This window comes from Eutrigla gurnardus (genome assembly GCF_963514095.1).
Source record: "Eutrigla gurnardus genome assembly, chromosome: 9".
NCBI classification, from domain to species: Eukaryota; Metazoa; Chordata; class Actinopteri; order Perciformes; family Triglidae; genus Eutrigla; species Eutrigla gurnardus.
In genome coordinates this window covers 10,371,053-10,623,385 of record NC_139923.1, presented here as the reverse complement: position 1 = coordinate 10,623,385, position 252,333 = coordinate 10,371,053, and the positions used below count along the sequence as shown (strand labels likewise).

Genomic DNA, 252,333 nt, shown 5'->3' with positions numbered 1-252,333 from the left:
AAATGGTTCAAATTCAACAATTAGAATTTATTATTATTCCCAATAGCAAAAAGTAAATCAATCAAAATAGGGGTATGGAAATGTAATGTTCAATGTTGTGCATGAATGGAAGAATGAATGTATCGGTATGTTAGGTAAATAAATGCTAAAGAAATAGAAAGGGGGACAGATTGAGAGAGTAGTCAAAGTGCCCGTGTGAGAGAGAATATCATAAATAGTGCCTACAAGAACTGAAAAGAAGTGCCTAATGAGAGATGGACAGAAACCCTTTTATAGCCCCTCCCTAAATACAGGTGCAAACAATAAAGCACTCAGGCTCAGGTTCAGCCCCTGCCCGTGCACTGACAAGGTCAAGCCTGAAGGGGCGCAAGTGGGCGTCACAAGGGTTAAATGAGGGCAATGACTGAAGGTGTCTAATTAAAGCAACACATCTGCAGCATCTGCTGGTGGAGGAGGGAAATGCAACACACCTATTTTTTTTATATATCATTACAGTAATATCCTGTATGTTGTGTTGTTAACAATAACATAATAACACATCGCACAAAACTTACCAGTGTCCTTATTTTCAGTAAAAACGTGTATGAGTTCAAGAGTTGCTAGCAGCCATGTGCTTCAGTTATGTGACTGCTGACCTTGCTGGCTCTGTGATAACTGGTCACTCGTCCTGTTGGAGTCAAACAACATTTTAAGAAGATGGTGATTCCTTTCACACAAAATGCATTTGAGATTATTATAAATATCCTTGACGTTATAGTTGTCCAAAGCAGCCCGTGCTAGAAATTACCAAGATGAGCCCTTTAATTGCATGGTTTATACAAATATTTAGATACAACAAAATACATTTTGTGTACTAACACTCATTTCGCATATTAAGCAACAACGCCTAATCCTTCATCATGCTTTATTGTCTTGATAGATGACTTCACGTACTTTGGTAGAGATCTGTCTTTAGTTTGACAAAGGATCTTTTCATGTTGGTTGTCACGGTATGTTAGGGAAAAGGGGAAAAGAGGGTTAGACCCAAATGCAAGCAAACAGGACAAAAAGTAAAGGCAAAAATGTTTATTTAACTAATAAAACAAATTATTAACTTAGGGAGGCCATGAGGGTAAAAACAACATTCAAAAACACTCACGACAAGGACAGGGAACACACAGACTATACACACAGGGAGACAGGGAGCTGACGAGGGACAGGTGAAACACATCAGGGCAGGTTATCAACAGAAACAACAAGGACCAGGAAGTACAGGAAACCACACAGGGGACAAAACTACAAAATAAAACAGGAAATCAATCATTAAACAACACAGATCATGACATTGGTCGGTGTAAAATATTAATAGATTATTAGACTTCCACCTCAGATAATAGATAGACAATCTGTCTAAAGATAGGCAGGCAGGCAAGCAGACACATTATAGATAAAAATATAGATGACAGACAGATATACACATAACTAGACAGACAGACAGACAGACAGACAGATATACACATAACTAGACAGACAGACCGACAGACAGATAACTAGAAAGACAGACGGACAGACAGACAGACAGACGCGTTGATAGATAAAAATATAGATGACAGACAGATGGACAGACAGATATACACATAACAGACAGACAGACAGACGCATTGATAGACAGACAGATGGACAGACAGATATACACATAACTAGACAGACAGACAGACAGACAGATATACACATAACTAGACAGACAGACAGGGCAGACAGACAGATGGACAGACAGATATACACATAACTAGACAGACAGACAGACAGACAGACAGATATCAAATAACTAGACAGACAGACAGACGCATTGATAGACAGACTGATGGACAGACAGATATACACATAACTAGACAGACAGACAGACAGACAGACAGGGCTGACAGACAGACAGACAGACAGACAGACAGACAGACAGACAGACAGACACATTGATAGATAACAATATAGATGACAGACAGATGGACAGACAGATATACACATAACTAGACAGACAGACAGACAGACAGACGCATTGATAGACAGACAGATGGACAGACAGACAGATATACACATAACTAGACAGACAGACAGACGCGTTGATAGATAAAAATATAGATGAAAGACAGATGGACAGACAGATATACAAATAACTAATCAGACAGACAGACAGACAGACAGACAGATGCATTGATAGACAGACAGATGGACAGACAGATATACACTAGACAGACAGACAGACAGACGCATTGATAGATAACAATATAGATGACAGACAGATGGACAGACAGATATACACATAACTAGACAGACAGACAGGGCAGGCAGACAGACAGACAGACAGACAGACAGACAGACGCATTGATAGATAAAAATATAGCTGACAGACAGATGGACAGACAGATCTACACATAACTAGACGGACAGACAGACGCATTGATAGACAGACAGATGGACAGACAGATATACACATAACTAGACAGACAGACAGACAGACAGACAGACAGACAGACAGATATACACATAACTAGACAGACAGACAGACAGACAGACAGATATACACATAACTAGACAGACAGACAGACAGACAGACAGACAGACAGACAGGGCTGACAGACAGACAGACAGACAGACAGACAGACAGACACATTGATAGATAACAATATAGATGACAGACAGATGGACAGACAGATATACACATAAATAGACAGACAGACAGACAGACAGACAGACAGACAGACAGACAGACAGACAGACAGACGCATTGATAGACAGACAGATGGACAGACAGACAGATATACACATAACTAGACAGACAGACAGACGCGTTGATAGATAAAAATATAGATGAAAGACAGATGGACAGACAGATATACAAATAACTAATCAGACAGACAGACAGACAGACAGACAGACAGATGCATTGATAGACAGACAGATGGACAGACAGATATACACTAGACAGACAGACAGACGCATTGATAGATAACAATATAGATGACAGACAGATGGACAGACAGATATACACATAACTAGACAGACAGACAGGGCAGGCAGACAGACAGACAGACAGACAGACAGACGCATTGATAGATAAAAATATAGCTGACAGACAGATGGACAGAGAGATATACACATAACTAGACAGACAGACAGACAGACAGACGCATTGATAGATAAAAATATAGATGACAGACAGACAGACAGACAGATATACACATAACTAGACGGACAGACAGACAGACAGACAGACAGACAGACAGATATACACATAACTAGACAGACAGACAGACAGACAGACAGACAGACAGATGCATTGATAGATAAAAATATAGATGACAGACAGACAGACAGACAGATATACACATAACTAGACGGACAGACAGACAGACAGACAGACAGACAGATAGATATACACATAACTAGACAGACAGACAGACAGACAGATGCATTGATAGATAAAAATATAGATGACAGACAGATGGACAGACAGATATACACATAACTAGACAGACAGGCAGACAGACAGACGCATTGATAGACAGACAGATGGACAGACAGATATACACATAACTAGACAGACAGACAGACAGACAGACAGACAGACGCATTGATAGATAAAAATATAGATGACAGACAGATGGACGGACAGATATACACATAACTAGACGGACAGACAGACGCATTGATAGACAGACAGATGGACAGACAGATATACACATAACTAGACAGACAGACAGACAGACAGACAGACAGATATACACATAACTAGACAGACAGACAGACAGACAGACATATATACACATAACTAGACAGACAGACAGACAGACAGACAGACAGACAGACAGACAGACAGACAGACAGGGCTGACAGACAGACAGACAGACAGACAGACAGACGCATTGATAGACAGACAGATGGACAGACAGACAGATATACACATAACTAGACAGACAGACAGACGCGTTGATAGATAAAAATATAGATGAAAGACAGATGGACAGACAGATATACAAATAACTAATCAGACAGACAGACAGACAGACAGACAGATGCATTGATAGACAGACAGATGGACAGACAGATATACACTAGACAGACAGACAGACGCATTGATAGATAACAATATAGATGACAGACAGATGGACAGACAGATATACACATAACTAGACAGACAGACAGGGCAGGCAGACAGACAGACAGACAGACAGACAGACAGACGCATTGATAGATAAAAATATAGCTGACAGACAGATGGACAGACAGATATACACATAACTAGACGGACAGACAGACGCATTGATAGACAGACAGATGGACAGACAGATATACACATAACTAGACAGACAGACAGACAGACAGACAGACAGACAGATATACACATAACTAGACAGACAGACAGACAGACAGACAGACAGATATACACATAACTAGACAGACAGACAGACAGACAGACAGACAGACAGGGCTGACAGACAGACAGACAGACAGACACATTGATAGATAACAATATAGATGACAGACAGATGGACAGACAGATATACACATAACTAGACAGACAGACAGACAGACAGACAGACAGACGCATTGATAGACAGACAGATGGACAGACAGACAGATATACACATAACTAGACAGACAGACAGACGCGTTGATAGATAAAAATATAGATGAAAGACAGATGGACAGACAGATATACAAATAACTAATCAGACAGACAGACAGACAGACAGATGCATTGATAGACAGACAGATGGACAGACAGATATACACTAGACAGACAGACAGACGCATTGATAGATAACAATATAGATGACAGACAGATGGACAGACAGATATACACATAACTAGACAGACAGACAGGGCAGGCAGACACACAGACAGACAGACAGACAGACGCATTGATAGATAAAAATATAGCTGACAGACAGATGGACAGAGAGATATACACATAACTAGACAGACAGACAGACAGACAGACGCATTGATAGACAGACAGATATACACATAACTAGACAGACAGACAGACGCATTGATAGATAAAAATATAGATGACAGAGAGATAGACAGACAGATATACACATAACTAGACAGACAGACAGACAGACAGACAGACAGACAGACGCAGTGATAGACAGACAGACAGACAGACAGACAGACAGATATACACATAACTAGACAGACAGACAGACGCATTGATAGATAAAAATATAGATGACAGACAGATGGACAGAAAGATATACACATAACTAGACAGACAGACAGACAGACAGACAGATATACACATAACTAGACAGACAGACAGACAGACAGATATACACATAACTAGACAGACAGACAGACAGACAGACAGACAGACAGACAGACAGACAGACAGACAGACGCGTTGATTGATAAAAATATAGATGAAAGACAGATGGACAGACAGATATACACATAACTAGACAGACAGACAGACAGACAGACAGACAGACAGACAGATATACACATAACTAGACAGACAGACAGACAGACAGACTGACAGATATACACATAACTAGACAGACAGACAGACGCATTGATAGACAGACAGATGGACAGACAGATATACACATAACTAGACAGACAGACAGACGCATTGATAGACAGACAGATGGACAGACAGATATAAACATAACTAGACAGACAGACAGACAGACAGACAGACAGACAGACAGACAGACAGACAGACGCATTGATAGATAAAAATATAGATAACAGACAGATGGACAGACAGATATACACATAACTAGACAGACAGACAGACAGACAGACAGACAGACAGACAGACTTATTGATAGACAGACAGATGGACACACAGATATACACATAACTAGACAGACAGACAGACAGACAGACAGACAGACAGACAGACAGACAGACAGACAGACAGACAGATAGATATACACATAACTAGACAGGCAGACAGACAGACAGACAGGCAGACAGACAGGGCTGACAGACAGACATACAGACAGACAGACGCATTGATAGATAAAAATATAGATGACAGACAGATGGACAGACAGATATACACATAACTAGACAGACAGACAGACAGACAGACGCATTGATAGACAGACAGATGGACAGACAGATATACACATAACTAGACAGACAGACAGACGCATTGATAGATAAAAATATAGATGACAGACAGATGGACAGAGAGATATACACAGAACTAGACAGACAGACAGACAGACAGACAGACAGACGCATTGATAGACAGACAGATATACACATAACTAGACAGACAGACAGACGCATTGATAGATAAAAATATAGATGACAGACAGATAGACAGACAGATATACACATAACTAGACAGACAGACAGACAGACAGACAGACGCATTGATAGACAGACAGATATACACATAACTAGTCAGACAGACAGACAGACAGACAGACAGACAGACAGACAGGGCAGACGCATTGATAGACAGACAGATGGACAGACCGACAGATATACACATAACTAGACAGACAGACAGACGCGTTGATAGACAGACAGATGGACAGACAGACAGATATACACATAACTAGACAGACAGACAGACGCGTTGATAGATAAAAATATAGATGAAAGACAGATGGACAGACAGATATACAAATAACGAATCAGACAGACAGACAGACAGACAGACAGATGCATTGATAGACAGACAGATGGACAGACAGATATACACATAACTAGACAGACAGACAGACGCATTGATAGATAACAATATAGATGACAGACAGATGGACAGACAGATATACACATAACTAGACAGACAGACAGGACAGGCAGACAGACAGACAGACAGACAGACAGACGCATTGATAGATAAAAATATAGATGACAGACAGATGGACAGAGAGATATACACATAACTAGACAGACAGACGCATTGATAGACAGACATATATACACATAACTAGACAGACAGATAGACGCATTGATAGATAAAAATATAGATGACAGACAGATAGACAGACAGATATACACATAACTAGAAAGACAGACAGACAGACAGACAGACAGACGCATTGATAGATAATAATATAGATGACAGACAGATGGACAGACTGATAAACACATAACTAGACAGACAGACAGACAGACAGACAGACAGACAGACGCAGTGATAGACAGACAGACAGACAGACAGACAGATATACACATAACTAGACAGACAGACAGACGCATTGATATATAAAAATATAGATGACAGACAGATGGACAGAAAGATATACACATAACTAGACAGACAGACAGACAGACAGATATACACATAACTAGACAGACAGACAGACAGACAGATATACACATAACTAGACAGACAGACAGACAGACAGACAGACAGACGCGTTGATAGATAAAAATATAGATGAAAGACAGATGGACAGACAGATATACACATAACTAGACAGACAGACAGACAGACAGACAGATATACACATAACTAGACAGACAGACAGACACACAGACAGACAGACTGACAGATATACACATAACTAGACAGACAGACAGACGCATTGATAGACAGACAGATGGACAGACAGATATACACATAACTAGACAGACAGACAGACGCATTGATAGACAGACAGATGGACAGACAGATATACACATAACTAGACAGACAGACAGACAGACAGACAGACAGACAGACAGACAGACAGACAGACGCATTGATAGATAAAAATATAGATAACAGACAGATGGACAGACAGATATACACATAACTAGACAGACAGACAGACAGACAGACAGACAGACAGACAGACAGACAGATATACACATAAGTAGACAGACAGACAGACAGACAGACAGACAGACAGGCAGACAGACAGGGCTGACAGACAGACATACAGACAGACAGACGCATTGATAGATAAAAATATAGATGACAGACAGATGGACAGACAGATATACACATAACTAGACAGACAGACAGACGCATTGATAGACAGACAGATGGACAGACAGATATACACATAACTAGACAGACAGACAGACGCATTGATAGATAAAAATATAGATGACAGACAGATGGACAGAGAGATATACACATAACTAGACAGACAGACAGACAGACAGACAGACAGACGCATTGATAGACAGACAGATATACACATAACTAGACAGACAGACAGACAGACAGACACATTGATAGACAGACAAATATACACATAACTAGTCAGACAGACAGACAGACAGACAGACAGACAGGGCAGACAGACAGACGCATTGATAGATAAAAATATAGATGACAGACAGATGGACAGACAGATATACACATAACTAGACAGATAGACAGACAGACAGACAGACAGACAGACGCATTGATAGACTGACAGGTCGACAGACAGATATACACATAACTAGACAGACAGACAGACAGACAGACAGACAGACAGATATACACATAACTAGACGGACAGACAGACAGACAGACAGATATACACATAACTAGACAGACAGACAGACAGACAGACAGGGCTGACAGACAGACATACAGACAGACAGACACATTGATAGATAAAAATATAGATGACAGACAGACAGACAGACAGACAGACAGACAGACAGACAGACAGACGCATTGATAGATAAAAATATAGATAACAGACAGATGGACAGACAGATATACACATAACTAGACAGACAGACAGACAGACAGACAGACAGACAGACTTATTGATAGACAGACAGATGGACAGACAGATATACACATAACTAGACAGACAGACAGACAGACAGACAGACAGATATACACATAACTAGACGGACAGACAGACAGACAGACAGACAGACAGATAGATATACACATAACTAGACAGACAGACAGACAGACAGATGCATTGATAGATAAAAATATAGATGACAGACAGATGGACAGACAGATATACACATAACTAGACAGACAGGCAGACAGACAGACGCATTGATAGACAGACAGATGGACAGACAGATATACACATAACTAGACAGACAGACAGACAGACAGACAGACAGACGCATTGATAGATAAAAATATAGATGACAGACAGATGGACGGACAGATATACACATAACTAGACGGACAGACAGACGCATTGATAGACAGACAGATGGACAGACAGATATACACATAACTAGACAGACAGACAGACAGACAGACAGACAGATATACACATAACTAGACAGACAGACAGACAGACAGACATATATACACATAACTAGACAGACAGACAGACAGACAGACAGACAGACAGACAGACAGACAGACAGACAGGGCTGACAGACAGACAGACAGACAGACAGACGCATTGATAGACAGACAGATGGACAGACAGACAGATATACACATAACTAGACAGACAGACAGACGCGTTGATAGATAAAAATATAGATGAAAGACAGATGGACAGACAGATATACAAATAACTAATCAGACAGACAGACAGACAGACAGACAGATGCATTGATAGACAGACAGATGGACAGACAGATATACACTAGACAGACAGACAGACGCATTGATAGATAACAATATAGATGACAGACAGATGGACAGACAGATATACACATAACTAGACAGACAGACAGGGCAGGCAGACAGACAGACAGACAGACAGACAGACAGACAGACGCATTGATAGATAAAAATATAGCTGACAGACAGATGGACAGACAGATATACACATAACTAGACGGACAGACAGACGCATTGATAGACAGACAGATGGACAGACAGATATACACATAACTAGACAGACAGACAGACAGACAGACAGACAGACAGATATACACATAACTAGACAGACAGACAGACAGACAGACAGACAGATATACACATAACTAGACAGACAGACAGACAGACAGACAGACAGACAGGGCTGACAGACAGACAGACAGACAGACACATTGATAGATAACAATATAGATGACAGACAGATGGACAGACAGATATACACATAACTAGACAGACAGACAGACAGACAGACAGACAGACGCATTGATAGACAGACAGATGGACAGACAGACAGATATACACATAACTAGACAGACAGACAGACGCGTTGATAGATAAAAATATAGATGAAAGACAGATGGACAGACAGATATACAAATAACTAATCAGACAGACAGACAGACAGACAGATGCATTGATAGACAGACAGATGGACAGACAGATATACACTAGACAGACAGACAGACGCATTGATAGATAACAATATAGATGACAGACAGATGGACAGACAGATATACACATAACTAGACAGACAGACAGGGCAGGCAGACACACAGACAGACAGACAGACAGACGCATTGATAGATAAAAATATAGCTGACAGACAGATGGACAGAGAGATATACACATAACTAGACAGACAGACAGACAGACAGACGCATTGATAGACAGACAGATATACACATAACTAGACAGACAGACAGACGCATTGATAGATAAAAATATAGATGACAGAGAGATAGACAGACAGATATACACATAACTAGACAGACAGACAGACAGACAGACAGACAGACAGACGCAGTGATAGACAGACAGACAGACAGACAGACAGACAGATATACACATAACTAGACAGACAGACAGACGCATTGATAGATAAAAATATAGATGACAGACAGATGGACAGAAAGATATACACATAACTAGACAGACAGACAGACAGACAGACAGATATACACATAACTAGACAGACAGACAGACAGACAGATATACACATAACTAGACAGACAGACAGACAGACAGACAGACAGACAGACAGACAGACAGACAGACAGACAGACGCGTTGATTGATAAAAATATAGATGAAAGACAGATGGACAGACAGATATACACATAACTAGACAGACAGACAGACAGACAGACAGACAGACAGACAGATATACACATAACTAGACAGACAGACAGACAGACAGACTGACAGATATACACATAACTAGACAGACAGACAGACGCATTGATAGACAGACAGATGGACAGACAGATATACACATAACTAGACAGACAGACAGACGCATTGATAGACAGACAGATGGACAGACAGATATAAACATAACTAGACAGACAGACAGACAGACAGACAGACAGACAGACAGACAGACAGACAGACGCATTGATAGATAAAAATATAGATAACAGACAGATGGACAGACAGATATACACATAACTAGACAGACAGACAGACAGACAGACAGACAGACAGACAGACTTATTGATAGACAGACAGATGGACACACAGATATACACATAACTAGACAGACAGACAGACAGACAGACAGACAGACAGACAGACAGACAGACAGACAGACAGATAGATATACACATAACTAGACAGGCAGACAGACAGACAGACAGGCAGACAGACAGGGCTGACAGACAGACATACAGACAGACAGACGCATTGATAGATAAAAATATAGATGACAGACAGATGGACAGACAGATATACACATAACTAGACAGACAGACAGACAGACAGACGCATTGATAGACAGACAGATGGACAGACAGATATACACATAACTAGACAGACAGACAGACGCATTGATAGATAAAAATATAGATGACAGACAGATGGACAGAGAGATATACACAGAACTAGACAGACAGACAGACAGACAGACAGACAGACGCATTGATAGACAGACAGATATACACATAACTAGACAGACAGACAGACGCATTGATAGATAAAAATATAGATGACAGACAGATAGACAGACAGATATACACATAACTAGACAGACAGACAGACAGACAGACAGACGCATTGATAGACAGACAGATATACACATAACTAGTCAGACAGACAGACAGACAGACAGACAGACAGACAGACAGGGCAGACGCATTGATAGACAGACAGATGGACAGACCGACAGATATACACATAACTAGACAGACAGACAGACGCGTTGATAGACAGACAGATGGACAGACAGACAGATATACACATAACTAGACAGACAGACAGACGCGTTGATAGATAAAAATATAGATGAAAGACAGATGGACAGACAGATATACAAATAACGAATCAGACAGACAGACAGACAGACAGACAGATGCATTGATAGACAGACAGATGGACAGACAGATATACACATAACTAGACAGACAGACAGACGCATTGATAGATAACAATATAGATGACAGACAGATGGACAGACAGATATACACATAACTAGACAGACAGACAGGACAGGCAGACAGACAGACAGACAGACAGACAGACGCATTGATAGATAAAAATATAGATGACAGACAGATGGACAGAGAGATATACACATAACTAGACAGACAGACGCATTGATAGACAGACATATATACACATAACTAGACAGACAGATAGACGCATTGATAGATAAAAATATAGATGACAGACAGATAGACAGACAGATATACACATAACTAGAAAGACAGACAGACAGACAGACAGACAGACGCATTGATAGATAATAATATAGATGACAGACAGATGGACAGACTGATAAACACATAACTAGACAGACAGACAGACAGACAGACAGACAGACAGACGCAGTGATAGACAGACAGACAGACAGACAGACAGATATACACATAACTAGACAGACAGACAGACGCATTGATATATAAAAATATAGATGACAGACAGATGGACAGAAAGATATACACATAACTAGACAGACAGACAGACAGACAGATATACACATAACTAGACAGACAGACAGACAGACAGATATACACATAACTAGACAGACAGACAGACAGACAGACAGACAGACGCGTTGATAGATAAAAATATAGATGAAAGACAGATGGACAGACAGATATACACATAACTAGACAGACAGACAGACAGACAGACAGATATACACATAACTAGACAGACAGACAGACACACAGACAGACAGACTGACAGATATACACATAACTAGACAGACAGACAGACGCATTGATAGACAGACAGATGGACAGACAGATATACACATAACTAGACAGACAGACAGACGCATTGATAGACAGACAGATGGACAGACAGATATACACATAACTAGACAGACAGACAGACAGACAGACAGACAGACAGACAGACAGACAGACAGACGCATTGATAGATAAAAATATAGATAACAGACAGATGGACAGACAGATATACACATAACTAGACAGACAGACAGACAGACAGACAGACAGACAGACAGACAGACAGACAGATATACACATAAGTAGACAGACAGACAGACAGACAGACAGACAGACAGGCAGACAGACAGGGCTGACAGACAGACATACAGACAGACAGACGCATTGATAGATAAAAATATAGATGACAGACAGATGGACAGACAGATATACACATAACTAGACAGACAGACAGACGCATTGATAGACAGACAGATGGACAGACAGATATACACATAACTAGACAGACAGACAGACGCATTGATAGATAAAAATATAGATGACAGACAGATGGACAGAGAGATATACACATAACTAGACAGACAGACAGACAGACAGACAGACAGACAGACAGACAGACGCATTGATAGACAGACAGATATACACATAACTAGACAGACAGACAGACAGACAGACACATTGATAGACAGACAAATATACACATAACTAGTCAGACAGACAGACAGACAGACAGACAGACAGGGCAGACAGACAGACGCATTGATAGATAAAAATATAGATGACAGACAGATGGACAGACAGATATACACATAACTAGACAGATAGACAGACAGACAGACAGACAGACAGACGCATTGATAGACTGACAGGTGGACAGACAGATATACACATAACTAGACAGACAGACAGACAGACAGACAGACAGACAGATATACACATAACTAGACGGACAGACAGACAGACAGACAGATATACACATAACTAGACAGACAGACAGACAGACAGACAGGGCTGACAGACAGACATACAGACAGACAGACACATTGATAGATAAAAATATAGATGACAGACAGACAGACAGACAGACAGACAGACAGACAGACAGACAGACAGACGCATTGATAGATAAAAATATAGATAACAGACAGATGGACAGACAGATATACACATAACTAGACAGACAGACAGACAGACAGACAGACAGACAGACTTATTGATAGACAGACAGATGGACAGACAGATATACACATAACTAGACAGACAGACAGACAGACAGACAGACAGATATACACATAACTAGACAGACAGACAGACAGACAGACAGACAGACAGACAGACAGACAGACAGATATACACATAACTAGACAGACAGACAGACAGACAGACAGACAGACAGACAGGCAGACAGACAGGGCTGACAGACAGACATACAGACAGACAGACGCATTGATAGATAAAAATATAGATGACAGACAGATGGACAGACAGATATACACATAACTAGACAGACAGACAGACAGACAGACGCATTGATAGACAGACAGATGGACAGACAGATATACACATAACTAGACAGACAGACAGACGCATTGATAGATAAAAATATAGATGACAGACAGATGGACAGAGAGATATACACAGAACTAGACAGACAGACAGACAGACAGACAGACAGACAGACGCATTGATAGACAGACAGATATACACATAACTAGACAGACAGACAGACGCATTGATAGATAAAAATATAGATGACAGACAGATAGACAGACAGATATACACATAACTAGACAGACAGACAGACAGACAGACAGACAGACGCATTGATAGACAGACAGATATACACATAACTAGTCAGACAGACATACAGACAGACAGACAGGGCAGACGCATTGATAGACAGACAGATGGACAGACAGACAGATATACACATAACTAGACAGACAGACAGACAGACAGATATACACATAACTAGACAGACAGACAGACAGACAGACAGACAGACAGACAGACGCGTTGATAGATAAAAATATAGATGAAAGACAGATGGACAGACAGATATACACATAACTAGACAGACAGACAGACAGACAGACAGACAGATATACACATAACTAGACAGACAGACAGACACACAGACAGACAGACTGACAGATATACACATAACTAGACAGACAGACAGACGCATTGATAGACAGACAGATGGACAGACAGATATACACATAACTAGACAGACAGACAGACAGACGCATTGATAGACAGACAGATGGACAGACAGATATACACATAACTAGACAGACAGACAGACAGACAGACAGACAGACAGACAGACAGACAGACAGACGCATTGATAGATAAAAATATAGATAACAGACAGATGGACAGACAGATATACACATAACTAGACAGACAGACAGACAGACAGACAGACAGACAGACAGACAGACAGACAGACAGATATACACATAAGTAGACAGACAGACAGACAGACAGACAGACAGACAGACAGACAGACAGACAGACAGACAGACAGGCAGACAGACAGGGCTGACAGACAGACATACAGACAGACAGACGCATTGATAGATAAAAATATAGATGACAGACAGATGGACAGACAGATATACACATAACTAGACAGACAGACAGACAGACAGACGCATTGATAGACAGACAGATGGACAGACAGATATACACATAACTAGACAGACAGACAGACGCATTGATAGATAAAAATATAGATGACAGACAGATGGACAGAGAGATATACACATAACTAGACAGACAGACAGACAGACAGACAGACAGACAGACAGACAGACGCATTGATAGACAGACAGATATACACATAACTAGACAGACAGACAGACAGACAGACACATTGATAGACAGACAGATATACACATAACTAGTCAGACAGACAGACAGACAGACAGACAGGGCAGACAGACAGACGCATTGATAGATAAAAATATAGATGACAGACAGATGGACGGACAGATATACACATAACTAGACAGACAGACAGACAGACAGACAGACAGACAGACAGACAGACGCATTGATAGACAGACAGATGGACAGACAGATATACACATAACTAGACAGACAGACAGACAGACAGACAGACAGACAGACAGATATACACATAACTAGACAGACAGACAGACAGACAGACAGACAGACAGATATACACATAACTAGACAGACAGACAGACAGACAGGGCTGACAGACAGACATACAGACAGACAGACACATTGATAGATAAAAATATAGATGACAGACAGACAGACAGACAGATATACACATAACTAGACGGACAGACAGACAGACAGACAGACAGACAGACAGACAGACAGACAGATATACACATAACTAGACAGACAGACAGACAGACAGACAGACAGACAGACAGATGCATTGATAGATAAAAATATAGATGACAGACAGATGGACAGACAGATATACACATAACTAGACAGACAGGCAGACAGACAGACGCATTGATAGACAGACAGACAGATGGACAGACAGATATACACATAACTAGACAGACAGACAGACAGACAGACAGACAGACAGACAGACAGACAGACGCATTGATAGATAAAAATATAGATGACAGACAGATGGACAGACAGATATACACATAACTAGACGGACAGACAGACGCATTGATAGACAGACAGATGGACAGACAGATATACACATAACTAGACAGACAGACAGACAGACAGACAGATATACACATAACTAGACAGACAGACAGACAGACAGACAGACAGACAGACAGACAGATATACACATAACTAGACAGACAGACAGACAGACAGACAGACAGACAGACACATTGATAGATAACAATATAGATGACAGACAGATGGACAGACAGATATACACATAACTAGACAGACAGACAGACAGACAGACAGACAGACAGATGCATTGATAGACAGACAGATGGACAGACAGACAGATATACACATAACTAGACAGACAGACAGACGCGTTGATAGATAAAAATATAGATGAAAGACAGATGGACAGACAGATATACAAATAACTAATCAGACAGACAGACAGACAGACAGATGCATTGATAGACAGACAGATGGACAGACAGATATACACTAGACAGACAGACAGACGCATTGATAGATAACAATATAGATGACAGACAGATGGACAGACAGATATACACATAACTAGACAGACAGACAGGGCAGGCAGACAGACAGACAGACAGACAGACGCATTGATAGATAAAAATATAGCTGACAGACAGATGGACAGAGAGATATACACATAACTAGACAGACGGACAGACAGACAGACAGACAGACGCATTGATAGACAGACAGATATACACATAACTAGACAGACAGACAGACGCATTGATAGATAAAAATATAGATGACAGACAGATAGACAGACAGATATACACATAACTAGACAGACAGACAGACAGACAGACGCATTGATAGACAGACAGATATACACATAACTAGTCAGACAGACAGACAGACAGACAGGGCAGACAGACAGACAGACGCATTGATAGATAAAAATATAGATGACAGACAGAAGAACAGACAGATATACACATAACTAGACAGACAGACAGACAGACAGACAGACAGACAGACAGACAGACAGACAGACAGACAGACGCATTGATAGACAGACAGATGGACAGACAGATATACACATAACTAGACAGACAGACAGACAGACAGACAGACAGATATACACATAACTAGACGGACAGACAGACAGACAGATATACACATAACTAGACAGACAGACAGACAGACAGACAGGGCTGACAGACAGACATACAGACACATTGATAGATAAAAATATAGATGACAGACAGACAGACAGACAGACAGACAGATATACACATAACTAGACGGACAGACAGACAGACAGACAGACAGACAGACAGACAGACAGACAGACAGACAGACAGATATACACATAACTAGACAGACAGACAGACAGACAGACAGACAGACAGACAGACAGATGCATTGATAGATAAAAATATAGATGACAGACAGATGGACAGACAGATATACAAATAACTAGACAGACAGGCAGACAGACAGACGCATTGATAGACAAACAGACAAGTAGATAGACAGACAGGTAGATAGAGACATTGATACATAGATGACAGAAAGACATATAGACAGAGAGAAAGACAGACAGTCGAACAGACAGAGACAGACACAGACAGACTGACTGACAGACGCATAGATAGACAGACAGACAGATAGACCACAGTGCAATAGATACATATATTGTTGATAAATAAGCAACAATAAACTTGAATATAACGGAATACAAATCAAATACACAACAGAACTACGGCCATTTTGTTTATTCTTATATTGTACAGTGATAACGCACAGTAACACATCACCGTGTGGATGTGATACATGTATTTATAAAGGAGGGTGTTGTAATGGGCGAATCTTTCCGTGTGAGCGCGCGGACGAGACCGTGTGACATTCGCGCGAGCTGCTTGTTGAGCCTATTGCACATCAGCCAGTGGTCCAGGATATACTGTACGCCGATTGGCCCAGAAACCCTCGAATGATCGGCTCGGAATTTGTACTGAATGAGTGGGTGAATGAGTCCGTGAACATATTAGGGAAGACAAGAGGATGAATTTTGGGATGTTTACTATTTGAAATGGGTCTAAACGGAGCGGGAGCCTCAAAGTGAGCCGGCGTGTTCGTGGGACCGAAACCCGGGGAGAGTAGCCAAAAATCTGGATACTGTAAGTGTGAAATATTTCTCATCTTCATGCAGCGGGCCTGCACAGCCTGCCGCCCGCTATCTGCGACTATCGCTCAACTCATCAATGCACGGGCGATACACGTTAATCGAAATACTTTGGGTGGTCTGATTGCGTGTTTAGTGTCCCGTGTTTACGCGTCGCCCGCAAATTATTAAGAGCGTCGACTTACACGCGCTCCTGCAAAAAAAGGAAGAAACCGCACACAAACGCGCCTGCAGGCTAAATATAGATGCTTCCCAGTGTTTTAAGTGTGTGAGGATGTGCACGTGTAGCTACTGCAGGTTAATGTCGGCACGGCCAATGATGCTCATGTGAAAAACCCGCCCTGCTTCATCAGAAAGCCTCCTGGTTGTCGGATTTCATCATCAATTATTAGTGGAGATGTTGCTCTGCTCTTTGTCCGACTTCACTTGTGTTACAATCAGCTGGGCGGTTCAACTAACGCGCAACAGGTTAAAAACCTTCACCCTCTCAACACCTCTTCTTCTTCTTCTTCTTCTTCTTCTTCTTCTTCTTCTTCTTCTTCTTCTTCTCTTTTTTTTTACACCCAGGTGGCAAAGTTTGCGGGTGACTGTCCCTTTAGTTCGCAGGTGGAGGCAGGCCAGAGACCGCAGCGAGGATGGGAGGTGGAGGTCAGCTGACGGAGTCAGGAGAGCCGGTCAGCGGGCGAGCTGGTGGCGTGTACACCTGGGAGGAGGTGCAGAGCCACTGCAACAGGAACGACCAGTGGCTGGTGATCGATCGAAAGGTTTACAACATCACCCAGTGGGCCAAAAGGCACCCGGGGGGCATCCGGGTCATCAGCCACTATGCTGGAGAGGATGCTACCGTAAGATGGGGTTTTAAAACACTTCCTGAGAATACAAGTGTCTTTTTTTATGTCAGTGGTGGAATGTAACTACATCACTGTGATATTGAACCTGCCTGCTTTTGAGTTTTTGGCTTGTGACTCTGTTAAAAAACAGTATTTAGTTTGGGCTGCTCCCAAAAATAAAGTGCGAACCAGAGGTGAGTTGCAGTGACTTTTCACTTTTAATTTACAGGTTTCTTATTATTTACCAAGATTAAAAAACTGGAAGTTGTCAGCTCAGTTATTGAAACCACTAACCCATGTAATCTATTCAGCAGGCATGTTAAACCATACGCATATACTGCCATCCACTATACAATATAACAAAGCTTTATATGTTTTGTGATGCCAAAATACATTCTGTAATGTTTTGTGTGTACAGTTTCAAGAAAGAGTGCATAGTTTCAGAAATTGTGTGTTTTGGCAATTGAAAAAAAAAAACTGTAAATAACTCAAGCTGAAACAGCATTTCAAAAGTATTTAACTTCCTCACTACGAAACATATCTGAGCGAAACAGGATAGGCAAACGTGACATAACATTTGGAGCAATTTGATTTGATATTTAAAAAAAAAATAGAACACAACCTTCTGGATGGATGGATGGATGGATGGTTGAAACTGGTTGGTACTGGTTGGTACTGGCTGATGTAAGCATCATATTTTGTTTTAGTTTTGGTTAAAAAGGCATTTTTCATATCAGCTCAACTTTTAACTGTGTAGCAGAACTTTCTTCTTCAAAAATGTCATAATTCACAGGGGCCATATTTCTGCAGAACCTGTTCATTTAGTTTGATACTTACATATAATACTACCACCACTGCTAAGTGTACATAACTTGTTTTGTTTACTGTGTCTCTGACAAGATTCCTCATTTTTGTTTTCTAGGAGGCATTCACTGCTTTTCACCCCGATATAAAGGTTGTGAAAAAGTTTCTCAAACCCCTGCTGATCGGAGAGCTGGCAGCGACGGAGCCCAGCCAGGACCGAAACAAAAACGTGAGATCAGTCTCAGATTCTTCCAAATACATTTATATTTAAAAGCATTTCATTATTCATGTAAGTCTGGGACAACTGGATGGATAAACAGCTGAGATTCTGGACACTCAAATAACTCAAAGTGCCTTAATGCCTTTGTGTTCCTGTTTTTTTTTTTAATCTCTCTGCTGCACATCCTCAAATGTTATGAGGATATTGATTTTATTGAATCCCCCAAAACTGTTATTTCTTCTTCTCTCTTTAGGCGACAATCATACAGGATTTCCACACTTTACGCGCCAAAGCGGAGAGAGAGGGTCTGTTTCAAGCTCGATCGTTGTTCTTCTGCCTCCACCTGGGCCACATCCTGCTGCTGGAGGCCCTCGCCTGGCTGATCGTCTGGGTCTGGGGGACGAGCTGGACACTGACGTTTCTGAGCTCCGTCATGCTGGCAACCGCTCAGGTGACCAGAACGTCATCTCTTACCTCAGATGGTTGTAAATGAGCTATAAGTCAGCGCTTGTTCCTCTTCTTCGGGTGTAGTTACAGGCTGGATGGCTGCAGCACGACTTTGGCCACCTGTCTGTCTTCAAGAAGTCCAGCTGGAATCACGTGTTACACAAGTTTACCGTCGGACATTTGAAGGTAATTCATATTCTCAATCGTATATGTATTTATTACCTGAGTATTTGAAACCGATACTAAAACACTGTTTTCTCAGGGAGCGTCTGCCAACTGGTGGAATCACCGACATTTCCAGCATCACGCTAAACCCAACATCTTCAGTAAGGACCCCGATGTCAACATGTTGCACATCTTCGTGGTTGGAGCCACTCAACCAGTGGAGGCAAGTCACTGATATGTCTGGTTTCTTAAACATCGAGCCAGCTGCTCATTCTGATTCTGGATTCCTCTCTGTTACAGTACGGCATAAAGAAGATCAAATATATGCCCTATCACCACCAACACCAGTACTTCTTTCTGGGTATGTTCCTTGGAGTCATTTAAAAGGAGTGAAACTATGAAAAACATCACAGGAATAATCGTTGTCTCTTTCCCTTTTAGTTGGGCCGCCGCTTCTCATTCCAGTTTACTTCCACGTTCAGATTATACGCACCATGATTTCCCGCCACGACTGGGTGGTAAGATGCGGTCCTCTGTGTGCTACTGTGCAGATTGTATGAAGGTTTTCTATGTCCAGGATGAGTCGGGACACGTGTGAACTAAGTGAGGATACGAGATGAGTGATTCATATTGACCTTCCTCTCTTGTGAAGGATCTGGCGTGGTCTCTGTCTTACTACCTGCGCTACCTGTGCTGTTCTATACCCATGTATGGCCTGTTTGGTTCAGTGGTGCTCATCAGCTTCGTCAGGTAACCACCATAGCCCTAATACACACCTACTGTAGCATAATCATCACCATCACACACACACACACACACCTGCTGTGTCCTGCAATGAACCATTTAAAACACAAAGACACTTCATCACGTCACCCGTGTCGGGTCATTATGAATGGCAGGTTTTTGGAGAGTCACTGGTTTGTGTGGGTGACTCAGATGAATCATCTGCCGATGGACATCGACCATGAGAAGCACCAGGACTGGCTGTCAATGCAGGTGACTGTTTGTGTTTGTTTGTTCATCAAACAGTCCACAGTCAGCTGTAGGTGTTGCTGATGTCTTAACTTTCTTTTTGTCTCCTCGTCTACTTTAGTTGCAAGCCACCTGTAATATCAAGCAGTCCCCATTCAACGACTGGTTCAGTGGACACCTCAACTTTCAGATCGAACACCAGTAAGTCAGTGAGATCACATGTGTTCACCAGTTCAGAGACTGTTGAGAAAAACAGACAAAATTAAATGAGAAACAATAATGCTATGGATACAAACAGCATTAAAGGTCCATCAAATATCTCTGAAAGCTCCTGCAGCCAAAGCAATCATTATCAGGTGTTATGTATTTAAGTATTTTGAACTCCAGTAGTGATCACAAAGATTTGCTGTCTAAATTTTGGAGAAATTGTGTATAAAATGAGTATTTTACTGGATACAGTATAAAAGTTGGATCAGGCTGAATGAGTGAAAAAAATATCCAATAAATCTTACCGTAGTGCTCTTTATCAATATAGATTGGTTTGGTTTGCACTTGTATGACGTCTCTTGAAGTTTAGATTTGCTGTATTTTTATTTCTTTTTAATATAGAAGCACACGTTTATACATGCACACAAAATGCTAAACTGACAGCCAACGAGAACTCCAACAACGATTACTTTTTACTGAGTGTGAACTGGTTTGCTTCTTGTGAAACAAGGGCGTGTGGAGCCATCCTCCTTTATACTGAGCAGCTCATTTCAAACATGATTGTTGAGACATGTTTGATGCTGATGGCTGCCTCCTCTGTCTCTGAAGTCTGTTTCCCACGATGCCGCGCCACAACTACCACCTGGTGGCCCCGCTGGTCCGCGCACTGTGTGAGAAACACGGCATTCCCTACCAGGTGAAGACAATGTGGCAAGGCCTTGCTGACGTTTTCAGGTACGTCCAATAATAATGGACAGGATGAGACACCTTGAACACACAGACACAGTTTTAGTGCCAACAGAATAATGTAGGTGACTATTGTATCGACCAAAATACAAATCCTCCTTTTTCTTTTTCAGGTCACTGAAAAACTCAGGAGACCTCTGGCTTGACGCATATCTCCATAAATGACAACTTTTCATCCCTACAGTGGTGTTTTTCTCCTCTTCTGCATCATACATTGATTGTATCCGTTTGGTTTTTATAATCCATTTGATAGTGTGGGAATGACCTTTTCTTAGTGTTAGTGTTATAGTTCAGCTTTTTTCACTTTCTCTGCCAGATTTTTAGTGCTCACAAGGTTTCTGAATTGCCTTACGGTTTCTTGCACAACAGTAGTATGGTGTTATAGATTGTGAAAACTGATCGTGAGGTATTTATAGTGATGTTTTTTTCATTATCTATCATGTGATACAGTTTGAACAATAAAATATGACAATTACATGAAGAGAAATCCTTTGCAATTGAGGATTATAAAGGTTTCTGTATTTAAGTTCTTCTTTACTTGCAACTCTTGTTCTGACCTTACAGTATAAAATAAAATAATTGTATTGACTGTTTCTCCACCGCTTCTATCATTAATCCGTTGATAAATACGAGAATTATGGACAAACAAAGATGGGATATCAAATATTTACCAAGTTTATTTTTTAATAGTGTGTCCCATGAAATTTACAATTGCCTTGAATGTTTTGCCCAAATCTTTATTTAATTATTCATATCAGAATGACAAACTCTCATATCGTCTTCATTATTCCTGTGTCTGTGGAGTTTTCACACTGCATCATATCATGCTGCCTGAAAACACATTAAAGACAGCATCTCACTGTTATTGACAATAACTTCATGCAGGATTATCAACGGTTTATTTCCGTCTCAATTGAGAATCTACAACATTTATATTAATACCTACTGCTGATCTGCAGGATGAGACTACTTCTGACATACATAGTGTTTTTAAGTTTTATTTTATTATGTGTTGTACCTGTAAACAGTAATATGAAAATAATTGGCTATATATCAGAAAATGTGTCAACTTCCTGGCACAGATTTAGATATGAGATGAGCTAAAATCTACTTATTTAAGTCATTCAGTAAACAGCCGCAACATCGACGATGAGCACAAACATTGACCACAGTGCTCGTACAAGTATGTACGTTACATGCACGTTGTGCTGTCTCATGCTCCCACAGACACACACACACACGCACACACACACACACACACACACACACATACACACAATCAAAACTGTACATCAATGCATAGGTTCCTCTTTTCATACACAATTTAAAGACCATGAAAACCAAAGCAAAAAAAAATTAGATAAGAAAACACTGGAATACATACACATTTGGTGATACAAAATAAATATACAATTAAAAATGTACGCAACATTTCCGAATGCTCTACTGTAGGCCACAATTAGCAGTACATTGATTGAAGAAGCTGCTGCAGTTAGAGTGAAAGCGACTGGATGGGTCAGTCTTTGTTGCCAGAGCCGATCTTCTCCTGCTGCCGCTTCATGACCTCCTGCAGTTCTGAGTCTCCTCTGGTCTTCTGGAAAGGAAACATACTTCATTTTTAAAAATGTTTATTTTCTTAAATTTATGTTAAATTAATTATTGTAAGTCCTTTCAATAAATAGACGACGTTTGGACATAAAAGTACAAAAGCAATGGCAACAGACTTTTCTCATCAGAGCATGTTAAAACACGGGAATACACGCAGGAAATGATCCTGCAATGCTGTCATGGAAACATCACGCTGCATGAGTGTACAAAGTGTTGTGTGTTAATACTATAATCAACCTATAAATAAATAGGTTGACAAGTCTATGGATGGACATAAAAATAAGGACTAAAAATAAACAAAAGTAAAATTTCACTATAACGCCAGCTTTAAAGGTGAGGAGAAAAGGTTGAGAGGGAGTGAGGAGTGGCCATGGAGAAAAGAAAATATATATTGAGGCAATGATTCATATTTCTCTAAACCACTCTGCTTTGACTGAGTCAGGACCCTGGTTTACTCTTCCCCCACTGTGAATACTGTATTCATGCTGCTTGTGTTTGCATTAGACCTGAGCGAGCAGTTAAAGTGTGTGACAGACCTCCAGCTGTTCCTTCTGCACGGTGATGTTATAATAGACACGACCGCCTTCTTCCCCGCACACCGCCTTCAGCTCTTCTTTGTTGAGGGAAAACAGTTGGGCTCCAGTCAGGATCCCCAAACATTCAACAGTCCTGCAGACAGTCAGTTTATTGTTATTTATACATTTACTCTATTTCTTCACTTGTACATAGTTCCCAATAGTGAATACACTGATGTTACTAAAACACTGTAGATCCAAAAAGACATTCTTTGTGACATCTCAACATGCAATAGCAGGATAAGCACCAATGTAATCAATAACATGAATAATCTTCCCAATCCGTCCTTGGGCATGAATGTAAAAATGTCATGGCAAACAATCCAGTAACCATGAATGTCATGAAGTAAAACATGCTAAAGTACTCAAAATCTATTCCTGACAGCATGTTAATGGCAGGGGTGTACATTAAAAAGTACAGCTGTGTTATACTGGGACAGAGAGGCCTAGTGGACTGGTTATACTGGGACAGAGAGGCCTAGTGGACTGGTTATACTGGGACAGAGAGGCCGAGTGGACTGGTTATACAGGGACAGAGAGGCAGAGTGGACTAGTTATACTGGGACAGAAAGGCAGAGTGGACTGGTTATACTGGGACAGAGAGGCAGAGTGGACTGGTTTTACAGGGACAGAAAGGCAGAGTGGACTGGTTATACTGGGACAGAGAGGCCGAGTGGACTGGTTATACTGGGACAGAGAGGCAGAGTGGACTGGTTTTACAGGGACAGAGAGGCAGAGTGGACTAGTTATACTGGGACAGAAAGGCAGAGTGGACTGTTTATACAGGGACAGAGAGGACGAGTGGACTGGTTATACTGGGACAGAGAGGCCGAGTGGACTGGTTTTACAGGGACAGAGAGGCAGAGTGGACTAGTTATACTGGGACAGAGAGGCAGAGTGGACTGGTTTTACAGGGACAGAAAGGCAGAGTGGACTGGTTATACTGGGACAGAGAGGCAGAGTGGACTGGTTTTACAGGGACAGAAAGGCAGAGTGGACTGGTTATACTGGGACAGAGAGGCCGAGTGGACTGGTTATACTGGGACAGAGAGGCAGAGTGGACTGGTTTTACAGGGACAGAGAGGCAGAGTGGACTAGTTATACTGGGACAGAAAGGCAGAGTGGACTGGTTATACTGGGACAGAGAGGACGAGTGGACTGGTTATACTGGGACAGAGAGGCCTAGTGGACTGGTTATACAGGGACAGAGAGGCCGAGTGGACTGGTTATACTGGGACAGAGAGGCAGAGTGGACTAGTTATACTGGGACAGAAAGGCAGAGTGGACTGGTTATACTGGGACAGAGAGGACGAGTGGACTGGTTATACTGGGACAGAGAGGCAGAGTGGACTGTTTATACAGGGACAGAGAGGACGAGTGGACTGGTTGTACTGGGACATGTAATGCAATCTGTTTTGAAGCCTAAAGATATTTTTTAATTTAACAGTAGTATCATATATCATACCCCCCCCCCCCCCCCCCCCCCGCCCCACACACACACATTTTTTTTAAATGTAACACACCTACTTTTTACTTGTATTTAAGTATGCTAAGATACTTTTACTTAATGTGAGCACAGAGCACAGTATTCTGGTGCTCTTTCCACCTCTGGCTATTGATGAAGAAATACAATGCAGCTTTTAAATACTTCCTGTCATTTCAAACAGAGCTTGAAGGTGTGGGCAGGTGATGAGCAAGGTGACTTACGGTTTCGATAAACCTTTTGCGCTGAGCCAGGCGGTCACCTGCTCTGGACTTGAGTCAAAGTCGAGCGGTACATGGTTGACGGACGGTCGCTCCACGCGAAAGTTCCTGGTGGGCGGCTGGCTTTTTTTAGCGGTGATCCTTGTCAATAACTCAATGTTGACCTTATCCATCACTACAGCACAGAAACAGGACGACAGCAGGTGTCAGAATTGAGCGACTATGACATGTCTTTGACCTGACTCTGTTTATTTTTGTTGCATTCACTCACTTTTGTCTTTGGGTCTACCCTTGTTGAAGCTGTCTCCATGGCTCAGAGAACCAGGAGGGGACGTCCTGTAGCCCTGCTGCACACAGACACAAACACCTTCCATGAGAAAGCAGCTCTTATTGCAAAAACAGGTTTGTCTTTCATCTCACTGGTGGTTGATACGTTTTGCCCAGGTGCCAAAGAGTGTGTGAAAGTATTTGACACCAGGAAGAATGGCTGCATGCAGTATCTGCTGCAGGGCGTTGGTCAACGTGCATGCAGCATGAATGCCTGCAGGAATGTAGGCTTTTGGCGAGGGTGGGAACAACAAATTCAGGGAGTTCGTTCACACGCGTACGCTGATAGGAGCAGTGAGCAACTGCTGCTCAATGAATTATCCTGTGATAAACTGTGTTACTATGTTTGTTATATATCTTTGACCCTCTATTCATCCGATTGCTTATTTATCTCTGTAAAGGCTCTTTATCATGACGCCCTAATCATCTTTTGTACTTTCAACCCGGATGCAATAATTCCTTGATGCACAACAAATGGATCCACCAGCAGTGATGAGGAAACCTTGACCTATCTCATTACATCATACTTAGTTACACATTTAATGATTTCTCTTGACAACACTCCTGAAACTGTAGGCAAAATAAGTGAGAGTGATACAGATAAAGCTGCTAAAATTCTACTCAAACCACAACATGGCCTGTAGCTGCAATGCATTCTGGTCTACTGAGTCCAATAAAGCAGATCAATTCTAAAATGTTTGTGTAGATTCTGGAAACTTTGCCTGTGGGAACATTATAAATACAACTTACAAATACGCTTCCGTGACAACGCCGTGGGTCAGGACGGCGTTATCAGCTGTGACCGCTGTATATACCCAGTACAGAATAGCGGCTGTTAGCTGACCAGTGGGGCACACTTAGCCTACATGCACTTAAAGTCGGGCGCAGCAGGGCCAACTATGTAAACAAAGATTACAACACACAGAGAGGGAGGGCCACTTCATTTTCCAGTCAGGTTGGCATAACTACACTTCATCTTTACATTGCAAATTGTTGTTTGCTGCAATGTTAATGCTCTGAATCCTTAATATAGAACCTTCATGTGAATGATTTCCTTTAAGAGCTCACACATAGACTGCCAAAGGTTTACTGGTATTCATCAGAGTGTAATTGTAGTGCAGCATGTCACCTGGCTGAAGACGGCGTCTGGATCCTCCATATTCACCACGTCCAGGATGTTAAATGGGACGTATCCGGCCTGACCACTGCGATTCCGTAGTTTCCACCACTGTTTGTTATCCTCTATCACCTGCGAGACACATTCCGCGTCAACACTCAAACAGCTTTTCAAAATTAAACTCAACACAGCCATACACACTGTATACCTGAATGCAGCTGAAATTGCTTCAGTGCCAGAAGTGACCTTTAACGATTTAGCATTGGTTCTTTTTTTCTATTTGTTTACAGCAGACACACACAAAAAAAGTTTAAATGAACCTTTACAGAACATGAATCTATGTTTCTACCCTACAAGGCTAGAGAGAGGGTTGCATCATCCCTGCCAGAAACTATGGCGTTCATCTGCACTGTTTGAACTCAAAATGATGTGTCAAACCTCACATGAACAACAAGATCAGATGACATTGTTTTCACCTCGAGGATTTCGTCCTGAAGCACCGACAGCTCGTTGGCATTCCGTGCTACAAAGGGGTAGTGGATTTTGGCATATTTGCGGGTGGGGGGCATCCCATTGTAAGACCTGTTAAGACACATGGTGTATTCTCATTAGTTTGACATGTTTTCTTACATGTGTGAAAGAGACAGCAGAGTATGTGAAGGGCTTTATTACTTACCCATTTGACGAGCTTGAGGAATGAGTTCCGTAATACTGAAAAGGCAAACAGATGTTGCATGTTCAAGTGTCCTGTAATGGTCGGTACTTTCACAGTGGCTAACAAACAAAGCCCTTACGTCCTCAGATGCGTGTCTTCTGTAATCGTGGCTGGTGGGAGAAGCCAGTGGCCCCGTGGCTCCTTCTGTTTCCCATGGGGCCGTCCTGAAGTGCTCCACCGGCGGCTCCCAGCCATTACGAAACTTTGGGTAATAAGGAGGTGCACACTGATCCCTGGGCCACTCTGCTCTGCAGGAGGAGGGCCAGGATGATCAAAAGGAGACCTTTAAGCTACACAGCTTTAATGCACCCATCTCCACGTGTCCCTGGACAAGTTACCGAACCCCCGATCGCTCTTGATGCTCCGGCCAACATTTTGCATCAGAGCTCACAGCCATCAGGGTGGGACCGGGTGTGTGAATGCAAATTGTAAAAGCACTTTGGATAAAGGTGCTGCCAAATGCAGCCGTTTATGTACCTGGGTTTGGTCCATCCATCGCCCAGCAGCTCAAAGATGGTCGTCTCTTTGGGGCTGAGGTGTCCCCGCAGGAAGTCCACAGTGTCTTTGGAAAGGTGGGGAGAGATCACTGAACGCACCAGATCAGGACTCCCACAGCTCTGCAGCACCTGTGGACACATTCAGAAGTTTCTGTGTGTGTGTATTTACACATTATATATTAAACAAGTATAAAATACACATTATATAACCGTTTTAAACAGCCTTGGTTTAATGAATATATAAATGATTTTGCACAAATCCCCATTCATGAATATAGGCCATAAGTCTCAATGCTTCATTGTTTAAGGGCATAATATGCAACAATTTCCTAAAAAAAAGTATGGAAGAATCCATCTCAATCATCACTTATGACCCACTAGACATGTGTGGCAGTGTATGGATCTAAAGTGACCCTGACCTCTGCCAGTATTTTCTTTTTCTTATTATTTTAGTGTGCTTGGGACTCTTCTGGTCGTCAGCTAAAGCATTTGGAACCCCATCAGAAAATACCGGTTCCTCTCTTCTTTCACTCTCTAGCTTGCTTGACCACCAATGTGCTCTCCTTCTCTCTCTGTCTCACTCTCATTCTTGAGCCGAAGAGGAAAAGGGTGAATTTCGAAAACAGCAACGGATATTGACTGTTGAGATCAGCTGAGTGTGATTGTTGAGGACAGCTAGAGACTGTGGGGCCACACTTTGAATATTACTGGTCCGGCTTTATCTTGACCTTATCAAGCAAATCCAATGTGTCCAGAGGTTACAGCACCGTATCAACTGGCAGAGCCTAATCGCAGCCCTGCGTTCCCATCCAGCAGTATCGAAGGTGCGGCTGAATGCCGCGGTTAGGAAAACCAACATTGTGTAAGCGTGGCTGAACCTGAGTCAGAGCTGAAAGCTGCACGTCTCTCCAGTCTGGTGAGACTTCAGCAGAGAGGCCATAGGTGTGGTGCCAGAAAAATAAAAACAATGAGAGGAATATCTGATAGCAACAATGCAATCACTAAATTGCTTTGATTCTGTGCATTTAAAAAATGCAGCTCTGCAAGCCAGATATGCCTGTGTGCTCAGTCAACATTGACATGGAGAAATGGATTTATATAATTCACAACATCACCATGTGTTGAAGATGATGGCATGAGACTTCATGTAGATCACCTGTATCAGACCCACTGTGAACATGTTTGTACTTCTTACCAGCTCCAGAGGACCGAAGAGGAAGTGAACCAGCTCAGACGCACTTGGATTCTGAATGTGTTTCTTCAGTTTGGCCTGCAGGGGGTGCAATGACAGACACGCAATGAGAAGGTGATGAAGAGATGACAAGTGATGAGAGGAAAGGTTAGGAGCTGTGATATCTCACCAAGAGGTTGAGGGCCAGCTTCAGTTTCTGCAGGCTATCGATGACCTCCGCTTCAGTGGGGGGTTTGGCTCGCAGGGTCAGCATGCCCTCTGTAAACAACCAGAGCAACAGTGACCACACACAGACTCCAGTGTTACCGCTCCTTCATGCTGACGTGTTAAAGACAGCACAAGGCTTCACTTTCTGGCCACAGTTCAAAGACATTCTTTTTTCAGTACAGTAAACAGTACAAGACTCTTTAGTTAATAAACAGCTCTGCAGACAAAAACACCTTGACGAGAGTAAAGAAAGGGTTATAATAGATCAGACCTCTTGATTTATATAGAAATGTTGCTATATATATATATATATATATATATATATATATATATATATACCGGTATATATATATATATTTTCAGGGTCGCCCATAAAGTTGGGATATTTTGTTTTCAGATACAATCCTCTGTTTATTCCTATTTAAATGCATCAGTAGTCACTTTTGACCAAGTGCAATGATTACATTATGTGTCACAATTAACCCAGGTGAAATGCCTTCATGTATAACATTGTTTGGTGCTATAAAAGACAAGACATGTGCAAATTATTCCAACTTTATAGGCGACCCTGTATATTGCAGCATAGCAATCCCTACATGAGCCTTTTGATCAACACGTGACCCAACATGATATTCTTCTGACTCTAAAGTTTAGAAAGTGATTCTCTAGAAAGAGAATACATTGTGTTCGGCAGTCATGTAGTCAGAGACATCACACATTTCTGTTACTAATTACCGAATGTTGTGTGTGAAATCAAAATGAATGTGTGTTTGCACATGACCAGGCACAGGACACAACACGTGTAAGTGTGTTAAGTTTGTCCCACTACAGGGAATGAGGTGAGGTGAAATAAAAAACACAGCATCACACCACTGCCAGCGTCGGGTGGTAAAACATAACAGTCATATTATTACTTTACACAGTCATGATTGGGTGAACCAGCTGGTATTACAATTTTTGTCCATAAATGAACACTTTTGGTTTCAGTCTTGACTCATCTAGCATCTCACGCCATGTTATTCCATGGAAAACTTTAACAGAAGTTTTCTTCCTTTTAGTATCGCCAATGTTTTTTACTTCGTCAGGCAGAAACACCACAAAAACTCTGTCATTCAGACAGAAGACACTGATGATAAATTAAATCACCAACATGACATACGTCCACCAGATCAGCACTGAGCATGAGTAATAATATGACCTCAGTTATGACAAGTAATTAGCATGTATTACTTCATAGAACTGCTACATACACACATGCATCACTGGATGACACTCCAGCGCCACAGGGCGCAGAAATGAAAACATGGCGACGTGAGCAATATGAGCATATTGTCACTGCATTGGTGCCACCGCATCAGAAGAAAGGGAGACAGACCTGCTGGTCCTTTCTTCTTATTCTTCTTACTCTTGTTGCGCTGGTTGAGCTGAGAAAAGGCCTCTGCTGCCTTCTGCAGCCGCGCCACAAAGATCTCTATGTCATCCAGGGAACAGTTGAGGATTTGCTGAGGAAGACAAATCCTGGGGTTTAGCGTGAAGGATAAAGCATTATAAGACAGCGAAAGAAGCCGTCTAATGTAATGACAAAAGACACTCACCACGTCCTTCTCAATGCGCTGGGCCAGCTTTTCATGTGACTCTGTGTCATTTTGTGCAGAGGCTCGTCGATCTACAATACAAAGACAGAATAAAGCTCATGTGAATGCAACTGTTGAGTTAAAACGTGATCTGTTCCTGTGAGCGCGTGTGCAGTATGTGTAGACGCACCCTGTGTGTTCATGGCCGCCACGCGTCCCTTTGCAGCAGGTAAGGGGCCCTTCGGGGCAGAGGGGGGCAGGATGGTTTCTCTGTGACGCTTCATTTTCTCCTGGTTCACCCTGGATGAAGAGGAGGAGGCATCAAGTCCAAGTCAGCCAACTACTTATTAGAGTCTGTCCTGTGTGTGTGCGTGTGTGTCTGTTCTCACTTCAGAGTCTGAAGCCTCATTTTCTTCCCGTACTTGTTGTCTCCAATGGCACTGTCTATATCTTCATGAACCATATCAGCCTGACGAAAGTGGACACAACATACTGTGTGTTAGTTTACGGCTGATAGCAGTTTCACTGGCAACCATTGCTGATCTAGGGTTAAGGTCACGGGCCACAAAGCATTGGCTCCTGCAAGACTGTAGCTGTTGTGATGCTCATCCTACAGATCTTAGTTCAGCAGTTTGAACTTGTTTTTGATGTTGTTTTAACGAGTCGTTTTTACATCTGTCTGTGTGTATTGATTTGAAGCACACATCTGTAAAAGTGCACACTGTGATGTGCATATTTACATACAGTCAAAAGGTGGTGACATTTAATATATCAGTGTATTGCAAAAACATTTGAGCTTTCCATATTCTTTCTTCCCATTAAATAACAGAAGAATGTCACACTCATTTATATTCTTTCAATGAAGACAAAGGTGAGCAATAGTTGATCATCCAAAGGTCATTTCATTCAGATCCTCCAAACCTGTTCAGTGTTTATGAACCAAAGTTTCTTGTAAACTTTATTTGAACTTACTAGTTGTGATTCTAAAAGGTCGCCTATCGTCTTTATAGTAAGTTAATGTATTACACCCTTCCAGGGATCCTTCTTTGAGCAACTATCTCTTAAAAAACTGCATACAAGCACACTGCTAAAAACAACACCAGAATCTGACCCAGTGCTCCAACAACAGCAGCCTGGATTTACGATTGAATTGAAAAAGTGACTCACCTCCACCTCGTCACAGTGGAAGAAGTGGATGTCGGGTTTGTGCTGCTCCTTGTCCTGACACACCAGCAGCAGCACGGAGGGGTAACGTGTCTGATTCAGGACCGTCTGACTCATGTGGATTGTGGGGAGAGGAAAGTTCTCCAACTCTTCCTGCAGGAGCGCAACAGAGGAATGGTTAGAGGGGTAGAGGTGACAGCGGAGAAACAGAGAGATAGAATAAGTCCTCAGTAAGGTCAAACAATACAAATATCTTCTTAAAATGATGAGAGATGAGAAAGTAAATAACACTCTCCTAGCTGCACAGCAAATAACTCCCACAAGCCGCTGCTTAGCTTAGATGAGCACAACGACGGGAAACAGCTAGCCTGTCCAACATTAATAAAATCCCCCTTACAGCACCTAAGACTCTCAAATTAACACTAATATTACATTGTTTGTTTAATTCTTACAAATGCCAAGGTGTAAAATAAAAAACATCCTCCAGAGTGTGATTCTGTTGGTTTTGAACAAAGCCAGGCTGGTTCCCCCTGCTTCGTGTCGTTATGCTAAGCTAAGCTAACCATCTGCTGGCGGTAGCTTCATGTTGAAGAGAAAGACATGAGAGTGGTATAAATCTTCTCATCTAACTATCGGCAAAAACGTAATCCTAATCATGTCGGACATAATTAGGTAGGTAAGTATTTAATTTAATTGTACAACGTTTAATAATAACTTAAGTAGGCACCTGAGCTTCTTAGTATTGCACTCTCACAAACTTGTGAGAGACAGATTCAAGCAAATCATTTCCAGAATCGATGCACAGAAAGCCATATCATATCATCATATATCAACATATCCTGACTTTTAATTTAGAACTTTCATAGCATCGTTTACACTCCCTGCCCGGTTAAATGCTCACATCTTCTGCAGCTTTTCCACATGTGCTGTACAGTTTGTCATGCTATAGATCACAAACACACATCACTGACTGTAAATGTGACGTTTACTGCTGACATTATTTGACGATATATGACCAGACAGAAGTGAAGCCTTACCTGCGTGTCACAGTCCAGCAGACAGACTGCCTTGTCGGTGACCTGCAGGAGCATCTCCTGGGTCCAGATTTTGTCTTTTGAGTCCAGAAGCACCAGTTTCTTGATGGCATCATCCACTGTGGTAATGGACTCTGTCTTGTCCATAATGAACGTGGAGAGATGCTACGTAGGAAACAGTGAGTGGACAAATGAAGTATAAGAGTTGTGACTGTGACCTGGTGTGAACTACAAACATTGGCTGTATGGAAAGTAGGAAAGGCATGTATTAGAAGGTTGATGGACGTAATATCTATATATGCTTGGCATATTATGCATATTATCACCTCTTAAGCTGTCAAATCAACAAATTATATTTTGTTTTGTTTCAGCCATACAAAAACGTGTTTGCTAACAAGCAACTGTCAAACAACAACAAACAGTCCAGCACATAACCCATCATAAATAATAATGATCAAATAATTTGTTTTACACTTTGCTTCGTTGTTACCATCTTACCCTCATTAATAAAGCAAACAAGGATATTTCTCATTCCAAACCTGCTTCTTAAACTGTAACTGATTACTGTGCTGTATATTTAGGCCTGTTTTCTTACAACTGTAAAAAAAATACTTAACATACTGAACATTTCTCATATAAAGCCTTTAGTTGAAAGCATTGCTGAGTGAATTACTTCCACGTCTCTCTTCAGCATGCTGTTATCTGTGATTACATGTGTGATAATGAGCATTGCTAGAGGAAATCGTTGTGGACGCGGGACATAGTTCAATACCTTTCATGGCCTAAAGCACGTCTCTGACTCCGTCATCTAAACATCAGCTCCACACTGCTGCAATCAGAGGCCTAATTGCTTTATTATGAGTTCCATAAAGGAAATGTAATCAAGAGATTAACTGTCAGCTTATATCTCTGGCCAAAAGAACAATCCTATATTCAAGGTATTGCTTTACTTTTCTCTTGTTTTTCTGGGTGAGGTTCAGTGACATTTTTTTCAGTGTGACAGGAATCACAGAATAAAGGTTCTCAGCTGATTTCCATATGGAGACGTAATACTTGTGGGGATTAAAAATAACTAAAACTATATTTTCTATCATAGTTGCTTAGTTTTATACATATTTTAAAACTTGCTAACCATTCTATTTTCATTGAGTTTGTTTTTTTTATTATTTTTGTTTATCTATGCCTCTATTTATCCGTCAAGTCAAGGCAGGTGAACAGGTACCACATGCATCAGCAATGAAATAGAAGTAATACAGTGAATTATGTGAAAAAATTAAATACAAAATTAAATAATATGTGAGTGTGATGTACATGAAACTTCAAATGTCTGGAATCACTCAAAGTGAGCTTTCCTATTAAAATAATACATATAAGAAAAATATAAAATTACAATTTAAATTAGTGCTAAAACTATTTGTACCCTTAATAATAAGTAAATATAAAGTGTGTTAAAGTGCCATCATTGATCTGATTCCACCCAGCCTCAGTTATTATACAGTTGAATAAATATTCAGTTGCTTACTTTCAAATGTTTTACCCAGCCGAGTAACAACAAACAGAGCATTTCTTACCTCTACATGATACTGCGACGTCTCATGCATGATATAATTGGAGTTGGAGTATTTTTTCCTCTGTTCTGGTGATAAAAAAAACAAAGACATCACGAGTGAAAAAGTGAGAATCCAAATCCTGCCTGTGATCAAACTGTTTCAGCTGAGTGAAGAGATGAAATGAAACACAAGCTGAAAAGACCGGCAGGGCAATAAGGAAGTGACAAGAATACGCAATCCGTAGGGCGGCTTTTTTCTTCTTCGTGTCTCAGACAGGTGACAGGTGACAGGTGACAGGTGACAAGTGATTATTTTACAGTATGTTTTACAATAATGCAGCTTTCAAAAGTGGTCAGACTATACTTGTGAAATGAAATCTTTTAACATAATTTTGTGTCTAAAACTGTCAGGCCAGAAGGCAAGTAGAACACCTATCTGAAAAGTTAATTATTAAATCTCATATCAAAGAGTGTGTGTGACGTGATTTGACCCTTCTAAAACCATAGCTTGGCCAGGCTGGCATGACATCTCTCTCCAACAACTACAGGCACAGATTTACTGCAGGGTCAAAGATCACGCTGCTACTTTTCAACAGCACCATGCTCAGAGTGCTTTTTTTTTTTTCTACCGCTTATCCTGTATTCAGGGTCGCGGGGGGGCTGGAGCCGATCCCAGCTGTCATTGGGCGAAGGCAGGGTACACCCTGGACAAGTCGCCAGTCCATCACAGGGCCAACATGTAGAGACAGACAACCATTCAGGCTCACATTCACACCTACGGGCAATTTAGAGTCATCAATTAACCTATCCCCATCCTGCATGTCTTTGGACTGTGGGAGGAAGCCGGAGAACCCGGAGAGAACCCACGCTTACACGGGGAGAACATGCAAACTCCACACAGAAGGAACCTGGGCAGACCCGGGAATCGAACCCGGGACCCTCTCGCTGTGAGGCGACAGTGCTACCCACTACACCACCGTGCAGTTTTTGGGCAATGCTATGAGAGATTAAAACAATGTCACTAACCACACAATAATATGTGGAAATATGTTTTGAGACTTAAAATACTCGATGTGTGTATGGTCACGAACAAAACAAAAGTTTCTTTCGAACTTTGAAAATCTACACAACAATGATCTATGAACAACTATCAAGTTGATTTGGGAACCTGTTGGCAGACAGTTGCTTATTTATACATCCGGCAGAACAGAGTGGACATCAAGACCCAGACTTTGAGGGGTTCAGACCAAGGCCGAGACAAAACCAAGCAGGCTGAGATATTGTCAAGAGGAAGGCTGAGGCAGACCGAGTGAAGACCAAGACCAGTACTGCTGTGTGTTTTTAGGTAGCCAGACATTCTTCTCCTGTCTGCCACGTTCACTTTCGTGGAGTATTTGTGAAGTATCAACAAATAAAAATTACAAATGAGTTATTGCTTGCATTTAAATCAGGAAGGATTGGATTCCAATCCAATCACAGTAATGATTTTAAAGGATAAATCAGACAATGCACAGGCAATAAAGAAGTGTCCTGTTCTGGAAACATTTCAAAAAACAGATTGAGGCCAATAAAGTCCAAAGGTGTTGAGCTGTTAAAAGTTTGAATGACATTTGTAAACACTTAACATTGCTCCATTTTCAAGACGCCATTGTTCACAGCACTGTGTGCTGGCGGGGACCATTGTCTTCAAACAGGCCGATGTTAGATGAGCATGCCAACGTGCTCATTGACCTATTTACCAGGTGAATAGTCTGCAGGTAACAATTACGGTTAAATGAGAACATGTTCCTATCAACTCCACCGCCAGATCTAATATCAGGTTTCTTTATGTCCCCCACCCAATAGAGTCAACATTTTGATGCTGCACAGGTTTTCTCTCCACGGAGACATCCGGCCACATTTCAGTTTATGTGCTTTTGGTGCCAGTGACACAAAAGCTCCACTGTATGCATAACACTTAATGGATGTGTGTCAAGCCTCTAAAGTACGTTCCAATATTTGGTATCTGTTAATTGATGATTCAGTGTGACATAAACATGCTTCATAGAGCTCTGACTCTTCCATGTTCTAGCCCCCTTTTTATTCATGCAACCACTGTCACTGTGCAAGTGACGCAAACATGTTCCTGCTATTTCCTCTCTGCCGATTCCTTCCTGCTGGGCTCCACACAGGTGAAACACAAGCGTCAGGTGTCTCACTGAAAGTCGAGCTCGCCCCATGTCTTATTAATGGCCTGACATTTACGCCAATCAATTCACGGCGCTGCAACAGCTTGCAATAAGAGCCACTTAGCAGCCAGATGGGTAGATCGTCAGGCCGCTCCAGTCAGCGAACAGAGATAAACATAGCTGCTTATCAAACCAATACATGGCCCAGATCAATCAGACAATCTGAGCTCCCTCATAACCGCCCTTTAAAAAACTGTCATTTAATGTGATTGAACCCAAAATAAAGACACTGGCATTTTATACAATTTCAATGTAGTTTGATTAACAAAAAATATTAGATAGATCATCACATCAACAGACCTCACTGCCTGATTCACCATAGAGTTGTCCTCTGAAACAAATGCAAACACGTTTACACGGTGCAGGAACAGCAAGAGGCAAAACATAGAATTATCTAGTCAAATTCAGCCCCTGATAACTGAAATAGAAATAATATTGGCCCTATAACTGAATTTCAAACATACGCAGACATTAAATAAAAAACGCGAGGCAGGACGAGATGGAAGTGAGAACTTCCTAAATCAGACTCACCAGCCCAAACACATATTACCTGACAGAGACATGCTCCTCAAACACAAACCAAGGAACTCGATAAAGCTGCCAGATGGTCTGAAGTCCAGGCGTGATGAATCTGATGTGGCACTTCTCTGCTCTACCCCAAAGCTGCTGATAACAGATCAGGTGGGAGGACCTGTGCATCATTTGCATCCGTTCTGTGCTGCCCTGCACTGTGTGAATGGTGGGGGGGTTTTTGCATATGGGATATTGAGCCGGGTCATTTGCTGTTGTTCCTGCATGTTTATTCAGTAGCAGACCTTTATCTATCCAAATACATCCCACTGTGATGGACGGTCCACTCTCCTGCCATGCTGCTGTCGTCCTGCAGTGAGAAGGTGGTGGTGACCATCTGCCACACGCGACCAGACGAGCCAACGAAGCAGAACTGCCTCGTCACACATACAGTGGGATATTTCTCAGATATCACAGGAGTGGGGTGCGTCCTGTGGGTATTTGGATGACTTACGGCACAAAAATATTTCACAGACAACGAGGCGCACAGTCAGATGCTTTGGGAACATCTTGCATCCCTACAACACGGTCATCTGTCCGTTCTATATTTACAACAGTGCAGCCCTTAGGTTTCTATCTGTGCCTATGATATGTTGTACAATGTTCCTCTATGTTAGCAATGTGGAAGGAGGTGCTGGCAGGAGCCAGTGAGCTAATGTCTGAGGAGGACCAGAGGTGAGTCCGCCTCTTCCTTTCCACTTTTCAATGCTGTCTTTTATTCACCTGCGAAACATGGGCGTCCCCACCCTGTTCCAACCACACATTAAAAACAGGCACACCCTTCACTCCCTCAGCACATTTCAGTCACACATACAAGCACAAGTATGCTTAACAGCTAAAACACAATGCCAGGCAATGCCATAACTGTTTTACTGAGTTTGACTGAGAATGACAGATCAGTGATGGAGCCTGATAATGTGGATATTAATAGAGCCGTCATATCCTTCAATCCAAAGTATGCACAAAAGACAGCACGCAGCGTGACTACAGTACAAACAACCAAAAGCTCAATGCGCCTGAAAACATATCCCAGCATGCTGCGTTGACCTGGCACAGAGCTGGAAACTCAAGTCTCCTTCAGGACCCCTGCCTCTCTCCCATGGCCCTCAGTGTCTGACAGAGGTGTCAGCAGCCTGAGAACAACGGGGCCCCTCAGCAGGATCTGGGCCCCCTCTTATCACCGCAAGGAGAGGACTGTGATAGTGGAGCAAGGCCGCGGTGCAGCAGCAGCACGCTACAGTGATGGTGCCGGATTTCCTGACAAAATCATTTGCATAGCAATTTGAATTTTGATTTGAGTCAATTACAGTGCTGATTCACAGCTTGACTACTGACAGTTGGAAAAGGCATCGAAAGAAAAGGTTGGCGTTATATCACATAATCTATCCATCACATATCACACCAAAAAAATAGCGTCTAATATACTACAGCCTGATTTAAAAAAGGAAAACAGCTGGGGTCTGTGTATTTGTTGTGGACTGTTTTCAGGATTAATACACATTTGGTACACTAGAGAATATTTACAGCTGGAGGACGGTGTATGTGGGATTGACTCCAAATACACTACAGTACTGCATGTACACTGTGATGAGGTAACATCTCACCCTGTGCAACAGGTCAACTATCAGACTTTGGCTACACAGGCAATATGTATAGTAGGATAGATTCATTGTTGATTTGTTTTCACAGGATTGTTTTGACAATAAGAAAAATATACACTATTGGCTGACTTTAAATATAGAAATGGGTGATGAAGAATAAACAGCGAGCATGTTTTAATAAAAGCATTCCTTAACAATTAAAGGCCCTAAAATACAGAATAAGCTACCGTTAAAACCTGTGTAGCGACTCATGCCACAGACAGGTGTAGTAACAGGTGAAGGGCATGTAAAGGCAAAGCCTTGAAAACAGGCCAACAATAAAGTATCCTGACACGGGCAGCAATCTTCCCTTCTCACTTCCATGCAGCGACTTACCATAGAGGGCCTTGGCGCTGATTTTGCTGTCTGTTCTGGCCACTCCACTGCAATGACAAGAAGAGGAAACCGCGTTATGCTGCATGCCTTTCATCTTCTCCTCCTGCACCTCTGGATGTCAGTGTCACAAACTCTCTGAAACTCCCACACTGTCACTTCTCATGAACGCAAGCCCACGAAGTAGGAGTGATATACGGAGAGCAGGCTGGCCGACACTGGGTGAGATTAGCTTGGGATTCTGAGCATATGGACCAGCCAGCGAGAGAGGGAGAGTGGAAAAGGGAAAGGGGGGGGGGGGGGGTAGGTGTGTGGGGGCATGGAGGGAGGCTAGAGCCAGGAACCCAGGCAAAGCAAACAATTCTAAACAGAGCCGCTCTGTGCCCGAGGTCCTTGACCCACGCCGCCTCCTACATTCTAGGTTAGTGATTCTCTTACGCCTGTGTGACAGTAGCTCAGCATAACACCCAGGAAGACAAATGTGTGAGGAAAAACAGGAATGTGCGTGACTCTCACTTGGCTCGCCTCGATGGAGGTCCCAGGACACTCATGATTTAAGACATCCACCTGTAGATCGAAACAGAGAGGATGAGGATCAGAGAAATGGAGAGAGTGGGTGTTACAGATGGAGAGAGGGAGGTGGCTGCAGGGGTGGAGAGCAAACAGTTTCCACATTTTCCTTTTAAAGACCCCTTTAAATGCCTGTTATATGTGTTCTCTCTTTCCATTTTGGTTCTCATATACAGCCCATGATGTTAAAGCACTATTGGTAGTACCTCATTGAGGTTGTAAATATGCAAAGGTGGGGTGTAGTCTACTAAACAGCCTGTTCCTCCACTGTGAAAAGCCAGGTGTTAGGCCTGTGCTGCTGCTAGTCGGAGGGACTGATCTGGGACAATGGCAGGCAGCAGGCTGATATGCACTGTGTAATTAGATCCACTCTGTTGATGACTGTCTGCATAACTGCAATTAATTAAATTTGGTCTGGTTTTACACTCAGCCACGCTATCAATTTAATAATTAGCACGGAGTGCTACATCTAAATCTGGTTAACTCTCCCACGCCTTCTCCTCTGGGCCAGGAGACGCCGTCTTGTCTGCCCAGGCATGTCCTGATGACATTATGTAATAATAATAATAATAATATATCAGGTCTGCAGCACACACTATGCCTAAACACACAAGCATACCTGTGGACCCTAAAGAGCTGTTAACAACAGCTTTGGCTCTGCTTGTTTTCCTTTATGATAATTTATACTGCAACTATTGATACATGTTCATACGTTAATGGCTAAATTGAATTTATTGAGATAATAATCACCTTTTACCTCCAAGGAGCCATGTTTAGATAACAGGTTCAGTTTGTATTATCAATTAGTGGCGAAGAGGTTTGGGTCCCGTTTCACCAGCGAGCCTTTTAAGTGTTCTGTAGGAACAATCCAACCTGTAAGGTACTGAGCTTGTGTGGGTTTGTGACACGAGGCGTGCTTCCCACAATAGCTATGAATATTTCAGTATCATTTTCTAACAAGTAGGCTACTTGAAAGCGTTTTGAAACAGCCATATCATCATGACACGCCTCCTTTCTGAAGTTTAACCCCATTTTTGCATAACATGCAGTGGTAAACTACACATGGTAAACACTATGAGGGTTTATAGTTTACAGGTTACAGGCGTGGTCACTCAAGCTTATCTTGCAGCGGGTCATAACCATAATCACTCTAGACAGATAATCAGCTCATATCTGCTGAAACAACGTAAGGCCAAATCACAACAACAGCTACAGCGATATCGATTCAGGTTCCTATGTTTCAGACGCACACACACATGTAGTTCCACTAGTTTAAAGGATCATCTACAATGAAAATCTGACTGAGAAATGCAAATGAGCAAAGAAACCTAATCCTATTTATTTTAGTAAGGCTGCACAAAAGATAGACTTCCTCTTTCTGTCCTTATCTCTCGGTCATCACCCCTCCGTGCTATTGTTCTCAGCGCTGGCCTGTCGCCAGCTTTCAGGAGGGAGGTGAGGCCGGAGCAGGATGGGCTTGGTGTCATGTGTTATCAACATCATGGCAAGAGGCCCTCCACACACTCTCCTCCACTCAGCCTAAGGTGCTTATTGTTCAATGCTGACAACCTTTTATTCAGAGTAATGACACCGTGAAGAACAATAATTACACAAAAATAGAAGCAGGGCGCTTATCTTAAGCTCATAATGGCAAGTATGTCTCATATTTCATTCTGCCTTTTCTCAAAATGACTGGTGATACATTTAGATGTTTTATTTTTAATTGGAATGAGGTTGGATGTTTTTCATGTTCATACTGCTTTTTGTGAGTACCAATGATTTCCCAGTCCCAGGTGTTGCATGTTAAATCTGAGTTGCAATAAAAAATAGTAAATCACAAACTACCAGGTATCACAGTGGCGTGCACGGCTGATAAATAGTCTTTCATCTTCGGTAATGCACTGCAAACTTCTGCAAAGTTTGTCAAATCTGCCATTATAACATGCATCTCTCTTAGTAGCATTGGCATGCTGCAGTCAGGGTCACAAGCTTGTTTTGCATGACAACAAGCTGGCTTCATGTACTCAGTGCAAACAAAAACAACACAACTGATTTTTAGCGGCTTGATTTTTAGACACAAAATGCAGCACAACTAGACCTGTTTCCCCTGACCACAACTGCTCTAACACATAAACATCTACCGTGACAGAAGCTCAATCAGAGGATTTCTGTGATTCACTTCTTTTATATTTCCATGACGATGGTGATGTTACAGGTGTCTGAATCAGGGCACAGAACTAGCACCAGACAAACAATCAGATCAGATTTTATAGATACGATTCCCTTTATTTGTTCACACAGCATTTATTTAATCATCCTAACACAAGAACAACAATCATGCAAAAAAAAAACTACTAACAAGACTGTGAAATAATTGTGATTTCTAAATGAGCAATTAGTGTTTCTCATTTGGCTGTTAATGTGTAATCATGAGGTTAGTCTCACCACCGAGCTAAATATGTAATTAATGCTGAGAGTGACAATTCAATTTGAATGTATGATGGCAACATGGAGTTCTTAAGTGTTCTGCTCTCTTTCAACAAGCAGACTCCATACTGAATGTCACAGTGGATTATGTGAATAAGTCCAATGCAATTTGAGCTTATATATCAATACCTGCAGCCTTGATCACAAAACAATAATGTGTTGAATAATAAATAGGAGGCGTTTCCTAATAACACAATTAGCAATATATAATAAACAAATAAATGCAACCAATCTTTAAACCAACACCATCAAAGAGCTCAGAAAAGTATAATTGTAAAGTTGAAGAGTAACTCTGCTCAAGAAGATCATTATAGAAGCTCAGTCACTGAGTGGTGAGATTTGTCAGAAAGAAAGAAAGAAAGAAAGAAAGAAAGAAAGAAAGAAAGAAAGAAAGAAAGAAAGAAAGAAAAGGTAGCCTATCTTTAGCCCTCATAGGAACTCACAGTGGTGTTTTCCGGACGGGATGCTCAGGGTGCCAAACGTGGGCGAGATGCACCTGAAGCATCAGCCTGCCATCTCAGCCCGACCAGGACCGGCAGCCCGCAGGAAACGCTCGGTATTCGTAGGCGCTTGTTTTAAACGAGAACCGCTGAATCCAACACAGAGCGCAGACGTTCGTTGCCAGAAAGTCGGTCCCTGTGGAGGCAACGCGGGAGCAGAAGAGTGATAGGTGACTCTGCAGGTAACACTATCTGAGAGGAGGAGCTTCGCGGACACTTCGCTGGGAGTGGGCCGGCCCGTGTGGCTTTTCTCAGTCTGCAGTCTGAATCACGGTCTGGATATGTGAAGGGTTTAGTTGAGATGCATGCTGCTGATGCAACTCACTCCTGTTTTATTACCCCACATTATATAAAACAACACCAGCCGACGCTGTGCAGCTTCATTGAACACATAAAGACATGTGTTCTATGTGCTTTAATATCTTATAAACTCACTTGGGGGATGCCAACCTTATACCTTGGCAGATATTAGCAACATACTGTATATATGGCAATACAAATATTTTTAAAATTATGTTTTTTATTTGAAAATGCCATTACAAATGCATGGACTTAAATACATGTTATACACTAGCACTCCAGTTGTGGCATAAATTAATTTAAACAGGTTTCAGTTTGTGCAGCAAAGCAGGTCTAAACTAGTTGGATTCGACAGGCTGAATAAAAGAGGAGCAGCAGTGTGGAACACCGCCCAGGTTTCAATGTCACTGCCTGGTAAGAATGACCACTCTTTGTCCAGCTGCAGTGAGCTGCCCCTACAAAGGAATAGATTAAGACGGTGCTGCTGCTTTTCTCTGGGTATATTACTGAGTGTGAACAACCACCTGAATGATTGTGTTTGAATGCAAAAGAAATAAATGAGGGCACCCCTCCTGAAACCAGCAGTGATTTGAATGGTATATGAATGATTGCACACACACACACACTGGATTGACCTACAGTTAGTGACATGCACAAGTGTTTGTCCGTACACTCAGCTGTTGCTCAAGAACACTCAGAAAAGTGATTTGTTTTGAAACTGGTTACTTTGGAAACCTTGCAATTCGGTTTGATCATTAACTTAAGCTGTCAGTGCTGAGAAATCACCTGTTAGATGAATGTGGATTAGTAAATGACTGATAGCTAAAGAAGTAGGGAGGATCTGTGTTGATCCAAATTTGTAGGGTGCAATAAAATGTGTATCCCCCCTAAACATTCTCAACTGAGAATAATTTGTATGAATGCCATTTGAGTCGGTAGCCTAATGTAAAAGAGATGGTAATATAACTAAAAGCACTTCATAGTGCAGTCCTTACTTGACTCATTATTCCTACAAATGGAAGACATGGGTAAACAAAATGTTCCTTCTTCAGTTCTAAAATCAGCATTCAAACCACTCAAATCTTAATCAAAAAGATTGCGCCCTCTACTGGCGAAAAGATGAACATATATGACTCAATCTTATTAAAGGTGGTATGTTTAATATAAATAATTAAAAGTAACAAAAATACATATATTCGCCTTCAACACATGTAAAACAATATATGTACAGAAGGACACTTGAACTAAAAGAGCAAACTGCTCGTCAAGTGTCAAATGTTAAATGATGAAAAATATTTCATGTCGATATGTCATACGGACCTGAATGCACAAAAGTGAAATCCCTGAGAGATCCTCATAGAAAACATTCTAAATGTTATTCAACAACTATTCCCACATTTTAAATATCATACAAACGTAGTTACAGCAACACACAAAAAAGTCTTCATGTTACAAATATTCAAAATGACCTCAGGACAAAAATATTTTGATTTCTGGTTGCATCAAGGAAGTGGAGATGTGAGTTCAGCTATAAAATACATCATACTGATGGAGGGAAGGCTTCTTCAATAGACACTGTAAGACACAAAGAAGAGCAAATACAAATCTTTTATTCAAACATACACGTTTCGTTGTCCAAAATCAATCATTAAAATGACTGCAGGTTTAGTTTAGATTTGTTTTTCACAAGTCTTCATCTACACTGATTTATGAATGTATTTTCCGTTCACCTGAATAAACAATATCCATCTTTTTAGCATAAGAGATCAGATTATTGTCCTCTGATCTAACTTGGGAGGAAAATTTGAGGATGTGACAACATTATACAAGGTATAGAGTATCACTTGAATGAATGCCACACATATCAATAATTCAAACGTGTCCTAAAGCGAACCGGGGCTTATTTCATTCCTGCACAAAAGAACGAACAAAAGGAAAGCCGGGTGTGTTCAGGTATTTCAAAACAGATTTATGGAACGCTAATGCTAATTACGAAGACATATCTTGTCAATCAAAATAACTGGAGGTTGAAATGGAGGCCAAACTCTTCATGTGACAATGAAGTATGTTATCTATGTATGATACCACATATTGTGATTTACTGACAAATCTATCATTTTTACTGGCATGCAACTGTCAAAATAAAAAGAATGTTTGTGGTCTCACCTGTCACGTAATCCAATAAAGCCATCTATCACGGCCGGTGAGGTTAAATATAAAATGTCTTGGATGAAAACTAATGAGAGTGTGACTGACCTGACCAGTCGAGCTAAAGTGCTGAAAGCCAGGACTCCATCCAAGCCGTAGACAACGAGTAAGACACTGCTGAGGATTTCGTCCGCCCACAGCACGTACGTCTGCCACACCAGAAAGTAGACTGTCAGCAGGATAGTTGTCGCCGTCACAATGAGGTGCCCCAGGACATAGCCCTCGCTCTCTGCCAGGTTGCCCTTCACACCTGCAGACGGGGTCAAAGTCAGTGGAAGAGAGATGTCAGTTGCTGTTGAATTGGTTGTTTCCTGTTGTTAAAGGGAAGACTCAAACTTTATAACAGAAAATCATGCATTACAAACCGAGGTCTGGCAGTTTGAAAGACATGGGCATTTACTAGACAGGGATGGTCAAACGAAATGATTCTATTGGTTGTATTGTGGGAAATGATGGATCCAGTGTTTCTTTTGCTTGACCAGTATTAGGTTTTCTATCAGGATATTTCATAATCAACCATTTGTCAAAGCATAGGTTATTTTAGTATACAGTATGTGTTTTTGCCAATTTGCAGGCAGCTCTTGCTTCCCACTTTATTGACAGAATTATTCAAAATCCCACTTGCAGAAACTGCATTTATACACAATGTTGTTAGAAAATGTAATTCCTATGACTTCCTTGTTTTAGTTAGTAAGTTTTGATTGCATTAGCATTCGCTGGGAAGCCTGATTAAAATATATTTCAGATGTTTAAGTAAACTACAAAAGTTACTAGAATTCCCTATGGTCCTTAAGCTGCTTATTAATGGTATTTACTGTTCTTTTATTTATTGTATGTACCAGATGCATGTAGTTATGTGTACATGTAAGCAACACACATTGCATTACTTTTCTTCTTTCTGTCTCCAAGTGTTATTTCTTTTTTTATTTGCAGACATCTATGTTTACATGTTTCCCTGTGGAACGGTGGAAATGTAAATGTATTTACAGTGTAACTGGTTGCCTGGCAGGTTACAAAATATAGTCATCAACCAAAGATATTCTTTGGGAAATGGATGGTCAGCAATAATGTGTGATATTGCAATCAAGTACACATGAATTGTATGCAGTGTAAACTGGCATGGTGCAGGGCTCTGTGTCAGAAAGTCATTCATGGTTGAATGTCTGACTCTGCTCTCACCACAGAAGAAATGGAGGAACTCCAGAGCAGCCAGGAGGAACAGCAGACATACATCACAGGCCAGATCATCAGCAGGATAAGAAAGCACCAAGCCTGAAGGTGACAAATAAGTGTTCTCTACAGGTACATCAAAATCAAGATCTGAGACCAGTTTAGCACTCACTCTTTCTGATGATCAAGCCGAGAGTGAACAGGAAATAGAAGACAAAATAGACTGTTGTCAGCTTCAAAAGTAGCTGGAAAGTAACAGATGACAGCTGGGTCCAGTGTTAAGGTATGGTCGGTTATCATCAGTCAGTCAGTGATAGAGACAGGCGTCTGTCCTTTTTATGCGTAGTGTTACGCAGCTGAATGCAATGAAAAGGATACGACACTGGATGATATTCCTAGAGAGGGCGAGAGACCGACAGAAACGAAATGGACAAAGTTAGCTAATTTTCTTTACGTCATCGAACTACCACCTTGAACCAAAGTAGAAGTATTGTTACCGGTTCTTCTTTATAGTGGCTGTAAATTATTGACTTTGTTAGCGGTTTGGTGTAGCGCTAGCTAGTTAGCTTAATGTGTGTCCAAAGCAACCATAGCAACGCGTCCACCTACCTGGTCCGGGCATCGCCATTTTGATTTTTTTTCCAAACACAAAAAAAAGATGAAACTTCACTGCCGCCTACTGGCTGGAAGATAAACTACAATATCACAGTCAAATAATGAACTAAATATATGGTTAAAATGCGCTCACGTTAAAGCAGAGAACGGTTTGACTGAAGTCTTAAAGTTATGGAAACTTGGCAAGTATGATGAGTTAAATATAGACGTCATCTATTTTCTGATTGGCTGGAAGGCGTCTGTTTGAATCCCTGGACCGTATAATAGACTGCTCAGTTTGTCCAGTGGTGGTGTAACTGAATCAGTGAGAAAAGGTGTTTAAAACTGCACACATAACAACACAACAGTTAGTTAAATGTCACTGTTAAATCTCCGCCTCCAGCAACAGCAGCAGTAAGCAGCAGTTTTCAGTGTTAAAAAAAAAGAAAAGATTAATAAACCCACTGTTGGCTGCATATTTACCAAATTGTAAATTTAGCAACTAAGCTAGCTTAGCTGGTGAGCATATGACGCATTTAGCAATAAGCTAAAGAGGCAGAAAGGTAGAGCAAATGTTTCTTTTGAAAGGATTTGTAATCGTGTTTATATGCGTTACATGTGTTATTTTCAGCTTTTCAGCTGCCACCCAAGTGACAAAAACACATCAATCAACGCAGCAGCTTTAAATGATGTATGACGATTGGAAGACACATTTCCGTAAGTGGCCATGACATCACTATGCTAAATTTGGGCCTACACTGTACAGGAAATTAATGAGATGGAGGCTAATAACCCCCTCCACAATGTTCAAAGTTTAGATGTATCAGGACACTACTATCACAAACCATTATACGTTCAAATTATTATTCAACACATGCTGAACCACAACCTGCACCTAACCCCCAACTTTAATCCTAAAAATGTCATAACCATGGGGACCTGCTTTTGTGCCAATAGGGTCTATATCCACCTAACAATATTAAGTGAGCTACACACACACACACACACACACACACACACACACACACACACACACGCACATCCACGCACATGCAGTTAGCTATATGAGATAAGAAATATAGAATGACAAAATGAACTGCTTTAGCATAGCCAGCTGTTTCATTGTCCCCTGCAGCCTCTCTGTGTTTCTCTTTCTTGCTTGTCCTCTGAAACAATCTGCATAGTGTGGCTGGAAGAACGGAGGCGTTGTCTGGGTTGAATGGAGGAAAAGCAGAGGGGTGGAGGCGGTGGAGAGGGAGATGCTCCAGCTGTGGGGGAACAAGGCAACACAACAGCATCTCACATGTGGGTGAAGGGAGGGGTGGGCGTCAATGCTGCGGGGGCTGCACACAGTGGCATTGTTATAAGGGGGGTTGCAGCTGATAAGGTTGAGAGAAATGGATCATTCCCTCAAATCCTCCCCTTGGGAAGCCTTGACACAAAACACTCCTTTTACTGTATGGTTGTTTAAGATGGAATTTTAAAAGGCTGCTTGATCAGAGAGAGAGAAAATATTTATATTTAGGGTCATGAATCAAATTGAACTTGGCAGCACATTAGATGAAGTGTGTTGTAGGCTTTTCTCCCCAAAGCATCCTCAGAAATTGTTACTGTTTTGTTAAGCTAAAGTGTTTCCGCCAAGTACAATTTATTTTTTATAATATTGTAAATTTGCATCAGAAGGCTTTGAAATCTGTTAGCACCCATATAATATATAGCCTTCATTAGAATAACAAAAACTCAATATACAAAAACCTAAGAGAACATTATGGAGAAAGTCAAAAGAAGCAACAGAGAAGAGATCCCTCCCATGCAATATGTGTCATATACATAGACATATTTTTAGACGATTTCCAAAGAGTGTGTTTAGATTGTGTGTATTTGAGCCAACATTCCGAGCATTTCCCCTGTTTTTTTAATTTTTTTATTTTAACCATGCATATTATTATGGATTATAAAAAACACCAATCACAGAGCCCAGAGCAACGCTTTCAAATGTCATTTATTAAAATGGGTCTACATGACGAAGAAAAGATGCAAACTATCATATTTGAAGAAACTGGAACCAGCTCATTTCAGGCATCTTCGCTTTTCTAATTATTAAAATAGTTGCCGATTCATTTTCTTTCAATGACCAAGCAATCGACTATAACCTCACCGGTCTTTAACATTTTTGAGGGAAATCACATAGTTTGAAACCAATAAAGATATTATGTAAGTTAAGTAACTTGAAACCGGCTGTGGAGCCACAGACACATGCGTCCTTGCATTCACGTTTCTTTGTTGGATATTTGCAGCAGCAGCAGCAGCAGCAGCAGCAGCAGCAGCAGCAGCAGCAGCAGCCTGGCGCACATCCCTCACCTGCCTCGCTCCTCTCCTCCGACACACATCCTGTCCGAGAGGGAGAGGCGAAGGAGGAAGAGAATCAGCGCAGCGGACTTCTGAGACAACTTTTGACAACTTTTACGCGCACCTTTTTTTATTATTTCGAAAGACTTTTTATTTTCCTGTAGATTTTTTTTTTACCCTTACAGACTTTCGGTATTGATTTTGCCAACGTTTATTATGACGCTAGTGGGAGCTGAAATGAAGGGGCGCCTGATGGCGACTTTTTTCAACGTTATATGGATTTTTGTTGGCACCTTCATTTTTTAAAAAGCAAACAGCCGAGACTATAGTTTTGAAGTTGTAGCCCGGAGCGCAGCGTCACTGGAGACGTTAGGCTAAGGGACGTCAACCCAGTGCCAAGGAGCTGAACGGGAGAAAGAAGTTGTCCGCATGCAACGTTGGATTTATGTGAACTCAAACAAGAAGTCCTGCCTAATAATATCATCTCGATTCCGTGATGTGTATGTGAAAGTTTCCCCGATCCGAATTGATTTCGTTCGGACAAGGGGAGACTTTGAATGGATGGGCTTTTTATGTGGGACCTGCTAGGATGGACGTGGTAGATGAAACAGAAGCGTTACAGAGGTTTTTTGAAGGTAAGGATGTTTGATTATTATTATTATATATGTTTTAATCGCTGCATTTCAGTATTAAAACTCAGTGGACAGAAACTTGATAGTAAAACTGAAACGTGTGATTTTCTTTTGTTACTTTTACTACAGATTTGACTTCTAAATAATGTGTTTTAGTGAAGGACAAAATTAATAAGTGTCAGCTCATGTCAAATCTAGTTTTGCCTTGTGTATTTTAGGCTGTATAGTTTAACTTAAGTGTCAAAAAGCCTGGTTTAATCTATTCTAATGCTCCACATATACAGGTGGTTAACCTCACCATACTCTTAATATAATATAGTCATATAAGTTAATATTATATAATATAGTCATATATCTTATATGACTTGTGGCTTTCGGGGGAACGTTTTCCAAAACATTATGTGTACTACACTCTTGTTTCACTTCAACTTTTACACTTGGCTGTCAATCTTACAAAACAAAAAATGCAAGGCGGCAGGAGGTTTAAAGGGTGTGCAGAGCAAAAGTGCTGCTGATGGGTAACAGATCAAGTTTAACAGGGAATCCTAAGGGAAGAAACGATGTGGAGGAGGGTGGGGTTGAGGGTTGGAAGGGTGTAGGAATTCAAGTCAAGATACATGGTGTGTTTTGCAAGGGTGCTGTGGCACAATGTGTGTGTTAGAGACAGACGTGAGCAATGGTATTTCAAAAAGTGATGTAGTGTTTTCTCATCATAATGAAAAAAACATGAATAGTACCAAAAAAACACACATTTATGTTCATCCCCACAATATCAGCTTGATTGTTGTGACTTGAAATAATTGAGATTTTAGTTTGCAAAATGTTTTCAATATAAATACTAAATGATTTTGTAGTACATCCCTAATCTACCAAACGTTTAGATTATAGTTGTGTGTTGATTTGCAGACTTTGAATGAATTCCATGAATTACTCCATCACATGTTGATAATATTCATGACTTTGTGAGCCCTATTCTGTTTCATATAACACAAGCAAGGCAATTCGATTTTGTCATATTTGTTTGAAGAGGTTTTTTTTAACTGCACTCTATAATTTACAGCTTGACACAGAATCTTACTAATTAGTTTTTTTAAAGGAAGCTTAATGTCAAATGTACCAGAAGTCAAGTGCACATAAAACACATACTGTGGTTTATGTATAATAAGTTGTCTGTAGAGGGACTTAACACTTGATTACAGTATACACAAAGTGTTGACTTAAATATACACAGCCATCTATGACTGTCAGATGTTCCTTGCCACTCTGACAGGAATTTAGTATGTTTACATTCTTGCTTTGGGAGGAAGAGAGAGATGTTCTTACTTTGGCTTTATTTCAGCCACTTTTGCTTGGACTGAAATGTCAACTTGTCCACGAGAAGTATACAGTAGGTGCTGCCTCAGATGCTTATTTTCCTATTTAACTTGTTCTTCCTCTGGACTAACTCAGGCGATATCAAACTCTCAGATTATATCTCTCTCACATCTGGATTCAGGTGTTTTTGTAATAAACCTTGAATGAGTTGAGTTGAGTTTTATATATTAGATAATTAGTGTCCGTGTTCATCTCACCCTTTATCTGAAAGAGACACACGCACTCACTCAGAAGCACACACGCACGCCACTATAATGCATTCCGGCGCTGGTAAATTGTGTTTTAATAGGATTAGTGAAATATGTATACATTTGCACTAATGCACAGTGTACATTCCTGACATAGCCCTGGTGGCTGTTAAAACACAATGAGGTGAGACTGGTGTTTCTCCTCAAGTATTTGGCCTTCGCCAGGCGCTCGCTCGCTCTCTCTGACTCCATTAGAGTGACAGTGAGCAGACAGGGTGAGGAGCTGAGATAGTGCAGACTCAGGGTAGAGAGATGGTCTGTTGAGAGAAACCCGAGTTAAACCACCAACCTCCCCCAAAACTTGACCTTCTCCTCTCTGACTCACTTAGACAACCGGCAGAGCCATGTTTGCACATGAAAGAATCATGACATTTATTGCTGTTGTGTTGCCCCATCCTAAGTCAGCCAAACACTTGATTAAATGGTGACCCATTAGACTGCATATGTATGAACTAGAATAAGCATCTACCGCTACAGTAGTGGCTCTGTAAGGCTGTACACAGCTGAGCTTTGAGGACAGAAATAGGGCTGCAAAAAACAATTATTTTCACTTTCAGTTAATCTTCTAATTTCTTTTTATATTTATTGTTTGGTCTATAATATACCCATCAGAATTGGTCGACTAATTGATTGATGTTGTTTAATGTTTAACATGTTCACCAACTCAGTATAGTATGTTAGTATGCAGCTGAGACTGAGGGAATGTTGTTGTCATCAATCCCATTTGGTCATAAACCAATAAACCAATGGATATAATAAGGTGATGCCAGGGGATCACTAAAGTTGTTACAGTTCATACCGAGGTGGGCATACAGGTTTTTTACTAAAGTTAATAGGATTTATCCTCTGGGGAACATGAATGTTTGTGCCAGTGTTCACGACAATCCAGCCAATACTTTTTAACATAGTAAAAGGTGAAAGAAGGCAGCCAGAGCACACTAACTGATTTGTAGCCTCCGTGCAAACAGACTAGTGTTTTGACTTTGCTGTGTCTGTACATTTGTCATTAGATAAGATTAGATAATTAGACCCATGGATAATGGATCCATGGGTCAGAATTCTCAGTCTGAGCCGATGGTGGTGAACGTTGCCGTGCATGCTGCTAACGTGGATGAAAACCCTTCAATTTCAAATGAAGTTGTCAAGTAGGAAGACACTGATACTAACCCTGATCTGCCAGAAATAAAACTTAGCATGTTCACCTCCTAACCAACAGAGTCTGAAAGTGAACTAAACACGTTCTTACTTCACACTGCCCTTTAAAACACGAGCAACTATTACTCTATCAAAATTCCTATTAAGTCCCGGTGTACTCCCACAGTAGTTGTGAAGCATGGAGGGGAAGGCGGTCGTCCATCTTGGAGAACCTGTGTGAAACGGAGCGTTTGGACCGTTCCTCTGATTTACGGGTTTAGCAGTGAACTGCACTGAGAGGAATGTATTGTTTTTGAGCAGCCAGGCTTACAGTGCTTACGAGTAGGTTTTTATTTTTCATTGTTGTGCCTCATTCCTATTGGTGCTGGCTGCCGAGTAATCCTCAATCAGTCCATGTTGTTTGTGGTGGAACTGGACTTCTGGATATTAAGGACACTGTGTTGTGGTCGTGTGCGTGTAATAACTCAAAGAGAGGCTGTTTTTTATATATATATCTTATCTATAACCCATACAGCCATGATAACTGCAGGGGTTTATCAACAGTTTTTATTCATCTAAATTAGATTATTCACTTGACTGTCTTGATTCTGAACTCTGAGCATTACCAATTCTCCTTTTTAGGCCTTGATGTCTTCTTCACCTTCTTTCTACCTCTCTCACCAGCTCAGTAATGCTCCTCAATCCCCCCCCCCCAGCTCCGTGTACCGGCCCCAGCCTCGTCGCTCCTGTAATCTCCTGAGCCAGGTCTGCCGGTGCGACCAGTGCTTGTGTGCGACAAGGGCTGTGTGTGGTAGCCTGGTACAGCCTTTTCTCATGACTGGGGAATAATCCTCATTATAACGCTCTCCGAGCCTTTCTCACACACACTTGCGCACATATGCTTTTACGCATAGGCATGCATGCGCGCGCACACACACACACACTTGTTACCCTGATCTGTGACTCTCAGGTTTAGAGAAGAAAGTCTTTCGGCCTGAGTAGGGAAACATGTGAAAAATTAGAGAGGAATTGTTCTTCTCATCTTCTGTTTCAGGTGCTTTCATCTCAAGGACATCAACATGCTTTGGCTACGCGCAGGTACTCTGCCGCTCTGTCCGCTCTGTTTCTCTTTAGCTGTGATTTATTGGTGCCTACCCGATGAGGGACTTTCTGTTTGTGTTCACTTCTTATTTAATATCTGTGTCGTAGTGGTGCTCTTCACGCTTTTACCAGTGACTTGTAAACAAATGGAGAAGGTCTATCACTCTTAGGTTTTATGCCAAAGTCTAGACTTTCTCAATTTTCTGTAGATTTGACATCTTTCCTTTAATTTACTATTTGCGTCTGTATGTGTGTTGATTTCATAATGTAGGCACAATCCCTGTATTCCTAGACTGTGCAGCATCTTTGAGATAGTTTGCTTGTGTAAATTGAGTATATTGACATTATTAAGATATGTCAGATTTTTTGTTGTTGATTTTGTGATATTTATCTCCTAATTGAGATATAGTATATGGACTAATGACACCTGCTAGTTTAAAGTAGACATCCACTTGTTATATAATACCTTGAGTGATTATACAAACATCCGCTTTAGTCTTGTTGCAAAACGTTGAATTGGTAATTTCATGTTCTTAAAAAGTGCCTTCGCTGTACAGTTTGTGCATATATGTGGGTGTGCAGCTAAGTTCATTCAGGTCTAATTGTTTGAGAATCAGATGGACTTTGCTCCTTCTCCCTAAGTGTTTAATTATTAACACGCATGTGAGTGGACACAAATCTCATTTGGAGGCAAAACATTTGTATAAAATGTAGTTTAAGTTTTGTTCAGCTTTTGAAATTCATTTTGTTTTATTGCACATGGCCTTACTATTAGTTTGCACAACTCTACAGGAATACAATTACAATACTACTATGCTTAAAAGACAAGTGATGAAAAGGAAAAGCTGTGCAATTGATTGACTGATATTAGTCAAATCATGTTTAATGGGCACACACTTGCTTCACTGTTTGTGTTCATTTTAGATTATTACCCTGCTGACAACGTAGGCATTGAAATGGCGGCACACATGCATGCGTATGCTTACACACACACACACACACACACACACACACACACACACACACACACACACACACACACACACACACACACACACACACACACTCCCCTCTCAGCCCCTAATCTCTCAAAAGGCCAGTCTGTATCGAAGTTGGACTGACAATCATTTCACTGTTCCTTGTTGGAACACAGCTGGACGGAGACAAACAAAGAGGGCAGGGGCATTTACACATCCAGATCACAGCAATTTACACTTAACTGATTCAGGGATTTGGAGGTTAAAGTTATTTAATTTATGTCACAATTATCCTTCAAAAGAATAGCATTTAATGACAGCACTTCCTACCAACTTTAATCGTTACAAATGTGACATGTCACACTGTAAAGCCAAAAATGTACTCGTTGGAGATTGTTACAAAGGTGATGAAAGTACCAATAAGCTGTATGCCTCACTATATGGAAGTGACTGGGATCATTCTTTTATGTGTAAAGCCCAAGTTATGCTTCCGCGTTGACACAACGCAAGGGGGCTTGCGGACCCCTTACGTCCTTGCGGACCCCCCTTACGTCCAACGCAAGGGCCTGACGTGTGCCTCCCAAAAATCCTAGACGCGCGTCGAGGCGACGCAACACCAACGCAACGCAACACCAACGCAGCGGCATCGGCTGTGATTGGTCCGCTAACTACATCCGCTGGAGACCGCTTTTCCGGTTTCCACTCATAAACACCGCCATTTAAACTTTTAAAAGGCTACTTTTATTGTTTGCACCTCGTTTTATTGTATGCACCTTGTCGCTTTTGCACAAAGAAATAAAACACCAAGTTCTGAAAAATTGTGGAACAAATTAAACAAATAGGTTATAACGAGGCTAACGACGATATACTTCAAGAGTCTCGGTCGGTCGGTCAGTCTTTACAAAAAACATAGCGCCTTTTACCGGTGTGGCATTGAATTGCATTTCGACACGTAAATCCAACGCAGAACCATCACGGTCTCCCAGCAACTGCGTGGCCGTTGCGTGATCACTACGCGGAAGCATAACCGAGCCTTAAGGCAACATCATTACATAATGTAACATACGGTCCATAGATATACATTTACTGAATTGTTATTAATTGTTAAAAGCAAGAAAGTGTGAGATTCCTTCAAACAGCTGACAGATTTGTCGTTAGCTCCAACAGCTATATGTTCTACTGGCGTTTTAATGACCCATGAAGTAGTACACAATTGTAATCAGACATATGTCAGTGTCTTGGCTTTGTAATTATGTTAGGCATTGGATTTATATATATATGTTGTTGTTTTTTTTCTGATTTGTCCATTTTTTTTCTCACTAATGAAATCCTACTGACATTCATCTACCCTATGAACTTTACACCTGTTAACTTCCTGTTTCCTTTCAGTGTCAACTTTCTTCACACAGGGATCAACTAACTTAACTGTGCTATTTTCCCCAGTTCACCAGTTTTCAGAAAAACTATAACCGGCAGCGTGCCCTACACTTTGGATAAATGGGGTTACAAATAAGATTACCATTCGTTTATGCGCTTTAGTGGGCAATTACAATATGTTCTTATCTGTTTCTAGAAAGTGTAAATGTTACTACTGTTCCACTGAAAATGTATCGAGGTGAATATATAAATGTGTTTTATGAGAAACTGAAACATTTATTTTCTAACGACTCTTTGAAAGGTTCAGTGCATTTTATCATAGTGGCTAATCAATATTGTTTAGTATAACATTGTATCAAATGACAATGTTAAAACAATGTGACATTGTGTTTATCACTTCAATCTGCAGCTTTACGCAGCGTATTAGCAAATTTCAACTGGTTTGTCTGTCCGGTATATAGCAGCTAAATAACTATTTCCATCAGGAGTTGGTGAAGATGAAAAACAGAACTAAAAAATACTGATACTGCTGGATGTGCAAATAAGAAACTGTTATAACTTACAAGGTGTCGTATGTCGGTGTTGTGTTCACAACTTCTTTCCACTGCCAAAAACTGTCCAAAAAAATCAGATAGTATGTGAAGCTCTTTACAGAATCTGTTTCCAAGTATAGCTCTTCCTTTATTTTTGTGAAAAGGGTACACAGCAACTAAAACTAAACATATTGAATATCTCGGCCGAGGACTGGATTTTCGATCAAGGATTTGAACTTCTGCCGCTCTTGATTCAAACCCAATGCCCTCAGTCTTGGAAGCCTTTTGGACACTTGACTACAGCCCTGTTTCATATTCTCTCCTCAGTGTTCCCTGCAGGTTTTTCCCTTTCTCATTCCATCCTTGGACATCAAACTTGTATTCTGTCTTTCTTGCCCCCTCAAACTCCATCTATCTACCCTCCCCTCTCCCTCCATCTCTCTATTTTTCGTTATCAGGCCTGCCAGGGTAAATTTACTGCCTATTTGGGTGGGGTGCACATCTGGATCTTATTTAAGGGGAACCATCCTGCTTTTCTCCCGGTGCACTGGCACGTATTTAGAGAGACATTAACCATCTGTTTCTATCAAGCGAAGAAAGCCAGTCAGTGTAAACAAGCTTGTTTTCTCCAAGAACATGGTAATGTGAGGATTTATAATGTTAAACAATAGAATATGGTGTGCCCTTGATTTACAGTTTTTTGCTATTGCTGACAAACTTTGGCTAATTGTGTCAACAGACGGGCAAAATAAGACATCTCACTTCTATGTCAAAAATTTAACTTTGCAATTGAAACCTAGCCATCCTTTTTCAAAATGACATTTTTTTTTAAACAACAAAATGCGACATGGACCATTTGAATTACTCTTTCAAAGCAGCAACAACAAACTAATGTACTTAATACCAAACACTGCTGTCTTTAGCTCTTTTTACACTGTACCATAGTTTTGATTTTCTCATACAGGCTTAAAAAAAAAAGTGTTATAGTACTGCAAACAAGTGCAAAGCAGAACATCTGTTTGCATTTTTGTGCATTTGTTTAAGGCATGGTTACAAAAGTTAAGGTTTAGATGCTTTTGTCTAAGCGTTCACTTTTAGTCTGCAAGCTGTCACCAAAAAATCTGTAATTGGTTGATGACAAGTGGTTCGGTTTTTGGGTTTAATGTCTGATGGTTGTACATGTTTGATATTTACTCTACACTTGGATGGGACAAAGCACATAATATTCCTGAGATAATGTCGCCCATTAAATGATTTGCAGTGAAGAGTAGTGTGTGGGGAGGGTTAGTAGAGGAACTGTGACAATAATACTAATAAGTGACATTTCAGTTGCGTTTCAGAGTGAAGCGAAGTGGAATAACAAAAAAAGAGGGAAAAGGAGACTTTTTTCCTTCCTATGTTAACACAAAAATTCCTTGCATTCCCAACTGAGTAGCTGCTTAATCTATCAGAGAAAGTGTGTGCGTGTGTGTGTGTGTGTCCGTGTGTGTGTCTGAGAGAGATAGAGAGAGGGAAAAAGGAGAGACTGGGGTTGCCTGCCCACCCACTATATACCAGGTCCTTACCCTCTGCTTCACCCCCTCCGTCCTGCTCCCCCTCTCCTCTCTCACTCACTCTGTTTCAGCATCTGCAGTCGGGGACAACTATTGACAACTTTAAAGAAAATGAATCACTTTCTCTTATAGAACCGGCGAGCTATATAAAGAGATTTACTCTTTTCTAAATATATGCATAAGAGCGAGTGCTTGTTCTGCATGTTGGTGTTTTAAAGATTAAGTGGGGTCATGTGTTTGGGATTTGTGAGGCTTTGGTTATCAAAGGGTGAAAATGACCCTGGGGTGAAGTAAGGCGAGCATTAGGGAATTAGAAAATTACTAATTTATATTTTTTATATATATATGGCACTATATATATATATATATATATATATATATATAGTGCCACACATAGGAATGACAAACCTTTCAGATTTAGTTAATCTGTGTGATATGTCAATGGTAGTGAAGAAGGAACATGAGGACGCTACAGTCTAGTTTAGTAACTTGGTCAGAGATGATAACAGTCAACTGGAGTGATTCCAGTCTATATGTGTAAGCAGTTAGAGACACTGAATCATCAGTATGTGATCTGTAATGTTGACAACTAACACATATTTAGACGGTTGGTCACTCCTGTAAATTTGAGCTTTAAATTCTTAGCTCTTTTTTTTTTTTTTTACATATTGATTATGTATTCAGCAAAATATGTGTACATTTCCCTGATATAAATACATTGATTAAATGTCATTAGGTTAATTGGAACAAGCTATAAATGATTAACAATATGCTGATAGAGAGAGAGAGATCTTCCAGGGAATTGCCGGTGTGTAATGTTGATGAAAGATTCCCATTGCTAATTCCCAGATGCTCTCCATCTACCCTCTGTGTTCCCGACCCTCCCTTCACAACAGGTCATGATATTATCAGCTCTCTGGAGCCAGCCAACATCGACACCAGTATCCTGGAAGAGTACATCAGCAAGGAGGACGATAGCACTGACATGTCAGTAGGGACTCCAAACCAACCCAGCAACGTCAAAACAACACACACCAACCGAATCAGATCATGTCGTTACAAAGGAATTTGTTTTTTCCTGATAAGGCTAATCCGTTTCTTCTTCTTCTCTCTCCCAGCTGTTTCACAGAGGTCCACAGCACCCCAGGACCAAATTACTCATCTCCCCAGGCAGGAGTGTCCTCTTCTGGGGGGTTGGTGTGTGGTGTGAGCCCCCCTATTCCACTGCGCCAAGGAGCCCCTCCGCCTGGGCCTCCTAACTGTCAGAACGCCTACCCCCCAGGTCCATCCCTGGGCCTCCGACACAACTACCTCTGCCTGGGACCGCAGCAGCAGCAACACCAGCACCAGCAGCAGCAGCAGCAACAGCAGCAGCAACAGCAGGCTCACGTCAAGCCTGAGCACAGGGGCCACTACGCTCCAGGGTGAGCACAATACCACGGAGGTAGATGGATAGAGGCACAAGAAGGAGAAAGTATCGCCATTAGTCGGTACTTAGGAATGTTCAAGAAACTCCTTCAACTCACATTTTAAACATGAAATCAGGCAGAATTTGCCGCAGATGAAGCAATATTTTTTTTAAAGCCTGCAACAAAACCAGACACACACCCTACTATGGACCCATTATGCAATCAATACTTGATTAAGCCTCATTTGTACAAATAAAACACTAGCTGGTCAAGAGGGGGAGGGAGACTGATAACAGACAGAGCGAGAGTCAAATTACATCCTGAAGAAAAATCCTGACGCACACAATCTTGTGTAAAGAACGTCTACACTTACTCTGATCCCAAAGGAGAGTTTCTACCTTAAATATCATGGCAGTTTAGAAAATAAGAAGAACATACAAGGGAATGCTTGCCAGCTTCAAGCATGGTATTTCTTTTAGGATTTTTAGGATTTGAAGGTCGATTATTACTATTTTTGGTCCTATAACATCTACTGCATTCTGTTTTTTTTTTAGGACACTACCTGAGTCCCCCCCAGACTCCAGCTCCGAGCCGTACTCTCCTCAGCAGGTGAATGGTAAGTGACGCATCTTTTTCCTCTCCCTACAAACAAGTATGGAAAGAAAGTGACAAAGAGCATACACAAAGGAGCACATATAACAAACAGAAATGTTGCTTTAATCTGTGGACTGCATTCATACAGAGGATCAGAGGAAGCCACGGAAGTGTTAGAGGTGTATGTGGGTCACAGTAAAATCAATCAATCTGTTACTCATCACTTTGTCGTATTTAAACACAGCAAAGAGACAAAAAGAAGTTCATGTGCAAACCAATCAATATATTGAACGCAATGTGTGTCTCATGTATTAATCAGCAGTTAGAAAACTGGTTCTGGAAAATGAACTTTATCAACTAAATATACATTTTTTAACTCGGGTTTACAAGCATTCATTTTCCATAAAGATGAAAGAAGTGAACCAGCATACGGCCGGCTTGTTTCTCTTTTTACTCAAAGTCATTATGTACTTCTTGCAGCTCACACACCTGTGTTGGTCTTGCCCATGAGTAAAAAGGTGTGGAAGAGTGTTATCTGATGGGCATCCCTCCAGTTCTCCAGTTTGAAACAATGGAAATACCTTTAGCTAAGTTGGTAGAATAAACTGCAGTCTGAAATGCAGAACAGACAGATCAGTCTTGAGGAGAAGAAAAGGCTGCAGCCCGTTTACGATCAAATGTATTTTGAAAAACAACACGTATGATCACGTAGACATTATGCTCCTTCCCCTGTTGTGTCTCTTAGATCCTCACATGATCAGGACCATGACACCTGAGAACATGTGTCACATGACTCCAACGCCACCCCTCCCACCACACGGTCACTATCCCAGCATGCATCGGGACATGTACCTGAAGCCTGAGCCCATGATAACACAGTATCCCATGGGTCCAGCCACAAGCGGAAGTGGAGACATGCAGCAGACTCAGATGCTCCATCAGCTGCTGCAGCATCCACAGGGACAGGAGTGAGTCATGAAGCTATACAGGAGGGAGAGGGGGAGGATGGCGCTGTCCAGTTTGTATGAAGCAGAAGGGAATGATGGGAAGGAGTAGTAATGTGTGCAACTTTTGACTTTTGCCATTTCCTCACACAGAGGCATCCCTGTTCACCAGGCCAAGAAGAGGAAGCACTCCGACTCTCCCAACAGCACCATCAATGCCCAGATCCTCACAGGTATCATCAAACAAGAACCAGGTAGGCAGGCATCTTTCTCCTCTTCCTCACCTCCTCTACCTGACGCTCAGCTGCTCTTACCTCCCCTTTAACTGTTGCACAGATAAACACGTTTACAATTGCAGAAATTCTTAGCATTCTTCTATCTTGCTTTAATGGTTGATCTGTTTGTCGCAGGTTTACTGCAGGATGCAGACAACTCCTACCTGGATCCAAACTATCAGTGCATTAAGTGGCAACCTCACCAGCAGAACAAGTGGACGCCCCTGTATGATGTAAACTGCAAAGAGCTGTGGGTGGAATTTATTTTGGCATATCTGTACTGATTTCGTTACTTTAGGAAAAAAAGAGCTGAAAGAACTCTGCAGAGAGCCAACAATGAAAGAAGTTATAATTGGTCAAATGACTAATTCAAGCATACAGCGGGAGTGTCAAAGGAATAGCAGGGTTTAGAGGTCTGCAAATTCCTCCGAGGTGAGCCGTGCGTGGGAGTGAACGAGGGTTTCGGCTCAGAAAGACAACGTGAGGAGGGGGTAAAGGGAGAAATTAGTGTACACCTACTTGGGCTTTTTGCAATGCCAAAATAAAAAAGTATAGGGAGGAAGGTTAAAATGAACTTGCAAGACCTTTCAGATGTGTTATCAAAACCAGCTGCTTGCCCATCACGTTTAGCACACTGCACCTGCATGAAGACACAGTTTTCATCGGCATGTATTAGCTTCGCACACAGATTATAAAATGTTGTCCATTTCAAGTTACATCCATTGAATATGCTCCGTCCACATGTGTATGAGGGCTTGGACCTAAAAATATATGGAAGCCCCCCCAAGTGATAGTATGAGAGTATGCAGCAGTTTTATTACAACAGATATGAGCATCCTATTGATAATATCTCTTTCTCTGTCTTTAGTCCGATGCCAACCTACCGTGTTGATGCTGACAAGGGCTTCAACTTCTCCTTGGCTGATGATGCTTTTGTTTGCCAGAAGAAGAATCATTTCCAGGTCACAGTATACGTAGGCATGCTGGGGGATCCCAAGTACATCAAGACAAGTGACGGCCTGCAGCCCATCGACTGCTTCTATCTCAAACTCAACGGAGTCAAGGTGCGTGGAGACAAAATGGTGAATATGACATCCCCGTGACAGATCATTAGCTATACAGCGGTCAGCGTGTATTTCATTTCTCTCTTCATCCCCAGGTGGAAGCTGTGAACCAGTCTATCAGTGTGGAGCAGTCACAGTCCGACCGCAGCAAGAGACCCTTTAAGCCAGTGATGTGAGTCTGAACACTTTAAAGATTCGGTTCACGAATCAGTATACAGCTGTAGAAGGAGGATGGATTGTTTGCCTAATGTTTGGGATTTTGTTTCTCTCAGGGTCACCCTGCCCTCGGAGCAGGTCACAAAGGTCACAGTGGGGCGGCTCCACTTCAGCGAAACCACAGCAAATAACATGCGGAAGAAGGGAAAACCAAACCCTGACCAGAGGTGAGAGGCTTGCCATCAACTGTCAACATGATTCACCATGATTCCCATGAAAGCTCCAGTAGTCACATCTACACATCGATGCTTTTGTCCCGGCAGGTATTTCATGTTGGTGGTGGCGCTACATGCTCAGTCCCACAGTCAGACTTACACTGTGGCTGCCCAAGCATCTGAGAGGATCATCGTCAGGGTAACGTCTGGCCATGTCTGTCTGCCTCCTACAACAATCATATCCCTTGTGAATGTGACACCTTTGGTCTACTTGACATACTTCTGTGAACTTCAAAATCACTGTGTAGATCTTAACATCTTCTCCATTGTCTTTCCATTCCTTTTATCTCCGTGGCTGTGATCCCCAGCTCACTTACTTTATGCTCCAATATACACCGTAAGCTGTTCTGTGAAAAACATGTATCTTCAGAACATCAATCTTTTGTGACAAAGGGAAAACAACCTTGTTTAATTAAGATAATTTTCTTAACCCATAAAGCAACATTTGACTGTTCAGTTGATCTAAAAAATAAAAATAAACGGAGATACATGGTTTTCTATGCAATGGCATTGCACTCAAGTGTGCCGGACATAAACATGTATACACTTTAAATAATAAAGATTTATTTTTAAGTATATCAGCCACTGTAGCCTACCCCGCCCCCCCACTTCCAACTCTATGTAACATTAAGGGAATGCAGAAATGATTTAGAAACGCAAAGCGCAAACAGCAGCTTATAGAATATACCAATATATATATAGTTTTTTTTACCATTGCTTTGGAGCCCCCCAGTGTGGCGCTCCTATGCGACGCATATAGTGCATTCCCACTTTGTGCGCTGCTGATTGTACTTACCGGTAGTCCAGATGTCGAGTGAAATTACAATGTATAGTTGAATGCATGAGCTTAAGAAGTATTCTAGGTATTTAAATGCCAATGGGCTGACATGAGACCACAGTTTAGTGAATACTTTTGTTTATTCAGTACATTTAAAAAAAAAAAAAAAAACTGACTACGCTATACGGTCTGATGAAGAGTCAAGCCATCTTATGTTATGTGTTAGTTAGACCATTTCTTAACTGGAGCAGTGCAGAGCACTTCCTGGAGTCACCACAGTGTTATTGATCTTAACTCTCAGCAAAATGTCAAACTATTCCTCTTAAAATATTATAATTATTTGCATAATTTTTTCCCATTTCTTTTCGAAACATCTGTAGCAATGTTCGTCTGTGCACCTTCTCCTTTGTTTCTGTGTTACAGGCATCCAACCCAGGCCAGTTTGAAAGTGACAACGAGGTGCTGTGGCAGCGTGGCCAACTTTCAGACTCGGTCTACCACCACGGGAGAGTCGGCATCAACACGGACCGGCCGGACGAGGCCCTTGTTGTCCATGGCAACCTGAAGGTCATGGGCTCCCTGGTACACCCATCTGACATCAGGGCCAAAGAAAATGTCCAGGAGGTCAGGATGACATTCAGTGTGTATGTATATGGGTGTGTGCCTGTGCATGTAGCGTGTTTCCTGTCAGTGTGTCATTGTGTGCCTTGAGTGCTTGTCATCATGAATCATCATCTAAATGCTCATGCTCAGCACAGCTGACTGTGCAGTTTAACTCTGTCTTCTCATTGTATGTGATTCAAGCGTTTTCATCTGCAACATGACCATTGTGTTTTCATACCATTTGCATGGACGTCTCTGTCATTCTGTCTGTCTGTAGGTCGACACCACAGACAATTTGAAACGGATCTCTCAGATGAGGCTGGTCCATTATCAATACAAGCCTGAGTTTGCTGCCACCGTGGGCATAGAGAACACTGCAGATACTGGTAACAACTTCATAAATAACACCTCCGTCATCTCCATTTCTTTGTACATTGTACACCATGTTATCATCATAATGTCACATGTTACTCAAAAATCTGATGTGGTAATTGCAGATGTGTTTTTGGGTCTCACTTCCAAGATATCTGACTTTTTCTGGGAATGTTGCCACAGACACCAGTTCGTAATACTGGGCTTTCCTCAGCGAGCCATAGGCTTGATCATTGTGTTACCTCATTCAGCGTAAGATAGTGACCTAACTACATTTACATTTAGGTCATTTACATTTAACGAGGGCTGGCCCCTCTTAGTCGATTTGTTGATAAATCGGTCGAATCGACATCGATTTCTCTGCTCGATTAGTAATTTTTTATGCTTTTTGTCATGGTGTATGACTTATTCCAAGACATTTATGAGCACATCACTGGTTAACACAAGATTGAACGTGCTTTTGTGTGATTCTCCGTGGCGTTTTACAGATCTGTCGAATACGTCAACTAATCGATTAGTTGACACTTGTTTGTTGACCAAGAATACCTTTGGTCGAGGACAGCCCCACACTTAATAGACATTAATTTAAAGGACAATCTTTGAGAATATTTGTTTATATTTGATCTGTCTTTTGCTACTGTAAAGCAAGCGTGTTGTATATCCATGTCCATGCCATCAGGCTCTTCTTCAATTCATCGCCTCTTATTTCCTCCTGCAGGAGTGATCGCTCAAGAGGTTCAGCAAATCTTGCCTGAAGCAGTGAAGGAGAGCGGTGATGTGGTGTGTGCCAATGGAGAAACTATCCCCAAACTGTTAGTGGTCAACAAGGTAATGAAAACACATAAAACATACAGTGCACACAGATATCACGTCCATACACACTAACAGCTCTCCCTCTTATTTCAAAGGACCGAATCTTCATGGAGAACGTGGGGGCCGTGAAGGAGCTGTGTAAGCTGACAGACAACCTGGAAACTCGCATCGACGAACTGGAGCGCTGGAGCCGCAAACTGGCCAAGCTGCGTCGTCTGGACAGTATGAAGAGCACTGTGAGTGGCAGCACTGTCAGGTGAGAGCAAGGAGCAGAAGTTGCCTGAAAGTGAGGCTTAAAGACGGGGGTTTCACATCATCAGACAGAATCTTGCATGTTTAAAAAATCATGTAAAGATTACATTTGTTTGTCTTGTCCTTGTAGCCAATCAGGGAGTTATTTTAGCAGAACAGGAAGTGGCCCACTCAGGAAGAAGACAGTCAAACCTGGAAGCAAGGTTCGTAGTCAACATGATGTATTAAAATACTATTATAAGTGAACAGCAGGATTTACCATTCAATGTCATCTCTGTGGGTTTTTTTTATTTTTTCAGAGTTCGGCTCCAGATCAAGGCTGCATCAGCCAGAGGTTCATGCAGGGAACTATCCTGGCACTTGTCATTGTCATGGCCTTCAGGTTAGACTGGCAAAATGTGTTTGGGGAGGGAGTGGTGGACAAACAAAACATTTGCTTCACCCGCGTGCAGAAGTGACATGTTCTTTATTTGTCCCCCGACAGTGTCATTTCCATGTCCGTCCTCTATGTGTTGACTCTTCACCATAAAGGAGACGTCACAGAGAAAGATGGGTATGTGAGGAAGAAAGACACGTGAGCTTTATAGTGACATGAATCAATTTTCCACTTCTCTATAATGTCTTTCTATATAATCTATTCCTGCTTTCTGTAGCTATGTTCCTCCCTGTGTTTTCTACATCTCTTGGATGCCCATCTTCACCGCCACTGTAACTTTCTGTCCACCTGTCTGCCCATGGTACGCGTTCAGCATATGCCTTTCTTGCTACTTCATTGTTTCATTTTCTGATCTACTCTTTCTGTCTTATCTTTGATTGCTTAGTTGGGTGTTCCTTTTTTCCTTTCTGAAAGAGGATCATGAGTCACATATCTAAACACTGTGAAATTAATTGGGTTTTAAATGAATCCTTTTACCTAAAGCACTCTTGACCTCTTGTACTGCCATCTGATTGGTGCAGGTCCAGATCTGCACTGGGATCCTCACGTAAGAGTCCATACACACCACTGTCCACCACCCCTGCACCAGGTGAGTGGATTAATTGACCACCTAAATAAGTTGTGAACTTGAAAACTAATACTTGATTACTGCAGTAATCACCAAGCTTAGTCGGAGCACAGTGAATATAATACAACATTTTTACTGGGATCTGATACTTTCTCTCATTCTCTTACAAATCATGCAGCTTGCTGTTCAACTACAGCCATAAACAACCAATCAGCTACAGCTATGCCATTGAGTAACAACCAATCCACACCAGGTTAGTAAGCAAATATGAGATGTTTTAGTGTGGCGTACATTTGTCTTCAAAGCAGGTAAATTATCTTCCTTCTCCAGAATTAGGCAGCCTCGTTCCAACACCAGGACCCATCAATAAGAAGTTCAAGTCCCGTCCGATGGACAAGGAAGGGCGCAATAGAAACCGTCTGAGTCACACCTCAGCACCTTTGTTCTTTGCCAAGTCCAAAAGGCCGTCAACGACAGACCTGGGTGAAGTGGGAGCTACCAACCGTCTGCCCCCAGGTCAGCCATCACTGCCACGCAAACAACGCAGCCTGCACACAAAGGGTAAATCCACAAACACAGCCCAGACACGGCACTTTCTTCACACACATAATATCCAGTATGCAAACACAGTAAAGCCATGTGTTTGCCAACTGCAAATGAAGCTTATCTACATGCTGTACAGTGGAATGCTACAGTATGGGTACGGCGCTCATGCTCTCCTACTTTTGCAGGAGGAAGGTCAGCTCCCTCTCTGACTAGTCTACACATTGTGGAGACGAACCAAGAGATCACGACAAAGAGTTGCACAACACCTGAAAGCTGCAGGTATATACTTAAAAGTTGCACTGGACTTGAGTTGCTACTGTACAGATTTGGTGATTGTCACCACTCAGTGAAACATAATGCCCTGTATGGATGTATGTGAATCTGAATCCCCCCCCTCCTTTATTCAAGTTTTCTCTTTGATTCGTCACTTCTTGGTATGTTTTCCTTTTTACAGACTGAATTCAGGTCTTGATACTTAATGCTGATGCTTTTTATGTTGACTCTAGCTTCACAGTATCACTCCATGGAAAGAGGAATTCCTCCATCTCGCAAATCACTTTGCACATGACGTGAGTGCAATAACATCCCACTATCTACACAACCGTATGCATGCAATGGTGATGCTTTACTTTACAGGTCAATAAATCATCCTAATCATTCCCCAGGAGAAAAAGTTGCCAATAATAAGTGATAAATACATTTTTATCTCGAAATGGTATTCATTTTAATTTCAACTGTATTCTACAGTGACATAAAGAATCTTTAATCCATTGCAGGTCCACAAACAGCGTGTGGGTACGACAATGTGGAGCCACCAAGGGACGTTTGTGCCCCGACCACACAGAGACAGAGCTCTATGGAGGACAGAGTTCATCAACAAAGGTACGCAGTCATATTATAATATTGTTATTATATTATGTATTGCATTATCATGATCCATGTCAGGTCATTTCGTACCACTACAAGTATACAAAACTAGCATTACTATTTATCATTTGCGTATTTCCCCAAGGGCAACATACTGCAATTAACTTATTTACTGACTCATTATATTCTTGATACTTCTCTCTAAGGGGACTCATCACCTGTGGTCAGTGCCCTTGCTGTCCTTTCAGGACGTCTCCTATCACTTCCGTGTCTCTCTGTCTGTGAGTGAACTTCAAAATACGAGAAGCTTTTAGACACCGTGTGGCTCCTCGGTGTTGTTTGATCCAATTATTGTAATAATTCAATGACGGGTGATTTTTATCTCCCCATGCTTTTGACAGAGTGAAGTGAGCTGCGCCACTGAAGGAGAACACTCATCGTACTCTGACTACCATTTTCTCATTCAAAGCAGCTGTGTGTGAGAAGGAAGAGGATGTGTACCAGGACCTTTACATCACATGTTTTGCTTTGTGGTTCCATTGGTAAGCTGTTGTGATGGGTTTTGTCTCATTATTGTACATTCTTTTTTAAAGATATTCATACAGAACAAGCTATATACCACTGTCCCCATTGTAATCCCCTCCACGTGTATATGGATTGAGACATATCTTTTTGCTGTGATCACTGGATTTTTTTTTTCTTCCCGTCACTGAAATTGTTTTAGATCACTGTCATTGACTGTGCTGTGTCACTGTTACCTGAGTCCATGAGTGTTTAGCTCATTTTAATAACGATCACCAAATCTATACTTAATACAAATGAAGCCCAGGTTAAGTGATTTCAGATGACACTGCACACATTTGTGCCTTTTAAATACAATGAATCTGTATTTACACTCAAAGCAGTGAAACAACATTTTATACACTGGAGATAAGATCCTTGGCTTCTGCTGAAGGACTCAGTGAATGGTTGCAACTCGCACTGAAAGTATACCTCAGTAGTGCACACTGGCAAACCCTGGGTCTCTACAGTGGAGCATTGTGTTTGAGGTTGCTGCGATTGACTAGACTGTCTGCTGTCTCCGCGTGCAGCATCTGACTAAACACTGCACAGAGAAATAAGTGCTGTGCAGTATTTCTGTCTCAATTGTGACATTGAATAAAACACCAAATTGTTACATTAAATGTATGTTCATACACATACTATCAGACCGAAATCCTTATTGTTCCTAAAATGAAAGCCTACAGGTCATACTAACTTCTGCAGATTGAGTGGAAGACGTGTGATAAGACTGGATACGTAAACAAATCACTGGAAATGAACACGTAGAAACACTGTTAGCTCTTAGCGTCTGATAGTGGAAATGCAACAAGTCCAACACTGACAATATTTCAAGAAACACTGGAATAGCTTACACTGTATTTCGCTAACTGGACAGAATGCTGGCAAAGCAATACATGGCATATATCATTTCAGGTGCATGCCCAATCATTTCTCTAAAAATGAAACATCTCAGCTCAGAGGCAACTCAAATGCTGCTTCAGCTATGGAAACTCCATTTTAATGGCTCGATCATAAAGCTGAGAAGGAGTTGCTATTTTTTTCTTTACGCACACTGCAGAGATAGAATTGGATATTATACACTGGACTGTTTTGTGTATTTTTCTGGATGTTTTGAATACTTTCCTGTGCCTATACAATTAAGAATATGCTGTGATAACACCTCAAGTATAACTGAATTGTATGATGTTTTCTTTTCTATTGTTCTTTATAATAATGTAAAGCCATTCTCCACTTACTCTCACCATCATGCTCGTGTTGCTTTTGTGAAAACTTGTTTTAAAATCTATATTCCATATGCTTCTGTATTCAGAAAGAAATAACACAATAGTGTGTCTCAAAAATCAATAGTAAATAGGAAAAACAGCCATCAGACCTAAGTTTATGGAGTTTATCATAATATAAAGACACTGTACGATGCTTTCGGTATAATTATGACGACTTCAGTGGGTAAAGTGTACTATTTTAGCTTATTTATAATACACCAGCTAGCATAATGAAACCACTGTAGCACTTTTTGCACTGTATATATGAACTGCTTTTGCTCTACCTAGTGCACCAGACTGTTTTCATATACTCTGGTAGAACTGCATTACATGTAACTGTATAGCTTCATTTTGTACTACCAATGCCCCTTTTTATCTGATGTGTTTTATCATATTGTTTTTATAGTTGATATGTTTTGTGGGTTGTTGTATTATCAATAATATAATAACTTTTAGCTAATGGAGCCCAGAAATTATTGATAAGCATGTAAGCACATACACACAATACATTTCTAATTTTAGCAATATTTGTTCAGAGGATTTTACCATAACACTACCTACTTTAATATCACTACTTTATCTTTTTAGCCCATTTTATCATTACATTTTCAAAGCCTTTGTCAAAAAATATGCTGTAATACGATGTAAATGCATGTAGTAAATACATTTGTGATTTCATTTCTGCTCCGTTGTATTGTCTGTTTCGTGAGCTGAAAACAAATAGCTAATTTTGTCCACTAGATGGAGTCCGGAGATTGATCCACAGTCGCTGAGGAGTTTGGTAAACTTTCCACCTTGTGATTTGTCTTTCAGGTAGCGAGGTTTAACTTCTTATTTGGTGCATGGCCAATAATTTCTCTAAAATTAAACATCTCAGCTCAGAGACAACTCAAATGCTGCGTTAGCTATGGAAATTCCACAGAAGTGTACGCACACTGCAGAGATGGATTTGGATATTCTGGACTGTTTTGTGTATTTCTCTGGATGTTTTAAATACTTTACTGTGACCATACAATTACTAATTTAATGATGTAATGATAATACCGTGAGTATAACCAAATTGTATGGTCGCTTCTTTTCTATTGTATTGTATTATTATTTTAAAGCAACTTAAAGCAATGTCGCCACTAATTCTCACAACCATGCGGTTTTTTTAGCTTTTGTTAAATAAAAAAATTAAAAAATCTGTATTCCATAAGTGTCTCTATTCAGAAAGAAAGGACACAATAGTGTATCTAAAATGTAAAATAAATATTAAATAAGAGTATAATTTGACACTGCACGATGCTTTCACTATAATGATTATGACTTCTGTTGGTATAGTGTACTATTTTAGTTGATTTATAATGCATAGGTTAACTGAAACGAGTGTTTGGGGTGGCCCAGTGTTGTGTTGCCTTCAGGTGCTGGTCAGAAAATACTACTTCCCACTTATGAAATCGGAATTACCAGAATGTCATGTCCAGGTGCTCTGTTTGGACGAATTAAAAAAAAGGCGGACATAAGGTTTGCTGTTACAAGGTAACGTCAGGTCATTTCATAACTTTGTACTGCGCTATAAGACTATAGTCTATGTATGATGGACACAATGAGGAATAGCATTGGTTTATATGAAGTTAATTGTACATAGATTACCGTTTAAAATTCTGTACATGGGCAACAGACAGTTTATGGCAAAAATAAAGAATTACGTACCATTCTTCTACTACTGCTATTACTGGTGTTGAAAGGTTCCGACCACCCCAATTAGCATATACAAATTAGCTACGAGTTTCCTTCCCGTAATCACGATTTGAGCTGGCATTCCCGTGCGATTTCGAGTCGGCAGGTCGTATTCCCCATCATTCCGATACCACGTAAAGGCGGCATAAATGCAAAATTGTGCCTTCTCGTCGGGAACTGTTTGCAGCTCGCGGGAGCGCGCAAAGCGTAAAGTGAACCCTAACTATCACACATCAACATAAACGTAATGGTCATCACCATAATGTTATCTACGTCAAAGCACTGTGTAAAAACGACAGATTATATTTATTTGGTTCATCAATGGTGATAGATTATCCCAAGTATATGACGTTTTGCGCTGCAATTTGCATGCGTAACACGTCACTGTACGTAATGAAAAATCCAGGAAGTGATAGTCAGTACGTGGCCTTATAATCTTGGACTGCAGAGACAGGAGCTCCGCATCATTGCAAAATGGTACAATTACTCATCATTATCTTGTTTATATACGTTCAGACTGTATTATACAATGAAATGTGTTTTATCTGTACACTGTTTTCTCAATTTCACTAGCAAAACATTGCGTTTTCTGTGTGAAAGTGTGCTTGGTGTAGTAGACTAGCAGAGCAACATTAGCTTCTCTTGTCATTAAGATTCAGATGTATCCGCTCTACTATAACAGAATAAGCACGTTTTCCTCCACGACTTAAACGCTAAACACGCAATACATTATGATAGGAAGGTAAACTGGAGGTTGGTTGCGGAGATGACGTCGCTTCTCTAACCAGCTTGTATCGGTCTATTTGCTGTGGCTGCAGGAACTCGAGGCTATGACCAGATACACCAGCCCGGTGAACCCGGCTGTGTTCCCCCACCTCACCGTCGTCCTCCTGGCCATCGGCATGTTCTTCACCGCCTGGTTCTTCGTGTATCCTTCCACTGCGTGTTCAATACAACAACGTTACGTGGTTAACGTGAGGCGGGGGGTCATACCAGACACAAATAGATAATAGACGCACGCAGGAAAACCGTACAAGATTGAGTATTTTATAAATGCATTGGTGTGCCGTTTCTCATGGAGCACGACATGGAAAGCAGACCCTCGGTTTAAGACGTTTGTTTCCTGTCACCCTCCAGGAACCCACTGGTTTCCACTCAGTGGAGTAAAATGTGACATTAAATGATGAATCCGGTTTATTGCAATTTGGGACTAGTGTTTTACAGTTCAGTCCATCATTTCAATTTTAAATAATAAATCAGAACATAATAGTCAAGTTTCAGGCAGGAAAGATACGCAATCAGATGTGCATACAAACCAAAACTTACAAAGTGAAGTTGAATGATAAAATTGTTTCCCAAACTGTCCGTAAACATGTGATATTTTAAGTGTTTTCATGTCCAAATGTATCTTCAAGTAAACTGTTTGCTAATTTTGGCTAATCTTTTGAAGAAAAGTTAACCACATTCAATTAAGGCAGACAATGGTTTCTGATTTAATGCTACAAAGATTTGATTTCTAGATATGAGATTGAGACATAACTTATAATTCAGTCAATGCTGATGCATATGAATTAAACCATTTAAAAAGGCACAATAACCGATCAAATCAACAAATATAAACCAAAGAAAAATCAACAGTGATTTTATGTATGGCATTAAATAATACAGGATGACAATATACATATAGGCTAATACTATGGACAATTATATAATTACCATTATCATAAAAAGCTACACAGCGGGAGGTATTCGACTCAGAAAAGAGCTAAGAACTTGACTGTTTGTTGTAGTTTTTTTATGAGCTGGCCCTTAACTTCTCATCAGCTATGAGGTGACGTCAACCAAATACACCAGGGATGTCTACAAAGAGCTCCTGATTTCCCTCGTGGCTTCGCTTTTCATGGGCTTCGGCGTGCTGTTCTTGCTACTCTGGGTTGGCATCTATGTATAAAGGTACATTTAAAAGTTATTAAGGTCTATAGTATTTATTTCTAATCACTGAAACAGTTTTTTACCGATTATTTTTGTTTCATCTCGTTTCATGTAGCTTCGAGTGACTGGCTGAAAACAATGTAAAACATTCCAGTGGAACGAAGGACATCACACACAACATGGACTCGATTTAATTGGACTGCACTGACAACATTTTGGGATCTTATGGACTCTGGTTTTCTTGTCACAAGTAAAGGGGATTTGTATAACTTTTAGTGTCTTTCTTTGTTCAACCTGGTATCTGCAAAGATTGCAATAATCCGTGGATCAAATACATTTTTAACAATTATATTGTAGACAATTGTATAAAATTGTGATAAATTATTTTAGTGAGACGAGACCTGAAGTTAATTGGAACTTGACCTGGGTTCAGGAGATTAGCAGGTTATTTTGACACACTGACTACTATCTATGGTGTGTATTCACTATTGGCGTCTTAAACCCCAATCCCTGATTAATCTTTGTGTTAAAAATAGCAGCCTGTTTCACCTTGTCTACGGGATAATACCGACTACCTCAGTGATGAAGGATTACACTGGGATTAGAGAAGGATTATTTATTAAAAACAGCCAGAACACTGTTCAATGTTCCCCCACTAAGACAATTGGACACAGGACACATGTGCTTATTAAAATTAGATTAACCATGTAGACAGCATACTCACATTACATAAGGCAAAAATATATATCAATAGGTTTCCTCCTTTTGTGGGGGAATACCAGAACGTTTCCAACAAAACTATTACTGCATGTTCTACATTTGGTTCATTAGTTGAGATCATGGCCATCTGCAAAAGTTCTTAAATAAACCATTAACATTGTTTGAATGTGGTGTGTCCGTAACACAGATTGATTTACAAAGGCCACATAGATTAACAGACACAATCCTGATTAATACAATACTACCATGTTTGCTGTACATGCCACTGTAAACCATTTAACCAATTGGCAACTTGGCCACGAAGAACCCGGAGACACACGCTGGTTGAGACTTTGGTTCCTCCTTAGCTTTAAAAAAAAAAAAAAAGGTTTTCACTGACGAGCTCTGGCGAAAGCATCCCGTAGCCACAGAGAGTCCTCATACAGCCTGGGGTCTCCCATATACTCCGCTGTTCGTTTGTATAAGTAGTAATACATCACCGCAGCTGTTGACAGAAAAGAGTACTTCTCAATGACTGCATTAAATACATTAGTTGAGCTGGAAAATGTACCCCTGAATTAACCACCAATTACCTGTTCTCTGGAAAACGAAAAGAGCTTGAAGACCATCTGTCCAAACAAAACGGTTTGACTCAAGCCATCTAAGGTTCTAGGAAAAAGACAATAATTTACAGGTATAGTTTGTATGGATCAAAAATGTGACCGTTTCGATTTAGTGTTTGTACAGAGATGATATGCAGGTGTCCGTGTTGGTGTGATGAAGCTTACCAACACCCAGCAGTGGAAGCAGATGCTGAGCGTCAAGTAAAGAGCAGAGAGTATCAGCAGAGCCCTGAACCTCTCCAGGAGCAGCGACACCAGGCCCACCTGGAACACGTAGGTGTTGAACATCATCAGCAGAATGATGATCACGTTGAACAAGATGGCAATGTCCTGGATGCTGTGGACACAAATGTTGTAATGGATAATAATAAATAAAATAAGCAACGTGTAAACAACATATTCGAGAAGGATATTGTGTATGCTGACAGGTTTCCAAACTAATGAATGAAAATACTGGTAGTCCTGACGGCTCACAAAGATAACTATAGTTAATAGGAGTTGGGATATATATTAGTGATGATATGATAGAAGAGCAGATTCCTTTCAATTTACAACCTCAAGGGTGAAAAAAAGCACATTATGGGCAAAGACTTTCTTTAAATTAAGTAAAGTTGTTAATGGCATTAAATACATATCTCACACCTACTCAAAATGTCTGGTTGGCTGATATTTTATTCAATTGGGAGGATTAGTTCAGTCTTAAAACATTTAATTTTAGTACATCTGTCTGAACTGGGAGTCACAGCTTTATAAAAAAATCCAATCTATAATGAGATGACATTTAAAATGAATAAATATAGAAAGTAAGTCTCTACATTTTTGAAGATGTAACCAGACATTGTTTGGTATTTTTACTTGATCAAACTGAAATCAATCCGGTGCATGTTGGTACTTACATAAAAAGCACTAGCTGGATGACAGGCGCCCCCCTCAGGAGTTCACTGAAGGAGTTGACGAAGAGGTCATAGGCCAACAGTGTCAGCTGGATCAGCAGCACCAATGAGTAGTTACCAGTCTGGAGCATCTTCAGGGGCTGATCCTGCAAACCAAGCCTCAGTCTCTTTGACTCCTCGCTTCTGGGCTTTGTTTTGCTTGCAAAACGCAGGTACTTTATGGTGACACAGGTCTACTTGGTCTAGATTCAGCCCCTACATACTTGAGTGCAAAACACCACAGAGGTCTAGAAGCAGGTATGTCCTGTCATCACAAATGGTCCGTTCACATAGTGGCTTTCTCCTTATATGAACTATTATTGCATTAAGCTGTATTCACTCCAGTGTGTCCCCTGTTCATAAACACGCGGTGTGTTTGTGTCCGGGTGATGATTGGAGGCAGTCGAAGATATCAGAAAAGACGTTTGAGATCTTTTGATATGCTGCATGTTGACATGTTTGATGTAAAAGGTCTCCTCGTGTGGTACATTTCCCCGTGAGGAAGAACAGGAAAGCTGTGAAACAAAAGACACGTTGCTTTATGGTCTGTAAGAAAAAAATATTGTGATTTCCCTCAGACAGCTAAATTAACAACAAACACAAACATACATGGTCAACATACTCACCCTGTTACGCAGACAATGAGCGGGATCACAGATTAACGTTACGCGAACACCACCAATGCCCCCCTTTTGTTTAGTTCTTCTCGCCCCCTTCCCTTCCACGTATCTAACCCCAATGCCCATGACGGTAGCCCAACGTTATCTAGTCCTTGCTGCAGATAATCCCGGAGACACATAACAGAGTTACGACTAACTGTTTTACAATGTAATCCCCCCAAAAAACACACTCAGTTGGCAGTGTCACAGCTTGGGTTTTAACTCCGAGGAACTCCCTCCAGACCCGTTTGCTACGTTACTTACGGGTTCTGTACGGCGCTCACTGTTGTATAAAACACTCACTTACCAGGAAAAACGGGGGCGAGGAATATAAATGAATCAGCCGGAGCCGAGAAGTGTCGCATGTTGTATTCCCGCTTGTATCAGCAAACTCCTGCTTTTCAGCATGCATTTCCGCAAATCCCATAGTAACGGTCCTTCTTACCGTAATAACGGACGTATAGGTTCTACGCATATTCCTCGAAATAACTATAGAGAGTAAGACAGTTTTTGGACGTAGTGACTCAGTCATTTCACAATTGTTACTAAACTTAGCGGCTGCGTGGAAGAGAAAAAGACGTATGAAAGTGTACGGGCGAGAAGTGTATCCTTCATTTCGCAGGATACATCAAATATTACGGTAACGTTTCATCGGACACACAGTTTCACTGCCCCCAAGCGGTTACTGGCTGTAGTACGTGGCTGAAGTAGAGTGAGCCGATCAAAGGTAGTGGACACCTGCATCCAGCACACTGGGTGAGTAGTCAAAGTTTCTACAGCGTCGCCGAATTTATTTGCAAAGCGCTTATGGGAGTCTTTTGTGGAATATTAAGACGTTTTCGGTCGCCTCTCTCCGCTGTGGTGCTTTATCAACCGACGGAGTGTGATGTGGGTGTTTCTTCCTTAATAATGAATGTACATTACTTCAGTCTCTTGGTTTTGGTAACCTCAGCTAGCTTCAAGGCTTCAACATTTGTCGCATGTAAGCCATTTGATTTATTGCGTGTTTCCGAGTGGAGTAGTTGTTTTATCATCAGAGCTGTCAACGTGTTTTCGAGCACGATAGTCGGACTGAGTGTGGTCTTATGTTGACATTTTCCAGACATAACGTGTGGGGCCTTTTTGTTGAAGTGTTAGGTAGCCCACAGTATGTTGTAAACTTTGTGAATTGACTTTCCCTGAATGTGAGAGACTCCACCTTGCTTTCACACACTCAGTCCTAAAGGTGTGTAAGTTTATTTGACCTTTGTCGTGTCTGTTGGCTACCTGACATACTAAATCCTTAACATGTCATGTTTACATAGTCCTTTATCTGGGATCCCAGCAGATCTCTCATGTTATTAAGTATGTCTTGATCGTCATAGGTCATAAACAAGATGCTTGGTGCATGACTGTAGAGATTGGAAGGAGAGGAATTATTTTTACTTTATACTGAAACAGATTTTCTATTCGGTGTGCACCTTTGCCTGAAGATTTACAGAAGATCCCCCCCAATTCCATTTAAATGAAACAATTTATGATGCTATGCTCTTCCTGTATAATAGAAATGCCATCAAACCTTTTAGACTGATCGTGTGTAAATTTAGTTAGTTATAAATCACTTTTTGCATGAAATCCCCCCCATAGTTCTCAATTTGTTTGCGATTGTGGTGTTTTTGACGATTCAAATGCAAACAACTGCAAATGTTTTATTTGCATCTCCTCTCCCATGGCCAGCTGCCCTCCCCTTCGAGTACACATCAACCCTTCTCACATGATATTATCCTGTTTTTTACCCTTGGCACATCCTGTTGTACAGTCACAGCGCTATTAGTGTGACACAGCATCACATTTATTTAAGTTTTCCTCCTCTAAATAAACAGTGAGGGCAACTGTTGTGCTGCATGAAGCTTATTTGTTTTTTAATGTTTCACCTTGTCTAGGGATATTAACATTTTGTATATAAATGTAAAATAAATGTGCCGTCATATTGGATACCTCAGAAAGTTATAAAATCTTATGTGTAAACTTGTCTGACACCTGATCACTGCAGCTGTAGATAATACGTACGGTCACAGCTTAGTCGATATGCACCTCATGTTTGACAAGGGAGGACCTGTAGGGCCAGCTTCTCACAATGTCATGTAGTTTTAAGAGACAAGATCCACGTCTTTAATTCATTCTGGTTCACCAAGAAGGTAAACGTGAATGTATCAGATTATGTCTCGTAGTATCGAGAGATTCCTAGACTTATTAGGGCTGCAGCTAACAATGTTTTTTTATTATCATCCTTTCAAATATTTTAGTCTATAAAATGTAAAAAACAAAATAGGGGGGAGAGGTGGGGAACCTTATAGAGTCCACAGTGACATATTTAAATATCTTCATTTGTTTGAGTGCAAGTCCCAAATTCAAATATGTTCATCTAACAATGATAAATGAAAAAGCAAGAAATAATCTAATTTGCAAAGAATGGTTGGCATTTTTCACTAATTATGGTTGAAAATCTTGTATTATTCAATTATCAAAACAGTTGCAGATTATTTATCATGTTTCAGCTCATGACTCCTGTACAAATAAAATGAAGCATTCAACACAAAATGACAAACTAAGAGGTCAACAAGTATCTAATACTTGCCACCCATAGTTACACTATCTGCCTCTGTCTAGTAATGTCTAAGTGGCTGAATGATGGAGAAGTGCTGGTGGGTCAAGGCAGTGGTGAGGCAGTACCATTGAGCCCCAGGCCGCGGGGCCTATCAGCTGGGAGCCCCAGGCCGGTCCGGGGTACTCGTAGTCCACTGGCTTCACCCAGAGCCAGAGATGCAGCACCAGGAAGCCCACAGGCAGGGACCATGGGCAAGGCCAAGGAGCTGTTTGTGCTCTGTGACAAAGAGGGGAAAGGGTTCATCACAAAGCGGGATATGCAGGTTAGCAGCTGATGTGATGCAATAACAAAATTCAGGCCAATTGTTTTATTATTGAGTCTTGAACCTTCCATCGTCTTCTGTTCAGAGGCTACAGGTGGAGTTGCCGCTTTCCCCTGAGCAACTGGAGACGGTGTTTGAGAGCCTAGACCGGGAGAGCAATGGGTTCCTTACTCCTGCTGAGTTCAACACAGGACTTGGTGAGTGTGGTGTTTTGGGGAAAACCGCGGTTCGTCCACTTTAAACCAAATCTCCTGTGCTTCTCTCTGTCGTTGGTGCAGGTGAGTTTGTGTGGCTGGAGGACACAGGTGAGCAGAGTCAAAACGAACCAGAGGTGGATACGGACCAGGTGGACTGTTCCCAGGACCCCCCTGCACATAGATTTGTAAACATATTGATGGAGCTGGGAGCCGAAAAACTCTTTAAAGAGTAAGATCACTGACTGTATGTATTGTCATCATAGTACGCTAAAGAGTTCAGATATAGCACTATTAGCACCATCTACGCTAAGTTGCTTGTTTATTAGGTACACCCAGCTAAACCTGCAGAGGCAACTGAATGTATGTCTTTACATGTTAGCACAAGGGTGGTGTTGATGATTTAAATAGTAATAGCAATATTTGCATATTTACTAGAAGCTGAAGGATAATGAGGTATTGGTTGCAGATGTAAGGCAAGTTGTGTGTATCTGTTGTAAAAAATATATTTTAAACAAAAACTGTAAAAGAGTGATGTTGTTCTTTTAAGGTTAGATGTTCTCCATCACTTTAACAGTTGTGTGCTGTGTGTCAGTCAGCAGGAGCTCTCCTCTCTGTGGCAGGACCTCCAGAGAGACAAACCAGAGCTGCTCAGCGTCCTAGATGGCATCTTGATCCACACAGTGTCCCTTTTACAGGACTCTATCAGAGAGAGAGATGGTCTGGAACAAGTCCTACGCAGGTCTCAGCTCTGTCTTCTGCATGTACATATGAACTGTGAGTGTTCAGATTGTGTTGAGTTTTTTAAAATCATTCAACTGTAATTCTTTAATTTTAGACGGGAAAGTGAACATGATGAGGTTATTCGGTCCATATATGAAGAAATGGAAAACGAAATCAGAGAAGAGAGAGTGAAACGCCTGGCTCAGGTACAGATGTGCGCTGTTTAGTCCAGCCTTTGTGCCATTTAACAAAAGTGAACATCATAATAGCATTTAATGATTTTATTGTGAAATCAAGGATAGCCTTGGACAGAAGCAGAGAGGACAACAACTTGAGGAGAAGCTGAAGATGCGGGAGCAAGAATGGGAGAATACACTGAGCAAACAGAGAGAGGTGGGCGACCAAATAGTGCTTCTGTTATTAATAGTTTCGGTTCATGAGTGAATCAAGCTGTCTTTGTCCTAAGCTGGAAACCAGAATCCGGCAACTGAGCTGTGAACAGGCAAACATTAAGAAGCAGAACCATCAGTTGCGGAGCCTAAACATGCAGTTGCAGGAGCAGGTGGAGAGCAGCAGAGGGCAGCTGCAGGCCACTCTGGGTGAGCTCAGCCGGCTGCAGGCCAACGCTGCGCAGGAACAAGCAGACATACAAAGGTAAGTGGCTGAGCGCACAAGAGCCACATCGGATAACATTTGTACGAATACCAGGAGTTTAGTTAAAGTTGTACTCTGTAAGATTTGAGATCCGTTGCTTCTAGCGGCCTCTTTGGCGGTAGATGTAACTGCAGGCGAGCCTCTGGGACCTCATTTCCCAGAGTTCCTTTGGAAACCCAACACTGTCGACTTTATGACGTCAATTGTGATCCTCGTTTTCCCTCGTTGGCGGTCACTTGGCTTCTTGAGTACTTGCCCACTCTTTGAGAGATAGTAACTTAAAAGACAGTTAAATAGATGAAAATGTTAAAGATTTTGTCTGGAGAAAGGAAGGAAGCTGCTTTGTCTCTTGTTGGTAAGTCAGAAACTAATTGTAGATTTGGGTTTAGGCATTGTGTGAGTAAAGCTAGTTGTAACATTTAGTCTTGTGTTGATAGCTTGTTGTTGAAATCCTAGTGAAACTGTCTATGCTAAGTGAGTAATCAACTAAGTTTGAGCCAGCTCAGCTGTAGTGAATAGACTTGATTGGAGGGAGGGGTCACACTCAGTACTTGCGGTAAACTGAGCACTTAAAAGGCTGTCACTACAGCGTCAGCTGCAGTGTCTGGCCATCTGAACGAAGACAGTTGAACAAAGACAAGGGAGTCTATCTGTGGGAGTCAAGACAGTTGAACAAAGACAAGGGAGTCTATCTGTGGGAGTCAAGACAGTTGAACAAAGACAAGGGAGTCTATCTGTGGGAGTCAAGACAGCTGAACAAAGACAAGGGAGTCTATCTGTGGGAGTCAAGACAGATGAACAAAGACAAGGGAGTCTATCTGTGGGAGTCAAGACAGCTGAACAAAGACAAGGGAGTCTATCTGTGGGAGTCAAGACAGCTGAACAAAGACAAGGGAGTCTATCTGTTGGAGTCAAGACAGCTGAACAAAGACAAGGGAGTCTATCTGTGGGAGTCAAGACAGCTGAACAAAGACAAGGGAGTCTATCTGTGGGAGTCAAGACAGCTGAACAAAGACAAGGGAGTCTATCTGTGGGAGTCAAGACAGCTGAACAAAGACAAGGGAGTCTATCTGTGGGAGTCAAGACAGCTGAACAAAGACAAGGGAGTCTATCTGTGGGAGTCAAGCCGCAACCTGAAATCCCTCACTCCCTCCGCTCTCTCCTCAACTGTTATCTCCTCGCTACCATCCTCAGAACAGTTCTCCTTAATGCCTACTGAGGAAGCCTCCTCCATCCTGATGTCCTCACTCTCCTCTTCTTTGGACACTCTCTGTCCCCCAATCTCACGACCTGCGCGATCATCTCCCTCCCCTCCCTGGCTGTCTGAACCTCTGCGAACCAACAGATCATTGTTGCGAGCGTCAGAGAGAAAATGGAAGAAATCGGGCCAGCACGAGGACCTTGCTCACTACCACCACCTCCTCTCTGACTTCACCTCAACTGTTTCGGCAGCTAAATCTGCCTTCTACCTGGCAAAGATCAACTCTTCTGCCTCCAACCCCAGGAAACTCTTCTCCGTGTTCTCCTCCCTCCTCACCCCTCCTACCCCTTCCTTCCTTACTGCCGATGACTTTGCTACTTACTTTACCAAGAAAGTAAATGACATCAGCTCCTCATTCACGCCTATTCCCTCCCAGAAGACATCTCCCTCAACTCTCAACTCGGATGGTCTTACCAGCTTTACCCCCCTCACCTCTGAAGACGTTCACGCACTTGTTACATCTAACCGTGCCACCACCTGCTCCCTCGACCCGATTCCCTCCTCTCTTCTCCAAGACATCTCACACGACATCTTGCCATTCCTCACCACCCTGATCAACTCCTCCCTCACCTCAGGTGTCATTCCAGCGGATTTTAAGACAGCTACCGTGAAGCCTCTCCTTAAAAAACCCACCCTAGACGCTACTGACATCCAAAGCTACAGACCTGTATCTCTTCTTTCATTCCTCTCTAAAACCTTGGAACGTGCCGCCTACAACCAACTGTCATCCTATCTCTCGCTGAACAACCTCCTAGACCCTAATCAATCAGGATTCAGGACTGCTCACTCCACTGAGACGGCCCTCCTCACAGTGACCGAGTCCCTGCGAGACGCCAGAGCCTCGTCCCACTCCTCCGTTCTCGTTCTCCTCGATCTATCTGCTGCATTCGACAGTCAACCACCAAATCCTCCTCTCCACTCTGGCTGAACTTGGCATAACTGACTCTGCTCTCACCTGGTTTACATCATACCTGACAAATCGCACCTTTCAGGTCACATGGAATGGCTCTATGTCCAAACCCTGTTCTCTTGACACGGGTGTCCCTCAAGGCTCAGTATTAGGACCGCTTCTGTTCTCACTATACACCAGATCACTAGGTTCTGTTATCACATCGCATGGATTCTCCTACCATTGCTACGCAGATGACACCCAGCTGTTCCTCTCTTTTCCCCCGTCCTCTGACACTCACATTGCAACTCGCATCTCGGACTGTCTGGCTGACATCTCTGTCTGGACAACTGCACATCACCTCAAGCTTAACCTGAATAAAACCAAACTCCTCTTCATCCCAGGGAAAGACTGCCCTCGCATGGACCTGTCGGTCACTGTCGAGGGCATCACAGTATTGCCGTCATCAACTGCGAGGAACCTGGGTGTAATCCTCGATGACCAACTATCCTGCACCCCCAACATCACTGCTGTGGCCCGATCCTGCAGATTTGCCCTCTACAACATCCGCAGGATTCGGACCTTCCTCACAAAGGATGCAACGCAACTCTTGGTCCAAACACTGGTCATCTCCCGCCTTGACTACTGCAACTCTCTCCTGGCCGGACTCCCGGCCTCTGCGATTAAACCATTGCAGCGTATCCAGAACGCTGCAGCACGCCTTATCTTCAATCTACCCAAATTCTCCCATGTGACCCCCCTCCTCCGTGACCTCCACTGGCTCCCTGTTGCAGCACGCATCCAATTCAAGACGATGACACTGGCCTTCAGGGCCATCAATGGAACAGCACCCATCTACCTTCAAACACTGGTCAAACCTCATGCCCCGAAGCGAGCACTTCGCTCCTCTACTTCAGCTGGCTGGCTGGTACCACCTTCGCTGAAATCAAACAAATGTCGCTCAGCAAAGTTCAGACTCTTCTCTGTTCTGGCGCCTCAGTGGTGGAACGAACTCCCGACTAATGTCAGGACAGCTGAGTCATTTGCCATTTTCCGAAAAAGGCTCAAGACTCACCTGTTCAGACTTCTACTTCGACTAGCATGACCCACTAACAACCCCCCCCCCCCCAAAATAAATAAATAAAATAAAATAAACCCTTACCTATAGCACTCTGATCGTAGCACTGTTGCTCTTGAAGTACTAGTTTACTCAGATGAGGACCTAACACTTGTTCTATTTTTAGCTCTTACTTTATCAGCAATGATACGTTGTGGTTTCCTTGTTTCCTTCTTTTGACAAATGTACTTATTGTAAGTCGCTTCGGACAAAAGCGTCTGCTAAATGACCTAAATGTAAATGTAAATGTAAAGAGTACAACTTTAAGGAGAAGGCAGGCACAATTGTGTGTTTTTCAATGAATCCCATGAAAAGGCCAAACCTGTTTGTCTGTCATTATCTGACTTCGCTATCCTCTCTGTGGCACTGAGACCGTATGGACGACGTGTTTCTTTAAAAAAAAAACAGCTCTCAAAAGTTCAATTCAATTCAGATTTATTTGTATAGCACTACATCATACACAAGCAGTTCTTTAGTGATTTACATGAAAACAAAAACAACAAACAGCGGTATGAATGTGCAAATAACAACATGCATACATTATTGTGTGTTATTGATAGAATATAGCACAAATGAATATGTTATACCAGGCTGTAGTTACATAGGCAGCCATTAGAAGTTTTGGTTTTGGTCTTCTACTGGAATTGTTGACGATAATAAAAATGTAAAACAATCTTGAACATGAATTTGTTTGCTTCACTGTAGAAACGTGATGAAGGTGTCAAGGAACATGCAGAAAGAGAAGGACAGTCTCTTTAGACAACTGGAGCTATTGAGGTAGGTATTTGTAGGCATCTATAAAGCAATGAATGTAATTCCAGTGAGTGTAGTTTTCCTTTTTTTTGATCCAACGACTGCCACGCTAACCGTCAGCCTGTGTGATGCTTGTTGTAAATGATTGTCTCTCTTTGCTTCAGGGATATGAACAAACGGCTGCGGGATGAAAAAGATGCCAAACAGTCTCAGAAGAGGGTTAGTCCCAGACGCTCTGTCCTTCCTCCTCTGCCTTTAAATTATTACCTGAGTGAAGACCTTTGTACTCCGTGGACACAGCAGCGTTATCCAACCTAAGCTAAGTGGGATGGAATGGCTTCAAGCTTTATTCCATCCTCAATGATTATTTATAGGGCAGCTGTTATTGTTTGGTTATTGTGTTAATGTGTGTACATTAGGGCTGTTGGAATCAACTTCAGGAATTGAATATATTTCGAATAGTAAAAAAATCTGTACTATTCGAATATTGAAATTAATATTCAATTTTTTTTTCCAGAAACGTGTTTCAGCATTAAATATTCTAATATAATTAGAATATTGAAAAAATATGGAACAAAATTTGAATCTTATTATAGAGGAAAATTGTACATTGACCCAGTTTGCTATTTTTGTGATGTCAGCGATGTTTTTTTTCTCTTGTAGATGAGGTCAGTGAAGTGAAGGATTTTGTTGAATAGACATTTATTCTGTTTGTGCCAGTTTGAAGGAAATAGCATATTTCATGTTTCCCAAAGCTTGTAACTGTAGCTATGTTTCTTTATTTGAGCTTCCAAGAATCTCTTATGATCAAAGTTTCTGAACAAAAAATCGACAAAGAATACAAAATTCAAGAAACTGTACTGACCACAATGAGCACATGATGGTTATTTTGGTTATTTCTTGTATATATTTTGTCTTGCCATATCATTTATAATCAAACAAGATACATGACAAATACATGATTTTGATGTTTAACTTCTTTGCAGCAGAATAAATGTTATTGGACTGAATCCTTGCTTTAACTTATTTAATCTTCCTGCTTGAAGCAATTACTACAATTTCTACAGAGAATACAGTGTTACTTAATGTTCCTCCGAAACTTTCCATAGCACGTCCGTGTATTATTGCTATATAAAAAGTGTGTGTGTGTGTGTTTTTATATATACACACATATATATATATACATATATATTTAAAAATCTTAATGCTACTCATTTCTTCTGCCTCACTTTCCACAACAACCTTATAGAATCCAAATGTCACAAAGCCTTTGCAGAAGAAAGGGTCAATTATAGGTAACTACTTACTCCAAGACAAGCCATTGAAAAGGTTTGTATGAACAGCATCTGATATCACATTTATCACCTTTGCCATAATGCGGGGGGGCAGATTGCCCGAGGAAGCAACTAATTGTGTGTATTCATTGATTCTGAAGACAGCTGAACTCATCCGATGAGTTGGAGCAGGACAAAGACACAGAGGTGAAAAATTCATCCAAGAGACACCAACCGTCATGTAGAGTCAGGTGTGAACATGTTGAACATGTTGAACATGTTGAACAGGTGCAAACTCAGGTAGGGAACATATTACAAATACATTAATCCCAAATTATTTTTATTCTTTTTTTAATGCTGAAGACAATGTTCTCAGGATGTTGTGCTGTTCACAGCAATGATGGAGCACATATTAAATTTGCATCCCGTTAAACACAAAGAAAATGAACACGACACTGATTTGAGTCTGGTCCCTTTACATGAATTTTAGAGCACAAGTGTCAGTCCTCAGCGAGTGTTCAAGGTGGTGTTCCTGGGTAACTCGGGGGTGGGGAAGAGCTCCTTCATCCAGCACTACTGCACAGGAAACTTCCACAGTAAAATGAGTGCCACTGTCGGTAAGCTTTTCTTTTATTATCACTCAGTGTATATGTATACACACTATATTGCCAAAAGTATTCGCTCACCTGCCTTGACTCACATATGAATTAAGTGACGTCCCATTCTTAGTCCATAGGGTTTAATATGGCGTCGGTCCACCCTTTGCAGCTATAACAGCTTCAACTCTTCTGGAAGGCTTTCCACAAGGTTTAGGAGTGTGTTTATGGGACTTTTTGACCATTCTTCCAGAAGTGTATTTGTGAGGTCACACTGATGTTGGACGGGAAGGCCTGGCTCTCAGTCTCCACTCTAATTCATCCCAAAGGTGTTCTATCGGGTTGAGGTCAGGACTCTGTGCACTATGTGCCTCAGCATCCGCTGACCCCGCTCTGTCATTTTACGTGGTCTACCACGTCTTGGCTGAGTTGTTGTCATTCCCAATCTCTTCCACTTTGTTCTAATCCCACTGACAGTTTACTGGAATATTTAGGAGTGAGAACATTTCCCGACTGGACTTGTTGCACAGATGGCATCCTATCACAGTACCACACTGGAATTCACTGAGCTCCTGAGAGACCCATTCTTTCACACATGTTTGTAGAAACAGTCTGCATCCTTAGGTGCTGCTTTTATACACCTGTGGCCATGGAAGTGATTGAACACCTGATTTCAGTTATTTGGTGAGTGAATACTTTTGACTTTTAGGTGAAGTATGACAGCATTGGCCTCTGTTGCTTCTAGGTATCGATTTCCAGATGAAGACTTTAACTATGGGCTCCAGCATCGTCATCCTGCAGCTGTGGGACACTGCAGGACAGGAGAGGTCAGATGTAGCACAGCCTCTTCACATGTTTACCAGTGCTTTTTGTGGCCTTACATATTTTGCATTATACCACTTGAACTTTTTTTCTTGCCACCCGATAAAGAGCTTGACAGCTTTTTGTGGACGTCATTTTTCTTTTCACTGTTCAGGTTTCGCAGCATCACGGAGCAGTACTTCCGCAAAGCTGACGGCATCCTCGCCATGTACGACATGACTCAATCCTCGTCCTTCACCGCTGTGAGAGGGTGGATGGACGCCGTGAAGGTGAGCAGGTGGAGATTGTCATGGAAAAAAGATGCAAAACCATTTGTCCCAATTTGAATACACATGCAGGTTTTAACGATCCAGGAATCTCTATAGATAAAATGCCAACTGTGAGATAAATCTCAAATTTGAAATTTGCTTATTGGGTCATTTTTGTGTGATGCCTGTGTAGATAATATATTGGATTATTCTTTTCTGCAGTTTTTAACACTAAAAGGTGTCTGTCTCAGGAGAAGATGTGTGAAGGTGCAGTACTGATGCTGCTGGCGAATAAGCTGGACCTGGCAGACAGTCACAACAGAGAGGTGACAACAGCTGAAGGGCAGGGACTCGCAGACGTGAGGCACATTTTAATATTCAAACTACTTTTTGCAGGGAGTTACTCACGTTTCTGCTCAGGATGGAACATTATCTTTAAAATACATTAAAAGTTTGTTTTTTTTACTTTATGATTTATACAGCATCACCAAGCTTTGTTTTACGAGTGCAGTGCCAAAACTGGATGTAACATGGAGGAGCTGATGACTTGTCTGGCTGGGTATGGTATCTGATTTCCTTGTTACGTTTGTTAAAATCTGCTGTGTTGTCATGGTGTTGGTTAATATGTCACTGTAGCAGAAATACACTCCAGATTAGTTACCCAGTTATAGTATATAGTCTAATGTCATGGATGCACCTGATGAACTTAATGTACTTAATTTCCTATCATTTCTATAATAAACCTGAGATGAAGGCAGGTAGCAGCATTAGCAGTGTAAACTACAAACCATTTTGTGCTTTCTGCTTCACAATCAATACTTTTCTGCATTTTAGGATGTTGGTCTCCCAGAATGATCGACAGTGTGAAGATGCACTTTTACTGACGGGGGACGTGGCTAAAAAAGGCTGCTGCACATGAACAGACTAAAGACCCCCAGGTCCCCATCCTGAGCTCATCTAAATCACCACACTAACAAGTTCACTAAACACTATCTGTAATGTTGGCCTGTGTTGTGTATCTTTATAATCCATCCAAGTAAAATGTTTTTAATGACACTGTTGTTGTCATGGTGTCTTTTTTTTTAAATCCTTCAACAACGTTTTACAAGCTGCATAATTGTTTTATGGCTCATATGCGTGAGAAACCAGCTGGGGGCAGCCATGTACTCTCTTTAGCTCTGGGAGAGATGAGCCGCCTGTTGTGCCAAAAGAGGACAGACGCTCAGACGCTTGAGTAGGAGGCTCTGGTATGAGTGTCAACTGAGAGCTATTGCTGTTGCCGTTAACCTTCAAAGACAGCAGCACATTGACACTGTGGTTGGTGGGATCTGGGAAGACGTTACCCCGATAATCTGCATCCTTTGGGGCCCGTCATCTGAAATCAGGTAGGAGTATTTTGGTCACAGCGGAAAGGGAGAGCAGTTTTTCCATTACACAATGAGTTAAAAATAACTGATTATGACCGTTACGGTATGTTGTTTTGCTGCTGGACAATCACATTTCCACACTGAGGGCATTTTCTTATAAAAGCATTACATTTTTCATCAGTCCCTTTACTCTTAATTGATTTGGGGTTTTCTTTATGTATAACGGATGTTTACTGATACCTAAAATCAACATCTCTCATGATGCTTAGGGTCACAACTTTTCTAAAAATAGAAGCAGAGGAAAGTTGAGTTCAGGTTAAAGAGTCAAATTAAGTTAAACAGTATATCACTTGCATGTGAGGAGCTCAGGTTTAGTTACTTACTGGGTCAGGGGACATATATATAAATATATACTGTATATGTATATATATCTGTCTGCTGGCTGACATGTGACTCTCAATTTGGATCTATGCCCTTGCAAGTTTGAAATGCACTACATTTAATTTTGGTCTATATGGTTGATAGCATGCCATCATGTGAGTATAAAGATGGAAAAATCATAATCTCCGCCATAATAAGAGTAGTGTTGAAGGGTAAGCCCTGCTCTCTGACCATCTTGTGTTCGTTCTCTAGGTGAGGAATCAGCTGAGCATGTCTAATTTTCTCCAGAACATGTTTTATTTGGTAATGCTCTCCCATCAGCGAGGAGTGTAATAACGTATACATTTTCAATTTCAGAATGGAGGCTCAAGGAGAAAAAACACTCGGCTGTGGGACAGTTTGTCTGAAATATCTACTTTTTCTCTTTAACATTCTTTTTTGGGTAAGTAAAGGAAGAGCTCTATTGGCTACTGTGATACGTTTTACTAACATTAGTTGGAATATTCAAATTTTGCTTAAAGCATTAAACTTGTGCTTTGCTTCAGAAGCCACTCAATAGCTTCACAGGTTTCACAGTTTCTGTTGTTTTTCACTGTGGGAAAACCAACATATTACTTGTGTATATTCTGTCAATATGTTTTGCATCATATAGTTTAAATACATTATACTATGGTATAATTTAGTGTTTGCAATGCACAACAAGTTAAGATACATACCTCACAGACAATCCTAATATATCTATCGTAACTATTCAATTTCAGTTTTTGCTTTCTTAACTTAAGGTTTGGAGGGTAGATTTAATCAGTTATTGATATGACCATCTTGTATAACAAAGTATGCACTCAGTATGAAACCTGGATTTATGTGCATCAGATGACAAAAACAAATGTAGCTGAATGTCTCTTGAGGCTGACAGTGAAACACTAAGGCGTTGTCTCGTCTGAATCACTGGCACATTTTAAGAGTCTGCCAAAAAATAAAAATAATGTGGTGCATTCTTGATAGGAGCATCTGGTTTGAGTTGCGCTGATAACGGTATGTTCTTTCAGCTGGCAGGTGGGGTCGTGCTGGCAGTGGGAGTGTGGACTCTGGTGGAAAAGAGCGACTACATCAGTTTACTGAACTCCAGCTTCTTCTCTGCCTCGGCTTATATCCTGATAGCCGCCGGGGTCATTGTGATCGTGACCGGGATCATCGGATGCTGTGCCACTCTGAAGGAGATGAAGAGTCTTTTGATTGTGGTGAGATGGATCAGACACAAAACACTGTCCTGTGACACAGAACTGTTTATTTCACTCCACTAAATCATGAAACCCCATTTAATTATGTGGAATCAGAAACCAAGGAAAGGCACTTCTAAGTCTCTGTTTATATACACACACATCCCAGTCCCAGTCTATGTGTATTGAAAGGTAATCCTTGGTGACCTTCTGTCTAACCGCCCACATTCGGAGCAGCTCATTATGGCGGGCATGACTGTCAGATATAACAGACAAAGCCGTGCATGAGTGTGTCTTTAAGAGTTTAGATTTAGAGTGCGGCTCATGCCAGAGGAATGAAGGGCATCACAAGTGTCTGCCTGGACTGAAGAGTGTGTGAGAGAGACAGACAGACAGACACAAGTGAGAGCAAAACTGCACAAACTCTGTGACGTTATGTCTATTTCTATATCACCACGTGCTTTGCAGTGGGTTTTCAGTCACACACAGGTTTGATCAATGCTTCTGTCATATCTAAAATTGTATTTAATGTCATATTTTAGCACTGAAACAGCACCTGGAAAAATGCTGGTATTAATATTTTACATCTTCAGTTTATTCACAGCTGTGTTCTTGTTTATTTCATGTCCCTCCTCTACAGTATTTGGTCTTATTGCTCTGTATTTTCCTGCTGGAAATCATTGCCGGTGTGCTGGCTTTCATTACCTACCAAGAGGTGAAGTTTACCTTCTGTTTCTATGCGTTTGTTTATATTTTATCAGGGTAGAAACACATATTAGTCCAATGTAATATCATTTTCATCATATTTCCCTCTAAGTTCTTGTACAGCGTCTATCAGCTGATTGTGTTATTTGTACTAACTACCATTTATTTTAAATGTCACTGAAGCAAATACACCAGTTTATGTGAATTGTTGTCATTCCACAATCCCTTCATGTGATTCCTCCAACATTTCTATTGAAATCTTTTTTCTTCTTTGTTGTGAATCTTCTCTGCATGCCTCTCTGTGCATGTTCTTCATTTGTCTTGTTTTTCCATCCTTCTCACGCCTCTCTTTCTTCCCCTTTCTTGCTCCAGTGTTTCCCTTTCTGCTACCAGGTAATCCGCTGCTACCTGTTTCCATTTAATATCAAACTGTTGCTCTAACAGGTTGATATAAAATGGTTTGTTTGCACTTTGTCAGTGAAGCAACAAAAGAATTTAAATGCAGGTCCGTTTGTAAATGCATTTGGAGAGTGCTCATGTGACAGGCAGTGGGATCAGAGGAGCAATGCTTATAGATTTTGAGCTATGTGAGGGCATTGCACAGGCACAGAGGAATGTTAGGTGGGAAAGAAACTTGACCAGGGGCTATTTATTTATAGATGGGAGGGAATTAGCAGGTACCAGATTTTCTCCAGAGTAAGTGCCGCTTTCTGTCTCACAGCTGGATGACGAGCTCAGACAGAATCTGAAGGCGACAATGCAGCACAAATACCAGCAGCCAGGGGAGGAGAGCATCACACAGGCTGTGGATAAACTTCAACAGGAGGTGTGGAAGTGATCCTGTATGTTTAAACACAGCTGATCTAACTGCCAGACCGATACAATGGAATATCACTTAGATTATTCTCAGTGTCGACTGTCAGTTTGATCAGATGTTAAGTTTGGAATGACAGTGTGGCCCCTTTAGCCCACATGTGAATACGATCCATTGTCTCATGTTTTTTCTGTCTTTTGTTCCTCTCTGCGCCGGCTCCCTCTCAGTTTAAATGTTGTGGCAGCCAGAACTCGTCGGACTGGAGAGACTGTGTTTGGATCCAGGCACCAGAGAATGAGCGGCTTGTTCCTGATAGCTGCTGTAAAAGTCCCAGTGACCTCTGCGGACGCAGGGACCATCCCTCCAACATCTACAGGGTGGAGGTAGTGAGACGTGCATTTGGTTGCTATTTGGATATTGGGCTTATAACAAAATCTTAATGTCTTTTCTCTTTTTTCCCAGGGAGGCTGCATTATGAAATTAGAGGAGTTCATCCTGAGTCAGTTGTATATTCTCGGTTCAGTGGCTATTGGGATTGCATTTCTACAGGTAAAGCACTAACCACTGAGTAAAATACTATATCAACATCTCTTTTAATATCATTTAAAATGCAGAAAAGCTAAAATGTTGAGCAATGGTTATGCAGCGTGGAACTAACAAGTTCTCTGTGTCTTTTTTTCTTTCAGCTGGTGGGGATGATGTTTACTTACTGCCTTTATCAAAATTTGAAAGAAGATCAGTACTGAGTTTTGACTTTGTTAAATATAGCAAATGGGTCACACCATGAATTACAAAATGTTTATTTAGGTATTTTAATGCCCCAATTATTCATACAGTTCTGGATGCCTTGAAGCTGCTAACTAAAATGATGACATAAGGATTTTCAAAATACACCGACTTGAGATGGATGTAATGCTGCGGGGCAGCAATGTTCTTTTTCTGCAAATATTGCCCATTTTATACTAAGATTGTGATGCGTGGATGAGCTTGTAACCACAATACACATTTTACAGAAATATGAGCATGCTGTGGCTACGTTTGCTTGTTGTTCTTGTTGTATCTATTTTTTTATGTATCGCACAGTGTCTGCCAAAATTGTAATTAAATAACAAATACATAACCAATTTGTTGAAATGCAAATAAAAAGTCTTGCCATTTATTAATTCCCCAAAATGACTTGTTGTATTTTTGTACGTTTTATTTTGAAGTTTTTCAGCGGATGTTGTTGTCAGCTGACAGTACTTCCTCCTCGCGGATTTCCTTTGAATGAATTCACCCAGAATTCGCCTTTTGTTCGCTTCAAGAAGCTGAACGTATTCAACGCTTAGTGAACACGGAGATACGTGAAATGTCTGCGAAGCCGACGTGCTTGATAGTTGCGAGTGCGTCTCCTCAGGGTGGGTCCGTTAGCCAGGCTCGTTCATGCGTGACGTCACGTTACTGAATAACGCAGTCACGATGTTCACGTAGTAATGACTCCATTAAGACCGTTTTATAAGTTACAGTTTAGCCAGCGGTGATTCGCTGTTTACTCAACCGGTTAACTTTGGTGAAATGTGCTAGCTAGCTAGCTTACTTTAGCAATCAAGCTAATGTTTGCTGTTTGGTTCCTTCAGGAGTGTCAGCGGCGTCTTTCCATCAGTCCTTCAGCCTCTGCAGCTCAGTGTTTAACCTCCAGACAGCCACACCTGGGGTAAGACTACTTCTCACTGGGAATCAAAAGAAAGAAGTACTCACATCTCTGACTTACAAGTAGCAACACCATAATGAAAAAGTACTGTTTCAAGTAAAGTCCTGAAAGTGAAGTGAAATCCAGTATTTCCAAAAACTAAGACCAACGTTTGTAGTGATGCTCTTGGATATAATGATGGCTGATTTCACCAGTCAGCCGGGATGCTGACATTAGAACAACATTATGAGACTCCAGCACTGAGGGACACAGAGACATGAGATGGACGTGGGTGTTTTTTTCATTGCAGGGGAAGCCAATAGACTTTGTTGGAGTGGATGAAAGCACTGCTAGATGGGTGCAGGACTTTAACCTTAAACCCTACGCAACACCAGCCAAACTCGAATCAATAGATGGTGAGTATCCTTCTTTCCACGGTCATTGGGCTGGTGTGTTGTTTGCTGGGCTGCTCAGGTTTGTCACGATGACCCTCTCCAGGTGCTCGATACCAGGTGCTGCTCATCCCGGACTGCCCCGGAGCACTGAACGACCTGGCACACAGCGGCTCGCTGCACCGCATTCTCACACACTTCATCGCTCACCAAAGTGAGTGCCGGGCTAATTGTGCAAAAAGCAGTCAAGTGTGTCGTCAACGTGTCTGGTGAAGAGTGTGTTTCTCTGTATGCAGAGCCTGTTTGTGCGATCGGACAAGGAGTGTCTGCGCTGTGCTGCGTCACTGAGGGACAGAGGTGGATCTTCAGTGGCTACAGCTTAACAGGGGTCGGTCTTCCTCAAGTAAACATGAAGGCAGTATACCCAAACATCTTTGTGTGAGTGTATCTAATAACAGGAACTGTTTCTGCTGAAAAGCCGTCAGTGTTTGAACTGGTGCGGAGGCCCGACTTCGCCAACCTGCCCTTGGTTGTGGAAGACTTTGTGAAAGACAGCGGTGGATCATACACAGGTGAGCTGAACCGCACGAGTACAGATACTCATTTGGTGAATCCTTTATCAGCATTTCTAAAACCCTCTTGTGTTTATGTGCTTGATTTTTCAGCAAGTCAAGAAGACGCCTTGCACGTAGTCATAGACAGACACCTAATAACTGGTCAGAATACACAGTCAACCACACTCGCTGTCAATAATCTAGTCCTGCTCTCTAGTGCCAAGTAACAATAGAAAACATCACATCAGGAGCCCTCAAATCCACTGCTTAGTTGTTCCACATTTATATTCATGTTATTAAACAAACATTCATCTCAGACACATTATTGAAAGATGCTGGGGTTGAACAGATGTTTGGCAGCAAGGTAAATACAACATTACTTTTCAATGCTCTTATTATAAACCTAGTAAAACACAATCAAATGTCTTTATTTGAAAATTTAAATGAATGAGAAAAAGCAGATAGTTTTGAGGACGTTGAAACCCAGAGAATGATGCATCTTTATGATTTCTGAATGTGAACAAAAGAAGAATATAACCCTGCGTTTAAACAGTATACATATTGATGATCATGCACCTTCTGTTATTGAATCGACACGGATCACTGCACTCTGACTAAACTGTACAAGTTGATTTTTTTTTTCCACAATACCATCAATGAAAAGAAATAAAAACATATTGTAGTACCTTGTGTTTGCTGCCAGTACTGTTCAAATCAAATCCAGGATTTGTTCATCTAGAGATTTCTCAACACTTTCATGACCCTCCAACAAGTTAAGCATTAACTCAAGCCTGTCGACGGCTCCTTTCAGAGTTCATGTCACTTGAAAAACAACAACAATAACTGCATACAACGCTTCAATGTTGGTTCTGTGTGTTCAAAGAAATAGAAAAATCCATGTGCTGATGATCCAAAGTCCACAACCTTCATTATCAAGTCCAACTCTCATAGCAGATCATAGAAATAGTCCAGTCCTTGTCCTAATTCCCATAAGGAGATCCCTGTCCCCAGTTCAGCAGCTAAAGAGATCCTCAGGTAGATTGACTGTTAAATAATAAAATAAATAACGTTAATCCTCCCGTGTAGCAGTAAACCCAATGAAAACTCTTAAAAAAGACTTACCTTCAGTGACGGATAGTACACCACATGCTTAACTGCATTGTTCCTCTTATAACTGAAATAATGCTCTGCAGCGTATTCGTCCCACAGAAGTTTTGGCCGCTGTTCCCGCAAAATCTCGATGTACCTGCAGGAAATCACACATGCTTAAGATCTTGTTTAAAATATTTATCATTTAATGACTTCTTTCTACTCTTGAGAGCAATATGTTTTTGTCGCTTAACTCGAAAAGGTGGCGTTGGATGCTTCGGAGCAAAAAAGACGATATCCTTGGTTCTGCTGCATCACTTTGATCATTTATTTGTTTTAAAGGCATCCATTGTGAGTCTGACATTGTTTAACACGATGCTGAATCAGTTTGAACGTGTGAAAGTTTAATTGCTAAAAAGGTAAATAAAGTAAATAAAGCAGTAGTCCCAGTATTATCTTACCTTCCACCCAGGATTGGCTCCGTTCCCTGGCTTGCAAAATCAAGACCATACAAATTGAGCCCAAGCAGGATCTTTTGCCTCCACTGAGTGTTGGGAGCCAGCTGGAGAACACAGTCTTTCACCCAGGGCAGGGGGGAGCTCGGGCCCGGTCTATAAAGAAAAAAAAAAAGAAGCCAGATAACTCAGAACATTGTCTGCTTTAATAATGCATTCATGCCACAATGAATCTGCGGACATCACTCGTCTGTGACTCACCGGGCCCCGCTGGAGTAATCGTATGTCATGAGGCTGAATCCATCGACGACGGGGGCCAACTGCTCAAACTCCTCCCTGCCAAACATACCTGGCTGACCCACACTGAGGATGATGGAAAAGGATGAGCAAAGGAAAGTCAGCTCCATCGTGAACATTTTGTTGTTGTTGTTGTTGAAAGTAAACTAATTGAATTCACCTCGTCACAGCAGGCGGGATGACAAGAATGCAGTCTAATCTTTTCTCTTTCAAAGTCTCACATATGTGTTTCACCAAATGGACCAGCTCCCTGCACAAGGAAGATTTAACATATTTGATTATTCATCCATCATCATCATCATCTCAGACTAAAGAAGGATCATCAGGTAGAGACGCGTCAACAACAGATTAACTCACTTTCTTTTGTTCCCTCCCAGTTGGCTCCACAGCTCCAACGTGAAACCATCGAAACCTTCGGTCTGCAAGGCCACATTTTCATTTAGACGGAGACAAACAAACACTACAGCCAGGGAGTGAAAGCTTAACACTTAATTACCTTTGCAACATCCACCAGCTCCCTTCCCAGCTCTTCAATTTCATCTTCACTCCCCATAACGCTGGTGTAGTCCTGGTAAGACCAGCCGTCAAACAACAGCCGAGGCACTGGAGGTACAGATAATGAACTGATAGAAATGCAATGCAACACATTAACAGATCTGAGTTGAGGTTAGTGGCGACTCATCCACTCACCCATTCTGACTTTTTTGTTTGACTTGTGTACAGCTTTGACCCACCCTGGAGAAAAAGAAATCCCATTTATGCACATGAGTCACTAGAAAACCACTTGCGTTGGACTGCGTGATGCGGATCCTCTACCTGGGTCATGATCATGGAGTCCTGTAACGTCAAAGGTCTCAGGTCCACGTCGGCGTAGCTGAAGCCAAACTGGACACACTGAAGTTAGTTTAGCACCAAACATCTTGGCGATGTCATAACCGTGGGAATTCCACTGGAGGATGGGAAATAAGACGCAATTTAAAGACACTGATTCAAAACAGCTGATTTTCATATGTCTTAAACATGTCTATTTGTAAGGTGAAGTAATTATCGTTCATTACACTCATGCCTCCTCTCTAGACTGGACAGAAGTAGCAATTAATTGGATAATCTGTGTGTTTCTTAATTAATAGATTTTTGTTGATCTTTTAAGCCTCATCAATACAAAAACTGTAAATTAATTATCTGTGAATCGATTCATGAACTAATAGCTCCACCACTTAACTTAAGCAATAAAACTCTCTTAGCGCTTATTATATAAAGGGATGCACTGATCTGAATTTTGCAGTCACAATGGCGATACCTGGGGTTTGGGTACTGAGTACTGATCTGATACCATGTTTAATTAATAATGTGTTAATGACTGGGATCATTCTTCAATAACACTCTAATGTACAAGGAAACATCAGGCTTTAGTTAAACATTGCTTCCTGACTTTGTAAAACAAAATGTAACATAAATACATAAGATAATATCAATACAAAATAATGGTATCCAGTGCATCTCCAGTACATATAGGTGTGCAAGTAGACTTGAAATCATTTCAACCTATCATTTAATGTTGTTGCACAGCAACCAGGGATAAAGTGACTATGTTGGTCATTTACAGGTGTGACATATCCAAGCACCGGTCCTTGAAAAGCCCTCTTTAAGTGAGCACAGTATCTCTTCTCCTCCTTCACTATGTCTTTCCAGGGCGGGTCTGACACAACGAGGCCTCTATCCAACACAGACAACTCAGCTGGAGACGTCTAAACAGGGAGAGATCAAACAAAAACAGCCATTTCAGTAACAGATAACCAGCATCATGACTGGGCGAATAACAGGTGGGGGATAAGGGTATCTTCCTGATTTTTGACCTGAACTCACAGCCAACCAAAAACACAGCTCACACCCATTCCAAGCTTTAAACACGGAGCTGAAGTTATCATGTATGTTATACTCACCTCAACCTCAGTTTTATGCGACTTCTTCGCGTCAGTTTTTGAAAGCGTGGCACTGACACGCCAGCAGCAGGAGATGGCGAGCAGCAGGAACAATGTCGTTCTCATTTCCGAAAATATAACACAGAAACCCCGCAGAGAACAGGGGTGGTGAAGCAGTTAAACAGAAAACGGGTTAGCGCGGAGTCTACACGTTTGCAGTGCAAGTGCTTCCTTCCTGACTGAGATCTTATAGATTAAACATTAACCACCGTCCTGCGGTTACAAGTCACACAGAACAACGAGCCAAAGCGGCTCCTTTCATACCGCTAAGATCGAACATTTCGGACAAACAACCTGGTTTTGACTGTCGGGCGATTTGCGCCAGTTTGACTGACAACTAAGCTCAACGTGTATTTTGGAGCGTCAACGAAGCTGGGTGACTTCCGTGTTTCTGTGTTTTTCAAAATAAAATGAGTGTGAGCGAGTGAGCGACGACAGGAGCGGCAGTGTAGCTAGCATGCTATCAAGCTAGCACAATAAAAGAAGACAAACCCACTGGTTTGACAGACGCGCACTTATCAATGCAGCAGGTCAGATCAAGAGAGGAAGGAATTAATATGGACTAAATAAGGAAAAACACAAAATAACAGTGGAGAATATGCTAAAAAAAAAAAATCCCATATCGTATAATTCATTTCTTAAGAATAATTTTTTTGTTTGTTTTTTGTTTTTTTTCCCTGCCGATCTACTGATCTGATCAAAAAGGTGGCGGTAATGCACTGTTGAGCTGGTTTGCTAGCCGCCATTAAACCCGCAGAAGAAGAAGAAATCCAGCAGAGGGGAAAAGTTTAATATGGAAGGAAATAATCAATCAATGGAATCAGTATTGGAAGAGCCAGGAAAAAGGGAGACATTTATATAAATTAAAAGGAGTGGTAGGAGAGATGGGATGTTATGGAGATAATAGAACAGAACGGGTAATAATGAGCAGATTAAGAATAGGACACAGTAAATTGAACAGCACACTTTATATAATAGGGAAGCATGCAAATGGTCTGTGTGGGAGAGGGAGACAGTAGAACATGTGGTGATAGCATGTCCTGGATATGAAAGGGAGAGGGAGAGGATGATTAGATGGTTGTGGAAGGTAGGAGTGAGGGAAATTAACTTTAACAGTATTATAGAATGTGGAAAATCGAGGGAAGGGAGGAGAATCATCTTGAGATACCTAGTATCAACAGGATTAATTAAAAGGATGCAGAAGAAGAGGAATGGGAGAAGTAAAGTCCAGCAGATGGCGGTATATGCAACACTAAGGATGCCGACTGCCATTAAACACCAACGAAGAAGAAGCAGCTGAAGAAGAAATCCAGCGGCGTTGCCATAGAAGATAGCAAAAAGTAAAGTCATGCTATCCCGCAATGATTAAAGTGAGCTTTTCTGTCGTCTGCTCTTCCAATGTCTACACATAACCTACCCAGCATTTAATGGTGAGTGTCGTCGTTTCTTGCTAACTGCAGCTAAAGTAAACAGTACAGTGTGGTTAGCAATCTAAAATGTCAGTGTTCATGAAGATATGTTTAGCTCTGTAACTGTATGCTGTCACCTGTTTGTTTCCCTAGTGTAACTTGTTTTTACCTTTTAGCGAATTCAAACGAATACAATGATAATCGATATGTGGCAAAACCTTAGTGTGTAAATCACGAGATGAAACGTTACCATATTGGAGTATGTCACGCTCTTATTGGATGCTTTATTTTAGATTTAGCTGCATGGTCAAAGAAAAGCAAATTGTAAGGACTTTACTCCACTTTATTTATTTGTGTTACAAATTAATGGAGTGACTTAAACTGTACAATATTTGTGTCTGAAATGTAGTGGTTGTAGAAGTAGCATAAAATGGATAGACTAAATTTAATTAGAAGTACCTCAAATCAATTTGAAACGGTAACATTCCACGACTGGTGAGATTTTCTGCATAACATTACAATTCAAGTGAAGTGAAGTTGTACTGACATGTTGTTTTTTACCTGTGCTGTAACACTGTTTTAGTGAATGATGGCGGTTGAACAATTTGTTGCAAAGACACTCGAGCTTCTACAGGAAGAGAGGGAGGCTGAAATAGAAGAGACCAGGTATGTAAATAACATCCAGAGCCTGATACTTGACTAAATAAAGGGATCATTCAGCAATGTTGCTCTGTGTTCCTGGTACAGATCAAGCTCTATATAAATGACAACGTCTTGCTTTTTGCCTTCAGGATATGGCAGGAGAACATCTCTCTCAAGGATCTTCAAAACAAAGGCGTTTGTTTGCTGAAATTGCAGATAGGAAGTCAGTCCACAGGCCTGTATGGCCGCACAGTCGTCGTCTTTGAGCCAAGAAAGCATCTGGGGTTCTTATCGCTGCCAAGCAACAGCTTTGGACCTGGTGAGATGGAAGAATAAGATATCAGTCTGTCTTTCACCTCTCATCCTGATCTGTGGGTTGATTTGTGAATTTAGTTATATATTTTGTTTATGTCTTTTTCTTCAGGCGACATAGTTGGCTTGTATGAAGCTGGCGGATGCACTGCAGCCTCACAGATCGGCACAGGAATAGTGACAAGGGTCAGCCAGGCTTCTGTAAGTGTGGCCTTCGACGATTCAAAGGATGGCCTGAGCTTTGATACGGACACATTTCACAACCTCTTAAAGTTGGCAAATGACGTCACCTACAAACGAATGAAAACGTGGGTGCCATCTGCAATATACGACGCATAGCTGAGTCATGACACATGCAACTTATAACCTACAATGTTGTTTCTCTCTGTGTTTTGTGATTGCAGGGCCTTGAATGCATTAAATGGATACGGCAATGGACCAGCTGCCAGTCTGATAAATGTTCTATTTGGAGACTCCAAACCTTCCTCTCAATCACAGCCATGTACGTCACGCGTTACAAAGAAATATCAACAGTTGCTCTGTGAAATTTAGCTTGTTGTTGTGTTGTAGCTTTTACTCAAGTATGCAGTATGAATGATCTAATCTACACACTAATTCTGGGTATCTTATTATCCTTTTATTTTCACCAGGTGAAGTTGATTTTTTTAACTCAAACCTGGATGATTCTCAGAGAGAAGCTGTGTCCTTTACTCTGGCTCAGAGAGAACTGGCTGTGATCCATGGACCACCAGGCACCGGGAAAACCACCACGGTGGTGGAGATCATTCTGCAAGCAGTCAAACAAGGCCAAAAGGTGCAGAAAATGCTTTTTTTACTGGTGCTTCTCCTTATTAATTCAGTTACATTTGTAAATGTATTATGTCATTGCACTGCATTGTCACTGCAGCATCTCAGTGGAGACAGGATCATTGTCATATTAGGATTTTGTTTTTGTGCAGGTGCTGTGCTGCGCACCCTCTAATGTGGCTGTGGATAATTTAGTGGAGAGGTTAGCCCTGGGCAAGGCAAAGGTCCTGAGGCTGGGTCACCCTGCCAGACTGCTGGAGTCCATCCAGAAACATTCACTAGACGCCATTCTCGCGCATAGTGACAATGCAAATATCATCGCTGACATCCGTAAAGACATCGATAAAGCATTTGTAAGTATTTGTGCCTTTAAGGGAACACATCAGTACAACAACAAGTCAGTTAAGCTGAAGAGATATCATTCTGTACCTTGATGAAGCACAAGCGATCAATTTCACCTGCTTTGGTGCAAATGAAAGTGACAACAGGTGCAATTGAAGGCCTTGATGCCATTGACGTAAATCCAATGAGCTCCTATGGGACGTTATTTATTAGTGCATCTGACACTGCCAAGTGCCGCCACAGACTATCCAGGAGCTCACTGGGATGCCCTGATCCAGGTCTGGGCGGAGGTCCCCCACCCGGGTACGCATACAGGCACACGGGGGTCATACACACTACTGAGTCACAGTTGGACTGGTTATTTCAGTTTTTTAATTTGATTTTCAGTGTGATTTTGAATCCGATCCTAAATGGGTCGATTATTTTGGTTTCCATTGACGTTGTATATGTCATTTTGTTTTACTAATTATACAATGCACATCAGTTAATATTTTAAATTTGAATAATTCGTTCATCAAGTGTGATTTAAGAGTTGCCTTCATATTGTTGAGCATTGTATATTTTAATATATATATATATATATATATATATATATATGTGTATATGTTCTTTTTTTTAAAGGTGGGAATGAAGAAGATGCGTGAAAAAGGAGAGCGGGTAAACTTCAAAAGGGAAATAGGGGAGCTTCGCAAAGAGCTGAAAGTAAGGGAAGCCACAGCCATCGCCCAGATCCTAAAAAGTGCTGATGTTGTGTTATCAACCAACACAGGTCAGTATAGGCTTTGAGTGTCATTCAGTCATTGCAGTGACGATGAAAGGCAATCACCGAGCACTTGTCTGCATCTGCAGGTGCTAGTCGCGATGGCCCTCTGAAGTTCCTGCCAGCAGAGCATTTTGATTGGGTGGTGATAGACGAGTGTGCTCAGGCCCTGGAGAGCAGCTGCTGGATTGCCCTGCTCAGAGCACGCAAGTGCATTCTGGCTGGAGACTACAAGCAGTTACCACCTACTATCAAATCCCAAAGGTAAAGAAACAATGAGGAGGGCATCTAGTGAATGTCTATATGAATATATGGTTTATGAATATATGGTTTAAACAGACATATTTTCAGTCCAACTATCATCTTTTGATAGTTGAGCAGAAAGCTTTGGCAGAAAGTGTATTCTTGTTTGGAGCCCGTCAGCTTTAGTCAGAAGCTGTTTGTTTTCAGGGCCTTTTTATAGGATCTCGTTATGTTAAAGATTACTGCACATTGTTCATACTATTTTGTGCTCCACAGGGCTGCATCAAAAGGCTTGTCTCTCAGTCTCATGGAGAGACTCATCCAGATGTACGGGGACTCAGTGGTCCGTATGCTCACGGTTCAGTACCGCATGAACAGTGCCATCATGGAGTGGGCCTCCAAAGAGATGTACCAGGGGAGATTAACCGCTCACAGCTCTGTCGAGAGACACTTGTTGAAGTGAGTGCGAGCTTGATGATGCAAAGTGTGTCTGTATTTCAGTGGATGGATGTGTTGGGATTAAAATCGTGTCTTTGATGCCAAAGAGATTTACCAGGAGTCAGCTGTATTGAAGAGACGAGCACGCCACTTCTTCTCATCGACACCGCAGGCTCCGGTTTGATGGAGATGGAGGTCGCAGACGAGCAGTCCAAAGGCAACCAGGGTTAGTCTTTATTGATTGCATGAACATTTTCCAGTGAGTGTGTCGTGGGATCTAACACAGTTTAATCTTTCCTCAGGTGAGGTAGACATCGTTGAACTGCACATAAAGGCCTTGACTGGAGCTGGGGTTAAAGCTAAAGACATTGCTGTCATTGCGCCGTACAACCTACAAGTAAGTCACTGAATTCAGGTTCTATACTGTAAAATATGTCTTTACTCAACTGCTACTACTTTTTTGTGTCATAGCAATAATTAAATAATAATAAATACAGTTTAAATTCCCAAGTTTATTAGAAAAAATCTGCACTTTTGCAGCATTTTCACATCAAAACATCTAATGGTTGTCCCTCACATTGATGGGGTTTTTAATGTCTGTCTCTTGAAAGGTCGATCTTCTGCGTCAGAAGCTTTCTGCCAGGCACCCAGAGCTGGAGATAAAGTCAGTGGATGGATTTCAGGGCAGAGAGAAAGAGGCTGTGGTGTTGTCATTAGTTCGCTCCAACAGAAAGGGTAATTTATTTAGCTGTTTCTGCCACGCCATGATTGTGAGACGCATTCATTTATGTATTTGTTCATTCCTTTATTTTAGGGGAAGTTGGATTTCTGTCAGAGGACAGAAGGATTAACGTGGCTGTTACACGAGCGAGACGCCACATCGCTGTTGTGTGCGACACCCAGACTGTCCAAAACCACGCCTTTCTGAAGTCCCTGATCAAACACATGACTGAGTTTGGCGAGGTTAGAACGGCGTTCGAGTACATCCAAGACATTGTGCCACAGAACTACACCCGTGATCACAAAGACACAAAGGTCAATACGTCCATCAAACAGAAAGTTAAAGACCAGCCTCCCAGCAGGGCCAAGCAGCAACAAAAGAAGTCCTCTGGTAGCAGCAGTAATGGAAATACTGTTGGTACAGAGAAGCACACAAAGTCCTGCATGACAGCACGGACGGAGGAAGAACAGAAGAAGGACAGATGCGCTGAAATCAGAGTGCAAGTGGAAGGCTTTCTAAAGGACTTAAATCAGAGAGAACTACAGTTCCCATCATCCTTTAACTCTCACGATCGCCTGCTGGTCCACCAGATCGCAGAGGAGCTGGGCCTTATGCATGAGAGTAAAGGTGAGGGGAAAGACAGATGTATTGCGATCACCAGGACCCCGGTGTCAACACCAGCCGAGAGGCCAACAGAAGAAGAAGAGGCTCAGGTAGAAGAAACGATCCGATCTCCCCAAACGGAGCCGCTGTCTCAACCTCCATTAGACCTGAAAAGTTTACATTTGGAGCGAATGAAGAGGGAGCAGCAGAAAAGGGAAGAAAATGCTCAGAAAAAGCAGCAGAACAACATTCCACCAGCTCAGGCCCAGCCATCGAAGAAGCTCAAGTCTGCTAAAGGTATGTAGTGGAAACATCTCGTTTTGAGGTGTCATTGTAACTTGTCGCCCCCGATGTGTTTACAGCAATTCCACTCTCACCGTTTCCCCCCCAGGAAAGAACCGAGTGAAGGCAGGCGCCTGTGGCATCGCTGCTGCCGCTGCTCCAGATGACGACTTTGACACACTCATCAACGCTGTCGTGAAGGCTGACAGCGTGTGCAGTTTCGTCAAGTGTAAAGCTTCTGTGCTGACTCTTGGACAGCTTTGCCTGTTCTGCAACAGACAGTATTGTCTCAGTCATCATATACCAGAGGTAAGAAAGGAACAGACAACAAAACAAATAGCAGTGGTGTTTAGTTTGTGTTTTTATTGGGTTATGTAGCTGTATTTAAAATTCCACGACAGAAAAAAGTATTTTAAAAGTCTGTGAATGTATATTTCGCTGTAAGTGACAGTTTAAATGTAAGGAAATAGTGTTTTTCTGATCCGATTGTTCCTGTCGTTAACCACTTTTGTAGGTTCACGGCTGTGGAGATAAAGCCAAGTCTCACGCTCGGATGAGAATAAGCAAAGAAGGCGTTCTGTATGCCGGCAGTGGGACGAAAGACAAAACAATGGACCACAATAAGAAAGCCTATCTGCAAAGGAAACTGGACTCTAAACTGAAAGATATGTCATCACAGAGGAAACCAAAAAACAAAGAGACTGACGGCTAATTATAGCAAATCAACCATATAAATGAACCAAGCAACTTTGTTATGAATAAACATGTTATGTTTAAATCATGTTAAGTCTTGTTTGATCACATATACACTATAGATTGGATACAGTAAGGTGAATTGTGTATTAGAACTATACAACGTTGTAGCAGCTCTAACACACACTCAACAAGGTTTTTTCAACTCCAACGCCGCGTGTCTTCAGTATTTGAGTCTACTCTACATCCACTGTTACTGTCAGAGGACAGATTTTCAGCGGGGTGGGGTTTTTCCCCTCTTCACACAATCCAGGGGAGAAGTAGGGGAAAATCCTTTCTGTAAATCTATCTTTAAATGTGTGTATTGTGGTCAAATCAGCAGCGTTGATGAAAACGACCTTTCCTTTGTCATAGTCCAGCTGTACAGTGATCTTGTCAGGCTTCTGCTTCAACACGAGCTTGGCGCGAGGCGAGGTTTGAGCCCAGAATGAGTCTCCATTGTACAAGCCGATCACCCAGAAACCCTCCGTTGGGTTGAGGAAGACGGTACTCTTTCTTTTTACGGACTCTTGGGCCACTCCGATGTACCAGTCTTTGCCCTGGCCCACCTCCACCGTCCAGCTGTGTTTCCCAGAGGTGAAGCCCGTCGCTCCCAGCACACACATACGGCTGGTGCAGCGTTCAAGGTTGTCGGGGAGGTGCTGCTTACTGCTGTATTGTACACAAGTCAACTCTTCAGAGAACTTCAGGTTGGCGTGGGCCGTGTTTGGATCCAGAGTGACGGGAACTGGAAGTACAAACAAAATGAATCGAGGAAATACTACAATGCAAGCTTTACCTTTTGAAGCCATTGTCTGCTCACTCACCACACGTGACAGTATTGACCATCTTCTTGCAAATTCCAAACTTAAGTAATCCTAGATGAATTGCAGAGTTGATCAGGATATCTCTGATACATTCTGGCTCTTGAATGTTGCATTTGGCCCTGAAACGTTGAAGTTATTACATAAAAAGAAAACATTGTCTTAGGGAGATGGTCTTTGATCATTTTAGCAGTGAGTTATGCATACCTTTTCTTTGTTTGCTTGTAGTCCTTAAGTAAAAGAAACAACAGCAGTGTTAGGTTGTATGTACATCATATATAGGTGCACGGCATCAGTACTGATCAAAAGGCTTGATTTTTCCATTTAGATCCCAGTCGGATCTTCTTTGGGTCAAAAGGAATAATGCATTAAATGGTGAATGATCATATTAGCATGCAGGCATACTAAACTAAGATACATGGTGAACTTAACTCCTGCCAAATGCAAGATGGCATGCTTTTGTATTACTTATTACTTATTAACCCATACTATGCCTCTTATTACATATGCATTATTATGATTATGTCATTAGTTTTTTAATGGCATACAATATTTTAACATACTGTGACTTTTTTTCCAACGTTCTACATTATGACTTTTTGGGAACATGCTATATTATGAGGTTGTTCAACATGCTATCTATGACTTCCTTTATAATTTTTTCGACAAGCTATACTATGACTTTTTTAATGACGTTATTCGATATACCATACTATGACTCTTTTTTTTACTTTTTTCGACATGCTATACTATTACTTTTTTCAACATTACATATTCTACTATGACTTTTTTTTACATATGATACTATGATGTTTTTATTACTTTTTTAAACTTTTTTTTCAACAAAATATAAAGTTTTATGACTTTTTTTAACATGCTAACCTGTGACTTTTTAAAGTTTTTTTTTTAACATACTGACTATTTTTATGACTTTTTTTTAAAAGGCTGTATCATTACCTTTTTCGACAACATATCGATTATTTGATACTATACTATGACTTTTTTATGACTCTTTTCGCCATGCTATATTTGGACTTTTTGTCATGTATAGAAATGATTTAACATCATGTTTTGGAGTCAGTGTGTGAATGTTACTCTTATCGTGTGATGGCTTAAATTGTAAATATGGCAGTAAATGTACCTGTAGAAATGGTAAGTCCTTTGCTTTGAGCTCTGCCTCAATATCACTGATGGTGGAAGAGAGAGTTATGATCTGGTCGGTGATGTTTTGCAGTTTCTGACACATCACCTGGGTCTTAATTTCCTTTTCCTGTTTGAGCACCTTCAGCCTACTTTTTTCCTCCTCTCTTAGGAATAGATGTAGCTCTTCAAACCCTTCTTTAATGGTTTCCTCGCTTTGCTGAGCTTGGCTCTGTAATGTTGAGGGAGATGGTTATTTTCTGCAGTAAACCAAAGGAATGTTTGTGGGCAGAATCAGAATCAAGCGGTTAACAATTAATCTTCAATCAATATTAATTGAGTAATCAGAGTAGATGTACAACAAAACTCGCTATGCGTAATGGTTACCTGTATATAGTCTTTGGTTTCCTCCCAGTGAACCTTGGTTTTGTTCAGTATTCTGAGCTTTTTCTTCAAGGACTCTAGCATGACAGAAATTTCTGCCTGAAAATGTTAAAGAAAAGAAGTACATTACTTTTAACTATCTCAATAATTAATCAGTTTTGCTTTTTGTTTGTGTTTTTTCTTGTCTTTCAAATGAAACTACAAACTTATTATTGAGCAAATTGTACAATGACATTTAAAGTGAATTGACAAATTAAATTGCTCTTTTCTAAAATCATTGTAAACTAAATTGCACTGAGTTTTAGATGGCTATACTATAATAGTAGTATACATAGTACTATATAGTAGAACAGCTTCAACGGACACAAGACTAGAGAAATCATTTGATTGAGAAAACAATTATTATGAAAGTTATTGCAAAAACAGTCTGTAAACAGATTCAGTTCAATCTTGCCAATCTCAAATTTATAAGAAACTCCAAGTCCAGCCAGGCAGCCATGATGTACATGCATTCAATGATATTCTCTCACATGACCTGTTTGACAAGCTGGTCATGTGACCTCTGGACAAAAACAAGACACTTCCACCACTGTGCAATTTGAAGAAAATACAATCTACTGAGTTCGGAAAACATGATTAAGCACAAAAACGCATGTCTCTTCTACAAAATCATACATGGCATGTCCCCTCCTCCACTCAGAGAATTTGTTAACGTTGGAATAAATCCACATCAGATCACAAGAGGAGTCACAAGAGGCGACTGCATTATTCCATTAAGGAAAAGCTCCTTTAGTCAGTCAGCCTTCTCTGGCCTCAGGAGCATGGAACAACATCACCAGGTATCAGAGACAAACATATCGGTCCTTTTGTTCAATCTGAAACAGCTGTTCATTGATAACATGACCTGCCAGCACTAAACCTGATCGCCCTGCTGTTGCCTTCTTGTATCGGCGTGTCTATAAATTTGTCTTCTGTGTAGTTCGTTCTATGTCTATCATGTGCTGCTTCTTATGTACTATTGTAGTTTTTATTCTTTGTGTGTTTCTTGGTTCATGATTGATAGACATGTTTTTTTTGTCTTTCTTTATGCAATGTTGCTGTATGTTTCCCTGTGCATGTACTGTATGCTCTGGTGGGCTACTGCCTGTATGTCTAACACATCTTAATGTACTGATGCATGCCTCCCTGTATGTGCTTTACGCTATTGCCTTGACTATACGCTTTTATCGTAGTTAATGTGTTTTTTTCTTAACCCTACTTGTAAATTTGCTGTTGTTTTCCATTTTTTTAGGGAGCCTGTTGTTACATCTGGCCAGGGACTGCAGATGGAAACCGGCCTCTGGCTAAATCTGGCATATTTACAGAAATGTTGATTAATATGAACTGTCCCTGTCAAATAAAAATAAATAAATCAATAAAAATGTTAGTTGAATCCAAGTTACTTATTGTGTTTCTTGCATTGGAGTGCAGCTAATCCCCCTGTTATTTTCCCGGTTTCTATTTTTACTCTACCTTTTTGTGTTGGGCCGCCTCCTCCACTGGGCAACACTCATGAACTTTGTGCTGTTTTGATGTTTGGCAGACGAGACAGATGGGCTCTTGGTCATTATGACAAAAAACCTTCAGCTTCTCGTTGTGAAGACGACAAACTTCTTCATTCCTGTTGGTCATATGCACTTGATATTCGTCCGCAGCTATCTTTAGTGCCAAATTGATAGGAGGCCTCCCAGGGACGGACACGTCGCCACACACAGGACATTCTCTGCATCCTTTCCATTCCCAGAATTTCTGTAAACAAACTCTGCAAATATTGTGGCCGCATTTTAAGCGAACAGGAAGGCAATAAATCCCAGAGCATTGAGGACAATGTAAATCCCCGGCAGAGAATGAAATAGCTGCCATCAGGTTGTTCCGGTAAGGTAAAGTGAGGTTTCCTTCCTGCTCCTCAGGTATAAATGACAGGCGGCACAACCCTGAACGCTTCGTTGAAACTCCTGTAAATGTTGGCAAACTAGTATGACTGGTTTAATACACATCAAGTACACATACTATGTCATACACACACACATACACACACACACACACACACACACACACACACACACACATTTATGTATATATTTGGATATAGCAGTAGCAGTATAGTCAATAGCAGCACTAAGATCACAGAATAGACTTATATTCACGTTGAGTGCACTTTATTCTCAATAAAGAAATGTTTCCTTATTCAACACAGTAACATGTTTGACTCAAATAAATATATTAACAATGCATTCCAAATCATTTATAACATGGTTATATTAACATGTCTATAAAAACATAACAATTCTACATGTATTTAAATGGCGTGTTATTACTGCATTAATCCTCTGAGAGCAAAGCTTCGAGGCAAAAACAGAGGTAGTTTAAACCGTGAAAGATGAGATCTTATTATACCCCAGAACAACATATATGATATCCATGCTTTAACGTTTGACTCCAAGAAGAACCAGGTGCTGTTCAGAAGTTGAGGTCTGTTAGTGATGTGTGAGAAACAGAGGCACTTGTGCAAAAGTAAATGTGTTGATCTCTCTCTTATGCTGGCGACCTACGTGGCGTTTTATAGAGAGAAAAGTCAATATATTTGTGAAGCTACAGTATTATTGACTGTATTCCTCAAGTTTGATGAAATAAGTTCATCACCTCTTTGCTTTAATTATGAATGTTTCAAGAAATGTTAATATTAATTATTTTTCCTGTTCTGACCATACAATTGAACTGATCCATGCCTCATCAATGTTTTGAATACAGTAATCTCATTTTGTAATCTTACTTAAAATACATTGAATAAGATTTTTTGAGGAAAATCTGCTGTATGAAAAACAATGTTTTTATTTATGGGCATTTTGTCCCCAAAGTCTAAAATAAATCGAACAAATATATAAAGGAATATGAATGAAAAAAAGCCTCTGGATATTAAGAAAAACTATAATAAACAATTCCAAAATAAGTAAATACAGTTACATGGAGTCATCTTTTGATGTAACCTTTTGTTTCTCGTCATTGTAAATAAATCATGCAACATTAACTGATGTGACGGCTGATTTCTTCTTCTTTTCTGGCTTCCTCACTCGAAACCACTTTAAGATTACAATGCCTCTGCAAGGAAATCATCAAAATACATTTGACCAATTAATACATATTTACATATGACTACAGATATGAAAACACTACATTAAAACATACTGCATGTATCTCCTCTGATATGACTGATTGATGATCTGACAAGAAGATCCTTTCCCAATAGGTTTCCATCTCAACATTTTTTGACCTTAAAATTGCCACAATATTATGTTGATGCAGTAAAACATGGATAGAAAAGGAATTTCTATGGTCACAATGTGTGTTCCTTAATCTCAGTGGAAAAGGGAAAACAACAGCTGCATGAACCTATTCTGTAAAGACATACTAGTTTTTGAATGGTTAAGAGATTTTAGCTTGTTTTACAAAAACACCTCTAATAAGTCAAACATTTAAAACACAAGAATAGTATGTACATGAATACAATAATAAATATACCATGTAAGAAATTGCCATGTTCTGATAAAATACAAATCTGCAACCTGTCGATTAAAGAAAAAGTGGATGTTATGTAAAAGGTAATATCAGAATTTGAATAACAAATCCTGTGATCACTGAAGATCGTCATTTATGAGACAATTCTAATGCATAAAACGGTGAATACAACTTATAAATGCTATTTGGGCGGTCCGTATTCCTCTAGATGTAAATCCTGCAACAAAAAGGCCAGTCCCCAGAGACGTTGGCTCTTTCCTCTTCAACGTATATTGAAATCAGTCCGGTATACCCCCTCAGTCAGCTGTAACTCACGGACTGATGTCCGCCATGAAGATGGATGTCTGGATTGTGTCCTCAGAGCCGCACGCTGAGACCCTCTGGGTTCAGTTCAGCATCGTCTTCACAGAGCGGTGAATTATTCCTCCTCAAACATCATCAGCACATCCCGAGGCTGCCTGCTTCTCTCAGATCAGTCAGGAGCCTGTGAGGCTTCACGCCGTGTCTGCAGATCCAACTCACCATCACAGTCGCACAATCACACAAATCCAGGCTTCATGGAGGACTTGAAACATTTAGGACAGCCCTTCGTTCCGTTTGTCTGCAGACACCTGAAAGGAGAAAACGGCCATTTGTCAAGAACAGCTCTTGGCTCTTCAAGTAAAGAAATATATACGTGTTACTGTGAGCAGATGGGAATATTATGTGTAAAGAACATCAAAATAAAAAGTACACTTAATAACGTGTTTTATCTCTTAAATAAATAAATAGTGTGCCATGCTAGAACACCCACTTGAGATGGAAAATGTGGGAACAGGGTAAGGCCTGCAGTTTTTGGTCCCTGTCCCCGATGGACTCGCCACACATGCCACAGTAGAGCTCCAGCTCCTCGACACACTGCAGGAACTTCACCACCTGCTCCCTCAGCTCCTCCTGCTGCCCCCTGCTCCGGTAAATGCCTTCACTCAGGCAGTGCACCTTCAGCGTGCACAGCTGAAGACACGAATCACAAAGAGACGACGATGAAATCACTGAAATATGGACTCTTTCTCGAGTAACACAACCAGGACTGCAGTTAAACACTACTAAAGTTCATTATTTTGTCCCCAAAAAACATCAAAACATTCTGTTATTACTTCCCTTGAAGGTTTTACAACAATAACTTGTTTTATCCAACCAATACTTTACAATGGTGAATGACCTTTTCAGACATGGAATTTGTCTGCTACCCTGGCATTCATACAAACATTTTTATATTTTGCTTAAAAAAATGACTTAAACAACAATTCAATTATGAAACTAGTTGCTGATCAATTCTGCCAAATAACTGCAGCTCTACTCTACTTGTGTTCTGTGTCACAGCATTTACCTTGTTTCCCATCCCGTCTGCCAATTCCTGTGCTCGCTGCAGAGAATCAAGAGCCTAGAAATGTAAGAGTGAGGTTGGGACTTATTATGAGAAACAATAAAACATTTATGTCAGTCATAAGACTGTAATATTTGAAGTGGGATTATTATGTAATTATAAGTACCTTGTCAAATTCTTTCTGCAGGAGCCAACACTTTGCAACTCCCAGGTAGACATGTGACTGTCCCAGACGGTTTCCAATCTCCGTCATGATACCCAGTGCCGACTCGTAGCGAGGGAATGCTTTCTAGATGGATGAAGAGAATCAGCCAAATAAGGCTCAACATATAGATGCCAAAGCAACAAAGAGTTGTGTGAGAAAGCACAAAAGTGGCATCTTACATCAACGTCACGCCTGCAGCGGTGTATGTCTGCGAAGTTTAGTAAGCACAGAGCCTGCAGAGGACGGTCGCCGTGCTGCAGAGCAATCTTCATAGACTCCTGTTGAAGAGGAAGACACAAGTATTAGAGAGAGACGCTTGTCTGACCCTCAACTGTGATACCAAAACTTAGCACTCAAGGATGGGAAATTATGGAAAATAATTTTGGATTATTTGGCAGTTAGACTTTCAAGGTAGTCCGGTTTATTATCAGCAGATATATTCAAACTCAATCGCAGTATTAAACAATAAAGTACCATAATATATAATTCTACTTCTTCTAAAATGAATCCATGTTAGAGATGAAAATATGTAACATGATTAAAACATTTCATGGATGAGAGCATTTAGCTGAGAGTTTTTTTTACAATGAAAAGCATTTATATATTGCATGGAGTCACTTGATTTAGAAGTTAACTTTCAAAAATAAACCCGACTGAGAAGCGATATGTGGAATGTGAAGCATTGTTGTTTCACCTTTAGGACTCCGGTATTCTAAATATGATAACGTGTACGTGTTTTTGTATAAATGCTCCCGGCAAAAGTAATAAATCGGAAATGCATCCTGCTGTCTTGTTACTTTACTTTTGCACTCCAAGGCAATGACATCAAGCTATTTTTCACCCTCGGTACATAATTAGAACGGAGTGAAGACTAAGGCTTCATTAACACTTCAAACCAGCGCCTCTGTGAGCATATTTTGGTCGAGGTCTGAGGCCTTCTACAACGTAACAACTGGCACTTGCACCTGTCAGCGGCACATCGTCTACTGTATCTGCAGCTCCGACATCAAAACAGCCAAAGACATAAGGGGACGGCGACTTTGTGGGGAAAGAAAAACTGTCACATTCTCCGCAAGTTACACAACCGTGTCTTAGTGGGGCTGAGGCCCGTCTCTGAGGACGGCACCGTGCGTTGGACAGTTATAAAACAATACCTCACAGCACTCCATGGCGTCTGGCAGGCGCTCCAGCTTCCTGTAGGCGACAGACATGTGGTACTGGCTCATGGCTCGATACTTGAGGCTCCAACCCTTGCCATAGTCATTGACGAGCTCAGCTGCTTTGCAGGGGAAGAACAGGGCTTTCTCATAGTCCTGTTGGCAGACGTTACGGATGAGTAAGACCTCTGATGTACAAAATGACGTGTCTTCGTCAAATGTCCTATGTATATACTTCTGACTTTGGTTTGTTATTCTGTTCCTTTGACACCTCAAACGTTGGCAGTGTTAAAACATGTTTTAACACGTCTCTCTAGCTTTAATGGACATATTATATGTTTTCTTCCATTGAATAACGTGTCATACGAGAGCATTCTTCAACGCCACTTCATCTCATTCCTATTGCAACCTGCCCTCCCACAGGAAGCCGAGGGATTACTTTTACAAATCTCAATATCAAGGGTACTACATGGGCCCCCACCAGTCAGTGACTCACGCCGCCCTTGTTCCACAATGCCCAGGACCACACCAGCTAAGCGTGGATGATGTTTGACTGGATGCTCTGCAGTGTTATCATACAGCAAATTACGCTGGCAACATCAGTATTGATTGCACAATCAAGTTGCACGTGCAATCCAATGAAGGTTTTACCGAAATGAAATACCAGAGAGGTCTGCAAGGATTTTTTTTTACAGAAAAAGAAAAGATTCTTATTCAACCTGCTTGTCTAATATGTCAACCAACATTAATAAAGACATTTAATTAAAATCTAATGCTGAGAAAGAGTGTGGTATTTGCAGTGCAGCACACATTAAAATGATCCTAATGAGCTTTCACAACAGTTTCATTAGTTTTATATATATATATAAAAAAGGAAGTATACCTTAAGGTGGACATAAATGTTTCCCAGGCTGCAGCAGACTCTGCACTCCAGCATCTTGTCATCGTTGTTGTGTGCGTAGCGCAGGGCCTTCTCGTAGCTCTCCAAAGCTTTCTGGAAGACACTGAGGCCCAGGAAGGCATTGCCCATGCTGAGACATACCTGGCCATTGAGCTGCAGGCTAACGGTGGTGCCCTGCATGTTTAAGCAGGTCTTACAGTAGGACACCGTTTTCTGGAAGTCACACAGCTTCTCATTGCTGCGCGCCAAGTTCAGGTAGCCCTCCGTCAGGTAGTCTGGGTCCTCCATTTCTCTGGCTGTGTCGATTTGATCAAGCGCGTACTGCAAAGAGAGAGCGGCAAAAAAACTACATTCAAAAACATACTTAATAACAGAGAAATGATATGATGCATGTATTCAAAAGGCATGGGGCCTCTACTTTATGAAGTCTTCATTAAAGTGAGGTGTAAGAGAGTGGGTGCTGTTGAGTAAAGACGGTTATGTCAACAAGACACCCCACACGGATACTCAGGTTGCAGGACACTTATTTACTCTGCATCGTGCGGAAGCCACAAATTAACCCATGCTTCTCAAGATCACTGTAAACGGCACCAAGAGGCCGACCTTCCACCACTTCTCGTTCAACAGTCATTCGGAGGTTGTTGGAAATCGTACCTGTCCCACAGGACATGTAAACTTGAATGGATTTTCACTGGCACACAAATGGCAGTTTGCGTAACACAAAATATGATCACACTGTGGCAAAAATGCTAGAATTTCTTACCACACACATTTAGAATGGGACACTGCTATGTTTAGCTAACTACGGTGAGTGGTTGTATGTAGCATACTGTTCTTTGGGAGGCTTACCTTGAGCATATCTTTATATTTTCCCATTTCTGAGTGGGCCGTGATCAGACAGCCCAACACCCGAAACTTGCCTCCAGGATCTGAGGTCCTCTCCAGCACTTTTGTCCAGACATGCAGGGCTTTGTCTGTCTGATTAGACTGATACAACCTCAGGCCCTTCTCTATCTGCTGCTTGGTTTGGTCCTGGCCCATCTCTGGTGCAAGGCTCCTCATAAAAATATTCATTCGTTTAGGCCATGCAATTTCAGTGAGGCAGCAAGAAAGTAGATCCTTGCCATGCACAGAACGACTCCAAAGAAGATCCCTTGAAGATGATCCTCCGAGCTGTCGCTGCCAGAAAGCCTACCAGATCCCGCTCTCTCAGCTCCGACTGTGCAGAGATGGAGAGGAAACTGGATCCACCAAAGTAAAATGGTAACACACCGAGACCATTATCACCAGTCGCTTCGTGGGGAGCTGCAGGGCCTGAAAAAACCCTTCTCCATTTAACCCTGCAATGATCCCCTCTCACCATCAAGTGTTCGGAAATTCTCTGTCAGATTTCCGCTTGAAAAATGCCAAAGAAACACGTTTCCCAGCGGCGTGCTAGCAGTGATATCCCAGAATATCTGCTCCCTCCACACCCCAGCGAAAGGAATTCTCAGTACCCCTGTGTCCGACCCCCTCCACCTTCCTCCTACTGCTGGCGCTACAGCAGATGGCCTTGTCACTCTAGACCATGTGTCCATTCAGGAATTCTGTCCTGCCCTCAGCAAGCAGTCCCAAGGTCAATACAGCTCCTAGCGATCTACCTTCGCACTAAACCTCACTTACTGACCAAATACTGGACTACACATTTTTAACTTACAGCCCTCCGCAGCGTTAAACACACATCCACAACTTGATCTCACCAGACTGGCGTGTGTGGCACTGTGAGCTGTGATATGGGGGCTATAAACAGCGGTATTGCCAGCATAATAAGGGACTGCAGGTCAGATGTAGTGGCCGTCAACTCCTATTGGGAGTTCTTATGGAGGCGCATATGTGGCCCCAGAAACCCCCACCCCTCATCTTGGCGTCAGCAACTGATGCTTAGAATAGTTCACAAAGTCTGACATGTTACTGAGCTTGGGTTTCAGCTGCACAACCTAGCTTTCTCTCCTTAACCCCCCCCCCCCCCCCCCCCCCAGGACAAAACAGGCACCTTTACCACCTCACCATTCACAAGATGTATTACCAGCCCTAAGATAAATACTGTTATGAGTTATGTCTTTGTCGGGTCAAAGATTTTACAGCAACAAAGTGCAACATTTCTAAAAGCATCACAGGTGCAAGAAAGAAATATCCTAAATCCCTGGTGATAAAATTAGTATCGTTAGTGAGAGATAGTTAATGCATAGATGCTAAAGGGCCATAAATATCAGGACAAAAAGTGACAGCTTTTAGCTACAGCAATATATTTGACATTTCTGTGAACAGATTAACTTGGACATGTATACTGTACATCAAAAAATACAATCTCAAGACAAGAAACTGTGGAAAATAGTAAAAAAAAAAACATCCTCCGGTATAATGTTCATACACATTCCACATGTGAGGATTATTAACCAACAACACCATGATACACTTAATCACATTCAATATACACAGAAGGAAGTTTTTACACTCAAGTTGTTCATGCGTTGTCAATAAGCCATCAGTGCATGGAAAACAATGTTGATTCACTGGGTGAAGCATCACTACAAATTATTTGACTTCTTAGCTTAAGGGATCCACAATGAGACACACTGGAATAACACAAGAAGGCGAAACCAGCAACATGTAGAGCAGGTCTCCTCACCGGATGTCTGAATGGTGAAGTAAGAAGTAAGTACGTTTTCCAACAGTCTCCCTGATTGTCCGTGGCGGCTGTGTGGACCACAGCACCAACACCCAGAGGACAGTTCAGGCCAAAACAAACTGCCAGTTTGTGAGGAGGATTTTTATACCTCTGATAACGGAGACGACAGATGTGGCCGGGTTAAACTTTAACGTGTTTGCGTCGCCTTTCTTACATTTGTCCCTGAAGACGTATATGCAGCCGTTGCAGCTGGCCACCTTCCACAGAGAAGGGACGCAGCTCCACACCTCGGGGAAGCGCAGGCGGGTGAAGCTCTCCAGCAGAGGGTTGTAGCACACCAGGGAGTCTCCCTCCGCTACGATGAAGATCACGTCCATGTGGACGGCAGCGTGCATGCAGCCCGCGAACGGCAGCATATAAGGTTTGATCTGGCACTTCTGGGAGGCGGTGTCGAAGCACTGAATCAGTCGAGATGGCTTGGTAAAAAAGTCCATGTCATTCTCCTCCCCTCCGAGCAGGTAGATGGTACCACCCAGGTTAACCCCGGCAGCACCGGACACTGCAGTGTCCAGCTGGCTGGTCTCTGTCCACATGTTGTCTTTCACTGTGTAGTAGATGACGGCGTTTGAGAGCGTGTCCTGCAGCGTCTTACCTCCTAGTGAGTAGATAGCATCCTCAGTAGAGACGGAGACCATGGTATGGTGGAGGCGGTCTCTGGGCAGCGGGGCGCAGCGCTCCCAGTCCATAGTGTGCATGTTGCACTTCCACATGCGGCGAGGAATGGACCCCCCCACCACATACAGGTCACCCCCATGTTTACAGGCTGCAGTTATCTGGTGGCATAAACTGTTCTGGCCGCTCACGCTGACTGAATCGTCCTCGTCACAGTGAAGCGACACAGCCAGGGAGTGAGTCCGCGCCTCCTCTTTACCAATCAGGTAAATGTGGACATTCTCACCGATTTCCTGTAGACACACAAGATAAGAAACATCAGACATTCAAAAATAATTACAACAGAAAGTCCCCTCTTCCAAAATAGTTTTCAGCTCTAGTGAATGTTACCTTGAGGTTTTCTCTGAGGATGCAAGAAAACTCCTCTCTCTCCACCTTGTTGTGGTTTATCCATGTCTCGATGGCCACTGTTGGATTCTGGGAGCTTGGAACTCCATCTGAACACAAACAAAACACAAAACCTAGTGATTCACATTATACAGTGATTTGCTTTACCATAGAGCTACTGGGGCCCTGTACTACAAAGCGAGAGTCGGGTTAGTGAGGTAACTTCAGGTTTTCAGTCCTATAACGGTGGTTCACTTCTTACCCGACAGATAAGACACCAACTCGTACAAACGCACTGCCTACTGACCAATCAAAGCTTCGTGTGTGGATTGTGAGATAATAATACACAAATGTGAGGAAGTTAGTCATAATCCAGACTAAAAGAAACACAATTTAAACTGCCAAATGCAGAAGGTACAGCTGGTAAATTAATGGGCATATAATTTCACTATAATATTATAAATCTATTAATTTACGAAGTCACACAGTTTGTGGTGTATTGCCAGCTGTCCTTCATGCATTTGGCAATTTAAACACATTTTGTCCTGGATTTTGTGTTTAACTTCTTCATACTTGTCTAGTTTTACAATTTATTAAATATGCCGCCCCATAAAAATGTGTATTCAAGGTGAATGGACTAAACTGTTCTTGCATGTCTCAGCAAATTAAAATTACGTATTACGTCATCTCTGCTAGCGATTATGATTAGGAGTAATATAAATAATACAGGACATTGTGGTAAATGTAAAAACATGGTATCTGACATCCTGGCACATCGTGATAGGACAGCACGGGGGAATACCTTTGATGATGTCCAGGAGCAGACAGAGAGGCAGATTGAGAAACTCTTCAGTCTGATTCAGCTGGGCCAGGTGGATTTTAGCACAATGCTTGGCTGCAGCATACAACTCCTGGTCACTGTGTCTATCTGCAAGCCACATCACCTAGACGAAAACAGGTCATCATTAAACTGATAATAGAGAGTTACGACACCGCAGCAGAGACTTGTGAAAACGTGAATCACCTGTAAGCAGGTCTTGACCTCTACTGTCCGTGAGAGGAAGCGGGAACATTCTTCAAACAGTGCAGTCAGCTGGTACATATCTGCCATCTCGTAGGTATCCTGAAGCTCCTCCAGCCTCAGTTTTATCGTGCCGTGATAGATGTAGTCAATCAGCAGCTGAAAGACAGTCGCGCTGACATCCTTCAGCTCAATAGAGCGGTTGTGGGACTCTTTGAGGTTGGAGGTGAACATGGAGCGAAAGAAACTGCTCTGTGCCGATAGCACCAGCCGGTGCAGGTGAAACTCTTTGCCATCCACGGTGACGGTGACGTCGGCGAACAGGCCGTCCTCCAGACAAAGGTCCATGATGCTCTTCACCACCCGGCTGGAGTGGGAACGGTCGGTGAAGGTGTATCCCAGGAAGTAGTTCTCCTCTCCCACAGAGCCTCCGACGCTGAGCCCCCCATCCTCGCTGGACTCCATCTTTGCCGCTCACCTGTCAGCAGTAGTTAGCAACCATTTACATAAAAACCCAATTGCCATGTTATAAGACTAATATAGCAGATACAAAACAGTTTGTAGTCTAATAAAAAAAATACTGCCTCCATTAAGGTAATATACCTGTGTGTGTGTGTGTGTGTGTGTGTGGGTGGGTGGGTATGTATGCAAGCTGCCCATCAAGGTCTATCTAAGCACATTCAATCACTCACACACTGAGGGATTTGGGGTACAGGGTTGTCAGCGCTGTACAACATAACATAATACAACTGAAGCCTCCAAAATCACCATTACGGTGAATAAATACCTTTCTGATCTCAAACAATCAGTCTGACAAGTCTGATGTAAACACATTATGAGTACACTGAAGGTAGGATGTATAGGACTGTTACATTAGACCGCATACGTTTCAGCTCGATGGATATTAATGAGTCCTAACATGCGAAGCAGAAAGGCAGCTGCTCAAAACCTTGGTTATGTTGCCGATGCAACGCGTTTTTAACGTCAGCAGTTCATCCACGCATGAGGGTGTGATGCTAAAGCTAACGCTATGTTGTGTTTAGCTTCTAATTAGCGACAGCTAGCGGTAGCACCTGCAGCAGCTAGCTAGCGGGCTAAAGTTCCCTCGAGTCACAATTCAGCCGTCATATCGTGAAAGTCCGGTTATCATGACGAATGCAGATGAGACAAATGAACCGTAACGCTTTAAAAACGACTAGTAAACAACGGTGGTTACCTGTGTATCCACGACTGTATCATTCGGGAGCAGCTGACCTTTACCCCGGAAGTAAATAAACTGGTCGCTAGCGTCAACTGGCGCCGCTGCTGCCTCCAGTTAGCGGAGCTGCTCTACTGCAGTTGTTTCTGGAAATATTCTTTGAAGTCAATATTCCTACAGAGACTCAGCTCACACGATATAATCAATAATAGATATCAGATATGATCAAATATACTAAACAAGTGTGTTGAAATTAGAGGAGTCAGTTGTGCGCTTTGGACATTTGGCTAATTGCTTAATTAGCTACACAGTTATTGACTCCAGGGCATGTTTTGATAATTATATCGGCCTTGTTAAAATATTCATCAATCTTCAGATGGAGAGATCTATGTGACAGGATGGGACACACCTGCAGCAACAGCAGTTGAGCCTGTGGTAGCAGTGGCACAGGGTGCAGAGGAGGAGGGCAGAGATGTTAGGGAGGGTCTGATGCCTCACTTTTTGTCAAGTGCCTAAACATTTATTTTGCCCTTATGTGTGTACTGATGTACAGAATGGGAGATGTGCACTATACATTTACTGTGTGTTTTGACCAAAAATAAAACCTTTTTGTATTTTGCTAATATGTCTCCACTTTTGTTCATACATTTACCAAGGTTATAAGGATTTACTGACAAATATAATGTATGTAATGTAAATAGAAGTAAAAGTATATGGTAGGAAATCTTAACTTTTGCTTTTTAACCCCTTTTCTGCACGTGTACAGACAAATGAATGAAACAGAAAGTCTTGATACAATCACACATTTATTAAAAACAAAAGTAAAGTGCAAAACCAACTATTTACAAAGTCCAAAGTACGTATGTCTCTAGAGACCAGGTCCAGGTGAGGGGAATGTTTTATGTACGCCGGTCACTCATTGCTTGGACGAGCTGGCCCAGGAGACCAAGGAACGCCTGGTTGAATGCAGCCGTCTGTGCACTCTCCTCCCTCCTCATCGTGGCTTCCAACTGTCTGGCATCTCGGGCGTCAGCAAGGAGCAACTGAATGTGGGTATCTCGCTGAGCCCGGTTCTGCTCCTGCTGCGATACATCCTCAGCCAGCATCTCCCTCAGCACAGCTGCCTGATCCTGCTGGAAGAGGCCCCTTTTTCTCTTCCCTGTACAACAATAAAGAAATGTATTAATAGTGGGTAATTAACCAAAGCAGGCAATTTCCTCCACAGACTTTTACATAACATTTGGATCTACAGTACACATTTGGGCCACACGAGAGAGCCAAAGTCTACATTCTGTTTTATCAATGATTGGGGAAAAACGAGAACCTGCACTCAACCAAAGCTATTATTTGATCCAATTCATGAAGTAATTAACACGAGTATATGTTATTAAACATGCATCAAATATGTGATTTTTCAAACGTATGTATCTTCAAAATGTCTGTTTTTTATTTTCTTTATTTACACAATAATTCGATCTTCTCACAATTTATAGATAAGGCCTACTGTGAGTTGGGTCGTGATAGTTTATCATTTTCAAAAAGTAGGTCCCAGAAATAAAACGTTTGGGAAACACTGATGAGTTGCACCATGGGTGGAAAGTGGACGACAGGTGGCAGAGAGGGTGGTGACAAAAAGCTGGGGGCAACTCCAACAGTTTCCAGCAGCATTCAAGTCAAAATCTCTGTGGGTTTCCCTAAATAACATACTCAACTTCAACTAAACTAAATTTTCTTCCTTGTTTTGTTTTATTCAACATGAATATTCCGGTAAATGCATCTGTGACGGCCATGCCTCTGGTGCTGTGGTACTGTTTGCTTGTACTGTTGTGTTGCAGATGCCCAGCAGGAGGGGTTTGGGCGTGGTTAGTTGCTGGGAACACCTGGGCCAAGTGTTCCCAGTACTATAAGAGCACACCTCACTCTGCGAGAGAGAGGGAGGACAAGGGAGAAATCCTGCTCTCCACTCTCCATGCTCCTTATTGTTTTGTTTCGACATTGATACGTTGGTTTTTGAGTTAGTTTCAATAAATGATCATTTCTTGCTTTAACTTCTTGCGTCTTCTCCTATTATTTGTCATGGTTTTTGAGCCGGCCGTGACACATCATTCAAGCAATAGCTTAATTGTTTGTACTTCAATTATGCAGATAAAAGGGTGAAAAGGTTCAAGTAATGCTGGCTCAAAATTCTGCACACTGTTGATGAAAATCCAGGATTTAAAAAATATCCCTCTCTGCTCTGCATCACAGCCATCTGGCATTTGGGAGTTTTTTTTCCAAGGTGGAAAAATGAATGGTATCCAGACTGCGCTGTTTCTGCCTGGATTCACACAAGTTGGTGAGGGAGAGGAGAAAAGGATGAAGTATTTTGTTTTTTGGGAATAATCAAAGACGAAAATGAAAATACAACTTCAAATCTGCCTTCTGGTTATTTTATGGCTTTTGTTTGTGCTGCAAGGTAAGTGGAAAAGAAGTTCTCCTAACAGGACTGTGATGAAGATAGAGATTTTTAGGGTGTGATCAAATTATACTGCATGCATGGATCAATATGCAATATATGACATAGCAGGTGTCAGTGTATATGCAGGCACAACAGTTTGTCTGAATTTCCATTACATTAGTTAAACGTCAGTATTTTCTACTTTAGATGTGGCTGCAGGCAGAAGTCCAACTCTGCAAAAAACTGACACATCTGTCTCTGATGCAAACCTGATGTTTGAGGTACTTCCTTCATTTAAGAGTCAACAGAAATCTCCATGCAGCTAAATCAAATATCATGCCATATTTCACCTGCAGAGTCAGTGATGCATGTTTATTTTTTTCCTATCGTCTATGCAGTTCTTGCTGGGCGGGGTGAGTATAGACCCTGACAACAACATTGTCTTGCTGGACGAGGAGATGGCATCGATGAGGTCGGGACAGGCTTTTCTATCTCAGATCAATGACAACATTCCCAGAAGTCTGAGCTCCATGACGCAGATGGTGACCACACTGAAGGATCAGAAGAGTCGGCTGACTCAGAATCAGTTTGATGGGGTTGTCCTGAGCATGGTGTACTCTGCCCAGCAGGCCGGGCATCAGGAGAGTCGAGAGGAACAGGAGGCATGGAGTGAAGTGCTCCTCCAGCTGGCAAACGTTACCGTCCATGAACTACGTGGAAGTTATCTCTTCAGTTATGCATAACACACACACACACAGTATGAAATAAAGGCGTATGCAATAAATTGCTTGCCTTGAATCATCCTGTAATGCGTATTCATGTATAATAATGCATGTGGACAAAGATTTGTCAAATAAGAAGTCAATCATGTAGGAAACATAATTCTTTATTATAATACACTAGAAAAACACTTTACACATGGGTCACACTATTATAAAGTTTACTTCTTCCTTTTTTTAGAACACCCAGTCTTGGTTTTGGTCTCGTATTCCTCGAGTGAAGCCAGTTTCTTCTTGAGCTTTGCGTCCACCGCAGGACTTCTCCTGTCCTTGCTGGAGCGCTGCGAACTTCTTCGCTGCCCTCTTGAACTGCCCTCCAACGCCGAGGTTTCCTCCTGCGCATTTTGCTGATGAATGTTCAATGCCTTGTTTTTATCCCAGACCAGCACCGTTACACCTGCAAGCGAACAACAAAAGCAGCTTAAGGGTTACGGTTACACGGGTTGACACACTGTGGAGTCTTCTCACAGAACTAGTTTGATCAGATCTAATCAATGACATGCTTTTGAAAAAACTTACCCATTGAAGATCCAATCACGTCACCCATTGGATTGAATTTGTTGATCTGCAGATAAATATTTGTGTGTGTGTTAATAAATACGTTTTTCATGTTTTGAAAGTTTCCTTGGTGTTTTGAAAAGACACACTCACAGATTTGATCCCTGAAGCGCTGGAATCTTGCAGCTGGAACACCAGCTCTGCTGTGTTGGAATCAAAGATGTCGATGGTCCTCTCATCTCCAGGGCAAACTCGGTCGTCAGGGTAGCGGCCCGCCACGATGAGGTCATAGACTGGGTGCCATGTGGCCTACAGAGAAACAATAACAGCGTTGTTTGTCACAAATGGTAACCTACCGCTAAATATTGCTTCCCCCTGGCACATCTCTTCAGAGACGACCGGGCCCGACATTATCTAGAAATGTAATGACATGTGCATTGATCTTTTGTGCAACTGAACTAGGTATTCTAGTAGTTTTTACAGTAGGATACATACACCTCTAGAGAATACCGGTAAACAAACCTTGATGGGCGTGAGATGCTGGAACTGTCTGTGTGGATGTTGGATGATATGTTGAGGCTTTGTCCAATCGGGAGATGAGTAGACCCGGATCTGGTCATACTGATCTGTGGTGAGCAACTTGGAGGAGTCCAACGGGTTGAAATAGGCTAAGAGGAGATGACGGTACCAGCTTTACAATATTATCTAGATTTTCTTTTCAACCTGTTGTCCATAGCAACTGTAATACAAATCATGGCCATAAACTCATATTAGGGTTCTTGTCTACCTTTTTATCAAATAAATTAAGGAAACAGAACAGAAGCTGGGGAACATGGATGTGAAAATCCAGAGCTCCCTTAAAAAGGTCAAGACAAGTTACACTTAATGGATAATTTACTTTCATAAAATTTATATGGCACAAAAAAATATAAAAAATGTATAGTAAAGAGAGAAAGCTGAAAGTGAAACAAGGAAGTGTTACCTGAGTTGACAGCTCTCTCATGAGGCATCTCATGGAGGAAGCTCTTCTTGTCCTTGAGGTTTCTCAGGTCCCAAAGCTTCACCGTGTGGTCGACTGAGGCGGTCGCCAACAACCAATCACAAGAGGAGTTGAACTCAGCGTGGGTCACTTTGGCTTTGTGCAACTTGTCGCTGAAAATCTACAACATCAGAACAGGACAAAAAGGCATTTACAATTGAAATGCACACCTTGTAACTTCATCATATCCATATGAGAAATACTGATTCTCTTTGGTGGCCAGATGACAACACAAGTTGTTGGTTCATTCAAATACAGCAGAATAACTAAAGCGCTCCACTTCCGTGGGGTATGGACATGTACCTTTTGGCCATCCAAACCCAGGAGTACAAGCCTGCCCACGTTGTCTCCCGTCACAAGCATCTGTCGACGTGCAGACACGTCTACACAGCAGTACCAGTAACTGTAGGAAGCAAACACTACGTTTACTGGATATTACAGATGAGAAATTGAACTGGGATGAAGCTTGAGATCCCATAATGGAACAATATGATTTAAAAAGTTGAAATAATGGAGATGCAAACATTACACGTAAGCATCACATTTACAAGATCACAGCATCTCTTTAAGCCAAATATCAGGCTTCTTTGCAGTTTTCTCACCAAACGTTGTGGTGATCGTGGCCACAGTCTTGGGTTCTGGACAGAACGACGGGCGTGCGGCCTTCAAAGCTCTGCATGGTCAACGTGCCTTCACCAGAAGCCACGTAGATTTTGGAAAGGTCCATCGGGCAGAATTTCATCCCTCCGATAAAGTCTCCTGCTCCGCTCTGTGCAGGGACATAAATGCAGGCCTATCACGGGGCAGTTATCAGACCACACCACCACGCAGATGTTCACATTAAACCAACAGTCGATAGGAAGATTGGTGGTCAGGCACAAATATAGAACCCTTTCTGACTGTAGCGTAACAGACTTGGTCTTACTTCAGTACGTCTGTGTTGGTGAACACTGTTAAAGTTGTCCCATTTGAATCAAAGTGCCATCATGCCCGCCTAGATGAGGCGAACAGCTGAGTGGGATTTCATCATCCAAGACCAGAACTAGTCAAATCTGTTCTCAAGTCAATCTAATTGCATAGTTTTGAAATTAAATCATAGCTGCAAGATATGTAATTGTAAAGTGTTGCATAATGCATAAAGTCATATACTGTTGTCGTTCAAGCACCTGGTGCTGGAACTCACCCCTTTAAGAAAGGCTTTCCTTGTGGGCAACTCATAATCCCACAGGTACAGGTCCCCACCCTTGGAGCCCACTGCCAGGGTGGTGGGATGAAGGGGATGCCATTCCAGACAGGTGATCCTCCTGTTGAAGGGGCTGGTAGCACTGTGGAAGTGATAGGACGGCAGCAAGCGTACAAAAGCTTCCTGCAGACACTGGGAGACACAACAACGTCACGTACAACTACAGAAAGTGATGCACACATGGAATGATGATGTGATGCATGTGGAGATTTCCATTCTACATTCACATACAGATATGGCAATAATTACACATATTCACTGTGTCTGTATTTGGGCCTTCGGCAGTCTCACCCGTCTCATCTGTGAGTGAAGACCTTGTCCCAGAGTGCTCCTGTAAATGCAGTGCAGGATGCTCACAAACTCTCCTCTCTTCTGGATTCTTCTGGATTTAAGAGGAGGCCCTGCAAGGCCAATCGACTGTCACGACGGGAACATTTCATGTGCAACGTACTGAAGCTTGTCCTGTGAGGGCTGCGCACCTTGTTTGGATGTTTCGCCATTTTTTCTGTCTTGTAGTTTTTGGGAGAGAGTTGGACTGGAGTTCTCCCCAGTTCTTTTCTTCGGTTTAGCCTTAGATTCTGCTGCTTCTGCTGACTTCGTCCGTCTCGTTTTCATGTCTCCACGCTAAATAACGACTATTGGTGCACAACACAACAGATATGATTTGACTCGACACTAAACAAGCTGCCACAGTAAGGTTCAAACAGACGGCTTACCTGGGACGTCCAGTGTTGAGTGCTGCAGGATACCGACAGGGACTACAGGGTTTGTGTAACGTGGGAGTGATAATGGCTGCACGGCTGTGTTTTGTAACTTGTGTGAGTTACAACTGGTGGACGGTAGGTGTCAGTGCGTGTTTATGTACCGACAACCCTCAGCGGACGCCATGTTTGATGTTCAAGTAAGACTACAAACTGACGTCAGATCAGCTGAGGGGCTTAATTTATGAAAACACATTATTATTATGATGAGGTCAGTCATATATGACATATGTATATGTATAGTTTATATATATATATATAATATACTAAATATAAATAAACACATACACAAATAAATAAATACTGTCATAGTGAAGGCTTCGTGTTGCTGTTTATTTTCGTTTGCATGGTTTCGTGGAGTTTTCTGTTGGTCTGTTAGTAGCCTATCTGTGTACCTGACGACTGTTACATAGTTTACAGTTCCGTTGCTTCCACAAAAGGCTCGGCACGAAGGCGGAAACACGTGTTTGCTTGTTGTGAAATCTCATTGGCTGCTGCCGGCTAGTTTTGAAAAAGTCCTCCTGATTTCAGGGGGGAGGGAAAGTTCAAAACGGTAGGAACGGTAAGAAGAAGAAAAACGAAGCAAGACGCAGCGAGTTACAATGATCAGACAAATGTGAGTAAAGTTTACTTCTTTACAACGGCATTCAAAGTCCGTTACCTATACGTATCATGTTGGATGTTGTGTTTCAGTTTGCGGACTTGTAACGGAATCTCAACAACTAACGCTAGCTAGCTTAGCCGTACCGCTAGCTTGTGGGCTAATAAGCCGTCTAGTCGGTGCTTTGTGAGCGCTACCCATGTCCTGTGCTTATGAATTGTGATTATTTTTTTCAGGAAGGGTAAAACCCCTCGCAGGCCTCCCAAAAAGCCTTCCAACACCCAGAAAGATCCCGTTGGAGTGAGTTCCAATTACGTTTGTTAACAATCCGTATAATGTATTAACGTTCGGGGTGTAATGTTTAGTGTCTGGCGAGTTGTAGCGAAGATATCGCTTCGTTACGAAGGGTGGTTAATAGTTTTGCCCAAAAGACTCAGTTAACTGAGGGTAGCGAATAAACACGTCGTCCAACCGTCCTTCCTTCTGCCCAGGTGTACTGCCGTGTCCGGCCTCTGGGTGGGGAGGACGAGGAGTGCTGCATCGAGGTGATCAGCAGCAGCACCATCCAGCTACACGCACCCGAAGGCTTTAAAACAAACCGCAATGGAGAGTACAAAGAGGTAACGTGGTCTGCATGCTCTTACTGTAAACTATTCCCACGTAGAGACCAAAACCAACAACACATTGTTCCTGTAAACCAGTGTTGTCGTAGCCGTTGTTCCTCCATTCAATCCCTCAAACACGTCCTGCTTCCATTAACACTCGGTAGTGTATCAAATGTTTATTAATCCACATGATTAAACAACGTTTTCTCAAAACTACAGTGCACACGTGATTTGGACATTTGAATGTTATCATTTGTTTGTCTTTTAGTAGGAAGTGGGTTTGGGTGAGCCTCAGAAAGTAGACACAAAAATACCACATTGTTTTTTAGTGCTTTTAGGGCATTTATCGACAATAATAAAAAATATAATGAGCAAGCTAACTCCTTTTTAATGTGATATACTGTATTTCCCCATGTGTATTCCCCTTATTTTTTTTTTTTTTGCTTCTCAGACACAGTATTCCTTCAAAAAAGTATTTGGAGTGTCGATGTCCCAGATGGAGCTGTTTGAGCATGTAGCCAAACCTCTTGTGGACGACCTCATCCATGGAAAAAATGGTAAGAATAAAAGCTGCATTTATTTGTTCCAAACAATAACAGTTTGACTACAGCTATCTGCCTAAATGTATTTCTCAATAGCAGTAATTCACTTGCATTTCCTTCCACTGAATCTTCTTCCACTGAATTCTCTTGCATTGTTTCAGGTCTGCTCTTCACATACGGGGTCACAGGAAGTGGAAAGACGTTCACCATGACTGGCTCCCCAGGCCAGGGTGGACTTCTACCTCGTTCTCTTGACATGATCTTCAACAGTATAGGAACCTACCAGGCCAAAAGATATGTAAGGGAGCAAATATTATAAATAAGAATGATGTTGATAATCTCTTGTACCCACACATGTTAATAATACAAACTTAATTACCTTCTTAAATTCCTGCTGTTTTTCTTTTCAGGTTTTCAAGACTGATGACAAAAATGGGATGGAGGTCCAGAATGAAGTCGATGCGTTGTTGGAGCGCCAAAAGCGGGAAAACAACGTGCCTATTCCTAAACCCTTCTCCTCCAGGTAAGTCTGAGTCCTGTTAAGCACCAGTGTTCTGCTGCAGTGTAACTGATGTATAATTATATACAATACATGTCACTACTTGAATTTTAGGCAAAAGCTTGATCCAGAAATTGCTGACATGATTAAGTCGGAGGAGGCTCATAAAATCGATGGTATGGATGAGGACAGCAGCTACAGCGTCTTCGTCTCCTACATAGAAATCTACAACAACTACATCTATGACCTCCTCGAGGAAAGTCAGGAGGATGCAATCAAACCAAAGTGAGTCCATGAAATACGTTACGTGAAAGGAACATAATTCATGCATTTAAAGACTGATGAGAAGAGAATCAGCATAACATGTTACCTGTTCAGAGACAAATTCTATTTAAATGTGGAGGTGATTTCTTTTAAAGTAGCTGGAAGACAATTATCCTTTCTGTTTACTAGGTGGAACGGTGGAGGCACACCTGTACGCCAGAACACTGAGTTCATGTATGTGACCAGTGAATGCTCATATATGACTAGTAGCCTGATTTCACAAAAACCTACAATCTAGATTGTGACTAGAACCCCGTCAATGCTGGAGACATATTCAAATTTACAAACTTCCTCAAAAATGGTAAACAACAAATAACTTACCCAGAAGCAATATTTTTAAAAATTCACCAATCCAAGGCATAACATTTTGAAAGGATGGAACTTTTTCTGACATGATCCAAATTGAAACCTTACTTTGAGAAGTCTTTTTGGCAAAAATGCCAAATACAGCTGAATGGATTTTACTATTATTAAATCAGACTGGTTTTCTGAAGCAGCAATGCCAAATTTCACTAGTTCCAGGAGTATGGTAGTAAGTGATATAGTTTTGGACTGGTGCTCCAAAACTATATCAGAAAACAAGCAATTTGATGATGTCACCAAAGACTTTGTGATGGCATTTTTTATTTTATAGAACAAATGACTGACAAAAAAATACCAATAAATGAAAATCATTAATTGCAGCCCTGAAGCCAAAGTTCTCTTGTTAAAACACAAGCAGCAGCACAATAAATAATGCCTGAATAAAATACTGTCAAATTGGTGAAATTACCATTCAAATCAAATGGTCTGACTTGAAGAATAAGTTAAAAGTAATACTCTGGGCAAGTATTCAATGCCAGATTTAGAGTGGCCATAAAATAATGAGGTTTGATGCTGATTGCAGGCTACGCATGGTGATGTTTCCAGTATTGATGAGTGTTCATTTAGTCCTAAAAAATCATTGCATCATCCCCCAGCTGCTTGTAGTCTTTATGGCAAAGCTCATAAATGTCCTTAAACCTGCTGTCTGTCGCTTTTGTATGGCGCTTCATGAATGTCCCTGAATTATTCCCCCCCATGGCTGGAATCAAGCAAAATTAATATTCTCCTCCAATTGTTCGACACATCTGTTGCATCACTGACACTTTTTGTTCTCAATGTAGACCACCTCAATCCAAAATCCTCAGAGAGGACCAGAATCATAACATGTATGTGTCTGGTTGTATGGAGGTGGAAGTCAAGTCTGCTGAGGAGGCGTTTCAAGTATTCTGGAGAGGTAAGTTGTTGTAACATCTGCATTTGGAAGTCAAAAAGTCACATTTAAAGGGGGGAAAGTAAAGAAAAAACATAGCACTGATGATAGTAGATGTGACTGACCTGGCATTGCTGGCCTCCGGGTCGGCTCTGGCCAGGATATGACCACAGTTAATCTTCTCTCTGAGCTGAGTAAGGGAAAAAATAGTTAATAGTGGTTGAACTTTTATGTGAATATGGAATCTCTGACTAAACACGTTTGAAAAGTTGCCTTTTCTGTGTTATTCCAGGTCAGAAGAAGAGAAAGGTGGCAAACACCCGCCTGAACAGGGAGTCCAGTCGCTCCCACAGTGTGCTCATTGTTAAACTGGCTCAAGCCCCCCTCGATGCAGATGGCGACACCATTCTCCAGGTGAGTTGAACTGAAACCAAACATCTGGTCCCCGATTCATATTTGGATGAATTATAAGCACCTGTTTTGATACAGTTCAGTATTTTCTGATTTGTGTTTGTTAGGATAAAAATCAGGTGACTGTTAGTCAGCTGTGCCTGGTGGACTTGGCAGGAAGTGAGCGCACTGGGAGGACGGGGGCAGAGGGCACACGTATACGCGAAGCAGGTTTGTTACCAAAACATCCAAAAATAAATGTTGTTTCTAGCTGAAGTTGGTATGAGATTAAACAGCATTCTTTCCTTGCAGGTAACATTAATCAGTCTCTGCTGAATCTGCGGACGTGCATTGAGATACTCCGAGAGAACCAGATGTGTGGCACAAACAGGGTATGAATCACCAGACTAAAGCTGAATACTGTGATGTATTTACTAGGGATGCATGACATTTTATTGCATAACCGAAATGACCTCAATTCATAAGTGTGTATTGAACCGTGCATGGCGTAGTGTACGGTTGAATATTATATTGAGATCTGCGGCATCCCTAATATTTACTGATGAACCATGCAGTAATATAGTTTTTCTCTTACAGATGGTCCCCTACAGAGACTCAAAAGTAACCCATCTGTTCAAAAACTACTTTGACGGAGAGGGAAAAGTCAGAATGGTTGTCTGTGTCAATCCCAAAGCCGATGACTACGAGGAAACCTTGGTAAATCCATGCTGCACCTTCACGGCTTCTCTTAACAACAACATGTAAGCTGCTTTCTGTCTGACACATGAAAGATGCTCTCTGTTTGTCCAGCTGGTGATGCGGTTTGCAGAGATGACCCAGGAGGTGGAGGTGGCACGGCCAGTGGACAGGCCCATCTGTGGCTTCACCCCGGGCCGTCGCCATAGAAACCAGGCATTTAAAGAGGAGCTGTCTCGCAAGCTGGATGAGCGTGGCGGACCAATAGATAGAGGTATGTTATGCACTATATTGGATGTATTGGAACAAATGTGAGACATGCCTGATTTATGGGGGAAACATCAGCTGGACTCGGCTCCGGCCCCCGCAACCCGTAACAGGATAAGTGGTCAATAACGGATTAAACTGGCTTATTTAAATGAAACATGTCAAACCATAGTCTATTACATTTCTAATTTTACCGTCTCAAAGAGAATCGGCATGAAGCAGCGGATTCAAGTCTTTGTCAGATTCTTTTAAAAGCCGAGTTAATGCTCATTCTTTCTGTTCATTACGCAGTCATTTACTTACATTACCTATAAAAGTTATTCATTCCCATGCATGTTTTCCTGTTTTCTTTGGTTGTGGTTATTGCGCCTGGAATAATAGTTTCTAAGAGCTTAATTTTGAACTTGCATTTGAGCTAGAAGGAGGATTTTGAAGACGAGCTGAGTTTACTAACCTAGACAAATATTTTCAGGTACATTCTGTAATGTAAAACAAACTAAAACATTTTGGTAAACGGTAGATGTTTGTTAACTAGGTGATAATTGTTGTCAATGGGATTTAACAAGCACTTATTTTACATTATATATTTTAAATATTTAGTCTTTGTAAATCATTGTCAAAAAAAGCCCAAATTATATTGGTGAATTATTTTAAATTTTTTATAGGCACTGTACATTCCAATCAAAAACATTCTCACATCTTCTGCTTATATTCATTTATAATGAAGTTAGTCCTCACATTTGAGTCTTAATTTGTGGAAAAATGTACAACAGTATTTCCATATTTGGCCCAATGCAGTATGTTTACACTTGTAAACATAGAAAAGAGCAGTTGTGTTAATTGTCTCTGCTTCCTTTAGATTTGGCCTCTGTTATAAACCTGGTGAACAGCTTCCCACCTCTACCCTGCTGTGACCTGACTGACCCCCACGATGACACCACCCTGACCAGGGTGGCTGAAGCTCTGCAGAGCAGACACAGGATCAGGCAGATGATGATTGACGAATACAACAATGCAGGTGCCTGCTGACATCCGAGCCCACAGCTTTGAATGATCAGGTTTGGATTTCTTATCTTGGCTCTCATATTCTCTCCGTTTGTGTTTTTTTTAGCCAACAAGATGAAGTCGATGTTACAGGAACTGGACAACATCCTAATTTCCAAAGAAAATGTCATTCATGAACAAAATGGCAAACTGGTGGATAAGGACAAAATCATTCAGAACAACAAGACGGAGCTCGAGCGCTTGGAGAAAAAAAACAGGATGCAGGAACACAAGGTGACGAGACGAGAACCTTCAGACCTCCCAGAGATTTCTGGTCTGTTTAGTCAATATATTGCTCAGTTTCTTTAACGACCTGTATGGTCCTCCTCCAGATTGATATCCTGCAGAAAACCACTAAAATCTATGAGGACGACAAGCGTTCTCTCAAGTATGAACTGGAAACCAGAGACCAGAGGCTGCAGAGGGAGGTGACTGACAAGAGACGCATCGAGCAGCGCATGCATGGCGTGGTCACAGACACACAGTACAAGTGGGAGAAAGAATGTGTGAGTAACCCCTCTCATAACACAGGCTGATAAATACGTTTTGTGTTAAAGTAGCACACCTTGGATTATATCGTTTGTATTGTTTCACCTTTCCCAATGATTGCTAATGCAGCCGGTGGTGTTGCACTTTAACATTATGCCTCTCGCTGTGCAGGACCGACGCGTTAATGCAATGCAGCTGGAGATGCAAAACAAGCTCTGGGTGAAAGACGAGAAGCTGAAGCAGCTCAAGGCCATCGTGACGGAGAGCAAGACTCCAGGTCGCCCTGATCCTCCACCGCGTCAGACGCAGCCTCAGAGGCCCTCCAGGGAGGAACGCCTCCCTCCTAAGAGATCGGCCTCACCCTCACCTGTCCCTGTACGTTGTGTTGACCATGTGTCTACAGCACTTGCCTAGAGCCTGGTTGATTTATCTGTTTTCTTCAGCGGTCTAACATTACTAACATCACCAATGTGGAGGCAGTCGGAGCGTCCACATTAATAACTGTAGTACAGCACATTCATCCTGCAACACTTAACTACTGTTGTGAAACTTAAAATGTGACTGTTTGATTATATTAGCTGGTAAAGAGGAATGTGATGAGTTGAAGAGGAAATGCAAGTAACAATTTTTAAATTTCATTAATGATTAATCTATGGATCATTTTATTTCAATTACTTAATGTTTCTTTGAATATGTTGAGAAATTACCATCACCATATCCACAAAAGTCCACAGTACCATTTAACAGAAAATTATTTATCAGGCAAATGTCTTAAGTGATGGTTCCAGCTCTACATTAGGATATATTCAAAGGTGTTATCTTGTAGCCACATGTACATATAGTAAGCAGGCAACTGGTGTTGATCATAGATTCATATTTCTCAATCATTAGGTCTGCACCATTAAAAAAATCATATTACCCTGCAGCCCATAGTGACAATAGTAATGTGACATAATGGACTGCAGATGTCTGCTGCTCCATTCCACCAGCTACAGGAACGTTTTATTCTCGTAATTTCTTTGTACTAACTGTATCTAACTGTGCAGTCTCTCCCCTTCACTCCTCAGAGCCCTGTTGACTCTCCCCATGTCAGGCCAGTGCCAGGACCAGTCAGTGCCACTAGAGTTCAGGAGGTTGAAATGAACCCAAGGCCTACCTGCCCCATCCCCAGCAGCAGTAGCAGCCTGTCTGTGTCTGATTGCATTTCTGCATGGGAAGAGCAGGCAGCCCTGGAGAGCAGACAGGTTTACCGTTCCCCCAGTACGCCCATGAGAACCCAGTCCCCAGCAGGCTCCTCAGTCAGCAGCAGGACCAGGAGGAGAGCTCTGTTTCGGGTTAGAGAGGAGGAAGAGGTCAACTCCCCTACATATGATCTAGACCTAACTGAGAGGAACTACAGGGTCAGTGAGTTAGCTACAGGAATCAGTTTAGGTTTTATAGAGTCTCTGATCAAGTGCTATGAAGATTTTTTCCCCCTCCACTCACCAGGCAGAATATTTGACAGTTTCCCCCCACATTTGTGTTTCTACGACTGAAGAAATCTCCATCCTATACCAGTCTCAAGATGGTTTGCTTTTTAGGATTTGATCTGAGCTTTGTCTTGCTTATATTTATGTTGGCTTGTCTTACAACTGCTTCTCCACTCTGTAGACCATGACACCGGTGCGACCGTTGCACCGGCGCTCCCGCTCAGCTGGTGGCGAGAAGTGGGTGGACCACAAGCCCTCGTCCAGCTTGGACTTGGGTACTGTTTTGCAGCCCGTCATCCCCAATTCCATCCAGGTGTCGACCCCAAATGAGAAGGCCCTGTCGAAATGTGACCGATACGTGTTAACACACCAGGAGGTCGCCTCTGATGGCGAGATACAGACCAAACTTATTAAGGTCAGTACGCGTTGAAGCATTTGCTATTGGATGCAATGAAGTGAAATCAAATAGCGATTCATTCCAATTATCAGTTTGCTAGCATGATCACGCTTTTCTTTTTTATGTTTTTTTATAACTAATCAATAGTAAGTTAGATATCACCAACATTTCTGAGTGGTACTAGGAGACATTAATGCTTTAAATAGGGTCACATGTATGTTTCACATTCATCAGAGGAATATGCACTAAATACTTTATTTCTGAAACTTCACTCCAAGGTAGACCACATTCCACTACGTATCTGAGCAGTGAAGTCTGCTGTATTTTATTTAAATATGCTTTGAGCATCTCAGGGTGTTTTTTTTTGTCTGTAAAACACTGTCAGTATATTGTCCTGGTCCTTTTTCAAAATGGGTAATTAATTATTGAGAATTTGTCACTTCTCTTTTAAAAAAAAAATCATTATTTGGGGATTTTGATTTTCATGTAACTTGTATTTTCAATGTAGCTTCTGTTTTACATTTCATAACCATGTGCTGCATTTTTTTTACTTTGTTTGAACTGAGAAAGAACACCCTTTGCTGTAACATCACACATATTCTTCATTTTCCAGGGTGAGGTGATTAAAACGAGGGGAGGAGGGCAGGCCGTCCAGTTCACGGACATCGAGACCCTGAAACAGGAGCTCACCACAGTCCCAAGGTAGCAGCTCACAGCCAGTTCAGAGTTGCTTAGTAGCCAGGCGTTATGATGTTCAAAATCGTTTAACACTTTACATTTGTGTCTGCAGCCGCAAAAGAAAATCATCAGAAGGTGCCAATGGAGATGGAACAGATGGTGCTTGGACTGATGTGGAGACGAGGGTAGGATGATGATATGAATTAGTTTCCAATAAACTACCATTGGAGAGCAGATGGATGTAATGAAATCTACTCTGCATGTTTAAAAACGCATCCGAACATACATCACTTGTTCTTTTAATTTGAAAATGTTATGATCGGATAACGCTTGTCATAATTAACAAACTTTGGGGCTAAGAACAATTATTTTCATTATTGATTATCAATGGATTATATTCTCCATTAATCAGTGAACATATAAGATAAAATGTCACCATTGTTGACACTATCAAATATTACACCAATCCTTTCAACTCTAAATACAATGCATTCTGATACAAAAAATTAAATCAATGCAGCTCTGACACCAAACATACATTTGTAGGCAAACAAAAGGATCACAGGGAGCTGCTGGTGTCCCTCAGACCACCGGTGCTCTTGCTAAGGGTAACTTAACAAAAAGCAAAAAGTACAAAACACCAGCGCGTGTCGGCTTGTGCCTTATACACCCTGAGGAAGACGCAAGCCGACACGCGTTGGTGTCTTTTTTTAAATGACCCACTAAAATAAACCTCACCTGAGTGCCTGTACTTTTTTCTTTTTGATAAGTGTGTAGGCCTCTAGTATTGTGTTACAGGACGTACCTAATTAACTAGTAACTCACTTCGTGGATATATCTTGGCTTCTGTTATTATTGTCATTTTCTTTTTACAAAATCAGGTAACTTCTTGTAGCACTCTTGAAATTACACAACCATTGCAGGCAGAGAGAGATATGAAATAAACATCAACGGTGTTTATCTTTGTGTTGTTGCTAATGTGTCCTTCAGATGAATGTAAACACTTCAGAGTAGATTTGGGTCCTAATGCGTGTTCTGTCCACAGTGTTCTGTGGCTTTGGAGATGAGGGCTGGATCAAACATGGGTCCTGGCTTCGAGCATCATGGGATCACCAAGTAAGCCGTCTATAGAGATAATTTATTATTATTATTTTGCAGTACACAGAACAGTATTTGATTGACTTCTTCTCTTCTTACAGGCGCAGAAAACCCTAAAAGCAGCTGACGGCTGCTCCAGTGATCACTCCCTCTCACCTGGCTGTTGTGCAATAGTCTGAACTCTATATTTAGCTCTAGTCATGATATTTAAACATTTCCCACGCTTTTATATATGAAAAGGTGTGTATATACATGGGTCACCAAAGCTGTTTTGTAAAAATATTTTATATGTTGTATTTGAACCAGCGAGCGTTATGTCATCCAGTCAAGGATGGTGGTAAATGTTTAGTTAGTGTGGCACTTTTCTATGTAACATAAGCACGTATGTTACTCGGCGAAGCCGCCAGAATATTGATTTCTGTCTGCTCCGTACGGTCCGTCTCTTGATTGTTGAATTATATTGAGTTTAAAGTAGAGTTTGAATAATCCACTTCTTTTTGAATGTCTTTCTTCATAAAATATGATTCTGCCACAGATGGAACTGCTCTCTCCTGCCTTCACTGTACACTCAGGAATAAAATTCCTTTGACGTATCAGTTTGTCATACACACAGTAAATACAATGCAATTTTGACAGACATGGTGTGTTGTGCTCCAAGCGCCAGTTTCATTTCTGAACACTAGATGGCAGCCCAGGACAGCAGTCCATTATACATGTTGAGCAAAGGAATACTTGAGAGGCACATGATGCCTGACAGTATGATGGGGCCTCAGCCATACTGCACTACTCTGTTAGCATGTTAACAATAGCAGAAATGCTATCTAAATGAATATCACTGAAGAGAAGCACAGAGTTTAAGTGTGTCATAAATTCTCATGCCTTTGTACTTGCAAGGGCCAATTTTGTGCTGCTTTAAAACAGATTAGCAGTCAGCAGAATGGTTGATGGGCTAATAAGGAGAAACTGCCCGTTTATTTTAAAATGATGCTTTAAAAGAGATTTAACGTCCCATTGGAGCTCTGGGTGATCCTGTGCCAAGTGTAGCAATAATCGCTCATAAACAAAGTCTGCTTTCAATTACTTTGCAGAAATTGCTTTCCTGTGCTCATGCTTGATTAGATATGCAATGTTAGACAAGACACCTTGTATATAAATCCACATTACATTAGTCCGATTGGCTGCTTCCAGGTAAAGTCACTGGGTCCGAGGTATTAAAGAGTATGTAAAGGTCCAATGTTATTTGTAAGTAGCAAGTTAAAGCAATACCACACCATAAAAAGGTATTCATTAGGTAACAAAAATACCTTGTTATATTAGAATATATACTATCTCCCCCCACTTCTTTACAACTGCTGGGGATCATTTAGTCTATAACAATGCATCACAATTTCTATCCAGATCAGATGTTTTGTGTGTAAAATAGCGATCTGTCAAACAAATGCAGCAAAGTAAAATGCTCAAAAGTACAAGTACTGCAAACTGTTTTAATTACAGCATTGGAGTAAATTCACTCAATTACGTACCACCACTATATTTGTACTCTTCCTGCTTTTGTCTATAAAAAGGCAACTAAACGACATACTTGACTACACAACGATCTCCGATGTATTTCAAACTGCACTATAAGCAGCCTGGAGTGGGAGAAATCCCTAAACTTGAAAGCTGCAGCAGAATGTCGGCGTCCAGTTTCACCATCTCTCATCAACTGAGCATCACCAGTGTAATGACCAGCTGAAGCTGGCGGTACAGTCACCCAGGCTTTGAGTAGACAGTTGAAATCTCATCTACTACCAGTCTGGCTGGGTTTCAATTGGAAAGCACTGGAGAGTGACTAACATGGAGCCTCTTGGAGAGGGTCAAGAGCCCAGAGCAACCAGTGGCCATTAAATTCCCTCCTATGAGATATTGAGTGCTCTGCTTTTTGACCAGGCTCTGTTTGGTGTGCTGCAGCACACTATTATCCCCCGCTCCTCACTGCAAGCCCTCCACCACAAGTGGCGCAAGCATTATAGAGATGTTATTATGAAACTCCTATCGGACCCTGATCAACATCGCCGGATACACGAAGAGACACTTGAGGACAAAACCAATGGGAACTGCACACAAAGGCCTCCAATAAGCATAAACCACGTCTTCAAGAGAACAGCCGTCATCCAACTGTATGGTAAGAATACACGTTTTTCAGAGCTTCGGGCTAATGATTATGCATATCAATGTTATTAAACTTGCTGGAGGAGATCCTGTGTTTTAATTGAATACACACAGTCAATTACACCATCTCAGATTAAAAAGGAGCAGGCCTAATTGTAATGTTTTATTGACTCTTTGCTTGAATGACTCTGATAAAGAGATCTTAAGCTGCCCTTTGCTACATGCAGGAGGAAATCATTTTCACACCAATCTATGATGCTGATGAGGGCCATTCATAAATAACGCTGTCCACTATTTTACCTGTTGTATCATCATTTACTCCAACCAAAACTACATGATTTTACTACTCATTCATACCTCAAAAGCTAGACATTACATATAATTTAAACCTGCAACAGCTATTTTGTTTCAGTATATTTGATTGCAGCAGCAGGTTCATGACCTCTTTCTGCTCCTGTGATTAACACGCGGTCCTGAGTCAGGCTGTGAAAAGTGGCCATGGGTTTAAATAGGTGTGATGAAAGCGTAACCCTACCCAGCAGCACCCTCAACATGGCCGGGGAGAGCATCCAAAGTATGATGGCGGTATCGGTTTGCCTCCAAAGCTGCATCATAACAACTGAATGGTTCCTGATTTGAAGCGCATGTCGAAAGCAAGTGCTTAAATCACAGCCACAGCTGTCCTCTAAACCAGAACCCATTACAAGGTTTTCCATCTTCTTTTAGTGGCGAGGAAAACAATTCCCTGACAATGAAACCAATTAGTGGGAGACACAAGTAAATACTGCATGAGAGCAGAGCTTTCCAAACCCAAGCTCTGAGCGTGGTCCGTACACTACGTCTTCATATGTCAAGGCCGTGGCAGCCCGCCAGCTAAATGTGTCGGGTCAGGAAGATATGCGAACGCAGATGAGTGTTGACAGCCAGTCAATTGTCATTCAGCCCATCTCCCAACCTCTCGGGACTCATCTGGCTTTCCTTTTTTCCTTTTTTTCTCCTCCGCCGGCTCTTCGCTCACCTCATGCTCCTCTGCCTTAATGCATACTAAAACGCACAGTGGAGGCATGAGGCACCGTGTTAATAAGAGCTAAAAGCTCCCACGCTCTCTTTTCTGCTGGTGCGGCTGTGACGAGCCGATGGGTCAAAGAGTCACAAACTCACAGAGACTCCCGGAGGTAAAGTTTGTTTTTTCAGCTGTTTAGAAGCACTTTGGATGAGAATCACTCTGACCCTTAAGCACATGTGGTTAGTGGTTCAGAACACCTCATCCCATCTGCTCCACCTCCACCGCCTCCTGCTCCGCTCGGCTTCTCAGTCCGATATGTCACTTAGCCGCTCCACTATGTGAAACCGTCGGCGTCTCGCCGATCTGATTACTTACTTCATACTGTTGATGTTTTTCCAAAGATGATTTAAGCAGATGTTTAGTCTGTCACTGTCCATTTTATTTCCTGACATTGTCATTTCGATTTCAAGTTGTAATCAAGAATCCTTTCATCCTCATGCTTGTTGCTGTGGTTACACATTAACACGGAGACAGTTGACCTCTGACAAATGTAATTCAAGATATGAATGCTTTTTTTGTTTTCATTGGAAATATTGGAAGCCATTGTTGCGTAGGCTCATTATAGCCAAATAGTGTTTTTTCCTCCCTGTCTTTGTTCTTGGCAGCCGACTAAGTGCTTGCAGCTGTCAGTTGAGTGTATTCTCCTTTCCCAGTGTATGTGGCTTGGCTGCACTTTTAGCTGGCTGTGTCCTTTCTGTGGTGACAGTATGCCATGACTGATTTCCGTTGACTCACTTTCATTGTGACCACAATGTGTCCCTCACAGAGAAATCCCACTGCTTTTTTACAAGCGGTTGATCTCATCCAGTTAACGCTGCGGCGTAACCGGGCTTTGCGTGCAGTTGGCTGATTATTTAAGCAGCGCTCCAAGGTCTTTGCTGATGAAATGAAAGGAGAGGAGATGGCAGAAATGATTGTACTGACAATAGCACAATGCAGGATGATTTATGATGGCTAAATGGTAGCTGGGATGTGGTAGGGAACTTTCTCACGTCACATTAATCGTCTAGCTTCAGTTCGGTGAGTACAAAGAATGACGAGTGTTAAAACACCTCTTGTTACCGCGCTAAACTGCTATCTGTGAGTCCTTGTTTGCTACAGTGAGAAAGAGAATGCTATTTCAAACCTTTGTCCTGCCAATGCCTTCATGCAAATTACTCACACTGGAGCCCGCTTATCTGTGAACAATCATCGGTGGCATTTGGAAGAGGGTGAAATAGTGCTACGTGATTTTCATATCTGCAGAAGGCCCAGTCAGGTCCCTACTCACAGAATCCCATGCAGTCGCAAACATAAAAGGCCTCTTTGAATGCACACATCAGCTGTTTATCTGAAAATAGTCCACCGCACTTCTGCTCTAGTCCAGTGCCTTGCACTTTGCACTTAAGCAATTACATCTGGGACGCATCAAGGAGTCGTTATTTAATCCATTAGATGTGGTTTAAGTTGCAAAGTTCGTTCATTTTAATAAAGCTACAACTTTTATCGCGCGGGGCCAGGTATGAGTATAAAGGCTGAGATTACAGCATCCATGTGCACAAATAAGATTAGAGCGCTGGCTGCCACTGCTGTTGACAAGGTGAAAGGGACAGTTGTTCCAAAATGCAAAAAAACACCGGATGACTGTGGGTTCATATAATTCATAGAGCGCGCCGTTTTCACGGCGTGTTTATCCGCATGATTAATGGCCACTCCGATTTGCATTTGAACATTACCTGAGGAACACAACGGCATGGGCCTTACTGGATGCTAATGATCCAGCGCATGCCTAATAAACTGAAGTGAGAATTCAAATGAGGCTCAACCTGCCTGCGAGGCGAGCTTAAGTAAACACCAGGACAGCTGGCAGAGAAATCATCGTGACTAATGGTCTCAGTGTGAGACAGGAGCAGGGCTGTGGGTGGTTGTTTCACCATGCTCCGAAGAACAGACTTTGTTTGTCTTTCTATAGCATACAACGTGACTGTGTGATCCTGAATGCGTTGGCTTTGTTTACGTTCCCTATTCTTGCCACTGTGGTGCGACACCGGGAACTCTGGAAACGTGTGACCGTCGTTCATATTTCACTCACTGAGAATGAGGTAACCTTATGAAACAGGAAATGTATTCATGCTTTGAGAAGTGGGCGGACAAATCTCAGACTGTTTATACTGTTACCTGGAGGTGTGTCTGTCAACTCGTGCTTTATTTGTATTCTGCTCAGGCTCCTCAGCTGTGGTAAACATAATGTGCTGTGACCTGTCCTCAGGGCAAATGATCTGATTTGCTCTTCCCTTGTCTTTTACTCCTAATCGCATCTACCTTGGAGCCAGAAAAAAAAAAAAAAAGGGGGTTGTGCAGCTGTCATAACTGAGTTAACTGGGAGTGCATGTTTTTGCTATCTATTCTATCTGAGCCAGAACACAATATTAAACCTCCGCTGCATCCCATCTTTCTCACAGGCCGCTGCATGATCAATACCCACATCAAAGGCTCTGCAGAGATAGCAGGATTCTTTGAAGCATGTTTGTGGAGCTGGATTTGCTGAGCTAACACGGTCCACGCAGAACCCCCTTGAATAAGCTTGTTTGGCTAGCATCCTCTCTGTTTGTAGAGGAACTGAGTGGAATCTAATGGAGAACAGACAAGGCCTCTCCCTTGTCTTTTTCCTCCCTTTGAGCAGCTAAACGCATCCATAGTGCCAGTGCTTTTTGCTCAAACGACATACGCTTCATTGCATGCCAGCTCAAATATTTATCTAATATCAAATTGGCTGTAACACTTTGGAGGCAGTGAAATGCCAGGAAATATTTCTCATCAAGGACAAAAAATAACTTGCATCATGTTTCTTAGTGCCAAGTGCATATATGCCGGCTAATTACTGATTGAAATGAGATGTGGTTTACCTTGTGTTGTGACTTGAACAGGCAGACAACAGAAAGAATTCTAACAGTAATTATTCCGCTCTAAAAACACAACCTGTGTCCCTGGGAAGCTCCTAACTATTTAAAAAGGTGCTTTTTTTGTCTCCTAAATGGGAAAACAGTGCATCTGGGACTGTGTGCAAGTGGGGGTGGAGGCTCAACCACAATATATACAAAAGCACATAACTCCTGCCAGGCATCAGAGAGATTCAGCAACTCTGTACATGAATCATCTCGCTGCATGCAAATTCAAGACATGAGAAGCCCCTTTCTATAAATTACACAATAAACCACATTTGGGGCACTTTCGACTTTTTCAATTCAGATATTGTGCAATCTTTTGATAAGTAATTGCACTATTTTGAATGTGCGGCACAAAAGGTTTCACTCTCAAAAGGTTTGACTCCTAAAAGGTTTGTGGCTCATTTAAAAGTGAAATATGGGAAAATGCTGACGTCTCTTTCTCTTCCCTCCCAACACCAGGGGCACCACTGCATTTGCACCCCTGTCTCTCTCTCAATCTCATTTACATTATGGATGGTTCATTTAGCTTACATGACCGAGTGAATACATAACCCAGGGCAGTTCAAAATACCACGAGGGCCTGGGGGGATAGAATTAAACCACATAGGCAGAAAAGATTTCTGCACTGCCATCTGCAGCAGCATTTGATTCAGCTCTTCATGTGCTTGATAAACATGGCTTGCCCCTCACCCAGATGTGTGGGCCCAACAAGGTGAATCAGTTCAAAACAGCGAGTGACAGTACACAGAAATACAAAAATGTATTGCAGAGCTGACTGTGTGCTAAACAACTCCCCTGTACAACACGTGTCCACCAGCCCTGGCCTGATTTAGATTTTTCCACATGTTGAAGAGCAAATATGAGGAGAAGCACTGTTTATCTGCTGAGACAAAGCCTGGTTAACTAGCTTACCTTACAGAGCTTTACTTCCAATGCCAAGGAGCTGATTATTAACCAACTTCACTTCATCACTAGAATTACTGCCTCTGCCAAACAGTCCAGTTACACTTTAATTCCATGTCTGTCCAAAATGTCAACACTTCATCGTTTTATCCTATTAGACATTTGTATAAAATTGCATAATTAGCATATGAAGTATGGAGTTATGGCACAAAAATGTGTTTTGTGAGGTTAACAGTGTCCTTGACCTTTGACAACCAACATAATCAGATCACCCTTGAGTCCACGTGGGCATGCGTCCAAATCTGAAGAAATTCCCTTCAGGCGTCCATCATGTTCACCGTCACAAAGGCATAATAAAAAACAACAACAGCTAACAGTCAATTAAACAGGATTGTATGTACATTGAGTAATGCTGTGTTCAAAATCCCTCCCTCGTAACTAGAATGTCAGTATTTAGTAGTTGTGTGCAACACATCGCACTGTGGATTTGTTTGCATAAAGTAGCGTAAATTACGCAATGAAAAAAGTCACTTTTTGTCATTCTCTTGTTTTTCTGGGCACTACATATATGACACACTCACATAAAATGGCGCTGGGTTATTAAACAGAACTTTATAGTAAACAAGAAGTAATTTCAGACTCAGCCTGAGTTTGGGAAATGTCTATGTGAAAGAGATAAAGACCGATAAAGTGAGTGAGTAGGCCTGTGAGTGGTGAGTAGTCGAGTAGGTTTGCTTATCTGTGTGTGTGTTTTATGGTCGGGTAGAGCTGTTAACATTATAGCTGCAATGTGTAACAGAAGATAAGAATTTAATACCTGCATTCAGATTAAAAAACGTGCTAGGACACACAATGCAAGCTTTTATTCCCGCTGCCAACACGTTTGACGGCACTTTGTTTTTCGTCGCAGAGGCACAAAACGACACAATGGCTCCAGTGACGAGCCAGTTTTACAACCTCGAGGACTCAGTGAGCTTAATGACAGACAGAAGAAGAAAAAAACAGACGTGCATAAACGTGGATTTGCCCACGCGGAACAAGAACGACTGTGTGTGCAGGATTTCGCAAGTGGCTGTTATTATGCGGCGTTGATAAAAGTCGCTGAGTGAGAAAACATTTGTGCAGGGACCAGATTGCGAGCCCCACCTCTGCACCTTCGGCTCTCTAACTGACGGTTCCCCTGCTCTGCTTTAACTTTGCACCGCAGCTCCAGCCTGGACAGGTCCACGGCTGTTATCTCAATGATGTTCTAATTCTAGTCAAACAGTTCTGTGTTTGACTCAATAGAGGCAGTGTTAGTCAGGAGAGTCAATATTAGCAGAGCACACAAAGCAGGACCAGTGTTAGGAGAGAGACAGAGAGTTGTGTGTGTGTGTGTGACAGGATACATGGTTAAGTGTGCTCTGTTAGTGAACCTTGACTGCCTGCTGCAGTAATAATAATAAAGATAATCAGAAAAGGGAAGAAAGCAAACTCCTGCTTACTTTTGCCTCGGTGGCTTCCGTGTTTGACAACAGTGACATTTCTTTTATCGGCCCGTCTCTTGTGTGGAAGTAGCTGTTAGACATCAGAGTTCCTCACTCTGCTGGCCGAGGGCGCTCTGTGCACTCGAGCTTGGACTTGCTGACAGTCCTACATGCAACAGCTCAACACTTCAGATGGTTTCACTCTTGAATGAGAGTGTGTTTTTTTTTCTTCAGTTTATTCAAGGTCAAACCAGCTATTGATATTGTCGCCATCATATTGCTCCACTACTAAACTAAACCTTCCATTCATCATGTGGATGAATACACTTAGAGCAAAGTCGGTACTGAGGGCCATTTATTTCTCCACATAAAACACGCAGCAGCATAAAGCATATTAGTAGCTGAATGAAGCTTTAATTACAGAGGGCAGCTGAATAATGTTTGAGTTCTGCCTTATTTGCAATTATAGTGTAAGAGGAAATTATAAACCTAGCAGATAGCAGCACCTTGTGTTTGTTCAGGATTCATCCACCAGCACAGTCTCATCTACAGGAGATTCAAACATAATAAAACAAACATAAATATTGCACTTCTGCATGTTATTGCATGTTATTGATCAGCATGCTGTTGGGTTCATTATTCCTGTCATTCATACTGTATTTGTAAGATGTCTTTGATTTAGGGCTCTGATACTCCAAGCTGTGGGTCTGGACCACCAGGATCATGATATGATCATTATGATAGGAAAAAGGAAAATACACATTACTACTTCACATAATTGTGTCTCAGGCTTCAATAAATAATCAGCACATGTATTTGTGTGTATATGTGGGTGTGTATGTAAATGCGTATGAATTGTTTCTCCTTCAGTAATGCATGGTGTTGTTGTGCAGGGTTTCAGCAGGTGGAAGGGTGGATGGGGAAAAAGAAAATATAGAAAATGGTGACCTGTAAACTGCTCATGTTTTTCCCCAACAAAAACTATTATACAATATAAAAGAAATCTTGTTTTGTCACTCACAAATCACACGTGAATAGTGGTATGGTCAGATGCACACCAACAACAACAACAACAAATGCTTAATTAACGAAAAGTCGTCGGTGCTTTAATAACCTGAATATAATTTTAACATTAATAGTAGTGTTAACATAAGAAAGCAGCCAGATAATTAAACTTAATTGCCATTTCACTTCACTCTATTAGCGAGTCTTAGAGTCTGTGATGCGAGCAGTGCTTCAGAGCTTTATAATCAGGTTAATACATCACACAGGAAGCTGCATTTTGTCTACATCCATGAAGCAAGCCTGTAAAGGAGCAACAGAAAAACAGTGATGGATGCCACACATTCAGCTGAGCCTCTGCAGCAGCTGTAATGGCGGCGAGCCGTCAGTCATGTTCGACTGAGCCTGTGGCCTTGTTAGCAGTAATAACTAGTGTAAACAAACAGCAGCAGTGTATTTTAAGGTCATCACAAACATCAACCAAAACCTCCCAGTCAGCAGAAAGCGGGGGCTCCGATGTGGCAGCACACTCCTCCCTATCCAAATCTGCTGACATGAGAAAAAGCAACATTAGCTAATGCACTACTTAAAGACGATAATCGCTCTTTCCCCTACTGTTAATGAATGCTAATTAGAAGTCTGGAGCAGTTTCTGGCGGGTGCTGGCTGCCCCTCTAATGTGCTGTATTGTTCCTCTTCCTTGCTCCAGCTCAGCACTAATGTTGCTGTGCCAGCTATTAAAGTCAGATAAGCTATCCATCTTTAGCATTGCCAGCCAAAAAAGCCACTAATAGCTTAGCCACAAAATTGTTAATTTCCGTGGGTTCCCTTCCTTGTTTTGAGTGCTCTCTCGCGGTGTATGAAATGGACGGATATTCAGTGTCACCAGGTCTGCCTCGCACGTTTCGCATCATCCATTTTCTAACCCACATTTTACGGCCCCGTCACCCCAAAACGCTCCGTCAGGGGAAACAGGCTGCCATATTTGTCTCTTTACGAAGTCTGTTTCAGCACCACACTCCATCATGGGTAATGTCACGCAACCCTAACAGGCCGTACACAGAGTGCTCCCTCCATGATAAAGTGTCTCTTTCAAGCTAACACCAGAGCTCAGATTAGGAACCCATCTTAAAATGTGGGCTAATAAAGTGATCTAATCCATTAAACGACTTTGCTACAATAAGGTTAATCACAACCACACTTTTAACGAGGATTAGGAGACGTATGATGCCATATTATGCTCATTCCAACAGTCCTGTTCATTTTCAAACTGATTTTAAGATCTGGCAGAAACCCATTAGCCGATTTAGGATACATCCCCCAGTGGAGGTTGAGTTCACGTTGACATTGGCAGTATCACAAAAATGATACGTTGTCTCGTGTGTATAGGCTATTGTCATAGCCATTTTTAATATTTGTAGTTAATAAATTGATTAAAATTCAGCCTAGAAATTCAAATGTGACAGAAGTGGTTTGACTTTATCACTTTCTAGAATCCCTACTTAAAACCTGCTGTTTTGATTTAATCAGGACTCTGATTTTATTTTGCTCTATATTATTGTTCTTAACTGTTACAAACATTTCACATCTTAGTTTTATTTCTTTTATGTTTCGTGCCTTTGTATACATTTTATGACCTTTCCCAAATCGCCTGTAAAAAAGAAGATTGCAACATTGAAAGAAAGTTTCATGTGAAGATTTATTTAGTAGTTGTTCCAGAGCTTTCTGTCACATCACACCATGTTCATCAGCAGACAGATTGTAGATTTTGTTTTATTTCCATTATGTTCTTGCCTTTTAAGGACTTCAAGGCTTGTACATGATGTGTTCAGCAGCAACAGGAGAGCTACTACGTAGATCTTGAGGTGAGGCATTAAACTATTTACATGGCACAAGAGACACATTTGGAAAAAACACTGTGCCGCTCATCCTAAAGGTGACACCTTGTAGTATTTCAAGTAAGTTCAGAAACATCCATAAATGTTTAACAATGTCCTCCTTGGAAACCACCTCATGAGAAGTCGATGCAAAAAACATGAAATGAGATGCGAGTGTATAGAAATGTGATATCCACTGAGGATTGACGTATAGTTACTCAAACTGGACTTTTTTTTCAGACAGCGCCCTTTAACTGCTACTTTTCCTACAGAGACCTGAGCTAAAACAACTTCCCAGCTGCACAGATGTTCATTTGTGACACCCACAGACACCCATGTCTAGGTCTTACCCAGAAACAGGAATCTTATTTCATGGATCTGAAACCAGATCCCTAAAAGCACACAAAAGAACGGTGACTGAATATTAACAACCCCCTTATGAAATGTTTTTTGCCCCCCCACCCCTTTTTTTTTGGTCCACAGAGTATTCAAGAATAAGCTGATACATGAGTGAGTGCTAATTTCCCAACACCAGATTTTTCATCGGCACGGAGATGAAACATCTCGCCTCAGTGTGACGAAACCCAGGAAGTGATTGGTTTATAGAGCGTGCATGAGTTATGGCGTTGTGGTTCTGCAGACGTGCCCGGCTCTGTGGCGGCGCGACGTGGGAAAAGTCAACTTTTAATGCTGCGCGCCTTCATGGCTGTTCATCATGTTATGTACAACAGTGAGGTTTACCATTTCCCCCAACAGTCTGGTGTTACGCTTGTGAAGGCTAATGGTTTTAGCAGATCCTAGCATCACAATATTTGCTCTGTAGCGGATCATGTGAGTCAATTAATAAAGAAATATCTCTCCTTTCTACATTACGTATGTAAGAAAAATACTAATAATTTTACCCAATCATGAAGTAATTTAGCATCAGTGTTACAATTAGAGACTAATTATTATTAGTAGGGTTGCAGCTAAAATACATTTTCATTATTGATGAATCAATTGATTGTTTGGTCAATAAAATCTTACATTTTATTGACAAAGATAATCAGAGATTAAAAAAAAGTAGCAAATCTTTACATACAAGAAGCTGGAACCAGGACATTTCAGCATTTTTCTTTAATTGACAAAATAAAAATCATTGATTACTAAAAGGTACTGCACACGTACATATTTTTGGAGCTGTAAATTAAATGATATGACTGTACATTGATGCAACACATCATTTCATACATTTCTTAATATAAAGTTAATAAAATCCATTTAACATCACCCCTGAATCCTCCGACGTAAAGGGACTGGTTGAGAATTATTACTAGATATTATTACTATAACTAATATTATTATTATTATGTTGTCATGAAAAATGATGTCACCAGTCAGAAACTGTCCAAAAAATTAGAATGCAGCTTAAACAGCATAGCAATACCCTATTTGAGGTCAGATATGTAATGATTTGAAGAATCAGGATTCATTAATATGATATCATAAAGTTTCTTTTAATTAAATTACAATTGTGCATATAGTCTCCTGCTGCTTTGATGATGGCTGAAGATTTTTCCATGAAAATAAAGATCTTTGAGATAATGCCTCGCTGCAGCTTCACATATGTTTAGTGGAATCAGTTGAGTTCATTTTTCACAATTTACATTTAAAGGAGCTGCTTTATTTTTAATGAAAATGTAATCACTGATCAAATAGAGGGGAGACTTTATGACTCATTGAAGCTTTGCTGAGAGAGATGATCAAATAGTTTTTGGATTAAATTATTACAATCAGAGACTTGTATGTGTGTCAGTTTTTCAACTTGGGTCTTTTTGTTTTAGAACATAATAATTTTTTTTATAAAGCATTAAGCAAAGAGCCTTTATTTGAACAAATGATCTTTGTTTTTAAGACACGCTGGTGGTGTGATTCTAGAAACAGAAATGTCAGTTGGTGAGGTCATCACTTTGGTCCAGACGGTTTCAACAACTATTGGCTATATATCGCCAAATGTAATTACTTTGGTGATCGTCTGACTTTCCCTCTTTCACCACATCCAGGTTGACATTTTTATTTTGGAGTGAAATATTGTAAAGTCGTTTCTGTAGACTTTAACGTTTCTCATTAAAATGACAAATATCAGTGGGTAATGATTACATAATTGTGATGTAATAAAAAAATAAAGCTGGTATTGTACTTATCAGTGGTTACGACTCAGGAAAAATGGAGGCAAGAGATAAAACAAATGCATGAAAGTGATTTTGTGTGAAGCGTCACATGACGCTGCCTGAGACTCTGTGACCTTCTGCCACATCACTCTCTCCTTTCATCGGGAGATTGTATAACAGTGTGATTACACAACCAACCAGAAGCCACCAGCAACACACACACACATATTTGTTACATACAAACAATTAGTCAAACTGATGAATGACAACTATGCATCTGAGCTAATACGTGAAACTTGACCTATAATGCTCCAAGATGAGTGTGCCTTCAGGCTCTTGTATTGTTTCCTTTGACGGCCCTTCCTTGCTGGTCGCTGCAGGTTAAAAACCTGAAGCTGTTGCAATATTTTCTTGTAGAAAATCTATCAAATCTGGAGATATGCCGCCAGCCTCCAGCCGTGGGGGGAGATGAATCAACGAAGGAGCATCAGCCTGGCGCAACAGCACTTAAAATAAACCTGACACCTCACATACCACAGAATACTTGAAGAACATTTAGCTCCTCCTCCGAGAGAAACAGTATCTAAAGCATCCTGTAATTGTCAGCGGTTTCCAGTGACGTGCCTTCAGGCTGGGGTGTAACAGTCTGTGCGGATTGACAGGTGGTTGAGCGGTTAGCTGTATGTCATACAGCTCTTTCCTCAATGCCAGATCAGTGGTGCTGTTGACTCACACATATATCTTTCTCCACCTCCACCGCACCGACTCAGCCACTAACAAACAACTTAACACACGGAGGAATGCAGCTCAACGCTCACAAGCAGGGAGAGCAAATACAAATAAACCGCAAAAAAACAGCCGTGGGACTCTAGGGCGCCAGCATCTCACATAACAATGACTATCATGATTATTATGATTATTATTATTATTATTATAACTATCATTCCCACTTTTGCTCTATAATTTCTCAGATAGTCTGGCTGTTACCAAAACAACAGCTTGTTATCTGAGGAGTGATCAGCATGGCCAAGCAGAAGGTTTGCCCCGCTGGATTCTCACAACAGGCTTCACATTTTTGGTGAAGTGCTACAGGTGTGAGCATTCCTTTGCAGACTGTAGAGGGATGATGATGGGAAAGATTGTCCTGTGAATGAGGGCAGGAAACAGCCGCACCTTTGAGGCTCAAGATTCCTGAGATATGGACTACCTGTGAACCAAAGGTCAGACAAAAAAAAATAAAAGAAAAAAATAAATCCACAACAATCTACTGTACTTCATCCCTCGATAGCAACTCACAAATAGCATGCTGTTCTTTGATATAACCTCTGACAACGATAATCCGGGACCTTACACCTCTTAGACTTAATTGCTACCTGTCACAGGATAAGAATCTCCTCTCCTCTTTTACAAGGCCCATAACACCCAAGAGCGTCAATCTTCTTTGTGGTGTGACTCATCAACCTAAAAGGGTTGATAAGTAATCAGGCAGATGAAAGAGGGGGAAACCATGCAAGCCTATGCAACCATGTATGAGAAGTATGTTGCGGTAAACGTCTTTGTGTTGTTCTGGGCGGTGCCGCACCACACCATTTGGCCTCGAGCGCAAAAAGGAGTCAGGGTTGCAGCAACCTTAAGCAGCGTAGAACCTGATGAAAGGTGTTGATTTGCCTGCCAGGCAAATGGGAGGTGGTGTCACGTCCTCGGTGTCAGCCGCTCCCTGCCCTGACTCGCTCCTCTGTTCACCCACACAGTGACGCTGAGGGCGGCGAGCTCAACTCAGCATTTCAAAGGTGAGTGATTTATGTGGCAGCTGTACCCCAATGTGCCGTTGTGAATGCCAGTGGCCCATGTTTAACAGCTGACAAACACATGCTTTTTCTGTTACGGACGCATTTATGGCCTCACACACAATTCTATTAGTGCAACCTCTGCCATACAGGGGTATAAAGTTATAAAGTTGTTTTTATGATGCCGTTATATCAGTCAATCATGCAGGGCAACTACTGCAGCCACACACACTCTGACGTGACGACACATGCATTCACATGGTAACAAATGACTTGACTGTTCCAACAGCTGAGCTATTCTACAGTGCAAAACTTTTAGTAGTTCGTTTTATTATTGTTTACATTCAACAATGACGAAACCTTTTCTTTATATGATGCAGGAGCTCCTTAAAATGAGAGGAGGCTCAGAAGTAGTTTCTAGGGTTGTTTGATATCTGAGACCTCTCCATTAACCCTCAGCAGCACACTGGGAGAGTGTAACCTTATTTCACGCTGGCTCTCAAATAGTGCTGAGAATTTGCGAGGCAGTTAGTGGCCGTCATTAATAACGGCCTAGGCTGGGTTGACAGCTGCTGATTGGAATGAAGAGCTGCGCTACGGCAGACAGCTACAAATTTCCCTGACAGCCAGGTCTCCATTACTGGGCGTCAGCTGCCAAAACAGCAGTAATCAGAGAAGGAGAGAGGAGAGAAAACACGCTTTCTCGCAACAGACACCTCCTTTTTTTCTCTCTGCTGTTAGAAAACAATCACACAAACACATACGTACACGTAGAACTTAGTCTGGCACAAGATATACTGCTCAAGTAAGAGCCGAACATCTGACGGGTTCATCTGTTCAAGGCCATTAAAAGGACCAGACTGCTGTCATTTTGACTTCTCGCCTCCATTGGAGATTGTCCCATCAGCTAAATATCATTCAGTGACGTTTTTGAATTGTTGAGCTATACTTGCAAAATGGCAAACTTGTCTTCTAGATTAATGTGTATTTACTACTTTTTGTAACAGCAAATATCAATTATAGTTTTTAAACATCTCATTCCCACAGACTGCATAAAAAAAAGTTGTGATTTATTAAACCTGTATCTCTGACTGGTTAACGTGATCAAGATAATATGAGGCTGTAATGGAAGGAAACATTTAGAAACTTTAATTTACCCACAAATCATCTTTTCAGTTGTTGACAAGGATTATTGTGAAGTGGGTTGTGATGGTTTTATATTATTAAAAAGTGGGTTCCCAGAAAAAAGTTTGGGAAACACAGGTTCAATGTATCTGCAAAGTCACAAAATGCTGACACTGAACATTTACTGACAACCCATTTATTTTGATTCTTACAATATCTGTTCCTAACACATTTTATTTAACATCTTTAACCACGCCACTGGTGTGACTCATCCTTCACACAGTAATATCTCATACACACATGCAGGTTCCAGACTTAACTTTTCATCCATCCTCTGGTACCTGCTAAACATCAGTTTGTTAGCATCGTCACTGTGAGCATGTTAGCATTTAGCTCATAGTACCGCAGTGCTTTAGTACAGCCACTAGCATGGCTGCAAACTCTTAGTCTTGTTTATGGTTAAGCTTTGGCATTCAAAGCACTTGGTTAAGGTTAGGACAAGCTCGTGGCGTGTGGTTATGGAAGAATTATAGAAGAAAAAGTGTTACTTGAAATGTCGAATTTGACGGTAGTCAACCAAAACCACAATCTTTCACTATCCTTAAGTGTTTTGGTGGTCTAACCCAGTGGTTTTCAAAGTGGGGTCCAGGGACCCCCAGGGGTACTTGAGGGGGTTCCAGGGAGCATAATGAGGAATTATTTATTTTCACTATAAATCCATCCACAAGTAACACAATGACAGATCATATGGCTATTTTTGGTCATGGGTTTCATACACTTTCTGTGATAAAACATCTAAAAGCAAAAATTAGATGGGAACCCTGGGACTATTTGTGTTAGTTTAGGGGACGAGAAGAAGTTTGGGAACCTCTGGCCTAACCAGAACACAGAACAGAATGTGAAGCCAAGTATCCTGTGTCAAGTGACTGCCTTCTTAAACCTCTGTGCGGTAAAAAAAAATCCAAGCACTTCCTTTACTGGAAAAAACAACGTGCATGTCCGTAAACCAGCCAGCAATTATGTTTCCGCCTAAACATATTCCACAAAATAAATCTGTAATATATAAAAGTAATTTATACAACATGGGGCAGGAAACTGATATGAAGTCTCTGCTGTTTGGGAAGACATTTGGAGCATTTGTCTTGATTTTTCCTGCATAGAATGCCCAATGAGAGCAGGCCAGAAGCATTTGGGCCAGAGGCAGTGCAGCAAAGGAAAACATTAATTTCTTGGAAGCCTAAAAGTAGGAGAGATTTAATATCTATGCGCAAAACTTCAACGGGTGTCGCAGAGTAATACAGTAATTTCTTTAAAAAATAAATCCCTGCATCATTTTTACGAGGGTAAAATTATGGATGCTGGGCAACTTTCAAGCCTCACAGTGTTTTCCACATGAAAAGCAGTTCTACTAAAGCATGCATCATATACACTTATGCGCATGCAATTTGCTAAAGACGGGAACCACTTACAGTAATGTAGAGAGGCCCAAATTACACACCAATGAAGTCTTTGGACTGCATGATAATGTTACAGTACTTGTATGAGTGAGGACGGCAGGAGCAGCATTTTTTCAGTGGGAGGAGTAAAAGCAAAAGTCTGTGGCCTTGAACAGTTTGATCCCTATAATGACAGAGGGCTTTGGTACGGGTCAACCTGTCAGCGCTGTGCTACCACTGATCCCTGCTGCTGCCCATGGCAAAGCATGTGAACATGGTCATCCACACGCTGACACACACACACACACACACACACACACACACACACACACACACACGCTGTCACACACACACACACACACGCTGTCACACACACACACGCTGTCACACTGTCACACACACACACTGTCACACATCGCTGTCACACACACACACACACACACACACACACACACACACACACACACACACACACCGTGTGTGGGAAGCTGTACTGATCCTGATGTTTTGGATTAATTGAGGTATGATGTGAGAAGGAAACTCACTTCACTTAAATACAGCATTGCTTGAATGTTGTTTTATGGACGGGGCCACTAGCTCATTGTGGGTTCTGGTAACATTTGGGACACGTCATTTTAGACAAAACTCTGTCAGCCCTAAAACAGATGTGGCAGCACATTAAAATTAATCATTTCTCAAACTTCCTACGGATGCTGGTCCCACACATAAACTCCGGCATGCACTCATGTTGGAGTACGGGACAGATTAGGTGGTAGAGCCACATGGATTGCAGTGACACATGAGCAATGGCTGATGCCTTATTTATTTTCGAGGCTCATTTTATACCAACTGAACAAACAAACAAACAAGCTCACAATGCACATCAATCCCCTGCATGCACGTACTGTACACGTGAACATGCATACATGACTGCAGAGCTTTCGTAGGAGGTGGCAGAAGACCAAGAATGGGGGGCTTCATATTATAGCTGCTTCTACCTTGTCAGCTTTACTCCTGGCAGCAATAAAACACTCCATAATAAAAGGCACAATCCCAGAGAAGCAGCGGGACTGCAGCTATAGATAATCCACTCAGCTCACACAGGTCGTATAGCGTTTGCATTTCTTGCCCAAGAATTCATTTTGAAGGTTTACTTCAGCGTTCTCTGGTTTTTAAGCATAATGGAAAGCAGCGAGATATGGCTAAGCTGCTGGATCAACATGAACAAAGCAATATCGTGACCTTAGCTACAAGTGGGAGAGCAAGCTGGTTAATTAGCACATACTCGTTATCTAAACAAGGCCTTTAGAGTGCAGACATAATTAAACCTTAACTTAAAGTTAATAAAATTAATATGTGCATTTTGTTATTAGGGCAACCATGTTACATAACGAGGAATAACTTGCAAAGGAATTAAAAATAATATGTCATTCACAGTGCATAACTCTTAACATTGTCCACGTGCTTCACTGAACACTCTCGCCGCCTCTTAATCATTCACCACAATTTATGTCCGTACTTGTAAATCCGCAGTCAAGGTTACTCACAGACATAGCAGAAGTAGGCATGTGCCATTACAGCCAGTACAATTCACACAATATTTATGACACAGGATGTCCCATCTGGGGCTGCTTCCTGTCTGCTGGCCCCCCGAGGACGGGCTGCCTGGAGCTCTAGTAGCACTTCTCTGGGACATCTGCTCTTCTCCTCTGGGTGTAATGCAATACAGTCACCGACAGCAGCAGAGCTTGCACTCAGACAAAACAGTTTGTCTCCAGACTTGCTGATATGATATTCACGGCAGCACCTATTGATTGTTTTTGTTACTGGTCGTATAATCTGGAGCTGGAACGATTAGTCAATTAAAGCTACAAGTGGTCACTAACTTTTTTGTCAAGTGTCAACGGAAAACAACCAATCAGAGCTGAGGAGTCGATCACAGCATGTGATGCTCAGAGCAAACTTTCTCATTTTAGATCTAAGCTGTACACTAAAATAGGTTTCTGAAAACATTGGAGGGGTGAAATAGGCAACACAGTAACATATTAAGTAGAGATTGACAGCTGTGTTAGAGAAGCCTCTGCACTGAATAGCTCCTTTTCTACAGGCGATGTGTGGTCTTACAAATGCCATTAGGAGCACTAGAAGGAGTGAACAAATATGAGAAAAAAGTTGTAAACATACCAATTGCAGCTTTAATCGATAAGATGATACAGAAACATATTAAGTAACTATTTTGATAGATAAAAAGTGGGTACCCAGAAAAAAGTTTGGGAAACAGGTTTAATGCATCTGCAAAGTCACAAAATGCTGACACTGAATTAATCTTCAAAACATTTACAGACAGCCCATTTATTTTGATTCTTACAATATCTGTTCTTAACATATTATTTAACATCTTTAACCACGCCACTGGTGTGGCTCATCCTTCACACAGTAATAGATAACTGTTCATTTTAGTGTGAATTGCTAGTTTTGGAAATATCAGCCTTTTTTTAATATAATGGCACTCGGCTTGTGTGAAAAATGTTACAGCGATATGTCTTTCCAGAAATCATGACCTGGTGAGTCAAAATAATCCACAGACATTGTTGTGAGGAGTTTCATGTAGGAGATAGCTACTAATAGTTGTTTATTATTAGACAGTTACTAACTATCATAGTTTTGGGTGAACAGTCCCTTAAGTAACATTCATGGGGCAGTTAGATTCAGACCCACGGCCCTTTGCTGTGTGACCCTCTTCTGTCATTCTAAAGCTGCAGTAATACATGCAAAAATAAATCAAAATGAATAATAATAATAATTTTTAAATTCTCAATTAGTAGCCTGCAGTCTTCTTCCCTGCCTTTGCTGGCACATTACTGTGTTTCGTATAGCATTATTAGCACCTGTAGGTCAGTGGAACAATATGAAGCAATTGGTTATAATTTCTATCACGTATCACGTAACCAGGCGTTAACCTGTGCTCACCATTTTAATCATTGATTAATCCTCACTGATTTCCTCGATCAATGGGTCCAAAGTTAATAAAATAGTGAAAAACAAAATAATAAATTCCCAGAATCAGGAATCTTCAAATTGCTCATTTCATGTGACAAAAAAAACCCAATTATTTAATTTAATTTAATTTAATTTAATTTAATTTAATTTAATTTAATCATTCCAGAAAATGCTCACATTAAAACGACGAGAGCAGAGAATGTTTGGACTTAAATGATGAATCAATCACTAAACATTTTGCAGTTTAATTTTCTGATGATTGACTAATCAATAAATGGACGCCTACAGCAATGTTTTTTTTTTATAATATACTGTATATTTAACCAGTGCAAAGGAGTTTTCACAGCAGCAGAATTGACAGGTGTCATGCTGGATTACTGCAGTGAAACATCAGGGGGATGGTGGATTATTTGTATCATGGTGAGGGTGTGTGTCGATAACACCGTCTGTAAAAAATATTTGCACATTTGTCACCTTATGATAACCATCTTTTTATACCCTAATGCGTGGGATTTGGACTTCATTATCAGATGGTAAAGGTAGGTGTGACCTAAGGGAGCAGACTCTAACACAGCCTTGATTTAACACAGCGTGAAACTGCTGTTCGTCATAGACCGCCATGACAGAAGGTCTTATTATCACTACCTGAATATGCATGGTATGGTTGTCAGAGCGACGCAAGCACAGGGGACAACACATAATCGCCACAAATCAGCCGAGAAATGGGATGTCTGATCACTCTCACCAAATCTGAAAGTGCAGAAATGCAGCTCTGGCAGCTCAATTTTATGGATGTTACAAATGTAGGAGCAGATGCCTTATAAAGGTGCAAATTGAGAGGCAGAAGGGCTCAGCGGAGTTTATTTTCCTGTTTCTCTTTTAAACACAATAAAGTCAGGTGAGGTAATGCCGTTATTACAACATGACAAAGTAAAAACAGATGACTAGTATCCACTCATATCAAGCCAGACTTGCATCGCTGTGTCCTTCTGTGAAGTGTTGCCCGTTCCTCTCTCCCCCTCTACTCTGTGCTGTGGGCTCCAGGACTGCAGGTGCACAGCCTGTCTGCCCACTACAGGTGGGCCCAAGATAGAGAGAGAGAGAGAGAGAGGAGAGAGAGAGAGAGAGAGAGAGAGAGAGAGAGAGAGAGAGAGAGAGAGAGAGAGAGAGCTCACATCTCACCCTCCTCTTGGCTCATTAAAACCCTCAGCTGTTGCTTGCCCCCCTCCTCCTCCTCCTCCTCCTCCTCCTCCCCTCCCACCTCCTCCAGCCTTATACGGCTGCTCACACCACGCTGATCACACCAATCAAGCTTTGATTTACAGTATTTACACCATCCTCCTGTCCCCATTGTGGGCACATGGAATCTGAGGAATGTGCCTCCCCTCCCCGCCCTCAGTGCAGCCAGCATCCTGCTAAATGTGAGCCAATCAGCGGTGGTGGGTGGAGTGCCAAGCCACAGAGCACTTCTTCCCTTTGGCAACCTTCCCCTGTGGTGGCTCTGATCACAGCAGTGTTAACAACACGTGACCTGGACCCGCAGCCCACAGTAATTGAGGTTACATCCCAGGCAATACCTTGATGAATAATTAAAAGGCCAGAAACAGAACTCAAGAGTGACTTAGCCAGCGCCCTGGGGTCTAATAACGCGCTTGGACTGTATTAGGTAATCTATCCACTGGTGCCAGTTAGTATCGCACACACACACTCATGCATAAGCACACAATTGGGCCCAGATAAAGGCAACTCGACAGTATCAGTCATTGTCAGGGCAGAGTGCTGTGTATGGCTCTGCAGGAAGAACATGAGGAAGTAGTTCAGGGTAAGTATAGGCACTCATCTTGCCAGAGAAGTGCAGTGAAAACACTATCTGGTATCATGCGATGTACACGGATGTGAACCGTGTAATTATGAGGTGGTTCAAGCCAGATCAAAGACAGACCGAGATCAAAACCCACTCTCTTGGATGTGTGTGTACTGTTTTGTCCACGTGTGTGGGGCAGTGTCGTATATGTGCCAGAGTTTTTGAATGTGTAACAGGAACTTTGTGACCTTGACCGCACTGAAACCTGAGCGTGGAAACACTAGCCCCATTTATAAGTTGCCATTAAACCTGTAAAGCTGATAAAGATGTACCTCCATACCAGTACCAGCCGTTAAAGCCACCAGCGTCATTCGCAGGGTAACGGAGGTCATTCGCACTATGCTAAAATATGACTTGTTTTATGGACTGCAACCCTGAGTATAAGATTAGAAACTGCACGTCTAACTGAATTATATCTGTAGTGACATGCAGAGACAAACAGCAAGAAGAAAGGGCTTGTAAGAGTAATTGTGTGGTGTAATCATAAGTAATGGGTGTATACAAATAAACCGAGGCAACAAAGAATATGAAATTGCAATATCAGAGACAAACTGAATTTACAGAGCCACTAAAGTAATTGTGGCTAAAAGATGACAAATTTGGTGTTCCAGGAGAACGCAGTCTCGGGGGTACGCACAAAATAATCGCAGGATAAATTGCATCAGACAGCAAAAAATGTGCTGGAGTACACAAAGGCATACCAATTTAAAAACTAAATGACAGATTTGTATTGGGAGTTCTGTGTTGCTACACCGAACCACACTGCTGTTTACATGTTGTGTGGGTGCAGCATGTTAGAGTGAACATTGTGGCCTTTTCCTCTGACAGGCCCCTGTATGTCACAGCTTCAGCGGTGAGCAGAGGGGAGCTGCCAATGCAGAATAATTAAGATCTCTTTGGAAGTGACAGGGTCACTGGGAGGTATGCAGCATAGCAAAGCTCCTCTTCTCAGCTGCTTCCTCTGTGAGCTGTCACGGCCGCTGCGTATTTATAGCAGCATGGCGCAGCACTCTCCTCTCCTCTCCTCTACCTCCCAGACAGATGTCACCTTCAAGTCACCATCTCTGGGGCTAAACATAATGCTTTCCACAGCCTAACAAGCCGCACACACACAGGCAATCAGCAGAACAACAGGAGTCTGAGGACAACATCAACGTCGCCTCATTCACGCTGACTTTACCAGGCAGCAGGCTGCCTCTCCCACCGGACCGGGGTTCTTTACATAACAGCAGGAGCCGGAGCTAGTTAGTTAGCGTTACGCTGCAGCGTGAGGGCTAGAGGCTGGTGACACAACATGGGGAAAGGAAGTTACAACGTCTGCCACTCCAGAACAATACTCCAGCCAGCACACAACCCCAAACATGCTTTCTTAATATCTCTGATGCTGATGCTTTCGGGTACAAGTATGAGACTTTTAATTTCATTCCATCAATAAATAACATCTCTCAGTGCTTTTCTAATCTTTGTGCATTGTAAACGAGGCAAACATGTCCTCACAGCAGACATCAGAAAGATTCTCATACCCAACACAAAAATATATTTAGAGAATAAACACAGGAAACAGTGTGTGTGTGTGTGTGTGTGTGTGTGTGTGTGGGTGTGTACACACGCACGCACGCAATGTAGCTGACTATATGTCTGTGCCTCAGATAAGAGACGAATGGGGGCCTCTGTCATGTAAGCCTGGCTGACTGAATGTGTTGACATAGCTTTAATTCAGCTTGATACCAGACACCAGTAGTCTGTCTGAGCCTCTGAGCACATGGGGTGTGAACCTCTCAGAGATTCTCAAAATACACAAACACCAAGCACGACTGGCCAGGAGGGATTAAAATAACTTTTCTGAATGCCATGCTCATATACTGTCGTTTCCACACTTGCCTTCGTTCACCAATATAACTTATTCAAACATAGCATCAGTTTAATGATAAGTAAACCTTTGGGTTTAATCATTAAAAGACAGACATTGTAGATATGATTAGAATCACATTTAGCCCGGCGCAATCGCTCTGCTCTTTGTATCAAAGAAGCAATAAAGTTCAATTACAGCGTACAAACACACATAAACATCTTGTACGGGTAACAGATGCAATTTATGACCGTGACTATGATTTGATCCTTAACCTTAAACAGATTGCTAATGTGTCAGACTATCTGCCCAGTAGTGTGTTCTCAAGGCTAGGGTAACACAGCCTGAGCCTCTGGATGAAGTGCTGGTTACTCAATATGAGCATGTCTTGCAGGTCATAAGCCTGTCACTGCCAGTGGGTTCCTTTTACTGCCACACTGGCGATAATCAGCTGATGCTGGCTGTCAGTTGACGTGGCTGTGGGACAGACAGGGGACAGACTCAGAGGACACACGATCGCCCTGCTGACAAGTATCCCTAACCCCAGCTGCTCCGGCGGCTCCTCTGTCATGTGGGAGGAGCAGGGGGGAAGACAGGCTGAGAGGGAGGTGGCAACAGGGCCCCGCTGAGAAGGGGAGAGGGAGAGAGTCTTATGAGAGCACAAATTTCAGCACCCCTACATTGCTGTGCACTTCAACCCTCTCAGCAGACAATCCCCCCCTTTCCCTTTCCAGCAGCAGTGCTTCACTAAAGCCCCCAAAGAGCAGGGCTCCGGCTGGACGACAGGCCTCGGTAACCACAGGCCCCTGGATAAGCCAACAATCAGGTGCTACATTGTTTCAGAGCGTTAGCTCAGATTAGACTGCTATTGTGTCACAGTATCCTTCCTTGATGATCCAAATATACACACACACACACACACACACACACACACACACACACACACACACACACACACACACACACACACACACACACACACACACACACACACACACACACACACACACGTACACACGTACCATTTACTCACCAAGGTGAAAAATATATTTCTCAAGAGTGTGCCAATATAGCCAGCAATACCAACGAGACATTTGGAAATAGAACACACACAACCTAAATAGCACCTTAAAACCAGTTTCTTGTCACTTGCGGCTGCCATATGTTCCAACAACCATAAATCTTCAATCAATCAATCAATCTCCAGCCAGCCGGTTCACTTCATCACCTGATTCTACTACTCATTTTTCAGACCAAACATTTACATAAACACACATGATCAGCTTATATATTATACTACCCATTAGTGAATAAAAGTTACTATACAATCTTGATCAAAAATAAGAAAATAATTAATAAGGTGTTTAAAAGTGAATACATCAATAATAATAATAATAACAACATACAAACTAGTATGCATACACATTTTAAAACATCTTCTGCTGTGAACCAGCATCCCTTAAGTCTCCTATGAAATCTGTGCACTCAGGTGGCAGTTTTCACTTGGATTCAGCGAAATGAGGTGTTGGATAATGTTCCCAGCTGTAAATAACCCCACTGCATGTGAGATTCAAATATAGAATTGTGGTCCTGCTGCGTGGAAAGCAATGCATTGCCTTGAAAAGTTCAGCCCCATTAATTAGTGTAAACTTAACTGAAGCCCCATATAGATGTGGTGTACATGCTGTGTGCCGGCCTACAGACTGACATGCTCAAATGACCCTACATCAATACACATGCGGCAGGGTTCATCTGGAGACCCACAGTGCATGACGAGCCGAGGCAGCGAGAGCATGCTATCCCCCGGGGGGGTTGACCCCTTCGGTTTTGATTGGCAGGTAAACGGCTCAACCAGAATCTTCTTTCCAAGGAATGTGATCATGCCTGTCAGAGCAAAGAGCAGCTGGCAGGAGTAAAGACAGAATATCAAGTCAGCTTTACGTGTTAGAATAAGATCCTTGCAGCTCTTCCTGCCGTTTAGCAGCAGAACAGACACTTTAGACGCTCATTAGCAAACCAAGGGCTTGTTATTGCAGTGCAGAGGGAATGCCTGCTCATGAAGACATTATTCACTACAATATAATGCTGTGATTACACTGCATTGTGCTGCTGCTTAAAAGAAGGCATGGGACACATTTTCATAAACACAAGTAATTGCATTGTTGATCAATTCTTAACATCAGCTATCACTAACACCGTAAGGGAGCGGAATGTCATTCTGATGCCTCCTTGGGCAGATTCAATGCCAATGTTCTGCCGAGCTGCAGAAAGACACACATTCGCCCAGTCCCTGCTAATGGCAAGTGTTGAGGTGTTGATGTATGCATATCCTCTCAGACACTGCAGTTAAATTACCAGTGAAGAGGCCTGAAGAGCACGGCTCTCAGACTCTCACTTCCCTGCATCCCTATCAGAATGAGTTAACACTCATGTCACCTCTGATTAAAATAAAAATCATTTATGAAAGGTTAATATCATTTCTTCATAATAAATGAGAAAAGGGCATTCCCCTTACCTCTGCATTACCACCTGCCGTATCATTCCCACTGGACAAAGAAAGAGAGGTAACGTAAGTGAATTCTGTGGTGATCTTGACCTGTCAGTGTGTGGACAGACAACTCTGACAAAGCTCGCTAAGTCAAAATATCACGTTACGATGATTTAATTTGTCTCAGTGATGGATTCATAAACGTATCGCATAAAAAGGTCTGATTGCAGCCTCTTGGTCAGATGATTGCTGGCTGCAGTGCCAGACAAACCCTGAATAAACCCTTTTATCTTCAAATCCCCAAACTTTCTTTTAACCCTAATCTTTCACCTCAGTTATACCGCATGATTAATCGGGGGCCTTAAATAACCACACAGACTTGATTAATCGAAAGGGGTGAGGTGTTGAGATCTGGCCCTACAGTGAATGTGCAGAGCCAGCACACGCCTCGTACTTCTGTGGCCACTGCCATCTGTCTCCCAGTGGGACTTGTTCCTCCACAGCGCCCCTTGCGTCAACTACACCGATAACACATTTCTGACACGTATAACACGGATGTTCTTCTGCTACAGGAAGTCCTGCATCCTAGAGACTTAGCAGACTTTTAGGAGGAGCAATCTGAAAGCTAACATAATGCCTCTCAGGCCGTTATTATTCTTGCATCATCAAAAATGTTTGTGCAGCACTGCATTTAAAATCGATTTCTAACTTCATAATGAGCTTTAACCTCAAAGGACAAGTACCTGCTGCCGAGTGAGAGCTGAGACAGTGGCAGAGATGTCTACTCAAGGCTTCTCTTGGGCAGCAGCTCTGCTGGGACAAATTCAAGTTGTAGTAAATCTCTGCTCTGCTTGCAGAGAGCATGCTTCTCTCCAAGCTGGAGTAAATGTGAACTAATAATGAACATTCTGAAGGTGAGTTGAGAAATCGCTCCCTGGAGGAGCAAAAGAGGAGCCTGCAGAGCGTGTCTCTCTGAGCTTGTTGGTATGTGAGGCTTTGTGTTTGTATCTATGGATATTTGCATACTGTATGCACATGCATGTGCACATTTCAGGGACTATGCAATCCCCAGTGGTACAGGCAGACCCAGACTGATGCCTGTTTATAGTCTCCTGGTGATAAGTCTGAATGCTGGACCTGTAACTCGGCCATCTTTGTGCCTTTCAGCCATTATTATGAAAACCATAAATACTCTTAATCCCATGTCATAGGTTGTATGTCTGCAGTTCTGGTTTCCATCCTCATGAATATTTTTAGAGTGTTTGTGTATCAAAATGTTGCTTTTTATTATTTTCCTCACCAGTTATTATTCTTGTGACATCTTAGATTAATTTGACTACATCTTGTGGAGGTCGCAGCCTGAGGCTGGGACTACAAATACATACAGTGTATGTGTACTGTTTGTCTTTGTGTACTGTATGTGGTGAAGGATTTGGAAATAGTCTTGGAAGTCTTGGGATCCTGGAAAAAGCATTATGCATGCACATCATGGGCGTTAACGTGGAGGCTGAGGGTCCAACGCCAGAACATTTTTAATGATGACATTTCCTGTATTCTGATGCATTTTAACATGTGGTTTGATACTTTTATCTGGCTATAGCATGAGCAAGAAATATGGGTACATTTTGTAATTCTAACCAGAGAAAGTGGTCAGCCCCTGTTAGATCACTTATTTGTTAATGTTATCAAATCAATGAGTTAAGTGGAGAGGACAACTAGTCTAAGTAGATTCTCCAATAAATTACATCTTCCAATTATTTGTATTCCTAAAAATAAATCACCAGGATCAAAGGCCTGAGTCTCAAAGCTAGATTAAGTTGTTAGCCAGTTATCTTGGTGGCTTGAGAGGTCATTTTCTCAAGTGACAGAAATCAACATCATGGCAATTAACTACAATCCATGTTGAGGACCAGTCACACTTTAATTAGTCACAACAAGGAGCCACCGTTACACGGGACTCAGCTGTTATGGTGAAATGAACTGATTCCTGTTACTACCAGCAGTGATTACTTACTTTCCTCTTATTAAAATAAAGTCCTTATGATCACGTTTCTGGAGGAGCAAACATTTCAAACCAAGAGACTGTCAGCCAACATATAGAGCAGTATACTACCATTAGGCTAGCCTTATCTGTCCATTCTGATGCTATGATCCGACTGCATGAAATCAGAAAGGTAGCAGTGAAAACGTGGTCTGGATTTACATTGATTTAAGACCGGGGTCTGAAAATTGTGCAGAGTGGACAGACAGATGCACAAAATCACAAATCTGTCAGTAAATGGACAACTACTCTAAGCCTGCTGTTCTCATAACTCTGTGTGGACAAACTGTGAGGTCAAAATGTATGATCACAGAAATCACAGTTATCAATCCAAGGAAACCCTTGTTCTTCTATAAGTATCCACCCTGTCATTTGTTCCACATTTGTAGGTCACATGAGCCATAAAACAGGAGATATGGACATCTAATCACGGCACACTGTTTTGGCTGGAATGCTCTATCCATTTCTTTTATTTATAACTGGCTAACCAGACTGGACAAGGGGGCAAGGTCCTCGGTGCTGCTGTACTTGCATAAGCCAGGAAACAACATCCAAATTAAATTAATATCACAGATAAACAACTAAGAATAGCTGATTATGTCTGTAATGAAATTTGTGTAGTAATTATAGCTCGTTTCACACTAGACTTAAATCTCTATGTATTTCTGTAGTGCTACATTTTCCACCCATCTGATAATGACACCACATACTGGTCTAATGATATCATAAACACCGCAGTTTAACGCGTCTATTAATACGACAAGAGCTTTTTCAGCCTCGTATTATTAATTGCACTCTGATGAAATCTGACAGAGATGCTTCTGGGCAGGTCGGCAGCACATTATTACCAACGCCTTTCACGTTTCAAGACAGTAAAAACAAGCCAATATCACGTAGTCAGACTTCCTCTCTCTCGACAGGTGCCATTTTGTCTTTTCTACATGACTAGTCATAAAGTAAGCTGGTGCGGAGGTATTATTTTTGTCTTCCTCACAGGCTAGGACAAGGACAATTTCATTTTCTTGCTCATCACTGGTACCTCCCCACGCCAATTCTGAGGCTCCACAGAAAAAAACAAATATGAACTGTTGATTTAGAAGAGATGAGAAGCCATAGAAAGTCTCTGACCTATCATTTTAATCATGATGTAAACAGAACAGGAACAGTGCTAATGACTTCCCACTTGTCATAAACAACATGTCTATTTCAGGAAAAGGATTTTGCAATTACAATGATCTCCTTGCTTAGACATAATAACGTCTAAATATTGCCACCGCTATTTCCGTATCATTATATTGATAAAGAGTGCTGCAGCTTAACATAGTTCTACTGGTCGGTGTCTTATTTTCCACTGCAGGGGGAGGGTTGGAAGTGAGAGGAACATTCTGATAATTGGACACCGAGTGAGGCTAACAATAAGCTATGCAGGGTGAGATTTGCCTTGGAGAGCTGGGGTAAGGATTTGGAAGAAGAGGAGTTATAATTGGCATTAAGATGAGGAGCTCAAGCCAGCTGTACACGTTCAAACTGTGACAGTGGACTCTTATTCCCCTCTTCTCCGTGAAAATGAGCTCAAGATCCGGAGCCTCAGGAGACATAATACATGTCACAGCCTACAATAATGGTTAATTTGAAATCATGTAGCACCCCTCTCTCTCTCCTGCCGTCTCCCTCGTCTCCCGTTTCCTATTTCGCTTCCTCTCTCTCGCTCTCCCCCTGAAATAACCCATTCATCCTAAAAATGGTTTTCATCGTTTTTTTTGCCTCCACCCCCAGCCCACCCCCGTACGCCATTAGTCCCATCCCTCCATGCTCTAACGACCAAATGCATTTCCTAGATTTTCTCTATAGCAACCCTTATTATCCTGAAGCTAATGTTTTAAATTCAATTGCAACAATCCATATCCCGGCCAATTTACTGTCTCCTTTTTAAAGGCAGCCCTCCCAACACAAGCTTTAGAGAGCACGTCTGTGGGGCGAAGATAAAAGCGGCTGGCTCAACATATACACCGGCATCCCATCCCAAAACAACACTGCGTCTGTTGATAATATATTCATACAGAACGTCTCAACAATACACAACCACCTCCTCCACATTTATAAAACACTAAAGCAAATGGGCTCAAAGCACGCACGCACGCACACCCTGACGCTTATACATTCACAAATGTAGTCACACACCCACACACACTCACATGACCTGCATTGCTCTCTTTCCAGCTGTAGGCAAACTGCAGCAGGGGCTATTAATGTTTTACAACATAGTGTATCTGTGTCTCTGTCTCAGTTTTTTTTTTTTTTTCCAAGGGCACACTGCCAGAGGGAAAGCGTGGGAGGGGTTTGGTGGAGGGGTTGGGTTTTCAGACACAGACAATATTTCCCCCATCTCTCGTGCCTCAATGCTTCACTGCTCGCCAGACTCAATCACATGTGCAGTGTGCTTTCATGAATTAATAACGGGCACTTTGGAGGTCTGGCAGGAACATGGTGACCACACGCTGATGGAAGTTTAATGAGCAGCACGGGGACTGCGCCGCGATGGCATTGGCGGGTCTCTCAGCGCACTAGGCCATGTCCCCGGTCCTCCCCACAGAGCCACAGTGTTTGGGCTCTCATTACCTAGATAAATATATCTGCCCTCTGGATCAGCCCACAGGCCCTGCTTCCTCCTCCCTCCTCCTCTCCCCCCCCAAGAGATGCTATCACGGCCCTGATTACACTGCCTTGCCCTTGGGACAATGGCTGGGCTGGAATCACAAGAACACAAACATCAGTCTCAATTTACCCCTCTGCTAAATATCAGGCCTTAGCACAGCGGCTGCTCAGCCACAGCATGACAGAGGGTCAGGATTGTCCAGGCAGAGATCAGCGAGAGCTGTGACTGGAGTAAGGTTCAATGGTGTTTCCAATAGGCAATTATCTCAATCGGATCACATTTGGATTCAGGCAGTAGCACAGGGTAATTACGGAGGTCAGTAGCTAAGAGTGTACACCCTCCCTCCCTCCCTCCCTCCCTCACTCTCTCCCTCCCTCCCTCCCTCCTCCCTCTTTCCCAATGTCTGTCTCCCTCTCCTTCCTCCTTGCTATCCAACCTCTCTGGGGACTGCCCACTGATGAGTCTCTGAGATGCAACACGCTCATTGATTTAAGACCCGCCACAGGCATTGATTTGAAATGGCTGAGGTACCAGGGCGCAGCGCACCCTGCCCGTCTTAATGACTAGATCAAATGCATCACACCTCCTCGACTGGCTGGTCCAATACCGACTACATTCCAGACCAAATACAATCACACAACTAATTCCCTTTTAGAATCCTGAATGTGTTCTTGGCTCCCTCTTCGCTTTAATCCATAGGAAGTGATTTGATCGTTGATATTCGACATGGATGAAATGTCAGTCAGGCTGCTACAAGAAAACTGCTCAAAGCTAGTGTAGTACAGGAAATGTTTTTAAGAACAATTTTCAAGTACTCAGTGTTGTTGTATGTACTTAGATATCTTATTTTTTTTATGCATTCACATTCTTTGTTAAAATACCTATATTACCCACAATGCATCTCAACCAATGACTGACAGTTTGATCAGAGATTTGGGTGTTATGCTAGTAGCGGTAGCCTCAAGCAGCTAGCTGCTAGCATCAACCCGAGCTGAGGAGAAAGCTCTTCTTTTTCATTTTCAAATTCAGACCCAATCAGTCACATTGTGCCAAACTCCCTCTGGAGCCACAAAAGACCTTTTTAGTACTCCCCAGACCTGTAAACAGACTTTGATAAAAACCACCGCTTTTAACAAATCAATAATACATAACGTTGTTAACACTGACACAAGCCATTCTTTACCATGAGCGCTGCCAATACTTACACACTGAAGTCCTATTTTAAATACAAGACTTTCACTCGTATTGAGGCATTTCACAATTTGCCTTTTCTACTTTTACTTATGTAAAGCATCTGAATATGTATTCCACCACTGCTTAAAACAGGACATGCACAATGCACATTAATATGTCACAGTGGCCTGTTGGTGCAATTTGTATTCAAAGAGTAACTGATGGCTTTGGAGGCAGATGTAATATGCACTTGTAATGAAATGGAAGGGCCTCCTTGAATTCCCTGGTGTGGAAGGGGTCTCTTGGTTTGCTTGCCTCTTGCACCTCTTGCTCTCATGTTTATATAAGAGTATAGTCTCAATCATTCTCTCCAGCTGGTTGAAGGTTACCAGGGGCAAGAGGGGTAACAAATGGGCTCTGCGCACCATCTGAGAGCTAGCAGGCTGAAGGCTGGATAATGGCCTGTCATAATGGACAATATAGGCAGAACCCTCCTGAGACCAGGAAACCAAAGAACAAGTAGGCTGAATTATTCATGGTTACCATGGCGGCCCGCACAGCTGCATTACATTAGGCTCTTCATTAGCCGTGCCGTATTCTACAAAAAGCTTGAAACTAAAATATGACCAATATTTCCCATTGAGGGAAGACATTATCATAAGCTCTCAAGGGGGTTTATTCCAGCTTAAATGTGCCTGAGTGCTGACCTTCCTCACCACAGTAATAATGTGGTAGGGATTAAAATGTGATTCCATCCACGACAAGAGCTTCTCATGCTTATTCTAATGACGGCTGCACTGTGACAGCTTGGACTTGTCTGACACTGCAGTCATTTCCCACTAATAAGACACTTAACACAAAGCCTCTCGCTCCTCTCCTCTCTCTGAATACTGCAATAAGGTAGACACAAGTGGGAAGGCAAATTGCACTCTAGGTTATATTTGCTTTTCACCTATATGTACAAATCATTCTGTCCCTCGGGTTACATTTAGAAAGATAATATGGAAAGTAGTATAACACTTTCTGTATCGCAAAATGTTGTATGCTTTATGTATGAATAAAGAGGAAATTATTTTAGGTTTTAAGTAGGAACAAGTTCAGAAAAAAAAAAACTCAAATTTTGCAAGTGGGATTAGGCATCATATTCAATTCAGAACATTTAGTTTGTAAATCTCAGAGCTTCTCAGCCAAATGCCTGCTTAGTTGTTGTTGACTCATGACTGCCCTTATTTACATGTATTCTGCTCTGCTATTATAGTGTCGACCTTCAAGGCTGAGACAACAATGTAACAGTTGCACAGCTCCTAGAGTTAGCTAATGAAGCATCACTGCCAATGTGCATCATTCAAAAACTCTCCTCCCAAAATGATGTAGAACACAATGATAGGAATAGATACAATTAAGTTATTCTTCTTCCCTTCCCTCCCATGGCCACATCATAACATCACAGCTTTCAATATGTTATGTTCATAAACCGTAGTAATAAAATGCAAAAAACAGAAAAATGTTTTTTTTTTGTAATTATAGCATCTTTGAAATAAATATCACGCCATCTGATTCTTTTGTTTCCAAGCTCAAAGCTATGCACTAAGAAACAGCATGCTAATACGCTCATATTGACACTGTTTAGCTGGTGAAATGATTACCATCATCTTAGTTTAAGGTGTCAGCATTCTGACACTTGCCAATTAGCACTATAAGTACAGGCGAAGCCATATAGATATATATAGCCTACAGTATCTACATAAGCTGGGGAAAATAATCACCTTACACTTGACTCGACTTCAAACATCCTACTCCTCACGTGAAGTACAAAATGCTCTATTATCATTACATTAATTTCTTTTAAATGTACTTTTACAGTAAAACTGTGTCAGAAGCCTGCACCACAGCTGTTACATGAAGGCTGAGTCATTGACCGTTGCACAACAGTACATCATTTATTCATAGGGGGCAGTCAGAACAGGATGGCTCATGTACCTCCAAACCTGCATCACAGGCCCAGCTAACAGCCGGGCAGGCTATTCAAGGATGATGATACCTGGACAGGCAAAGTGACCTGTCAGGTGACTCTCAGTTACCAGAAGCATCTCGTTTTACAGGCGAAAAAAATCTGTTTTCATTCAAGCAGCTGGTGGAATATTTGACAGCAAAACTGGGGTATTTGATTGTCTCACGTTTCTCTCATTCTATAAATGAAACCCAGACATGTTGACACACAGACACACACACACACACACACACACACACACACACACACACACACACACAATCCATTCAGACAGATGCCACACACAAATAGTACATATAACCAGTTATGTATGACTAACACGCGCACACACACTTTAGGATCCATTTTCAGGGGAAGCAAAATGATTAGCAGTGCTGAAACATGAGCGGTTATTAAAAAGTCAATACATCGTCATTATAAGTGAAGATTGTTCCCTCAGAGTGAAGATATTGATCCATTCATGTGCTTACTGGTAATCGACCTGGCCAGTAATTTGCTCCCAAACAGATTTGAGATATGAGGTTTCTATTCCGCGATGGCCTGTATCTCTGTTACACTCACCGAGGCTTCCACACTGAAACGGGTTCAGTGATTCAATGTGATTTTAATACATCCGAGGCCATGATCCCACATCAAATCATGCAAGGCATGGGATGGGACCTTTTTATTTGATATAATGATTTACTAGCCAGCAAGTGATCACCTTAGCTTAGCATAAAGACTAGAAACAAGGGGAAAGGGCTCTGTCCAAAGCTAAAATAAAAGCTCCCTACCTCTAAAGCTATCCAGTGTTGATTTATATGTCGTTTCTTTAACCCATGCAAAAACTGAAATCACTGCATTGCAGTGCTAACAGTTATGTATTGCAGAAGGTTGCAGTTTCCACTTAAACTTTCATGCAAGGTTTCTACCAATGCCTGAATGAAGTTAAATGCCTAACGGTTCACATTACTATTGTTTTTTTATAGTAAGATGCAGTCACTTAAAAACCACTTAATTACAGAATACAGCAGAGACATAGCTCTTTCCTATCGAGAGCGATCAATGAAATAACAGTTTGGCATTTCTTCAACAGTTGTGGTCTCTTTCAAATTCAAAAAAGAGCAAAAATATTCCAAGCTGTTTGATCGCATGAAGATCTCTGCGAATCAAAGCAAACCGATTATCTGTGGACTTCACCTCCTGTGCGTTTACTCAGCCTCGGTGACAGGCCTGTTTGTCTAAGAAACAATGAATTATTTAATTGGATATTATTCTGAGGTAATTCAAATACAGACCTAGTCACAAGAGAGACCTTGAAGATTTATGTTTGCTTAATCCTTTGAATTTGTGTATGCTGTATTATTCAGCAAAGCACTACAGCAAAACCCAATCATTTGAAAAGAAAAAATGCCCTCTTTAATATTTATAATCCCCTTTGAACTGTAAACTCCATCTGTAGTTTAAAGTGATGACTCGTTCAAAGCATAATCTTAATCCTTTTTTACGCAGCTTAGTTCTGAAACCAAAGGGAACTGGGGGAAATTGAAAGCTGCCATCAATGCAATAAACCAGAATCTAATACAAGCAGACGGGCACAAACTAATTCTCATACAAGGGCACGAATGCTGTTCTTCGGGGTCCCTCAACGCAAAGCAATGTATTGTTACACAAGCTGAGTAAAAACATCCAGGATGTCGATATTAGAAAATGATTCGGGAGACTTATGAATAATGATGTTTCCAACAGACACCAACCATACAAAGTTTCCAGCAGGAGGTCATTATATTTTCACTTTTCCTCAGTTTGGGTTTTGCTCAATCTCCCTTTGCTGCATTTAGACCATGACTCAACAAGGAGACACTGTATTGTTAATTTGTTATCATCAGGTACTATAATACTATAATACTATAATCGAATTAGCATGAAAGGACAGACAACACATCTTACTCACATTAAGATGATTTAAAAGTGCTACAAAATAAATGTATTATTATTAAGTTGTTCAACTAATTTCAACATGGTGAGTCAAAAAGGCTTATGTTGAGGTGTTCTGTAAAATAGTGCCTGGAATCACATTCATATTGGACGATTTTGTATCTTATGATTTAAGTCCATGTCAACATTAAGTGCCAATGCAGGAAGCAGCGTGCCTATATATCCCTCCTGTCAGTTACTGGAACCACAATCCTTCCCTACATTTATCCAACTGTTTTTGCAGGCTCACTGTAACCATATTATATTTACCCATAAAAGTTATTCTTCCCTGAAGGTTACCACATTGTTGTGCAGATACCACAGAAAGTGAGATTGTTTTAAGCAAAACTGGCATTGAATCAAAAAATATAAAAAAAAAAGGAAAAAGCTGTCATTGAACTTTTTCCAGGGTTTTCCTGAAATATTAATGTTTTGCTCTGTTTTGCTTTTATGCAGTGAATTCTATTATTAGTCTGCTACCACACAACCTTCGACATCGACTTTACAACCAAAAAAGTCCTATGAACTCAAACCGTCAGGGAAATATTGTTTCTATGAATGATTTAATGCCTTCATCAAACGATGACTTTATTAAAATTATTCATAGTAAATCAGTCATTTGTGTGCATGGCAGTAATTTGTGTGCTGGAGATAAGAAAACATGTCTTTTGTTGCAACAGAACGGCTGCAAGTGGGCTCAGTAAATCAGGGAAAGTCACGGACAAGATACACTATATTGCTAAAAGTATTCGCTCCCTCCCATATGAACTTAAGTGACATCCCATTCTTAGTCCATAGGGTTTAATATGACGTCGGTCCACCCTTTGCAGCTATAACAGCTTCAACTCTTCTGGAAGGCTTTCCACAAGGTTTAGGAGTGTGTTTATGGGACTTTTTGACCATTCTTCCAGAAGTGTATTTGTGAGGTCACACACTGATGTTGGACGGGAAGGCCTAACTCTCAGTCTCCACTCTAATTCATCCCAAAAGTGTTCTATGGGGTTGAGGTCAGGACTCTGTGCAGGCCAGTCAAGTTCATCCACACCAAACTCTCTTATCCATGTCTTTATGGACCTTGCTTTGATCACTGGTGCACAGTCATGTTGGAACAGGAAGGGGCCATCCCCAAACTGTTCCACAAAGTTGGGAGCATGGAATTGTCCAACATCTCTTGGTATGCTGAAGCATTCAGAGATCCTTTCACTGGAACTAAGGGGCCAAGACCAGCTCCTGAAAAACAACCCCACACTATAATCCCCCTCCACCAAACTTTACACGTGGCACAATGCAGTCAGACAAGTACCGTTGTCCTGGCAACCGCCAAACCCAGACTCGTCCATCAGATTGCCAGATGGAGAAGCGTGATTGGTCCCTCCAGAGAACGTCTCCACTGCTCTAGAGTCCAGTGGCGGCGTGCTTTACACCACTGCATCCAACGCTTTGCATTGCACTTGCTGATGTATGGCTTGGATGCAGCTGATCGCCATGGAAACCCATTCCATGAAGCTCTCTACACTGTTCTTGAGCTAATCTGAAGGCCACATGAAGTTTGGAGGTCTGTAGCGATTGACTTTGACTGAAAGTTGGCGACCTCTGTGCACTATGTGCCTCAGCATCCGCTGACCCCGCTCCGTCAATTTACATGGTCTACCACTTCTTGGCTGAGTTACTGTCGTTACCAATCACTTCCACTTTGTTATAAACCCACTGACAGTTGACTGTGGAATATTTAGGAGGGAGGAAGTTTCACGACTGGACTTGTTGCACAGGTGGCATCCTATCACAGTACCACGCTGGAATTCACTGAGCTCCTGGCAGCGACCCATTCTTTCACACATGTTTGTAGAAACAGTCTGCATCCCTAGGTGCTGCTTTTATACACCTGTGGCCATGGAAGTGAGTGGAACACCTGATTTCAGTTATTTGGTGAGTGAATACTTTTGGCAATAGAGCGTATAAAACGTTTACAACAGAACTGTCAGGTTTTACTAACTGGCTTATGAGTGAAAGTCAAAGCAATGAATCAACTGGTTCACTGCTTCTCATATACAGTCAGTAAGTAATAAACAAGCTGATTTACTGTGATCAGAACAGTCTGAACATTATTTTGTGTGAGTATTTTGTGAGGGGTTAGGTCTGAATATTTGGTTGTACCTTATCTGTGTCTTTTTTTCACTTAGCTGTGTCTGATGATGAATGGGGCACTGGGAATTATGGATGGGTTAATTAGCAGTGAGTGCTCATCTCATTAGACAGTGAATGGCATCAACATGCTGTCAGAGCTCTGCTGACAAATTCCCCCACAGACCTGCTGCAGCAGGTCTCCATGTCTATTGGTCTATTTATAGACAGTGACCACCTTATTGGTGAGATGCATCATAATTCAAATCACAGTACGCTATTTTAGATATAAACTGACAACATGACTTCATTTGTAATTATAAATTGTAATAAACAATTAATATTAATATATTCCCAAATGTTAGCACTGATTAAAAATGCCTCAGCAGGAAACTAGCTAATCTGCAAATATGTCCCAAAGACTGTCAGGAAATAATCATAATGCATGAATAACATGTATGCAAGAACAGAAAACGTCCCAAAGGCACAGAAAATGGAAGAGAAAAGAGATGCAGTAGGACATACAGTTTTAAAGCCTTACGGTTAGATAAAAAGTATCTGGGTATGGTTTGGTTCATCAGTAATTTGAGGTATTTTTAAATCATATTTATGTAATCTGAAAGGACAAAATAATAATAACCAAAGAGACTTTTACCTGCAAAGCAACAAATCGTAGTTACCTGGATGTAACGCCAGTGCCATGAGTATGTGCAGATCCCTCTAATGGGTTTCACTGTTGGCACACTGAAAAAGATCATTTTACACACTGCCTAATTCGGAGGTAGCAGGAGTCCAGCGCCCTCCCCCTATAAAAACCCTGCACCCCTGCAGCTCAGCCACAAGGAACCATGGCCAGCCGAGCGTGTACTTAATGGGCTCCACACATACTCACACAACTGGAGTCACATCCAAGTAACTACTATCTATTCCTATGTGCTCGTTCCCCTAACGGGCTTCATTGTTGGTTAAAAACGGGCCCATAGGGACAAGATTCACCCCCCGCTGGGCCCAAACCACAACTAGTCCAAACCCACAGGGTCACCTCAGTCTGCTCCAGATAATATTACCCAGACGGTACACCAATGTGACACTGAGCCAACAGTCATAGTTCCCTCCTAGGAAGCACTTCACCAAGTGGGGACTTCTGGCCATGAAGTGACCCATTATGGCCCGCAATAATCACCGCCGCAAACACCCCCAAGGTGGATACATGACCACTGTCAAATAAATCCTACAGAAAAGCCAACATATCCTCCAGGGAGCAGAGGCATGGCTCCTGAGCCCACATCAGTCCACAAACAACCGTCAACCAGTCGAGCTCTGAAACATGGAGACAGCTGCTGGGAGACCCATATCACATCAGCCTCATCCCCTCAACCTTCAGACCATGAGGCACCACCCCAGAATTGGGCATGAAATTATGGGGGCCCCCTGCCTGATGAAGGGCCACAGGTCCGCCACCACAAGCTGACAGGAGGTGCCTCATGTTGACAACATGGCTAAGAGTGCTAACCACGTCATGGACAGGGCTAACATGACACCAAACATTGTTAAGAATGTTGATAACATGGCTAACTATGTAATCTGGGTCTGTAGCTTTGTGAATAAAGCTCACGGCGGGGGAAGGAAACCTGGTACCTGAGCAGAGCCAGCATGGCTAGCCTGGTCCATAGCGCTACCATCTCGAACTACTTGTTTGTCAGAGAAGGTAGTGTAGTGCCTATTGTTGGAATGATGCTGCCTCTGGCCAGAGCCCTGGGACCCCCAACGTGGGCATGGGGTGGTAGGAGTGCAGGCAATGTGGGGAAGGTGACTGATCACACCAGCGCTGGCAGACGGTCTCTCACTGGGTCTCTCCCGGGGTGGTGGCCGCTGCTGCTGATGGAGAAGGAATGGGGGAAGCTGCTCTGATGCCTTTCAGGAGTCAACCTGATGGTCAATCATGTCTGGTCCAAACTGCGACTCAGTAGAGAGGGGCAAGTTGAGGAGGGGGTGCCAGAAAGATTACTGTCCCTGCTGGGTGGTACACATCATCCAACCACTGCTGGACCTCAACAGCTTGATCCTTTCATGGGTGACCCATCAGCGACCCGGCAGTCATCCTTCACATCGTAGAATGCCCATGACTTTGGTGGGAATCAGCTTCCTCCAGGTGAACATGACCCAAGAAGAGAAAGCACGACTTGTGGGCATGTTTAGCATTTTTTTCCCCTCAAGGGACGCCATGTCTGAAATCTCTGCATAGTGAATAGCTCAAGACTGAGTGGATTTTACTCCACATTCTGCAAGTCCCAGTGTTCAGCATTGTAACATGGACCTTTTAAACAACACATTATGTTAAAGCAGTTCTCAAAGTCATAGCAAGGCATCACCGGGCCTAACATTTAAATTATATCACATTTTTACTAAAATATCTAATCCCAACAACAATATACTGTAACCTAAATCCCTAAAAAACTGAGATTAAATTGAATCAATCACATGTAACAAGTCTCCCTTTTAATTAGATATATTTTCAAAAATTGTGATTTTTCAGAAGGCATAAAAAAGAAAATTGCTATGGTTTCATTTAATGATATTGGAAAAGTATTTTCACCACAATCATCTGACTGCTTTTATTTCCACAGATAGACTCTGATATCAGATGCAAAGCGTCTCCAACTTAGAATCTAATTTACTTTTATCTAACGGAGTCACGGAGCAGGTGTGAATCTCTCTCCTTGTCTGCTTATCTTTGACAAGCAATCCAGCATCACAACACAGTCACATCTCCATAGCACCTAGCTAACCATTTACACGTCTTAATAATTTAATGATTCTGGCAACTGAACATTAAATTTCTTATTTTCTAATCAGAAAATCCACAGGAGCTTTCTCCTTATTGGTCAAATACAGATCACTTGACAAATCATCCCCCCTAGCAGGTTTAATGTCTCGTGCATATTCATAGCCTTTTTAGATTTCCCATCAAAGTGGCTGGCAGGTCTCTGGTGTGAACTGTGCCTCTCACTCTTCTATGAATCATTCATGCTGTTTAGCTCACAGTTGTTTGGGTGCATCTGGCTCGGGGAGGTATGGGGTTGGCCAAATGGAGAGGCCACATGGCGGCTCCAGATGTTTTGCTTTTGTATATGCACAGCTCATCAAAAACAACAAGCGGTGCCACCCTGGAGTCTCTGCCATCTGGGAGACACCAAACAACAGCTTCTCGTGCTCCCTGGCAAATTATCGGAGTACTCTTTTGAAAAGATATGAGCTATTTTCAGGCAACCCCTTAAATGCTAGATTCTGCAAGTATGATGACAGGAACACCCAGTCTACTGTTAAATCGTGGGCAGCAGGCTGCTGGCAGGTCTGGATTCAAAAAGCATCCAGCCTGCTCAAGTGTCCTTGAGCAACATAGCAAATCCCTGCAGCTCAGAAAAATGTTTTTTCTCGCTGCTATGTGTCTGACCTGCCTGTGTTAAAAAGGGTAAAGCAAATTGACTTTGCTCTTAAGGGATCAATACAAAAAATGATTAACAATGCTGTACCAGCACTAACTCGCCTTTCAGTTTTCATTGAATTGCATCACAAGATAAATCAATCAAAGTAATGAGAAAAAGATTTGAAAGCTGAAGTTCACTTTTCACACAAAGTTTGTGAATATCTGTCAGGTCACATTATTCTGTGTGCCGCGTTCTCGGCAGGCTCTTTGTGTCCAGCCCCCTGTGCATATCACACCCATCCCAAGATCCCTGCCACTCTCAGGAAAATCATTATTTAGTCCTTTTATAAGCAAGCAGTGTCCCAGATCACAAATTAATCTTTCATATGTTTCCAAGATCTAGCCTTCTGTAATCCCATCTGTATGAGACACAACAAAGCACAGCGAGCGCCCATGAATTATTCATTCATTTCTCATGAAAGGCTTTCGTTATGTCTGTCATGTTTCACTCTTGCAAGGAAAATCCATTGATCCTTGCCTTTTCTCCGACAACAAGAACAAACAAGCGACATCACATGGATGTACATTTTCTCACACTCCGACAAACAGATCTGACAAAAAAAAAAAATGCATGGGAAATAAAGCAATGTATAATATGCATGTGTGCATAATGTGTACACACATTACAAATGCTCACTCACACATACTGTACGCTCACCACATTAAACACATCTCCACGCTCTTAACTAATAGCTTCGAGTGCAACCTCAGGGAAAATGTTTGAACTAGAACACAGCGAGGCACAGTGGATTAAGTAACATGTGCCTTGCCAGTAATCATTTATCTCTAGTAGTATTATAATCTAATGGGCATGTCTTCTTTCTGACAAGTTGCCTTCATAATTCAGTGCAACAGAATAGAGAAAACAGCATTGTTAACAAGAAAAGGCTTTAAATCACAAGCACAGAGTACATTTCCTGTGAAATATTAATGTGGAAAGTGTGTTTGTGTACAAGGAACAAAGGGCAGAGTGTTGTACATCAATGGGCTGACAGTGCTGCGGGCTCCACAGACCGGGCTCTGCTTATTCCAGCTATGGCACGCTGTGTATACAGTATAGGGGTTTGGTGCATGGGGGAAGGAGAGAGGGTCATTTATAATGCATAGGCCTGCTGGAGCGTGAGGTGTTGGGTCTGCTTAGGTTAGTGTGCATAGCTCTGTGTGGCTGCTCTTCACCTCCCTCTGAGCACTTGCCTTATTTAATTTTAAAGCTTTCTCTGGAGCATTGTTTGTGAACTTGGAAGGCTGCATGGATAAGACAGATCCAATTCACTAATACCTCTATTTTTACAACGAGGAGCCTATCGCCCCTACGAGATTGGGGATAGGCACACCTCTCCCTTTGGAAGTCACACAGCCTTGTAAGTCCACATTAGTGTCTTGTTACCTGCACTGTAATGAGGTTAGTCAGGCAGTTGTCTGCAGGGTGCTCCAGTAATGCTCTCGCCTCTCAGGCTGGAGGAATCTGTCTGGATCCTATTAGGAACAACATAGTGGCTTTATTTGCATTCACAGTAAGACAAAAAAATGGTTTAAAAACTAAGCATCAGACAGGTTTAAAAACACTGTATATTAACTGCACAACTACCATTCATCCTAGTGCACCTGTAGCTTGTTCTATTCTTGTCACTCATGCTTATTTCATAGTACACTGCAGCTCTGATATGACAAGTTGCTCGTGCTGATTGTGTGTACTTGACTATGTAGATTACACAGCAGCTTGCAGGATAAGAGCGCTGTTGTTGGCCCAGGCTGCCTCCTCCCTGCCTGTCAGCGCCAAGCGGAGATGAGCTTGTGGCCCGTTCTGTCTGCTGTTAATCCTGCCTGTTCTGCTTTGTCAAAGCTGCTGTTTGAACAATGGAGCTGTCTTCTTGTCTGCTAATTTAGGAACAAACATTTGCCTGCGCAGCAAACAAGCTCTCCCAGGAAGTGCTATTAATAGGATAATTAAGCAGACGGTAATGAGCAGGATTACTGCTAATTATGACAAGATTTGTTTTGGCATTTGCCTGAGAGGCAGCAGAGTGTTAAAGTCTGCACAGGAGTTCATCACTGCAGCAAGTGAGCAGGCACCTGAGTAAACAGACTGGGACTCACTGGGGGTATGGGTGAGCAGCGTGCATGCATGTTTGTGGATGGGTGGGTGGGTGGGTGGGCGGTGGGTAGGGGTGGGGGGACACAAACAAAGGAGAAGATAATAGCAAAAGCACACCAATGCCAGTGGTACTGCCAGGCTATCACTGTGAAACAAGGTCAAACCAACCTGCCTCTATACGACCCTGTGGCCACCAGGGGCAGCAAGCTGGCCCTGTACACAGGGTCCAAATCTGTAAGCAAGTTAATTATGACCATCACAATATCAATATCAAAATGACATTTTTGCAACAAAATGATAGGACACGTGCACCCTTTGGATTACTTTCAATGCAACAAGCACACACTGCTGTCTTAAGTACTTACGTACGTAAACTACACTTAATTTTGCATTTTCTCTGTTTGTTTGCCATTGCAGGTTTCTAAAATAAAAAAAATCGAAAAGTAGAATTACAATTATTACAGTATATATACATGGAAACAAACATTTGGCCTTAATTTAAGGCGTGGTTACAATAGTAAAGGTTTTGATGCTTTTTTCTCAGCAAAATCACAAAAAAACTGTAATCAACCAATAATTTTCTCCCTATTCCCCATATTATTTTGATCAACAAAATACTATCCAAATTATTGTATAGGATATTGAAAGAAGCTTCACAGTGGTTGTTAATGTACAACTTGTTTCCTCTTTATAAGAGCCAGTAACAATGGTTATATGATTATGAAAAAACATCTTATAAATAAATACAGATCAGACTGACATAGGAAGACAGACAGTTGGCAAACTCATTATACACACTTGTGGAATATATGTTTAGTATTTCCAACCAACATCTGATTATAAAGGACACTTCTACTTAAAAACACTTTACTGTGTACATTTTAGGCACGTTTCTCATAAGCATTACTGTATCTGAACCTGTAAGCTTTACACATTATCATTGACTTCTCAAATGTCTGAATTATATATTATATAGAAGGGGTATAGGAGGCATTCAGTAACTCAGTGCTGGCTGTACAAACATTTTGTTTAATGTGTGTGAGTCTTATTTTTTTTTCCTCTGGATAAAATATCCTGCTTGCAGGTGATGGGAAAATGTGAGCGAGGAAACAAATGCCTTTTTTCAAAATAGTCAGACAGCTGCACGGTACTGTTTTCAAAGAGCTTCGTTAACTAGCCATTTTCCTGTCAGATGAACAAGAAGTTGTGTTTGGTTTTAGTAAAGTCACTGTTTTTGTACTCCTTTTCAGCAAAGAAAGAGGGCAAAAGGGCAATTCCGTTTTAGTGTTAGTTGTAGTATTCTCTCACATGATGAGAGATTAAATTAGACTGTTCCTTCCTGGGAACACGGTAGTCAGAAGAATTAAACCATGGGGTGACTTTAACCAAGATGAAACCTTAATTCACAAGATTCAATCAAAACCTGACAACAAACAAGCCTAGCTGAGGTGAAGGGGAATCTTAATGCGATTGTAGCTAAAGCTCAGACAGTGAGCCGCCTGCATTAAAGCATGCCACACGGCCCAGCAGCTCCAGATAAGACAGCTGAGTCTGGGATTTAGAGCTTTGGCTTATCGTCATCTTCACACCACTGTCTTACCAAGAACAGAGAATATGGCACCCAAATCCTCTCCGACTGAGCACAAGTTTGTCTTTGGGCTGAAGGTGCAGTCCAAGTCGGGCACAGGTACGTTAATGGGTAATAGCTCTCAATTAAGACCTTGATCTCTTCGCCTGCTCAAAACACACAGCAGCTTTGGCACGCCAACAAGGCTTTTCATTCTGTAGCAGAAGCTGGGATAAGATTATAGAGAGGGAGAGCTGTGTGGAGCACTGTTTCAGAAATAAAATTGCTTTTATTCCACCCAACATGTGTTCTGTGAGATTAAGGCATAATCTTACAACGTTTAATAAGAGCCCATTTGCGGCCTTCCGGCTGAGGCAGGAAAAGTGGAGCATGCCTGCTCTACTTTAAATCCTGTTTATTGAATTATAAAGAACCTTAAAGGATCAGGAATGTGACTCATACATTTGAATATTTTATGGTATTTTCATGCCAAAGCACATCATCAAGTAAAGTATGTTGGTTTAAGAAAACTTTTTCTATCCTGCAATTTAATTTTCAAAATATAAATGGAGGGCATTAACAAAATAATTACTATATATGGAATATTTTGGGGTATAGAATATGACTTATTTTATGTACATTCATAGAAAAAGGGGTAGAAATGAGGGATGATCCCTTTATTCAAGATTTAAGAGAAAAAATGCTAAGAAATGCAGGAGATTTGCCATGACAACCTACATCCAAATCCTGCTCTATTCTCAAACATAAGGCCATATTGGAAATCCCTAACCTCAATTTATGTAATCCAAAGCCCTTGCATGAACTTCAGCTTGAGCTCTGGCTTTCAAGAGGTATTTGGAAGTTAAAGTCTCAGATCAGATTTGGACAGATTAGAATTAAGAGTTGGAAGTCTGGGAGGGGTGGATATGAGGATTTGCACTGCTCCACGAGACGGCCTTGTCAGTGATAAGTTATACTGAGCCACGGGTAAGAGGATTGCCCAGACTAATCCGAATCAAAAGACATACCATGTGAATTACATCCCGAAACAGGTTCGCTTACAGAGATTAGAAACCTGCATGTAAATCCTGTCATACTCTACTTGGCGCTGGAAGAGGAGCCTGAAAGAACAAACACCAACATGCGCTTTGTAACCTGCTGAATCTACTGGCACGAGGTCGCCTACCTAAATCGTTGCTTTCCTTGATTGCAGCTTTCTGCTTTCCTATTTTTTTAGAAGATTAGATGTTGATTGATGAGACTATCTAGGCCAGGCCCACTAATTATTCACACCACATCTAAGAAATTGCTTATACTGAGGGTTGAGAATAACCCTGCGCTACTGTACTGACACCCACAGACACCCACATAGCAGCCTGTTCACCCCTCCCTTACTCTTTCTCACCATTCCTCCCTCCCACCATCACTAAGCTCTAGTTCAATGAAGCATTTATTTCTCTTCCTGTTTGACATGGGTGATTCTATCAAGGCATCTGGCAGCAAGTGCTGTAATACAAGGCTTTCTGTTGAGACGTCAAAGAATGTTACACTCTGCCATAGTGAAAGAGAAAAAAACAGTTTACATTTTTTTTCTCTCTCTCCGGAAGTACTGAACAAACAAGACTTGTATCCCTGGCCCAGAAATGCTTCAAAGAGCACATGTCTGCTGGGACTGGATGTGAAATGTAGAGCAGTGTTGGCTGCTTAGCTTTGCATTTCAGCCAGACCAAGCTCATGAGAGCGCTGCAGGAACCTGGGCAGATCTGTAAGTGTGCCTCTCTCGCTGCAACATCTAGAGAAGGTGGCAACATGTTACTCTAATAAAGGAATTGCAAAAAAAAAGGACAAGTTTCATAACTTCTCCACCTCTCACATATTTCATAGTGTCTGAAGTGCATGCCTATTGCTGTGGGTAATAAAACACAGCCATCCCAGAAGCGTCGGAGTTACACGGGGCCATAGGTAGACACTACTGATAACTGATGAATAATATCTCATCTTAAAGATAGAATGAATCAGTTGGGTCCTCATGTGTACGAGGGAGATATACTATGGTAATTACCCTGCACATCAAGCCTTGTGAAAAATGCAGCAAAGCAAAGCAATTTTGTTGTAGATTGAATGGATGTAAATGCTTTAGGGCACAGTGTAAATGGAGAGCACTGAGACGAAAGCAGTAGGAGCCGGCATAAGAAAAACCATCACGCGGTGGTGCAAAACTCTCGGCAGCGCTATGAAGCATGCCGAATAGAGGTCTCTCGCTGCAGTATAACGGCTCATAAAGCCGCAAATGGTATTTCCACTTCATTCAGTCTCAGGGCCAGGTTCCAAGCAGCTCTTCTACAATGGAATTGAACCCATTAGCAATCGATTAAAGAACCAGCAGGCAGTCTGCCTGCAGGCATGACAGGGTATGGTGAGAGGGGGGGGGGGGGGGGGCTGTCGGCCAGCTGAGGCTCCCGGGGATTGAGGTTCAAATCTTTGTTTATGTAGAAATAGTGGCAAGCACTTTAACCTCGAATCCCACTCCTGTGGAGCAGATTAAGACAGTCAGGCTGTGAGTGGGTAGAGCTCAGAGATGCAGAGCGTGGCAGCTTTTGATTGACACATCACTCATGCACAAGGTGCATTTTCCCCCAAGATTAGACGGCACCCACAGGACACCTGTGACTCCTCCAGACACGGTGGGTCTCCAGTTTGATGAGCAAAATCATAAATCCTATCAATGTTTGAGCTGTGGATATTTACCCAGACCATGAGATATGAATGATGAACAATTTGACCTTTGGAGACAGATTAGAATTTCAATCAAATGACCACAAACCAATCAATAAAACTTTATGAAACCGGAGAGTGGAGTCATGTAATTACCTGCAGATTAAAACATCTTAAAATGTTCTCTCTCTCCATTTTTATTCGTCCTTTTGGCACAGAGTGCACATACAAGTAGTGAGATATAGATTTATACAAGAGTATAAATCAGAATTAATTAATCCTTCTCCTCCACCCCTCCTTCATGCAGCCTGTCAGCTTTTGTTCTTGGGGTTGACCTTTGTCAGTACGCGCCTCATAACTGACATTTTCAATTACACTGCAAACAACTTATCAATATGCATGGATTTCCGAGCCAATATCAGAGCAAACAGAGTCATTTGGAGAGCTGAGTCTGTCAGGGGAAAGAAATAGGGCAGACATGTCAAGGTCAGGATTTTGTTAATGAGGGACGGGCCGCTGAATAATTGAATGGGCTGAGCAGTATCGACTGTTGAAGCAGAAGCATTTAAAGCGTTGGCGATCGTTAAGGAAAATCCTCCCAGCACTTTATGTTCCATGGCAGTAATTTATGCACGAGCATCCAAGCGGGTGCCCTATGGTTCACAGCACTGAATGCACAAAGCAATGAGTGGATTAGCCAAGCACACTCTAGAAACAGCAGCCAAGCGTGCAAGTCATTCCTGTGGATGAAGTAATGGCTCTGGCAGTGCAATTATTCAGCTGTGCATTTTAAATACCCAGACAAATGGCAAAGGGAGAAGCATTGAATACTTGGTGTACCTAGCAGAAACACGGGAACACACACACACACACACACACACACACACACACACACACACACACACACACACACACACACACACACACACACACACACACACACACACACACACACGCACACGCACACACACACACACGCTTATAGAGCAGCTGCAGCCATAGCAGAGAGGCTGATCCAGAGTGAGGGAAACATAACATGTGATTCCATGCTGTGTACTTTGTAAACAAGTTGCTGGAGGAAAACAAATGATGTGATGAACGACTAAACTGATGACATCAGCTGGTACCAGCGGATTCTCTGGCACACACGAAGTGATATTTGGCTGCAGAAAACAAATTTGGATAATTGTGGGATCAAAGCAGCAGCTGTAAATGCGTGTAAACAAGCTAAATAATACTACTTTAGCCAAATGCCCCCCTTTTTTTTTTGTTTGAATGCATTCTCAGCCATTTTTAATCTGCACCAAGAATTGCTCAAGCTGTTGTTGGTGCAGTAACATACCCGAGCAGTTCTCCGGCCTTTAAGCCTCCAGCCCTCTCTCCTCTCTGTAGGTTGGGAGCTTTGGGGGGGGGGCTTCTAATCCCTCTATGTAATTACTGCTCACTGCAATGGCCAGACCATCTCTGTGTAAATCAGATTAGCTGACCTAAATCGCTCTCGTTTCTCTCTACCCCATCAAACAATTCCTTATCTACGCCCAGAGAGCTAAACAACACACAGACACCACTCCTCCAACCTTCCGCCCCCAAAGACAAGCCCTGTTTATTTGATCAGCGCAGGAAAGCAAACAGTTTCTCCACGATACACAAACAGGCTGGGTCGGGCCGGCCCTGCTGGGTGGCCAGAGAGCAAGGGTAGGGCTGAGTCGCAGGCGGGCTGAAGGCAGACAGATAACTGCCTCCATCACGTCCACAACTTCCACACCGGGGCATTAAAGCAAAGGAAGCAACGCAGATTGGTAACGTGGACAACTATGTGACTCAATGTGGAGTAAATAAAGGTCACGGGACATGATAGAGATGTATTACTTCTCTCTGTGCTGCCTCCTCGGCTTCTTCCCATCCAATTTATTCTTCAGGTCATACATTTACAACTTTGAGAAGAGGAGGAGGAGGAGGAGGAGGAGGAGGAGGAGGGGGAGACGGAGGAGGGGGGCTATGGAGAGGAAATGCTGCTCTTCAGTGGGAATAGAGACAGGCTAAAGTAAAGAGGGGGAACAAATGAGGTCTGTGATCCTGGCTGTCCCCTTCTCTCCCCCCTCTCTCCCTCCCGAGCCCCAATCAGGCTGAACCACTGCTCTCAGTGCGACAGCCAGGCCTTTGTTGCTGTCTGAATGGAGGTTAAATATCCCTCGAAATCAGAGCTCTTTGGCTTTCTGGACGCATAGTCAGAGACCCGGTGCCTTTCACATGCTAATGAGTGTGTTTTTTTATTTCCTTTGTAACCATGGTTAGACAGCGGTATCATGCTAAAAGGCGATGAATAAAGCCGGTGAATTTGTTTTTTTTCTCATTTTTCCCCTCTCTCTCTCTCCTCTTTTCTCCCATCCCTCTCCCCTTTCCCCCCTCTCCCTCTTTTATCACCATCTCTTCGAGCCAACCCACATTCCATCCCCCTCCTGCAGAGGTTTAAAAAAGCACAGATGGTCTCTTCTGACCTGCTATTCATCATTGTGTCAAAAGCTTTGTCAGAATAATGCTCCACAACAACAGGCTGAAGGATTTTATTTGTTTCTATTGATGAGGCCCGTTAATTTCACAGACATCTCATTAGGCTTAAACCACCAATTAATTTCTTTTGTTCTCATTAAATGGCTAATTCTAAACATGAACCGCACTGACAATGAGTGCTGCTCAGAGCCAAAGCCAGACAGTGCTGCTCCCGCCATGGAGCTACTGGAGCGTGAAGCAGGCAGGTAGAGGGGGAAAATTGAAGAGCAGGAGGGAGCCCGAGATGGGTGGGGGGATGGAGGGGGGATGAGAGAGAAAGTGGTGGCAAGAGCAGGAAAGAGCGTTGGAGCGAGGGAGGGAGGCCTGACAAAAGCCTCTGTTAATTTGTAGAAGCCCTTAACACTAGGCATGGATGGCAACTCATTAACTGCTTTTTTTTTTTTTTCTTCTTCCTGTCGGGGGATCAAGTGGCCCTCAGGAGTAAAGGTTGCAATCATCTGTTGGTGGCAACAGCCAACACTCACATCTGAATAAAAATGAAAATAAAACTGATAGCAGAATAAATCAAAACACAAATGGGAACAAAAGGAAAAAAAGAAAAGTGCAGACTAGGAACTAAGGTAGTCATTTTTCTATTGGTAGTGTGTTCACAAAAGCTATCCTGTGCCTGCACTCCATTATAGCAGTGCAAGCTGTCATTATGACCAAGGATATATGGAAGCCTCATAATATCCAGAGATTGGTAGTTTGTTAGATGGCACTGTACAATTTGCTGCAGCCTTGAAGGATCCTTGAGCCTCTCTTGACAATTTACTGAGGGAATTGCCGGAGCGTTGCCTTTTGTCTGGTGGAGACACAGGGGCAATTATCCAGCCTCCTGTAATGTTTCCCTGACTTTAATCTCCTGGCTGAGAGCGTAAAGCAGAATGGGTAAGGTTTCGGAGTGCCTCTGGGTTCTATTAACACACAACTGCTGTTTCTGTTCAGGCCAGGCAGCCAAGAGAGGACTGCAATCTGACAGACAGGCCTCCCCTGGGCTTTTAGGGAGAAAACATGATTATGTCATAATATATTTTCGAAAAGAGATCCATTTGAAAGATTGCCCCTCTGTCTTTTCAATCTAACATGGCTCTGCTTTTGTCAGGCGCAGTGGGAGCACAGGGAATGACAGATGCTTCAATGAACCAAACAGGAATAGAAATAAAGTGTTTACCAGGAGAAAAAAAAAATCACCAGAGACTGCAAGCAGGGGCAAGAAATCCAGTTTCACTAACAAATTCATCAAATGAATCTCATCAGTCTGGTGTCAACATTTTTTGGGGTTTACTTAAAAGTATATTTTTATGTTAATATCATGCAGAGCTGTCTTGTTCATAAAATCGAGCCAAAACTGTCACCATTAATAACAAATAGTTATGTACATTTCAGCAAAACATCGGAGCTGCAACAATGAATCAATTAGTCAATAAATTGATTAATATGATATTTTGTTAGAAAAAAACTGCCAACTTCGTGTGGAAAATTATCACGGCATCCACTATTTTCAGACTATTTTTTAAGCAGTATCCACTAATACAAAAATAACTGGCTGATAAATCAACAATGAAAATAACAGAAATTTGAAGACTGAAAAAACAGAACTGACCACTGGATTTGATATAATATTGGTAGAAGCTTTCTTTGACAAAATGTTAAGGCCAGTAGGTGTATCGCTGTGTGCCTGAGAATAAAGCTTGAGCTCCAACCATACAGGCTATTGGGACAGGGCGGAGCACTCCAGCACAGAGATCACTGCCACTTCACTACTTATACGTGTAAGAGCTTTCCAAAAAGCCATGAGACAAGGGTGGACAATCTTGTGATCAAAGCACACGCCTTTTGGAGTGTGGGCTGCTCTCTGCACCTCTTCAGGCGGCTACAGTGCACAACAGCAATACTGAAATGAGAGCTTTTTTTTGCTGTGAGGAAAGTAAGAGGTGCCGTGTTCCCAAACGGAGTATGGGATGCTGCGAATGAGACAGCTACCTTGCTCAGATAATGGGCAAACACATGACCTTTCCCCTCACACCAGTCAATCTGCTGTGCTGATAGAAAAATACAACCCTGTGAAATTAGAGTTAAGCCCAGAAGAAAACCTACACGAATAAGCATTCCTCAGTTCAATCTATCAAACTAGTCCACCAGAACATAGATGACTTATATTCTTGTTTTCATCTGATGCAGATAATCAGGCCCATTGTTTTTTGGTTTTGTTGCTCTTGTTTTTCCCCCTGTGAAGAACACTAATGAAACTACTAACAAATAACACTAGACTTTGTGAGGAATTCATTTAGCTACTTCATTTAAACCTCCACGTATTTAACCATTTGCCTGAAACATCTCCCATGTGACAGCCGTGTTCTCAGAAGCGATACAAGGCATCCGATGAAGTATTAATCTCGACCAGAAACTCTTAAATTCAAAATGATCTGTCATGAGGGCTTTCCTTCAGAGCCTCCAGTCAAATCAAGTTAGCTAACCGAGTTAGCTTGATTTGATTGTTGATTTGACATGGGTCTGGGCATTTTCAGTCCTTCAAAGTTAGTTTCAAATGTATCTGGAGCTGCTGTCACATCAACTGATACCAAACAATCACCGGCTGAGGGCCTTCAGACGTCGCTGTTGCTAGGTTTCCTTCTGGGACCTCCTGAGGTGAACGTCGGCAGCAATGGATGCCCATATTCTTCTCAAACTCTTAACGGTGGAAAAGGCGTCACACGTCCGTTTGAAACAACATTAAACCGCCCTTCTTCCCCGCTATTCACCTCTATCGTCAATATGTTGCTAACAGCGCTAGTTTTTGCCGTCCATGGCTAAATTAATCACTTCCGTCCTCGATTCAAAAACTTCCGGTTAGTTTACTGCGTCACCTCATCGATGAACTGGTCCACGACTGGAACATTTGCAATGAATAACATAATTGTGAAGTAACGTTATGCCCACATCTCAGTTCACTGTTAAAGGTTAGCTCTATTTGCCTATTTGAGTGGCTCAGAGTCAACTAGCAGGTGGAGCAGGTGCACTCATTTAACTACAACCTGCTGGGAGGAAATGGGAGTTCAATTTGATAAGCAGTTTCAAAAATAGTATTTACATTTAATATGAGTGTGTATCTGCAATTACAGAATTAGTGTATGAAGGCTACAGTATGACCCTGACACCAATCATCAATCCCTGTATAATATCCTCACTAAAGGACGTCATATTGTAAATTGATCTTTTTACAGTACTAGTTCATCCATCCATCCATCCATTATACCAGCCACATTGCAAAATTCATAGTAAAAAGGTATATTATGGGCTATTAGCTGTGTGTTTGCCAATATGTACTGTAGACACTGATGATTTATGTTAATTCAACCACAAAGTTAGAGGAACCACTACACATAACTTAAGTACAGTGTTAAGTATCACTGCAGTGCTTTACATTCACTGAATGTATAGATAAAACATGGCGATCCCAGACAGAAGACACCATGCAGTTTTGTACAGTAAGTTCTGTCCTGTATTTATTACATGATGTTGTTGAATCAACTGAACTGACATTATTGACACAAATTGAGACATATTTATTAACTACTTATGGAAACATAGGCCCCTAAACCTTTGATATTCAATGGACCCCTTCTTTAAATTTAGAGTGTGTGCTCAGGCTGTTAATCAGATTTATAAAAATAAAAAATAAAAAATCCTTCAAGTAAACACAGACAGAAGACTGGGCCAAAGGGAAATCCAGCTCCCACCACTTTAGCTCAACACCACCATTTCCTCTGTAATTAGTCATGTTGCTATACACCTCCAGCTGTGCCTTAATCAAAGAATGTGTTGAAATATAATTACCATGTTAGCATAATGCACATCATAAAGGAGTACTTGTAGTTGTCTTGATCGAAACATCAAAGAGCATGTTGGTTCCTTCTCAGGGCATTGGTATCATACAAATCTAATTACTCTGGGTATTGAATTACTCAGTTTTAGTGGATACTTGGAACAAATACAAAGGAATGTCCTAACTGGCCTTCCAGAGGCAAACGGCTGGAACGCCAAGCTGGTGAAATAACATACTGAGAACGTGTGGTCATCTGCTCCTCAGGACACATCAGGAGCAATCGAGTCCAGCTTCACGGCCCTCCAGCTGTGGTGGCACACACACCTGCCCAGTGAGGGCAGTCCCTTGACCTCGATATCTAAAATAGCATCCGGCCCATTACCGTGCCCAAGTCCTCAGACTAAGCTGTGAGACTCCACGGGGTGAAGTGTAACATCCAGTTCTCGTGTAGAAAGTGAACATTGGTAGTCTGAACACAGCAGCGGAAGAAGCAGCAGCAGCAATCCCGCCTAATCCAAATGAATCCGGGTCTCACAGGTTTGTTCATCTTGGTTGGAGGGTGATGACTGCTCTGCACTGCCGGGGTGCTTATCGGCTAACAGTGGTCGCTGGCTGTACAGGCCTCGTATTATCAGGGCTCAGCCTGCTCAGGGATTGGAGGGCCCATGGAAAGTAAACATAGAACCTGTCCTTTGCTTATCTATCCCAGAAGAGAGAGAGAGGGAGAGAGAGAGAGACACACTCTGTGTGTGTGTGTGTGTGTGTGTTATGAGTGCGCGTCTGTGTGAGGGAGAGAGAGAGATGCACAGAGAGCGAGAAGCTTGTTTCCATGGCAACCTCCTCCTTTAACCCCCCCTCCCTCTAGAGGAGAACCCTGGTGGTCTTTGTGTAATGCGATTCCACTAGAATGCACTGTGGATTAGAGCTGCACTGCCTTCGGGCCCTAGGCAGGGCAACAGTGAAGACATTATTACCCAGATCAAATGCTGTAATCACTAGGCACTGGGGGCTTTCACATCCATCGCAGATAAAACCTAGGACTGGCAATACTCAGGTGATTAGTGGATTATTATTCTGCATTTCAGCACGGTGCCAGTCCCTCACTGTTGGCGGAAAAAAACAAAGCAGAAAAAACCCTGATTCTCTGTGTGATGGATGGGGGAGAGCGGAAAACAGAAAGCCAGCCAGAAGAACCAGCCAGAATTCTAGTGGACTGTGATCAATGCCTGGCAACTAAAAACAAACCCATTCACAGTGGTTTGCATGTGCAAGCCCACATATTGGTATTACAGATTCCCTCGATTTTCTTTGGGTTCTTTGAGCGTTGGCTCTTACAATCCAAGCAGAAGTAGAGAATTTGACTATGTTCTTACATTTAGAGCTGCTGTAAAACACTCTGGTTGCTTAGCTTGCCGTGTAGCCGCCCTCTAAATAGAACAAGGCAGGAGGGGGTTGCATGAGAACCTGCTGAAAGCCCTCCATTGAGAAGTAGATCAGCGGAAGGCGAGACAATGACCCCCTCAGTGTCCAGCAGTAGCCACTCAGAAGTACAACCTTTCATCTGCACATATTCCACTGTTTGATTAAGTGAGGAAGAAAATTCTACTTGAGCAAGGAGCTTAAGCTACAAATGCACACAGGAAGTACACACTTCAGCAATGTGGGAAAAGAAAGACTATAGCTTTTACCAAATGAGCCCGTGAGAGCGCAGCACGGCGGCTGGCTCCATGCTGAAAGCATCCGGCCCCGCTTTTATAATCTAACAACAACATCTCTGAAGAGGCCGCCGTATGAAGGGCTCACAGCTTCACGCACAGAGTCCTAGAAGAGCCTTGCTCTGGAGTGGAAGGACCAGACCATTCACCTCATCCTGTCCAAAAGTACTCAACTCCCAAAAGACCACTCAAGAGGACTCGAGAGCAGTGTTTGCGTCATCTTTCTGAAGAGGCAGTGCATAAAAAATGCCTAATTGTATCACTCTGAGGCGGCGGTGCGGTTTCAGCACTGTAAACATATATAGATGTACAGAAAAGATGGTGGCTGACGGTGACCACGGTTTGTTACAGTACACTGTGAAAGCTGCAACACGGCAGTACTTTTCTGAGTTAAAGCCATTGCAAGAGGTCCCTAGCAGCCTTTCCAACTGCACCCGGACTTTGGTTCTCCCCAAACAGTTGTCGAGTCATATATCTGCATGCATTTACAGCAGACAGAGAACATTAGATGCAGACTAGAGCAAAGCCCTCACAAGCAGCACACAGGGCAATGTACACTTTGAGGACACATTTGTGGTTAACATTCAAACCGGGAGACATTCAGCATGTCAATACCTGCAGTGTATTTAGGCCCCTTCGTACCTGGCACAGTCAGCTCCTACTTTAACTGGTTTACACTCCCCGTCCCACCAAATATTAATGATCCATAAATCTAAAATGCAGAGAGATAGAGGCTCTGTCCAAAGCTATCAACACCTGCCAGCCCAACACCATTTAAAGCTCACTAATTAACACATTATACCCTTTGTTTATTCCAAATATTTAAGTGTAAAAACAACACATTGAGGGTTTTATGATGGGGTGTGTGCTGGGCTATTTCTCTATTCTCTTCTATTTGACATCAGCGTGCCATCCGAGATTCAAGACAACAGGTTTAGAGCTGCAGATTTTTTTTTACTTTTCAGCCATTTCTCTCTGTTCTCAATCTTGATCTTATGCTGATAACATAATTGGCTGCAGCTTGATATTTACTGAACACGAGCCCTCGGGGCACTGTCGATCTTTTCATCTATTTCGGCAAGACAACAAATCAACTTATTTCCCAAGATATCCAATCACTCTTTTAAAATATGCGACAGCAGCAAGGCACCAGCACTGTAGAAATTCAGCCAAGATAATTATTTTTTTTTATATAAAAACAGTTTATTGATTTATCAACAACTGCCAACTGTACAATCCTTAGGGACGATGACACGTGTACGCAACACAGTCTAGTGTGTGTTTATGCAGAGACCATTCCTGTCTATGAGAAGATTGTAGTCGAACATTTTGAAATACTGGGGGGAAAAAAACAGAGGATCCTAAAATGTCAAATGTGGTAATGGCTTTGTTGGCCACCTTTATGAGTAACCATGCAAGTCTCGTACATCAGTCACAGAGAGTCAAACGAGAGAGGCAATTATTAACTCTTAGACTGATGACTAAACTTTGCTGAGTGGACAAATTAAGATACAATAGCCGAGTCAACAGACTGAACTCAACTCATAGCTGCTTCTCCATGAAACCCACGAGTCCTCCGGGTGATAGTTATCCTTTTCAATGTTACTGAAAGCAGCCAGTGTTCAGTGATGGACCTTCATTATAAAGTTGAATTTGAAAAGGGCCAAAGGCTAGATGAAACTGGAAACCATAATTTTCCTCCTCCATCCAGTCTGAAAAAAAAGGGCCTTTCCAGAATTCTCCACAGCTAAAATCCGTCTGTGTTACAGCAAATAGCGAAGAAAAACGCCATTGTGAGGGAGAAAAAAAAAATCCAAATTAGATTTCCGAAAAGGTCATTCTGGACAACGAACATGGAAAAAAAAAAGCAGGAGGGGAAAAAAACTGAGATAGAATATCTTCTTACAAAGTCCTAATCTAATTTCCATCCCTAGTGGGGACAGAAAATCACGAAGAGAACAAGAAAGAACCATCACAAGCGTAACTGGACACCAAAATATAAATCTATAAAAGGCCTTTTATTACTCCATTATGTACACTTTTCACAGGACCTCCAAGAGAAGCTCCAGAGCGAAGCGCCGCTTCTAGTTGTGTCATGGAACTTTATCTCCACATTAAAAAGGACGAATAAAAAAAAAATATCCAACAAACAGAAAAAAAAAAACAGCAAGACATTATTTTCTTCTTAGTGCCTTTGGGAATTGCACTTGCTGTACAAGTGTTAATTATGTGAGTGAGGAAGGGCAGAGCCAAAGGTCACAGCGTCCACGGCCACGGCGGCACCGACATCCACTCCAGTCTGGCACTGCCAAACTTCCTGCCCATCCACCCCAGGAATTCAGGCAACATCCATGCTGTCTGTGTGAGAGAAGGTAGATGGAGGAAGAGTCTACTGTTCCTGAGCACGGGCATGCTCCGATCCAAAGCAGTCTGTTTCTAGTAGATCACTTCATATACAGTGGCCTTCTTGTCACCAGAGCCTGTCACAATGTACTTGTCGTCTGTCGAGATGTCACAGCTCAGGACAGACGAGGATTCCTTGGACTGAAGGAGATAAAAACAGGTTAGTCTCGGAGGCGGTTAACATTCTCATCTACATTTTAAGAAGATCAGCTGACTACAGCTGACTACAGGGCAAGATTAGATTGCAATGACATCAAGTTCTGGCCTGATGCCCCTCAAAAAAGACTTCTTTGTCAGGTCAATAATTCCGGTTCAGTTTTCACTGAGAGGAGAGTCCTGTCAGACAGCGGTCGCTGTGCCCTTCCCCTCAGAGACGACTGTGTATACTTTTGGACTGGCTGCAGACAGAACGTATTGATCTGCATACCTGGAATATGCTGGCGCCATAAGGAGTCCTCCAAGCATTCAACAGATTGTCCTTCCCAGTGCTTACGAACCATTTACCTGCAAAGAAACAACAGCGTAATCAGGCCTCCTTGGGCGAAGAAGTGGTGTAAAAATAGCTACAAATGAAGAGTTATCAGGTAACCTTCAAGACACAATAGGCATTCAGTCTGTACAAAGGGCACTGTAGTTTTAGCACTTCATAAAGTAGGACAAGCTAAGGCCCCATTGCAGTAAGTACAGTCAGCATTATCTCTCCCTCCTTTTATGTGAGTGTTCATACCACAGTAGGCGAACTTGAGGGAAAGGACACAGCTCTCGTGCAGGTGGAGCTGATACTTGTCAGGCTTCGAGTGGTGGAGCACCTCCACGTTGCTGCTCTCCATGCCCACAGCAAGCCACTCCCCAGTTGGACAGTAGCCCAAGGAGAAGATCTGGAAATTGGACGGAACAGAAATTACTGACAGCTCTGGGGCTAAAAGGAAACTCCCCTCCACTAAGAGTCTGGATGTGTGTGGATGTTATCCATCCCTTCCATGTTGCGGGGGTCTTACCTGTGAAGTGAAGTCGTGCTGCTGCAGCTGTCGACCCTCCCTCAGATCCCACGAGCGAACAGTGTTGTCGAGACCGCCTGTCCACAGCTTAGTACCGTCATGGGATATGTCAATACAGCTAGCGCCGTCCGTGTGACCCTGGAACTGCCTGCAATCAAAGGCACAAAGCATACAAACATTTATTGACGGCCCCTTTTTGAAATTGCTCACACAAACAGCAATCCTGTTGTGGTGGCCAAGGCCCGCACAGTGCAAATAAGTGTTTTCTTCCAACCTAACAAGAGTCTGGTTGTGCAAGTCCCAAACGGCAATGTTTCCATCACTGCAGCAGGAGAAGCAGACTTTGGCGTCGGGGCTGATGGCCAAGGCGTAGCATGCCGGGGCCGAGGAGGTGAGCTCTGCCTTGATGCGGGGTGTCTGAGAGGCCAGATCCCAGATGGTCAATGTGCTGGCCTCGCCTCCAACAATCAATGTGCGGCCATCAGGCAGCAGCTTACAGGAGCGGATGTAGTTATCCCTGTTCTGTTGCACAGAGGACAAAGCGAATCAATACATGTTCAGGTCAGTGGAGCTAGGGAGAGATTTAGGAACAAGTCGGTGGGAGAGAGGATGAAAATCCTTCTGTCATAACAAGCCAAGCCACCGCCTGCTATATTTGGAGTTTAAACCCTAACCCTAACCCTAACCCATTTGGAGTTACGTTAAAACATTTACTTGGTGATGTTTTTCTTTGTTGTTGCAAGTAATTTCTTCTATTTTACACAAAAATCGAGTGAAAGCATAAACTGTATTTGCCATTGTGGTCATCAAAGGATAAAACAAAGGATCATTCCATTGTGAATGGAATGAAAACAGAACTAGGTGTAAAAAAAAAAAAAGAAAAGAGAAAAATGTTGATATGTACACAAATCAGCAGCGGTGCTCACCAGACAGTCGAGTTGGGACACGGGACTCTTGCTGCCAGGTTGGCTGATGTCCCAGATTTTGACACAGCCTTTGCCACCAGTGTAGACATGACGTGTGGGGTTGCTAATGGTAACAGCGCAGACCACCTCGCCGTGGCTCAGTGTGTTGATCTGACGGGCATGGCGTGGAATACCCGGGCCGATCAGGGCGTCGGGCGGGAAGGGCACGGGCTGCATCTGACCGTCTGCACTGACGTGGAAGGAGTAAGCCCTGATGGAGAGGATATGCGTTAGTGGTCTATATTCCTGCTGTCTTTAAACGACACATTTGGCGAGACACTTACGGTTTGCCACCGGAAATGGATGTGAGGCTGGCTGGAAGTCCTGGAGCTCGCATGTGGGTGTGAGGATCAAACCCCTGAAAAATATCAAGATGGAAACCTTGAACAACAAATATGTTACCGACATTACAATGAGGACATCCTAAAAGGGATGGCTTGACATTTTGGAAAATTTGAGTTAGATTGGTAACTGTTCCGTTAAATACTGAAGCTACAGCCAGCAGTGGGTTAGCATAGCACAGCATAGCATAAAGACTGGAAATAGGGGGAAACAGTTAGACTTTGTCCTTTGTCCAAAAATTAAAAAATAATCCTTGTGTGTGTGCATGAGAAAACAGGGACATGGTGCTACTAGAGGTCTAAAACTCCACCGGGAACCTTTAAGAGACCGGTATTGATCGTTTCAACCGATTCCAGGCTAGAGAAAGTGTATTTCTCAAAATGTCAAACTACTATTTTAACAATGTGCAGTGATTTTTAGGTCATCCCAAATACAGCGGCATAAAAAAGGGCAGGAAAGGATATTACCATGGGGGAGCGTCCATAGGCTGCAGCTGCTGCAGCGCTCATCTGCGGGGAGATGTGCAGACCAGCATAAACACCAGGACTAGTGAGGCCTCCATTCATTTCATGATGGCCCATCATGGCAAAGGGGGTAGGGTAGGAGCCTGCGATGGACAGAGGGGTACGCAGAGCTGGGGCTGCTACAGACAAAAACAGGAGACGGGTATTGGTAACAGTATATTGGGAGAGAATGGAAATATAATGATCACAGTTGCTAGCGAGGAAAGAGTGCTACCAACCTAGAGCCTCCATGCCTGGTGGTTTGCCCAGGATGGGTCTGAGCCCAGGAGTCGAGCTGGTGCCCGGGGTGGGGGCATCGTTGCGGGGGGTGGGGGTGTTGGACTTGAGGCCTGGTGTGGAGGATTTGTCATTCTGTCGAGGGAACCAAAGAGCAAGCAGATTCAAAAAATCACAATCCTGGATACCAGGCACTGTGCAGACTGACAATTTGAGAGCAAACTGAACTTAATCCAATCTAATTCTGACAACCCTCATAGTCCTACAGATTCATAAACTGCTATTTATTCTAAAACCTATTATGGTCACAATGGAGATGGGGCCGTTTTTATCCCCTTACTGCTTTGGCTTTAATCTTTTAGTGAGGCAGAGGGGGAAAATCCTGGAGGAGTTAAATACATTGAGCTATTAACAGAGAAGACCTGACTGATCCTGATGCGGGACAATATTATCCCTGACGTTTAGTCATGCACTTAAAGCACCGACAGCCATTCTTAATCCACTGCGGAAAACGTCCTAGATTTATTTTCACATATCCCTTTACTCTCTCTGCAATTCTCATTTAAACCCGTTCTGCCCTAGTTTGGTCATAACTCTTGGTGTCTTACATGACTGAGCTCCTTGGCCTTGGATGATGGGGTGCTTCCAGACGACGCCACTGATGCAGGGCTGTTGGGCGTGTCCTTCTTTGGAGGGCGGGGCTTGTCGATGCCGTTTTCAGGTGGCGAGTGGGCGGGGCTGGCCCGCGGAGTGGCAGGGTCCTGGAGAAACACAGCAATAGATTGGTGTTTATGTAATCGCTTCATCTCGTTGCACGTCGATATGCCAATTACAATTACAAGCTGCTGCGCTCACCTCATTAGACACATCCACCACCAGGTCATCACTTTTCTCTCCATCACTGTCCTGTAAAGATAATTGGCAAATTAGTCATCGAGACAAATTATTTATTCAACCAATGAAACCTTTGAAATAGGTCTGTGACCACAGGAGGGCTGACGGAGTACTTTGACATTTTGGGGAATCTTGCTGAGAGTTGGAAGAGCCAGGAGCGGTTACTTCCTGGAGTCACAATGAGGTTGCCGGGCAACTAGCAAAGACTGGCCAAAATATAACCCCCCCATAAAACCACTTTGTGTTGTTTTTTCACTTTGGAATTTGTATGGATTAAAGAAACAAGATGTAACGGCGTTAATTGGTTAGCTTTTTAACCTTTGGACAGAGTCAGGCTAGCGGCTGCCCCCACTTTCCAGTCATTAGGATGAATTAAGATAACCAACTCTTGGCTGTAGCTTCATATTTAACGGACAGACTAAAGTGGTATCAACCCTATTATCTTGATCCCGGTAGGGAAGCAATAAGCAGATTTCCCAAAATGTTGAACTAATCCTTTAATGACTTACATATCTGCTCAAACTGTCCTTCTCCTCCACTTTGCGTTTCTTAGAGTCCAAGCTGTAGTCAGAGGAGCTGCGGTGCTTCTCACTGGCTGTGCGTAAGCTTTCGGAGGGCGATACGGAGTTATTCTACAAAGAGAAGACCAAACAGACTTTGTTACAATTCAGTCATTCATTACAAATTCATGGACAACACACACTTTGCCAATCCAAACACTAAAAATGCCCCATTCACACAACTATGGATGTTGCAGACTCTTAAAAATGCAGCTGGAGGTCAGCTCCAAGCCGTACCCTGACACCAGCCAAGGCCAATCTCACACACAAGCCTGCTCCCGGCCAAACAACAGAACGGCCCGTTATCTGAACTGAAAGGAGGAGGGCTTGTTTTCTGAGCCGGGCTCCCTCCTCCTCATAACCGGACAACAAACACCCTCACAGGGACGTGAGCAGTGTGTCGTGGCCGAACAGAGGGCCTTTTTTCTGGAGTCAGTCGGGCTAAGCGTGAGAGAGGGGGAGAGAGTGAGTGATAGAGAGAGACACGGACAGAGGGAGAAACTGTATGTTGTGGGCATTGATTGCCGCAGCGAGCTTGGGCACCATGTCAGCTCGGGCTTTGAGCTCTGATAAAGACAGAGAATCTATATCCTACTACTGGGCATGGCGCCGTGGGACTGACTGGTGCTTCTTCGTGGAGCCCGCCTGCCCACACAAGCTGGAACAGCTCACTCCACACGGCAACGGAACGGGGGGGGGGAACTAGGCCGGTGTCCAGCGGCTTTCACAGGAGTTTGCCATTTGCCCCTAAACTGCCAAGTTCTCCTGATTCCCTCTGTGCCTTCTTCTGAAGACCAAAGCAGCAACATGGACTAAGTCAGTAGCAGCCCATAGAAGCGCACAATGGCCGATGGACTAGCAGTCTGGGCAAAGGGCCACTGCCTGCATAATGGCTGACCTTTAAAGAGATGCTTAGCGTGACTCATTAACCAAAGTCACCACTCTCCTATCAGATGACCTGGGACAAGAGCACAGAAACAAAACAGGCCTGCTAATCGCCACAGGAGTTCCATTTCTTCAGACATGACTGCACCCATTCAGCTGGCCCAGCCTACAGAAACACAATCTCACAGGCACATCACAAGCCATCAGAGATCGCAGCCATTCCAATAAAACGCTTTAGCAGGTCCACCAGACAGAGTGGAGGAAAAGGAAAACAAAACAATACTCCATTTGCGTTCATAAATATTCATCACATGCCAAGAAGGAGCGAGCTGGTAAACAAGGGAGACAGTAGAAGGGATCAAATAAATCCTTTAAGAAGGGGAAGTCAAAGTCTTTCTTTAATTGTGATGAAATTACAAGGCCTTCTAATCTCTCCAGCATGATACCAGTCATTTCCCTCCTGGATTAAACACCCAGGATTTATATTCCAGGCCTCATTTCCAATTAATCATTTTATTGACAGCAGATTACAACGGTGCATGAAATCAGCAGCAACACACTGTTGGCAGGAATCTTCTACCAGCCGTTGACGGCGGAGATGAAAGTGTGACGAACAATGAAACCCAACAATGCATGCGACGGAAATAGTTTGCGGGTTTGGACACTCACCGTGTTCTCTGCGTCGCAGACATCACAATGGCGGCCGAGGTGATGAGGGAACCGAGTAGAGCAAAGAGAAAAACACGTCAGTTAGCATATCATAACAGATGCTTCTGGCTGAGCGTGTGAGAATCAGCTGCAGGGCACAAGGCCTCTTAACAACGTGTGTTGGAGCTGTTGAATAGCTTATGCAGTCATGGGCTGGGAATGTACCAGCTCATTACCCAGACAGAATGTGAACAGACAGGATGTGCTCCTCACCTAAGGGCCCTGCGATTCTGCTCGAGAGAGTGAGAAGCACTCCGCACTTAATTGTTTTTTTCCCCTGCTTAACATTTATGAAATAATGTTATAATTAATATACGTTTGAATTCTTCTACATAAACTGGTTAACCAGCTAATGCACAGGAACGGCCATATGGCTCGGGTTTAACACCTCACCTCTGTGTTCCAGATCATGGTGGTTCTTCTCGTCCTTCACTGGGAGGTGGGCTTGGCTGCCCAGGGCGCCGAGTGCCAGCAGGCCCGAACCGGAGCCCGTCACAGGGGGGATGCCGGGCGGCTGCAGGCCTGAGGGGTGAGGTGGCAGCTGGACCGGAGGCCCGTGAGCTGCATGGGAGAGGTGCTGTGCCTGGAGCTGCTGCTGCTGTAATTAGACAGGGAGATAGACAGACAAACACCGAGTGGGTCAGAGGGAAATGGCAAACCACACACTAAACATGAGGCTGATCAGTTAAACCCTGGATATTAGCGCATTCACACATCTATTATTACTGTCAGGATGCGACAGCAAAACCCCCCCACCCCACCCCCCCCAGTGCTATTTCCATACCAGTCCAGGGTGGCATAAGCCCTAGATCTGTGCCGAGGAGAGTAGAAGTAACGGACGATCAACTACTCAACACGTCTAATGCATGAGTCGCAGAGACACTCAATCGCACAGCGTTAGTAGTGCATAGTGTGGCGGAGAAATTAAACGGAAACGTATTTCATTCCACATTAATGACAAACAGCAAAGCAAGGTTTGAATCATTTCACATCAGGTAAAGTAGTGCATTTAAACTGCAGCACCACGGCCGCCCTGTGCCCCCAGTGAGTTAAGCAATCCTCTTAAGGAACATGAAGCACTGTAGGAATCTGTCAGCCTATGGGCTAAACAACTACCTGCTTTTTAAACACTTCAAAAACACAACCAGCGTCTATTTACTCCTCTCATATTCATGTTCCTGGATTAACAGAACATGAATCATTTGCACACTTGTACTTTAAGAGACTGAGGGAACATTAAGTGCCAGAAGCTGGCACTCCTTCCCTCTCACTCTAAGTATATGAGTGTGTGTGCTTGTGCTTGTGCTTGTGTGTGTGTGTGCGTCTGGAAGCCTGCTGTGGGAGCCAGGTCCAGGGGTCCCATGCTGGCACTCAGTCAACCCTCCAATATTCACCATCAATATTTGAAACGCACGGGGAAATGGATGGGAGTTAAAAGGCACTCAGCATGGAAGTAAGCAGTTTAAAGCAAGGTTAAATAATACTTAGCTGAGACACCAATAAAAACATCAGCAATTTATTACCCGTCTACGAGCCAGCTGAATAATTCAGCTGCTGTAACAGCGTGCACCTCCTCTGTTTTACAAGACGGACTTCAATCAGTGACCATTTATGGCCATTTCAGGAATATTAGGCACGTTGTAATGACTGTGGCGTTGGTACGGCACACAACACCACGTGGTGGCCCTGCCTAACACATAGTTAAAAATACATTTACTCAGTGGGAGCATTTAAATGTACTTTTTTTTATTAGATATTTATTAGATATTCAGTCGTAGGTCCCACAAACGGCTCCTACTTCTAAAACGGGATTGTTTTAATTGCATCTGCATTATCATGGCTAGGTTGGAAAATAGTGAGTGTTTTTAACTTTTTAAACTTGTCCTTTGCTCCACAGGGCAGATGTCAATCCAATTACAAAACGTGAGAGGGGGAGAGAGAGAGAGAGAGAGAGAGAGAGAGAGAGAGAGAGAGAGAGAGAGAGAGAGAGAGAGAGAGAGAGAGAGAGAGAGAGAGTGTCCATGAGGGAAATTAAGGAGCTAGTTCATTGGCAGGGGAGAGCCATCCTCGCTCATTGTGTTTAATGAGGCACTGATGGGTAATATGCATGGTTGATCAGCAAGAGCCCTCATTAGAGGGCCATAAATGAAGACAATAATAAATAAAGAAAGGAGTCTGGCCTATTTCCTCTAATTTAATATTCCAAGATAAAGACCTTCTCTTTTCATTTTTTTGGAGCTACAGAAAGAAAAAAAAACACACACACCCAGGCAAAACTGAGCAAATGTATTAGTCTCTAGTGTACTAACTACACTAGCAACAGTGAAATGCATAGCACTTGGAAAAAAGTGCCATGCAACATGCACAAGCCCTTTAAGCCCAGATGTGCACACACACCAAGTCAATTAACAACAGCATGGCACATACAGGTATATGTGGATGCCACTGACCATGAGAGCCGGGTAGGCAGCCTGCTGCTGCTGAAAAGGAGGACAGAAAACGGTCAGGGCAACAGCTGCTCTCCAAGCCCTCTTTCCATTATTATATACTGCAATGGATGGTGTTACAGACAAAGATAGATCACTTTTACTTTAACATCCTATGAAAACAAAGCCATTGTGTGGTTGTATACAGGTGGCCAGTCGCTGGGAGAGAGGTGGGCTTATCTGAACTACTTGAATTTTTTTGTGTGTTTTCTAATCAAACAGGAGTCGCCACCAGTCAGGTTCATCTCAACGCAAGCAGCTGCCCTAGATGCATGCTATTAATGGCCCTCAGCCCCATCAATAAAGTATGCAGCTGGCTCCTGGATGCTGCCTGTCTGCCTGGCACACTCTTTCACCCCACCTTGCTTTACAATATGCATGAGAATTTTGGCATGCCTACAGAGCTTCTCCTCAATGAATAACTAATGGGAAGGTATTCGTAAAACATACAGAAGCTACATTTCCACCTCCTCTGACATGACTAACCTAAGTAACGTGTGTGGGGGCCTGACTCTTTCATACAACAGCCCATATACTCAAATCATGAATGGGTTCGTCAGACATTTGATCAAATGTAGCCTTCTAATGATACAAACGTTACGCTACAGCTACAGGCTAACATGGAATCATAGGGAAAGTTGGGCACAAATATCAAAGCACGTGTGAAAATCACATACACGGGAAGGAGCCACAAATCAAATGAGCTTTTCTTAGAAACAACTGCAACTTGCAGCTGCTCCGTTTCAGTGGTAGTGGAATAAAACATCTGCTTCAAGCCAACAGACAAAAAACAAGCAGCTTTCCATCACCTCAACACACCTAGTCAGGCAAATTCTATGGAGCAATTACCCTGGAACAAAAGGTCACCAAGGGGGCATTAATTGAATTCCAATATGTGCCTCCAGTCATCAAGTCGGCCTTTTGGGGGCAGCCTCTTATGCATGCTAAAGACTCTGCAAGATTCAACTGTAGTAATAAGACCAGCCTGAGCTCCGGATCGAGGGCGACACCAATCACTTCTGTTCTGGGGGGGGCAGGGTGAGTACAGCTGATCAATGGGGAGCAGATGGTGTTTTGAAGCAGTGACGAACACCATACATTACAGCTCAGTGCTGCGTTGTGCAAACAGCAGCAGCAGCAGAGCCCCGTGATGGCTGACTGCTGTCTGCGCTGTCTCAGCTAGCTTGCAGCGCTGGCTGTGTTCTGCTCACCCTCAGCCTTTTAATTCCCACAGCTTTCCAGGTCAGCAGTGAGGGATGAGGCTCCTCGTTAAAACCTTTGCCAATTAAAGCAATACAGGCTGCGAAGGGGATCTCAAGAGCTCTCAGGCTCGCATTTATAAACACACAACAAGGCAGTGAAGACGCCGTTGAGACCGAGGCTGGTGCACCAGACCCGCTCTCGAGACCTACACTTGCTGTATACAGTTTGAATATATCGGTGAAGAATATAGAGCTAAATAGGACAAAACAAATGAGCCTATTTGATTGAGGACTGTGACAGCAGATGGTCTAGAACATTTAGTTCAGAATACATGGTGCAAAATTAGACACTGACATGGGAAATGATTAATAGCTAGTCATCAACATATATACAGGTCAAATAAAGGAATAAAAATGGTATACACACGGTTAGAGGCAGATTGGGAAGTCCACGTACCCCGATGATAGCATTCAGCTCAGTCATAGTCACCTGCTTAGCCCGCTCCACTGCCTGAGCAACCTGCTGTTGGTGCTGTGGGACGACATGTACAGAAGATTAGTGGGCCATGCCAAGTTATCAGGGAATTTTACACTTCATTTTCAAAGTGCTGCTGCAATTTTAAAAGTCTGGGCAAAGGCCACACACAATTTCTCCAAATGGTTTAACCCGACCATTTTCGAAGGAGTATCTTTAGAATACAGGAGATGATAAGCAACTTTATTTTAGTACATTCGAAACTCACCTCTTGCGACAGGAAAGGCATAATTTGAGCTAAAATTGCATTGAGTCGTTTGGCAATCTCCGTCTGGAAAACAAAAGAGGAGCAAAATTACGGTAAAGTATGAAACAGTGACTTCATATAACCCCGCCTTTAATGTTTGCACCGATTAAGTCAATTACTGCGGCAATCAGAACTGCTTGACTCAACATCCTCTAAACAGCGTGATATTGACATTTGAAATATTTAAAACATTAGGAGAGCCCAGGGGGATGGAGCACAGCTGTGCTGAGAGTGCACTCCAAGCTAAACGGATATGAGCAGGCAGAGTGCTGCCGTGTTGAGAGGATCCTCTCTCACTCTGCCCTCCTTCCCCTCATCTGCAACTCCGCTGTCCTGCAGTTAACCTCAGAGTTAAACCACACAACCACACCCCAGGAAAGGGAGGCCCGCGGACCAAACTGCACTGTTTACTTACATGTGACAGTGGAGGCCCATTACAATAAAAGGGTTAGAACTGCAGTTTGAGCGAAAATTACAAACCATAATGACCTCGAGGGTAATGCACCTCATTTCTATGACCAATGCCATTTGAAGACAACTACCAGCCTGTAAACGTTAAAGAGTGTGGTGTGCTACAGCTCTGCCCTCTCCAAGACGGAAGCCCGGGCCATTTCTCACTGCAATCAGCAGGCCAGCCCGCCACCCTCCCACCCTCCCATCCATCCACAGAGCCCTGCCTCCATTCTTCTGCTTGTCTACCAACTGCCATGGCAACGGCGGCAGCCCGATCTTGCCGGGATCATTATGCAAATGGCACCTCTGCTTGACCGTAACAGGCTTTAAAATCATATTACGTGCTTGGAGGCAGGTCATTAAATTGGATTTTCAGCCCGTCGATCACATGAACGTAGCAAATGAACGGCGGATAAAAAGAGCAATGGGAGGAGGTGTGCAGAGTGGGTGTGACAGGCCCCCCCTCCCTTGTAAAAAAAAAATACTGCACAGCCGGCTTGTTCCGCCTCCTCCTTCCGTGGATGGGAGATGAGACTCTCAGGTTCAAGCTCTGCACTGGGAGCAGAAAAATAACAGTGCCAAAGCTACATCATCTATGGAATTTATGAGCTGCAGTTCAACCCAAGGCCACTGCGGAACACAAACACATCACAGGGATTTTCTCCCGATTTTTCATTTGGAGCAGCACACACAATGTACTTTGCAGACCGCCAGCTTATTTATTACACATGGCAGAAATGCCAGGCCGTTTTGGCAGCCAGACGTATTACCTCTGTCCAGAGCCAGAGAGATCGGAGAGTAATGTCCAACAGAACGAGACCTGCTGACCCAGGTTTCAACATGGATAGCCACTTAGTGGGGCAAGCCAGCAGGACAAACATGCTGAAGATGAAATATAAGATGAGACAGAGTAACGCCTGGGATCCGAGACAAACATATGGTAGCATGTGTTGAAGAAACTACAACAGTCCTTAAGAGAAAACGGACTTGACTAACTTGATTACGGTCTGCTGACACGAAAGACACTGAACTCCAGCCTGCTGACACACACTCGATGTGACCTACACCCAATAAAGCACTGAGAGACTTAAATACAGGTTTTATATCAGCATTAGTATAAATGCAACGTCGTAAGTGCTCAAGAACACCCTCAGAAATGGTTGAAAAGCCACAGCCTGTATAATCCATGTTTGTAGAGATAAGCCATGTCAATAGCAGTCAAACATTTGACAGGATTTGTAAAAAGGCCTTGAGCGCACAGTCCATTCCTCTGTAGCTTAGTGTCATGGTGACAGCTGGCTGGGAGAGGTCAGGAGGTGAGTGATCCACTGTGCCCTAAACAACCGGCAGCCTCTACACCCTCACAACACAACATGCAAATACACGGAGAAGGCACCAACTCAGCGCTGCCGTCAGGGCACATACAGTGCAGTGTTGGGAGGACTTTTTTTTTGTTCTGCCGGCAGATAAAAATGAGGCTGTTGTCACTTTAAGTAGATGACAGCTTGGCCCTTGAGAGGCCAGCTTTGCGCTGCCGCTACACAATTACAGGTACTCGGACCAGTGTAGCACCACTTTAAGAGCACTCTCCGGCTGGCTTGTCAATGGTGTGCAGAAAGGTATTCGCCTGTTGCTATCAGCAGTGGGAAAATGGAGTCGAGACACTGATGAGTATTAAATTCAGAGGGAAAACTACTGGCGGCTCTGGTCACATGAGCCCTCTATAAACAATACTCGACTAGTCTATTTTGAGGGCCGCCAATTTGTTGGAGATGACAGCATCGCCCGTTTCTTGATTTTTCTAGTAGGACGAAAATTAGACTAGCACTTCACTAGAGGCTCATCTAAGCCAGGAGATGACATGTTTCCACTAAACCGAGATGTTACACAAAGCCTCGGAGCCTTTGTTAATGTGACGCAAGTCCCGAATAAATTCCGACTTGGCATTTGAAGTTATTTGTATTGATGTGACTAAGGCCAAAAGCATGACTAAATGGATGCATGAGATTACTATGATTAAGCTTGTCAGCCGCAGCAGGATAGCTGCGATTTTAAAACAATAACCTTATTCGAAGAGAAACAGCATGGAACCATAACCTTCTCCCCCACGCCATATCTTAAAACACAATAACTTTCTCTTTATATAAGTGGACCTGACACTCAACCGTTCACACCCTGTAATTATTACACTCCGGTTGAGTCACATATGACAGATTGGGGATATGGGAGCGTTTGCGGCTTGGAGAGCCGCGGTTTCTCCCACCACTTTTCACTGCACATCTCTTCCGTACGAAACATTGCAGACAGTCCGCCGGCTGACCAAGTTTGTTTTGGCCCCGGGTACGGCAGATAGTTTGCTACTTAGCAAATTATTCCCGCAGCCATGTGCCTCGTATCCGTGTTACGACTACAGGTAACAGCCAGATCTGATTGAGCCTTAACCAACTCCCAAAACCCAGAACCCGCGCAGCGTTTGGAAACAAGCGCCAGATGATGGCAATTACTGGCTGACATCACACAGCAGAAATTAGCCATATGAATCTACATACTGTCACGGCTGATAGAGAGGGATCAGATAACGCTGCCACAACAGTCCATCCGAGCTGTGGCTGCGTGTGTGTGTTCTGAAATCTGAATTATGTGTCCCTGCACGGTAATGAAAAAGGAACAGTTAGAGGAATGGATTTCCTCACTATGGAATAAATCTCCTGGCAGGAAAATAATATGCCTATGTGCATCCAATAATCCATCCCCACCCTGGCTGTTAACCACTCCCTGTCTTCTCCTCCTCCTCCTCCTCCTCCTCCTCCTCCTCCCCTGCCTGAGCTGGAAGCTGGGTAGCTGCATGGACGGGGGCCCACACTGTTTGCTCACAAACACGCCATTCAGCAGGTTAGGGCCCCACTGATGAATTATTCAAGTGCTTCCATCAGCTCTGTTGAGGTTCCTGATAAAAGTCAGGCGCTAAAATGGATCAGTCGATTAACCTGTTTACACAGAGCTGGGCTGTTGCCCCTCCCCCGGCTCTATTCTCCAACTTGTCTCCGGCTCCCATCCCCCTTCTCTTCCCTCTGTTGGGCGATAAGTGCCTGACAGAAGCTATCAGAGCGGCCTGAGTCCTGACAGACATGTGGCAGTGTGACACACGGCCCAGACACTGATGGATCACCCTACCACACAAATCCGCCATGCCCTGAACGCCGTCATTAACCAGGCGAGGCAGTCACAGGAGAGGTGACTGCCTCACTGGTTTAAGAGCAGCACACACGGGAATCTCCAGATTACTCATTCATACAATGCGAGCATCAGTGCGATCTGTGGAGCAATACAGGATGGGATCTTTTGATAAGATAATGCACAATACGTGATTAAAAGGACTTTTGAAACCTCTCTTGTAATTACTGTTCATCTTAAAAATAAACACTGACCCATCAGCAACCCTCTCGCTTTAATCATTAAGTCAAAGGCCGAGCCTGCCAAAGTCTACATTTAATCTTATCAAAAGGCTGAGACAAAGCCAGTTTTTACACCACAGGCATTTTTTTTTTTAAAGGATCACTGCAATTGTACAAGCGGTGGTACAAGTTTCCAATTGTTTTGGCTTGTTTGTGTGCAGTAGATCTTTCTGTTTACAGCCCATTACCAATGCTCCGTTCACTTCAGAGCCTACGAGAGGCTCCTCCTGGGTCTGACATCCCCTGACACCGTGGAAACCCACTGAGCTGCAAGATATGAGGAACATGATGGTACGTACCTGTTTGTGCATCTCTATGTTCAGCCCGTAGGACATCTCATAATACTGAAATGAAAGCAAATATTCAGTTGTGGTCAATGACGTCAAAAAGGACATTTAATGCATGTATGAAATTACTTTTAATGTAGCTTTTGTTCAATCATCATTTCAATGTTGCTTGCATACTGTATATAGCCACAAATACAAATGAATTACTCACAACACCACTTAAACACTATGATTGAAAGCTGAATATAATCTAGTTTCTGCTGGCAAACGTGATAAAGTAAAATCTAACAGAAAAAAGACGTTCTTCGAGCAGCAAATAGCCAATAAATCAATGCATTGTTGTTTATAGTGTGGGCACCAAAGATAGGGTTAGATTCATTGATCGCCTTCTTAAGCCCTCAGATCTCCTGGATGTCTATTTACTTAGCATATTGCGATTGCTCAACACTCTTGATATTCCAAGCCGGGTCAGTCCGCCTGGCTGAAATGTAATCCGCGGAGCCCACAAGTGGCAGCCGGGGCAAAAATGGCTTTCCAGTCAGCGTCTATTTGATGAGGCCAATGCATTATTCAGTCCATTAGCTTCTTCGAAAATTACTCTCAAACAAGAGAGCCATTCTGTCTGAGATCAGAGTCCCACAGCCGTAGCGAAACCCGACACCGAGCGCTGGCTGTGGGATACTTCCCTACATGTTTACCTAACCTCCTCCCTGTCAGACTGACATGTTGTTTTCCTGTGAAAAGAATGTTGAACTTAAGCCGGCACGTATTGGTTTAAGTCATGCCCGGTGTGTTTACCTGGACAACAGAGTACACTGCCACAGGAGAAACCTCCTGATTGCATCATGTCTGAGCTAGATTCCTGCGTCATACGCATGCCTATGTTTTGCTAAAAGGCTGGTCAAACACAAGCCGATGATTTAGGTGTACGCAGAAAATAAGGCTTACAAACTGCAGCAGGTTCCACATCCTCCATTTTGTTTGCCGTGGTTCATTTTCCCACACACTGCTCTGGGCCCTCCACAGTCAGCTCACACCTAATTTATGGCCATGCATATGTGTGAGCGTGGAGTCTCCTAGGAGAATAATCAGATCAGCACACACAGAGGGCACCGCTGCAGTCGACCCTTGGAGATCAGGGGCGCGCTATAATGGAGCCTCAGCCCGCTGCCGCTTGCCTGTCAGGAAGAGCTCCTCGGTAACAACCGGCTGCATCAAACCCCCCGGGGGCCATTCACAGGCCCGTACCTGACACTCAAGCCGGCCTAACCACCATGCAGGTGATCACAATAGCCTGTCTCGCTCCACCCCAACTAGATCTTCAACAAGCCTTGCAATTTGGAACCATAATTGCTCCCTATTGTAACATAATCTTACCATGACATAGTGGCGCTGCATCTCTGTCTTCTCATTGGCCAGCTTGTCGTACTCCACCTTAAGACTAAAATAGAAGGCAAGGTGTCAAGTTCGGGCATCTATCGCTTCAATAACTCACTCACACTTAACACCACTTGACAGCAGAGGAGAAAAAAGAGAAGAAAAAACTGCTGTATTTTTTTCCCCCATTCATGCAGGTTTCATTCGGCAACCAAATATTACACTTAACCTTTGTTATTGAATGAAGAGTAAATATTGACACCGTCATACTTTGGTGGTAGTCGTGTAATCATTACCTGTGATACTGGGCTTGCAGGAACTGAAATTCATCTTTAATCCGGTCACAAGACTCTGCTACGGTGAATTTGAAGCCAGGCTGACCGGGCTGATGTGGAGCCTGAAAGAAAGGTTGTAAAAAAATATATATTTAAAAATCACATCAGTCCAGTCATAGGAGAAAGTTTTATTCTTTTTTTTTTTTTTTGCACTGTGCTGCTGAAGGGAGAAGAACAGTTCTGAAATTAGACTACTTTCCAGATCCTATCTCCTCTGCAGTGAGACATGACCACACCAGAGAGGTGGGTCTACTTCACACACCCCCACAAGCAACACAAATAGGACTTTCACACCGAAAACGAAATCTAATCGAATTCAAACCCGCACCTGTCCCGGTATTCGGCGGTGGTATCATATGTTAGTGAATATGGCTGAGTAAATATCTCCAGGCATGCGAGCCATCTGCATCCGTTTACCACTAAGTGCATATTCTGGGGTGGCATAAACGCGTGGTGATGTAACCGTATAGATTTGATTGAGCTGCATTAAAGGGGGGAGACGCAGATTTCTGAGGGAGTGAGGAAACATTGTCGCCATCAGTGTCGTCAGATAAACGTGTGTGAGCCGTAGAAAGTATATAGAGGAAGCGCTTCTTACCGGATGTCGGCCTTGCGGATACATGTTGAAATGTATCCTTTGTTTATCTCTCCAGTGTGCAGGTCCTTTGGCAAAATGGTTGAAATGTGCTCACAGCCACACCGGTCTCAGCGGGCAGAGGTGGTGCTGGGGGGCAGGGGAGGTCGCCGAAATCTCTGGGTTGAGAAAAAAAATGACGCGGTTTAATCTTTACTCGAGAACAAAAACACGCACAATACAGTGTTTGCTAATAAGTAGTCCGAACAGCAAACTAGTTCCAGTTATTACAGGCAGTTAAAGCCGGGCAGAAAGGCAACACTGGGTCTTTGGTGACCTTATTCGGTCAGCGATACCCTCGATATAGTAAAAAATAAATGTAAAAACTGATGTAAACATCGACCATATAAAGACGCTACTTTTTTTTTAAATCTCCGTCAAATTGTGAAATGCTTGCTTGGTTGTAATCTGGAGAGATGTGTGTGAGCAGCAGAGCCCCGCCGCTGGACGTCTCCGAGCCGGCCACGGTCGACATCAGCTGGCTTCCACCTACTGCTCGAGTCCGCGGAAGGCGATGGAAAACGGTGCGCTGTTGAGCGAACGCCCCGAAAAAAACTGGAGAAAACAGAAGAAATCACCAGCTCTGGTAAATACGTACCCGTCCGCGCGTCCTAACCGTCAGTCCGACTTTTGTTCCCGAAGAAAAAAACCCCAGAGTCGGCTATAATTCATGCGCTTAATCCCTCCTGTAAGCGTGGTGGACGCGGATCTCGACAAGCATCCTCTCTCTCCGGAGCGCACCCAGCCGGACCAGACTGGGGGAGCAGTTGGGAGAAAATTTTCGGTGCGGTCGGGCTCGATTAAACTACTTTATTCTTCCGTCGCGTTCCTCCGAGGAATGTGCGCCTTTCGCGGCTGGTTAATCCCAAAAAGAAGAAGGAAAAAAACCCATATATGCTTCCAAATCTGTCTTCCGACTCGAAGAGGTTGGAGATTCTTTAAAAGCGTAACATGGTACTCTCTCTCCACAATCTCGCGTTTCCCCCCAGTTGTCCAGTTTACCCCGGTTGCCACACACAGGCAGCAGGGCTGAACTGCCGTGAAAGCGCCTATCTGTCCAATCGGATTACTCGGAAAGAATAAGACCACATCTGCCTATCGGAGAGCGACGGCCCCCACGTGGGGTGCAACGGTACATGACATCATCCCGGCGGATCCACAAGGCATCATCGGTCCGTCCCACCATGTACAACAACAAGAGCGGGCATTGATGTGCCGACGATGATATCCACATTTGGGAGAGACAGCGCAAACTCCACGCCCGCGCTTCGTTAGGGGTGTTTGCTGTTGCTTTTTAAGCGCCCGAATAAAGTTGAAGATGTTTTTTTTTTTTTTTGGGTGAGACCACCACCAGCGGGACGCGGAGGGAGGAGCGGTGGAACAAGCATTCTTGAATTGGTATCACCATACAAGGGGAAGGAGGGGGAGATGGGAGCTTGTTTGTAAAACACGGTTATAAAAATGTGAAGCGATGTTACTATGAAACATCGAAAGTAACGGCCCGAATAAGAAATGTGGGGGTTTAACGCCCTCCCTCACACCCCCAACACACCGTGAAGGACACAATAATGACCAATCGATCGACGATATCCACCGAATTAAAGCCACGGGGCCGTCTCGACGTTTCGGCTTTAAACATGTCGAGATTCTTGCAACACGTCGCCGAACCTATCAGCGTCTGTGTAACAGTTGCACTGCGGGGAGAGCAGCGAGAGGATTGCCTTTGTCTGATATGAACATCAGCCATGTCTGAGCGCTGCCTCTCCGCCTTGTTTTGAAGGTTCAACTCTGCCCCACGTGGGACTCTTCTGCGGCTTTAAGGCTCCTCGTCCAATGGCAGCGCGGTGCACTTACTCGCCGGCTTCCCATTGGCCCGGCGGCGCCGAGCCTGTCATTCAAGCAGCAGCGTTGTCAATCAATACCACGCGGGGTCAAGCGCTGACAAATGCCTGTGCTCCTCGGTCCTCTGCCTGTGAATAGAGCCTGGAATGGCTGCTTAATTAGCTTCGAATGGCTTTTCTCTCCAGTTCAAACAATCTGTTACCACCACGTGGTAATGAGAGCCTACATTAAACAAAGGAAGAAGGGAAGCATGCAAACAGTTGCAACATTACAACCTGTAGTTTTTTCCTTTGCATATGGGCCTACGCAAGGAGCAGACAAAAGGTTCCTGTTTAGCTTTTATCACAAAGGCCAATCCAACCTGTTCTGATGTTAACCCCGACTGTGATATTAATGTTATGTTGCGTACACGGTCGGATGCAGTGCTTCCACAATCAAAACGACAATGAGTCTTGTTTTTAAAGGCGCTACAGAAATTGGTTGTATGATGTGATAACGAGCCCGTGAAATAAGGAAAAAAGAGCAGCCAGATGCAAACAAAACTAGCAGCCGGATTATATTACATCCAATATTTAAATGTATAACACACTCAAAGCTGTTCAATTAGCAAGATACAGGACAATTTATATATATATATATATATATATATATATATATATATATATATATATGTAATTTTATAAAACACAGAATTTAGTAATGGTTTTGTAGATCGATCAAATCTAAATGAATTCTATTATGTATAAAGACTATATTGCACATACATATAGCAGCCTTTTTTTTTTTTAGGGGGAATACTAAGGTAATTTTGTCATGTTACGCTCTGAGATTGCCCAGCAGTGGTCTTACTTGTCATTCTTGTCAGCCACCTTGAGGATGTGGGATAACTGTGTTATTTCCAAAAGTATGGAGGCAGTCTGTGAGAAACTCAAGCACACACAAGAGCTGGCAGCCTAATCTCAAACAGGCACCCCCTCAAGCTTTTCGATAGAGAGTGCTTGGATTAAAGGCAACAAAAGGTCGGGCCAAACCCCAGGGAGAGGGGGCCCTCCGTCCACTGAGACCCCCACACTGTTTATTTACACGGAAACCCCAGCCTCAGTGAAACTCCCACCCTCAGGCATTACACACTGGCCTATTTGCAGAGGTGGCTCTAATTCTTGACAGAGCAGGGATTGTCCTCACTCCTGCCACTTTGAACTGAGGAGCAACTCACTTTCCACGCATATAGCCAGGGTGCAAATATGTTGCTCCTTCCACATAACAATCGCTACGGTGCTTATTGTCCAAAAGGTGGCTATAACCGTCACACTGCACGCATTTCTCTAGAAACATTGGTCATACTCCACTGAGGTGGTTTTGCAGCCCCAGAACAAGGCAAAGATCAACGATATGGTGCAACTATTAATCTCCAACCTATATTGGATGTATTTAGAGATTACGTCGCCTTGGCTCATTAATGTGACCTGTAGTTAATAAACCACTGGGCCATTTTTCTCTCTCATGCAGGCTTACTTTCCTGTTCATGAAGCAGAAAATGAGGGCCCTGTTACTACAAAGGCTGGGTTTGTATTGCAGTGACTTACACTTCAGGGTACTGGGATGCTGTTTACATGGAGATGCACACAGACGTACTTCACAAACAAACACACGCACGCTGTGTATTACAGCCACGTCATTCCCAGGCAGGAGAAACACACACACACACACACACACACACACACACACACATTCCTTGCAACAAAGGGCCCACAGTGCGTGGTGGAAAGATGGATTGCCTGTACTGTATTATCAGGTTGACTCATCAGGCAGTAATCAATGAAAACAGGATGAAAGTCTTATCAAAAGGAGGAAAATGCAGACACAAAGAGCATCTCAAAACAGAAAAGATGAGGTCTTTGGCAGGAATCTGGAGCTGTAATTTGGCCTTGGCTGAAGAGGACATAACAGTTCTGCTATCAACGGCCCCTCAGTGATAAACATGACTACAGACATTAATAACAACACATGTAACTGCATGGTGGACTTTGCTGTGTGTGTGATTTTTCTTTAAGTCAAAGTAGGAAAAACTCAGGCAATGTTTTAGATTAAAAAGTGTGTTTTTCTTTTCTGGAAACAAAAGTTACATTATTAGTTTGATGTTGTTTCATGTAAATAATCCACTTTTGCTAATTTCCTGCAGAATGATTTCATTTAATTTATTATTATTATTATTATTATTATTATTATTATTATTATTATTATTATTATTATTATTATTATTATTATATCTCCAAAATGCACCAAATTATTTTATAGTTGGAAGGGTTATCCTTCCGAAACATACTCCACATTCATATTGCAAGTCACTGTTACATTTCAAAGGTAATTGCATTCTGCCAGTAAGATCCTAACATGCTAAAATTAGACACATAGATAGAGAAGGGTTGAAAATGATGACTAAAATGCATTATGTATAGTTAATTCATCTACCAACATTATTATGTGTCCATATTTCCCAAGACCCTTGATGATGCAAGCTTCAAATTATGGAGTGAACTCACGTTCACATCTATTCAAATAAAACGTAACTAGGCCTTGGTCAACGCTTGAACATGCTAACCTACAAGTGAAAGTTGACACGACATTTAAAGAACGACTCAGGGTGACAATAAAACTGTCTCAAGCTTTTATTGGTTGGTCTTTAATTGATCTATTTTACTATCAACTATGGTGTCCTCATCTTTCAATTACAGTTTAGTCCTATATAAGTCAGTGTGTCAAGTCAGCAAACCAGGAAACAACATGCGCTGCTGATGCACAGTGAAAGGAAAACACAGAAAGCCTCCGAAGCTCTGCTCCGTGTTCAATCTGTAACCAGCAGGACTCACGCAGCTGATCCACCAACACCTTCCTCCTCATACGGCCTCGTCCTCCAACACGGAGTTGTTGTTTGGCTGTGTTGTTGTTGTTCTGTGTCCACCACACACAGCAGGGCTGGAGAGCTGCCAGTTATATTCTTATCCACTTACATTCAGCAGCATTCTTTCAGAGAGGTGATGTTGGAAGCCCTTCTAAACTTCATGTTTCTCTCAGAGCCCTCAGTGCAGAATCGTGAATTCAGAGAGACGATAGAGCTTGTTGAACAGACCATCTCATCTCGGGAAAGGCATAGCGGCACCATTTCTGTTTGGGAGTTATTTCCCGCCGGCAGTCTCCTTCTGGGCACAAATGCTATGAAAAGATTAAACTGATCAGAGGATCAATGGTACCAGTTGATTGAGAAGACCTACAGAGATTGTGTTAGTCTAATCCAGTTTGCTAAACGGCTAATGTGATTAAAAATATTCTTTAGGCCTAAATTCAGTTATGGACCATGATTACATTCACATGGCATGGGAAGGACTTCACATGACTGAAAGAAAGTAGCAAGGAAATGTGTTGTCAAGGTAACAGCCCATGCAAGAAAAGTGCAATTGCTGCTGAGGTCAGAGTCTGAATTGCTTGGCTGACTCTCTCACCCTCACATCCCTGACATCAAGCAGAGATGTCACTGTGAGCGGCAGAGAAAAGCCTCAATGGTGAGAAACACAAAGAAGCAACTTTGTGGAGATCAATGCTGAGATGAATTAATAGCGGGGTGTGATGAATGGTGAGCAGAGCTACATAATGACAATGTGAGCTGTGTAGTATCTCAGAAATCTCTGCCTGACTGAGGAGCATTTCATATTTCCTGGCACACAGTAATGTAGCTCCACTCCTCCATGCTAAATTGACTCCACAAGTGCTCCTATACCTGCTGACTGACACATGCTCGCTGAAAATGCTCCCTACACCAGCAGCCAGCCTCGCTGCTTGCTCTGGAGGGGTACTTGATTCCATTATTAAGTTGAAAAGGAGAGACAGAGCTAGGGGATGGGGAGGAGAGAGGAAAAAAAAGCTTGACTGGGTAGAAAAGAATAATAGAGAGCTGAGGAAGTTATCAGGGCAGCGGAGAGTGAGGCTGCCGTCTGACAGCAGATCAGAGAGCTCCTCCAGCTGGAACCCCTGCTCATGAGCCCAGCAGTCGACCAGGATGATGAGCTCTGCTGAACAGGACAGGTCAGAGTATAGGAGCATCTACTGAAGTGATCAACTCTACATCTACACCACGACACGTCACCGTCAGCTGGGGGAAGAAGTAAGTGAAAAGTAACTGAGTACACCTGTGGGTTTGAGTTAAACTAGCATATGCTTATCGTGACATCATACTCCACTACATTTATTTGACAGCTGTCACAGCAAACGAATATAAAATGAATTGTTAAAGTTAAAAGTTTCCTAAATTTGGAAAGTATCTACAGCTGACACATACATGTAGTGGAGTAAAAAAGCAAAGTAGCAGAAGTATTGGTCTCAAGCAGATGTACTTAGATGTACTTCCACTGCTCTGTTCAGCAGCCTTCATATCAGTAAATAGTTTAGGAATCAGTTATTCACACATGATCAGAGTGATTGATCTACGAGTGTGTAGTCCCAAGGTTACTGCTATCAGTGTATTTTCGTCCCCTTAACAAAGACGCAAATGGGTTAACCAATTACGGAGAATGGAGCCCTGAGAGAGAAAGCGAGAGCAAATCAACAAATTAATGCCTGTCCTACGAGAGGCTAAGCCTCTTATTTTTATTTTAAATGAGGATAGAAATTGACTTCCTTATTAAATCTAATTATTAGCCAGTGCCCTCCAAAAGTCTTCTGAAATGGCCTGGAGCGGCCAGGCCATTAGCATAAACACCACCACTGGCAAGCTTAAAACAAATGGTATATTTAGTCAGTGTTAATGGGATTAAAGCGCGCTGGATTCAGGAGCAGCTCTACTAACAGTGAGCATCACATCTTCATTATGGATGCCCTGACTTCTCCATTTCCACTCTCTTTGTTTGCATTTCATTCCACTCTGCTGCCTCCCGCTCCTCTCAGTTATTCAACAGATTGTGTTCAATCTTGATCCAAAAATCCCAGACAATCATAAATAATAAAGGATTACACCAATCTCTGAAAAGCTGGTGGCTCGCCAGCGGCAATGTGCACACAGAGAAATAATTGTTGGCCATCTGTGCACCAGATTGATAAGAGAAAGGGTAAACAAAGAGCACAGTGTACCTGCTAAAGCTTTCTTCCCTCCCTCCACCCCCCCTCTCTCACTTTAGCCAGGGAACATGAAAGGCTTTGATGACGCTCACCCCTGCAGAATCCGCCGGCCCGCTCCAAGAGATTTTTTGATTAGGGAGGTTTCAGAACCACAGACTGACAAGCCGCGCCTGTCAGGAATCTAACAAGGCTTGGGGTTATCTCTCTATCCACAGCCAAACAGTGCTGAAACACTGCCAGCCAAACAGAGTAAGGATGGAGGATAATTGACCAGACAAATGAACACATTTATATGTCATATACAAAGAAAGCTCTCCAGAAAGGAAAATCAGGTAATGAAAGCTTCCCATCTACAGTCTATAAATCACTCCTCTGTGGGCTCAGGTTGGATTTACTGGGACAATGTTACTAGCACTGCCAGAATCTCAGTTAGAGATGCATAAACCTACACTAAACACCACAGATCCTTAGCAGGGAAAATTCACCTCGTTGCAAAGATTGAGCAGGGGTCACTCAACGCATTTTGATGTGAGCTGGTGAGTTAAAGAGCTATTTAAGATGTATAGGTCAGAAAATAATCCATATTGGATGGATTTCATAAGGGTTCCACCATGTATCCAAAGCCGGATTGACTCCAATTTACTGTCTCACGATTAAGATTAATCTGATTTGAACCACCACGTTGACTCTTTGTATAATAACCAGCCCAATGTGGGGTTTTGCACACGAAACGCACACCACATCACAGGTGTGAGCTGTTTCCACCCTTTAATGGGAAACTAAAACAAACATCTGGGGTTTGCAGGCTTCTGCTGCTCCACAGTCTGCGCGGGGAGTGAAAAATTACCTTATAGTTTCCCATCCATCCCAACTGGAGGACCCTCATTATAGTGAGAGATTTACATATGTATATATCTGGAGAGAGAGAGAGATAAATAGTGTGGGATTCTGGAGCAGGGAGGAGACAAAAGATAGGGCAGAGTCATAATGAGCTGTGTTTATGTGTAACATTGCTTGGCCTGCTGACAGCGGTTAATGAAGCTACAGTTAGTGGGGGATCTGCTGGCACTAATTAAACTTTGCAGTGTTAGAAAGAGGAGGCGCTGTAACAAGAATGGGAGGAGAGAACACAGGCAGATGGATCAGAGCAGTGGCAGCACACAAACATAAACACACACAGGAGCTATATGTGTCTAGGGGGATTAGATATAACTTTATTGTATAGGGAACTCCTGACTTTGCATTTAAAGTTTATGGCGTGATACAAATCCTCCTAAAAGCTGACTTGCTCAAAAACAGAGGCTGCTTTCTTTTAAGATTATAAATAATATATATATATTCCTGCTGGAGTAAAAGTGATATGCGGTGTAGGATTTAAACATATGTATTTACACACGCAACAGTCTATCAAGTGCCTAAAGAAATAAAGTAAACTCAGCTTCTATTAAACAGCAGATGCAGGGAATATTTTACACCTAACTGAGTCCACAGTGTGGATTGGCTCCTGTAGAAGCCACAGCTCTGACATCTGGAAATGTTGCAGTCACCACTGAGCTGTTAGAAAGTGGGAGAGACTGTCACAGAGTCTGAGTGGAGCTCAGTGTGTGCCATTTTAACCACAGCTCCATCGTAGCCTATAATCCAGTTCACCACCAAAGCCACCGCTGTTGGCTGCCTACGCAGACCAAGCCTCACTGTTTGTTTATGCAGCACGTATAACCGGCCATTAAAAGTGGGAAGCCTGTCAAAAATAAAAAGAGACTTTTCATGTTTGAGGGCTGCAATTGTGGCTCTTGTGTGATGTTTTTCTTCCACACTGACCCCTTGCTTTGAGGTCGGGAAGCCGCTTAACCCTGGGCTGTGGAGTCAGCCGATTGGCTGAGCCAAACACAGTATTTTTGAATGTGGTGGAGTAGTGTTTGCCTCCAGCAGAGGTACTGTGGTTGCGTGCAATGACTATGGCTGTGTATCCAAGGCAGCTACACATCATTATAATGGCTCCTCTGGCAAAGAAGCCAAAGATCCATCATAAATGTGCACATCATTTCCCTCATTATGTCCTAGTTACCTTTCCTTATGTCCTCCAAAACTCACTACAAGGCGAAGCTAACCATGCAACAAGCAGAGCAAATATAGATCATACCGATCATTAAATAAAGGTTGTTGTTTTTTATTAAATACTCTTAATGATACTCTGCATAAATACTTCTGAACAACATGCAACCCCACATATACAAAGCGCCGCTTAAAAATGGCACAGGCTGTTCAAAATCACTATTCCCAGCTCACAGCCGTTCAAATACTAAAGCAGCGCAGGGAGAATGTGGAAATTTGCTATGTAGTTAACTTGCGACAGCCACCAATTAGGTTTACGATTCGGGGCGCCTTTGGGCCACTGTCGCCAGGCCTCAGTCTCCCTCTGATGTCATTACACAAATCTGCTGCAGTCTGACAGAGCAACAGGGCTGTGGGACACAGGGGGAGAAGGAGAAGGAAAGTTGGCTCGGCTCCTCTCCTGTGATAGCGGCAGATAAGCCAGCCTTGGGGCCTCTTATCTCATCTGTGGATCCTATGTAAAGTTTTAGTCTGGCAGATTACATCAGCAGAGCCTGTTGGGGACAGAGGCCGGCCGCCGGGGGACCGTGATGACTCCCCTCATGCGACAAATGCATCCCCTCCACCCTTCATGAACTAACAAAGCAGGACTGCGGTGTACTGTGGGAGACATCTCCTCTCAGCCAGTTAAAGTGAGTCCCCAAAGGAACCGGAATTAAAACTGTCAACTTCTATTTAGTCCAAAATGTTAACCCCATAGCATTTGTTTTCATTGCCAACTGCACATTGTGGGCAGTGATAGTGATATTGGTGGACAGCATGCTTCACTTTGGATGAACGTCCGTATTACAGCTGCATGGAGGTGTGCATCCTGACAGGAGGAGAACTGACCAGCTGACGGGGGACGGGCCCCCCCTGTGATTCAGGGGCCACAGAGGTGCCATGTGACTGTGAAAGGTTCATTTTAGGATACATGAACACATCCTCCCTGTTTATCTCAATGTCTCTCTATCCATCTACTGTATGTACAGCACATTCCAGCCAGCCAGCCAGCCAGCCAGACAGACGGACAGATGAGCCACATCTGGGGAGCTACCAATGGGAGGCCGTCCCCCTTCCTTCTTCTCTCCCTGCGTCTGTCATCCCACCCAGAGAGGGGAAGTGGTGAGGTTGGAGTGGTTGGCCAGCCGGGGCCAGCTGTGTGACCACAGACCTCTGAGTGTGTGTGTGTGTATGTGGGAGGGAGAGAGGGAGGGATCCACAGGCCTTATTACAGACCTACACACTGGGCCTCACAAACAGCTACTTCACAGCCAGGCCAGCCACCAACAGCAGCAATAAACACTGCAGGATTTGTACCAGGACAGCTTGAGAATGCATGCTTGCGTGTAGCTATCAATCATAATTCCAATGCATACTTGAATGTATGGCTGGTTCATTTCTACACAGGAAAATACCAAATAAACTTTTTCATAGACAAAATAAACCGATGAAGTCACTGAAATGACAAACTTAGTAGTGATAAAGATGGTAAGTGACCCCGGCAGCTTTTGGGAGGAATGTGTTGTAACCCAGTCTCCTGCCAACTCATATCAGCTGAAAGCGACTATCGCTGGACTGCACCGTCAGCCAGATCACAGGACAGAGGGTCTCAGAGTGATGATGTCACTGTTTTGCCTCGGTCCCCAAGGCGGTGATTTATGAGTTAATCTGGGTCTGTCTCCCCGGATTCCGAGTCTCTCTCTCCCTGGGGAGCCACTAATGGAACAGTGGGATGGAGCCACCATGCAGCAGAAGTCCTCGCGGCTCACAGGCCCTGACATCCATCTCCATGATCACACACCCAAAGAGAGAGAGAGAGAGAAAAGAAGAAATAGAACAATGTTGACTTCATTTTGCAGCACACGTAGATGTTCACATACAAGCATGCACACACACACACACTAATGCAGACCAACACACGCACACTTGCACAGAAGCAAATACGGAATAAATTAAGTATCGCATATATAACCTTGGCTATTTGCAATTTGTCATGCAGCCCAAGAAAGATAATTGAGGCAACCTCCCAGTATGCAAATAGAATGATAATCAGCCTGCGCCACTCTCCCACATACATATGCGCAGCAAAAAAAAACTGTTACATTGTTAGCAATTTCTAATAGAAGACACCTATTGACCCATTTTCTCTTGGAAAGCAATTTGTCCCTCCAAAATAAAACTAATAGGTGGCAAGATGAATGGATTAGAGTGGGCTAGACTGGGCGCACCGTGCCATGAGGCACTAAATCACCAGATTATTAGTTTTATGAGCCAAGCCCATGAGAGAATAATTGCTAATGTTCTCAGAGTAACCAAGGGAAATAAAGGTAATGGAGCAATTTATAAATTCTGATTGGTATACATAGAGAACTTCCAGCCCATCTCCTTTGTTATTTTACTGCTCTCGATAAAATACGCCCCAAGCTACACAAACACTCGGGCCAGCTATCAAAATCAATACAATCACACAACCGTGAGCGCTGCTTCTGCTCCTTTGTTATTTTTAGTGCAATGCAGCCTGACATGCAGTGATGAATCAAAATAATGTGTAAAGAAAAAAAAAGCCCACCAACATCAACTTCTATTTCTTAACTTAATTTAGCCCGTCTGAGAGACATACGAGTGATGATTCAGCCCCCAACACCCTTTGCATAGGTGTGTGTGTTATTGATCACAAACACAAGCTCTGTCTAAAATCATTCACAAGTTGTCTCCCAGAGGTGTAAGATAGTTGGACAGTGAATCAGACAAACACGGTGCTGCTGAGGCAGACAGGTGTTGTTTAATCCACCCAGCTCAGACGAATAACTGTCCTCCGCTCATCCTGTTTTGGGTAACCGCACGACTTTCCATCACACAGACCCAAATCCCTAATTTCCACCTCTTCACAGCTCTCTGATGTTTAAATTGTAAGTTGCACTAAGTCCAAATGTTGTCTGAAATGTTCTGCAGATGTAAACCCTTCTCATGTGGCTCATGAAAGCAGAGATTTATCTGGTTAGAGAGGGTTCATTGCTCTGCGGCTGCAGTCTGCCTGCCCCACATTCAAGTCGAGGTGGGTGGTCCTAGAGTCGTCATCATCTCCATTTCTCAGGGGGATAAACAGCACGTATCCTGCAACAATCAACTCCTGTTGATATGTTTTAAACAAACCGCTCAATTATAATTTCATTAAAACCTAAACAAGCCAGTGTGCCGTTGAAATGGGCAGCTACGGCCTCCAATAAAATTTGATCCGCTGCTGTATTGAATTACGCATCGACGTCGGGGTAAGAGAAGGTAAAACGGATTACATGTAGAAAACAATATGGAGGCATGGAGTGTCATACCATGTCTTCAGGCTTGAGACGGTTGTCTGTTGGTGCATCTGTGATAGATTTGCTCTGCTGGAGTGCTTGCAGTCAAGCAGAACTATGCAGACACACACACACACACACACACACACACACACACACACACACACACACACACACACACACACACACACACACACACACACACACATTAAGTGCATTTCAGAAGAAAATATGCAAGATTAAGCCATACAAGCAAGTTATTTTGAACACAGTTTATTTCAAGCACAGGAGTCGTATTTTGGTCTCACTTTACCAGCTATCGGCACATTTTAACCCCATTCAAATTCAAACACAAGAACTGTCTTTATAAAAACTATAGAGTGGCAGTCTTTATGTGGATGACCCTAATATGTCCCGTGTACTCTCAATTAAACTCTCAGTCAGGAAAATACCAAGCTTTTTATTAAAACTATAATAATTTCTATGCTTGAATCCAGGGCAGCACAAACTGGAGCTGCATTGACACAATGGGACTAGTTTTGTGGCTGCTGCTGTCTTCTGTCATTGGGTTGTCAAGTGACGAAACTTGCACTGAACCTCGCCTCGGCGCATTAAAGGTGAGGAGAGGAGCTCATTTGATTGGTGAAGATCTGAATCGGCTGTGTTAATCCCAGTCCACGCCTCGTCTCCTCCTCGTCTCCCACTCACGCCTTCTCTCCTCCCTCTTTCCCACTTCCGTGGGTAGGAGTGATGCTACGTGTCCACAGGGGCGATTTTAAACGCGAGTGGACGCGCTGCTTCCCAGTATTGCACTCTTGGTGGGCTGCCGCTAGAGGATGATTGACAGGCGCTCTCCTTGCTACAACCACTTCACGGCTGCACCTGATTGGATGAACGCTTTCACTGGTGCCCTTTCTGCTCCGGAGTTCACGCAGACCAACATGGCGGCTCGTTTGGAAACTTTCTCTTATTTTACGTCAATAGTTCACCGAAATGTGTTTCTGAAAACATTTTATGCGAGAAATAAGCTATGCAGTTGCTGAAGCTGTCTTTATTTTAGATGGACAACACTCAGTTTAGAAGATATTTGACGAGTCTGGTCCTCAGTGGTGGAACAAACTCCCGACCAATGTCAGGACAGCAGAGTCATTTGCCATCTTCCGAAAAAGGCTCAAAACTCACCTGTTCAGACTTCACCTCGACTCTACATAGCATGACCCACTAACTCCCCCCCCCCCAAAAAACCCCTTACCTATAGCACTCTGATCATAGCACTGTTGTTCTTAAGGTATGTTTGCTGAACAGCAACTACGTTACTCAGACGAGGATCTAACACTTGTTCTATTTTAAGCTCTTACTTTATCGGCAATGATATGTTGTGGTTTCTTTCTTTCTTTCTTTTGACAAATGTACTTATTGTAAGTCACTTTGGACAAAAGCGTCTGCTAAATGACCTAAATGTAAATGTAAGTGTAAGTGTGTGCAACTTTCTATGTTGAGCTTTTCTTTCGTTATAATAGTTTGCAGTGCTTTTTTTAATAAAATGTGTAAAAATTCAAGGTGCGTCTTTATTTATTTTTAATTTATGGGCTAAAATCCCCTATTATAGTGTATATTATATGTATTATATATATATATTATATAAATATACACATATATATATATTATATTAAAAAATAAAAAATAAAAAAACAATATCTTATATATATATATATATATATTATATATATGTATATAAGATATTGTTATTTGGTTATTTTTTAATATATATATATATATATATATATATATATATATATATAGTGGTGGCAGCAATGAGGCTGAGACGTGATGGCGACGGGCCGAGTCCCTGTCTTCTGTCCCGGGCGCGACGCCCCCTCCCCCTGAACAGACACCACCTTAACTAACAAGTTTTCTGGTTCATGACCTACACTACTTGACCTTTCAACAGCAGCGATGACAGCTCACAAGCTCCTCATGTAACTAGAAAGCTCCTCATATAGTTTCGACCTACTTGTTTTTCTGTGATGAAACTATGCTGCTCACTTGTGTCTTCACTTCCTTGACGTACAGGTCTGAAGTAACACTGCAAACTGTGACACCACATTCTGTTCAGACCTGTTAAGCAAAGGTAAGAATCCTTTTTGTGTTTTTAACATTCATTCCTGAGGGTGATTCAGTGAAGGCAGTTCACCAATGTCCCTGGGCCAATACCTATACAATCCTCAAAGCCAGACTCCCACATATATCTACACGTTATCATCCCATCTGCACCCCTGCAGTCACACAGAGAGGGTGTTTTTGGGTCAGATCACTGGTTCGTCATCACCTCACATTTCCTGTTATGAAATAACACGACATCCGACACAGCGTAAAACACATCTTAACAAACCATGAGAGCGGAAACCATGTCGGTTGGAAGTTTATCTCGCCGTGTGACGACTCGACTCTGCTGCGTGTTATTTTTACATTTTTTCATGGTGACGGTAATGCATTTCATTCCGTCTTTATAGTATCATTTAAATTGAAAGCAGGTTTTAAAGCAATTCACCACGAACCTCAAATGTCAGTTAATTCCACACAGGGCTTTAAAGAACCACTGACAGCAAGATGCAAGCTCAGACATGGAAATTGATTTTCCAAGGGATTGATTTCGGCCCGGATCTCGCACTGATCTACAGAGAAAAAATGCAGTAATGACACATTCTGTGATCCCACAGTTTCTATACGATGTGGTTAGGTTTTTATCCAAATGCGACAAGGCCTGTAATAAATCTGGTCTTCCTTCCATCAGCTTGCCAGCAGCTGGGAGCCGTCAAGGGAAGCCACCCCAAGCAAAATGTTATTCCAGCTTGTTAGTGTTTGAAGTCACAGCAAGCTGGGCTGCAGAAGCTGCTGCCTGTGGTTTATGGCTTGTGGGGTTGCTCAAGATATGGAGTCTCACTTTCCAAGTCAGGATGTCTCACCGCCATTGAAGCCACAACTGTAACTGTGAGATAACGCAGGCATGTTAAGAGGAAAGGACTTCAGAGCACACATGTGGTCTTGACTCAGTGAGTGACAGCACTGTGTGTGTCTGTCTGCCTGTCTGTCTGTCTGTCTGTCTGTGTGTGTGTCTGTCATGTTGTTTTCCACATCCACCTACTGATGCATTGCTGCAACACTTTTGCTTCCTCTTTCTACTTAAAAATACATGCTCTATTCAAAATCACCTTTAAAATAAATGTCATTGTGACAGTAAATTGATCAATTCGTTCTTCCTGACAAACTAATTAAATGAGCATGTTTGTACAGAGACAAACACACATGAATATGACATGTGGATATGTGTCTTTGCAGACGGAGACATTTCCCCCTGCAGTCACTAAGTCACATAGCTACTTTGATTTCTGAAATACAATAATGTCTTAAAAATCTTGGTTCAGATCAGTGTGTCAGTGATTAAAGTGGTTGTATTTCCACCACAATAGGTCAAAGGTTGCCGTACACCCAGTGTACCCACTGCTCCCGTCTCTGGTATTTATACTGTAATCCCTCATTGTTGCACTGGGATTAATCCCTAATTTCCCTTCAGTCACAATGAGGACCTTCAAACAAATACTACTTAATATTTAACAATCCAAAGCACTTTTACTGCAGTGTATGAGTGAAACTATTTGATTAAAGTATAAAGACAATCTATCCACAGTATTCACATGTTTCACGTTTAAAAGGGCTCTGAGGGCTGTATCTGTAGCTGGAACTCATTTTCTTCTCATCTAATTGCTTTATATCTTATTGGGTTGTTAAATATCTATTAATGCATCATATTTTAAAAACTCATTTCATTTTTATGTGACATATGCAAATTAATATGTATAGTTTAAGTAAAAAAATACAATGGATTGGTGTAAAGTTACACAAAAAATGAAGATTTAGTTACAAGCTCATAATTATACTTCAGTACAGCATACTTGCTTTTCAGTACTGTAGAACTTTGCATTTAGAAATCAGTGCCTCTACATGTCATGTCTTTTTGTCATCTTCAATTTTATTGTTTTTTCAAAAATCAAATATACTTAATTCACTGTCTCAAAAGACAAAGACACTCAGCAGAACGTCACATTTGAAAGATAATATTTGTCATTGCTGCTTAAAATATGGCACAATGAATCCATTCTAAGAATAACTGGAGAGCCATTGATGGACTTATCGTTTCAGCTCTAAGAGTAACGCTCACTGGGGCTCACAGGGACGGAGTCTCCACAGGGAGGAGTGCAGGACAGAGCAGCTGGAAGAAAGTACTCTTGGTAGAATGACAGGGGAGGATGTAAAAATGTCCCCTATGTACGACTATGAATAAATCATTCCAGCTTAAGTGAAGGACATGCAGATACAAATTGGATATGCTTGGCTGATTCTATTACACTATGAAGATAAGGTTAGGCAGAAAGGTCAAAAGGGCAAAGTGATGCTCCATCTGATTCAGCGATAACCACACACACACACACTCACACACACACTCTTGGGGGTCAGCTGTTGTGGCTGCTGCTCCGGCGTGTCCCTTAGGGACAGAGGGTGGACAGGCTATTGATCAGTCGCACTATTATCAGAGCTGAAGCGGTTTATCATGCTGTCTGCTCTCAGCAGGGAGTCTCCGTCTCTAATGGACCATGGGACGGCACTCCCCTGCACCTGTCCTTGTCACCCCCACACCTTAAGCACCATCGATCTCCACATCACCCGTCCTTGTCCCCAGGTGCTCCACTCTCTGGGAGAGGGTGGCTCCTCCTGTACTGTCAGCACTGAAATATGTTTCTCATTGGCGTCGCCCTGCTGATGAGCCTCTCCTCTGTCCTTTTAGAAACCACCGTCACCCCGGTAACGGCAGTCTGGAACCAATGATGAGAATGTCATCATACTCTGACCGCTGACACGCTCATGCTTAGCATTCTTAAGTAAGCCAGCAAGAATGAAATGTTCTCTTTCTATTGTAAAGGTATTGTTAAAGGGCTACTCAGGAAATGTATGTCACTTCCATGTTCTTAATAAGGGTCAAGATCCAAAAACCCAAGATCCTACATTTCCCAGAATGCAACCTGATAACATCTTTCATTGATCCTCCCTGGTAAACAAGACAGAGAACAGACAGAGGCGTTCTGTTATGAATGTCTCTCAGCCCATGCATAGATAATCCTGATGACATCACTATGACATCTTCAGGGTTATTTTCATATCCTGAAAAGCTGCGTCCAGATCCACAGAAGACATTATTCAACTATTTCACTGTCCATGACCATCATGTAAAATCAACGGAGTGTCCCTTTAAATTCATCCAGATTCTGTAAAAACGTGTCGACTTGCTTTCAATAAGTATATTTAACATTTGCTTGGATGACAAATAGAAAAATGCTGCCCATGTTTGCTGACAATGCTTGAGTGTTTTTCCTGTGGACGGTGGGTGACATACTACATGTGTTCTCTCTATGGGATAAAACCATGTCTAGTCACATGCTTTGAGGCAGTGGTCAATATCAGTTCTGTGTACAGCAGAGCCGTTACACTGGCCTATTAAAAAAAAAGGCAATAAATGTCACACACCAGAAGCTGCGGCCATAAACAAGCCAGTGGACAGTGGTTATTCAGAGGTCACGCCGAGTGCTCAGTCGTCTGTGGCGGCTGGCCGGGGGAAACAAAGTGATGAGGATTTAATGATATCCAGCTTTGTGGCTATTGATAGTAGAGTCAATGGGCTGCACTGTGGGTGTCTCTCTGATACACAGCAGATTAGCAGCTCTGTGCCAGATGAAAACGTCAGAGATCAATAGGACACAGGGGAGAATCAATAATTGTCCCACTACTCTGTGGCTTTCATTTGGTGGATTGCTCTGGTCCTTTATGGCCTGCCGTGCTGTCAGCGTGCCATTAACCGCATTCATAAAACATGCATCACGGATCTGTCATGGGCATCATATGTTAATGCCTGCTGCTAATGAATATGAATGCTCTGTTCATAAGCCAAGTCTCTCTCTCATTACATTGCTTTACACCTCGCTGAGCCCAGAGAGCTCGACTTGGATGAAATGTAAATCACTGCTTTATTGGGGCAAAATGCATGACTATCATACTAAAAAGCCATGCAGATGAGAACAAAATATACTCCCTTCGCAGTAGATAGAATGCTCTGCAGCCACCGGTCTTGTAAAAGTGCGAGTGGGCTAATTGTAGCATCATCGGCGAGTATAGGGTGAGGAAATAGCAGAGAATATTATTCAGTCGTGTCCTAAATACTATAATCAGCATTACCTCGCTTGTCGCGCTTCATTATAGTCCAGAGATCTTAGATTAATTAGCATTATTGTGCACAGTGAGTGAGAGAATTGGACAGTAATTACATTAACCTTCGGGATCACACCTTGTCTTTTTACAAGACGTGTCTGGGCAATAAGAGATTGCTGCTGCATAGATGATTACTCTTATCCTTGACAGTGTCTGCCTACCAAATTGATCCAATTAGCCATTCGGGGCTAATTTAATTACTTAGGGCTGCTACAGCCTCTCTATCTTTCTGTCCTTGCCACCAGGATAATCATAACTCTGAGCACTGGAACAGATTATCTTTAGCACATGCATGAAGAAAGAAAATGTAATCTGATATGGGAAAACAAGAGGTAACAGTCAGGCCTGTGAAGGAGAAGCTAGTGAGTCTAGCTTTGTCACAGTTATCAGTCTTCTAAGTCTCTTGGTGAGTTTCTCTGGAATATCAATCGCGTGGAGAAACGACGTTTCCTTTTAGACATTCATGAAGGTGAGTTTGTATGAAAGAACATATCCATGTGATTAGTATGCACGGCGCAGGCTTGGAGTTGATATTAGGTGAAGCCATTTTCATGCACACAGAGTAATCTCATCTGCTTCATTTTGAGCACAGCGGCGGGACGTCGGGCACGCACCAATCTCCTCTGCTCCGGGGACAAAATGGGTTTGAGAGATGAGAGGTGGAGGCCACCACGTTGCCAACCACATCCATAATTGGCAAGCTGAACAAGATGAGAATGAACTCTGGGCTTGGCTCGTCTTTGTTGTAATTAAGATGAAATTCACCAATCATTTAAGCTCACAAATGGAGGTTTGACAGGAGGCCAAGAGCCCATTGAAATACCATTGGCTTGCAGTTTAGGTATTTATCTGTCTCCGCAGAGCAGGAAGCCAGTATTTAGGTTTCTCCAATCAGCAGTAAAGATTGGGATTCCAGTGAACCTTTGAGTAAAGGAAATATATCAGAGAACGTGGAAGACATCCACGTTATAATTGCATTGAAATTAGATGCAGGAAAATGTAGCACACATTTTGTGCTGTTGTAAATCCAATTAAGATAAGAGCTTGTCGTCCTGCGCTGTACATGTGAAAGGGAAGCTAATCTGCAGATCCTTTACATATCGTGAGAAAAAGACAACATAAAAAAAAAACCACAGTAAAAAAATCTGTTGAATAACTGGGAAAACCTCTTTGGCCTTTTATTTCCTTTCTGTGTCTCCTCATCTCTCTGCACGTTCAATTCAAAAGCTTGACATGTTAGTTTCAGGCCAAGTTTTGGAACTAATGAGTTGAAACTGATCCAGAGACTTGATGTTCACAATAGCCGGTGGGAGCCACATTAAAGACTGTGTTTGCAGCCATGCTCCTCGTCCTACAGGGGTTTTCTTCAGTGTGTGAATCTCACTTGGACATGAGCGGAGCATATAAACAGGGTTTTAATCAGGGAATTGTTTGGGGAGAGTTCTTTTAATCTGTGATTATAACACCAGATCAATGAGGATCGCTACTCTGAGCCATGTAAGTGATAAAAAGGAGGATTTGCATCAAATATTCATAGCCAGCTTTCCCAGAGGATTCACCACAACAGACAACAGACAACCACTGACTTCTACTCTATACACAGCAGATGGAAAACATAACCACCAAGTGAATTCTCTGTAAAGGCTGAGCTGCTCCAAATTGTGCTTTATGTAAGGAAAGTAGCAGTAATTACATACAAAGTGCTTTATGTTTTGAGAAAACAGAACTTTAAACGGAAGAAAATGTGCTTTCTTGCCGCCCTCCCCCTCCAACCGGCACGGCAACACCATGTTAAACACGCTGACACAACAGTCTCCTGAGACAAACTCAGCCTCGTCATCAGATAGTGTTTGCAGGATTCCCTCTAAAGAAGGGAAGGAGCATCATTTAAGACTGGACACAGCCTTTTAAGTGCAACAGCACAATGAATTATACATGATCGCCTGGATTAACAAAATCAAAAGGTTGAGGGATTAGAGCGGTAAATGTCTCTTGCTGGTCCTTTTATTGCAGAGTCAATTTATGGTAAAATAAAAGTGTTCTTAGTGATTTCGCTTTTTAAATTTTACATTTGTACACAAAAGTATTCAATGTTTCATTTATTAGTTATATTGACAGATTCTTCTTCATTATTTACTATTGATTATGTATTAATAAACTGTCCAGTTTTCTGAATGATGGCCTACGCTATAACAGTGTTATTTCAGAGAAACAATAGTGGGCTAACAAATCAGAGCCTTGACATAACATAGCCATTTATAGCAAAACAGAGAACCAACACAAGCTCATCGCAATGCAAGCCAGTTTAATCTTCTTTAATGTTTGATGGTATTTGCTTCGAAGCGAAAGCAACAAGTACATAATTATCCGTCTAATTAAGCTGCCAAAACACAAGCACAGTGCTGGAGCACCTCTGAAACAGTGAGTGCACCATTCATTAGCATGTGCTATAAGCTTATTAATCATCTAACAGCCAATTAGCACACTGTTACCATTTGCAGTGGGTGTGTAAATAAATTCCTGGGTTAATTTCTTCCTCTGATAATAAAGGGAACATTATGAAAATTAGCTCTGTGACTATGTAAATGATCTATGTCGTTAATTGCATTGCAGCGATGGATGTTTGCTGTGAATCGGGCTGGTGATGCAACAAATATTTCCCAGGCTGTTAAAGAAATTAATCGGATAGCTGCTGATTCCCTGGAGGAATCCACGAGCTACAATAATGACATTTACCCGGCCCTCTGGCACACCGATAATGACGATGTCGCTGCTTGGCAGCAGGCCAGTAGGAGGTGAGGGTGATGTTGTGGGGCTGGCAATCATCTCTGGGAAAGACAGCACTGACACACACCCACACACACACACATACACAAACGGTGGGCTTTAAGGACTAAATCAGCTCTTGTATCACCCACTGGTAATTAATAATAATTGCTTTCTAATAAGGGCCATGCCATTAGCAAATTACCCCACTGAAATGCAACCACAGCAGAACATGCTGTTATTGGAAATGGAATCTAATGGGATTCACTTGACCAAAATAAAACACACACACACACACACTGAATCCACTGAAAACAACTGATGACCGCTCACTGCTAATGGAATTAGATGCATAATGAAGTTGTCAAAATCATGTCATCACTTCCAAAGGCATCAAGCTGAAGCATTGTGCAGCTCTGACAGTGGCGCTGAGGAGGGATTTCACTGCTGATGTTTAACTGACAAGTCAGAGAAGTGAGAGATGTTTGGATGCTAGAGAAACGAAACATGAGGTGGGCTCTGTTTCCTTTTGCTTGAACTCCAACCCCCCCCCCCCCCCCCCCCCCCACCCCCGTGTTCTGGCCTTGTGATAAATGCTTCAAGCTGACCTTAATCATGCGTGTGACAGAGGAGGAGATGGAGGCCAGTGCAGACAGACAGGATGAATGGAGCATTTACTTCGGGTGGCTTCCATAAAACAGCCTTTAATGCAATACTGCCCTGTACTGCTGACAATGTCTGGCTACTGACTGTGCAGCTTAGACACTTTAACAAATACACTCTGCAGGGCCAAGTGGATAAAGTAAGGCTTCACTAATGCCAATACATCTGCTGGGGAGCATGAAATGGATGTGCCTTAAGAACAGGACTAGTCAACTTTAAGATTTGTATTGCTTACATTCTGAATATTCAACTATTCTTTTGTTGGGTCGGTATTCGCTTTTCAATATTCATTGTTTTTTAACCCCTCTGGATTACAGCCATGCTTAAAATACACCAAACCTTTTGGAAAATGCTTCTTATTCAATAACAAAAATACAAACAATAGCCTACTTTAGAAGAACAGAATGCTTAAGGATGCCTTTACACACGTGATGCAGTGTTATGCCGTCCATCTCAGCCAAGAACAGAGTCCTTCCCAAGTCCGATCATGGAGATGAGCCAAGCATTCGTTGCTTATGTCAGAGTGTAACCCATACAGGGCTCGGGCTTAAAGGGCTGAGCAGAAGCCTCCGCAGGCTGCATTACGATACATCTGGAGAGGCGCTGTGTAATGCATGGAGGCAGCAGCCTCAAAACACTGCCGTTTAGGGGAGATGGCACACGAGTGACTTTGCGGGAGGTCTACATTGGCACGCAAAGAGGGAGGAGGAGGGTGCAGAAAGAGGCATGTCTGCACCTTCCACAACAAGGAGCAGACAGAAATTATGACACCGTTTAGTTAGAAGACACATATGGGGGAAGTCTGAGTGGATGACAGGAAATGTGCTGCTTTAATGACATGACTCCCTGCTGCTTACTTACCCAGAGGTGAAAGCGGCCCTGTGGTTACCTGCGTCCCTCACACACTGCAGGTTGAAGTCTATCCATCGTGCCTCAACTCACCACAGCTCCAACCTCCCATATTCACCGTCGATCACTGCTGAAGCTCTGGAGCCCAGAAATGCAATGCAGGACAGCCAAGCTTTTGACAGACATGCTTGTTGTTATCGTGAGTTGTCATGATGATGAAGTGATGCGGCATATTATTATATTTGGCTGTTTGGGCCGCAGCTATTTTGTCATATTGTGGAAGTGAATGTTCCAGGTTGGTTTTCAGCTGCTTGAATTCTCAGTGCAGACAGTTCCTCCTTCCTTCTGCTGCCCAATCAATTAACGCCCGGGCATACCAGGCCTATTAGAGCCGGCCAAAACCTTCCCTTCCCTGTCATCTGTTGTTGAAACAATTGCTTAATATAACACCAGACTCGAAGGAGCACTTACCGGGGCCCAATCTTCTTGAATCAATAACAACAGGCAGGCTATATTGTTTCAAACAAGGAAACCGTGGGGGATGAGAGAGAGCGAGAGGAGAGAAAGGGGAGGTGGGTCAATACAAGTGCTTGGGTTTAAGAGACACTGGCTTAGCCATATAAAAAAAGAGAACATGTGCCCTAAAGTGCTGCAGTTCTCTGACATGGATATAAGCACCACATCCTGGGCAGAGGGTCTGTGTAGTGAGGACGCGGCCTATCACCGGGCCTCTCTACAAACATGAGAGAAGTCATGAGGTTTAACCTCTGAGCTCCAGCACAACAGCTCAAAGGGCAGACGCCCGGAGGGAGACGCCGTGCCACCGTCTGCAGCTTTTGTCACCAGCGCCGTGGGACGCCGTCGGGGAGCGCCAGCCGCCGTGGCATTTAGGGTCAGGGAAGATTTCATTTTCTTGATGATAATTCTCCAGGAGCTGTCCATCAAAGTTGATGAAAATTCAGAATGTGCTGCGAGCAGATGATTAGAAAAGCATTTGCCGTCCACGTAACACAAATGTCACAGCCTCGCTAGCATAACAATGACAGGCCAGAGCCACCCAGCCGAGCTAATGGAGAGCATTTTTCTAGTAAGTGAAGCTGTCGCCTCTCTCTGGGGCCTGTCAATGTCAGAGTCGGATGGATCACATAATTTCCTGTGCCAGCAGGGTGAGCTGGCTGGGGACACACCACAAGGTATTGATCGGTCTATAATCGCACGAGCAGGTCGGGGATTCAGAAAAACTTCATCCTTAAGTGTTTAGCTTTAAGGACAAGATCCAATTTCTTTGCACAGTGCAGGAGAGGACTGAAAGAAAGACAGAGAGACAGAGACAGACAGAGAGAGAGAGAGAGATACAGTGTCTGCAGGCCTGAAACAGAAGAGCAGACTGTTATGGATAGCATGCTGTCTATCATCAGCGTTGGCGGCTGCCTCGGCCCTTGTGTTACCCAGTAAGAGCTCATCACCACTGAATCCTTTACAACACGTCCCAATAACCAATGCTAACAGTTTTCTGCCACCAGATCAACTTTGTTTGATCAGTATTTTTCAAAAAGGATCCTAATCTGAGGCGGCAGATCACTGATTAAAAAAAGCCAACAGAGGAATGAGCTGCTGCATTCCTGAAATTCTTCATCCCCTGCTTTTTAAAGAGACGGAATGCTTTCTTGACAGGCACTCATGCATTTCTACTAACAAATGATCAGTGTAGCTGAATGGCTTTGACAAATGATGAATTTGTGTGAAAAGTGATGAAGGAAAATGGTGAAAATTTGAATAATTGTCTATTTTAGGAGCAGAAGAGGTGGTTTTGACGAGCAACAAACGGGTGAATGATCACACCTGCATCTTTGGATGAAGACACGGAACATTGATGGACGGAAAAAGGGATCCAGCGAGTGAGAGAGGGAGAGAGAGTGAGAAAACAGGTGAGGAGGAGGTGTGAACTATAACATTCTCCCAGGAGGAGTGTGATCATCTCTGCCTCTCATCTCACTTCTCTTTGATGTATTCACATGAAAGTATTGCCAACGCCGACGCATCTCGATCTCATGAAGGTTTAAATACCTGAAAACTGCATGTGATATATCATATTGTCTTACATCACTTTATTATTAACACGCCGTCAATAAATACGTTATATGCCAAGAAATCTCTTCACAAAGTTTCAGACAAAATAAAAAAAGAATAGGAAAGTTCTACAGGGTGAAATATAAATATGATTCCTACCATAATGAGGATATGTGGCAACGCAGAAATGCAAAGCCTGTAAATCTTAGTAAAGAATGACTTAAATGATGGATCTGAGTGAATATTTACTCTCCTGCCTCACCATATTGTTGGAGAAGCAGATTTGAAGTGGGCCATCCGCCTGCAGACAGACAGACGGACAGACAGAGCCGTCTGCTGCTGTGTAGCTGCTATTAAACAGCACACCATGTCTTCTTCCAGCTTACAGCACGCTACCTGCATACATCCCCCCCAGTTGCCATGGTAATAGAGACCGGCGTAAGTAGTGACGGGCCAACCACAGACATCAGAGCGGCTCTTAGGCAGAAACATCAGACGACTGCTGGTGGAGGTGATTTATTAAGCCCGTGTTCAAAGTCCATCTGAACCATAACAAGCCTATAAGCACGACGAGAATCGAATACATTAAACTGGGAGAGCGTCCTCTCCCTCTTCATTATAGTGTCCATATTTCATTTCACCATGAATGAAAGGCTTCTATGAAAGGACAAACAATAACCTGAATAAAAGATACTGGAGTGTGTTGAAAATCAAGCTCACGATCGTATATTCGGAGCATATCGTGCTCATGAGTGAGCCGTAATTTGCTGCTAAATAATTGACTGCTCCTGTGTTAAGATCTCAGAACCCACTTTCACTTTATTCATTGAATGGCCTTTGCAGCACGTGCAGCATATTAGCCTTTCAGAGATGTCTTGTCAGGCCTGCCACCAGGCTGTACCAAGATACTCTCCTCCAAGCCGTTCCCTGAATAATAACCTTCAGATAACCTTCAAACCACAGTGAATAATTTCAATCCTATTTTCATATCAATGGCTGAGTCAAGCCAGGCAATTATCTTTTATCCATATACTTTGCTGTCAGAGGAGAGAATAATAAAGTTTTCCCTTGTGAGGAGCCGGAGAGGGAAGAAAAAAAGAGGGAGCCAAAAAAGCGGAGCAAGAAGATGCAAGCTAAAGACATGAATGCGATGAATTATTCAGTAATGACTACAAGATCTGTCATAAAAAAAGCTCTGCTAACATCTGCACTGTGTTCTGAGGGGGCTGAGCAGAGCAGGGCATTGACGCCAGAACGCCTCTGAAGATAAACATGACAAATTGGCAGATCATCTGTTCAATTAGGAAAGCGGAGCAGGTGCGCCGGTAAGGCGCCTGTGCCACAGGATGACACAGTTACCAAGCCAAACCAGAGGCATGATGGGAAATACCTTGTTTGTGTGACAGTGATTTAGAGCAATGCACCAGAAGGATACCCCAAGAAAAAAAAAAAAAAAAGGATATTCCCCTTGGTACTCATTAAAATTCGACTGCAGACGGCACCCTGCCCCTCTCCCCCTCCGTTTCATTGCTTCATCCTTCTGCTTTTGGCTCCTCAACTGCCTGACTGGACCTTCCAGGATCATTTCTTATTAATCCATAAAACATACCGCGCTAGTGATTGGATTGAAGGGAGCAGTGGAGCAGCAAAACATGAGATATGGAAAAATATCACACATTTCGGCGAGCAAGCAGGCAGGCAGGCAGGTGCAGGGGGGATGGGGGTTTGGGGAGGGGGGAGTAGGAAAATAAGTGGTGAACAGGGAATGGGCTGTGTGTGAGAGAGATGATGTTGGGGGGTGAGGGGGGATCATGGGGCAGAGGAGGGAGGGGAGGTATAGAGGGAAGGGGAGAGAGAGGGGGGGGGGTGCAAGCAAGAAACATGTTTTGAAATATTAATCCGTGTTCTGGCCGTGGGCTGGAGCACAGAGATGAAAAAAAAAAAAGCAGGGGGGACCTTTGAAGCGAGGGAATGTTCCCTGCATCCGTGAAGCAAGTGCTGCACAGACGGCCATGTTGGTGGGGAACAACTGGGGCAGGTGCAGCGTTTCTCCCACATCTGAGAGCCCTCGTCTCCACTCCGCCCATACGCCAGCGTGTATTTAGAGTGCTCCTTTTCCCCAGTCCTGACACAAACGAGATGAGTGTGGTACAGTCTCTTAATCCCCAGTGCCTTGTAAAGCCTTTGAAAGGAATACTTACTGCTGCATAAACTATCGTTCACAGTCTTAAAGCAAGCACACGGGACTCTGTGGCGTGAAGGGAAGACGACTTCCTGCACGCAGAACCCATCGGCTGCAGCGTCGTCGGATTTACAGTAGGTGATGAGGAAAAGTGTAGAACACGATATCACAGGATCTTATTGAACCTCAATGACCTGCTGAATCCATGCTTATGTACTAATGGATTCAGCACTCTGTTGTGACGGCCCTTTGTGCCCGTTATAACCACGGCCCACTTACTCACAGCGCTGTGAATCTGAGCAGCGAGCCAGCCGGCATCACCTCTCAGCCATCTCTCTGTGGTATCACACATGATTTCACTACACGCACCAACACCAACACCAACACCAACACTCCTCCATCTCTACACATGGGCGTACAAGAGCCACGACCACAACGCACACGGAGCAGCAGGAAGACGTCGGCACCGAGTGGCAAAAAGTGAAGGCTCATTAAACATGAAAGAAAAAAAATGAATTTAGGTGGATAACTTAATATGCAGTCCTCGGATTTACCACAGCAAACACATCCGCTATGAAGACAATACATTAGAACACTTTGAAAAATCACATTGGGAAAAGTCATCATCATTAAAGCGTACTCAGGCTAAGTATCTTAGATGAATTATGCTCTCTGCATCAAAAGATAGCAGAAATAACATTGAGAGTGTGTCCTTTTCTCTTCTATTCTCTGGCAGCCCCCTGCTGGGAAACTTGAAATTACCCTCTGTCTGGTTATTCTCCACTAATAATAATGATAAAGTTTTTTCTCCCTAATTATGCGAAGAACTCTCAATTAGCATAATTCGTCCTCTGTGTCAGTACAAACAGTAGAACACCCCCCGGGCCCATGATGGTTTCATTTTCAGTTGTGTTTTTTTTTCCCCCCTCCGTTGCTTTTCTCCCCCTGAATTCCTCAAGTGAGGTAATGAAGATGTATGTTAATAAAGATACCTGCGGTGGTTGTGGTGGCGGTTGGTGCAGGTGTTAAGGAGCGGCTGGACGAGGTGATGCTGCGTTTAGTGTGCTGCCCTCTGCAGGTCCTCCAGAGGGGCTGCAGCGCTTTGAAAGGCAGACCTGAAGCCTCAGTGGAGGCAGTGACACGCTCCCTCCAACACAGCCGGCAGCAAAGATTAAAGATGTATGTTTAGGGCAGATCAAATAGAATGCAGAATCCACATGCCCACAGAGAGAAAACAACACATTAAAAAAAGATTTTAAATAAAACCATACATACTGTATGCTGGAGGCTTTGTCTGAGCCTGGAGTCATGGCGGCCGATAACGTCCATCAAGCCTGCCATCATCAAAAGAAGAAGGCATCATGAAAACTACAGCTACTGGTTGTGATGTGTGTGTTTTAAGGACAATGCCGTCCTGGGGGGGAAACCATGAAAGAAGCTGTGAAAAAATGGCGTGCGGTGGTGTAGGATGCTTGCGGTGGTGTAGGATGCTCTTCCAGTAAATGTGTGTATAATAGGAGTGTGTTGCCACTTTGAGAAAGCAATCAGTCCTTTCTGACACAGATAAGTGGCACCTGGCTGGGACTCAAAGGCGTCATAGATAGTTGTTTTTTAAACAAATGCACAGTAGAGGAAAGTAAAACATTAAAAAGGCGAAGAAACAAGCCAGAAAAATGAGGGCTATGTACTACTTAGTGTTGACGAAAGTGCCTGAAGTCCTTAAGGGTTTGGCAGTAAACACTAGAAACAGACAATCCCCAGAGAAGCCTATCACCTCCCTCCGCCCCCGCCTCCCCGAGGTACAGCTCTTTGAGAGAGAACACCATTAAGACCACACTGGAGGTGAAGACACAGCATTTCTTTAAAAAAAGTCAAACCAGATGCCAGTAACCCTCGAATAGATCCGCCGGTTCTGCTGACTTGTGCTTCGATCAAGTATCCTTGGACCCTGGAAAAAGTCACAGCTGAAGGTGTGAAGTGGACACCCAGCCACCACATGACACAGCGATATCCAATCAGTGAACAACGTTTTGACACATCAGCAGCACTCCAGAGGGCCTGTGTCGACTCAAGTGTCCACATTCCTGCTCAGCGGGCACTCGGCCCGGGCCAGGAACACACACACACACACACACACACACACACACACACACACACACACACACACACACACACACACACACACACACACACAGGGTGGAGCATGTTTCCTGTGAGAAGTGGAGATGAAAGGTCGCACTATGGTGTCAGATTAGACATGGCTTTGAGTCCGTTCCTCTTGGAGTCTCGGTCAGACACATTAGAGGGACATGTTTTCCCGTCGCAAAATCCTCTTCCGTCCTTACATCCCACTTCCACCGCCTCAGGCACTCACAGAGACAGAGAAAGAGTGTGTGTGTGTGTGTGTGTGTGTGTGTGTGTGTGTGTGTGTGCGTGTGATTTCACGAATGCCTTCATCATTTAAACGGCTGTGCTGTCGCTGGAGCGCAGCATGAATAATTCAGTGAGATTGCTCCTTCTTCAAACAGACAAATAGAACAGGATTACGCCTCCACAAAGCAAACGGTAAACACCACAATCAAAACAACAGAATTAATTAGGTAATTAGGGAGACAAAATAAATGTGAAATAATGATAAACTCTTCTGAGACCACAGCTGCAACTCTGTTACAGTATGCAAATATGCAGATTCAAGAGTTCAGAATACATTACAGGCTCAGAGGATTGTTTGGAATGAATGGCACTGACAGCCATTTTTGAAATGATGAGATTCAACACATAATCCACATCCAAGCACGCGGCTGAAGAGGGATTTCAAAAAGTGTGTTTTGCAAGACCGGCTTGCACAAATCTATATGAAAGCAAATCAAATCAGCAGTGATGAATATTCAAAGTATTTTTCAGGAGATCATCGTCAGAGAACGCTTTGCTTAATGTTTGCTGGAAAACTCTGGTAGCGTTCTGTCCAACTGTACAGAATTCTAAGAGAAAATAAATGACTTTTCACTTGGTCTATTACCTCAGTAAACATTGTATTTAGGGTCTCTGATTAGGCGTTTAGTGTTTACCGCGGTTTCATCTTACAACCCTTTCAAAGTGTTTTCAGTTTGTGAAAGTTAATCGTGAGCGTTTTGGTTGTAAAACAAGATGGCAAGGGCCAAAATGCCAAACTCTTCACTTCCATAGTCCACAAACCAATGGGTGATGTCATGCTGACTACATCCCCTTCTACAGTCTATGGTTACAGCGTCTGACATCGCCATGTTGTGGGTTCAATTTCTCTCCTAGTTTCTACACTGTCATTTTTAAAGTTAAGGTGAAAATACCCACAAAAAAAAAATCTTAAAAAAAGGTGTTCAATTCCAAATTCAGAGCATTCCTACGAGGGCTTTCCTCCACAAGGCATCTTGAACTGGAGGGTTCCCCACAAGATGGAGCAACGCTCCTGCAATGGGCAACGGGCAATGGGCAGTGGGTCGGGCTGGAGCAACCACCGTGCCTTGCACACATTGGACCTCCACCATGCATGCATGGCTGGACCAGCTACGTAAACTCCACTCACACTCTTTACAGCATATAGTTGTTTGCTGGTTTATTAATGCTTTGAATTTAGCACCTTCAAAAAAAAAAAAAAAACCTGTGCTAAATGGACTCATTCTGCTTTGAAAGTGGAATGAGATTATAAATCTTGTCTGGCAAGAGTATATTTGTATATACACGCTGACACCGTTGAGTAGGAAAAAAGAAAACAGATGGTGGCTTACATAATTGAAGAATGAACAACCATCCAGCTCAAGGATTTGTAGTTCATTTGCAGTCTAGAGTTAAGGCATTTATCTCCCCCTCATTCCAGCTGGAGTATTTCACTGCTCTATAGCCGATTAAAAGTGTAAGCAAAGAGAATCCTTCTCATCTCGGAGAAATCCAACCATGAAGAACAAGTGACAAAAGCATGCAGAGTAGCGGGCCTACAGAGAATTTTGTTTGCCTTGTGATCTGGAAAGGTCAGGGCTAAACCTTCTGCTAGCAGCAATTAATGTCTTTGACTCGTGGTGCAGGAAGTACAGTGATCATCAGCCGACATCCTTGGCTTTCATCGCATGACAGAGCCTGGCACGGTGGGGCTTAGGTGAATATGAGCTATCCATTTCAAGCAATATTTAAATCACATTTCCAATTTGCAGCCCTTGAACAGCAGTTTAGAACAGGATGAGGAGGTTGAGGCATAATGACAGCTTCTCTGGGGTTTATTGAAAGTGATGAATGCTCAGAAGAGGGGATTGCTTGACGTGAATTCATGAATTTGAAAGAGATTATTTAAGCAGAGATCAATTTGAAAGTCCTACCGCTGAACGCTGATGCAATGTTTCAAGAGTGCGAGAAAAAAAAATGAAAAAAAAAAATGAGCACGACCACAAGCACTGAGCGCCTTTGCCGCTAGAAGAAATTAGCTCTCCAAATCTGATAATGCCTCCATCCAAACCAGTTTCATCAGCACTGTCAGGGCGAGGGGGCACTACATGACACACTAGAGTGAAGGGACACCGTGCAGATACTGCATAGCCTAATCTACCCACTGCATATGTATAACAGCAGCATGTCACGGTGTATGAGGATGAAAAACAAGTCTTAATTTCCACCAAAGCAGCAGGGAGTCACACAAATAAGGAAAACTCTGTAGCCATTATGGCCACGGAGTACATATATACAGCCAAACCGCCTCTAAACTGCTGGCACTAAGTATATTAGCCATTTCTGAATACAACCCCCTGAAGACAGTATTAAAGGCTCTACAAGACAGCAATACAGTGTGGTTTTCAAAGGACTACAGAACATATCCCCTGTGTAGCGGCAAAGAAAAGAAAATACATCACTAATAAATGAACATGAGATACAAAGAAAAAAAGAAAATCTGGGACAAAAAGAATGAGGCGCACATATTTCGTGTGAATCCGGGAGTCAAATGGAATAGGGAATGAGGAGCTGCTGCCGCTGTCCTGCAGGGGCAGGGCCGCTGTTTTTCTACAGCAGCACATCCCCATCTCTGCCAGCATTCATTTACTGATCTCATTAATACCCCACTCTGAGGAGGAGAGAGACAGCAGCCATGAAACAGCCTCCCCCATCTCCTCCTCCCTCCATCCTCCATGTGGTTGTTCCACTGGGTCCCCCTCCTTCTCCTCTCATCTCCGCCTCTCTGTAGTTCAGTAATTGGGCTCAGCTCATTGTTATTCAAAACCCTGTAGAACCAATTAGCTGCAGACCTCCTGACCTCGGGTTGCTATGTAATGGTGCAAGCTAAAGACTCTAAGTGAGGAAGCCAAGAGCAAAGGTTTTAAATTCCTTTAGTTCCTGATTAATAATCCTGTCAGGGCGATCAGAGACATTAAAGAGAGACTCTGGTTAGGCTCCTGCTTTTATGGCTTCTCCCTCATTTCTAGGCTGTCCATTAAAGCTTAATGATGCCGGGGGTCGCTCTCTCTCCTCTGTCTTGTCAGATAAATGTACAGTTAACAGGATGATGAGGAATCCTGATCCTCCAGCAATCTGGGACAAAGCAGGCGTGTGACCCCGCTGTGTAGAAGTAGGGCAGCAGGGGAGGAACAGAGGCAGTGGTGGCGTGGATGGTGGACCGAGATGAAAGAGACCGGCCGGGTAGAACCTGGGGTGGAAGGCAGAGATGAGAGGGATGCAGATAACATTTCATGCAGCATTGATGAAGGGACCGAAGGTAAAGGAAGAGCAGGGGTGGAGGCAGCGTAGACGGCCTGTTGCTACGAGTGACAAGGATAAGGATACAGGAGTGCAGATGTTGCTGTACAACATCAGATTGCCTCTGAGGAAACAATAACTAATCAGCTATGCAGGAAGGTTGTTTGTCTACACCTGTTTGTGTCAGCGGGTATTATAGGAGCATATGCCCATAAATTACTTCATTTCGCATGAGATCAACATGTCACAGGTTGAGGCAACATTTAAATACTAAACAGCTTAACAAGGCTTAAAGTGGCCATTAGGATTATTTATTCATATAAATGGTGGATCACATTCTACATGTGAAAGGGGTCCCAATCAATGATGAATTTAACCCGACTGCTGTTCCCCTCAGTCCTGTGGGGCTATATAGTGTCTTTCAGCTTTGGTCACAATCCATCGTCAGCCAAGCAGCTCTCAAACCTGCACCGCACCAGACTGTAGACAAACACAGTGAGGACTAGCCTTCAAAGTATCGTGGAGCATTTAGTAGTTAAAGAGACATGTTTCCCTAAGGAGTTGGTGGAGACCAAAAACAGAGCTAAAAGGAGAGTGAATATTGGACTTATATTTGCCGTGACTTCAAACAAATGATAATGTTTCTCTGTGTCTGCTGGATGTGTAAATAAGCTTCACAAGATGACCTTAAAATGTGAATGTTGCATTCACAGCTCGTTTCTGATTCCCAAGAAAAAAAGCCTGTTATCGCAGGTGTAAAGCAAATATTCAACATTTTGGAAACTGCATTAATTTGTTGCTTGCAGTAAGTAACACAATCTCACATCTGCCCATCAAATATGTAGCTAAAGTCTGCATCAGTTAGCATGAAAACAGGAAACAGGGCAAACAGCTAGCCTAGCAGTTTTCCCATTTCTAGTCTGTATCCTAAGCTAAGCTAACTGACTGTTACCTGTAGTTTCATCATCCACAGACCTTTAAAATAAACTGCTGAACTATTTCAGTCAAATCTATCCATTACCTTAAATGTATCTATAACAAACGTGTTGACTGTCACTTTCATTGTAAGTTCCAGTTTAATTGTGTATAACTGGACCAAATCCTCACAAGGCCCAGAACCATCATGACCACATTGGGCCATATAAGGCCACTGGCTTGTCTTGTTTGTGAATCGTCTCTGCAGGCGATCGCAATTTTGAACCAAGAGGACGCCAAGCTCACACCTGTTTTCTGAAACCTGTTTGGAAAAGTTCTGATGTTTGCATTCCTAGTGCTCAAGTGCTTATTTGGTTTAGTTCTCCAGGCTTGGCTGAGAGTTGTGGGAGGATTCACATGCAATGCTGTAAACACAGCTTCAAGCCCTCTGACACTGATGCATCGCCTCAGAGGCTGCAATAAATCCTTTTACAACAAACTCCATAAAGCTCTTTGGTGCCTAAATATTTATGGTTCCCTGAGTTTCCCTTGAGGGTTGTTTTCTGTCAAAGTACCATCACCACTAAGTCATGTTCAGTGACTCCAGACATCTTATCTGGGAGTCGGGGTAAAGGGCCTGGTGGTCTGGCCATTTCCACCGGCAGAGGAACACAGGGAGGAAGGGCCGCTAATGAGTGCTTCCCCCTCCATCGCCTCTCCTCATCGGCCCTCCTCTGTTAGTGGACTCAATTGACCCCGTAAACAAACACACTGCAGCGTGACCTCTGCTGACCAGACAGACAAACAAACTTCTACGTGTCAAAACGTAAAGCCCGCCTCTGACAGAGACCACAAGCGTAGGACAAACATGCCGGAAATATCGACGGACTGAAGGCAGTAACGGACATGATGGGCTGTAACGTGATCTGGCTGGTGGATGACTCATGGAGGGGGAGGTCAAACGGTGTTATCATCGCAGTACATACCATCAGGGTGTGTGTAAGAGACGGTTGGAGAGTAAACACAGGTGTGCTGACTGAATCGCATAGGTGGATGCCTTCCTGAAACGTGTCATTTTGCACATCGCGGCGGTGCCGTCAGCTGCTAAACAAGGTGGCTCCTTGAAACAAGTGTCTCTAAAAATGCAGCAGCGGGGTCTGATGAGTCCTCAAGAATC

The 252,333-nt window shown here is 42.5% G+C and overlaps 18 protein-coding genes across 35 annotated transcripts; 9 read left to right on the top strand and 9 right to left on the bottom strand.

Annotated features, from left to right (window-relative positions):
* The first annotated feature begins 18,440 nt into the window (after positions 1-18,440).
* On the top strand, positions 18,441-23,676 carry fads2 (fatty acid desaturase 2). Of its 2 annotated transcripts, none has more exons than XM_084017606.1 (13): positions 18,441-18,718; positions 19,323-19,568; positions 20,476-20,586; positions 20,831-21,028; positions 21,109-21,210; positions 21,287-21,412; positions 21,490-21,550; positions 21,631-21,707; positions 21,842-21,939; positions 22,089-22,185; positions 22,283-22,362; positions 22,978-23,103; positions 23,229-23,676. In XM_084017606.1, the coding sequence occupies exons 2-13, from the start codon at positions 19,359-19,361 to the stop codon at positions 23,278-23,280; spliced, it is 1,338 nt and encodes a 445-aa protein (XP_083873732.1). In that variant the 5' UTR covers positions 18,441-18,718; positions 19,323-19,358; the 3' UTR covers positions 23,281-23,676. The 2 variants fall into 2 exon arrangements, with proteins under 2 accessions (XP_083873732.1, XP_083873733.1); XM_084017607.1 differs by having other exon boundaries at positions 19,291-19,568.
* Positions 23,677-23,767: 91 nt separating this feature from the next.
* eps8l2 (EPS8 signaling adaptor L2) lies at positions 23,768-44,859 on the bottom strand. Of its 3 annotated transcripts, XM_084017269.1 has the most exons (21): positions 44,650-44,859; positions 41,666-41,716; positions 41,153-41,199; positions 36,401-36,465; positions 34,833-34,994; positions 33,799-33,948; positions 33,021-33,100; positions 32,822-32,931; positions 32,653-32,723; positions 32,433-32,559; positions 31,020-31,108; positions 30,854-30,928; positions 29,639-29,787; positions 29,241-29,409; positions 29,123-29,157; positions 28,923-29,028; positions 28,459-28,578; positions 27,274-27,349; positions 27,006-27,177; positions 25,260-25,392; positions 23,768-24,709 (listed from the first exon to the last, which is right to left on the bottom strand). In XM_084017269.1, the coding sequence occupies exons 2-21, from the start codon at positions 41,698-41,700 to the stop codon at positions 24,632-24,634; spliced, it is 2,049 nt and encodes a 682-aa protein (XP_083873395.1). In that variant the 5' UTR covers positions 41,701-41,716; positions 44,650-44,859; the 3' UTR covers positions 23,768-24,631. The 3 variants fall into 3 exon arrangements, with proteins under 3 accessions (XP_083873395.1, XP_083873393.1, XP_083873394.1); XM_084017267.1 differs by lacking the exons at positions 41,666-41,716; positions 44,650-44,859 and having other exon boundaries at positions 41,153-41,374; XM_084017268.1 differs by lacking the exons at positions 41,666-41,716; positions 44,650-44,859 and having other exon boundaries at positions 27,274-27,346; positions 41,153-41,374.
* A 1,301-nt stretch (positions 44,860-46,160) lies between these two features.
* Positions 46,161-49,012, bottom strand: LOC311018824 (transmembrane protein 80-like; the record flags this gene model as incomplete). The annotated part of the gene is made up of 6 exons (XM_084017893.1): positions 46,161-46,581; positions 47,263-47,464; positions 48,394-48,486; positions 48,557-48,650; positions 48,763-48,779; positions 48,994-49,012. 6 exons carry the CDS (start codon positions 49,010-49,012, stop codon positions 46,572-46,574), a joined length of 435 nt encoding a protein of 144 aa, XP_083874019.1. The 3' UTR covers positions 46,161-46,571.
* A 2,325-nt stretch (positions 49,013-51,337) lies between these two features.
* On the top strand, positions 51,338-72,717 carry myrf (myelin regulatory factor). Of its 9 annotated transcripts, none has more exons than XM_084016585.1 (27): positions 51,338-51,962; positions 61,153-61,243; positions 61,375-61,680; positions 62,220-62,281; positions 63,005-63,227; positions 63,357-63,436; positions 63,614-63,728; positions 64,347-64,560; positions 64,638-64,714; positions 64,815-64,925; positions 65,022-65,127; positions 66,175-66,375; positions 66,632-66,740; positions 67,445-67,554; positions 67,635-67,795; positions 67,922-67,994; positions 68,091-68,173; positions 68,276-68,344; positions 68,445-68,528; positions 68,749-68,816; positions 68,974-69,048; positions 69,126-69,356; positions 69,527-69,620; positions 69,848-69,910; positions 70,118-70,223; positions 70,415-70,489; positions 70,610-72,717. In XM_084016585.1, exons 1-27 carry the CDS (start codon positions 51,917-51,919, stop codon positions 70,688-70,690), a joined length of 3,114 nt encoding a protein of 1,037 aa, XP_083872711.1. In that variant the 5' UTR covers positions 51,338-51,916; the 3' UTR covers positions 70,691-72,717. The 9 variants fall into 9 exon arrangements, with proteins under 9 accessions (XP_083872711.1, XP_083872714.1, XP_083872708.1 ...); XM_084016588.1 differs by having other exon boundaries at positions 63,357-63,457; positions 69,126-69,311; XM_084016582.1 differs by having other exon boundaries at positions 51,339-51,962; positions 63,357-63,457.
* A 1,418-nt stretch (positions 72,718-74,135) lies between these two features.
* tmem258 (transmembrane protein 258) lies at positions 74,136-75,957 on the top strand. The gene is made up of 4 exons (XM_084017623.1): positions 74,136-74,233; positions 74,575-74,684; positions 75,581-75,709; positions 75,804-75,957. The coding sequence occupies exons 1-3, from the start codon at positions 74,231-74,233 to the stop codon at positions 75,705-75,707; spliced, it is 240 nt and encodes a 79-aa protein (XP_083873749.1). The 5' UTR covers positions 74,136-74,230; the 3' UTR covers positions 75,708-75,709; positions 75,804-75,957.
* A 228-nt stretch (positions 75,958-76,185) lies between these two features.
* tmem138 (transmembrane protein 138) lies at positions 76,186-79,019 on the bottom strand. Of its 2 annotated transcripts, none has more exons than XM_084017621.1 (5): positions 78,909-79,019; positions 77,907-78,457; positions 77,176-77,347; positions 76,981-77,056; positions 76,186-76,892 (listed from the first exon to the last, which is right to left on the bottom strand). In XM_084017621.1, the coding sequence occupies exons 2-5, from the start codon at positions 78,032-78,034 to the stop codon at positions 76,780-76,782; spliced, it is 489 nt and encodes a 162-aa protein (XP_083873747.1). In that variant the 5' UTR covers positions 78,035-78,457; positions 78,909-79,019; the 3' UTR covers positions 76,186-76,779. The 2 variants fall into 2 exon arrangements, with proteins under 2 accessions (XP_083873747.1, XP_083873748.1); XM_084017622.1 differs by lacking the exon at positions 78,909-79,019 and adding an exon at positions 78,569-78,583.
* A 298-nt stretch (positions 79,020-79,317) lies between these two features.
* On the top strand, positions 79,318-91,053 carry cracr2b (calcium release activated channel regulator 2B). Of its 2 annotated transcripts, none has more exons than XM_084018271.1 (18): positions 79,318-79,357; positions 81,251-81,510; positions 81,596-81,707; positions 81,789-81,936; positions 82,300-82,446; positions 82,543-82,633; positions 82,725-82,820; positions 82,894-83,081; positions 87,054-87,125; positions 87,266-87,320; positions 88,351-88,430; positions 88,537-88,675; positions 88,866-88,992; positions 89,717-89,798; positions 89,948-90,062; positions 90,293-90,400; positions 90,524-90,600; positions 90,876-91,053. In XM_084018271.1, the coding sequence occupies exons 2-18, from the start codon at positions 81,253-81,255 to the stop codon at positions 90,958-90,960; spliced, it is 1,980 nt and encodes a 659-aa protein (XP_083874397.1). In that variant the 5' UTR covers positions 79,318-79,357; positions 81,251-81,252; the 3' UTR covers positions 90,961-91,053. The 2 variants fall into 2 exon arrangements, with proteins under 2 accessions (XP_083874397.1, XP_083874398.1); XM_084018272.1 differs by lacking the exon at positions 79,318-79,357 and adding an exon at positions 79,378-79,489.
* Positions 91,054-91,225: 172 nt separating this feature from the next.
* cd151 (CD151 molecule) lies at positions 91,226-95,632 on the top strand. 2 transcript variants are annotated; one of them, XM_084018274.1, is made up of 9 exons: positions 91,226-91,426; positions 92,147-92,231; positions 92,839-93,030; positions 93,650-93,724; positions 94,087-94,107; positions 94,436-94,540; positions 94,756-94,911; positions 94,991-95,077; positions 95,215-95,632. In XM_084018274.1, the coding sequence occupies exons 2-9, from the start codon at positions 92,148-92,150 to the stop codon at positions 95,272-95,274; spliced, it is 780 nt and encodes a 259-aa protein (XP_083874400.1). In that variant the 5' UTR covers positions 91,226-91,426; position 92,147; the 3' UTR covers positions 95,275-95,632. The 2 variants fall into 2 exon arrangements, with proteins under 2 accessions (XP_083874400.1, XP_083874401.1); XM_084018275.1 differs by lacking the exon at positions 94,087-94,107.
* Positions 95,633-95,761: 129 nt separating this feature from the next.
* gatd1 (glutamine amidotransferase class 1 domain containing 1) lies at positions 95,762-97,828 on the top strand. The gene is made up of 7 exons (XM_084018276.1): positions 95,762-95,925; positions 96,145-96,221; positions 96,508-96,613; positions 96,696-96,803; positions 96,886-96,977; positions 97,068-97,161; positions 97,255-97,828. The coding sequence occupies exons 1-7, from the start codon at positions 95,877-95,879 to the stop codon at positions 97,368-97,370; spliced, it is 642 nt and encodes a 213-aa protein (XP_083874402.1). The 5' UTR covers positions 95,762-95,876; the 3' UTR covers positions 97,371-97,828.
* On the bottom strand, positions 97,405-101,312 carry chid1 (chitinase domain containing 1). The gene is made up of 11 exons (XM_084018273.1): positions 100,928-101,312; positions 100,589-100,732; positions 99,801-99,933; positions 99,675-99,719; positions 99,481-99,587; positions 99,342-99,403; positions 99,145-99,234; positions 98,949-99,050; positions 98,694-98,843; positions 98,266-98,389; positions 97,405-98,187 (listed from the first exon to the last, which is right to left on the bottom strand). The coding sequence occupies exons 1-11, from the start codon at positions 101,030-101,032 to the stop codon at positions 98,089-98,091; spliced, it is 1,161 nt and encodes a 386-aa protein (XP_083874399.1). The 5' UTR covers positions 101,033-101,312; the 3' UTR covers positions 97,405-98,088.
* Positions 101,313-102,255: 943 nt separating this feature from the next.
* Positions 102,256-108,242, top strand: ighmbp2 (immunoglobulin mu DNA binding protein 2). Of its 2 annotated transcripts, none has more exons than XM_084018357.1 (16): positions 102,256-102,396; positions 102,959-103,041; positions 103,167-103,336; positions 103,442-103,637; positions 103,734-103,831; positions 103,980-104,143; positions 104,289-104,489; positions 105,100-105,247; positions 105,328-105,502; positions 105,758-105,940; positions 106,027-106,145; positions 106,222-106,316; positions 106,531-106,654; positions 106,734-107,540; positions 107,635-107,834; positions 108,040-108,242. In XM_084018357.1, the coding sequence occupies exons 2-16, from the start codon at positions 102,962-102,964 to the stop codon at positions 108,235-108,237; spliced, it is 2,958 nt and encodes a 985-aa protein (XP_083874483.1). In that variant the 5' UTR covers positions 102,256-102,396; positions 102,959-102,961; the 3' UTR covers positions 108,238-108,242. The 2 variants fall into 2 exon arrangements, with proteins under 2 accessions (XP_083874483.1, XP_083874484.1); XM_084018358.1 differs by having other exon boundaries at positions 102,275-102,379.
* A 212-nt stretch (positions 108,243-108,454) lies between these two features.
* On the bottom strand, positions 108,455-112,539 carry LOC311019128 (zinc-binding protein A33-like; the record flags this gene model as incomplete). The annotated part of the gene is made up of 6 exons (XM_084018359.1): positions 112,118-112,539; positions 110,609-110,704; positions 110,223-110,453; positions 109,289-109,311; positions 109,085-109,203; positions 108,455-109,005 (listed from the first exon to the last, which is right to left on the bottom strand). The coding sequence occupies exons 1-6, from the start codon at positions 112,505-112,507 to the stop codon at positions 108,455-108,457; spliced, it is 1,410 nt and encodes a 469-aa protein (XP_083874485.1). The 5' UTR covers positions 112,508-112,539.
* A 289-nt stretch (positions 112,540-112,828) lies between these two features.
* Positions 112,829-119,296, bottom strand: rapsn (receptor-associated protein of the synapse, 43kD). The gene is made up of 8 exons (XM_084018040.1): positions 118,639-119,296; positions 117,772-118,110; positions 116,886-117,044; positions 115,911-116,009; positions 115,693-115,815; positions 115,530-115,583; positions 114,954-115,153; positions 112,829-114,771 (listed from the first exon to the last, which is right to left on the bottom strand). The coding sequence occupies exons 1-8, from the start codon at positions 118,861-118,863 to the stop codon at positions 114,699-114,701; spliced, it is 1,272 nt and encodes a 423-aa protein (XP_083874166.1). The 5' UTR covers positions 118,864-119,296; the 3' UTR covers positions 112,829-114,698.
* Positions 119,297-120,057: 761 nt separating this feature from the next.
* Positions 120,058-123,863, bottom strand: kbtbd4 (kelch repeat and BTB (POZ) domain containing 4). Its single transcript, XM_084018374.1, has 5 exons — positions 123,754-123,863; positions 122,541-123,015; positions 122,319-122,460; positions 121,520-121,626; positions 120,058-121,422 (listed from the first exon to the last, which is right to left on the bottom strand). The coding sequence occupies exons 2-5, from the start codon at positions 123,000-123,002 to the stop codon at positions 120,562-120,564; spliced, it is 1,572 nt and encodes a 523-aa protein (XP_083874500.1). The 5' UTR covers positions 123,003-123,015; positions 123,754-123,863; the 3' UTR covers positions 120,058-120,561.
* A 2,144-nt stretch (positions 123,864-126,007) lies between these two features.
* Positions 126,008-126,921, top strand: LOC311018100 (protein FAM180A). The gene is made up of 3 exons (XM_084016877.1): positions 126,008-126,190; positions 126,380-126,453; positions 126,571-126,921. Exons 1-3 carry the CDS (start codon positions 126,130-126,132, stop codon positions 126,913-126,915), a joined length of 480 nt encoding a protein of 159 aa, XP_083873003.1. The 5' UTR covers positions 126,008-126,129; the 3' UTR covers positions 126,916-126,921.
* A 191-nt stretch (positions 126,922-127,112) lies between these two features.
* ddb2 (damage-specific DNA binding protein 2) lies at positions 127,113-130,541 on the bottom strand (the record flags this gene model as incomplete). The annotated part of the gene is made up of 11 exons (XM_084016876.1): positions 130,448-130,541; positions 130,211-130,372; positions 130,023-130,132; positions 129,672-129,863; positions 129,091-129,257; positions 128,792-128,891; positions 128,432-128,609; positions 127,972-128,117; positions 127,603-127,758; positions 127,471-127,516; positions 127,113-127,348 (listed from the first exon to the last, which is right to left on the bottom strand). The coding sequence occupies exons 2-11, from the start codon at positions 130,344-130,346 to the stop codon at positions 127,113-127,115; spliced, it is 1,467 nt and encodes a 488-aa protein (XP_083873002.1). The 5' UTR covers positions 130,347-130,372; positions 130,448-130,541.
* A 472-nt stretch (positions 130,542-131,013) lies between these two features.
* kif23 (kinesin family member 23) lies at positions 131,014-141,416 on the top strand. Of its 3 annotated transcripts, XM_084016813.1 has the most exons (23): positions 131,014-131,108; positions 131,330-131,393; positions 131,585-131,713; positions 132,150-132,255; positions 132,402-132,538; positions 132,651-132,763; positions 132,854-133,024; positions 133,193-133,237; positions 134,209-134,321; positions 134,590-134,711; positions 134,816-134,918; positions 135,000-135,079; positions 135,285-135,404; positions 135,498-135,657; positions 136,510-136,668; positions 136,762-136,928; positions 137,027-137,200; positions 137,355-137,558; positions 138,834-139,067; positions 139,663-139,751; positions 139,840-139,912; positions 140,773-140,843; positions 140,927-141,416. In XM_084016813.1, exons 1-23 carry the CDS (start codon positions 131,095-131,097, stop codon positions 140,940-140,942), a joined length of 2,664 nt encoding a protein of 887 aa, XP_083872939.1. In that variant the 5' UTR covers positions 131,014-131,094; the 3' UTR covers positions 140,943-141,416. The 3 variants fall into 3 exon arrangements, with proteins under 3 accessions (XP_083872939.1, XP_083872941.1, XP_083872940.1); XM_084016815.1 differs by lacking the exon at positions 133,193-133,237; XM_084016814.1 differs by lacking the exons at positions 138,834-139,067; positions 139,663-139,751; positions 139,840-139,912; positions 140,773-140,843; positions 140,927-141,416 and adding an exon at positions 138,251-138,811.
* Positions 141,417-199,009: 57,593 nt separating this feature from the next.
* Positions 199,010-218,516, bottom strand: tle3a (TLE family member 3, transcriptional corepressor a). The gene is made up of 21 exons (XM_084016929.1): positions 217,936-218,516; positions 217,302-217,456; positions 216,665-216,765; positions 216,369-216,432; positions 215,004-215,048; positions 210,758-210,820; positions 210,442-210,546; positions 208,777-208,806; positions 206,715-206,924; positions 204,683-204,805; positions 204,135-204,185; positions 203,888-204,040; positions 203,282-203,414; positions 203,007-203,182; positions 202,482-202,555; positions 202,159-202,408; positions 201,507-201,754; positions 201,233-201,380; positions 200,962-201,112; positions 200,662-200,738; positions 199,010-200,375 (listed from the first exon to the last, which is right to left on the bottom strand). The coding sequence occupies exons 2-21, from the start codon at positions 217,323-217,325 to the stop codon at positions 200,268-200,270; spliced, it is 2,334 nt and encodes a 777-aa protein (XP_083873055.1). The 5' UTR covers positions 217,326-217,456; positions 217,936-218,516; the 3' UTR covers positions 199,010-200,267.
* Positions 218,517-252,333: the final 33,817 nt, after the last annotated feature.

Bases quoted from the DNA above. Each gene is read 5' to 3' on its own strand.
- fads2 (XM_084017606.1), top strand. From the start codon at position 19,359: ATGGGAGGTGGAGGTCAGCTGACGGAGTCAGGAGAGCCGGTCAGCGGG. The intron at 20,587-20,830 runs GTGAGATCAGTC...TTCTCTCTTTAG, and splicing joins GCCAGGACCGAAACAAAAAC to GCGACAATCATACAGGATTT. The intron at 21,029-21,108 runs GTGACCAGAACG...CTTCGGGTGTAG, and splicing joins TCATGCTGGCAACCGCTCAG to TTACAGGCTGGATGGCTGCA.
- eps8l2 (XM_084017267.1), bottom strand. From the start codon at position 41,246: ATGAAAGGCATGCAGCATAACGCGGTTTCCTCTTCTTGTCATTGCAGT. The intron at 29,788-30,853 runs GTAAGAAGTACA...ATGTGTCCACAG, and splicing joins TCTTCGGTCCTCTGGAGCTG to GTGCTGCAGAGCTGTGGGAG. The intron at 29,410-29,638 runs GTACATAAACGG...CTCCTCCTGCAG, and splicing joins GATGGATGGACCAAACCCAG to AGCAGAGTGGCCCAGGGATC.
- myrf (XM_084016582.1), top strand. From the start codon at position 51,917: ATGGACGTGGTAGATGAAACAGAAGCGTTACAGAGGTTTTTTGAAG. The intron at 62,282-63,004 runs GTAAGTGACGCA...TGTGTCTCTTAG, and splicing joins CTCTCCTCAGCAGGTGAATG to ATCCTCACATGATCAGGACC. The intron at 66,376-66,631 runs GTCAGGATGACA...GTCTGTCTGTAG, and splicing joins CCAAAGAAAATGTCCAGGAG to GTCGACACCACAGACAATTT.
- tmem258 (XM_084017623.1), top strand. The intron at 74,685-75,580 runs GTATCCTTCCAC...ACTTCTCATCAG, and splicing joins TTCACCGCCTGGTTCTTCGT to CTATGAGGTGACGTCAACCA.
- tmem138 (XM_084017621.1), bottom strand. From the start codon at position 78,034: ATGCTCCAGACTGGTAACTACTCATTGGTGCTGCTGATCCAGCTGACA. The intron at 77,057-77,175 runs GTAAGCTTCATC...TCTTTTTCCTAG, and splicing joins GCTTCCACTGCTGGGTGTTG to AACCTTAGATGGCTTGAGTC. The intron at 76,893-76,980 runs GTAATTGGTGGT...TTCTGTCAACAG, and splicing joins TTTCGTTTTCCAGAGAACAG to CTGCGGTGATGTATTACTAC.
- cracr2b (XM_084018271.1), top strand. From the start codon at position 81,253: ATGTCTAAGTGGCTGAATGATGGAGAAGTGCTGGTGGGTCAAGGCAGT. The intron at 81,937-82,299 runs GTAAGATCACTG...GCTGTGTGTCAG, and splicing joins GCCGAAAAACTCTTTAAAGA to TCAGCAGGAGCTCTCCTCTC. The intron at 88,431-88,536 runs GTTTGTATGAAC...TTGATTCTGAAG, and splicing joins CAAGACAAGCCATTGAAAAG to ACAGCTGAACTCATCCGATG.
- cd151 (XM_084018274.1), top strand. From the start codon at position 92,148: ATGGAGGCTCAAGGAGAAAAAACACTCGGCTGTGGGACAGTTTGTCTG. The intron at 94,541-94,755 runs GTGTGGAAGTGA...GCTCCCTCTCAG, and splicing joins TGGATAAACTTCAACAGGAG to TTTAAATGTTGTGGCAGCCA. The intron at 94,912-94,990 runs GTAGTGAGACGT...CTTTTTTCCCAG, and splicing joins CCAACATCTACAGGGTGGAG to GGAGGCTGCATTATGAAATT.
- gatd1 (XM_084018276.1), top strand. From the start codon at position 95,877: ATGTCTGCGAAGCCGACGTGCTTGATAGTTGCGAGTGCGTCTCCTCAG. The intron at 96,614-96,695 runs GTGAGTATCCTT...GACCCTCTCCAG, and splicing joins CAAACTCGAATCAATAGATG to GTGCTCGATACCAGGTGCTG. The intron at 96,804-96,885 runs GTGAGTGCCGGG...CTCTGTATGCAG, and splicing joins ACACTTCATCGCTCACCAAA to AGCCTGTTTGTGCGATCGGA.
- chid1 (XM_084018273.1), bottom strand. From the start codon at position 101,032: ATGAGAACGACATTGTTCCTGCTGCTCGCCATCTCCTGCTGCTGGCGT. The intron at 99,720-99,800 runs GTAGAGGATCCG...CTTTTTCTCCAG, and splicing joins ACTCCATGATCATGACCCAG to GGTGGGTCAAAGCTGTACAC. The intron at 98,188-98,265 runs GTAAGTCTTTTT...ATTATTTAACAG, and splicing joins TGTACTATCCGTCACTGAAG to TCAATCTACCTGAGGATCTC.
- ighmbp2 (XM_084018357.1), top strand. From the start codon at position 102,962: ATGATGGCGGTTGAACAATTTGTTGCAAAGACACTCGAGCTTCTACAG. The intron at 103,832-103,979 runs GTACGTCACGCG...TATTTTCACCAG, and splicing joins TTCCTCTCAATCACAGCCAT to GTGAAGTTGATTTTTTTAAC. The intron at 106,317-106,530 runs GTAAGTCACTGA...GTCTCTTGAAAG, and splicing joins TTGCGCCGTACAACCTACAA to GTCGATCTTCTGCGTCAGAA.
- rapsn (XM_084018040.1), bottom strand. From the start codon at position 118,863: ATGAATATTTTTATGAGGAGCCTTGCACCAGAGATGGGCCAGGACCAA. The intron at 118,111-118,638 runs GTAAGCCTCCCA...CTCTCTTTGCAG, and splicing joins AATATAAAGATATGCTCAAG to TACGCGCTTGATCAAATCGA. The intron at 115,816-115,910 runs GTAAGATGCCAC...TCATCCATCTAG, and splicing joins GCTGCAGGCGTGACGTTGAT to AAAGCATTCCCTCGCTACGA.
- kbtbd4 (XM_084018374.1), bottom strand. From the start codon at position 123,002: ATGGAGTCCAGCGAGGATGGGGGGCTCAGCGTCGGAGGCTCTGTGGGA. The intron at 122,461-122,540 runs GTGATTCACGTT...GTTTTCGTCTAG, and splicing joins AGGTCAAGACCTGCTTACAG to GTGATGTGGCTTGCAGATAG. The intron at 121,423-121,519 runs GTAACATTCACT...GTGTGTCTACAG, and splicing joins TCCTCAGAGAAAACCTCAAG to GAAATCGGTGAGAATGTCCA.
- LOC311018100 (XM_084016877.1), top strand. From the start codon at position 126,130: ATGAAAATACAACTTCAAATCTGCCTTCTGGTTATTTTATGGCTTTTG. The intron at 126,191-126,379 runs GTAAGTGGAAAA...TTTCTACTTTAG, and splicing joins GCTTTTGTTTGTGCTGCAAG to ATGTGGCTGCAGGCAGAAGT. The intron at 126,454-126,570 runs GTACTTCCTTCA...TCGTCTATGCAG, and splicing joins ATGCAAACCTGATGTTTGAG to TTCTTGCTGGGCGGGGTGAG.
- kif23 (XM_084016813.1), top strand. The intron at 131,714-132,149 runs GTAACGTGGTCT...TTTGCTTCTCAG, and splicing joins GCAATGGAGAGTACAAAGAG to ACACAGTATTCCTTCAAAAA. The intron at 139,913-140,772 runs GTAGGATGATGA...TTCTGTCCACAG, and splicing joins GGACTGATGTGGAGACGAGG to TGTTCTGTGGCTTTGGAGAT.
- tle3a (XM_084016929.1), bottom strand. From the start codon at position 217,325: ATGTATCCGCAAGGCCGACATCCG. The intron at 204,186-204,682 runs GTAAGTCATTAA...TTATCTTTACAG, and splicing joins AGGACAGTTTGAGCAGATAT to GACAGTGATGGAGAGAAAAG. The intron at 203,183-203,281 runs GTTGGTAGCACT...TTTTGTCTGTAG, and splicing joins ACCAGGCATGGAGGCTCTAG to CAGCCCCAGCTCTGCGTACC.